Source organism: Macrosteles quadrilineatus, unplaced genomic scaffold (assembly GCF_028750875.1).
Source record: "Macrosteles quadrilineatus isolate MER2022 unplaced genomic scaffold, UCM_ALF_1.0 Scaffold_2__2_contigs__length_208266976, whole genome shotgun sequence".
Classification (NCBI taxonomy): Eukaryota; Metazoa; Arthropoda; class Insecta; order Hemiptera; family Cicadellidae; genus Macrosteles; species Macrosteles quadrilineatus.
In genome coordinates, this window is record NW_026542595.1 from 129,020,510 (window position 1) to 129,308,867 (window position 288,358).

Here is a 288,358-nt window from a genome sequence, read left to right on the forward strand (position 1 = left end):
TAGCCAATTCCTGACTGAGACGGTTAGCCAGTTCCAGAGTTAGCCAGTTCCGCCACACGACCGAGTTAGCGAGTTCCTGAGTTAGCCAATTCCTACGTCTCGTCTGACGTCATAAGTTCTTGATTCCAGAATTGCAGAATTTATTGTACTGGAATATTCAAGTTTACAATGAAATATAGATAGAAAAGATAATATACTAAACACTTCTAACTAAAACAATTTGACTTTCTAGTAAAATCTAAACGGAAACAGAAATCAGTGACTATCAAGAATCAAGAATACATTGCATTAAAATACAAAACAAGCATGTTTACTTTCAGGCCAGTGACGTCATTTACTAATGATCCATTCCGTCACTGTTGTAGTATCCGTGGTATGGACCGTTACCTTGAAAAGTCAAATGTGTAAATGGCCGAGGATGGCGTTAAAAAAAAAAACACGCCAAAGTCACCCTCAGCTGTCAGCTGTCAGAGACGAGGACGAGACAGAGTGTCAGTCAGCAGTCAGCGTCGGCACACACACAGCAGCTGGAGCTGTCACCCTGCTGGCCTGCTACTCCCCATCCCCCACTGGTAAAACGTCAAACTCAACAGCAACACAACACCTAGGTGAGTTTGAGGTTAGAATTAGTTATTGATAGGCCCTACCTAGTACCTACAATAAAAAATGGGTACAGTTTCTTAACTGGGCTATGCTAATAGAATAGAGTTTAATTATAGATTTCAATATAGATTGAACTATATATTGATTGGATTAGTAAACCTTCATTCAATTTGGCTGCACTTTACTTGACGTCCTACACTCATTCGATTGGTTTTTCGATTCAATATTTTCATTCGATTCTTTCATTCGATATATCGTTTGGTTAGTTAGGTTAGGTTAACCTTACCTAACTAACCAAACGATATATCGAATGAAGCAATCGATTAATCGATATATCGATCGATATTTTGAGACCTAGTGGGGCGGATTCCTGAGAGTTATTTTTAACGCCATATAGATGTTATGGTATTTATCACCATCCAAAATGTTATGGTATGTTCATAAAAAGATTATGGGTGTGTATTTTTTGAGGTACAGTTTCTTAACTGGGCTATGCTAATATTGATTGAAACTATCAATTAATAATCAATATTTTGGCTGCACTTTACTTGACGTCCTACACTCATTCAAATGAAAATATCGATCGATATATCGATTAATCGATTGCTTCATTCGATATATCGTTTGGTTAGTTAGGTAAGGTTAACCTAACCTAACTAACCAAACGATATATCGAATGAAAGAATCGAATGAAAATATTGAATCGAAAAACCAATCGAATGAGTGTAGGACGTCAAGTAAAGTGCAGCCGCACGAGCTGCACTTTACTTTAGGTCCTACACTCATTCGAATGAAAATATCGATAGATATATCGATAATATGTTCTTTCGAATGAGTGTAGGACCTAAAGTAAAGTGCAGCCCATTTATTGTTATGGCCAGTTAATCTGACAACATTGGTCAAAGCTGAAGTAGTCAGGCATCTAAACTGTCATTAGGATCTAAGATCTATACTGTTTTCATCGACTTTAGGGCCTAGGCCTACTACTCTATTGTCAGTTGCACTTTAGTTTAGGTGAAACTTAAAATAACCAAAACCCAAACATTGATTGTCACGATCAATAATTCAATGGAGTCAGATAGGCCTAAGTTTATCACACATAGATAGACAGGTACTTTAATTTTACTCTACTTTAAAATTTAAGTTTATCAAAGTTTTGCTGGCAAAACAAGTTGAATGTGAAAGATTGAAGTGCCTTGCTGGATTCTTTCCTTCTTAACTCTAACCCTTTTTTGTGTTCCAATATTAACTTAAGATAAATTAAGATTTCCAATTTTAGAGCGTCTGTTGACTGTTGTTAATAGAAATCCCCACTAAACATCGGCTACACTCTAACCGAAGAAGGCAGATGTTAATGCCAGTCCACAATATCATCTCCCATGGCAGCTATAGATAAAGTCAAAGTCATCGTTGTAGGAGACTCTGGTGAGTTTATTTAACCTATTTCAAAAATTTTGTCAATGTCAATGCCTATAAGTTAATTGGTCAACCTAAATCTTTCATAGCCTTTGTTAAAACTGAACTTAACTTAGAAACTATAGACCTACTAAACTAAAAAGTTAAAACAACTAAGATTGCATAGGATAATTTATTTACTCTATTAGAAGAAATCACATGGGGTGATGTTGGGAAAACTAGGAAGCTAGTAGTATCATGGCCGAATTCATGCATTGCATCTTCTAGTTAACGATTTTAAATTTAGTTCACATTAGCTCAGATGAACAATCTCAGCAACTATTATGATTAAAACTAAAACTTTATTTCAATATTGCTAATACAATAAGACAGGAAAAACATCGGACATTGAATATGGCTTATGTATGAAATTGTATAGCACTATTCTAGACACCCTTATTGATGCATTTGGACAGGAGTTGGCAAGACGTCTCTGGTACACTTAGTCTGCCATAGTGAGCCTATCAGTAACCCTTCATGGACCGTTGGATGTGGGGTGGATGTGAAGCTACATGAATACGAAGAGGGCACGCCTAAGCAGAGATCGTACTTCGTAGAACTATGGGACGTTGGAGGCAGCAGCAGTCATCGCAACGCTAGACATGTCTTCTACTCTTCTGTTCATGGTACGAAACATTTAGTTAGTAGGCTAGACTATCTTGAGAATACCATATTATATTCACAATGTTGTCTGAACCATTAGAACTAGAGTGTGAAATAACTATCCTGCTGATCACATATTCCTATTAACAGCAGGCATCCCAAATTAATCTAGTGCTGTGTTAATAGATGCCTACTGAGAATAATATTTTATTTTTGTAACGTTATCTGAACTGTTAAAAGAGTGAAATAGAGAAACATACTCCAGGCATTACTCCAGGCTAGGCATAGAAGGTACTGTACTGTAAAAATTTGTCAGACTAAACATAAATGATAACACTTAGATGAAATCCATTGGTGATTGGCTGGATTTGAACCTGGGACCTTGGGGACTAAAGTTCTGTGCTCAACCATACACTACACTAGCTCATTACCCTACAAGCCTACATGCATACCCATTCTGGTTGCCCCATTTATTATTTTATATTTTCGTACTATAGTTTGGCCGCTTAGAAAGCGACCTCCTCCAGCATTGGTTTAGCATTAGCGCGCAGGTAGTTTTCTATAGGCCTATGTCAACTAATGTGCTTAGCCAATACTCTCTGATGGAGTCTTATATCAGGACGTAATATTAGTGTTTAGGTTTTGTATGTGCCTTAGTCCATGAACTGTAATTTTCTTAACTGATAACTTTTAAATTTTTCTTCTTTAATTTTCTTCTCCTCGACTCTATTCCTTTTCAAAAAGTTCCTTCCCAGGCAAATGGCTGTCCTTTAAATTACAACCTTGTAGTATAATAATATTCTTTTGCAGGTATAATTTTAGTTCATGATTTGACAAACCGTAAGTCCCACCAAAACTTACAAAAATGGTTAGCCGAGGTTTTGAATCGAGAAGAGGGAACTAAAAAAGAAGACTTTGACCCTGAACATTTTGTTGGTGCTACCCAGGTACGGTTAAAGTTTAAACCTCATGTTTTTGTCAAACGTATAGTAAGTTAACTCTACTCAGTATACAAAAAGGCCTTTTTAGGGATGTACATAGTTAACTCTTTTTTGTAACAAGTTAATGACCAAACCAGAATGATAATCAAACCAGAAGCTTACGATACATCCTTCTATCAGTTTGGTTAGGTTAAAAAGTCTGCATATTTGACGGAAATGTACATCACCGCAATCTGTCGAATGTCGATGGCTCATTTCAACTACGTCCATTTTGATTTAAAAACTGGCGCTAGCTGTAACACGGGGATGGAATGTCTAATAATCAATAATGAAAGCTGATACATAAAAGGAGGATAGCAGCTTGAATTGTAGAGGTTGACTTCAAATTTTTGAGTCAACAGTTTGATCTATAGCAACAAAATTCAAATTGTAGAGGCTGCATTAAGCGTAAAAATTACTTTGAATCATCGGTATATTATTTTTCAAATTTTAGAGGTTTTCTGAGGGGAACAGACAAACATTTCTAATTATAGAGGTTTTCGAATTATCGAGGTTCGAGTTAGCGAGGTTCTATTGTATCAGCTTTCGGACATTTCAGACTGTGAATCGGATCCTCCAAGTGAGGAAGGGGTCCAACCCTCAAAGCGAAAGCCTTATACAGATGCTTCTAAACGTGGGCGGGATCTTAAGTTTTAATTCCACAGAGATTGTTGTCTACAGGGAGGGAAAAAACCCGTCCATGTCTTTTCAGGCTACAGTTGACTCAGAGCAAAACTTACTTTTAGATTCCCATCCTGGTCGTTGGAACAAAGTCTGACCTCGTAGCGCAAATAAGGAACAACAATCAACCGAGATCATCTTTTATTGCTGAAGAGTGTGGAGCTGATGAAATATTTTTGGTAAGTATTATTTTATTTGTATTTAGTGCTTTTTACGCCATTGGTATTTTATAGTTTTTTGCAGGGATTTTTCTAGGGATGGTCAAACCCTTGTTACCCGTTATTGGAAATTTATTAGCTTATTGGTCGACCCCTTACGAGCATTATTAATTGTTAGCCTAATGACTTATGGTATCTAGGTTCTGAATCAATCCAGCGACCTTCAGATTTGAACATGAGCACTACCACTTGGCTACCCTACAATAATTGTCCAAACCCATGAGACAGTTTTGTCAAATTACTTTCATTTATTAGCGAATTTCCCTAGGGAAGTAGCTATTCCTGTAGGTCTCATGGTAAGACCTAGGCCCGGGACCGATTTACTTTTCATTTTGATGTCCCCAGAGGCCAAAAACACCATTCATCTAAATACAAGTGAGAAATCAGAAGTGATTGTAAAAATAAATGGCCTCACCAAAACCACATGAAAGGTGCCAAATCTTGTTAGTAGTAAACAATAAATAAATTTATCATCTTTGAATACAAAACACCATTACACCATGTTGGGTTTAGTTCATTTACGTGGAAATAGACTAACAGACTGTGAGTCAGTGTCCAAACCAAACTGATCTGAACGAGATATATTGTACTAACATTTTCACACTCAAGACATGAAAGGTTTTGGAGTTGATTGAAAACACTTTTGGACTTTAAATACTTTTTCACCACACTATGATGTTGTTAGCTGTTTTACATACGTTAATTGGTGGCTGAAAGTTACGTTTTGCTGGCCATGCCAGCTGTCATCGTCATTTGGGGACCGAGCAGGTTTTTACATCCCTAGGGCCGCAAAATCAGCTGCCCGCTTACATAAATGCATATTAAATACACAATCAGTATCCATAGCATTGCAATGGAATTGTTTTATTGTCACCGCTGCCTAGCAACTATTTATCATTATTTTTGCTGATTCCTCAAATTATTTCTTCACATAACCTTAAAGTTGTAGTTGTGTTGACTAACAGTGTGCATTATTATTGTGGTGAAAAGTGGTAATAGGGTATAGTCTGGTGAAAAATAGTGTTCGTACCACGGACTGAAATGGTTTTGCAGCTCTCCATCGTTTTAAGTCCTCGACTTCGTCTCGAACTTAAAAACTATCTCGAGCCGGCAAAACCCAATTTTTGGCCCTAGGTACGAAATATACTATTATAGTTGGTTATTTGAATTTTATACGTGTTTCAGGATTGTAGTCAGAGAAGAGCTTTTGCTGCAGGAACGACAAACGCTGTTCACATGTCAAGGTTCTTCGACAAGGTTATAAAGCTGCGTTACCACACGGGAGCGACTCACGGACCGTTCGCCAGCTCTAGACGCTATTCACCTTATGTGTCTCCGCCTCCTACCTACACTAAACTGTTCCATAATGACTAATACGCAGGAGCGACTGAATTACACAATGATCTATACAACACAGGAGTGACCCACGAAATGTTCGCCCTATGCCTTCAACTGATGTACATTAAACAGTTCCACAATGACTGATGTAATAACTACCCTTGCTTATTTAATCTAGTATTAATTACTTCTTGATACTATCTGTAAAACTGTAAATAAGATTGTAACATATTGCACATTATAAAGTATTTTTGATTAAAATCATGTTACTCTTATGTATTTGTTTTACTTAGATCCAAGTCATTTTAGCAGCTTTTAATAGTGTGTTGGTTTTGAGCTGTTGGTGGAAATTTTGAATATGAGGTGAAATTTGAAGGTAAAAGAATTCTTAACTAATTTTAAATACATTCCAAACTATTGGACGGTTGTAAATTTGATCGTAGAACTATTTTTAATGCTGAGAGATTTGAAGATTGCACATAAATTTTGTTTTTGGGAAACTTCCGATTATTGCTTTTGAACTTGACATTATGCAAAATATTTCTTGGAAACAGGATTGGTGCAAGTTTATCCACTAGTAGCAGCTAACTAATTTTGCAGTTTTTAAAAAGAATTAAGTAATTTAAAAGAATTAAGAGTCTCTGTAGGTTTTAACTTAGCTGATAATGAATATAAAAGTCTTACAAATGTCCTCATTGATGATTTGAAATAATAATAAAAACATCAGGCTGTTGATAGGTCTCAGAAATATTGATATCTAAGGTAAAAGCAATCCTAAAATATTAGAATTGCCAGACTATAAGATAATATAAGACCATAGACTAACCAACACAAGCGTATGTTTAATGGTAAAACTACCATTTCCTATTAAACTAAAATGAAAAAAAAAAACCACTCGTGTTTTCATACACTATTTAAGTCTTTGAACATACAAAACACTTTTAAATAAATGAACACACATGATTTAAGAACTTTCCTCTTCGGGTTTAGACGGAGCACCTTTGTATTCCTGAGTATACTTTATGATTCGGTTCGCCTCTCGTATCCCACTGTCTCTCGCACCCTGAACCGTGGCGTAGCTCTGAGTCGAGGTGTGTTCTCCAGCAAAGAACAGCACCGGAGTACAAGCGCAAGGTTCAGGTGTCGGGTCCGCTAAGTCCTTGATGTGGCCAAGACCTGACTCTGCACTGATGTACGTAAACGCTCCTTGCGAGTAGAGGTTAGTCGACCATTTAGATCTCAGAATGCTGGAGGGTTTTGATATCGAAGGGTTTCCCAAGAAGGACTGTAATTGGTGATGGACATCGTTCATGATCTGATCTGCGTCCAGAGTTTCCATAGTGATCGCTTCTTTCCCAGCCACAACTCCACTTAGGACTGAACCGGTTTTGTCATCAATCGTCAACGAAGTCAGACCTTTGATCCAGCCGTCACATTTAGAATAGTCTTCAGGATCCCATGCAAACATGATGTTTCCTTCGTCCTTCAACCACATGGGTTCTGGGAATTGCATAAAGAGGTTGTTCAGATGTCCAAAACCCAAACTGCTTATAGCGTTCATTTTCTTAGCAGGTAAATTCGGAACGAAGAACGTCTGCGCTTTGTCTTTCAAAAACCCAAGAGGAGTAGTCACTATGACATAGTCGGCAGGAAACATTTCTCCTCCGGCTACTTGAACACAAGCTCTCGGTTTGTCCGGTTCACAAACGTCCCAATTTATGCACTCCACTGGTTTACAATATTTAATTGTACAATCAGGAATGTCCCTTATGAGTGGAGCGAGTACTCCGACAAACCCGACTGGAATTTTTACATTTCCTCCAGGCAGGGACGGTAAACTTCCGAAATACTTGGTGTTGACACAATCCAAACTCGATCCTACCTTTTCTTTAAGAGAGTTCAAATAGGCATTCATCACCATCAGCGCTCCTTTCCGTTCGCTTTCTGGAAAGAACGTAATTTCCTTACGGATATGAAAGTTCATAAACATCTCCAAGTTAGCATCTTCCTTGCAAACTTCTTTGCCGTATAGAGACATTGCTTTGCTCTCTATCTTGCGGAACGCTACAAAAGCTTTGTGAGCTAACGTTGGATCAATGGGTTTTCCTTGGCTTGAGTAGAACAAACCCTTGGGAGGCCCAGTTCTTGCTGCAGGGGATTGCAGCAGTTTCTCCATTACAGCTAGACTGTATACAGAGTTGGCTGCACAAGCTCCTTGTATAGAGGACGCTCCCAACTCAGCAACACTGTTGGTGAACCAGCAAGACTGGATACGTCCTCCAGGCCTGTGAAAATCATGTGCAAGATGACGCTGGTTGTTAACATTTTAACATCTAAGTTTGGTTTTTCATTGAAAATACAATATTAAAAAATATGTTAAGCTACTACTTGGAAAAAAGAGAAAATGAAAAATGTGTTCAGTTACTTATGTACATCAATAGTTCCAAAACAAATATTAGCCTATTGTTAGTCTCTGGGTTCTGTTATTTTCAGGTAAGCTGGCTGAACTACTTTCCTTTTGAAAAATTATCTACTATTAGATTTTGTTTAGGGTAGGAAAAGCAGGCTTACCTATTCGAACAGTGGGTGAAGCTCCTCAATAGTTAGTACCTACATAAATAAACACAAATCACTGAAATATTTAATTTCCACTGACCATGTTGTTCACAAAGAGGGGGGAGTTACAATGGACTGTTGTTTCTGGGAAAACGAAATATTTAAATTTGTCTGTTTATTAGTTTGTTGCCTATTGAGAACACTCAACCAATGTACTGGTAAGCCTACTCTTTTATAAATAAAAATTGAAGAGTCCTTTAAAAAGGATTAAGTTCAGATAGCTCACTTTCCAGAAAAATAGACCATAGGGGCTCATAGATAGGGCACACAATAACATGTCACAAAACTTAATACTGATGTTTTGTCAAAATATTTATCAGAAATAAATTTATTTTTTGAAGAAGTCCTATATTAGGATAAAATATCAGTTTTTTTGCGACATTTTATTTCGTATCTATTGTCCCTGGGTCCTAATTATCTCATAGCTCCCTTTCAACAAATTCCCAATCAAACCTATTCTGGCCCCGAGTACTTTGCAAAAATCTGTACCTTAACATTTGTTATTTGAACTTATAAGTGTTGTATAACCTGTCAGTGGCCTCAAGAATGGTGACGTCACACAGACCATGTTGGACCAGTCTGTGAGCGGCCGAAAGTCCCGCTATACCAGCTCCTATCACGACCACCTTGGGTTGTGGCCAGGAGTCAGGGATTTTGTCAGGGTCTTCCTGCTGGGGCTTTGGAGTCTCCTTGTCCTTACAAGGCTCCTCCTCGGAAGCTTTTGTGTTCCAGAAATATCTCCCTGGACTGAAGTTTCCGCATAATCTGCAATTAGTAATAAAATGTGTATTCTATTTTTCATGAGTTTATAAAAGGAGCCCTACTGGTTATGTGATGGAATTTTTAGGTACCGGTAGGCTACCTGATAAAATTGGGATATTTGAAAGTATTTAAAAAGCGTCCCAATGAGATGGTGTTAATGCTAACTTCCAAAGACAATACAACATATGACTTTTTTAGTGTTGTTTGTCAATGGCTTTGGGTAAAAATATGAGAAAAATTAAAATAAAATGTCATATTTTTTATATACTTGCTTACCTTACCAACACTCATCACCAATACAAAAGCTCTTGATCTTACAGCATAAATAGTAGGTCTAAATTGTAAACATAACTGCAGTTTTTTTGTCTATTTTTAATACTGATTGAATGACCTAGATGAGGAACCCAAATTTTTATGGATGACACTTAAATTGTTTATGTGCTGTCACAAAGTAATTACAACAGATGAATCTGATATTAATACATTTTAGATCTTACCTTGATCTCACAAATAATCTTGAAATGGTCAACATTCTGAATAGTTTTTTGTTCAAATGTAAGTCAAAATGTTTAAATTTATCCAACAACAATTTAAGCCAAAACAATGTTTTAGAGCGTCAGCTGACAATAAAAACAGGTTTTCATGTGAAATGTTTTGATTACATAGAAAGTCAATGAGAACATTTATAATTATAATTTTTTCTTTGCATTTACTGTAAAAAATGTATTGACAAATACTTCTTTAAGAACATAAATCTTTCATCCAACCATATTCTATTCTATGAATGTGGGTAATTCTATTTCTTCAATCAATTAAAAGTTAAAGTAATATGTTTATCGTACTAGTTACCTATGTGAGCTTAAATATCTTTGGGCAAGATGGCTGTATCAGTTATTAAAAGTGTATTATATACTAAAGTTATTTGCAAAAATAATTGGCGTTGTATACTATGCTAAATCTAGCATAGGGCTAAATGGATGCTGGCAAAATGTGCAAGTCGGGAGTAGACAAGTCTTCTCGGAACAAAACTTTCTTGGCTAATAAATGGCCCCTAAGTGAGCTACGTCTTGTAACATGTTGAAGCAAACATTTTACATTTGGCCATGCCACTGGTCCTTAGTTGTGCTGTTACCTTTGGAGATTCCCCCCTTGAATATCTCTAGGGTTATTTATAGGCATGCACTGTGGATGCGATACTCCCCAGTGTGGATTAACGTCCGCACAGGTGAGTACTACTACTATCCGCAGTACTATCCTGATAATTAGACCAATTCGTAATTACCAAGGCAAAAATGTGGTTCCGATTCCACTATAAACTGTAGGTCCCTTAGTTGCCATTAGCTGTATGGGCTATTAATTAACAGCTGTGTCTAAGGAATGTCGGCCTTAGTCACTAACAAGACTACAAGATCGTGCCACTCATCCTACACTCATCTCCATTCATACTTGGCTTAAAATACCTACTTTGTATGGTCGCCATTTCATAGAACAGTATTATCAGTTTATTAATTGAAAAAGCGATTCAAAAACAATTTCTTTAGAGGCTTGAAAAGACAAATAAATAAACGGTATCAGCATTCTGACACATACTTTCTCCCATAAGTATGTCAACAACCTTTATCATGGGTAAGCGGTGAGAGTAAATATACGGAAATGGGATTTGTACAATTTTGTTCAGAATTTAAAGGACTATAACATACTAAAATTTTATCAAAATTGTTCGAGCCATTTTTGGAAAAATCCGATTTTTCCGTTATTTTATGGGGTTTTTATGGGAAAATAACATAATTTAAATAACTTTTAAACCGTAATTTTTACAGAAATGGGATTTGCACCATTTTGTTCAGAATATAAAAGACCATAACATACTAAATTTTTATCAAAATCGTTTGGACCCTTTTTGGGGAAATCCTATTTTTCCGTTATTTTATGGGGATTTATGGGAAAATCCCCATTAAAAATCAAAATTTCTAAAAAATTTAAAAAACTATCAAAATTGTAAGGACCATAACATACTATGTTGAAAAAAAAACCGGATTTTTTTCTAAAATCCTTTTTTCGTTATTTTATGGGGTTTTTATGGGAAAATAACATAATTTACCATAACTTTTGAACCGTAATTTTTTGAGAAATGGGATTTTCACCAGTTTCTTCAGAATTTAAAGGGCTATAACATACTAAATTTTTATCAAAATCGTTCGGGCCGTTTTTGAGAAAATTCGATTTTTCCAGTTTTTTATGGGTTTTTATGGGAAAATCCCCATTAAAAATCAAAATTTCAAAAAAATAAAAAAAGCGCCTGGAGATACCATGGATTAGAACCTACATACCAAATTTCATCGAAATCGGTCCACAGGTGTAGTCTCTAGCTCTGTACACATCCAGACACACACACACACACACACACCCACACACACACACACACAGACATCACTTCGAAAACCACTTTTTTGGGTCCAGGGGGACCCAAAACGAATATATCCACTCAAAACTCAAACTCGAAAATTTTGACGAAAACAATACTTTCTCCATATACTATGGTATAGGGGGAGAAAGTAAAAATGTTGCCTGTTTTATTATAAATCAGATTTTTATGTCCCACCTTCACATCCAAACACCCGCTCTAGCTTGGAATCGTTTTACACACTACTTCATGCTAGATTATGACATTATCACATATATACTTAAGGGATTGATGGGGTATGAACCCAGGACCTCAGGGATGGAAGGCCCACCCTTTACCACTGTACCAGCTCGCTCTCCAAGGTGTGTAAGCCATGTTAATGCAATTGTTGCTATAACTTTATTAGCTACATAAAATTATCAAATAACACACATGTGTTATGTACCTATAAAATATATATTTTAAACACATCTTTAACCAAGAACTCTGGCCATAACGGTGAAGTACTTCAGACAAAAGTTATCTTATCTTTGTAGGCATTGATAATAAACCTGTTCATACCACTAACATCAGCTTCATTGATTTTCAAAGGTAAACATGCATTTCTCATATAGAACTATTTTGATCAATAGTTTACAATTAGTTAATCACCTTTTATTGTTTCAGAAATAACTGGATTTTTTGTGATTTAAGTAAGTTGAGTTTGTTGTTTTATTGGGAAAGTGTTAAGAACTAAACACACTTCTACCCAGTGTTTGAGTAACCTGTATTTTTGATAGTTTCTAAATATCCAAAAGCAACTTGTACTGTTGACAAATTAGCTATAATTTGATTTATCCCACAACACAACATCAATACACTTTATAGTCTGTGTAGGTACTATATAACTGTTCTCAAAAGACACTAACATCTAAAATTTTGTTCTCAAAAGTCTTTTCAACTGTTTACTTCAAGTCTGCCATATTAGTTATCTTGAGTAAACGAACTCCAGTTTGCTAGTTACCTCTAGTGATAATTTAAAATGTGAATGATAACGATTGTCATTATGAATCATTTAGTTTCCTTTTCTTCCTAGGTAGTTCCCATCACTTGAAATTGTGGAGTTTCGTTATGTATTATATTTCAGAACTTTACGATACCAAAGTTTGTATAGCAATTTGTCTATCAATAGTTTCCGTCTATTTATTGTTACTTACTATAATATGAGTCAGCATCTGTCTTTTAACAGCTCTTTAAAACTTCAGAAGGAAGTGATTGAATTGTGTTAATTTCTGTTTTGTGTTGAAAAGTGATAATTTTGTGTGCTTAAACTTTGCATCAATTTGGATTTTCTCGGAACATTGGTAAGTTTATTGATATTGAAAGTCATTGTGTGTCTTTGAGTGTATTTATACACAAGCATTTTATAAACATTTCACAATCTAGCAGACATGTTTAAATTATTGTAACATCAAACACAAATCATATTTTTTGTCATACTGCAGCAAAAACAGCAGTTTTTAATACATTCGTTGTGGGTAGCCTTTAGTGCCTAGGGAGTAAAAATCAGCTGTTGTAAACACAGTTTTGAATTTTGATTGTAAGCAATCGCATATATCAAATCAAAACTATGTATTGGTTGTAGCTCATTTTTGCTGTCTCTGACAATAGTTCAACATATTGATAGTATAATCATAATGTACTGTAAACTAACTCAATCATAATAGACAAAATGATTATCACTTAAACAGCTGCTTATTTGCATTAGCAAAATTTAAAACAAGAGTTGGAAGTTGATTTGAGTGGTTATCTTTACATGAAAAGTTCAAAAGTATTTTTGTTTTCTTACTTGGTATACTTAGGTAATGTTGCAATATGACGAAATATTTAGTTCATCACATGGGCAAAACGTGTTTTTCCAACCCTCGCTTATTTTGCGTCCTTGGCTTTACCGAGTAAAACTTGAGCTAGTGTCGAAAAAAATCACTTTTCAGTTTTGAAATATACAATTGACCAACACAAGAAAATAGCTATTTACATTACAAGTGTAGTAAGAGCGTTTTTACATCACGCAAGTGAATGTTGTGCAACGAGCGGAAGCGAGTTGCATAATTCACCTAAGTGATGTAAACACGCTCTTGCGTAACGTGTAACGTACAAGATTTTACCTGACCCGACAATTTACATGGGTTTATGTACAATATTTTTCATTATCCATTTCACTCATCTTCTAACAGTAACGTTCTTTTACAAACAAAAGCTAGGTTAGGAAAATACTTTAAAGCATAACAATGACATTCAAGCGCACAGCTGATTTCTAGCGTTGAACGTCGTTGGCTCCATAGAGGTATATTTTTTAAGTTAAGCACTCAATGTTATTTAAATGGGTTTCTTTACATCACCGAGTGAGTTTTTGATACTTTACATCACTCGTGAAGTAAGGAAGTTGTATACATCACGCTTGGGATAGGGAAGTTTAACATGGCGGGTTAGGTAAACTAAATTACATTACAACCATGAATAGGTTTATAAAATGTTAAATGACAACTCATTTAATATTTTCCTTTTACTCTATGCATCCGTATAGGATATTCTCATAGTTTTCAACCAACAATAAATCTGATTAAATGTCATTGTTTCTTGTAGCTGAGTGGAGGTGCTCTTCAGGTTATTCAAAGGCTGCCAATTCAATCCTGAGATGAGTCAGTAGTTTTTTAATGATTTGAAACTGGACCCATTTGTTCTTGACGACTGGGCTTAAAATAATGGCTCTGTCAAAAGAAACAGCTGATCTTAGTCAGTAACAAAACTATCATCTCATTCGTTCAACATTATCCTTCAGTCATCTTCGCCTTAATATACCAATCTTGGTGTGCCGTCTATGAGTCTAATCTAATCCTTGTCCTAGCTAATCTAATAAAAATTAGTACAGTAGAAGTAAACAAGGACGCTGTTAAAAGTTATGTACAAACTTTATTTGTTCACATTGAAGATGAGTGTATATATATAATTATGTATTGGTAGCTTTGTTTACCTCATATCATTAAACACTTTATAATCCCATTATTTGCTGCAGGTAAAAATGCCGTCGATCCCAGTCTTACATAAAGGGCCATTTGCTTTGGACCTGGAAAAATCTGTCAGATATGTCATTTATGCATTTAAGGTAAGTACCATGTTATACCAAAATACTTTAAGATTGTGTGTTTTTATTTAACGTTCAATATGAGTCATTTTTGCCTGTTGTTTTTCTATTCTTTATTTTATGGGGGAATTATATTTGGGTTTTGAAGAAAACCATCTACAGCACCAATTATTTACAACAAACTAGATCTAGTTGATGCTTAGCATGCATCCAGAGTGACCAGTGAATGTCAGGGTTCTCTTAAAGATGGAGTTCTCGTTTTGCCTTAAAAATCAACGTTCAATTCAATTCAATTATTGAAGATGGGGACGCCACTATGTGCGTATTTTAACCCAAATATGAGTGAAGGATGAGTGTGATTAAGGGTTAAAAATATTGACTGAATCATCAATTAGAATTGTTTTCAATCCTTTCTGTTTTAACTACCAGCTGTTTCTAGTTTCTAACTGCTACTCTTTTGAAAATGTATATTGTAACAACTTAAATCAGGCCGCTTTCATGAGGCCTTCTTCAGTCACTGTTGGGACACGTAAGTTTGCAGTTGGTGGCAGCCAATCACAAGACAAGGCTAGTGCGACGTTGCCACATCGCCTGTTGGCAACACTAATTAAAATATACTAAGCAATATTTTCAAATCAGCTGGTATTATTAGATTTGGCAATTATTAGACCGGCTCTCATTGGTTCATTCAAAACCATATGGTAAATAGGCTCCTCCCTCAACTGCAAACTTACGTGGCCCCGACTGTAGATTCTTCTATTAAATAATTGGGTAAGAAAATGTGTATGAAAGACCAATGGAAATCAATAAATAGTTATGGATAATAACTCCCACTAACTTTTATATAAAATGTCTTGTAAGTACTGGTACCAGTACCGTATATAATGTGTATGAATTCATGAATGTTTTGACAAGCTTTAGTGGTGTTCTGTAATTTATACCTTGTGTGTTGATGTAGGGCATGTGTTGTGGAGTCGTGGTTGCTTCACTGGTTGTGATGATACTTCTTGAAGCTTCAATAATGTCAGATGACACCACAGCAGAAGAAATCACTTCTATGAATCGTAAGTGATTAAAACAACACAATTTAACCTTCTAGCCCAGCGAGTAATGAGTATGGAGTTGAGAGTTGAGTAAAAATGTTGTTAGTATCAATTTTTCAATTTTCAGAGACTCTCAGGATGATTGATAATGAGTCTTGCTTCTAAAAGGTGAATGTACTAGCTCAATAGCTATATTTTCCGGTGGAATGTTACTTTTGTGTCATATGGGTGACTATTTTTATACTGATGTGTCTTGAACAGTAAGTAAAAATCAAATTGCTTGTTTTCCTCTTAAGTTTATACTTTTCATGACTCTTCCTAAGATCATAAAAAAAGTAAGTAGCTTCATAGATAAAACATACTCCCTTAGTAGATTTCTCATCCTTATGGAACAGCTGAAGACAATTTTATTGTTAGTTCTGTACGGTTTTCTGCAGATGTCGTGTTTTGTTTACAATTTGTTTCCCGTTATTACAGCCATTTAAAACCTCGTTTAACCAAATAATACGATCTAATCATAAACAATAACTTGTCCCCTAGTTATATAACCAAACAGTAAAGCACAAATCAAGAAATTAACCCTAAAATAATAGAAACAAAATTTCATCGACACTAGCGCCCAGTGTGGCGTACATGAACTAGACATGAAAAACGAGCTTCAAAATTTACAATGGGATGAGAAGTCTACTTGTGTTGGTTAGTCTATGGTAGCTTTTTGATGGTTCGAACTGGACCCAGCTGTCATTGATAATTGGGCTTTTAATAAAATGTTCCTGACTGCAGCTGGCCTTACTTAGTAACAAAGCTACACATGCCATCTTACTTAAATCTACACTCATACAGTATTTAGGTAAAAATACGCACCTAGAGTCGGGACCACATAAGTTTGCAGTTGGTGGCAGCCAATCACAAGACAAGGCTATGCGACGTTGCCACATCGCCAATGACAACTCCTAGACGGCTGAATCAATCGTTTTCAAATTTTGGGTGGTGATATAGACCATATCGGTGAGTGCCAACATCTATATGGCGTTAAAAATAACTCTCAGGAATCCGCCCCACTGGGTCTCAAAGTTTCAATGTAATCCTTATGGAAGCAGTATTTGACACATAAACAAAGACATATGATCAGCTGTTGACTTTTGAATGCAGTAGATAAAGAAATAGCTGATGGCATTATTCCCCAGATATTAGAACAGAAACGGTATGAATCATAAATATAATCAAATGACACCACTAGCTTGAAGTCCGTGACGTAGGAAGTGTTAAAGGAAGTACTAAAGGTAGTCTGGAGAGAAAGAAAGTCTGGAGTGTGCAAACTGTTTATGACAATTAGATTTAGGTATCTGCATTCCAAAAATTATAAGGGAAGGGAGGAAAACGGGTCCGCGACGTAGGAAGTGATGAAGGAAGTAATCAAGGCAAGCTGTCCGTAGTGTGGAAACTGCTTATGACCATTATATTAAGGTATTTTCAATCCTATGATGTTATGGGAAGGGAGGGAAACAGGTCCGTCACGTAGGAAGTGGTGAAGGAAGTAGTAAAGGCGAGCAGTCCGGAGTGTGGGAACTGTTTTATGACGATTAGATTAAGATATCTGCAATCATAAAATACTACGGGAAGGGAGGATAACGGGTCCGCGACGTAGGAAGTGATGAAGGAAGTAGTCAAGGCAAGCTGTCTGGAGTGTGGGAACTCTTTATGATGATTAGATTAAGGTATCTGCAATCATAAAATGCTATGGAAAGGGAGGGAAACAGGTCCGTGGCGTAGGAAGTGGCGAAGGAAGTAGTAAATGCGAGCAGTCCGGAGTGTGGGAACTGTTTATGACGATTAGGTTTAGATATCTGCAATCATAAAATGCTATGGGAAGGGAGGTAAACAGGTCCGTTACGTAGGAAGTGGTGAAGGAAGTAGTAAATGCGAGCAGTCCGGAGTGTGGGAAATGTTTATGACCATTAGATTAAGGTATTTGAAATCCTTTAATGCTATGGGAAGGGATGGAAACAGGTCCGCGACGTAGGAAGTGGTGAAGGAAGTAGTAAAGGCGAGCAGTCCGGAGTGTGGGAACTCTTTATGACGATTAGTTTAAGGTATCTGCAATCATAAAATGCCATGGAAAGGGAGGGAAACAGGTCCGTGGCGTAGGAGGTGGCGAAGGAAGTAGTAAAGGCGAGCAGTCCGGAGTGTGGGAACTGTTTATGACGATTAGATTAAGGTATCTGCAATCATAAAATGCTATGGGAAGGGAGGTTAACAGGTCCGTTACGTAGGAAGTGGTGAAGGAAGTAGTAAATGCGAGCAGTCCGGAGTGTGGGAAATGTTTATGACCATTAGATTAAGGTATTTGAAATCCTATAATGCTATAGGAAGGGAGACTTTTATTCTGATATTTGACGGTCGGAGGATAATGGGTCCGCGACATAGGAAGTTATGAAGGAAATAGTCAAGGCAAGCTGTCCGGAGTGTGGGAACTTTTATGACGATTAGATTAAGGTATCTGCAATCATAAAATACTATGGGAAGGGAGGAAAATGGGTCCGCGAAGTAGGGAGTGATGAAGGAAGTAGTCAAGGCGAGCTGTCCGGAGAGTGGGAACTGTTTATGACGATTAGATTAAGGTATCTGCAATCATAAAATGCTGTGGGAAGGGAGGGAAACAGGTACACGATGTAGGAAGTGGTGAAGGAAGTAGTCAAGGCAAGCTGTCCGGAGTGTGGGAACTGTTTAAGACGATTAGATCAAGGTATCTGCAATCCTAAAATGCTATAGGAAGGGAGGTAAACAGGTCCGTGACATAGGAAGTAGTGAAGGAAGTAGTAAATGCGAGCGGTCTGGAGTGTGGGAACTGTTTATGACGATTAGATTAAGGGATCCGCAATCCTAAAATGCTATGGGGAGGGAGAGAAAAGGTCCGAGACGTATGAAGTGGTGAAGGAATTAGTAAGGTAAGCAGTGTGGAGTGTGGGAACTGGAAATTGTTTGTAGCAGTTAGATTAGTATCTGCAATGCTGAAATGCTATGAGAATGGATGGAACCATCCCCACGACATAGAAAATGGTGAAAGAAGTAGTAAAGGCTAGCAGTGCGGAGTGTAGGGAATGTTTGTGGCAATTAGATTAACGTATCTAAAATACTAAATTGCTATTGAAAGTGATGAAAACAGGTCCACGATGTAGGAAAAGGCTTAGAAAGTAGTAAAAGTATGAGCATAGTGTGAAAACCGTCTGTGGCAGTTAGATTGATGTATCTTTAATCCAAAAATGCTATGAGAAGGGAAGGAAACAAGTCTATGATGTAGGAAATGGTGAAGGAAGGCTTGCAGTGGAGTAAGGCTTGCAGTGCAGAGTGTGGGAACTGTCTTTGGCAATTACATTAATGTATCTGCAATCCTAAAATGCTATGGGAAGAGAGGGAAATAGGTCCACGACGTAGGGGGTGGTGAAGGAAGTAGTAAAGGTGAGCGTGTTGAGTGTGGGAATGGATTAATGTATCTGCAATGCTAAAACGCTATGGGAAGAGACTGTAGAGTGTAGGTTAAAATAATTTCGAAGCACGAATCGATACATATTTCGATACATGCAATTGTTTATAATAGAAATTTACAACTGAGTTGACAACAGCTAATTATAACTCCATAGAGGATAAAAACTATTTTTACTCCATAGAGGATAACAACTTTTTTTACTTCCTAAAGAGTAAAAATGCTACTTTAGACTCGCAACGCATGCATTAAAAACGACTGGTATTACTGAAACCATGACAAAAACAACAGTATGACCAAAACAATATAATATAAACCCTTGATGACTCCGCTCAATTTTGTGGATGCATCTGCGAACGCCACCTAGTTAAAATACTAAGCAATATTTTCAACTCAGCTGGTGGTAGATTTGGCAACACCGCACGGTTCTCATTGGTTAATTAAAAACCCTATGGTAAATAGGCTCCTCCCTCAACTGAAAACTTACGTGGTCCGACTGTAGGTGGTGTCTCCAACACCAATTATTATATGTATACAACCATTGACTATTGGATACTTACAACTTAAAAATTAACTTTTAGGTTTCAAACTATTATTACGTTCAATCAAACACAACGATCACCTGATAGAGTACACTCTAGATATTTATCCTAACAAAGATTTTATACAGTAATTATTTACCTATTTTGCCTGAAGGTCTTGTAGTTTGAATTAACACTCGATGCGCATTTCGCCGTGTTAATTCAAACTACAAGACCTTCAGGCAAAATAGGTAAATAATTACTGTATAACACAGGTCTTGTCACTGGGTTAAAAAAAAACAAAAAAAACATTGAAAGATTTTATGTTTATTTGTTGTTATAAAAAGTGCATTTTTTTGTCAGGTCAACTACTAATGGCCCTGTGTGTCTGTGGATTTGCACTAGCATATTTCTTCCTCTGCAGTTACTTAGATAAAGGTGTGGAAGAGGTAAGTTCTAAACTACCCGGTATATTGTTACCATTATATGAGGAGAATGAAGCAAAGATTATTGGTTGGTCAAGAAAAATATTAGGAAAATGCTTTTCATATTAGTTTATTTAGTAAATATCTTTTTTAAATGGTATTTGCTTTTTTAAAGTCGGGACCACGCAGTTTGCAGTTGGTGGCAGCCAATCACAAGACAAGGCTAGTGCGACGTTGCCACATCGCCCTTTGAGAACACTAATTAAAATATACATAGCAATATTTTCAAATCAGCTGGTATTATTAGATTTGGCAACAACCCACCGTTCTCATTGGTTCATTCAAAACCATATGGTAAATAGGCTCCTCCCTCAACTGCAAACTTATGGGTCCCAACTGTAGAAGGATTGTCAAACGATGAAATCTAAGAACATATTAAAATACGGTATACCATTAGGTCTGATTCTGATCAATCAAAAGGTTTTGTCTATATTGAGCAAGGAGACAGCATATATTGAGGGTTAAAGGATGATTTCAGTCAGAAATGTTTCATGTACAGCTCATTAAGAGCTAAGCATCCCCTTTTTTTTAGGACAATCCGTCTGTGGACTGTGGTTGAGCTTGGTAAAAGAGCTATAATTAATGTGTGGCTCAAATAGAAGTTTTTTCTTAGTTTGGTAAATTCTTTAGTTGCATTTCCTTAAGTTTTTTCTACCTTTTTATCTAGCCTTACTAAGTGTGTCACGAAAAACTTTTGTGAAAAAAATTTTCTCATTTCATTATTGTAGCCTCTCCTGGAGTACGTTGAATAACATAATTGTTTTGATACCTGTTTCTGCGTAATCTTAAAAGTCAAAGTCAAAGTCAACTTTATTGTTACATAACGTTTTTTGAATGATCTGGCACAGCCAGACAAAACAGGTGACATTGTCTTATTGTTGCTTATTGCCACAACTTGTTTTAACTTAGTAAGCCATCTTCAGGCATTGAGAAGTCATAATTACTTCATCAGAAGGGCTTCAATCAACAGACAGACACATAAACGTAAACAAACACAAACTTATGTCCGTTCATAAACCATAAGAGAATCAACAACCTTCTGATGAAGCGACTATGACATCTCAACGCTTGAAGATGACTTCCTGGTAATTCGAAACTAGTTGCAACAATGAGCAAAAATTATTCTATCCAGAAGAAGATGTTTAAACCATTTTAGCGAATTTCCCTATAGGGAAGTAGCTATTACCGTAGGTCTCATGGTAAGACCTAGGCCCGGGACCGATTTACTTTTTCATTTTGATGTCCCCAGAGGCCAAAAACACCATTCGTTCAAATTTTTATATATCTATATATAGAGATATGTATATATATATGTGTCCATCCGCACGATAACTTGAGTAATTTTTGTCCGATTTTGATAAAATTTGGTTTGAAGGTGTAAGGCGGGATAAACTTGAACGAGTTCGCGAACCAGCGTGATCGGACTATGGGAACGGGGGTTTACGGGGGGTTTTATGGGGTAAAAATAGGTTTTTCCCATTTTTGACCCAAAAAACATAAAGTTTTGCAAAATCTTTTCAAACCATTTTGTAGTGCTTAAAAAAACAAATAATTTAGTATATTGAAGTGTTACTATGCGCCTAATGGTTACGGAGAAAATTCAAAAAAAATGTAAATTTTAAATTCCCATGTTATTCTTATGGAGAATAAGTAAACTGATGGAGTTTGCTTGTTTATGAACATACTTAGATCAAATTTGGAAAATGTTTTATTTCTTACTAACTATTAACATTTTACAAAAAAAGCAGTTTTACCCTCCCTGATGCAGCAAACCTAAGTACCTGTTAAACTAATTTTATTTAAATAGGAAATAAATGTTAAATTTTTAAGTAGACATTTTAGTGTAAATCCAATCAGACATATGGAAATTCGCTTAGTCTGCAGGTTTGCTGCGGCGAGGGTATTTATAATCAAATTAATTAAATCCCTGGAGCTTAAAAGTTCCTTCAAGCTGTAGGAACTTATTGAACTTTTACAGCTTACATTTGTCCTCTTCCAGTTACTGTAATATGAATGTATGTTTTAGAGGAATAGATCGTGGATATTCCCATGGTTCATGGTCACTACAGTGGTCGGACTGAGTTTGACCGTAGTCCTCATCATCTCCTTCACAATTGGTTTGGGGATGATTCAACTAATTCTTCCATTTATTATTAGTAAGTTAATTTAAAATATTTTACCATATTCTTTGTTTTTAAGAGTTATTCTTGCAATACAGCAAAAGTGAAAAAGAGTGCCACCTTTTATCCTGCTAAAACTGATCTGACCTTAGTCGGTAACAAAGCTACATAGATCATCTCACTATGTTTTACACTCATCTATTTGTATTCAGCTTTAAAAAAATGCACCTCAGAGTGTGTCGCTGTGTAAAAGAATTTTTTTTCCATTTTTGCCAAAAATGGCCGGCTTTGCTCTGTTAAAACAATGCAGCCGCGTGGTTCATTATTTTAAATATAACATTTTAATTTTGGTTGCTTCCTTCAGGTTAGTGTTGTCATCTATTGTTTAAAAGAATTGAATTACATATTTTAATAATTATTGTTATATCTGTCCTAACCTTAACAGCACCTGCCTCTTCAAATGTTAACAATAAGAGCGAATTGCAATTTTCAAAGTCTATGTTAATACATACCTTTTCTCGTTATTTTGTTCATAGATGTGCCTATAAAATAGTGAGCTAATTTTTCATTACCATCAGCTGTTTTTTGTTGTTGTTTGTTGCTAGTATTCTTATGAGACCCATCATTGTTATAGTAACATGACTATCATTTCTAATTTTTATTAACTGTTTCGTGATCTTATAGCTCTATTTTTAGACTTAAGTTTAGACATTTTCCAGTAGAGTTCAAAATAATTTTTTTTTTTTAGTAGTGATCGATACCACAGGTTGTTCAGATGCAACTCAAATGAAAGATTTTCAAAACTTGTTTGAGAACACACACACAGCAAGTAAATTTAGTACAATCGGTATATTTTTTAAGTGATAAAAATTTATCACTTACTTTTTCTTCGAACAGATATTAATGAGCAATGAGCATAGTGGTTATAGTGCCTAAAAATCAGGAGGCCACCGGTACAATCCTGAGAAAAGTCATTCACTTTTTGGTGGTTTGAGTTTGAATCTAGAATCATCCATGTTTGATCATTGGGCTTCAATAAATGGTTATGGCCAAAGAATTTCGGTAACAAAACTGCTGAGTTCTTATATCACATTCTAAACTTATCCTTCACTCAAATGAAGGTTAAAATATACATCACTGTGTTTCTAGCTCTATGTATACAAAAGACAATAGACAAACATCTTAATTTGTAATTTCTTTAAGACAAATCGATACATTAGCTTCAAAATAAATAGAGTTGTGCTTGCTTTACAAAAATACTTTGCTTTCTTTGTATCCTACTCACACTCATTTCCATTCATACTTGGCTTAAAATACCTACCTTTGTATGGTTGCCATATAAGTTAAAATTAAGTATGTGATGATATAATGAATTAAGGTAACTGGGAAATTGTTAAGCAACAATTAATTATTTTCGTATGAATTGATTAGATTTTGTACCTTTTCAGCTGATTTGATGGTTAATGTTACGTTATTGTTTTTTGTTTCAGTGCTAGTTTTCTATTGCAATCTACTAGTGTACAGTTTCTACATTGATCTCGGCACAAACTTTGCTCCTGAACTTCCAACTCAAGTTGTTCCTTCGTAGTATTCTAACAAGTTTCAGCTATTGAGGATTCCAAATAATCAACCACAAGTATTTAAAAGCTTCTAGAAGTTTTAAATCTTGAACTTTGTTTAGTTCCAAAATACTGAATGTGTGTTGGTAGTAATCATTTAACTAGTGTAAAGAGAGTAAATATTTTATATTTTGAGGTGAGACATGTATTTGTACGTTTTAGTAGATTTGGGAGATTTTTTATAGTCTGTTTATTTAATGCTCACTCAAATTAGATTACTTTAACGAATCCTTGTTTTTCATCACTTCTTTTAGTGATGTTCTTTCATGTCATTGCTCCAAGTAGAAGAAATATGTTGATAACACTTGAGAAGTAATGTGTTTACAAAAACGTGTTTACCAAATCCCAAATTTCACCAGTTTTTTAACTAGTCTAAATCAAATCATAAGTTTTCTGTGCATAGTCATAGACAAAAATAATTAAATATAGACCTTCAGCTGTGCTGCGGTTACCATAGGTTCTGGTGTACACCGCTGGGAGCGCCATGTACTTTCGGCCTAAGCACTACGTAACTACACAGCGCTCCTAGCGGTGTCCGCCAGACCCAATTAATGGTAGCCAAAGTACGGCTGACAGTCAATATATTTAATTCTTTTTGTCTATGGTATATTCAACTATGAATGGTTTAACTAAATATAGTACAGTTTGCATAATTTTATAGTAATAAAAAGTTAACAAAATAATTCATTTGTAGATGGATATTAACCATTCCTTTAAATAATACATCTGTACAAAAATCATCACTGAATTCAAAACCAATATAGTACAATCCCACTTATGTGATTGGTCCATACCACTCCGTGATAGGAGCGTTTAAAGGGTTAAAGCATAAATATTGCGTCTAAAAAGTGTTCAACTCCAAAACACGATGACCAAACACGATTGAAACATAAGCTGATGCTATTTTATACAATGAATACATCAATGTATTGGTTACTCATGATTAAGTTTGCATGAGACTTTCCTGAAAAGTATGTGATTGAAATGTGTAATTTATAAGATGTATGTGTTAATTTGTGTTATTACATTTTTTAAGTTTTATAATAAATGAAAGTTTAGAGTAAAAAATGTGTATTTTCTGTTTTGCCGTTGAACAATAACTTATACTGTATTTTTTTTACATATAATGTAATGATGGATTCTAAAAAACACTTAAGGCATAAAAAAATTTGTGAGAAAAACAATTTGACACTTTTTTGAAGACCAGAAATCAGTCAATACCCACAAGGTTATATATTCTATGAATATATTTTGATTATGAAACTAAAGTGGGATGATAATGTCGAATTTCTATTTAAAAAGCAAAATTCTTTTGTGGTATGCATTAATTGTAATTATTACAACATCGATGGATATACATTCACCCAGCCCAAATCAAGAACTCTTTTAAAAGCTAAAAAGTCAATAGTGAAAACTAAGGCTCGAGTTAAAAGAAAGTCAAGCTGCAGATAAAGATACTTTTTAATATGAAATGCACAAGGGTTTTTTGTGTTATTTTATACAATATTTTCCTTGTTCGTTGTGTTGTTGTTAACATTAGTTATTGACGTTTAGGTTGAGTTATTATTGTGACACTCCAGTTGTATTTTGTGCTTTGTAAGATGTAAGTGAATAAAGAGTTCGATTAGCAGTGATAAGTAGGTAAGTGCAATTTAATGATACGATAATACTTTACAACCAGTGGCCAATAAATGTAAGATTGATACTGCAAGGTTGAAAGATAAGAAAACAGTGATAAGTTAATCTACTGCAGAGAATGATAAGAAACCAGCCAGGTAGGAGAGATTTACATTGTAGCCTCCATACTCTGTGAGGTATGATTTTCTTCTTTATTTAATATTTATTCAACAAAACTTTTGGATAAACTAATTACAGGTATATTTGAAAGTTTCTGGTGTGATGTTTTTGATGTGTAGGGAGTTAAAAGTGTGATTAAGAATTGTTTTGGTAATTTGTGACACTCAGTGTACTCGTAAGTATTTTGGTATTCTTATAGTCTGTATGATGGAACCTGTCTCCTGAACCTCTACCTGGGACTGGCCCAGACCTTACACCACTGGCTATTAACCAGGTAGACAGAAGTTCAAGAGACAGGTTCCACCATACAGAGTATAGTGCCCCAAAAAGCCACACAAGCAATTTTGATGAGTTTTTTGTTTGTGGAAGTGACAAGTGTAGGTATATTACAAAATGTCAGGAAAAATGAATTCTATCTCTTTCAAAAATTCTTTCAAATGTCCAACTAAGCTTATCTAGGATTTAAAAGAAGAAATAGTGCAATCCCCCATTACTGAAAGTTATTACAACTTTTGACATTTCCCTATTAAATATTACAGTTACTCCCACCGCTTACCCATGATAAAGGTTGTTCACAAGCTAATGGGAGAAAGTATGTGTCAGATTGCTGATACCGTTTATTTTTTAATAGTATAGTGAAACCAACTAAATGAAGTAAAAGATATTTTTTCATCACTTGTTTTGGCAAATATTTTGTTAGTGTTTTGAAGAGGAAGATAAGAAATGTAAACCTAAGATCCCTGGGTAGCTATACATTCCATTCCCATGTTAAAGTTGTCACCAGTTTTTAAATTAAAATTGTAGTAGTTGATGTGAGCCACCAACAGATTGCGCCAATCTATATCACTAATTTTTGTCAAATACACAGACTTTTGATCAAAGTCAAACTAATAAATGACCTATGACGAGCTATAGCAACTTTTATGACCATTTCAACTTAGTCAGCAACAATAAATATGGAAGAAAACAGAATTTCAGACTCTAGCGCATTCTGGCTGGCTCACATAACTATGTTATTTTTTTATTAAAAATTGGCGACAGCTGTTCCATATAGATGCAATGTCTACTTCAGTATCCAAAAGTCAATGGTATGATACTGTAAACTGTAGTAATGAAATACCCTTTTTTATTCAGGTATTGGGCTACATGTATCTGTGTTATTTGGTGGACTCTTTCATTTTCCTACACAACTTTATTCTAGCTGCAGTTTAAATATTTTATATTTTAGGTACGGAATTAATTTAAATTATATTTTTAGTAGATGTACATCGAGGTTCCACAAGTTTCGAAATGCTGCTGCAAAATATCATTAAAAGTTGGGAGTTTCATTGTAGCACTGTTAAATATTGTGAGTATTTAATTGTTAAATAAAATAAAATCTGTAGTCTAAGAACTAACTATAGAAAAGTTACATCAGTTCGTTACTTCACACAGAAGATTGCAAAAATGTTTCATCACCTTGAATATCCTGACTTCTTACAAGATTCAGACACACAATAATTCTGAATCATTAAAAAGATTCCCTACCAGTATATTGTAAGCTTTAATTTGTTGTTCGTCATTATCGTCCAAAGGCCGATAAAAACAGCCATCAAGAGTAGGATAAAAGGTTAGGGAGAATACTGAAGGAGTTAAAAAAAAACGTTTAGTACACCCACAACATATAAGGAAGATATGTGTTTTAAATTTCATCACAATCCATGTAGTAGTGTATGAGAAATTGCATTTGCAAAAATACCGATTTCCTGTATGAACAAAAACAAGCAAAATTCAGCGCTAAAATTACCCTTTCAGAAAAGTTTAAGAGATCCTCCAATTCAACAGCTGTATTTTTTGGTCCTCGAATGTGATATTTGATAGCATAAACATTGCAGTTTTATCACACCATTTATTTTAGCTGTGAATTAACAACTATGTAAATTATCAAAGAAGTCTGTTTATTTCTTTATTGACTTTTCAGGTGTTAGGAGTAGTCACAATCGGTACTGCCATCCTGAACCTTAATTCTGACAAACATACTGTCTTTGCAAACGACTTTGCTGCATTCTACCACTACAGTCAGTAAGATTCCGTTTGAATACTTTTCTTTAAATTATGGAATACAAATTGAATACAAGAAAGAGAACGGTAAATACAATAAGATCACTTTCAAAGGAAATAATATAGAATTTTCTGGAAAGGTAGGGTTGTAGGTATAGGGTTCAGCTACCTGTGTCACAAATTAGAGACCAGGGGGCTAGAAGCATTGACTATTAATAATTTATACTTAGAGACAATAAAAAGTTAGAAAACCTACCAACGATACTTACTTTATACTTTACTTTGAAATGGCGATTTGCGACCATACGAATGTAGATATTTTAAGCCAAGTATGAATGGAGATGAGTGTAAGAGGATGAGTGGCGCGATCTTGTTGTCTTGTTAGTGACCAAGACCGATATATTCCTTAGACACAGCTGTTAATTAATAGCCCATACAGCCATTTTGAACTAAGGGACAAACGTTTATAGTGGAATCCTAACTACATGTTTGCCTTGTAATTAACAAATTTGTCTAATTATCAGGATAGTACTGTGGATAGCCAAAGCTGTACTTATTTTTGAGGACATTAATCTCACTTAGGTAATAAAGGTAATCGGCCACTTGGTTTTCCTTTAAAATAAAACAATAATCCATGTTTCTTTCGATAATGTTTTATGTAAGCCGTAGCTGTAATATATCATCATGAGCCTTTAAAATTCTATTAGAGGTACAAAACTTAATCATATTCTAACTAGATGGATCTAAACTTATTTTTTGTCTTTTCCAGTTGGTCTTATATTTATTCTTCTTATCGGTGTGTGCCTTCTCATAACATCATCTATGCTGGTCACAGCTTTGATAAAGGTTTGCTATTCAAAAATACATTTTTCTTTAAGTTTTAAGGAAGAACAAATTAGGATGCACTAGTGAGAGAAGTTAGAAGTAACTATTTTCCAGTATTCTAGTGATCTAATATAAAGATATTTGTGAAAATACTTTTTTCTTAGTTACAGTACCATTACTATATTTTCTATTGTAGCAATTTTTGTTTTGTTTTAGGAAAAGCACAACTATATTCTGCCATTCTTTCTGGTTGAGATTCTGATGTTCCTAATGACAGTTACTGGATTTATAACATTTTTCTTGAAAATGTTTTCAAATCCTTCTCCAAACGCGTTTTACACAATGATACTATTGTTAACTGGAGGTATGTTAGTTAAATTAAAGTATTGAAGGTTCTAAGAAACCAGTTAAAAGGCAAAATAGTTAAGTTTATCCACAGAGAAGTAAGGTACAGAGGAATCTTGCTACGGGACGACCATGCGCTCTAGTATGTTGTACAGGGAATATATTTGTTGCACAAGGATAAAACCGAGCAGCGAGCACTGCGCGCGGAAATTTTTATAGCAAAGGACACTGGATCTTCCTCCACTGTGAGCGTTGTACACCTTGAGATAAAGGTGTGGGGGGGGGGGGGGTAATGGACTTTGCCACAGACATCACTTAAAAAAGTGTAACATGGAATGTTTCCTCTGTACCTTACTTCTCTGTGTCTTATATCACTGCTCCATTCTATACTCAACCTTACGTTCATGATCTACTGAAAATCACAGTCAAGCATGCTGGGTCTCCTAAGAGTAATAGTAATAAAGCAATACATTAATCAAAAGAATAGCAAATTCTTACGAGTTTTCTACTCTGTTCACAATATTTAGTCATCGGTTTGAGGGAAAGTTTTCCCACCACTTTTTTCTGCTTGAAGGCTATGTTGCAGTTGATTGGTGTTTTGATAAATTTTAGCTGTTGATTTATTTTAATGGTAGGATCAAGGATGGAGTGGAGGGGATGGATTTCTTCCCCTAAAACTGCCTAAATTTTGTGAACAGAGTATAGTAAACTCTTTCTACCTATCCATTACTGTTATCAAAACTCTCCTTTAATATAAAATTAATTGAAAGCCAATTACTCTACCTTGGAAGTCAAGTGTTAAAGTAACCAAGATTATAGTCCAGGCGCTAAACGGGTTGAGTATGCACTGAAAGTCTGACAAAATTTGACTTTTGATTATTGTTGGAGACATCTAGTAGATGAAAAAAATCGATGATGTCGCATTTCTAGGGTGGTCACAACTCGGGGGGGAGGGGGGGAAGTTGCGCGGGTCATCAGTTTACGTTTCCGCGTCTAACTCACAAACGGTTAATGATAGAAAAGTGGTTTAAGCGTCTATCTACGCCTAAATATATTGTCTTTCAAAAAGGTTATTACAACCTTTCTTCTATCTCTTATACTTTAGGCGCTAACAAACATTTATTGAAAAAAATTAAATTTAAAAATACTTTTAAATGAAAAATCGGAAATATTGCGCTTGTTTAGGGCATGTTACAAACTATTTATGGTTAGAAAAACTAACAAGTAGTACAACAACAACAAGTTTATGGAAATCTGTGCAAAAACAACAGAGCTACGTTTATTTCAGTAAGAGTAAACGTGGAAAATTCGTAGTGGTACCGAGGCGCGCATGGACGGTACGTAGCCCACATTCGATATAGGTTTGATGTTGTAAGTAACTATAGGAAAGCTGAATTTTTCTTTGCTGTTAGACCATGTTGAGATGAGTATTTTCCCAAAAGTCCCCACTCCTACCCCTTTGTGCTTTCCTCTACCCCCCCCCCTTTTAGATAAATTTACAGTCTCTTAGAAATTAAGCTATAACTTTAAAACGGGTAAGGATAATAACGCAACCTTTTATTAATCATTTTGCGTTACGATATTCTTCAAAAAGTGTATTTACCATGGTATCCTAAATATTCATAGTTAAAAAATATCATAAACATAAAAAAATAATTTTTACGGATTAATTTATGTTACTTTTCTTTTTAGATTTTTTATACGAGGTCGCACAACAAAATGTTTGATACAAAATTTGGGGTGAATAGTTTACATTTTAAAATGATTCATAGTTGTTAACAGTTTGTTTGCATATAGTGGTTATAGATAGTACAGTATATTGATTTTACAGGACTCTGGTTTTTTGTGCACCGCAACAATGAAAAAAATTACGTATATTATGGTTTTTGTATTTGAATTTGTCGCTTTATATAGATTATATAAACGTTATGTAGCTCATTCAGTACATATATAGACTGTAGTGGATACATATGAATGAATATCGTGCAATTGCTGCTGTACGCCAGAGCCTCATTTTATTACACAGGGTGTCTCACCTAAAGTAAACCAATAGATAACTTTTTTATTATGAGATATAGAGTTAACGTCTTATGGGACACTACTCTTATTTTAAGATGATTTTAGTGGTTTCGAATTTTAAAAATATGTTTGCAATTTTCCAATATGGCTGACAACTTTGTTAGTCCTATGGAATACCCTGTATTTTATGATTGTTTTAGAATGTAAACGCACAATTTTTAAACCTTTTCATTCTTGACACTTTTCTCTAAAGCTACTTGTTTAGGAGTTACATCGAAGAAGAAATGGTTTGTGAGTACATCCTGCATCCTGTAGCTCATAAACGAGTAAGTTTAAGAGCGAAAATACAAAGAATAAACAAGTTTTCAAATCACATCTACATTTAAAAAAAACCCATAAAGTTAAATTGTTCCAATATCAAAGTAAGCTACCATTTTTGAAAATGGTGGCCATTTTTAAAACAACAAAATCAGTATTTTTTTACGTATTTTATATATTTTTTGAACGAAGACTTATATGTGACTTATTTATTCTTTGCACTTTCTCTCTCAACTTACTCGTTTATAAGCTACAGGATGCCGAATGTACACCACAAGCCTTTCTTTTAGATATAACACGATGTAACTCCTAAATGGGGTAGGTTTAGAGAAAAAATGTCACGAATAAAAAATAGCTTTTAAATTCTAAAAGAATACTAAAATACATCGTATTCCATAAGAAATAACAAAGTTGTTGGCCATATTGGAAAATGGTGGATATATTTTTTTATTCGTAACCATCCCTAAAAACATTTTTTACAAATAAAGGGGGTCGTCTAATAAAAAGTTAACTCTATATGGAAAATAAAATTTATGTATGTTCACTATGTAATCTCAACCGGGATGAAACGTGTACCCTTTTATAGCAGAATGTCCAATTAAAAAAAAATACGTTAATTTTGGTCTAACAAGTTATATTTAAATTAATATGAGTTTTTTTTTTATGGCAAAGATTGGCGGGCACTTGGAAATTATCTTAAAGAGGCGTGGAGTAAAGGGTGGGAATTGATAATGGAGTATAATTATTAAATTTAAGAATTGAGATATCAATACAAAAATGGGAAAAATCTTTGTAATTTAAAAAAATTATAAAATATTGTTTGTTAAGTATCTATCAAAGTAAATTATAAAAGTAACAGTTTTGTTTTATGAATTATTAACTGTTTGTTGTTGGAAAAATTCAGATTCTCAGTAGGCTACATTTAAATTTTCATTATTCATTCAATTGTTATCTGATCTATATTAGTAGGCCTATGTAGTGCTATTTGTGTATAATCTGTAGTTGAAATCAGTTTATTTTATGAATACTTGTATGTGATTCATGGATTTTTTTTAAACTGTTTTAAAATATTTCAAAATCAGTGTGTCTAACACAAAACAGACGGTCTTTGACCATTGTTCTTTGCATTTAAATAAAAAAACACTGTATTGATATTTTATTACAATGAACACATTTTCTTCTCCTTCTTCTTCAGAAATCTGTATTAATTCTTTTTAAATATTTAATTATCTAATAATTCTTTTTGTAGATTATCGTAACGCAAACATTTTGTTGTGCGACCTCGTATAAAAAATCTAAAAAGAAAAGTAACATAAATTAATCCGTAAAAATTATTTTTTTATGTTTATGATATTTTTTAACTATGAATATTTAGGATACCATGGTAAATACACTTTTTGAAGAATATCGTAACGCAAAATGATTAATAAAAGGTTGCGTTATTATCCTTACCCGTTTTAAAGTTATAGCTTAATTTCTAAGAGACTGTAAATTTATCTAAAAGGGGGGGGGGGTAGAGGAAAGCACAAAGGGGTAGGAGTGGGGACTTTTGGGGAAATACTCATCTCAACATGGTCTAACAGCAAAGAAAAATTCAGCTTTCCTATAGTTACTTACAACATCAAACCTATATCGAATGTGGGCTACGTACCGTCCATGCGCGCCTCGGTACCACTACGAATTTTCCACGTTTACTCTTACTGAAATAAACGTAGCTCTGTTGTTTTTGCACAGATTTCCATAAACTTGTTGTTGTTGTACTACTTGTTAGTTTTTCTAACCATAAATAGTTTGTAACATGCCCTAAACAAGCGCAATATTTCCGATTTTTCATTTAAAAGTATTTTTAAATTTAATTTTTTTCAATAAATGTTTATTAGCGCCTAAAGTATAAGAGATAGAAGAAAGGTTGTAATAACCTTTTTGAAAGACAATATATTTAGGCGTAGATAGACGCTTAAACCACTTTTCTATCATTAACCGTTTGTGAGTTAGACGCGGAAACGTAAACTGATGACCCGCGCAACTTCCCCCCCTCCCCCCCGAGTTGTGACCACCCTAGAAATGCGACATCATCGATTTTTTTCATCTACTAGATGTCTCCAACAATAATCAAAAGTCAAATTTTGTCAGACTTTCAGTGCATACTCAACCCGTTTAGCGCCTGGACTATTAGTTATCTCTTACAAAATGAACACTATTTACTAGTTATTTTTAAGATTTTGCTGATATGAGTAATGTATATTTCATCAGTTAAGCCAACAGTGACTTTTTTTTCGGAAAACGAGCGAGGTTAAAAATCACACTGTTTAGCTTTAAAAGTTAGCTCCCCAAACGGCTTCTGTCCTTTTTCACTATTATAAAACAAATGGCAGTTAGACAGTCAATGACAAAATATTTTGGCTGTAAACTATAAGTATCAGGGGACCGAGCTTTGCTCGGGTAACTTTTTTAGTATACTCTGAGAGTATTCTTTGGATAATGTCATCTGTTTTGCAGTCTATTTAACTTCTGTTAAAATCGTAGTTGACTGAAATAAGGAGAAAAAAAAGAGTTTTGCAATAAAAGAATTTTGTTTTGGAGCCCATAATCTTCCTAAACTATAGAAAATACCCGGTATTTTCACGCTGAATTCGAAAAAGGCTATCATTAGGAAGAAAATCGTCACACCTTCCTTCCCTTGAAGTATTAGCATAGACAAAAAGAATGAAATATAGACTGTCAGCCGTGCTGCGGTTGCCATGGTTACCATAGGTTCCGGCGCTGTAGTTTACGTAGTGCCATTATACTCAATGGTAGTGTACGCCGTAACTACCGTGGTGCTCCAAGCGGTGAGCACCAGAACCTATGGTAACCGCAGCACAGCTGACGGTCTATATTTAATTCTTTTTGTCTATGGTATTAGTCACTACAAGAACTTGGGCTTGCTCCCCGGAACCTTTCCTTTAATCTTAAATATGCCAACAGCATAAATAAACAAAAAGAAAAATTCAAATAAATCAAACTGCTTTATACTTCAAGATATGTATTGAAAACAGCTGTTTTGCTACAGTTTGATCTATTACAAGACATTTCTGTAAGCTGTTTTGTTTTATGTTTCAGGTGGATGTTTCTACTGCTTCATTGTTGTCTATAGTTACTATAGAGAAGCTACTTGGAGCTCTACTATAACATGAGAAAGAGACTGAGGAAAGAAATAAGTGACTCAAGAGTTTTACTTATGGTTAAACTCATAAGATGATGCTACAAAGAGGCATAAAAAAATCTACCTTAAAGGCTAAACATAATTTAGTCCCTCAAATTATTAATATATGTACCTGTAATTTAAAGATAATTTTTAAAAAAATTGTTGACCATGTAGGCTATGATATGATGTTATACATTTTGGGATGTTAAAAGATTATTTAATGACTAAATAATTACCACTTTTAGAATCAACTGCTCAATTGGTTAACACATATTGTTAAAAATCCAACAATATTAACAGCTGATATATACTGTTATTTCATCCCATGCTTTTTTTCTGCAGATGTTTCTTAACAAAATGTATACCTCAGAATAATTCTGTTGTATATATAAACATACTCGTACTCTTTTAAACTAATGTATTCACTTTGTACGTTTTATAGGAAATTTATTTGTGCATAATGTATATATTTCTCTGGTAAAATAGGTATTGATGAAATGCTTTAACTTAATTTATTTTTGTTATTGTTTTGTTTTGTTTTGTATTTTATGTAAGAACATTTAGAAAATACATTAAAACCGTTTTGTATTTAAATGTGTCCATTTTTCCTTCACCTTTCCAATCATTTTCCCATAGTTGAGACCATCTTGAATCATTTTAGTTGGGTTGAATTGTTCACCACCAAAAGAGTTGAGAGTGAATAGTTGTTCAACAATAAATGCTTATTGGTCCCAGGATTAATTTAACTATATACTCTCCACTATTTGCTAAAAAAAGTGTTTGTTACCCTGTAAATAAACCCATTTCTATTCCTGAAGGTGGATATTGAATTCAAAAACACAGAAGAACTTGAAGTTCTCTATGTCAATTTATCTTCTGTTATAAAAATAAAAATTGAATTGGTTACATTCTGTCAATTAGGTACATTAGGTTGGCAAGTTCTTTCACTTTTGCTCTGTCTCCTCCTCCTGGTTTGGTTTATTAAGCATTTTAAAAAACCCCAGTTCAAAAACCTTGCCAGTACAATCTGCTAAAAGGATGGCATAATGTTGATTTTTAATGTGGGTTCTTGACACATTATAGTACTAATACTTTGAAAACAATTTCATTTGAATTAGCAGCTTAAACTACAGTATATTCCAGTATATTCTAATAATAACAGTACTGTACCTACCATATTTAATGAATGTGTTTTTACTCCATAACAAACATCCAAACACAGTTTCAGGATTTGTATTAATTGCGGAAGGCACAGGGAACAACAATAATACTTTTTACCTTATAAAAACAAACATGTTTTCCATTTTTGTGATGTTAAACTTATTGAAAGTGATTGTTTCAAATGGATTTATTGCTGAGATTCAAATCAGTTTACATTTTTTTTTACCATTTCATTTCATAGATAGAGGTGGTATTGCATTATGTTCATGTTGGGCACCAGGGCATTTGAATCCATCTATTTAGTAATTCAATAGCTCTAGCTGTGGGACTTCCCTACTCAACTCATGTTCGTGTGTCCGTGTGTGTGTTTGAGTGTGTGTATGCGCGCGTGTGTGGGTGCCATTGCCATACGCCGGGGCTGGCTGGTCCCCCCCGCTGGTCTGGGAGGGGAGGGAGTCAAGGTGTCAAGTGGGAGGGGAGTTGGAAATTGAACAGCCTTCCTACTTCTATTTATAGCTCAAATCGCAGTGAGGTAAGTTTGTTAGAGCACTGATTGGTTTTGTTTCCATTGTTTTGTTGTTGTCCATTGTTGTCATGGTCACTTTCCCTGTTACAGCTGCCAGACCAGTTTTGAAGACTTTGAGGTTAGGTTACTAATGTTAGTGTACATCAGTTGTAATAATCATATGGATTTAGTTGTTACGGTATTTGTTATATGATCGGTTTTGAGTTAGAGTTAAGCCTGTGTCACACTACGCTACTTTACTAGCAGCTAGCGAAATAGCAGCTACTAAGTAGCCAATGTGACATAGACAGTAGCAGCTACTAAGAGTAGCGCGCTAGTGAAATTTTACTAGCATGGAAAGTTGAACATGTCCAACTTTCCGTGCTACTAAACTGCGCTAGTGAGTCACGTGACCAACTAGCAGCTATCAAGTAGCGACTGTCGCCCAGTGTGACAGCTTCAATAGCAGACTAGCGGCTACTTGCACCACGTGCTGTCTGCCTGATTTGTTTATTCTCGTTCATTTTGAATAATTTCTGAAGTAATCATGAGTGATCCGAAGTGGGGTGGGGGAGATGTGATTAATTTTTTGAACCTGTATAAAAAATATCCGTGTCTTTGGGACATAACCTCTCTTGAGCTAAACTAGTAGTAGCAGCTAGTGAATAGACGCTACCAAAATAAGTGTGACAGGAAAAGTAGCTGCTATTTCAGTAGCTGCTACTAGGTAGCTGCTAGTAAGTAGCCAAGTGTGACACAGGCTTTAGGTATCATCAGGTTTGGTGGTTCTGGTTCGATACTGTCTGTTTAGTTACCATTGTTAAAACATAGATAAAACATAATATTCTAGATGAACTCATCCAGGTTTGTTATAGTAGTTTTATTTATGTGTTAAGTTTATTTTAGTTATTCTTTCTCAACTATAATGTTTATGATTGATTATTTCCATAGACAAAAGACAATTTGTCTATGTTATTACCTTGACAATTCAAAATACTTCCAAGATCTTTTTAACCATGCTTTATAAATTATAACTTACATTTTTGTTAGCTAATTTTTATTGTTATATTAATTATATTTTTGTTTATTTTATCTTCTGTTTGACAAAAAATTACCCACACCTATACTAAGTTGTTATAAATACCAAGTAAAATGTTTAAAATTGCAATAATACACTTAATTTATTATTGTATTTTACATCCTAAATTTATGTCCTTTTGATGACATGAAATAGTTGATAATTTAATTAGGCCTATCAAATATTTAATTTACTCATAAATTTCATAAAACACTATGGCACAAAGCTGTTTGATTGCTGAATTTGAAATGTGAACAAAAACTGTTATCTAGTTTCCTGTAAATGATAATAAACTTTTCTGTGAAGATACGTAAATTTTGGTTAGAAGAATGCTTTACCAATGTTCTCCCATGCTTATCGAAATAAACTACTTTTCACTTAATCTTTTGTTGCATATAGGGGCTACAATACAACGTCTTTTAAACACGTCTAAATTTTAGGTACGGTACTTATTTTCTAGTTTACCATTTAATTTTAAATTGTTAAAAATTATGTCAATCAGGTTGAAAATGCATTAGGCTAGTTGGAAATGGCTTTGGTTTCAACAGTGACAAGAAAAGAAATGGTTTGCTCATGATGAGTCAGTTGTGATTGTGAAGCTAAACAAGAGATAACGATAAAGTAAAAACAGCAATATGACTTCAGCTACACCGACACCAGTTTTAAAGGTAACAGGTAACGTTACTGAATAATCCAGAGATTAATTTTGATATTGCCTACTTTCAATTCAAAGTTACCGTCCAAAAAAGTCTATAAGTCAACGGTGACATAAGCATTTTTATCAGCCTCTTTTTTTTGACCTTAAATGTGTTTAAAGTTTTTCTTGCTCTATTGTAACAAATATGGTTGTACAGTAAGCAATAAAAGTTAATTTGATAACAGAAAATGAACAGTTTTATCTTTTGGAATTGGCAAGCCATTTAAATCCTAATCAATGTTGTTGTACCATTTACAACGTGGGAATGCTTTGTAGGTTAAACTTTTTGATGCTGATACTATCACATTTGTTTGTAACTATAGAACATTCAATTTGTTTAAATAGCCTAGTAGAAAAGGAGAACTTCCCACACCACATCACCACTGTAATCCCTTATTGACAATAGCTTAAGTTAAAAGTCAATAAAATGTTATGACTCATAATTGGTTTGTCATGTAAAGTCAATTTTTAATTATTTTTTATTTCTAAAGGTAGAACTAAAGCTAACAAAACAAAACAAATTGAAAATGTAGCGGTTCTTGTCAGATTCAGACAAAATCAAATTACACATAACACACTCATAAAATAAATGGCTCTACAAATTTTAATACACTGTTTTCTTATTTAACTGTGTAAACGTTGTTTTACCAGACAAACGCACGTGGGTTTTGCGGCTGCTGTTCGCTTCAAGCTGGTGGCATTTTTACAGGAGTTCTTTCATCAGTAAGTATGTGGTTTACATCTATCAGTATGACATAAGGTTTTAGTTTCAACGTATGTACCAATAATGTTAACTAGCAAACCTGGCACAATCTAGACAGGAGAAGAAGGATTTGTATTGATCTTTTTAATTTTACATTTTCTGGTTTTTGGTTTTGTTGTTAAAGGTGGTGGTGGAGATGGTAAAAGGCCTAACTGATTTCACAGTTTACGTGCAGTTTTTGCAGTTTTTTTCTGTGAAAGTCAGTAAAACCCCAACCTAAGGGATAGAGATAATTTGGATTCACTCTAATCTTTCCTCTTCCCTTCATAGGAAAGTTTTCATTCCTTTCTTTCGTTGTTTTTGTTCGTTCTTTTTTTTAAATTTAAAAGCCTGTATGTATCCTTTTGGTTCTTTTTATTTCCCTAGCTACTTTCCTAAATGTCTCTCAATTGTTTCCTTGTCCCTCATCAAGTTTTATTATCTCATCTCTAGACCTTTTCCATCCAAGACTTCTTCCTGTTCTCTCCTATTTGCCTCCTGAAGTGGACAATTTATCAATAGGCCTACGTGACTCGTGGTCTCTATTTTTTTGTGCAGCTGCATACTACCTCTTCCAACAAGTTAAATCTCCACAAATTCATCCATGTCGTGTGACAAACTGTGTTAAAAAATGGCCCATCTCCCAATCTTGTTCAAGTCTCTTTCTGATGTTTGGCAAATATACAAACGTTTCCCTTTCTCATCCGCTCCCAGTGCATGACACACAACTAATGTCTCCTCTCTTCTGGCACTCTTGTTTTTCGTTGTAGTCCTACTAACGGCCTTGTCTTCAAAAATCCTAATCCTTTCTTTAATGAGCAGGTTGAGTGGTATGGCTCCGGTCAAAACCCTAATCGTATTATGCGATACTGTGTTGTATGATTTCCATACTTCAACAAAACTCTTCTTTGCATACGCAAAAGATTCCGTCTCAATCTTAATCTTCCTAGCATCCTTACCCCAGGAGTCACATCCGTAAAACATTTTTGGCTCAAAACCCTTTGTACAGTGTCATAAAATGCTTCCCAGTCATGCATCAATTGGCTCTGGCCTGTCCTGCTAATTATGTGAATACTCCTTTAATTTTTTTCACATATTCTCCGTATGTTTTTCTATAGCCATTCCTTTACCTACAGTCACTCCTTAATCAACCCTGACGACATAAGGTTCCTGTTTAACACAACAATGGTGTTTTCCAGAATTTTTGAGACCATCCCATCCTACCTTCCATAATCAAATATTATTTTCGGAAATGAAAACCATGCTTAAAACTAATATCAATAACTTTTGATAATTATTCTTGTGCACCTATCTTAAATAATCATACAGGAGAATGCAGGTGCCATCCCTCACAATAGATAAAATTGGAGAGTAACAAATAGGTAGGAAATAACCATCTTTCACCCAATAAAACTAAATTGCACCACTTTAACTTCATAATCTTTATAGCAACTTAGCAGACGCACAGGCACAGCCTATGTCTGCTAATTCCAGAACTAATTAGATAGGAACAACCTTTTACACATGTATATAGTTAATTAGTTATAGTTAGTTAGTTTAGTTTTGCATAAAGCCCTTTTTTCTTTTGTACATTTGGTTGTGTAATTTTTATATATGTGGTGGAATAAATTCATAATTCATTCAATTCATTCAATTCATTCATTCATTCATTCAATTCATTCATTCATTCAAAATCCCGTTCCGACGCATAGTCCAACTATATATATAGTTTGTAAACTCTTTCAAATAAGATAGGTATACACGCTTTGTACAAAGTTTTATCAAAATTGTATTATTTTTGCTCAAGTTATGGTGCTTACGAACACATATATAGCCTGCATATGAAACAAGTTTTAACAATTGGTGTTTTGGTCTTGTCATGAGACCAACAATAATATATACCTTTATTTCTTACAGAGATAATTTGCTAAAACAATACTTTAAAACTTTTCATTCAAATGGCGACCATACAAAGTAGGCATTTTCAATTAAGTCTGCTTTAAAATTCAATCCTGTAGCTTAATAGTATATAAATGTTTGTGATGTTATACGACTCTAAAGTTTTACAGTTACTTTTAAAAGCTACAAAACCAACTTGGGAGATGCTTTAAAAATGCTCCATGTTATAGAATTCTCAATGCCCCATCTCTAAAATCGATACAGCATTTGTACGGAAGACGGTAACCTTTTCACTCTTGGAACAGTAACTGACTCCAGAACTCGCTTGTCGCTAAACCGCCCTAAACATGTAGAAGGTCCATTCCATAAGCATCTAGACTGCCAGTGCAACTCCTAGGATCGTAGGATCGAGGATCAGATCGAAAAACCCCCCACCACCGCTCAGTGCCGATGGCGTGACGTCAACCATTACTGCAACAATACGGAACTGAGTCATGAGGCTTTGTGGTGTAGTGGATAGCGTGTCGGGCTGATAATCTGAAGGTGCCGGGTTCGAATCCCACCGGGAGCACTAACTTTTTGTCAACAATTTTTTTCATATCAGCAAGTTTGGTTGGTTTGGTTAGGTTATGACAGTTTAACTTTATAATTAAAAGATTTTAAAATTGAATTTGAGACATTTATAATTTTATTTTTAGAACAGAGCTATTTTTTGATTAGTAAACCTTCATTCGAGTTTATCATTATCAGCAAGTTTGGTTAGTTTGGTTAGGTTATGATAGTTTAATTATATTTAATTCAAATTTAATCTACAAATTATACGTTTTGACAGCGACAGTGATACAGATAACAATTTTCGACGAACAGTTAGATAAGCTTTGCTGATGCGCCGGTATGATTCGGAAGCGTACGACATGGTGCGGTGGTGGGGGGTGATCTACTGATCTGATCCACGACCCTCGGGCTCGGAGTTGCACTGGCAGTCTAGACGCTAGTGTCCATTCCCGCACTTTACATGTGACGCAACATGAGCTTTCACCTCTTGTAAAAAGTTACTTCCTTTAATTAATATTCATTTTGAAATATTTTGTGGATTTAAGTTCCATTTCGTGATTTAGGTTTTAGTCATAGTTTAAAGACATATTTATCCATGTCCACATTTTCCCTCCTCCTCCCTCTCCAATAGTACAAAAACATTTTCATTTCTCAAACTTGAACTAACCCTTTGAAAATGTAAATTCGACTAACAGGAGAGGTCCCGGGCTGGGGACCGGCATAGCGGAGTTAAAAATGTGTTGGCCCTGAAAAGGGCCGTTTGGCCAAGAGCTCGTACGTCACTTGGCGGAAGGGGCCCACAACCCATAGCCCAAAAAATCTACTCAATAAAAGTGGTATGATAATACCGTTTAGCGTAAGACGCTGACAATTTAAATCGAACAAACTGAAGCGTATAGGTTGAGCCCGGTTCGGTCAACACTCGAAGTCTTGGCTGTGGTGTTTCTTGAGCCTCCTCCGCGTCCTCCACCGAGGGGTCAAGAACGTCACAACAGTCAAGCGCTTCCAGAGCAACCTCATCAGGTAAAGGCAGCCCTTCCCTTACGTTTACAGCAAACGGATTCCTCAACATACTGCCACAAAGTAAGTTACGTGTTTACAGTGTGAAAGTTATTGAGAAACAGAATTTTTGGTTTCCATGGTTAAATATTTATTTTTTCACTGTTGAAATGGTGTTGCTAAACAATGCATTGATACATCACACCATAGGTTTAAATGAATCCTTGGGCATCTTAGGATGTAGTTTCAGTCAAGCAATTGAAATCCTAACAAGTAGGCCTATTTACTGGTAGTGAACTCACAGGCTTTTTGTTTTAGACATGTTTATTTATTACAGAGGAATGAATGCATTTGTAAATACATAATAAGGAAAATCGAAAGGATAATCAATCTGCCTTCCCGAATACTGATACCTTATAGTTGTGGCAACTCATATTTTAGTTTGGTCAAAACAAAAGCAAGGTCAATCTGATATTTCTTGCTTCCCAACTATCGATAAATGATGGTAAATTAAAATTAAGATGAATTGGTAATAATCTGTTTAAAATATTTTCAGGTATACAATGCATTACTCATATATTGGTTCATCTCGTCGATGGGCCGAGTCCACAGCAGTGATGATAACTTTCTGGGTAAGTTTTCTATGTACAAATAAATAATCCTTTATAGTCACATAAATGTTGTATAGCAAAAGTAGCTAAAGATATTGTCAAGATTACTACTAACTTATAATAAAAAATAAAAAAATAATAAATATCTATAATTTTTTAATTTTAACGTGCATATTGTTTCAAATCAGACTATTTGATTTAGGAGGCCTCCCTTTACAATGCCAAATTCAAGGAAGCCATTACAATTCAACTTTTTGAAGTAGCAGATTAAACTAAGAATAGAGCTGGATAACACAGCCTCAGGATTCAGTTTGGGGGGAGGATGCCCCTCCCATCTGGTAAAATGTAAAGCCTAAAAACATCCTGGGCAAAAAAAGGTTCACCCTGATATTTTGTGGGGGGATTCCCATCCCCCAATCTCCCGCTGGGACTTCCACGAGGGGCATTTAGCAATAAAATGTATCTGCTACCCATAAATGGGCAGATCCAGGGGGGCTGTGTGGGCTGTAACCTCAAATTTTTTTGTGTATTATATGTCATAACGTCAAAAGCCAAGAAGAAAACATATTTTACTCTACATTGTTACCTCTACCCCCCAGGTTGGCCGAAAAAATGTAAGTTTACAGTCCACAATTACCCCCAGCCCACAGTTGGTTTAAGCACTCTTTGAGATTATTCAAAAACAGCCCCCTTTTCAATTGGCTAGTTCTGCCCATACCCATTACCCATGAAGAACCTGGAAGATAATTTAAAATTGTAATTTTACATAGGTAGGTACTGTGTGGCGAAAAATAGTAAACCTATGATTTTTCCGGCTTCTATTTAATTTAATTTAATTCTAACGTAAAGTGCTTTTGAGTTTGATTGAAATAATTTTTTCACAACGATTTCTCTAAGAAACTGGGGGAATCTCAAAAACTGTTATACTTAGGAAACTCTTAAGTTTTTTAGCAACTAATCCATTATCTCTTCATCTCAATGATCCTGTTTGTAGGAAACTTGGTTGGTGTGATGAAAAATAACCAGTAAGATGTTAATTGTTGTGTGTTATGTTTCAGTTGTAACAGTTTTGCTGGAAGTGTTGATTTTCCTAGCCTTGGTACACATTGTGGTCAGTGTTCTTCTCATCCATGGAGTTGTTAAGGTAAATTGGTGAAAACCCCTTATGAAAAATAAATTCAAAGCAAATTAGCATACAAAAAGCTATGAGTAAGAAGTGACACCAACAAATTGATTTCGGGAAGTTTTGTAAACAAGGTTAAAAAATGAATTTAGTGTTAAGAATTAGTTCATGCGAACCATGTTAAAATTACATTAACTTAAAGATTGTTGTGGATATTTTCCATAATTATTTGTAAAATACAAAGTTTTCACGACGTTTCGATATCTGGAATTTGATACCGTCCTCAAATGAGAAAGAGTAAGTGTGTTTGTTTACTAATCTTGTTATGTTTTCTGTAATTTCTCAAATGTGTAATATATATTTTTAACCCTTTGAGTGCCAACGTCCGGGGAACCGGACGTTTTTAAAACGAGCCAAAAGTGCCGACGTCCGGCCGACCGGACGTTTTTAGAACGAGCCAAAAGTGCCAACGTCCGGCTGACCGGACGTTTCGTAATGATCGAACAGTTGTCATAACAACCGAATGGATACTCGGATTCTTTTAACCCATATATTAACATTGAGTCGAAAGTTACTAGATGCGATACATCGATTTTCGTTGGTCGAAATATCGAAAATTCTATTTTTACGGAATTTTAACCTAAAAATCGCCAGATCGCGCTCGGCATTTTTAGCGCGATCTTCGGGAAAAATCATCGGCATTTTTTGAGCGTTACTTTTATTTCTCGCCTGGCACTCTAAGGGTTAATATATCTGTCAAAAGTGTAATAATTATTTTTTTCTGAAATCCCCATATATTAACCAGTTTTGCTTCAAATTTTATCTATAATATTAAATATATAATTTTTTCCAAGAATACACATCCAGACCGTTCTTGGAAAAGGGGTGGGTGGCATTATTGATACGCTATGTTTTATCGAAATTTGAGACCAATAGGTGTTTTTTGCTTAGTCGAGTAGACATGGATGACCCATATATGGTATTATTTAAGATTTCTTTGTCTTTATGTGGACCGTCCTCAATATGATGACAAAAATTACTTTCTTCTTAAAAAAGTAGATTTTATTTAGATAAACTTCAAAAGCTTTGTTGCATTTTATACAACTAAAAAAAATTTAATGTAGTTCCTTGACTTTTCGAGGACTCTGTTGGGATCTACCCTAGTCTATAAACCAATTGTGTCATTAAATCATACAACTATTATTTGTGTTGCAGGCAAAACCTGATCTAGTGATGCTATGGGTTGTTGTATACATCTCCTCATGTATCGTGGTCGGTGGTCTTTTCACCATAACTCTAGCTTACGTCCTCGACAAGGCTTTTCTCTTCATCATATTCCTCAATTGTAAGTATGAGATTACTGTTTTACTTGGAAGTAGTAGTTTAGTTCTAGTAAGTTGACGAAGTTTACTTCTTGTCAACTGCAAATTATTTGTTATGGCCATTACAATGGTGATTCCATGAGGTGTGCTTGGTATGCACATTATCGATGTAGATTTTTGTGGGCTTCACTCACCTTTATTTTTGTTCGTGATGTTCGTGCGGGCCAAAAATAGTTTTTTTTAATACCCTGAAGAAGCGGAACGTTGTTTTGAGTTCCGCGAAACGTCGGACCTTGATGCCGTGGACGATTTTGTGTTGTATATATGTGTGTTTATGTGTTTTGACGAGTCCCGGACATCACAAACAAAAATAAAGGTGAGTGAAGCCCACAAAAATCTACATCAATAATATAATAATATAATATAATAATAATAACACCTCGCCTAAAAAGCATGTCGTTCAAAAACAGAAATGCACATTATCGTCAATGGTATACACTAATAGCTATTTACATTACAAGTGTAGTAAGAGCGTTTTTACATCACGCAGGTGAATGTTGTGCAACGAGCGGAAGCGAGTTGCATAATTCACCTAAGAGATGTAAACACGCTCTTGCGTAACGTGTAACGTACAAGATTTTACCTGACCCGACAATATACATGGGTTTACGTACAATATTTTTCATTATCCATTTCACTCATCGTCTAACAGTAACGTTCTTTTACAAACAAAAGCTAGGTTAGGAAAATACTTTAAAGCATAACAATAACATTCAAGCACACAGCTGATTTCTAGCGTTGAACGTCGATGCCTCCATAGAGGTATATCTTTTTAAGTTAAGCACTCAATGTTATTTAAATGGGTTTCATTACATCACCGAGTGAGTTTATTTTCAACTTTACATCACTCGAGAAGTAAGGAAGTTGTATACATCACGCTTGGGATAGGGAAGTTTAACATGACGGGTTAGGTAAATTGTTTTTAAAAAAACTTGCTTAGCAAATTATGACATTCCAGAACATCCTTGTTGCTTACAAATCAACTGTTGTAGTTGATTGTATGAAGTTTTAGTTGACTACATTAACCTGTGGCCAGCCTCACTAAAAACAATAAGCTGAAAAGTTTTTTTACATCTCAAAGTTGAGCCTCAAGTTGAACAAATAATAATGCTTGGATTAGCTCATAAATGGTTTCAAAGACAAACCAATCTTTTAAACACTTTCTGCAAAGTATACTAATTTGCTTTTGTGAAATAAAATTAAAATTATATTTATTGTTTAACCCGTTCGATGCTAGAGCCCAAAAAATGCTAGAGTTATTTACTTATTTTGTCCCAAAAGTGCTTGGTTTGCCACGGGGCGAAGCCTAGTGTGCGAGAAAAAACCAGTAAAAATAAAATTGTTTATCTCAAAAGTGCTAAGCAACGATATATTGGGCCTCGATCGTATGAGGAATTGAAAGAAACCATGACTCTTTCAAAAAAACAAGCGAGTCACCTGATATGCCCGTTTAAACTCAGTTGATCGAAATTCATGCCGGCTCGTCTCTTAACACTATTCGGATGAAACGCGAACAACAATATATCATTCTATAGCACTTTTTGGTTAAATAGCACCAAAGGGTTAAAACAACCAGAGTACTATTTACCTCTAGTGCAACTGGAACTTGTATCATTTATTGAATATCTTGGTTGTGAATAAACATAAAAATACTAAATAGTTGAAAATGTTACTTTCTATGACAATTGTAGACAAAATAATATATGTAACAGATTACAACAAACTGCAACTAAATTTTTATAGGAGATTTAATTAATTGTTTTCTCCTTCTGGTAATCAGGAAAATTGGCGATCCGGATGGTTTTAGAAAGGGTAGTAAGAGGATACTGTATTAGAAATCAAATGCAACCAATTAATGTGATGTTTAAATTTTCAGTTCTGTTCATTTTTAACGTGATGATGACTCTTCGGCTGTACAGGGAAATGATTGGAGTGAGAGACTCCGTCTAACAGTGTTAAGATAATAAACCTACTGATCATTGAGTGAACAACGTGTGATAATAATTAACCTCTATGACAATAAGAACGTTAATTTTATACTAAAATAGTCAAATAGGGTGTTATTACGATTTTTAATTTTGATTTTCTACCATATACTGCTGCATTCTTTACACTTTTACCATCACTTAATTTTAAGTTTATATTTTGTCCTATTGTAAGATATTTTTACTGTTTGTAATAAAATGATCTCAGCATAAATTGGGATTTTATTTTCCTGTTCATTTGTCTAGGGTTACTTTTTTATCTGTTAGGCCTAATTAAAAAATATTAAACTGAAATTGTAAAAATAACTAATAGCATCAAACCTTAAATTTTACTCAAATAAAGAAGCTCCAATTAATCTTTAATGCGAGTTTAAACTGAAACCTTCAAATTCCAGAGATTTTGATTGTCCATCTATACACAAGTTTACATAACCTATATCTACAAATTTATTAAAACACATCGTATGCTACTTTCTTACAAAAAATTCATTGTAGATTCATATTATTGAACTAATTATCAGTTACTGTATATCTTATCTAAAAGCTATTCAGTAAAGCATTTATGTTTTATAAATGATCAGTTTCGCTTCTTAGTTATGTTACACAGATGTATAGCTGTAGTAAAGAAGTTTGCTATTCTTGTTTAGATATTTTTGTAACTTTTACAAAATGGTGCCGTGGTACAAAAGGAGGAGAAATTGGATGGATAAAATACCGCCATGTAAGTTCTGGATGTTCTTTTTATATGAAACATATATTAATTTTATAGCAAAAAATTTCTTGATACAATTAATTTTAGGGATGGACGGGATTGAATTTTTAGTTCGGGACGGGACGGGACGGGATTTTTATTTCCTTCCTGATTTTCGGGACGGGACGGGACGGGATTTTTTTCTGTGCATAAAAAGAAAGTACTGTATTGTAGTTACCAAAAAAGACATACGAAATCAATTTTTACCATTTGTGGCACTGATCTATAAAAACCAAAAAATGGGTAATTTACAGGTACCTATAGAAACTTGTGACTCGCGGGTCACGGGGTGATCGTCTGTATGACTCACGGTCACGGCGCGATCGTCGTCATGACTCGCAGTCACGGCGCGATCGTCGGTATGAATCGCGGTCACGGCGCGATCGTCGGTATGACTCCGCGGTCACGGGGTTATCGTCGGTATGACTCGCGGTCACGGCATGATCGTCGGTATGACTCGCGATCACGGCTCGATCGTCAGCATGACTCCGCGGTCACGGCGCGATCGTCGTCATGACTCGCGGTCACGGTGCGATCGTCGGTATGACTCGCGGTCACGGGGTTATCGTCGGTATGACTCGCGGTCACGGCATGATCGTCGGTATGACTCGCGATCATGGCTTGATCGTCAGCATGAGTCCGCGGTCACGGCGCGATCGTCGGTATGACTCCGCGGTCACGTCGTGATCGTCGGTATGACTCGCCATCACGGCGCGATCGTCGGTATGACTCGCGGTCACGGCGTCATCGTCGGTATGACTCGTGGTCACAGCGCGATCGTCGGTATGACTCGCGGTCACGGTGCGATCGTCGGTCCAATAATCGCGGCCACGGGGCGATCGTCGTTATGACTCCGCGGTCACGGCGTAATCGTCGAATCGACTTCGTCTCTTGCGTTCGCGGACCTATCGCTCGCAATAACGGCGTTATCGGCACTCGCGAAGCGGAAAAATCGCCGACGATCGGACCAAATCCCGTCCCGAAAAATTCCCGAGTCAAATGTAATCCCGTCCCGATAATCGGGAATATTTTTTTCCCAAAAAATTCCCGAAATTTCGGGACCCGTCCATCCCTAATTAATTTGTATCATTATTGTGTAAAGCTTGAAAAATAGATTCAAAAGAGGAGTTTGTTTACTGTAGCAATAATTTTGTGCTGTTCCTTGCCATATGGCTCCAGATAATTTAACCAATAACATTTGATTTTATCTAAAAACTGCTGTTATAGGAATTTTTAACTTTAAGTAATATATTTATTTTATCTAATAAAAAAAACATGACACATCCATGTACTATGTATCTGTACGTTCTGAATAACGAATTGATTGATTGATTGACTATTGATTGATACAACCTAGACATATCCCCATGCTAAAGTTGTCGCCAGTATAAAAAAAATCAAAATCATCGCATTTATTGATGGGAGCCACCGACAGGTTGTGCTGATCTACAAATTATTTATGTTGAATACACAAACTTTTTTACCAAGTCAAACTAATGGAAAGAATCTTTGGTTGCTATAGCAACTGTTACGACTCATAAAGTTGGTCAGCAGGAAAAAATAACGTAGAAAATATAATTTTAGACACTAGCGCATTCTGGAACGGTCAAAACTCCGCTCTTATTACTACAATTGTGGACCTTGTTTGGCATCATTAATTGATGGCCCAATGACAAATGACATCAGGGCCTGGCAAACATTCTTGCCTGGAATCGAACCAGCGATCTTCAGATTTGAAGGTGAGCACTAACCACTCGGCTACCCAGACAGATTGGGTGCTGAGTTAACTGAACTTTACTGATTATTCGTAAACACATATAGAAACCTTAAGTGTTTAAATTATTAAATGTAAGCTTTGTTTTTATCCTTCCAGTGGAAGAAGTCGGCCAAATTGTCATCCACAGAGAAGCTTGGGGAGGCAAAGAGACATTAAAAGCTCACCAAATACTTCATTTCCCTGTTATGTTCATCTTTATGAAACTATTACCGGACATGCCCCACCATAAATACATGAGGACCAACTATCAAAAGCTTGTATGGCTACAGAAGCGGGAACGGGAGATAAATAATAAGTCGGACATCAAATACAAGTAACAGTAATTTAATTTATTTCCTACAACTATCGTAAATTTGATACTTGTAGTCATGGTAATTATGATTCATTGAATGTATATTAAAACCATAAAGGGTTGTACCCAGCTTTGGCAGGCCCCGGTAAAGTTGTCCGTAAAAATATACATTTAGCTTGTAAGCCATAACATTTTGCATCTCTATTATTAATACGCTACATGAAACTTTGTGAACAATATAAGGCTTTTTTGTTTAAAGATTTAACCCCACTGTACACCAAAATGTTTGTTTAGGTGCAGTGTAGATTTGCAAACTCGCCTTACATTTTTGGAACCCTTGGACTCTGCCCAAGCTCAGTGGCTTTTAAAAGTCCCCATGTTATCCGTCTGAAGAACATATTTGTTTACATTATGATCAGCTGGATAATTTAATTGCTGTTATATGAATATAAATTCAAATTTATTTTAAAAATTGAAATCTTACTCCATATTGTAGTCTGCTGTAGAACAAAGAATAATATTACATTAAATTTTCCAAGTTTGTTTAAACCTAATTATGATAATTGTTATATAGGTGGTTTCTTATAATATTAATAGAAAATTTTATGGCTGTTACTAGTTGATATTAAATAATGAACATCGTATTCCCAAAAAATAATTGCCTTCATTGATGCTAAAATATTAACCCTTTGAGTGCCAACGTCCGGGGAACCGGACGTTTTTAAAACGAGCCAAAAGTGCCGACGTCCGGCCGACCGGACGTTTTTAGAACGAGCCAAAAGTGCCAACGTCCGGCTGACCAGACGTTTCGTAATGATCGAACAGTTGTCATAACAACCGAATGGATACTCGGATTCTTTTAACCCATATATTAACATTGAGTCGAAAGTTACTAGATGCGATACATCGATTTTCGTTAGTCGAAATATCGAAAATTAGATTTTTACGAAATTTTAACCTAAAAATCGCCAGATCGCGCTTGGCATTTTTAGCGCGACCTTCGGGAAAAATCATCGGCATTTTTTGAGCGTTACTTTTATTTCTCGCCTGGCACTCTAAGGGTTAAAAGGTATAATTATTCATGTTTTAATTCACAAATATTCAACTCTGGGATCAGGTTTATTCATAAAAAAAGGTTGAATACCTTCTGTGTACAGTCAATTAATTTTCAGTTTTAAAGTGAGTAAGTTTTTGAATCTACTTCACTCTTCCATTTCCGAGAAGAACAGAATTTTCCCAACTTGGTATAAAGTCTGAAAATGAATCTTTTGGTTCGAAACCTTTTGATAAAAACCAGTACATTCTACGGTACAGCAGGTATACCTTTTTAATTATTTATGTTCTGTTTTTGCCTGTAGTTTCATGCTGGGTAATGATGGGTACATTTATGAAGGGAGAGGGTGGGAAGTAAGGCCAGATCTGTTGGGTAAAGGTTACGCAGATTTTCATGAGATGGTGGGTGAAGATATCCGAGGACAACCGCTGGCAGCTCGTAGTCTACTCATCGGACACTTCCCTGGGATTTCAGGTAAACCACTTGATAGTTGAGACTATCGGTAACCCTCTGATAGCAAAGTGAGATAAAAAAGTTAAGTAATTTATTGAGATCACCAGTTAATCACTTGATACAATATAGAGATTATTGGTAAATCACCTAATGACTACACATGTACTGTAAGTATTTTTCAACATATTGCAGCAAAACAGCCGTTTTTAATTACAACTTTTGGGGTCTAAAGCAGCTCTTTCTCTCCCTAGGGAGTAAGTCAGCTGTTAACTCAGTTGTAAATTCTGATTGTAAGCAATTGCATGTATCAAAAGTTTGTATCGATTGATAATCAGTTGTAGTTTGTTATAAGTTGCCTTCTTGACAATAGTGCTACATTGATGGTATGATGTACATCACAATCGTAATAGACGAAATTATTGAATCACTTAATAAACAGCTGATTTTTTGAACTAGCATAATCCATGTAACAATTCTCAAAATGACAAACTCTTTTGCATAGTAAACATGTTAAACATGTTGTAACATATTGTAAACAGATTCTTATTCTTATTCTTGGCCAATGACTGACAAAACCACCTTATTCGAAGGCTACTATTCATTCCCTTTAACTCTTTCTCGTTGATTTGAAATTCAATTTACGATTCAAAGCATATAATTGGTGTTCTGTGTAACTCCTAAAAAGTGATCTTGAAAAAGTGATTCGCCCATATTCTCAAGGACGTTGTTTGGAAAATATAAATTGAAAACGTATAAATTAATTTGAGATGTATTGCAATACTCATTCGGTTGTTTGCTCCAACAGATATAGAAGTGTACCCCAACATTTTATAAATGTTAGAGAATGAGTAAACTTACTTATACAGTTTTATCTATTAGATTTTAATCTTCTGCTTACTAATCATCAGTTGTGAATATTTTTCCAGATGAAGATATGGGCAAAAAGATGATCAGAGCTAAAGAAGCATTGATCCAGTTTGGAATAAGAAATGAGTACATTCATAAAAATTACAAAACTTATATTTTATAAGTCATAAAGTATACTTTCATATGGTTTAGGTTTGTTGTAAATACTAATAAGGTCTTCTTTAACTGTTATATATACATGTGTGATTGTGAAATTAAAAATTTTGTTCTCTTAATTGAACGAATTTGACTTTCAATTTCTTTGGCTTGCTCAGTTCTAGCTTTTAAGATTAGTAGAGCCTTGTTAGGCTGCAGTGTTGATGTGTGGCTAACGTTGCATCGGCCAGCCAGTTGTCATAGTAATAACATTAACAACTAATGTGTAAACATAACATTGCACAGAAGCAGAAGCTCCTTTATGAATTATTGCAACAGCTGTTAAAGTAGGCTGGGTCTGTGGGATTATACTTTTGTCTTGCCTTTGGCCTTGTATTAAGATGAGGCTATGGTATCAGCCTAACTTAAATAAAAAGAAAACATTGTTAATCCTACTGACTTAAAAAAGTCGGGATTTGCATTCTCGTTGATTTTGAAAACATTTCTTGAAACATGATTAACAACATTTCTTTGTGAATGCGTTTGCGAACCAAAGATAGTTGTGTTGGAGGGGGGAGGGGGGTTTTCTCAACATAAATAAATTGTAAAAAACTTTTTAATCAGAAAATACAAGCAATTGAGCAAACTATATTTCGATTCTACCTCCGAGATTTTAAAAATGATACGAACAATACTATGCCATAATATCTACAAGGAGAAGGAATTATAAGTTGTCGTATTTTAGGCTTAGTTTTCATAAAGTTTGACAAACTCATTTAATTTTTATTAATTGATATTATAAGGTCTTACCTTAGCAATCCTATTTTACCGATGCAAAATTAATTTCGGACCCAAAGGTCCATCATCAGTCGGAGTCTAGGTTAACCAAACTTTTATAGTAGAATCCACCCATTGGGTTTCGTAGAAAGTGCCAGCAACGTGTTCCCTTACTAAAGTGAGGTTATCCCACACTATGAAAACTTTGGTTGTTAGCCCTAATTGTTTTACTATTTTCGTGTCCACTATGACTTGTGTTGTATTAAATGTTATGACACTTTCTACAAAACCCAACGGGTGGATTCTACTATAAACATTTGGTTAACCTAGACTCCGACTGATGATGGACCTTCGGGTCCAAAATTAATTTTGGATCGATAAAATAGGATTGCTAAAGGTAAGGACTTATAATATCAATTAATTATATATAAGAAATCCTGAGGCTAAAATGATTTTATTTTTAATTTTATCTACCCAAAAAGCTAGATGTGTGTTTCTAGTAGCAGCAAGCCTCATTGAGCTAATTGCAACTTTTTATCGGTATGAACGATTAATCAGTATGATGCTGTCAAAGTATCAATTTCAATTTCTTTATTTCCAAACATATTAAAAATGGAACTGGAAATATTCTTAGTTAACATGTTTGTTGCAGCAAGGTAATTTTTTTTAAAGAGGTTAGCGGCCTCTTTTAACCTTGCATTTGGCCGTCCACATAAATTAAATGCCCATGCGTGGAACGTATCCAGCAGAGCAAGGGGTGAGCCGGTACAGTACAAAGGTGAACTGTACTGATAAAATGTTTTCGGCAGTGACCAGGATCCGAACCCACGACATCGCTGCCATGGGCCCGAAAGCCGCGACGCTACCAACTGAGCCACCGACTCACCTCCCTCCTGCAAAATCCTGTTGCATTCCTTCTCTTTTAATAGTCACTTTCAAACTATGGGTTTTTAGACAAAAATACTTAAACAGTATTGTTTTGAGCTGTTTATTGCTTATTCACACTTTAGATACATATCACAATCTTTATAAAGCCAAGTTTTATGCAATACTAGACAAAGAACCTTTGTTTATTTCCTCAGCATAACTGTTGACGACGCATGCAAAGTATAAGTTGACAACTGAAAAATAAATCATTTTATTCATTACTAACATAAAACTGAACAGACGAATAAAGGTTTGAATAACCTGTGTTACCTCTGTAACTGTTAGATTATGCATTGTAGTTTAATTTACTCTATGAGCTTCATAAATTATTGAATTACGAGGATTGTCCAAATTAAGGTCTGAGACTAACTCATGCTCGTCACTTCATCCACTACTATTCTACCCCATGGGATCATTTGTCTCGTCAGATTGTTCAAAAACGTTGTGAGAGAAAATTTACGCTCCCTCAAAGTATGAATCTTGTTCTGTGATTAAGTTTCTGTAGGAAGGATCAATCCCGGTTGATTATTGTTTACAGTTGTCAGATATGAACAAAAAACTGTTTCAACATAGAAAATGTGCATTCGAGGCTTAGTGATTTTGTAGAAGCACGTACATAATGGCAGAACTTAGCCGTCAATACTAGTTGACAACTGAGATTACCTAAATATAATCAAAGAACTTGATATATACTTGAAATGAAACGAAAATTATTATTTGTTGAGGAGAATGTTTTGACCAATGATACTTTGTTATGGTTAACCCGCCTCTTGTACTATAGATAACCAAACAATACGATTTGATTTTGACTTGGCAGGAGAGTTAATTTTTTTCACTATGTCTTCGAAAACAATGAGGAGACTATTTATCCCATAAGGGTGGAAACAGTTAGTATTATTATTAGAAACAGTAGGCCTAGTGGATGAAACAATTTACATACAACCCTCGAGTATATGAATGATATAAGTTATGTAATAATTTAATTTGAGTAACCAAATAAAGACAAAATTTACAAAACACTTTAAAAATTTTAATTGATGAGTAAATAGAATGATTTTAAACATTTTAAATAACCAAATAGTAACTTACTAGCTGTTATATTGAAGAGCATGAAGAGACAATGACTGTACAACACGCACATAGCAATGTTTGAACCAACGTCAATCACTTGCATGATTATGATTCCAACTACCCAAGACTTCAGCAAAGTTTTGTTTCTCTGGAACACATAGAAAGATTTCTAGGTATGTGTGTAACTATATGATATAAAGTTAAATCGACATTTAAAATTTGATCGGATTTGAACGCAAGCTCTAACACCACTAGGGAGCTGGTCTAGTGTTAGAGCACGGAACTTCGGTCACTGAGGTCCCAGGTTCAAATCCAGCCAATCACCAATAAATTTTATCTAAGTGATAATGCCGTGACCCCCTCTAGACCTAGCCTGGAGTAATGTAGAAAATAATTCTGAGCTAGAAACTAGAGGAATGAAACATAAAAATTACAACTACTCTTTAGGTACCCAAAGACTGTTACTATATTTGTTATCCAAATGTGCAATCTGACTCTGTAAGGATGGTTGCCAAGCAAATAGTAAACTATTGTAGTAAAAACAATCATGCCTATGTCATTGTACAATTGCTTGATGGTTAAGATAATAATGCAGTCCCTTGTTCGAAGAAAGACATTCTGAGAAAGATCTTATTGTTAGTCAATCAATACATTTACTCTTATTTAGGCTAAATAGTTATTCCAACTTACAATGAAGTAGCCTGTCATTAGTAGAACAGCCAATATAGTTCCCAAAAATGTGAGAACAAAGCTTGCGTACATGTACACCTGAACCGCTGAAAAGGAAAAATATTAGATTTTGTTGCAAATTAACTATACTATTTCCTGTGAATAGAAAATTGTATTCAGAAAATCTTAATTTAAATCACATGGGTTTCCGCTTTCACAAAAAGCGTTTGAAAAAACACACTTTCTCTCTTCTTTGAAAAATTTCTCCTGTGTAGACAGGGAAAAAAGAAGAAAATATATAACTACATTTAATTAAGTTACCCTTAGGATTTTTGAAACTGAGCCCAGCTGTTCTTGATCATTAAATAAGCGGGTGACTAATGAAACAGCTGATCTTAATCAGTAACAATGCTACACAGTACACAGATCATCTCACTCCATTACACTCACCTTTTATTCATATAAATGTTTATATGTTAAGTAACTAGAATAGTAAAACAAATAAATTAGAATAGTAAACTAACTTACCAAGCAAGTGTTCCCTTATTTTGACAAAATGTGGATCTTCAATCTCTGGATTTTCGATGGCTTCTTGGACATCAAGGTAAAAGTCAAAAGCACTCGCAAAGGAGCCAATTGAACCCAACTGCAAAACAAAACACAGCGTCTGTTAGTGTTATTCCAATAAATATTTTAATTCTCGAATAACTGTGCAGTTAAACTTCGGAAGTAAAATATCTATAAAAAGTAGGAATCACAATTAACTCATTGATTCCTGAATATTTTCATTATTTCTTTATTAATTATATTTAGTAATTATATGTCTTTTATCATTCATGTATTTCAACATAACATGTAGGTATTTAACAAAAATAAAAGCCAGAAAAGACTAATCTGTGTCTTCCGTTATACTAATGTAAAAATGTATACTATGCCACAGTCGGCTGAACAAGACGAGTGCAACTATTTAAACCCAGTCGACACTAGCGCTTGTTGGTTTGATTCGACAGACTAATTAAGCACCAGTGGGTTAGCAGTACGGTTACCTCACTGCAAAATACATTGACAGTTGTTTGAAATTCTTTAGTTTTTTACTTTTACTTACCAGAGCAATAATTCCAATCAAGAGTGTTCCTAATTTCAAACTGATCCCGCAGCAACAGTATTTCAGTGTCGGGGCGACTCTCATTTTCTTTCTACAAAAGACGGTAGACATAACAGACGTTATTAGACGATAACATAAAAAAGAGAACATATGGTTGTTAAAACTTTCAGGAACAACTACGGTTTGTAATAAAATGCAAAAATATGTCCTCCCTCCCTTTAATATAACTACATCTTTAAAACTATTTAAGAAAATACAAATTTTAGTTTGATTCACCTCTATACGTGAAGTTTAAACTATAATTAATTGGTATAGCTTAATAATTGTCAAATTTTCTATTTTGTACACATTATGGTTTGAAAATGGACCTCCTATCACATAGTAGTAGGACTAGGGTCTGTAGTTTGGATCGTTACCAAACGAAATTGAAGAAAGGCCCCTGGCTTGGAAAAGTAAAAAGTCTCGCTCAAAAGATAACTTCAAATCATGCATGGGTACGCATTATGATTTTAAAATGATGTTATAAAATTATGCCACTGCCTTGGAAATAACAAAAAAATTAAAATTTCTAAAACAAGATCTTGTAATAATAATATTTTGTGTTTGAAAAAAAGGAGTAAAGAGGAGTGTGGAAAATAATTTTGTGTTCTGTTGAGACACAAAAAATAAGAAGTTCTAAATTCTGTATGGGTACTGAACCTTTTATTTCAAAGGCATGAATGTTATACATAAAAACACATACTTAGCATATTTTTGGATGGATATATATTTTGTATTAGAATCAATCACACCTTAAACTATCAATACTCACCCAAAATCTTTACAACAAGTGCTATGGAAAATTTTAAAATCCAAAAACTGCATGAAATGGTTCAATATCGAATCTATTTTGTGTTTTCACTGGTTTTGTGTTCTATTTTGTAACTTGCCATGTAAGCTACTGCTTTGCAAACATGACTCAGTAATTGTTACTTATTTGATATCCAATCATCCAATTATGTTGTGACGTGTTACTTAATTACTTTCCGAATTTCACTTCAAAACGTGCATAGATTTAAAAATATTTTGACAAAACTAGTAAAAAGTTTATTGGAAAACGCCACTTAATCTCTTATTCGTTATTTAAACCTTTGGGGTATATTTTGTCTATGAATTATGACTATAACGATTTCAAGGATACATTTACTACTAGTTTACATTCTACTACAAGTAAAGAAGAAGTTACGAAGTTTAGAAGTTAAGAAGTACAAGTTAAGAAGTTTAAATTCACTATGTCCAATTCTGTGGGAATGCTTAGCATATTCTTATTGAGTGTAAAAGTTCAGTAAGTTTTGTCTCGTGCAGCATAATTTAGAACAAAGCTTAATCTAATTCACAAACCGAACTGCTTTAAACTAAAATATATCTATACTTACAAAATTTACAAAATCGTGGCAATAATTTGTTTTGAAATTTGCCAAAATATAACTAGCTGAAGACATAAATCCGTCACTAGATGTTCATTGTCAGATCCTTGCAGATCTAGTATTTATTAATTTTATTAAAAAAGATTTGAGTGAGAAAAATCAAAAGTGGATACACTACCAGCAGGTCTGGGCGCCTTCAAGTTGTGGCTGCAAGTACAACATAGGGTGGTGCATAAATTGCGTCAAATTGTTCGCAGGCGTTGATGCCTTTCACTACGGTGCAACATCCAAACTGAAAGCCAACTTTTGACTCCAAACTGTTCAATAGTCCCCGTAATGTATGGTCATAAGTTACACTATTTTAAGCGTCGGGTTTGGGGTGGAGGAGAGGGTAGAAGTTGATCAAATATTTCTAAAACTATGTGGTTAAAGGGGGAAAATGCGCTATTTACAAAAATAATGCACAATACATTTTAATCAAGAATGGTTGGTTCTCTTAATAATCTTGCTAAAGGAAAGGGCAACACTCAAACACTCATAATATACTCTTGTTGTTCCTCAGTAAAAGGCATTTCATCAAAGCACTACATAAAAAATACAGATCTGAAACTCATCTGTCCTTAGATTTGTAGAATTTTCTTCAGTAAAGCCAATAAAAATATTTAAGAGTAAAAACATTATCTTCACTGTTTTTCTTTATTGAGCGGAGCGAGCGAAGCGAGCGAAGCTCTTATACTACACTCCTGCTTTTTTATTACAAATACTCCTCCTGAACGGCTGAAGCGATCTGCATGAAATTTAACACAGTCATAGTAACCAACCATGGGAAGGTATAAATCTGAAACGGTACAAATCGGACCATAGGACTTTTCCCTACATGAATGCAAACTTTTGGAAATTTAACATGGGCCTTATGGGTTAATTGGTCGCCATGTCATTATTTGCGAGTAAACACTAAAAAGTAAACAAGAGCCTCAACATTAGTCAACAAATCTACCACATGATAAATACAGTACAAAAGAAAAAATTGGATAATACTAAAGAGCATATTATAGTATATTGTATGTAATACGAAATGATTAACAATCAGTTCTATATTGAGTGATTAAACTCCATGCCGTTTATATTTAATTGTAAAATGGTTCTGTTCTTTTTAACAACAATGAATAGTTAACTAATTAGGCCTAAGTTTATGTTGCTTGGAGAAGGAGAAGATAAAACGAGGCCATTAAAAAACACTACAACATAATTATACCAACAAAAATCACACCGCCCTTGATTTGCAAGAAACTTTGTAAAAAATGTTCTTGTAGCTAAAAATACAAAATCGTTTTACGAAATGAAATCACAACCACGTGGTTTACAGGTAAGGTTTAAGACTAAATGGTGTAACTTAGACAATAAAATAGTTGTATTGATAAATTTTATTGCACAATAGGGAAATTTTGAAAGTGGTTGACGACAATTTCTTACTTTTAACTGCTAAAATAAAACTAGACCTAAGTTATAGGCCTATACTAAGTGAGGCTAACCCCAATCCCTCACAACAATAATACTGGTAAACAGTTATTGAGGTAATTGAATTGGTGAGTTTTATGAATGTTCAATGCAAATAAGTCTTCTGTACAAATAAATGATTCTTTTTTTAATAATGAAGAAAGAATACATTGAAAAAAATAAAGAAAAGCATATTCTACATACAATGGGTAATAATAATATAATAATAATCGTTATTGCCTTTTAATAATACAGGTATTGCTTAGGCCTACCATGATTCATTTGCAGTATCAAAATTATTGAGCGGAGTGAAGCGAAGCTCTTATACTACACTCACTGCCTTTGTTTTACAAATACAGGTCAGGCTCCACCTGACAGGCTTAAGCGATCTGCAGGAAATTTGGCACAGTCATGTAACCAACCATATGGGAAGGTATAAATCTGAAATGGTAATATTCGGACCACAGGACTTAAACCAATAATAAGGGTTGCCGGAATTAGGCTGATGCACCATATTGCGTTTGGAATCTGTAAATAACTTACAGCATTTTATGTGAGCAAGACGTGCAATTAATGTAGACTTTGAATATCTATCTGATTGGAACATGTTCAATTCCTATTTGCAGTCTACAAATAGGAATTCCACTAATGTGAACCAAATATAACACAATTCGTTGACTTGAACCCGACGTATCATTGACTTTGAATACTGCACATAGACATCCCATATAAGTGAAGCAGAAGTAGGCCTAAGCCTACCATTGACTTCGGATACTGCAATTAGGCATTTTATTTATGTGAACAAAATAAATGGACCATTGATTTATTGAGGATACTGCAAGTAGACTATTCATTTACATGTACCATTGGGTTTGGATACTACAAGTAAACAATCCGTCTACGTGAACCATACGTACTATTGACTTTAGAATCTGTAAATAGGCATTCCATTTATGCGAACCAAATATATCATTGGCATTGGATACTGCAAGTAGACATTTAATTTATGAGAACCAGATGAAACATAGAATACGGTTCCTGCAAGTAGACGATTCATTCACTTAATCCTGACTTATGATTGACTTTGGATACCTCTGCAAATAGGCATTCTATTTAAAATGCAAAAAAATCATTGATATTGAATATGCTGGCTCCGCTCAATATTGCAAGCAGACAACTGCATTGTACACCTAGTGGTTATTTTTACTCTATAGATGAAACACACCATTAGTGACTTCTAGATCCTTTTGGCTGCTAGGAAATTTATCTGAATTTATTTATGAATTTACATTCATTCATCTTAAATTACTTGAATGTTGATCAAGCTCAATCTTCAGTTCAATTGCATCAACAATAAACATTTAAATCTAAAGTATATTTACGATCCAGGTCATGCCAATACTAAAATTGGCATGACCTTTTCAGCCAGTAACATTATAATTAGTCAAGGAGCAATAACAAAAATACTATATTGAATTTTTGCATGAACACTTTTACACTTTTATGGAATGGAATTTTAACAAAATCTCCCAATTCTTGTAATTATTTACCGTTCAACCCTTGAGAATCCTTACCTCCTAATTCTGCAGGAAATTACTCGCTGCCACTTAACTCTTAATTGAGAGGTAGGCTATTAAAAAACTTGTTAAAAAAATATAAATATATTTATCAACTAATAAAATCATTTGGCATAGAAAATTCACAATATCACGAGAAAGTGCAGCAGTTCCGGACAGAAACTCTATCTTGGTGGTGAGCTTTTTTGAGATCTTGCACTGTGTCCATGAGGGGCTTCCCTCTAGTTTCAGGCAGAACTAGAGTCAGTAGAACAGAGCAGAGAGCCAGCCCTCCACATAGTGTGCTGGGCATGTACCACGCATACTTGCCCTGTAACATCATTGAAATTAACATAAGTCTAATTGTCCAACATATGCTATTTAGGGGATAATTGCAGCCATTTCTCATTACATGACATTTCAGGGTATGGAATCTGATCCCGTCCTCAGACATGAAAGTACGTAAAACATAATAGAATTACACAAGAGAGGTAGAAAATCACAAAAGAAACACCACACAGAGAACCCAATAGTAGTTCAAACAGGAGCCAAAAATCTTAAAGATAACAACAATTAGTACACTTAAAGAGTATGTGAACCCAATAGATGCTACTCCATGGGCTGTTTCTTTTACTTATTCAATGATCACTACAAATGTTTCCCATTACAATCAACATGAAAAATTTTTCATGGCAGGGTCTGAAATCTGATCTCGTCCTCGGACGTAGTACATAAACCATCACCGGATTAGTACAAAAACTTAGCAGAAGATGGCCACAAAAGAAAAACCAAAGAGGACTATACAGGGTGTCTCAGACCACCCGGCCGGCTTGTATAGCTCCAATATGAAAGCAAATGGAAACCTAATTGCAACTGGAACCCCCTATTTTGACCCCAAGGAATTCAGCTAAATTATTTTCAACCCCAAAAAAGCACCCCAAAGGGCAGATTTTGGGGGGTGGGGGTGGTTTTTGGGAAATTTTCAAATGTAAAGGGGGGTCGTGTTATACCTCTTTTTAAAGGTCCTTTAGTCCTGAGTATTTTAGTGGAAAAAGATTTAAATTATCTTCATCCCTATTTACAGGGTGTTCAAAAACGTACAAAAAATAGACCTTTGAACTACTTTTCACTGTAAAGAGGTGGAATTTCGTGGGGGGTTCAAATTTTGACAACACTTTAATTAATAAATGAGCTTTCAAAAAACTCTGGTTTTAACCCTTTTGCTATCTTTTTACTTATGTTACGCATTTTCAAACTTTTTGAAGTTTCAAAAGCTGTTATCTCAAAAATTTCAAATGGCAACATGGGTTTCATTACAAACTACATTGTAGCCCTTAAAATTTGCTATAATTTTTGTATTTAATGTTTTTTGGTATCTTCATTGGTTAAAGAGATATAGCGAAATTAGTGTATTTTAATGTTTTATTAAATGGTATTCAAAGTATTTGCTGTTGTAATTGTACACGTCTAGGTCTCAATTAAAACTAATTATGTTAAAAAATCAAAATACTAGGCTACCCAGATTGTTAAACTTGGAGGATTAATAAAGGAAAAAACACAACTGCAAATATTCTTCGTTATTTAATAATTTACAAAAGTCTAATAGTGCTTTGAATGAATACTATCTATAAATGCTACTGGTAAATAAAAAAAAAATCATCATGCAATCAATGAGCGTGTGCGTGAAACTGGTCACGTTTGATCAGATAAAACAAATTACAAATTACAAATTACAATTTACAAATTAGATAACTTACTGGATCTGTACGAGAGGTGAATGCACCTGCGGTAGTAAAATAGCAATACAGTACCATAATAGTGGAGAAGAAGTACTACGTGCATAAACAGAGTTGGGGTTTGCATGGAACAAAATGGAAGGCAATTTAAGCATTTGTAGAAGTCCATCGGTATGTAGGCTATTAATGCTGATTCAAACTAATTATTCATTCAAAGCACTATTAGATCCATGGAATTGTAAAATAACTAAGAATATTTGTAGTTGTGTTCTTACCTTTATCAATCTTCCAAGATCAACAATCTGAGTACTATTTTATTTTTTTAGACAAGATTTGTTTTAATTGAGACCTAGAGGTGTACATTTACAACAGCAAACACTTTGAATACCATTTAATAAAACATTAAAATACACTAATTTCGTTATATCTCTTTAACCAATGAAGATACCAAAAAACATTAAATACAAAAATTATAGCAAATTTTAAGGGCTACAATGTAGTTTGTAATGAAACCCATGTTGCCATTTGAAATTTTTGAGATAACAGCTTTTGAAACTTCAAAAAGTTTGAAAATGCGTAACATAAGTAAAAAGATAGCAAAAGGGTTAAAACCAGAGTTTTTTGAAAGCTCATTTATTAATTAAAGTGTTGTCAAAATTTGAACCCCCCACGAAATTCCACCTCTTTACAGTGAAAAGTAGTTCAAAGGTCTATTTTTTGTACGTTTTTGAACACCCTGTAAATAGGGATGAAGATAATTTAAATCTTTTTCCACTAAAATACTCAGGACTAAAGGACCTTTAAAAAGAGGTATAACACGACCCCCCTTTACATTTGAAAATTTCCCAAAAACCACCCCCACCCCCCAAAATCTGCCCTTTGGGGTGCTTTTTTGGGGTTGAAAATAATTTAGCTGAATTCCTTGGGGTCAAAATAGGGGGTTCCAGTTGCAATTAGGTTTCCATTTGCTTTCATATTGGAGCTATACAAGCCGGCCGGGTGGTCTGAGACACCCTGTATAGCAGGCAACACTATAAGAAAAACAGTACTCAAATACAACAACTCAACAGATACATCTTATGGCTATACTTAACGATTTTTTAGCTTTGGCTAGGTTTGTCTGTTCGTGGTGTGTTATAGGGATTTTCTAATGTGAGGATGGGATCAGATTCTAGATTCTGAAACGATGTAAAACATTTTTAACATCATGATAGACTTTCTCATCAATAATTTCACTAATAACCTAAATTTACCATCAACATAAATGAACTTCAAACAAAAAAATATCCATATGAGGATAAAATAGGAGACAACTATGTCTGTAAGTGCCTTTAAGCGTTACGAGAGGATTAAAAATGCTAACTGTCCTAAACTTACCAGAATGTCCACAACGTAGGGAGCTGAGATAGAGCCCAATTGCGACACAGCAAGTGAAGTACCAATAGCTGTGTTGCGGTTGGAGGTTGGGAACAACTCCGACGTGTGGAGGATGATGACAGCAAACACGGCAGAATCAGCGAACCTTCCCAGCAACGCGACCACTAGGATCAGCAGCTTGTTCTCTGAGGAAAAACACGGAATGATAAAGCGACTGGTCAGTTTTGTTCATGGAAAGGATCTAGGTCAGGAATTTTACTTGAATGAAGGGATTGCAGCTTACCTTAGAGGGAAAACAGGTAGGCCATAGAAAAACACACAGAAGACACATAAAACACACTGAATGATGTATGAGACAGTGTTGAATGCCTAACATATAACGTTATCACTTTTAATTTTTACCTCTATATATTCCTCAATTTTTCCTAGACTTAGTTCAAGGCATAGGGTAGCTGAAATGTGGAGTTTTCAATTATTAAGCGCCTTCCTCAGCTTCCAAACTTGATAGTGAGTTCAGAGTAAAAAACTGGCTTTACAATTTTAGAGAATTTGGATAAAGATAACTGTATTATTGGAGCTTTTTTAGACCTGTCTAAAGCCTTTGATAGTGTTCACCATCCTACCTTAATAAATAAGCTTAAAAATTATGGTATTGATGGTAAATAAAAATTCAAAAAAAATTTTATTATTACAAATGGAAGTTATTAGACACATCCTAAATTTATAAAGAACCTCTAGCAAAAATTCTTTAAGAAAATATTTCAAAGATTTGGAAATTTTAACAGTTCTGTGTTTATATATCTATAAAACAATTCTTTATGTAAAAAATAATAAATCAAAATTAGAGCGACAACAGGATATCCACAATTACAATACTAGATATAAACAAAATTTCACAATTAAAAATCATAAAAAAGCAAAATATAAGCAAAGTCCTCAGTATATATGCATTAAATTTATCCATCAACTCCCAGATAGCATTAGGAAAGAGTAATGCACAATTAAATTTAAAAAGAAACTGAAACAATTTTTAATACGAAATTCTTTTTATAGTCTGGATGATTTTCTTAACTTTAAGTAATGTATTTATTTTATCTAACTTTAAGTATTTATTTTATCTAACTTTAAGTAATGTATTTATTTTATCTAAAAACTGCTATTATAAAAATCTTTTAACTTTATGTAATATATTCCTTTATGTTATTTAAAAATAACATAATGACGCATAATTATACCAACAAAAATCACACCGCCCTTGATTTGCAAGAAACTTTGTAAAAAATGTTCTTGTAGCTAAAAATACAAAATCGTTTTACGAAATGAAATCACAACCACGTGGTTTACAGGTAAGGTTTAAGACTAAATGGTGTAACTTAGACAATAAAATAGTTGTATTGATAAATTTTATTGCACAATAGGGAAATTTTGAAAGTGGTTGACGACAATTTCTTACTTTTAACTGCTAAAATAAAACTAGACCTAAGTTATAGGCCTATACTAAGTGAGGCTAACCCCAATCCCTCACAACAATAATACTGGTAAACAGTTATTGAGGTAATTGAATTGGTGAGTTTTATGAATGTTCAATGCAAATAAGTCTTCTGTACAAATAAATGATTCTTTTTTTAATAATGAAGAAAGAATACATTGAAAAAAATAAAGAAAAGCATATTCTACATACAATGGGTAATAATAATATAATAATAATCGTTATTGCCTTTTAATAATACAGGTATTGCTTAGGCCTACCATGATTCATTTGCAGTATCAAAATTATTGAGCGGAGTGAAGCGAAGCTCTTATACTACACTCACTGCCTTTGTTTTACAAATACAGGTCAGGCTCCACCTGACAGGCTTAAGCGATCTGCAGGAAATTTGGCACAGTCATGTAACCAACCATATGGGAAGGTATAAATCTGAAATGGTAATATTCGGACCACAGGACTTAAACCAATAATAAGGGTTGCCGGAATTAGGCTGATGCACCATATTGCGTTTGGAATCTGTAAATAACTTACAGCATTTTATGTGAGCAAGACGTGCAATTAATGTAGACTTTGAATATCTATCTGATTGGAACATGTTCAATTCCTATTTGCAGTCTACAAATAGGAATTCCACTAATGTGAACCAAATATAACACAATTCGTTGACTTGAACCCGACGTATCATTGACTTTGAATACTGCACATAGACATCCCATATAAGTGAAGCAGAAGTAGGCCTAAGCCTACCATTGACTTCGGATACTGCAATTAGGCATTTTATTTATGTGAACAAAATAAATGGACCATTGATTTATTGAGGATACTGCAAGTAGACTATTCATTTACATGTACCATTGGGTTTGGATACTACAAGTAAACAATCCGTCTACGTGAACCATACGTACTATTGACTTTAGAATCTGTAAATAGGCATTCCATTTATGCGAACCAAATATATCATTGGCATTGGATACTGCAAGTAGACATTTAATTTATGAGAACCAGATGAAACATAGAATACGGTTCCTGCAAGTAGACGATTCATTCACTTAATCCTGACTTATGATTGACTTTGGATACCTCTGCAAATAGGCATTCTATTTAAAATGCAAAAAAATCATTGATATTGAATATGCTGGCTCCGCTCAATATTGCAAGCAGACAACTGCATTGTACACCTAGTGGTTATTTTTACTCTATAGATGAAACACACCATTAGTGACTTCTAGATCCTTTTGGCTGCTAGGAAATTTATCTGAATTTATTTATGAATTTACATTCATTCATCTTAAATTACTTGAATGTTGATCAAGCTCAATCTTCAGTTCAATTGCATCAACAATAAACATTTAAATCTAAAGTATATTTACGATCCAGGTCATGCCAATACTAAAATTGGCATGACCTTTTCAGCCAGTAACATTATAATTAGTCAAGGAGCAATAACAAAAATACTATATTGAATTTTTGCATGAACACTTTTACACTTTTATGGAATGGAATTTTAACAAAATCTCCCAATTCTTGTAATTATTTACCGTTCAACCCTTGAGAATCCTTACCTCCTAATTCTGCAGGAAATTACTCGCTGCCACTTAACTCTTAATTGAGAGGTAGGCTATTAAAAAACTTGTTAAAAAAATATAAATATATTTATCAACTAATAAAATCATTTGGCATAGAAAATTCACAATATCACGAGAAAGTGCAGCAGTTCCGGACAGAAACTCTATCTTGGTGGTGAGCTTTTTTGAGATCTTGCACTGTGTCCATGAGGGGCTTCCCTCTAGTTTCAGGCAGAACTAGAGTCAGTAGAACAGAGCAGAGAGCCAGCCCTCCACATAGTGTGCTGGGCATGTACCACACATACTTGCCCTGTAACATCATTGAAATTAACATAAGTCTAATTGTCCAACATATGCTATTTAGGGGATAATTGCAGCCATTTCTCATTACATGACATTTCAGGGTATGGAATCTGATCCCGTCCTCAGACATGAAAGTACGTAAAACATAATAGAATTACACAAGAGAGGTAGAAAATCACAAAAGAAACACCACACAGAGAACCCAATAGTAGTTCAAACAGGAGCCAAAAATCTTAAAGATAACAACAATTAGTACACTTAAAGAGTATGTGAACCCAATAGATGCTACTCCATGGGCTGTTTCTTTTACTTATTCAATGATCACTACAAATGTTTCCCATTACAATCAACATGAAAAATTTTTCATGGCAGGGTCTGAAATCTGATCTCGTCCTCGGACGTAGTACATAAACCATCACCGGATTAGTACAAAAACTTAGCAGAAGATGGCCACAAAAGAAAAACCAAAGAGGACTATACAGGGTGTCTCAGACCACCCGGCCGGCTTGTATAGCTCCAATATGAAAGCAAATGGAAACCTAATTGCAACTGGAACCCCCTATTTTGACCCCAAGGAATTCAGCTAAATTATTTTCAACCCCAAAAAAGCACCCCAAAGGGCAGATTTTGGGGGGTGGGGGTGGTTTTTGGGAAATTTTCAAATGTAAAGGGGGGTCGTGTTATACCTCTTTTTAAAGGTCCTTTAGTCCTGAGTATTTTAGTGGAAAAAGATTTAAATTATCTTCATCCCTATTTACAGGGTGTTCAAAAACGTACAAAAAATAGACCTTTGAACTACTTTTCACTGTAAAGAGGTGGAATTTCGTGGGGGGTTCAAATTTTGACAACACTTTAATTAATAAATGAGCTTTCAAAAAACTCTGGTTTTAACCCTTTTGCTATCTTTTTACTTATGTTACGCATTTTCAAACTTTTTGAAGTTTCAAAAGCTGTTATCTCAAAAATTTCAAATGGCAACATGGGTTTCATTACAAACTACATTGTAGCCCTTAAAATTTGCTATAATTTTTGTATTTAATGTTTTTTGGTATCTTCATTGGTTAAAGAGATATAGCGAAATTAGTGTATTTTAATGTTTTATTAAATGGTATTCAAAGTATTTGCTGTTGTAATTGTACACGTCTAGGTCTCAATTAAAACTAATTATGTTAAAAAATCAAAATACTAGGCTACCCAGATTGTTAAACTTGGAGGATTAATAAAGGAAAAAACACAACTGCAAATATTCTTCGTTATTTAATAATTTACAAAAGTCTAATAGTGCTTTGAATGAATACTATCTATAAATGCTACTGGTAAATAAAAAAAAAATCATCATGCAATCAATGAGCGTGTGCGTGAAACTGGTCACGTTTGATCAGATAAAACAAATTACAAATTACAAATTACAATTTACAAATTAGATAACTTACTGGATCTGTACGAGAGGTGAATGCACCTGCGGTAGTAAAATAGCAATACAGTACCATAATAGTGGAGAAGAAGTACTACGTGCATAAACAGAGTTGGGGTTTGCATGGAACAAAATGGAAGGCAATTTAAGCATTTGTAGAAGTCCATCGGTATGTAGGCTATTAATGCTGATTCAAACTAATTATTCATTCAAAGCACTATTAGATCCATGGAATTGTAAAATAACTAAGAATATTTGTAGTTGTGTTCTTACCTTTATCAATCTTCCAAGATCAACAATCTGAGTACTATTTTATTTTTTTAGACAAGATTTGTTTTAATTGAGACCTAGAGGTGTACATTTACAACAGCAAACACTTTGAATACCATTTAATAAAACATTAAAATACACTAATTTCGTTATATCTCTTTAACCAATGAAGATACCAAAAAACATTAAATACAAAAATTATAGCAAATTTTAAGGGCTACAATGTAGTTTGTAATGAAACCCATGTTGCCATTTGAAATTTTTGAGATAACAGCTTTTGAAACTTCAAAAAGTTTGAAAATGCGTAACATAAGTAAAAAGATAGCAAAAGGGTTAAAACCAGAGTTTTTTGAAAGCTCATTTATTAATTAAAGTGTTGTCAAAATTTGAACCCCCCACGAAATTCCACCTCTTTACAGTGAAAAGTAGTTCAAAGGTCTATTTTTTGTACGTTTTTGAACACCCTGTAAATAGGGATGAAGATAATTTAAATCTTTTTCCACTAAAATACTCAGGACTAAAGGACCTTTAAAAAGAGGTATAACACGACCCCCCTTTACATTTGAAAATTTCCCAAAAACCACCCCCACCCCCCAAAATCTGCCCTTTGGGGTGCTTTTTTGGGGTTGAAAATAATTTAGCTGAATTCCTTGGGGTCAAAATAGGGGGTTCCAGTTGCAATTAGGTTTCCATTTGCTTTCATATTGGAGCTATACAAGCCGGCCGGGTGGTCTGAGACACCCTGTATAGCAGGCAACACTATAAGAAAAACAGTACTCAAATACAACAACTCAACAGATACATCTTATGGCTATACTTAACGATTTTTTAGCTTTGGCTAGGTTTGTCTGTTCGTGGTGTGTTATAGGGATTTTCTAATGTGAGGATGGGATCAGATTCTAGATTCTGAAACGATGTAAAACATTTTTAACATCATGATAGACTTTCTCATCAATAATTTCACTAATAACCTAAATTTACCATCAACATAAATGAACTTCAAACAAAAAAATATCCATATGAGGATAAAATAGGAGACAACTATGTCTGTAAGTGCCTTTAAGCGTTACGAGAGGATTAAAAATGCTAACTGTCCTAAACTTACCAGAATGTCCACAACGTAGGGAGCTGAGATAGAGCCCAATTGCGACACAGCAAGTGAAGTACCAATAGCTGTGTTGCGGTTGGAGGTTGGGAACAACTCCGACGTGTGGAGGATGATGACAGCAAACACGGCAGAATCAGCGAACCTTCCCAGCAACGCGACCACTAGGATCAGCAGCTTGTTCTCTGAGGAAAAACACGGAATGATAAAGCGACTGGTCAGTTTTGTTCATGGAAAGGATCTAGGTCAGGAATTTTACTTGAATGAAGGGATTGCAGCTTACCTTAGAGGGAAAACAGGTAGGCCATAGAAAAACACACAGAAGACACATAAAACACACTGAATGATGTATGAGACAGTGTTGAATGCCTAACATATAACGTTATCACTTTTAATTTTTACCTCTATATATTCCTCAATTTTTCCTAGACTTAGTTCAAGGCATAGGGTAGCTGAAATGTGGAGTTTTCAATTATTAAGCGCCTTCCTCAGCTTCCAAACTTGATAGTGAGTTCAGAGTAAAAAACTGGCTTTACAATTTTAGAGAATTTGGATAAAGATAACTGTATTATTGGAGCTTTTTTAGACCTGTCTAAAGCCTTTGATAGTGTTCACCATCCTACCTTAATAAATAAGCTTAAAAATTATGGTATTGATGGTAAATAAAAATTCAAAAAAAATTTTATTATTACAAATGGAAGTTATTAGACACATCCTAAATTTATAAAGAACCTCTAGCAAAAATTCTTTAAGAAAATATTTCAAAGATTTGGAAATTTTAACAGTTCTGTGTTTATATATCTATAAAACAATTCTTTATGTAAAAAATAATAAATCAAAATTAGAGCGACAACAGGATATCCACAATTACAATACTAGATATAAACAAAATTTCACAATTAAAAATCATAAAAAAGCAAAATATAAGCAAAGTCCTCAGTATATATGCATTAAATTTATCCATCAACTCCCAGATAGCATTAGGAAGGAGTAATGCACAATTAAATTTAAAAAGAAACTGAAACAATTTTTAATACGAAATTCTTTTTATAGTCTGGATGATTTTCTTAACTTTAAGTAATGTATTTATTTTATCTAACTTTAAGTATTTATTTTATCTAACTTTAAGTAATGTATTTATTTTATCTAAAAACTGCTATTATAAAAATCTTTTAACTTTATGTAATATATTCCTTTATGTTATTTAAAAATAACATAATGACGCATTCATGTATGATTTATCTGTACGTTCTGAATAAAGATTTTATTGATTGAGAATTCAAAGTTTTTTTTTTTTTTACTTCATGTGCTTTAAGGACACTTACCTTGAGGTATGAGTAAAATGGATATGAGAGCCAACCCAGACAGTAGGAAAAGAAGCGCTGCCGTTGACTTGCGGCCCAGAAACATGAGTATCAGGAGTGGCAGAACATATGATGGAGCTTCCACCAAGCCTGCCAACGCGAGGTACACGTAGCGATTGGACGAGAAGTTGTCAGCATTCAAGGCTGCCAAATAGTTTTTAGTTTTATTTTGTGAATGCATTTAATTTTTTTAAAGGCAAGACTGCTTCTGATTACAAAAAGAACGCCCAAAAAATGTTTGAAAATATGTTTAGTTATATTGTATTTCCATTCTCTTTTACTAAACATATCTACCATAATAGCTTCAACAACATAAACTCGCCTAAAATATTTAATTTTTCTGAGAAAACAAAAACATGTACGCTCATGTCTCATCTGAAATTTAGACTGACAAAACTCGTTGTTAAATAAACACATAAACAGACAAAAATGTCCCTAAAAGAAGACACAATTTTGGAGATTGAAAACAAATTAGCACCAAATACAAAAATAATTAAGAGCAACTCACCCAGAACGTAGTAAGACAATGCAGCAACAAACCAAGTGAAGTAAGAGATGCAGATTCGTCTACAAAGTTCCTTTGTGCCAAACAACGCAAACAGTTTCCTAATCCCATCTAAAATCCTCTTAAACAAGGGAACATATGGGCCTTCCTCTCCCTGGAAAAAAGTGCGTTCAAACAATATTACAGGACACTTAAATTGATCATTTGTGTTGAAATAACTGTTATCAACATTTAAGAGTGCGATAAAAATCCTGAAAAGAAGTCAAAAAAGAATTTTAAATAACATCATTGATCCTATAAAACACAAACTTGATGTTTAAATATTCAGAACTGTCTTGGAGTGTTTCATAACATGTTAAATGTGCTAAACTATAAATAAATATCCAGAAAAAAGATATTTTAGATTTAATTACGATAATGCCAGAACCCCAGGCATTACCCAGGGTGTGGGTTTTCAAGGCAAAGGTGAGTGAAGAATGAGCGTTGCCTGAATGAGATGTTTACTGACTAATTTTTTTAAGTCCAATGAATATGAAGGTACAGAGCTGGGTTCAGTTTCGAATGATATTTGTTTAAGATCTAATTCTAAAACATTTGTGAACAAGTTAAAGCAGTGGATGGCTCTTTATTTTTCCTGAAGTTTTTTCTATGGTTCTTTCAAGATGATGTTCTCTTGTTTTTTATTTTTCGGTACTGCAGTTTATTGTACCTATTTATCAATTTGATTCTCTTATTAGATCTTTAGGCCGGTTTCACACGAGCCACAAAACGCCCGACAATCGCGGAACGCCGCTTCTGACTGTTGTGGCACGCTTGTCGCGCGAGAAACGCAACCTGACGCAGACAAGAAGAGCCCCATTCACTTAACATTGGAACGTGGCGTGCCTTTCACACGAAGTGGCGTCTTTTTGCGTTTGACGCTAGAACGCGCTGCAATGGCCTGCAGTGGCTCTGTCCTCGACAATTTTGGCGTTTGTAGCTGGTTATTGCCACTCAGACAGTCAAAACAACCAGTCACCCTGTTTTGTTCTGTTTTTTTTTTTTTACTTTTATAACATTAAGTTATGTCTGACTTTGACACAGACCGTTTTATCCTAGAAGTAGGGTGTAGGCCAGTGTTGTGGGACCAAGAATGTAAAGATTACTCAAATAATTACTCTATGACGTCGTACCGCATGAAGAAGCTTTATAAAAAATAAGCCTTCTTCATTGTCCATTGTAGCCCTAAACTGCACTCGTAGTCTTTCTAAGCAGACTGGTGTTTTGGTTTATTTCAGGGAGGTGCGGTATGAAATGGCGATAAACTGATGGAATTTGCAGAATCATGCTTTTGCCATCTGAAAGGTCCCACACGATTGAGCGCTGCCAGTGGCGCGTTTCTGCCGATGATTTTGGCACGTTTTTGGCTCTTGTGAAACCGGCCTTAGAAGAAGATTTATTTCAATGTGTTTTAAGCTTTCATTAGAAGTTTTCCTTTAATTTCTATTTGGGCTTCATTTTTATGCAATATATTATTTGTTTTTGTTCTCCAGAAGGTATTATTGATTTTAGTAGCTCCTCAACAGGAAACCTAACTACCACACACATACTCTACCTACACCTACACCTACACCTACCTAACTATTTCACAATTTGTATTTTTTTTATTTATTTTTATGATATAATACATAGTTATTTGTCAATTAATTGTTGTTAAACTAAACTGTATTTGTTGAATACAGATATATTTAAATTGAAAATTGAATCGTATGTCACATTACCTGGATATTGGTGATGTTTTCAAATGTCGGAGGGACGACGGAAGCGTCAATGGACTTGACGACGGCCCAAGCTTCAATTTGTCTTCCCTGAGTCATCAGCCATCGCGGAGATTCTGGTAGTAACCTGACCATATTACAACTCCGTCACACATATACTAATGAACAACTTATCCATGTGATTCCATCAATACACAAAGGCATCAGTGCAATCCACGCATTAGACTTTTGAAATACAACTATTTAAGATATTACTTAAAATTCTAACCATAATAATAAGTGTCAACAGCGAAAATATTTGGTTCTTTGAGCCCTAAAGATATACAGGACAATCCTGCTAATCTGTCCCCCTACGGTAGTAGGACCATGGTTGAATCAGTAAAAAAGGTGTGATTATCTGAGTAGCATAAATGACCACATTAATTATTTGATTAACTGACATTTATTTGTTGCGCCCAATCCTGAAAGACGATGATAATGTTCCCGTGACCATGGTAGATGTTCAATATTTTTTGCACGATCGTGGGAAATGACAATGATGTTCCCATCACAAAAGGAGAAGAGTATGTCACAATCCCAGAGAGACCCTTAACAACGATAAACTTTACTAAGGTGTTACTAACGGTAAAGGCTTTGTGTTCCCTGGAACCAAGCTGGTCTAGCGATAAAGCATACTTCGGTCCCTGAGGTCTCAGGTTCAAATCCCGCCAAATCACTAATGGATTTGATCTAAGTGATAATACTGCAACCACTAGGTCTAGCCTGAACTAATGTGAACAATGATTCCGAGTTCTCTGTCTCGGGTGTCGTAGGACAAAAAAAAATTGTGTTCCTAGCAACGTTTTTAAACAGTTAATTCGGAGGTGTGAATCCCGTCTCAGCCCAAGGTGCAATTCATTTGTTGACCTGTTGTGGCAGAGCTTGGAAAGAGAAGGACACATCTAAAATAAACAGCGGATGTATCGGTTGGAAATTTATGGGATGGGCAGATCCTTTGTAAGTTGCATCTGAAATCAGGATTTGGCTAATTTATACTCATCTTAACTCAGTATCGTCTTAAAACTTGTTTTAACTAACCTGAATTTGTTTTGTTCATAATATGAAGGTGGAAATTATGCATAAACAATTGAACTATCCGTGGGACTCAAATGGTTTATGTACAAGCTGATAAAAAAAATACCTAAATATTCCTTACTCTCGCCAGAAATATACAAAACTTAAAAAAATAATATAACAGCACTAAGAATTGTTACACAAGTTAAAAAAAACTAATTCACCTTTTTTTTTAACATACTTTCTTGACTTTTTAAAGCTAGAATATGCAATTGCCTACACTGTATAAACACTTTACCAGATTACCAAACCTAAAATTGATAACTAAGGAAAGTAATTCATTGTGTGGTTTTCAAAATTTCTGAAAATTACTGTGAAAGAAAACGAAATGAACAACAACTATAGTACTTTTTTATGCTGACACTATCCATAAACTCACCAACAATGGAAAAGAAGAAGAAGCATGGGAAGCGAGACGGCTAACTGCAATGTTCTCCACGCGGGAAACATTAAGGCGATCAATGATAAAGTGATGTAACCGAAAGGATATGACATGTTGTAGACACAACCCAACATGGCTCTTCTATCTTTACTGGCCAACTCTGTCACTGGAAACATAGACATAAATAGGATAAAACCAGATGACAGGAATAATACACAACAGTTGAGGGAAGTGGTAAAACCTAGAGGAATAAAGATAAATGTGGCAGATTTGAGACTAGGAAATATCAGGGGTTGAGTTAGAAGTTAGAAGAAAACAGTTAATTGAAAAGTACTAAGAAAAAAAAAATAGAAAAGAGTTATTGAGAACATCATTTAAGTGGTTATGCGGGTTAAAAATAAAGTCCCCCCCCCCTGAAAAAGCGGGAAATTCCACTGGTTCTGCAAAACCTCGGACTTGATTCAAAGGACGATTGCGTGTGATTTGTGTGGGTCTTATCAAATGACGAGTCCTGGATATCACCAGATACAAAGGTGAGTGAAGCCCACAAAATTTTCACAAATTAATAATACCTCAACCTTGCACAAAACATGTAATTTCAAAACCAATGAAAAGAATGTCAAAGTCATAGTTTTAATTTTGGGTTTACGTTTTTTAGAAATTTAAAAGTCTAGCAGCCGACACTAAAATTTTAAATCAGGGTTGAACATCATTCAGTTTATAAACAACAGCAAACATTCAGTTCAGAATATTTGACAAAGATTCAGCATTTGATAAAGATTATATATCTAGTTTAAATTTAGTTGTTAAGTACTTTGTGTATTGCTGTAACCAATGGTACTTCTTTTCATGGGTAACAGGATGATCAATGATTCATATTTATAAAACAACAAATTATCTTAAATTAAAGATTCTTAACAACCTACTTTTTTATGGTTAAAAACTATTGCAGTTAAAACTCAATTTAAAAATATGTCTAATCCTTCATCAAACACGTAACAATATTCTACTTACACAGGGTGTATGCTGACTCGTAACAGCCAGATCCTGCGGTGCCGATGAAAAACCTTGCGACTATGAAGAGCCAATAGGACGGAGCGAACGCTGCCAGTGGACCAGTCACCACGTAGGTTAGACAAGCCAAGACGAAACTGCTCTTACGTCCATACCTATGACATTACCTACGTTCATTCAACTGAGGTTACTACTTACATTTGAGATTACAGTCAAATTATAACATGAACCAACTAAATCCTTTAACTAGATGTTACAGTAGAACCCCTCAAGTTGGACCTCGGCCTAACTGACTCCTCTTGATATCAGACCTAATGTCCAACCGTCTTGTTGTTACCTATTTGGGGCGATAACGCCAAGAAAGTTTTCGGGTTAACTGAAAGACCAATCACGGGTGTAGCCACAGTGGTATGAGTCAATTGCCGGTTTTGCCAGAACCACAAGATATGCTCTTCCCGATATCCAACCTTTTTGCCGTTCCGGCCATGGACTGGTCCTGCCATGGTCAGAGGAAATGAGGGTTTCTACTGTACCTTTGACAATTGATAGAACTATAATTTTTGGAAAATAAGGGAGGATAGCAGCTATTTTAACTCAGAAAAAGTCCCAGGCCCAGGTGTAAGGTAAATAGCGCCCTCGGATGCTAAAAGCTTTGGGCTCATTCCCCTCAAACAATTTGTTATTAAAAGTAAAGCTAAACACTGATTTTAACACCATTTTGAGATAAAACACTTATTGAAATCTTTGTGTTTTTGTTGTTTAGCTAACTGTATTCCGTTAGGCGGTTTTAGGGACAAATCTATCTCCTCCACTTGATCCTTCCTTTAAAACGATAGCTTAACAGATGAGGTTTGCCAACCTTAATCAACTGCAACATATACTATAAGCAACAAGTGGGGGGGGGGGGGGGCAATCCCCATCAAACCACCTACTTTTTGTGAACAAAGTAAAAATATTAAAACTGTTTTTTAATTTGATGCCCTTAAAAGACTGGCACTCAGGGCTACCTACCACAAAAAGAAATTACAAAACTTTTAATTACTTTAATACTGAACTGAAAACCTTGTAAGGTTGATTGTTGAATTTGACTGTACTCAATTCAGATAGAGAATTTCCATTAAACATTTCCACGGGCATTTGCTTAATTATACTCAATCAGCAGAGCTATACCGTCATAGTCCAATTATTTTGTTGTGATTATCACCTCCAGCTGAACTTGTATTCGTCCATAAGTTGAAGTAACCAGCTGGTCATATAGAATATGTTTTGAGAGCAGCTGTTACACAAAACCCCAATCAAAAGTATTGTTGATGGACTTAAGTAAATTAAAACACAGTCTACGTTTAGTTAAAAAAAGTAAATTTAAAAGTTGACATTAGGTTTTGTAGCTAAAGAAACAACAAAACTCACTTGTCAGCTATAAATCCAAAGAGAAATCCTCCGACAAACTTCCCGAGTGCAATGGACGACTGAACGTTGGACTTGAGAGGCAGTCTGTCACACACAAGATCCCACTGCAAAGAAACAGTTTGTCGAAACCAATCAATATTCTAGACTTTTTATAAACTTTTGAGATATAAGGGAGATATGACACTGGACGATAATTTTTGACATTAAGTTCTTTCCCTTTTTTGTAATTTGGAATGATTTTAGAAATCTTTAATTTGTACGGGAAGATGCCAGAAAAGAGGGATGAATTTATCAGGTGTAATAAAGGCTTTATCAATGGATTTTTTGAAAATTTTATAACTTTTATTGGTATCTTATCATATCCGTAAGAGTTTTTATTTTTGAGAGAATCAATTAATTTAGCCAATTCGTCCTCATTAAGTGGATTACGTTGGAACACTTTTTTTGAAATCAACAAGCTATTTGTCCAGAAGGTACAGGACCTTCCTCCAGCGTGAGCGTTGTAGTACATGATGGCAAGGAGGGCAGTATTGGACATTGACCTAGACACCACAGAATAGTGCTAGACACCACACAGTTTCAAATAGCACATAGTGCAGTACCATTGAATGTTTTCTCTGTACCTTACTTCTCTTTGACTGATCAGATCATGCTTTCTGATGACTTTCTCTTACCTCCGTCACCGTAGACGAATGAGGGACGTCTTCATCGTAAGAGTAGTTTATACAAGGACTAGCTGGAGGAAGAGTGTGAGATTTCACATACTCTAAGGCAGCTTCGTAGCCCATGTCTGCTAACTGTGTATAGTTCCAGCCTATAACAGAGCAGCTGGACTCTGTCGACCCACTAAACAAAAACGTCTTGAAATAATCTACTGTATTCACTAGTATCACGTGTTTGTTAAATTTATAGCTTAATGGAATCTATATTGTGACAACCAATGGGGAAGGAAGGAAATTCAACGGCAGGCTGGGTCAAGATTTGAATACTTGATTCATTGTTTGACCAAAGTTGATTCTGAATAATTTACTGCTTGTTGATAACTAATTTTTACAAAATGGAATTTAAACAACAAACGAGACATGTTAACGCCCGGAGGACAACTGCGGGGAGAGAAAGAACACGTAGAGCCGCAACCGCGAGCTCGCAATTCTAGACCCCTCCCGCTCTTTGAATCTAACATCCCACTGATCGTCCCACTCATCTCGGTCATACGTCACACGGAATAATGAACCTTTTGTCAGCAGAACAATCAGGCCAAACATTCCGTGCTACAACCAAACAAAAAGTGTGACGTAGTTACAGATGTATTGAGTACTTTGTGACACTCAACAAAAATCCAATTAAATTGCAAGTTTGAAAGAATTATAAGGCTACGACCAGGTAAATCTTTGATGACTTTATTAAAATTTACATTCTTTCTTCACTGATCATCCTTTAACCAAGATTCTTACATTTCACTATGTAAATTTACAAACTTAGCCAAACATGGACACATTTCAAAAGAGATAACATTACTCACCCCGGACTACTAATGTTTCTGATCTGTTCACTCGTCCAGTTGGCCGTCGTCAGTTCCTCTACCTGACACCAATGCGGTGGAATGTGGGAGAGGAAGAGAGACGCCATTATGTGGTAAGCATTGAACACTCCGGGACTGCTGGTCAACAGGAACATAGACAGCAGCCATAGCTTCCTTTGATTGACTTTCTCTAGAGCTCTGTCAAGACTCTCGACTGCCTCATGTGGCATCTCACTGTAACAACAGTAAAATAAGATTTATCCAAGCATTATATAATCATTTTGGAATAGACAAATAAACATATGTCTAATAACACTACCATTACCATTTGAGATGGGGCTCCACCTATGTGGGTAAATGTCCCAAGATATGATTGAAGGATGAGTGTGGAATGGAGTGTGATGGTGTAGATTTGTTACTCACTAAGACCAGCTGTTTCATTAGTCAGGGCCATTTATTGAAAGCCCAATGATCAAGGACAGCTGGGCTCAGTTTTGAGGCATCAAAAAGCTACACTTTTCTCAGGGTTGAACCGGCAACCTTCTGATTACTATAGGCAAGCACTATAAATAACCACTGAGCTATGGTATGCATTTACACTTATACTGTTGTAGAAAGATAATATTACACATATACGTATGAAAGATTTTGAACGTGGTGGTTGATTTTGATTTGACACTAACCATTATCAGACACAATAGGTGATTTGCAAGTAACGATTTACATATTGATTTAATTATGTTCCCTGCAGCCATTAGACTAATACCCAAGGACAAACTCAAATAATACTGGAGTGTAGCATAAAGCCTATTTATTCAATGCAATTGTTATGACAAAATCTTACTCTAAGGTGCAACATCAGTTATCACTAAATGACTGATTCAGTGGCGTAAGAAAATAATCAATCTTTATACATAATTGAAAAGTATGTAAAATCTATTTAGAATATATTTTACATATTGGCTCTGATTGGATGGAATATCTGACTGAACATGATCACAGTATTGATATTATGCTAAAAAGTGTGCTAAAAATATTATAAATTATATTGATCTAAAAGCAAGTATATTTATCATTCGCCTATTAGGTCTGATGATGATTGGAGTGTCCAATTGAAATCGATCACCGCTTACCATCTTTTATATGTATTTACTGTCTTGTGAGTAAACAGTATAAGTGTAAATATATTAAGTGCTGTTATTTGACATATTTTTGTACTTTCAGCTAAAAGCAAATAACAATTTCATCCTGCTAGAGATTGCCGCTTGATAAATGCATTGTAATAGTGGCTGCATAGATTCAGAAGATAAAACAATGAACACAACTGACTAACCAACATTGTCCTCTTCCTGCTGTCAGCTGTTTCAACAATGTTCATAATATTTCAACTGTTGGTTATAACTGTGCTTATGATAAGTTTCTGCCATGGAGAGAATAAACAGCAATCAGTAAGTATTGATGTTTCACTAATATCGGCTGTTTATTATTTATAAGTTGGTAGATTGTTGAGGAATTTATGAATGTGTTTATGTCTGTGAATAGTTTGAAAATGTTATGTGATTTATTTTTTGAGTAAAGTTTTAGTAATGAAGGTAAAACATGGGACTTTGGTACCAGAGGTCCCAGGTTTAAATGCAGCCAATCACCAATGGGTTTTATCTAAGTGACAACCCTCTAGGTCTGGCCTGAAAAAATTCCTGACTAAAGGATTCTAGGACATGTAAGATGGGACATTAAAAAAATTCTTGAAGACGTCATAAAATTTCGTAGATTTACTATGATCTAAAACATTTATGTGACAAAGTTATTGGGTAACAATTGTGTCTGTTTTAGGGAAACTATGACATAAAGATGACGTACATGGAACCTTGTGAGAGGCGAAATGATACCAAACAGATGGGATTTATTCATACAAGAATGTTGAAGAGTAATCGAACCCATGCTTGTGTGAGCGGATTATATGCTCTTCCCTACGGTTTAAGTGACGACATGCGAGTAAGTATTCACCCTCATAGTTATAATGGCTTTAGTTTCAAAGAGTATTCTTGGTAACTCTAAATACTTGACAAAAATGTTGAAAATAATTGAGCATTGTCTTTTAGGTGTCACTGTTGACTTTCAGATGTAGACATCTATATGAACTAGTTGTATCCAATTTTATCAAACAAGAAATTACTTGAATGCACTTAAGTTCACTATAATCTAAAATTTAATTGTCTTAGTTTTCCTATCTGAAGTGAATATGTGACATAAAAGATGAACTTTACTTCATGAAGTAAAGTCACCTTTTTCTGTCCAAGTAATCTACAAGTCACTTATATGGCTACCGGTATGACATCAATGGCATCATTTCCAAGCTGGAAATATCATAGACATCGAAACCGGTAGCTAAATAGAAGACTTGTGGATTACTAACTTGGACAGAAATATGTAACTTAAAACCTCTTGTAGATAATTTTTAAAGTGATCCAGAAGGCAATACACAGAATTATAAGTAAAAGATGCCATACAATATAAGTCGTGTATCAGTTTGAATTGGTTAAAAGTTGCCGTATTTTATAGAATTTAGCAATTTAAATCAGCACAACCTAGTGGCACAAAAGGTTCATAATTAACAGTATAATAACTTTGAATGTGGTGATAACTATTCCATGTTTTATAGTTATAAAACTAAGTGTTGTGAGTAAAGGAAATATTTGTTGACGTAACATCCGCTAAGGATATTTGTTCTTAGAATACTTTCCTTTTACATAAGATTTAATATTTTTACCTACCGTACTCATTATTCTGTCTGTTCCACAAAAATATGTTTTGTTAACATATATGATTATTTTCAGGAAACTTGGGAGTTGTTTGTCAAAGGAAGCACAGGCGGTTGGAAAAGATTCATTACCTTCAATAACAAAAAGGCTTGCTCAGATAAAAAAAGATTATTCCCAAAATGGTTTAAAATGTTAAAGATTGAAAATGTAACTTGTCCGATTCCACCAGTAAGAGAATTAGCTATTTGCCTATTTTACTTAGTAGCATTTAAAGATGTATTCTCAATAGTAATGGTAGTGATGAACACACCCACTTCTCAAATACTAGAGGGATACAAATAGATTGAGGATGGGGGGGAGAATAGGTCTTTCATTACAGTGTATTATTTGATTCTTTTGAATCATCATATTTAAGATGAATGTACGAAGGCCCGCAGTTTGTATGTCTATGCTATAGAGATAATTGTGCCCCCCTTCACTCTTCATTGCGGAGGAATTTTTCTCTCTCTGGTTGGGAAGCGTCCCCAACCAACCTTGTAACCTCTTGCGCCTCTGGGGCCATTTATTAAAGCGGCTCTTTTACGCAACTAGAATATGAGTATGAAACTAGAAAAATGAGTATGTTGGATGACGCCTTGCTGGAGGTATAGTAAAATTTTGAAATTTGTCTAATCTTTTTCCAGGGTAACTACACTTTTGACTGTAACAATGTGACAGGATGGAAGTTCACCCAAGCCAAAACTCTAACCTACGGAGAGTATCGAGCCAAAGTCAATTTTTACCACAAAAAAGAAAACGTTGGATGTACAGACTTTCGTGCAGAAATCATCCCCATGGCAGAAGAAACTGAATGAAACATCCAATGTGTAATTTTATAAGTACAACAAAATAAATAGATAGCTATGGATAGCTAGTTGTCTATTTATTGATTACCACTTTTTAATTTAAGTTTATAAAATGGGAAACTGTAACTGAGAACTGAGGATCCAAGTCAATTGATGAAAGTCGAGGATAAATTAAGTAAATTTATAATTAGGAAATGCAACAGTATTCCAGAACATTTGAGTACTTCTTTAATGATAAAACACCACTAAAAAGTGTAAATAGTGTGTCATGAATATATTCAAAACTGAAGCTCTGAAATCTATGTAATGAACTGTTGATTACAACGGAAAACTCCTAACTTAGCTGTGAGACTGAGTGTTAATAAACTAATTTCAAATGGCTATCCAAATTAAGCCAAGTATGCTTTAAAAAGGTTTGCGTCAAAATAAAAGTTTGCTGTAAATGAAACCAGTGCTTGTCAATGGTGAAAAGTAAATCTTAAAAAGATCCCGGTTCCCGGTGAATGCAAGACAAACAGAAGCAAGGTCCATAGTAAAAAAATGAGAATTGTCTGTTGTTGAACAAGTCAGAATAACAGTAGAAATGATCATATGGTTACAGATATATTTTGTAGGAATTTAGAATTCAAATGATGAATTTATAAAGATTGTGTTTTCAACAAATTCCTTGAAGCACGGTGGGACAAGACAAGACAACCAAAACTAACCAAAGTCAAGGTTAACAGTCATTTCCTGGTCACAAATGAATCTATTGTTCATTGATTAAATGTTTCTGGGCTGCATTACCATACAGCTCTGAAGATACTTTGTTGGACACAGAAGTTGGGTTCTTTATTACAAAAAGGTTCATTTCAGGAATAAAATTGGAGTAATTACATTTGATATTCTCTTTACATGAAATATAGTAATTATTGCATGTACAGACTAATATTTTATTTATTGGGGAGCACATTGGTTTAGTGGTAGAGTGTGGAGCTTCGGTCACCGAGGTCCCAGGTTCAAATCCTCTCCATCACCAATATATTTTATCTAAGTGATGATGCCGTAACCCTCTAAGCTTAGCATGAAGTAATGAGTTAAACATCCCGAGCTAGAGTTTAGCGTTATAGGACGTACATGTGGGACAAAATAAAAAAAATATCTTTATATTATTACATTACAGACAAAGAGACAATGTTGTTTATTTTAACCTGAATGTGTCTAAAAGATCAAGGATGGAGTAAACAAGTTTTGGTATAGCTTTGTTACTGACTAAGATCAGCTTATTCTCAAGCCAGGACCTTAGCAAAATAAAAATCAAGGAAAGCTGGATCCAGTTTTGAGCCACCAAAAAGCTACTGACTTTTTGAATTGAACAGGTTACCTACTAATACCTAGGCAAGCACAATTTAATGTGAAAGTAGAAAAATAAAATTGATTGATTTTTTATACCTAACCAATGAAAGGGAAAACTTAATTCCTAAACTTATAATGGGAAAAGGGAATGGTCTTAATCTGAAGTAAAAGTTATTGACCTCGGAGTTTTTACAACTGAAGTATAACCATCAAAAGATTTTGGACTTAATAATCATACATAGAACAATCTAAAAATATTACATACCATACGGTATTTGATATTATACATGCTCTATTTTTACGAACAATGACTAATAAGCGAATATACCAAGTAAAAATTCTGAGATAAAAAACTGCAACTGTTAACAATGAGTAATTAGACAATGAACCATGTAAATTTTCAAATTAATATTTAAAACAAAAGGCATAATGTTTGCATACAGCAATTTTAATTTCCTTTTTCGGACGCATATGAGCGTGCTACACAACAGGTAGATTTGAAGATAAAACTATGAATAAAACTGACATATGATGGGCTTTTCACTCTTTTCCTGTTAGTTGATTGATACTCTAGATATGTTATTTACAGTTTGTTCATTATTTTTTTTAGTTATTCTTAAAACATCGACATGTCAGAAGAGCCAAAAACAATCTGTAAGTTTTTCATATTCTCAATATACTTGTACATCAAATGTCTGCTTTGAAATTTTTCCAACACATGCCAGTGTTGTTACTAGAAACCTTTTTTATTTGGTTGCAAGCAAAAGTGTTCGTCAAATCCTTTAAAATATTTATTAAAATCTTATTATAATAATAATTTTATTAAGTAGGTGAGGTTTCTGTAAAACTGTGTGTCTGTATGACTGGGCAAAAAAAAAAAAAAAAATTAAAAACTGAGTTGGTAATTTTACGCAAAAGCAAAATAAATCTATGGCTATTTCAAAAAATCTAAAAATACACCTTTTAATTTTTTTAGTAACAATAATTTATTACAAGATAAGTATACTTTGCAAAGGTATTTTAAGTTCTTATTCATCAAGATCCTCAATAAAAATAATAAAATCAATATTTATGTGCATAGTTATGAAACCAGAGGTACAGTTATAATATAAAACTTTTTATTGTTTCATTTATTAAGAAAAACTCATAAAATAACTAGTCTAAAATATATAGATAACACACTCTCGAGTAAAGGGAAACATGACAGAGCACATCGGAGTTTCTAGCACAAGGTTGTCAAGTACGATAAACTAAAAAAAGCCATAACTCCAAAATTTCAAACCATTGTAAACTTACACTCACACAAACACACTATCATTAACCACCCCACTTACCCGATTAAAAGCTATCGAAAACTATCGATTAACCATTGTACCAATATTTGCCATAACCTATAAACCCATGTAGCCATCGCAAAACTGTTCATGAAAAATAGGCTGGGTGGAAAGGAAACTCAAGACCTATTTTTGTTTGTTGTGTTTGAGCTAGCCAGCTGGAATGCTGCCAGTAGTGAGTAGTCCATGTGTTTAGCTTGTCAAAACACACAAGGCCACATATCTTCTGTTATCAATAGTACACACCAGACCTGAGTGTAGACCTTCAATTGATTACTATTTTCAGCTATTATCAACTACTCATAGTTTCCGTGAGCTTCGTCTTAAACAATGGTTAGGATGTGTAATAATTTTAAATCTAGTTTTACTTAATACAACCATTAAGTAAAAGTGTAGAAGACCGCCACACTATACAATCTCGGGCATCAACCCTTCGAAGATGTTTCAATGTGTCAGAGAATTTCAAATAAAAAAAAGCCTTTATTTAGCAAGCGTTTCTCAGTTACAAACTGCTTTACAGGATAACTCTTGTCATTTAACTAATACTAAATCTTATAAAGTAATACTAAAATCTTAAAATACAAACACAATTTAAAAAAACATTACAGTAACATAAATGATTATGTTTGGCATAATCTTAAAGTAGTAATATTAAAAAGTGTGTTATGTGTTTTATAACCACATATATCAGAGACTCTAAACACATATTAACAACATTAACAAACAATTTTAGTAGAGAAGTGGTATTTTTTATCAAAATGGATATATTTTTTTACCCAGATTTCCTTTTGATAAATGCATTGAAACAGAGCTATTGCAGATTCATAAGATGAAACGCCAAACATAACTGACCACCGGTAATATTATATGCCTTTTCCTGAAAGTAGTTGTTTCCAACAATGTCAGTACCGGAACTTTAATTAGTTATGTTAACTCGTTTAATGAGTTTCTGTGATGGGGACAGGAGTCAACAATCAGTAAGTATTGATGTTTTAAAATCAGCTGTTTACTATAAAATAAGTTGATTTATTGTTGAAGAATTGAATTAATTTTGATTATTGAAAGTTTACTGTGAATTACGTTAGTTTTCAAATGAGAAATTTTTTACGTACTGTAAATCTAATCATCAAGTGCAAGAGTTGATGGCCATTTAGTGTACACTCCCAAACCAATTTACCCACTTGAGCTTCACTCATTGCAGAAGGTTCAAAAAATGTATTCATCTTGCGATGAATATCTGCATCAGATGTGTCTAGTAGCCAAAAAACGCATCACTGACCTTATCTTGTGTGCGATGGGAGATTCAATAATTTTTAAAATTTTCTAGACACACAGCGAAGCGTACACATCAGCTATAGAGGTGCAAATCATTCTGCTCACCAATGATGCCGGTAAATAGCGAGCCGCCTTGTAGCGGTGTACACGCAAACTGTGAAGCTATACGTCCTTACTTAAAAAACAACTCTTGTACCATGCAAACTATCCAAAGAACACTAATAGATGATAACTGATATTTAAACGGTATGTTTTATATTGTAGCAATCAATCTACCACTAATATCTAAAAAAATATAATGAATTGTAATATCAACATTTTATTTGTCTAGGGAAACTACGATGTTCAGATAACGTATATAGGTTCATGTGGTCAAAATGGAAACTATTCAGAACAGATGGGATTCGTCCAGACAAGAATGTCAAAGACTAACAGAACCTATGCCTGTTTGAGTGGAATTTTTGCACTTCCCTATGGACTCAGTGATGACATGCAAGTAAGAGTTAACCGAGTTAACTAGGGGCATGTAAAGACATAAGTCCCTAAAAAGCTCAAAATGGAAAACTATTTTTTTTATTTTTAACCAAACTAAGAATCAAATTATTTATTATTCAAGATGGATATGCTTGTACACCATATTTTTGTCTAAAAAAGTCGCTCTGTTTTCTTTGGTTGTTGTTATATATATATTATTATATGAAATCCAACGTTTGTCCTTTATGTTTTAATAAATGACCATCCGATCGTGATGAAATTTAAGGGAAATAAGTACAATACAAAATGAACAGTTTTTTTGCCACATTTCGTAACATCTTTGACTGGTAATATTTTATAGTTTAGGGTTCCATTTCCCAACTGTCAAAGCCAATATTGACACAGAGAACACAAAAATCTTTGTTTTGGGTTTTGGTTTTCAAAAGCCTCAATTTTATTATAGATAACGGTATTCCTGGTTTTAATATAGTATTCAGTGCATTGTAGAGTTACTGGCTAAGAAATAAACCAACTGCGTTTATTGTATACTGGCTTGGAAATAGCACGATCAACACAGTAAACACAAAACAGCTGTATGTGGCTTTCAATGCTACTTTATGGAGAACATTTTACGTTATATCTAAATTTCGGTTGAAATTTTGGGAGTTCCACTATTTTTGACCTTTAATTTGAGCCCTCTCCCGTCGTTCTACGACATCCCAGTCGCCCACAATTTTGACGCAAAGGATCGGCTTACGGAATTCCTTTCTCACACACTATTCCCGGGTAATTAATATATAGATTATTTGCACCATCATTTCTGTTGGAAAATGTTCAATTTAAGGCGATTACTTATTTTAAAACTCATATAGTGAGTGCTCTCTCAACTAGGTGTTCTATTAATTTTGTGCATATGTGAATTATCTCTATTGTTTTCAGGAAACTTGGGAGTTGTTCGTCAAAGGAAGCACAGGAGGTTGGAAAAGATTCATTACCTTCAATAACAAAAAGGCTTGCTCTGATAAAAGAAGATTGTATCCGAAATGGTTTAAAATGCTAAACATTAAAGATGTACCATGTCCTATTCCTCGTGTAAGGCATTAGATTATGTTACTTTTTAGCCCTTCAATAGATTATCTGTAAATTAAGTCCTCAATAAGCTCCTGTTGCGATGAAGCGATTTATTGGTTTTGGAGGAGACTGAGCCAAATATTGCTATACTAATAAGGAACGTCTCTAGAACTACCATAAAAGCAAGGCTAAACTACTATTTTTGGATTAGAATTTTGTGATAAGAGATTGTTGGAAGCCTAAATTTAAGGCCAAGCTTAGTATTTCTATTATGGAATGACATTAATGACCAATGAGTTAACACTGGTCATATTCGTTTGACGTTTTTCAAAATGATCTACCTCTACCAAAAAATTTTCAAATTATATTTTAAAGTGTATAATAATAGCAGCTCCTCAGTGCCTTTCCTTGAACAAAACTACCCTAAAATGAAATCTTTTGTTTTTTCTAACTGTTAATTACATAAAAAGTACTGGTACCAACTTTAATGTTATACTTTAATGACTTTTTTGTTGTATATTAAATATTTTTTTCCAGGGTAACTACACGGTTGACTGTGACAGAGCAGCAGGATGGAAGTTTTCCCAAGCCAAAACACTAACATATGGAGAGTATAAAGCTATAGTCAATTTTTACCACAACAAAGAAAACATTGGATGCACTGACTTTCGTGCAAATATCGTCCCTATGGCAGATGAAATTCAATGAATTTTCTCCACGTTCTAATACATAAGGTCTTCGTACGTAATAAATTAATACCCCTCAGCAAACCTGCAGACTAAGCGAATTTCCATTTACCTGACTGGATTTCTTCTAAAATATTCCCTAAATATTGTCAGATTTATTTCCTATTTAAAAACATTAGTTTTAGTGAGTACTTAGGTTTGCTGCCACAGGGAAGATATTGAGGTGTGTTTTTTATTGCAATATTGAAAGCTTAGTATGAAATAAACAACATTTCCAAATTTGGTAAAAATATATCCATAAACAAGCAAACTACAACAGTTTATTTATTCTCCATAAGAATAACATGGGAATTTCGAATTTACAATTTTTATAATTATCTCCGTAATCGTTGGGCATACAACAACGCTTTAACATACAATTTCTTTATTTAAGCTCTACAAAATGGTTAGTAGAGAAATGATGAAATATTGTGTTTTTAGGGTTAAAAATGGGAAATTTATTTTTACAATATAAAACCCCCCATAACCCCGCATTCTCATATGATAGTCAAATCTTGTAAGTTGACTATTTTGTACATCAATGTAAATAAAAATATTATCTGCAGATTTTTTGCTTTTAAATATACGTTAACTACATGGTTTAGTAGACATTGGACGTTTCTCTTCAACAAACTGATATAAGAGATCAAATATTTAACTATAATAAATCAAATTTAATTAATATCTTTTATGAATTCATTACATCAAAGCTGGATTAATTTAGGAATCAAGTTATAGGAATTCAACGTTGAGAATCAAATTAAACAGAAGAAGCAAATATTTGGAATAATTAGAATTAATACAGTACAAAAACATGATAAGAAAGAATACTTTTCATTCAGGTAAATTTTATTCTGCCACTGACCTTTAACCTGGGTACGTTTAGACTAGAAAACTTATAGTAGAGTATAGAAAAGCATACTTCATACAATACAGTATTAAAAGAAATATACAACTTCTATCTGGAAAATATATTGAAACACTTACCCTGTCACCTACAGCTCATTTTGATGCAAAACATTCACTTTTAGCCTAAACTACATCATACGAACCCGAAAAGAAGACAAACTATGAAAACCATCACTAAATGCCCCATGGTAAAGCACTTAAAATCTATACTTTGTCTAAATAGTCAACTTGTATCAGTAAATGCCACATGTACACCACACGTTATCACTGATCTCACTCACACACTCTCACTATACTATCTGTACACACACACAAACATACCATGACTCTTGTGGTTATAAATAGAAGTTTCTAAGGTTATTCTCTTTACCCAATTATCGATTTTTAAACAAACACATGAAACAACTACTGAACACAGTGATATAAAGTGGGCAAACATTAAATTTTCCTTTTACAAATATCTTCCTATTTGTATTTAGAATTTTTTCAATTAAGTATAGGTAGTTGTGTACCAATTTTCATCCTAAGTTCAAACAAATTTAAATTTTAGTTTCAAGATAACTTTGATGGGACCATAGTTGTATCATCTTTATGGGTCAGCAAAAGGAAGTTTTAAATATGATTCCAACTTTTTAATGAGAATTTTGTTGTTTTCTGTTATTTCTTGTTATCCATCCAACATTATTAATTCTTATTGTAATAATATATTTGGTAAAATATTGCTTGTTCTGTGGCATTTTAACAAAAAGAAAAGGGTGGAAATGGTGAAATAAACCTAAAATGAGGGAAAGATATTTACAGAACAGTATTCTAAAACATAACCTCATTGGAACCGAAACAGGCATAAGAATTTACAAAAGAATAAAAAGACTAACTTCAGTACCCAAAACTCCATGATGGCACCTAAAACTGTCTATGTCAAACAGTGGTAATATTTGTGTTCATCATAAAATGTGAAATTTGGAATAAAACAAGGTTAGAATCAAGGTTGACTTTTGGAGAGACAAATCAAACAAGATTATTTTAAAAATATAACAAATTCAAACATAACCTCAAGTATCAAACATGATTATGTAATCAGCTGTGATAAATACTTCCAACTCCCAACTTATTGATTTCACTTGAGTTAAACACTAAAATAACTACAGTAGATTCAACTTACTCATAGGTTTCATAATGTGATGAGGACAACAACCTACGAGAAGACATTTTTCCTGTCTAAACTGACATGTGACTAATCATAAACAAAACAATCATTGTTGTGACAGAACAGCTGTTCACTTGACACACATTGATCCACTCAAACAGCTGTTTATCTGATTAAACTTACACCATGTTTTGGCACATACATCTTGTTTTTATGGTAGTTAAGGAACATAGAAAATAAAAGGTATCAGCAAACTGACATGTACTTTCTTTTATTAGTTTGTCAAAAATTAAGTATAGATTTAAGTACAGAAAGTTATTATTAAGTACAAATTTTATTATTGATATAGTGGGTAAGCGGGTGGGAGTAATTATGATAATTGTAAAATTACAAAAATTGGAATACAACTTTTGAACCGAAATTTTTACAGCATTGGAAGTTGTACAATTTTGTTAAGAGTTAAATGGAGTTTAACATACTAATTTTAATCAAAATCGCTTGAGCAGTTTTTGTGAGAATCATATTTTCTGTTATTTTAAGATCTTTTATGGGAAATCACCATTAAAGATCAAAACAACAAATAATTAGAAGAACACCTAGGGTAACCATAGGATTAGAGACTAAAACAATAATTTACAAATAACCCACCAGGGTTAACAGGAAACGAGTTAAGAAAAGTGTGAAGTTTATATGTACCAAGAAAATTGTGTATTCCAATCATTCACATACGGTAGTAAGAAAACAAATTCTGCTTCTAGCCAAGTCATCTATAATATTAAAACGAAACAGTGTTTTTTTATTTCACGATTCTGAATCAACCACACGACGGATTTTCATGATTTTTGTGTTGAAGGAAAGATAATTTTGAGAACTAGGGAATGTCGAAGCCATAATTTTTTTTTTTTTTTTTTTTTTTTTTTTATATAATAACAGTTTTTCATTTTATTACAATAGAAATTTTACAAAAAAGAGTAGAGGACTGTAAAATTAGAAATTAACAATTAATTTTTAAACAAAAAAATTTGGAATCCCAGCTCCATCTTCAAATTCTCTCGCTGACCGCCATTTCTTTCTTGTTCTCCTCAAACACATACTGGTTGACCTTAAAACAGCACAAATTGTTCTTGATCTTATCCAACTTATTACTAAACTGTATGGTTTTTTCCACTTCTCTGATAGTTTTTCAGCCATAACCCTTAAAAACATTTGGAACTCATTCCCAAAAATTCCATCGACACTTGTAACAAGAGGAGTAAACGATGCATGTCGTTGTTCACAAGCTTTAGTATATTTTCGTTTTTTTTCATCTTCAGCTTTCTTAATAACTTGTTGATGAGGGATGGAGACATAAGATGGAGCATCAGTGTCAACGACACGAACATCAAACAATGCCTCCATCTGAGTCTCCCATACGCCTCTACAAGCTAGATCAGCTTTCAGTGCAGGTTCGTTGAGATGACTGCCTTCTGCTATCAAGGGCTCTTTAATGCAGTTTCCCCAAGCTTGTTCCATCATGCTACCTATTGTGTCTCTTACTTCATTGTGTCTTTTTATTATCAGACCTCCATTTCGACATTTTAGAGCATGCTCTGTATTGAACTCGTTTCCGCATCCTTCACATTTTAATGGGAGGTTTATTGGTGTTTTCCCATAACGTAGAGCAAGAGCATCTCTAAATTCTTGTGGGGACATGTCCAGATTAAGTTTCTTCAGAGGCAAGCATGATAGCCAGCATCCATGTTTTGCTCTAGGTCCTGCATTGCGCATAATAATTTTCTGCCGTTTTTCTGAGAAAGTTTCCAAATGCTGACTGAATAATTCTTCTTCCATGGATTTCTTTACTTCTTTACATGACTTAATCGATAAATTTAGGGCATATTCATGTGAATCAAAACAAAATTTAGTTTTCTCTTTTAAACAAGATGTAAGAATTTTGCATCCATCTTGAGATGATTTAAACATATAATTTGACTGCTTTGTTGGGTCTATTATTCCTATTCCTCCCTTTTTTACTGGTAAATGTAGAATCTCACATTCCTCATTGCTTACTTCTGAACAAAATAGATTTGGAAAAAAAGATGTCCTAATTGCTTGTTGTATAGGTAAATACGTTTCAGATTTAGTTTCAACTACCCTTTGAAAAAAAGTCCATTCCATTTGTGAAGATTTAGTCACTACAGTGTAGGCAGATTGTGGATATTTCTTTGCAATATTTGCCAGATTGTCAATGTTTTGGATCCATAAACCAATTTTTTCAGAAATGTGTTTATTTTTTTCCTCTTCAGAACCTATATATCCACCAAGAAATTGGCTACCTTTACAAATTTTCATACCTGATATTTTCCTTTTAAATTGTTTGGAAATATTATCATGATTAAAAATTAATTTTGTTTTATTAACTTGAGGAAAGTACCCATATTTTGGACCTAATTTTGAGAGCTTTTCCCACCATTCCACAACATCATCAAGGGAGCCTTGACAAGAAGAGTCATCTGCATACCAAACTTGAGATGTGTTTGGCACTCTTTTTAGTTCTTGTATTAATGGAAGTGTTGCCAGACCGTATAATATCATTGATAGTGGATCTCCTTGGGTAACTCCTTCTTGACTATACAATCTTTGATTACTTCCTTGTAAAATTAAATCTGAGCTACATTGGTAAGTATTATAAATGAATCTTGCAGCCCTTGGCCATTGGACTCTTGCTTGCCATAAAGCATGAATTCTGTTTATTTTGTTGAAGGCATTATCTGCGTCTACCAGGATCATACACCATTCTTTGTTGGTATTACTATGTTCACTATATTGCTTTCGCATGAAATGTATTCCTCCCTCTATACCAGATTTGAGACCTCCACAAAGTTGATCTGTACCTAATGCTTGTTTTGCATCATCGCCAAAAGCTAAAATAATGCATTTGGCCAGAATGCGTCTGAGACATTCTCCTATTCCAATGGGCCTCACACCTGGACATTTGTCAATTGCAATAAGTCTATTTGCCATCAGAGCTCTTATAGTGTGCCATGGTACTACTTCTCCATTTAATTTCATCGCCAAGGTGGCTATGGCTGTTCTTAAATAAGTACTCTTTTGTCCATGACGCAATAAGAAATCTGTCCAATTTTCGGATGAACTTCCTCCTGGACCTCCACTACCATGAAGTTTTCTTGCTATCTTTTCTACATGTTCTGCTGTTATTTCTGCATTTTCAAGCTTTGGAATTTGGTCCATGCCATCTGGTAATTTAAGCAAATTAATGTCAGGAATTATAGCATTTGGGTGTTTTTCTTTCAATACATCATAAACAGTGTACGAGGTATTATCAATAGTTTCTTCTGGATTAAGTAAACCACCTATATTCTTTTTATTTATCTGTCTTGAGGCTTCCTTTATTTTACCTTTTTGAACTAATTTATTAAAATAAGAGTCTTTTAACTGTTCATATTCGTCAGAGTCAAGCTCATATTTTGTTTTCTTTAAAGATTTATCACATTTTAGTTTTGGGTCCCAGTTTTTTAGAAATTGAGTTTTAATTTTTTTAAAGTCTAGCAGCCGATGCTAAGATTCTAAACTAGCTTTTGGCATAAAATAATTTGCTTAACATAACAGCTGTAAACATTCAGCTTTTGTGTCACAAATTCAGCATTTGGATAAACATGTAAAGACATACTTAGGGTTGACTTATTTATACTATGTGTAATGCTAATCATTGTTACGTTCAATTCTTCTGTAAGAGGATGATAGATTAATTAAATATACATAGTAAAATACTAGGGTGTTCAAATTATTTTTTAAAGCAATGTTTGTAATCTTCGATTTGTTTTAGAGCAATATAATTTGTTTTAACTAACAGCTGGTTAGTTATAAAAATGCCCTGTAGAACTATGAGGTTATTTACTCTGATTTTGTCATTGATTATAGGAAATAAGTAAGATTAGTAGACCACCGAGATAAGTAACACCATCGATGTGTACAAGTCGAGGCTCTGTACACGAGTTAAATAAAAAAAGATATGCAAATTATTTTACTGCTCAACTTTTTTGGAAAGGGTAGGAAAATCACAATTTTTACATGTTTTAATTCATCTTGGCAGCTTTTTGTTTACAATCAATGTTTTTGAATGCTTGAACTTTGTTTGGATTAGGCCTGGAAATATTGATGTCATAAAGATGGAGATCAAGAATCCTCAGGAATACGATTTTAATTTACCACTACAACCTCAGACGGGTGTTATCCAAAGATATACAGATGAATGACACAGATTGATCACAACGTCATCATTGACCTAGGATACTGCAATTAGACTAACCATCCTTTTATGAAATCTAAAAAAGTTGTTTGGCGTGTGTTTAGTTGTGGTTACGTTTGGAGGCGCTGAATATTTTATAGTTTAAATAAATGAATATGGGGAATTACGATGTACATTGATTCAATGAGGGTGGTTTAATTATCAAGGATATTGGAACTGATAACGGAATGGATAATAAACATAGACAATTAATTAATTACGTCACTAGCTCTACTAGCGTTTTTACTTTTTAAATTCCTTCAACATGTGACCAATTCTTTTGTTCAAATTTCAAATGAATATTATTTTTGACTCAGCTGTTACAAAACAAACTAATATGTTGTTGTGTTTACTTCTCTTTGTTTACACTTATTTATTTAGCAATTGATGCAGTGAAATTGACATAAAGGATGTGTGTGGACGATTCGTTTAATGATGTCAGGACACCAACGTTATAATTATGTGTACTGTGAATTTTATTGGATGTTTTCGTTTTATTTGAGGGAGTTTCAATTCAGACCTACTGGAAATTGTGTATAGTATGAGTAATTGTATTGTGGTGATATTGGTTAATATGCATTTTATGGAAGGTAATATCATTGACTTCTCAATTGATAATTACTCTTTCTACTGTAGGCTGCAATAAAATTTATCTTTATACGTGTAAACTAGCTGTCCTGAATTATAGGCCTACACCGTTTTAACTGACTACTCCCGTACGTAGGACGGGCTAACACCTCGTCTGATCATTAAATCTTAAATACCCCATACTGACATGATATTTGTTTTGATTTTCAAATCAATGATTGGTGTCAGTGAAATTATTTCATACATGAAATAAATTAAGGTATTATTCTCTTCACATTGCAAAGCACAAATATAGCAGCTAGCTACATACATCTCTTGAAACAGAAAAAAACTAAAGTGATTTATCGAAAGTGGGATATTTTATAATTAATGAACAGTCTATAACTATCAATGAGGCATGATATTTGTTTTGAAACACTTACAAAATCTTTGTAGAAAATGGAAATATCATGATGAAAAGTATGTCGCGCAAACTGAACGAGAATATGAAAAACACTGAGATCGAATAGACTTCTTATCTATACAGGTGAATTACGCTAATTAGATTAATCTGCAGTACAAGCCCGCATTAATCAACGTTTTAAACACAGTTTGCATGTGATTATAAGTCAGAAGGCTAATTGTTGTTTTATGGATAAATAAAGTTAAATTTATAAGTTCCATAACATGAAAATAGAAATATTCCCGCCGCAGCAAAACCTGCTGACTAAGTGAATTTCCATTTGTCTGAATAACTCTGAATTGATTTTTAATTTAATCTATTTAAATTACATTAGGTTTAAAAAGTACCTAGGTTTGCTGCTACAGTACAAGGAAACTAATAAGTGTGTTTTTTAGTAAAATATTAATAGCTTAGTATAAAAAAGAGATTTGCCAAGTTTGATCAAACTACATCCATAAACAAGCAAACTAAAACATTTTACTACATTCTCCATAAGAATAACATGGGAATAAAAATTTTTATTTTTTTTATTTTCTCCGTTACCAATAATTGTAATTGTACAAAAATACTTTAATATAATAATTTTTTTAAGCTCTTTAAAGAGGTTTAGAGTGAAATTTTGTGTTTGGAGGGTCAAAAATGATAAAAACGAATTTTTACCCCATAAAACCCCCCGTAAAACCACATTCACATGATTCGATCATGCTGGTTTGCGAACTCATTCAAGTTTATCCTACCTTACCTCTTTAAACCAAATTTCATCATAATCGGGCAAAAATTACTCAAGTTATCACGTTCATAGACGTATATATATAAAAATTTGAACAAATGAGGTTTTTGGCTTCTGGGGACATCAAAATGAAAAAGTAAATTGGTCCCTGGCCTAGGTCTTACCATGCCACCTACGGTAATAACTACTTCCCTATAGGGAAATTCGCTAACATCACTCAAGTGGGTACCAAAGTGAGACTGGAAAGTTACTGATAGTGTCAAAAACTACATAGCATTGATATGCTGTAGTTGAGTACATATTTGTGAAAAATCTTGGTCTTTCTCATAACTTTAATGGCTTTCCTTTCTCCATTGCACCAATCTCCATTAACTTAATCATTACTTATGTATGGGAATATTCCTATTAGTTTATTTTCAAATGTTTAGCGCTAAATAAATCCTGCCTAAAAAGTTTTACAAATAGACATTTAAAACAATTTTTTAGAGGATTTCAGGATTTGGGCCTGGTTAAAAAAATTAAAATATAGCCAAATGTGCGATGAACTTTAGTCTTATTCTAAAGACCCTGATTAATTATAAGCTAAATTTGATAGGCTAAGTTTTATCTAATTTAAGCTAGTTTGAAAAGTTTATGTAAACTCAAGACTGTATCAAATTAGATGGTAAAGTAAAGACGACAATGCCCTAAATTTGTTTATAATTTTCACTGTTTACATAAGATATTTTATGTTAGTTTATTCCCAGACATATTTTACACCTTATTACACAGAAAACAATTAAAACATAAATTTACTGAACTATTGGTTTTTAACAATGTAAATGAACTTTTACCAACTCCCGCTTAAAATGTTTTAAGTTTTCTGTTTCATGCACTAAATCAAGTTATTGTGTTCAAGAGCTCAGGTTATTCATTGTGAAAATAACTATTTTTTTTTCAAAAAAAACTTTAAGAGCCAAAACAGTTTGTCATGGCATAGAATTTTATTTTAACTAAACCGCCAGAAATCTTGACCAGAATCAGTTTAAAATTAATTAATTCACAATACAATTACTGTTTCTTTAGTAAATTGGTAAACAATTGAAGATAAGTTATTAATTTTAAAATAGTGTGGTTAAATTAAATGAATCATTGTTTTTACCCGTTTTTCATGACTCTTAAAACGCATAATTGTACAAACGTATTGTAATAAAATACAATGAATAAGTGTTTTTATGCAAAATTACCTGATCCAAAAGATATGTTTTTAGGAATTAAAGTCTCACTCTTAAATCAATATCTCCTTTTAACCATGTAATGTTTATAGAAAGATACAATTTTTTCACTGTAAAAAACTATTTTCATAAAAATTTGTATGAGTCATTGCATGCTAAAAAACACAATTAGGATTAAAATTCATAAAATAAAAGAAAATCGTGCAACGAGAATAACTGCTATCAAATAAAATACCTTTCATAACAAAACCTAAAAAAATTCCACAAACAAAACTAAAAAAAATAAAAAATAAATGATCACCTGTTAAAGAGGTTCGAGAACACGAAACCACCACCAGCTGAGTTGAGTAAGAACTGAGTCTAGAAGTCTGTCTGTTTGTGAGTTAATGACCTAGACTCAGCTGTTCCATTCACAACTAGCCAGTTACTGGCCACAACTGAATGACCATCAATACAAACACTACTACAATGTGTGATGTTATCACTACTCACCTTCAAGATCAGATAAGAAAGACAGCTATCTTTTATCCAAGGTAACCATGTTTAATGTAAACAAATAATCTAATATCTTAAAAACTGAAAGTAGGAAGTGAAATTTCAAAGAGAAGTTTCTGTGTTTTGCTACAAAAAAATATCCCGGAGGCCTAAAGATATGAAAATTGTCACAAATTTTACCAACAAAAGTTACCAAAATCTGGGAATTTTTTTAGTAAAATTTTAAATAAAATAATAATAAATATGATATTGCTGCAGTGAGAGATGAGATGGCTATGTATTTGTTATTAAGTAACGCTAGTGTTACAATAGACATTGTCAATACAACTGTTTTCTTGAGTTAAACATGCAATTATCTTTATCTTTTAACTTGTAGTATAATAAAATGTTCGGCAAAGTCAAAATAGATTTAACTCTCCAGTACATGCAAGTTCACTTTAGATCGAATTACCAAATACCCCAATCTTACCCACATTGTTAAATGCAGAAGTACATCTTTTTTCATACCATCCAAAATGTGGCACTCCAAGAATACAAATAAATCTCAAAGGTTAGAATTCATTTCTTACAAATTTGTACTCAATATTTAATATCTGTAACGAAGCACTGTCTCTAGTCCTTGTACAATATTTTAATATTAGTAGTCCTAAATAGTGAACTCTATGACATTTTCCTAAAAAAAGTGCTGAAATGAGTAAACCTGAAGACATTAAGAAAAAAAAACAGTAGCTTTTACAGTAGGTTTGAAACTGGGCCCAGCTGTCCTTTGTCTTTTAGGCTTTTTTTAATAAATCGTCCTGGTTAATGAAATAAACAGCTGATCTTAGTAACAAAGCTACACAGATCATCTCATTCCATTTTAAACTCACATTCAGCTTAAAATACGCTGAATCTCAAAGAAATAAAATTGATAGATATTGCATGACAAAAAGTGCTGAAAGTTGTGAAAAGCAAGACTTGATGTAAGATGTAGATATTGCAAGACAAATGGTCACATAAGGAATCATTTGACCTTGACCCCCTTGTGTCATATTCAAGTGTGGTTGACCTCGTGCATATGTGCTAATGTGATAGTGAAGTTTATATTTATACTCTGGTAGTTCAATAATTGATTTTAAATCCCCCTGCCACAGCAAACCTGCAGACTAAAGAAAGTTATATAAACAAACACCTACCTTAACAGAAGAACTGGTATCTTCTTGCAGTTGCGATGTTCAACTCACTTACACAGTTCAATTCACTCACTTCAATTCACTATTAACAATTCACTCAATCATTTACCGACATTTGTGGATAAAACACATTTCGCACATATTAAATGTTTTACTCGTTCTGCGTTTGGACCAGAACCTAAAAAATAAAATACAGTGTTAGTATCCACTTTTATAGAATGTTCAAAATTACTGATGTAGGGTGAGCTAATTTGAATCTTATATAAAAAATAAATAAATAAATGTCCATTAAGTTTTTGAATTTGAAACCCATTTTATTGTATGTTGTTTTGGGCAAACAAAATTTCTTAAGAGGTTGGCGGCTTCTTTTAACATAGAATTTGTACAACTACATGGGATTCATTAGGTATAAAACGATTCTGCGCTAAAACCTTGACGAGTAAACACAAATAAAATTATATTAGTTTATTATTTCAAATATTCTAATTAGAAAAGATGCAACTTCATTCATTTAGTTGGTGCTCCGCAAACTATTTGAGAAAGTGTTAGTCATATGACATCCTTAAAAAAATTTCCCTAAACTGATTCAGGCCAGCTTCTTGGGTTGGAAGATTGGCCAATCCAAGTCAGCCTTCAGTAGATTGTGCTTTTCACACTAATAAGGAAGTCATTTTAGAGATTGAAATTCACATCACAAACTCTACAAGTTGAAGCTGTTTGAATATTCCAAAGTCATGAATTTTTTCTCTAATCAATTCAACAGTAAATCTTAAATTTGTGAATTCTACATATTGCAAAGCATTCAAGCTGTAACTGTAACAACGGTGCTTTAATCATCATATTTATGAATTTTTAAATTCAGCAAAGATTTCTGGGTTTCTAATCAAAACTTCTCTTGTACAGTATAACCTTAAAAATAGTAAAGAGTTGCTTATTTATACTTCATTTCTTACTTTCTTAGCTTATATCTTGTGGAGTTAAACCAACCAAAAAGTATTAGGAAAATATTTTACTTTGATAAGAAATGGAAAAATCAACATATATAATGCCAGATCTATCTTGACATTCTCAATTCATTCCAGGAAAAAAAGATATTTTCATTTAAATAAAACCCATCTTAAAATTACTTTTACTAACTTTTTTGTTACCTAGTTAGAATGAGAAAAAAAATGAAAACTTGTAATTCAGAAAACAAAATATTCCTTTTAATTTAACATAACACGAATGTTAAATATAATATAAACCTATAACCCCCATTAGAAACTAGTGTTACTAATTGGTTATAGTCACCCTTGACATTACATAAAGCACCAGTCAAAGCAACAGCTAATCATAAAAAATAAACCAATACTATGTTTTGATGACAAAGCAGAAAAATAACAGGAAAAAGTTTATTTGTTAAAGTAATATTTAAGTGCAGACATAAAAATTAGTCTATAAAAAATCTACATAAGCAGAAGTAGTATAGTAATTATCATACCTGCTACTTTTTATTTCATCAATGAACTCGACTACAAACAAGCATTGAAACAACTGGCAAAGCAAACCATTGACTGCGGAAGTTAACAGACAGGTTTGTTGCGAAACCAGCTGAGGTTGATGTAATTAATACCTCTTGTCCATTCGGCTTTTTAGAGGAAGTTAGACCCAAGGTCATACAGATTTATTGTCAATTACAAATTTTTTCTCTGAAAAATTATGCTTTAATAATGTGTACACTTTTTAAAAAGTTTTGTATTGGTTAGTTTTTGTGAATAACTGAAACATTTCATTTGCACAGCCGTTTAGTTTACCTTCCATAGCACTAAAACAGGAATAAGTAAGGCAGTAGAACACCAGATGTATTTGTGCCCAAGTCATTTGGTTTTTGCCAATAGTTCTGGTATGTTTGAAAAATATTTAAAAGGACTTTTCTGAGATGATTAGTTTTACACTTTTAAATTTATGACATTGTTAGTTAAAGTTATATTTAATCTATTATTCTTTTTTATTCCTGTAGTTTATTCTTGATACCATTGCATTTTTAAATATATTTATCTGCATGCTACCGATTCAATTAGTTAAAACTGTATAATGTCTAAGTAACAATATTTTTGTGCTGACAAACCATTTGTGGTTAATGCACTTTTATAAATTATGTAATGGAAATGATTGTGTTAAATAAGTTTTTGATTGATTGAAGTAAATTTATAAATTCCAGGGACCTTTGATATCAGTAAACAGATGTTAAATTATTACGTAATATTACAAAATTCTACAACTGTTTTTCTATTGAATTGAGTTACAATATCAAGTTCATTGTGATAGAATTTGCTCTTTCAGTTGTTCTGTAAATATTGGAATGTACATATTTGTGCTCGATAAAATCTATTGTTTGATAAATAACCTTGTCTGTAGTCAGTCTGACAGAGTTAATTTTTTATCGCTTTACTTTAGTTTATTAGTTACATTATTTTCAAATTCCATTTTTTAGTTTTTTTTATGAAGTTAGTGGCCTCTTTTACCTTGCATTTGCCCATTCACATGGGCTTCAAAGGCCTGTGCGTAGAATGTTTCTAGCAAAACAAGAGGTGAGCTGGTAGAGTACAAGGGTGAACCGTACTAATAAAAAGTAGTGGCAGTTACCAGGATTGTTGCCTAAGCACAAAGTCCATGGTGACTCACCAACTTAAATTATATAGACCAAGTACAGAAGTGTCAGGGTAAAAAAATGAAAAAGTTAAGACTGTTGTTACAAACACAAAAGGTATAATGGGAAGTAAGTTGGATGAGTAATAGCTATTTACCTTACAAGTGTAGTAAGAGCGTTTTTACATCACGCAGGTGAATGTTGTGCAACGAGCGGAAGCGAGTTGCATAATTTACCGAAGTGATGTAAACACGCTCTTGCGTAACGTGTAACGTACAAGATTTTACCTGACCCGACAATATACAGGAGGTTACGAACAATATTTTTCATTATCCATTTCAATCATCTTCTAACAGTAACGTTCATTTACAAACAAAAGCTAGGTTAGGAAAATTCTTCAAAACATAACAATAAAATTCAAGTGCACAGCTGATTTCTAGCGTTGAACGTCGTTGGCTCCATAGAGGTATATTTCTTAAGTTAAGCACTCAATGTTATTTAAATGGGTTTCATTACATCACCGAGTGAGTTTTTTTCAACTTTACATCACTCGAGAAGTAACGAAGTTATATACATCACGCTTGGGATAGAAAAGTTTAACATAGCGGGTTAGGTAAAAGAAAAAACAACACGTGCTCTCAATTTCAATGAACACAATTGTTGGTCCTTGTACACACAGTTAACACACAACTGTTGTTAATTGTCTCGCACTTCTATATTTTATTTTAATCTGTTTTTAGCATAGGGTGTTTGGCTGACGCTGTAATTTTTATGGTGATGGTCGTTTGGAACTTTTGTGTTAGTTTAAGTTCAATATTTGTTTGTTTTATGTAAGTTTGCCTTTGATTAGTGACGTAGCTGTCCGGCTATGAACTTCATACCACACAAAGATGTAATTTCAAAGATTGCCTGAACATGTTTACCTTATCCAAGCTGTACTTGGTCATATAAAGTGATTTAATCTAATACTTTATCAATTCACCCTTAAGTACCACTGTCTAAGTAGATAAATAAACAAAATCTATAAACAAAGGTCTATAAACGAGCTTTTTACTGATCTACAGACCATTTCAATTTCACAACGATTAAGAACATATGTTCAATAAAGGTATAAAACAAAAATAAGAGGGTAAAACAAAAATCAATAATAAAATGAGGATTCTTTAATACGTCACAAAAATAAAACATGACAGGCAATACGAGTACTATAGAAAATAAACAATCCAATATGCCATGGATTATATGATTCTAATCTAGAAAAACTGTTCTACAAAAATGTATAACTAAACTCCACACGTACAAGAGTAATGAAAACTATACAGTTTATATACACACTAGATGCTTTGGATTAAAAATACTTTGTCTAAATGTTAACTACTAATCTTTTGGTTTTAAAGCTTAACTGATTTTGTTTTTCTACAAAACGAAATGAGATCTACAATGAGTCGAAATTAAACCTTAAACAATTAATTAACACTGCTAAAAAACAGTTATAAAAAGTTTAAAACAATATAAAATATTTTAAATCTCAGCCATTAAAGCTACATTGCTGTCAACATTCTCAATATGGTGAATTTGTCTTTTTTTAGGATAGGCCTACACTCTTAAACTTCATTCGTCACTACTATCATTACTTTTGATAATATTTATGCAAAAATGTTTGGCCACAGTTCTAAGAGCATCAAATAGTTAATGTAATCAAACACAAAACATAACCACGACTCATATTTGTTAATTGCCAAGCTAAGAGCATTATGTTTACACTAATATGCCTGTGTTTTTGTTACTAAATTATAAAAAGAACATACTTAAAGCCGATTTATCTGTCAAAAATTGTCACTATTGTGTGAAGACTAGGGAATTTTGCAAAAAATGTTTTATAAAAATTGACTGAACCATTCAATTGGGTTTCAAATTTACTCTGGATGCCTTCGTTTGATCTAGTCAATCACTTCTCCATAAGAGAAAATAAAAATTGCAAACCAGAAGCTAAAGGTATATGTGCTAGTTGCAGTTTTGTACATTTATATAAATATTATTGTTCAGTTGACACAGCACCTAACATCTCTTTTGCAAAGTAACTCTTGAAAACCAACAGTAAAAATTATCCACAATACATTTGATATATAAAATATTACAATATAAAACTAAGTCTAAAACCTAGCTAAAATTCTTACATTACTTTTTAATGTATAAAAACTATATCTTTGGCTTTACACAACTATACCATGTACACTATGTAACTACTACATAATGAAATACATGATGATTGTCCCTGAACTTGTCAATAACTATCTTACTGATCTTAGCCTATTGGCTAAGATTGAAGCTTGGGTTAAACTATCCTTTAATATTTGTTCAAAACAGTTATAATCTGTCCGTTCACTTGCAGTCGCAAAAGGATTAGTGACTAAACACATACATACTCACAGACTGCTTAGCTCAAAAAGTTTGACCCCTATTTCCACACAACCAAAACAAAAATCACCGGGTAGAGGAAATCCCGTTTTATCCTTTAATGTAAAGAAAAATCCCGTTTTATCTGACAAAATGCTAATAAATGTTTCCAGGTTTGAACAAGTGGGGTTTTGATTTCCAGGCGAGCACTATAACCACTCAGCAAGCCCGCCAATTTTTATATTTTTTCAAACAAAGGTTGATAGTCTCTTTTACTTTTTAATTGCCCATCTACATGGACCACAGAGGCCTGTGCAAATGTATCCAACAAAGCAAAGGGTGAGCTCGTACATAGCTAGATTGGAGTGTACTGATAAAATGTAACGGCAGGTACTAGGATCCTAACCCAGGACATCGCTTCATTAAACCCAAAATTTGTGGCGCTACCGACTGAACCAATCAATCACCTATCTGAGCTGTTCAACATATTTATGTAACATAGTACATGAACTTGTTAAAGTTATTTCTTACTAATCCTCTAGGGCCTACTAGTTAACGGACAGGGTATACATGTCTTGGCACAACAATATCGGAAGAAATAAGGATATTTGACACATTTTTTACTGATGCACCTAAAAAGGTCATAATCTAAAATATATTCTATTTACATCTATACTTAATGTGATGGTTACAAGATTTTTGTCTTTTTCAACACATCAAAGACTAATTAAATTGTCAATGGTTGAATATGACTATAAAAATAAATCTGTGATGTTATGTGAGAATAAGTTAATATGGTCATAAAAAAAATCAGGACATGGTAACCCAAAATAATGAGATACTCGATTGAGAACTGGCCTGCCGAATACATGCAAAACAACATGCTTGTGTACATATGGTGCGTATTTACATCAAAACTGTATAAAGTGATAATTATATGAGAAGTAAAAAGATCTGTTATATTAAGAATTAATTAATTGTTGTGTAGTATAAATATAAAAGCTTTACACTGATTGTGATTTGTAGCTACTCCTAACTTAGCTTAATTTGTGAATTTGTGGTCATAATATCGATAACTTCATTACATTAATGAATACAAAGTTATATTTAACTAGAAGCTTCAAGTGTAAAAATAATTTGATTTAAGTACAAAAATATTGCCATTATTTTTATGTATACAAAATTGATCACAATTGTTGCTTTTTAATGGAAGGCACATAAAGAAGTTTCTAAAAATAGAAGATATATTTTATGGTATAAATAATTAAGTTATATCGTTTAACATGATATTTTAGACATACAGTAGAATCTCTTTAATCCGAACTAATTGAGACCAGGGGTAGTTTGGACTAGTGAATAGTTCGGATTACAGAACATATTGTTGTTTTTACATAACAATTGCTAAAAAAATGGCTAAAACTAATCAAAATTTTTTTGTGAAAAGTGAAAAAAATGTTTTATAAATTAAAATACAGTGTTTATTATTTAATACAGTAGTAAACATGGTGAATAACCAGTACCATACATTAAAATTGATAGGTGGTTATACAGTATACAATAAAGAACTGCTGTACTGTGTATAGAGTACAGCAATGAGGGGTTCGGATTAGTGGACGTTCGAATTACGGGGGTTCGGATTAAAGAGGTTCTACTGTACACTTAACTTACAAACCAACATAAACATAATGTTAATTTTTTGAAAATAATGAAAAACTAACCCATTATTTGGAAACAAAATCAGGGTTTTATCATAAACACTATAATTTTAAAGAGGTTTCTTCACAACAACCAAAGAATAATAAAAAAAATCATCAGGAATTTTTTTTAAGAACCACAAGAACTTATAAATTAATAAAAAAATAAAATATATTGGTACAAAATGAATAGAAGTAGAAAATGAAAAGTAAAAAAAATATTTGTTAAAAATAATTATCAACACACATTCCAGCTGCAACGTTTGTAAATCTTAAAATTGTCAAATATTGTAAAGAAAAAAGTTACTATAAAAACTTGATTGAATCCAAAAATATTTAAAATCTCCCTTCATATAGCTGAGTTTAAGACTTTAGGTCCTGCCTTTTATCAGGTCACTCATTTTATTCGTACTTAGTCCAATGTCTCAAGGTACTTCATTTATATGTAAAGAGACCCATGCAAATATTCAAATGTAATTTAATTGAATCAGCATTTAAAAATTATAATTTTCAAGGATAAATAACTATCCATCACTTGTAAAAATTCAAATTTAGTACAAAAATTAAAACAAGTTTTTGTGATATTAAAAAGTGTATGACAATGAAAATATTTTGTATCTTTTTCAGTTCCAATATCACTTGATTGTTTGATTCACTCTTTGGAAGAGAAATATAAACATTGAATGTAAAAAAATGTACAATATTTTAAATAAAATATATTTTCTGTAAGCAATTGAAAGGATTGCCTTAAAGCAGGTATATACACCATTTTAGCACAGAATCATTAACATGAGCTAGGCTCTCATCACGGCTACTTCCCAAACTCTAATAATTTTTTTGGGGTAGTGCTGCTGGCTACCGAGAGTTTAAATATTTTTATGTTGGACACTACCATTGGTTGAGGATAACCAATGTGAAATCTGGTGATGTATTCGGGTGACAGAATGTGAAACTAAGGTAGGTGAAATTAATGCTCGAGTCCACTAAAAATTGATAAGTATAGTTAATTCTGTTCTAGCTTACCTCTTTCATGAAAAAAAAAACGTTCCGCACACAGGCACAAGGCCAATGTGAACGGGAGAGTTCAGGGTTAAAAGATGTCAGCTTCCAACTGAAAAATACCCCAATTCGTTAAACAAAAGATCATGGTCTATAAAACTGGCTACCTTACAGACAATTTAAGACGTTATGTTTTCTCTCCGGAGTCCTTGGATTACAATCATACACTGCAATATATATAACCTCTACTGAGCTAAATATTATATCTGGAGGCAACACTGGTTTAGAGTTTGACTACTGAAATAGATGGTTTGTAAGGTTGGTAAAGTGGTAGTGAACTAAACCAGAGGGTACAGAATGGGAACATATTGATTCTGTACTCACTGGGACGCTCCACTCAAAATTCAAAAGTGATTTGAGTGTGAGACATAGATATAACATTATGGTAATTAAAATGGTAATAGTGCAGCTTATGGCCACACAAAAAATAGTTGATATATTTTTGTTTATCAAGCCTGCAGAGGAAACATTCAATGGTAAACTTAAGTGGTGTCTAGCAGTAGTCACTGGTGTCTAGATCAAAGACCAACACACCCCCTTGCCATCATGTACTACAACGCTCACGATGAGGAAGACCCTGTATGATAGGAAATTCTACAAAGTGGTTGCCACTATGGCTCTTTCTTGCTCGTCACAACTCACAACCATATTTCCGGAACAACATACTACAGCTCAATGCACACAATCGTCCCATTAGCGTGTTTCCTCTGTACCTTACTTCCGTGAGGAGCCAGTCACAGAATGCACTAGAGTCTAAAATTATATTTTATACCTTATTTTGTTTCACTGAGATAACTGACCGAGACACAATATGCCATCCTATCAGTTTCACTTAGTTAAAATCAGCGCAATCTGTAGGTGACTCAATTTAACTGCGCCTGTAACTTGGTTAAGTAAAAAAAAAAAAAAAAAAAAAAAAAAAAAAAAAAATACTGGCAACAAGTACAATGGGGCTGTAAAGCTTTAACGTCAAGTTCTGTCAATACTCAAAGCCCAAGCCTAACCAAAATGTCCATCCATTCCATACATAACAAAAATGGCCGTCAGCAGCACTCATGTCAGTGCTACCTCCAGATCATTACAGCTCACTACCTCAACTAGACGTGTCAGAACGGCTGGGGTTGAGTCATCTGAGACATCTGAGGCAGTTGTTGAGGCTGCTGACTCGCTGACGAGTTCAACATGAACTTGTGGTAGATGTTGATGTGCGCTCGCAGACTGTACTTGTTCTTGAACAGCTTGTTGCAGATGAGGCAGTAGGCTGGGTTGTACTCTTCTGTGTGTCTGATTCTCATGTGTTTCAGCAGGTTAGACTTGTTGCTGATGATCTTCGGACAAAGAGGACAAGGCTGGGCTGTCATCTGGTTACCTCCACTCGTAGAGTTACCTGAACACAACATCGTTAGCGATGGTTAATAAAGTCAAACCGAAATAAATAGGGTAGAGTGTTAAAAATTACCTATTTTCTGTCTGGTTGACAACCTTCAAATGAAACGACAAGATATTTAGTACTGTCCAAATGATGACTCCCGCTGGTGGAAACTAACTGCCCTACTGCAACTTCCTATATTTTGTGTAGGTAATTTACAGGTATTTAGATCATTTATAAAATTTAAATGATATTTTTGTTTAAAGGTCTACAACTAACACTAGTTTAACAATTTCCGTCGCCTAAGCTAATTTTTCAATTGATTTGATTTCTTTATTATGAACTAGCTACAGAGAAGTACGATACAGAGGAAAGATTCAATGATACACTTAAGTGGTGTCTAGCACCAGTCGGTGTGAAGAGCAAATTCTATTGTTCGTCCCTTTCCAATCTCCTCTTCCCCCACTGGCCATCACGTACTACAGCACTCACACAGTAGGAAGACCCTGTGCGCTACAACTGCTATACAAATAAATATGATATAAGGCCATCGCCGTTCAGGATCTTCCTAGTTTGCTACTACTTCATTTCCGCCCCACCATTCCAGAGCTAAAAGCGCACTGTTGTCTCACAAGTATGTTTTCTCCATTGTGACGAACCTTGATCAATACGAGTCACTAGTGTATGATCAAATTTACTCTTCATAGGTGCTAAATTTGTTTTCACTCTTTTTAAACAATTTAGAACCACTATAGACTAGGCAAGCTAACTCCCTGTGAAACTACACTTTAACTTTAAAAGAATCCATCATTGATTACACAGGATTTCTTATTGATCGTGAAAGCCAACCATGCTATCCCATCTCAAATAAAAGATTGTCTCACAAGTTAAAAATAAATTAATTACGACTCCAACACTGTCAATGTGCAATGGCTTATTATCAAATAAAACATATTATAAAACTTACTATAAACCATACTCATGACAAAAAAATCATAAAAATAATACCTCTTAACTATGTACAAGTAAAAAAACCATTGTTTTAAAATCAAACAGAATTTCACAAATACATTTAACTTTACACATCTAACAACTTACCAAATATCCTGTCTGGTAGTTTGTGCAATACACTGTGAAATTCAAGTTAGAAAATGTACAATAGTATTTTTGTATCCCAAAAAACAGCTCACCATAAAGATTAATTTCTCAGCTAGTAACAAACTAACTTATCGTTAAAACCAAATATAATCTGTTATACAATATACAAACTCCCAAAATAACACCATATTTATTAAACTTTTGACTTTTTACTAATTATTTCTTGAACCTTAAAAACTGTAAGGAATGATCAGTTTACCGAGAACCTTGAAAAAAAAATCAATCCAAAGGTGAGGAGGTATTTTTTACATAAGAACACCAACACTTAATCTATGGTGGAAGCGTGTATTAGTGAGTTAAGGGTAGTTTTAGGTTAGTTTGGGTGAAAGCCCGTAGCAACCACCCCCTCTGCCATGCGAACCGACAAGCGTTGCCAAATATCAAAGAGACTTACGCTTCCGACGACACTTCCCTCCTTCTTGTCAAAGTTTCCGATAAAAAAATATCTGCACTTAATTTACTTCAGTTTCAAGGTGGAATATACTCAATTGTCTTTAAAATGTTATTAAAGTATGATAATTACATTAATTTTATTTTATTAAAATCCAAAGAAAATTAAAGCAATTTTTTACAGTGTAAATTTTGAATCTATGTAGACAGTTCTATTGTGTACAGTAATACATTTGCGTTATGAATTAAATAAAAATAAACAAATTTCAATTTAAATACAAGATTATAAAATAAGTTAGCCACAACTTCATAAAATTGATAATCTGTTAAACATTTGTTGGTTTCTGTTGTTTTGTTAGATCTCAAAGTCTAAACTATTAATTTAGAATCCACCACTACAGTACTAAATTTAAATATGTCAAAGGACTATAATTCATATACCAGTTAACTGAAAGTTAATGAAAGAATGAAAATGTTCCTTCTTAAAAAATATTTTGTACCAGAAATCTTGGCAGATTCTATATCCATTAATCTTTTAAATGATGTTTCATGGATTTTGATTAACCAACGTCAAACTCTAAAACTCCAAATTGTGGTTTCAAGATCTTAAAGATTCAATCTAAAAAATCTTTAAATTGAAATTGAATTTCCAACCCTAATTCACAAGTCAAAGGAAAAAAATCAACAAGCGTTAACAGCATTTAAAATATATTAAACAACCAACGCACAACACTGTACAAACATATGTTTCGTCACCACCGGACTTTGTGTTTTTCCCACATGTGCACTTTAAACTGTTCCCGCTGCATAAACGAGCGCGGACAAAGGTAGCAGCAAAGTCTGTTAGTCAGATCCGAGTGCATTAAGCGAACGTGATATTTGAGCGCAGATTGGTTGGAATATTTTTGTCCGCAGTGGGGGCAGTTGCCGCACTGGGCCAGGTGGGAACCTGTAACAGGGTTACCAACTTGTAATTTAGGGAAGTGAAATATCCCTGAAACTAGAACGGTTACCAATTTGTAAGCTAGGGAAATATTTTATTCCTGATTTTTTTGTTGAAAGTAGAATATTGTCATTATCTGTATTGCCATAGAGAAGCATCTTTCATCTAGTCTGAGAGTCAAAGAAATATAAAAATACCCCCGCCGCAGCAAACCTGCCGACTAAGCGAATTTCCAGTTGCCTGAATTGATTTTCAATTAAATGTATTTAATTAACATTAATTTTTATGAGTACATAGGCTTGCTGCTACAGGGAGGGTAAAAAAGTGTGTTTTTTAGAGAAATATTAATAACTTAGTATAAAATAAATAAATTTACCAAGTTTGATCAAAATATATCCATAAACAAGCAGACTACAACATTTTACAATATTCCCCATAAGAATAACATGGGAATTTTAAAATAACAATTATTTGAATTTTCTCCGTAACTAATAATAGTACAAAAACACTTTGATATACCAAATTATTTGTTTTTTTAAGCCCTTTAATAAGGTCTGAAGAGAAATTGGGAAATTTTGCGTTTGTAGGGTCAAAAATTAGAAAAACCAATTTTTACCCCATAAAACCCCCCGTAAAACCCCGTTCCCATGGTCCGATCATGCTGGTTCGCGAACTCATTCAAGTTTATCCCGCCTTACACCTTCAAACCAAATTTCATCAAAATCGGATAAAAATTACTCAAGTTATCGTGTTCACGGACACACATATATATATATAAATCTATATATATATATATATACCTATATATATATATATATACATATATAAAAATTTGAACGAATGGTGTTTTTGGCCTCTGGGGACATCATAATGAAAAAGTAAATCGGTCCCGCACCTAGGTCTTACCATGCCACCTACGGTAATAGCTACTTCCCTATAGGGAAATTCGCTAAAAAAAGAAACTGATAATAGTTTTCAACAATTGGAATACAGTAGAACCCCGTAGGGTATATCCGGCCACCACAGGACCAAACTTCTGGCAGGATTAATGATTTGGCCAGATAAACCAACCGTTTATGAAAATGAAAACTCATGTTTAAGTCTCTTTTGGTTTTTTTTTTTTTTTTTTTTTTTTTATTCCTGTTTGTAGAACTAACAGAACAGTTTAAGTGGTTAATGAACTTATAAAAGTTCTCATTTTGGATAACATAGATCAGCATTAAATAGTGATGGAGGTAAAAAATGACTTACAATAAATTGGCCTTGAAGATCGTTAAGTCAAAAAAGTATGTTATTTCTGATTAACTTTCTTATTCATTGTTTTTTTAAACGGAATAAATAATGACTGTACAGTGTACAGTCTGCTCTGAAAATTATCAACCGACTGTTCAGAGGTTAGGCCTTCTAACTAGCTCAACTGACAACAGATAAATTGTGAGAATTCATGAAGACTAGTGCCACAGAAAACATACTACTATAACCCAGAATGCCAACCGCATGGTAAAAACCATTAAGTGTTTTGAGAGAGCTTTGCCTGTCAATCCGTAGGCAGCGCCACCAGCATTGCTATGCGGTTGGCATTCTGGGTTATAGTAGTATGTTTTCTGTGCTAGTGCCTGCATCTATGCGTCTGTAAACCACAAGAGAATTGTTTTTGATATTGGCTTCCTGGAAGTGGCCGGATAAACCGAGGCAGGGCTTCAAGGATTCTACTGTGTAATGATTTTATAATCGCAACCAAAAACCCATTACTTTGGGGAAATTCATCCTTTTTCTGTTTAATACATTATAGTGACACCTATGGTATTCTTTTTTACTATTGATAGAAAGTATTTCAATTTCCATGCTAAGCTGTAAAGGGTTTAAAAATTAAAGTAGTTGAATCGAGTGAATAACAATTGCGCTACTAACAATGATTGATTCATGTTGAATACACCAACTACTAACCAAGCTAAACTGAATTGATATCTTATAGTAAACTGTAAGATCTATCACGCCCCCAACAACCATGGCCCATGGCCATAACCAAGTTTTTTATACAGATTTATTTATTGATATTTCAACAACATCTATTTTACCAGAATATCTGATGATGATTGCTTTTGTTTTATGAACATGTAAAGCACCAGTAGTTAAATCTACTTTAAGATGAGAAAGGATTTAGTCAACTTCAGTGCATTCATAAATTAACATAAAACAAACATCTAGCTTCAAATTTTACTTTAAGATAGGAAGTTAACTTGCAATATTTAAATCTATAGTATATATTTCAACCACTCAAAAAGACACATTATATTTTTAAGATAAATTTATTATAAATAAGATGATTAACAATGCACCAAGTTTGGTGATAGCTCAATATTGCTTGTAATATGTACAAAAACGAATGTTTTAATAACATACCATTTGCAGAAAAAAGTTGAAAACAGCTTGATAATCAACAAACTTACAACATAAATTTTAAAGCATAGTTACTTCATTTTCTAAAGTACCCATAGTTGTATATCCTATTATTTATCTTAGAAAAGCTTAACTTGTTATGTAGTTGTATGCAACATAACAACACAAATAAATTATTAAGGAAAACAATACTCATAAATAAGTTAAGCATAGGAAGGACTATAAAGTCTAGGGTGCATTCTTAGTCAATTGAATTGTCCGTTAAGTAATTGTACCTTTTATTTTCTTACATTTATGGCACTAACTAAAATGTTTAATGGCTGCAAAATCATAGCTAATGAAATAAAATTAAACTTAAGTTTTAGTGTGAATGAAACCAAACATATAGAAGTAAAACCTTTCAACCTAAGGAATGAATATAAATATAACACATAGGTGACAAATAAACAAAAATCGTATAACTGGAACTTAAAAGTATTTATTTGTCTGTAATTTATGGTGATCAACTCAAGAAGTCCAATAATCCAATAGTAATGATTAATGAGGGTTTCTGTGGCAAATAATGATAAAGAAACATGAACCCATAAGTAGACAAATATTAAGGAACATTGACATAATACATTAAAAATATGTAGAGAAAATAAATCAACATAAAAAAAAATAAAAGGAGTGTGACTTGAGAGGTGTTTACTTAAAAAAAAAAGTACTGGCTAGGAAAAAAAGGGTTAAAAATATAATTATAAAACGCTAAATCTAAAAAAAACATGAAAAATATATCTTCTAAACTTGTTAATACTTGATTCTAAGCAGTTTATATACAATAGTTTGATCCCCTACTTAATCTTAACTTTACTCAAGTCTTCAAAGCATTCAAGTAAAATAGTAACTTTTAAGTTTTAAAGTTGCAATTATATTGACATTAGAAAAGGAATTAATTAGGCTGGGTAAAAATTACTTTGATCAAATAATTTGTTGAAGGCCTAATATTCGTTATTCGATAGCAATGTTTAAAATTTTATATCGCCATAAATATTGAATGTATGACATTGAATCATTTTTGGGGGTTGACAATTTAAATTAAAACAAAAATTTCACATTCATTAACCAACTAATGCAGTCTCATAAAGTATACAAAATTATTGCACTAAGTTCATACATAGTATTTACAATATTACAAATCTCAGAGGAACATGGTCAAGTTAGTAAAATATAAACTAGAATCTCCTTAAAAGCTGCGTTAAAATATATATAAAACTACCATTGTAAAGACCTATGAAAACTAAAACTGTTACAAAATAGTCAATAAGGCAACACATTCTGAGGTAATGTTATTCAATGACAGCCTAAAGAGAACACTGTGCGGAAAGGAACCTTGCCTATAGATATCATGCAAAATACATACATGCCAACACGACACTTCACATAACTCCAATAAGAACCATAATGTCCATATAAAGCGGAACTGAATAAAACAAAGAGTTCCCACAGAAAAATTAGCACCGTTGTTCTGCTACGATGTGATAATGTAAAACAATTCGTTATATAAAATTTTTTTCAAAGCCTTTGGATAATTCGATAAAATTTGTATTTTAAATACTAAATAGAGGGAATAATCGAAACATTACTAAAAGATTTAAAGAAGGGACTAAAACAAAGATGCTGATTTGAAATAGTTATGAGAGTATGTTATAATTTAAAAGGTAAGTAAAACGGTGGGTTTGTTTGAGAGCTGAGTCTATTACAAACAATTTATTAGATTGCGTTCAATGTTTTTAGACAGCTATTTTTCAGTACAGTAAAAGCTTGCTAGACGACATCTGATAGTCCAGTACTTCATACGTCGGAACCGATCGGAAGACAGGGAGCGACTGACAGATGTTGAGAGCAATCAGTAGATTTCTTGGTACTTCATTGAATTTGGGGGCTTTATTTTAGCTTTTAGCATTCTATAACACTACTTAAATAGGAGAAAGCACAATGAAACATGAAATAATGGTCTCCTGACCAACGATCTACATCTTGAATATCTGCAAAAAACAGTTAAATTGATAGTTCAAGTCATTTCCGAGACCGAACTACCATTGATGATGAGATTATCCACGGGTAAACCAGGCAGCAGATCAACCACGATATCTAAATTTACGTTACAGCAAGGACCAAGATATTAAGTGTAAGGAGGCCCATCGTCTTGCCGGCTGACTATAGAGTTGCCGTTGTTAACTTCACCGACCCATGCGTCACTGATTACAACTAATGAATTGGTTTTTACATTTCAGGTTATGATTTTAAGGTCTATACATAGACTCTCCAATATTATTTGTTTAGGAAATAGAAGAATGTGAAAATATATCTACACTGCATTTAAAATGGTTATTATTATTATCTAAACCTGTATTAAAGCTCAACTCTGTATTCAAAGTCACTTGTAGGTTAGGTTTGCACTATCCATGATTACTTAGCTCCTCATTTTTATATCTGCAGTCTTCTGTAGAAAATTACAGCACTTACTAAAACCAGAATGAATTCTCACAAAACTATCTGCAACGACTAAACAAAATTTCCGAATTGTCTGTGGGAACAAACTAAAAAAAAAAGAAGCGTGTCTAAAAGAGATACGTGTGCGGATTCCTCAGTCTCGGCTTGACGGGCGCGTTGTGCGAGTTGACGTAATGTTTACGCAGATACCACTTGTTTTTGAACACCTTGCGACAAACGAGACACGGCACTCGCTGACTGGGCGCGTGAACGTTGATCATGTGAACACGCAGATTGCCTGAGCTGCTGAACCAGCGCTGGCAAAGAAAGCAAACTTGGGCTGCAGACGGCCCATTCACTGTAAACCACAACAACGCTTCAATTGTGGAAACTGTGCAATCGCTTTCTAGGTTAGTTTGCTTAATGGTTAGATTTAGATCGCTGAATCGTACACCAGAATTTAAGATCACCTTGTACACTTACAATGTATTATTTGTGTATCTGATACTTTGAATAAATCCATTTCAAGTTAGATACACAAACTACAAGAGCAAAGATCAAATTTTCCTTGTAATGTAGGAACATCCGAAACATGAGCCAATACTTTTGCTAGTTTTAACATTCCTGAAGACTAAGGTTTGAAATAAGTTACAATAATACAAGTTTGATAGACAGTAGAATACTTGGTAAATCTTTCAAGTTCCTTGCTACGAAGCGTGACTAGGAAAAAGGTGTATTTTTTATCCCCAATTATTTCATCAGGATATAAATTAGAGATTCCTTATCTACTTGTGAGTATGCCTATAAAACAATACTAACCATATCTTTTTGGAGCAACATTTTTACTGTGTTATAGTTCCAAAATCAAACTTGTATACAAAAATACAAATTATTTGTAAAACAATCGACCTAATACATTAATAATTCAGAGCAGACAATAGCGACTGAATCATCATTCTTTGTTATAGGTTAAAAATTTGTTAAATTGTCAATCAACTTCATACGAGACAAAAGGTGATAAAAACTAACTATTGGTCGGAGTGAATTTATTACAAAAAATTACAAAAATGAGTATTTCACAGTTTAGAAATATACAATTAACATTCACAAAACAACCCTGTATAACATTTTAAATAAAATCTACAAATACATGATATTTACATTTGAGTCATTATTTCAGAATAATCACGTATACGCAAAAAATGATTCCTGATAAAAGGATCACCAAAATATCCAAAATATCCAAAATATATTTAGTTATGTATACAAAATATTTGCTTTCACAACATAATGACTATTTAAAAACATAGGTTTACTCAACAAATATTTGACAGACATTGACAAGTAAATATATCAGTCTTTTAAAACAAAATCAAACAGCATCAAAGCACACAAAATAAAAACTAAAACAAGGGATTAAAGAAGGTTGGGAAGACTTAAATGATCCATATTCAAGACACCTGCTTTAAAATGAAGGGAAATGTTACATTAGGCACCTTATCAGTCATTATTCCTATATGAGTATTTTTGCAGTTTCTGAGATCGTAGGAATCACAAAGAATTTAGAATGGATCAAACTCGAAAATTTTAAATAAATAAAATTTTAAAATCTCACCCAACTCATTCACGCCAGAACCTAAGGACTTGCGTAAAACATATACACAGACATTTTGAAAAACATTACCAAAATTGCACTATTGAGAATGGTAATTATCACGTTCACTGCTGAAAACCTTTAAACTCACCAATGGCGTCGAGGTCCGGGCGGAGCCCCAGCACGCTACTGAATCAGCGATCGCAATTGGCATTCAAATATTTCAGTAAGACGAATCACAAAAGAGCAGTGGTGATTGTTCTGCGTTACCCCAAAGTGGACGTAGTTCACTTAAACACACAATGGTAGCTTAGCAGCACTGCCTGGATCAATAGCCAGTGTCTTTGTAATATGGCTCTAATAGAGAAAATCCCCGAAACCGGGACAAAAGCATTGTCAGACGGGATTTTACAAAATGTTTAGTACCAACCTACACCAAGATAAAGCTCACATTCTAAACTACAGCCTGGCAACAATCACTGCGTTCCCGGCCGAGTGCTGGGCTCAGAGTGACGCAATAGTTGGCAGGGGAGCACACTATTGATTTAGCAGTATGCCGCAGTGAACGTGTTAAGAAACAAAACCAATTGTCAATCAAATAACTAGAATGATGAGACTAACATTCACTGAGTTGCCCTATTTCTTTCCTAATTGAAAACCAACTTCTGACATAACAAAGGATGTCTAACATAAACATAATCTAAGGCTTTTCTTACAATCCTATATGTCCTAGGTTTCTACGTTGAAACGTTATGGTCAGTCCTCTGTCTCAATATCTCATGTAAGAGATGGAAAACTAAAAGTTTAGCTAACCTATGAGACAAACGACAGACGATAACGTTTCGATGTAGCAACCTAGGTCTCCACTATAAAACAAATTGGATCGTAAGGTAAGCATTCGATTTTAATTCAATTCAATGTTTTACTATGTTCAATAACTATCCTGAGGCTATGTCTCCAAATAACACCAGTCTCATTACTTTCTAAATCGACATATTTCTTCTAGTATTACTCAGTTGTAAAACCATTGTTAATGCTAAATTTATGTTACATTTTCACTCCAAAACTTAGTAAATAACAATAACACAATCAATCGGCAATTGAATACCTCAAGATATAAATATAAATGGCACATAAATAACAGAGGTAATGTAAATTTTAGGTAGACAATGAATTCATATTTAAAAATAAATTTATTATACTACATTCATGTATATACTAACAGAATTCTCATCCCAATGTAATTTCGAAGCTCGTTTTTAGTGTCTAGTTCTTTTTTTTAAAGAGATTGGCGGCCTCTTTTAACCTTGCATTTGCCCGTCCACATAGACTACGGATTTGTGCGTGGAACGTCCAGCAAAGCAAGGGGTGAGTCGGTACATTAAGAAGGTGAACTGTACTGATAAAATGTTAGCGGCAGTGACCAGGATCCGAACCCACGTCACTACTGCCATGGGCCCGAAGTCCGTGACACTACCAACTGAGCCACTGACTCCCTAGTTCATGTCTTGTGACACTGGTGACTCTAGGGGCGACGAAATTTTGTTTCTTTATTTTTGGGTTAATTTGATGATTTGTGTTTACTGTTTGATTATATCACTAGGGGACAAGTTATTGTTGACGATTAGATCGTTTTATTTGGTTAAACGAGATTTTTAAATGACTGAAATAACAATAAAAAAATTGTAAACAAAACACGACCTCAGTGAACCAGACAGAACTATAAAATTTGCTTTAATCAGCTGTTTCATAAAGATGAGATATCTACTGTGTATGTTTTATCTGTGATACTAACTACCCGTAACACAAAACTTAGAACGTAGAATTTTTACAATGCATTCATGAACAAGTTGTCATTGATAATTTTTTCATTTCTATGATTCTGGATAACGAATCAGCTATTCTTTCTCATCAAATAAAGTATGACCATAATCTAACTTTGTTCCTTGCATAATTTAATTAGTTTTCCTGCTTACCTAAATGCTTTAACAAATTGACTTATCCAACAAAAACATTCTATCAAAATGGACATTGTTAAGAGTTCACACAATTAAAACTCACACTAAATTCAGAATTCCAATAGAAAATCTACTCACTAGTGCACAAATTCACTTTCTTGAACAAAAAAATCACACCTAACTACGTATAACATCTTTGACTATTGACATAAGTAGACATTCCTTTCCCATAGAAGATGTAGTCAGTTAAAAAAATCTATATATCTATACTTATTTAATACGCATTTACTTATTTAATACGAAAGCGGGTTTTTTGTGACAATTACTCCTCCGAAACTACTGAACCGATTCACATGTTTTTGGTGTCATTGGAAAGAGCGTAACGTGAAGTTGTGCAGGAACCTTTCTTTTTGGGGAAATAATTAGAGAGTGAGTCCCTGGGGCCCTTTAAAGTTTCGTATTTCTCCATAACATTAACATGGGAAACAAAAATTGTTATGAAACTCCAGCTGTTGTCAGAAATTAAAAGTGAGAAGAACATATGTTAACTGTAAACAGTCAATAAGTTTGCTAAATTTAACAGTTTGCTACAAACATTTACTGACTTGGTTAAAATGAAATATTTACTATTTGAATTTGGGTTGGCGCTAATATTACAATTAAAAAAGCGAGATAGCCTGGATAAATTGATATACTTAAACCCTAAAGCGGCTATGAGTAAGGCTATTTGTAGAAAACACTAAAAACTAGATAAGTTTTTGAAAAAAGATAAGATATTTACAAGAAATGTTGATTATATCGATCTGTAATGTACATCTTGAGTATTTCCATTATCTTTGTGTCGAATCTTTTAAAGTCATCAGAAATCATGGCTGTTATTTGCTTTAAAATAACGCCTGTAATACTTAGCAATTGCTCGAATTCAAACAACAGGGACACTAGCCCTTATTTAATACGCAAGCAGGTTTTTTGTGACAATTACTCCTCCGAAACTACTGAACCGATTGACATGTTTTTGGTGTCATTGGAAAGAGCGTAACATGAAGTTGTGCAGGAAACTTTCTTTTTAGGGAAATAATTAGAGAGTGAGTCCCTGGGGCCCTTTAAATTTTCGTATTTCTCCATAAGATTAACATGGGAAACAAAAATTGTTATGAAACTCCAGCTGTTGTCAGAAATTAAAAGTGAGAAGAACATATGTTAACTGTAAACAGTCAATAAGTTTGCTAAATTTAACAGTTTGCTACAAACGTTTACTGACTTGGTTAAAATGAAATATTTACTATTTGAATTTGGGTTGGCATAAATATTACAATGGAAAAAATGTGAGAGAGCCTGGATAATTTGATATACTAAAAGAAAACTGAATTAACACTGTGCTGAATTTCTTAGTAATCATTGAAAGAGCAGATTTAAGGAAACATAGGAAAGTCAAAGAACACTACAAAGGAGAAGAAATAGAGATAATGTTTTTTCTAGAACTTATAGTCATAATTATGGACAACCTAATGCGGCTATGAGTAAGGCTATTTGTAGAAAACACTTAACAACAAGATCAGCTTTTGAAAAATGATAAGATATTTTCAAGAAATAATGATTTTATCAATCTGTTATGTACATCATGAGTATTTCCATAATCTTTGAGACAATTCTTTAAAAGTCATCAGAAAGAAATTATGACTGTTATTCGTTTTAAAATAACGCCTGTAGTACTTTAGAAATAATAAAAGATAGAGCTACAAGACTTTGCACCAAGTTACTGAGCATTAAAATAATTTTAACACATTATTCAGTGATACAATAAGAATGTCATTCGCCTATTGGGTCCAATCAAAATCGATCACCACTTACCATGTTTTATGTGTATTTACCGTCTTGTGAGTAACAGTATAAGCGTAAATATATGTTTCAAGTGTTACCTCACGTTTCTTTTACTTACTTTCCGTAAAATTAATAAGACGTACAATGCTGATCAAGAAGTTCCTACTATCGTAACATAAATCCAAAGAGCCTAGGTCTAAGATGTACTTTATGTTACATCCTAAATCTCAAACATTAACACCACTTATCTACTTTGCACCATTTGAGTCACCCTGTATAATTAATTAACTACATGGTCTATACAGTAGTCCACCACTCAGCAGAACCTGAACACCACGTCGCCTTGCGGTGGTCGAGGTCGTCGCAGCGGAGCGTTGTGTGTCTGCACGTGGTGTTTCCGCAGGTACTCCTTGTTCTTGAACACGCGGTGGCACAAGTGGCAGGGCACGTGTTGTGCAGGTGTGTGCATGTTGCTGATGTGTTGCCGCAGGTTGCCGCTGTTGCTGAACACCTTGTTGCACAAGTAGCAACGTCGCGGCTGCATGCACTGCCACTCCCCCCGCACGCCGGGACCTGTCGACACAAGCGCGCACACCTGAGCCAACACTGGATTGCTAACTTTGTTACTTCTATGTCCCACTTTCTTATACTAGGACACTAGGATCTAGCCAAGAACTGTTTTCACATTACTAAGCTAAGCAAAGAGAGTTGCGGCATTATCACTTAGATATATTGGTGATTAGTAAGATTTGAACCTTGGACCTTAGGGACCAAAGTTCCACACTCTACCTCTAGACCAGCTTGATCCCCCAGCTACAGCTTAGCTCAAATTTTTACTGGATTAAACATTGTTTTCCGAGGAATCAACCTATGAGGTAATGTTTAAGGCAGAATTAAATCAAATATAATGGGCCAAGACTAATCTTGAGCTAAAAAATGTTCTACATTACATACTTTCAAAACTTAACACTTTCAACTGATGTGATGCTAAAAGTGTATAGGCAATTTTTTTATCCTATCAAAATAATTCACAAACTATTGAAAAAATATTCTTTGGGTATTTTGGGTACGGTACTAAATAAAAATATTGACGAACGTACACATATAAACTGATTAATTTACTAAATCAATAAATAAGGTTACCTTCGTCAATCAGCTCATAGAAGTTGAAACATTGTTACGGCGGTTTTTTGATTAATTTATTTCGTCAAGTTAACACCACACAAATCAATAGACCTACCTTTAATAAACCTACAATGCAAATATCAACCTGTACACAAGCAGTAAAGGAACTTAATAGTAATCTTCAGTAATAAAGTTAGCAATTCCAGTGATTTGATCAACTTTGCGCTCAGATTGCACACTTGTAGTCGACAAGTGCTTCGGCACTGATTCCACAAAAGTAGACGTATTCAACTAACAAGTAGTACATTCCTTAACATTGCAGCCATTAAACATAGAAATACGATAATGGTAAATAGCTCCAACATACTTCACCTGAATTGTAAAAACTACGATAAAAACCGTAGTTCTTACCTAAGTTCCCAGTCTTATTCTAATGGTTTACTAGAAATATTTTACCTCCTAACACAATATCAGTCCTAAGATGTTTTAAAACCCTTTTTTCACAAGAGGAAAACACCTAAATAACAAAGAACGTAAGTAAGTAGTAGACACAAAGTTCAATCACACAATAAGTTGCTGTAATGGTACTTACCAGTTGCAGTTATTTGTTCGGGTAAGTTGAGATTGGCAGGAAGAGTAGAACCTGAACCAGGTAGGGAGAATGGTGGAAAACCGCCTGTAAGAAAATGTGACACATGTTATATTGTTAACAACAGGTAAATTAAAGCAAAATACAGAATCAATCAAGATTTTACAGATTCAAAATTTCAAGGTCAAATTTTTTAAAGAAGTTCAAGACTTATGGTTACAAGAGGATGTAATCTAGCTCGTAGTGGACGAAGTTAAGATTCTTACCTTGAGTATCTAAAGAGTGAGACATGTTGACAGACACTAGAGATCGCTCCAGCAGTGTACTGTCAAGACTCGTGGTTACAAGGGGATGTAATCTAGCTCGTAGTGGATAAAGTTAAGATTCTTACCTTGAGTATCTAAAGAGTGAGACATGTTGACAGACACTAGAGATCGCTCCAGCAGTGTACTGTCAAGACTCGTGGTTACAAGGGGATGTAATCTAGCTCGTAGTGGATAAAGTTAAGATTCTTACCTTGAGTATCTAAAGAGTGAGACATGTTGACAGACACTAGAGATCGCTCCAGCAATGTACTGTCTTCTCTTCTAATTTCTCCATCTTCTCCGTTGTCACCTCCTGCGTTACTTTCATCACAATCTCCCTCCACTTCTCCCTCCATAGACGCGTCTTCTTCTCCCTGGCCCTCCGACAGAGCCTGTAGATATAAAGTTAATGTAAAATGACAATGACATTGCAAAAAATATATTACAGGAATCCCACGCAGAATTGAAAATGACACTCTCAGGATTTTCATTCTCATATTTGAACATTTTTACAAGTCCTTAGCGAAATTGTAGCAGCTTTGTTTTGAACCTCAAAGACAAAACAGGGTCGAGACACGAGTGTTATTTCACAATTGTTGCTGTAGGAAACTTTTAGGCACTAAAAGCTTCAGTGGCGTAGCACAAGCACTACAGGGTGTATACTATTTTATTAAAGTGAAATTCCAGGTTTTTTCCTGGTTTTTCGAAGTTTTTCCAGGTTCCCGCGTATTTGTTTGGTTCCACTTAAACTATAATCAAATTAAGACTTGCAGCCTAAGTATACAATGTAACCTTACATTAAATTTGTTTCAATGTCCAGTGAGCTAGTGTTGAAAAAGTAATAATCCTTATTATAGTAATAATTTTCATTATCATCATTACTTAAGTCCACAGAAACATCGTCTCTCCCGATAGCAGCAAAATTATTAATATTATCTTCATTTTTTATGAACAAATTATCAACGGCGGCTAAATCCTGAATATTTCCTGCGGTCGTGTGGTCGCTTCTCACGGTGACGTAAACGTCATCACAGTCTTACGTTACCATAGAAAAATCCTGGACATCTCCCGCGGTATGTATACATTATCGCCATCTCTCGCGATCACGAAAACTTAATCATCGTCATCCACGATCGCGGCAAAATCACGAAAATCTTCCGCGGCCATGTAGACATCATCTTTGATCCTGCGGTCACGAAAAAGTCCTCGTTGGTGTCCGCGATCGCGGCTAAATCATGAACATCTGCGGCCGTGTAGACAAAATCATCGTCGTCATTCGCGGTCACGGCAAATCACGAATATCTTCCGCGGCCGTGTGGACATCATCATAGCCTCTCGCAGATATGAAAACATCATCGCCGTCGTCCGCGATCTCGGTAAAATCATAAACATCTGCGGCCGTGTAGACATAATCATTGTCGTCTCCCGCGGTCACGGAAACGTCATCGTCTTCTCCCGCGGTCACGGAAACGTCATCGTCGTCTCCCGCGGTCACGAAAACGTCATCGTCGTCTCCCGCGGTCACGGAAACGTCATCGTCTTCTCCCGCGGTCACGGAAACGTCATCGTCTTCTCCCGCGGTCACGGAAACGTCATCGTCGTCTCCCGCAGTCACTGAAACGTCATCGTCCGCGATCTCGGTAAAATCATGAATATTTCCCGCGGCCGTGTCTACATCACCGTCGTCTCCCGCGGCCACGGAAACGTCATCGTCGTTTCCCGCGGTCACGGAAACGTCATCGTCGTTTCCCGCGGTCATGGAAACGTCATCGTCGTCGGCCGCAATCACGGCAAAATCATGAGTATTTCTCGCGGCCGTGTAGAAATCATCGTTGATTCCGCCGTAACGGAAACGTCATCGTCGTCTCCCGCGGTCACGGAAACGTCATCGTCGTCTCCCGCGGTCACGGAAACGTCATCTTCGTTTCCCGCGGTCACGGAAACGTCATTGTTGTCGGCCGCAATCACGGCAAAATCATGAACATATACGCGGCCGTGTAGAAATCATCATCGTCGTCATTCGCGGTCACGGCAAATCATGAAAATCTTCCGCGGCCGTGTAGACATCATCATTGCCTCCAGCGGTTAGGGAAACGTCATCGTCGTCGCCCGCAATCGCGGCAAGACGCATTTTACGACTACAATCTTCTACCGGGGCTAAAATAAAAATCCCGGATTCGGTCCAAAAATCCCGGCTTTTTCCAGGTCCCTTCAAATTCAAGGTTTTTTCCCGGTTCTCCCGGTTTTCCCGGTTGGTATACACCCTGCACTAGCACCAAATCTGCTAAAATGTCTGCACAATTCCCGATAGCGGAGGACTGTGGGAGATGATGACAGTATTTAAAGATTTGTGGTGTTGAGGATCAAAATTGGGCTTTCATGATTGTTAAACTTTGACTGCGGAATTCACAGCTTAATAAATGCAGATTTTTCATCGTTGACAAATTTAAAGGTTCATTGAAGTGTTTAATGTTGTCACTAGAGGTGACCAAGTCGCTTTATTATTGACACGAGCATTCTGATCGTTAAGGCTCTGATACCACGTCTGCGTCAACGGCAAAATAACAAAATCAGGCTTTTGCTACACAACGATTCTACTACTATTGTGGTTGACGATGCCTTCACGGCTACTTTTCAAAATTCAACTTTTCAAACTTTATCAATAAATATACAATTTGATATGATAATCACAAACTCACATTTCTGTTGTCGGCATCATCTGGCTTCTCCTGTTTCACAAGGTTTGCCAGATCGTGGTCCTCTTCTTCTCTCTGATTGTTGTCCGAGTCGTCTGGATCCTCGTTAGTTTTGCATATCCTCACTGGAGCCCCCTTTCTCCGTTTAGCCACTGGAGTAGTAGGTGGCGACACTGCGGGAAGTACTTTCCTCGGTGGCACTATTGGTTTGTTTGGCACAGTTGCTTTTTCGCTTAAGTTTTCATCCTGTCAAAATAGTACGGTAAATAAATATCTCAGAATAAATACTTTTGAAAAACGTTAACTAAAATAAAAGGTACCTAACAATTAATTGTTAACAAAAACAAGGTTTTCTTAGGGATCCTACCATTCCTTAGGACCCTACCAAGTAGCCTACTTTAGAAAAAATTTTATGTGTAAAATATAGTGAAGTAACATAGGCTATGCTACATTGGTAAATTTAGTGAAATTTTCTCATGCCAAGTCGGTAAAATATGACATAATATTCACAAATTACCACAAGATGGTATGCTTATACAAATTTTTAATTCAATTACTTTCAATATCATTTTAACAATAATATGTTTGGTTCTTACCCTCTACGCAATCAGGGGCGATACTTCACTACAGCCGTTTTGGAGATAACTCCATCGTCAGGTGCTTAGTGGTACACTAAACTATAGTCTTGTTACACCATTGTCAGGGGTTGAATGAATGTTAGACATGTAAAAACAGGACAAACACACGAAAACACGAATCCACGTAACTTCTGCAGTGACCAGGATTGAACAGTCGGTCATCAGATTTTAAACCGCGCAAGTGCTCTAAATGTTTTCGTGTATTCGTGTTTTCCTGTGTCCATTCTGTTTTTATATGCACAAATATTTGTTAGGGTTTAAACTGACTTTTTGTATACTATAAAGTGCATTATTATATTAAAACAAAAATTCTTTATATCAAGGTAAGTTAAGGTTTTGGAACATTTTGTCTACGTTGTAATAAATCATTTGAAATTCTGCTGATCTACACAACAAAAACATTTGGAAACTTTACAAGGCAATTTGGTTAGTTAGGCATGTACACTTCAAAGTGAGATGGGTAAGAACAGCCTCTGTTAGGGATTGAACTAGTTTACCTTAAGTGTATTCGCTGCTCCAGTCAGGCCTTTGATTTGTAGAAGCTCGGCAGTCTGAAGAAAAGAAGAAAGTTTCTTTTCTGACACATAAACTACGCCTTGATAGACAAAACTTAGAAGTGCTTCCACATCTTCACAACTGACGTCTTTCAGAATCACCACTGGATGTTCACATGGATTTTCCTGGAAAATCAGATAGAATTTTTTTTAAAGGCGTAACACTATATTTTAAACAAAATCCTGTTTTCACAATAAGCTTAGTATTACCAGGTAGACTGTGTTAGTCGTACTTTTCCAAATGGACATATCAATAGGCCTATAACTAGATATAACTTAGTAGGTAACCAAGTGATAATGTATGGAGTCAAGAAGCTTAAGTGAAGCCTATAGGAGTTTCAGGCACTTTAAAGACATTCTGAGAGTAGGCCAAGTGCTACACGTCTTTATAATAACTTAGTGAGCTCTAAACGAGTTTCACTTACCTTAAAGACATTGCGAAAGTAAGCGCTACATGCTGACAATATCACTTTGTGAGCTCGAAATTTCTGTCCATCGCAAGACAGTGTTACATCCACAAGGTGTTCTTCGCTTCTCAAAATATCCAATTCTGAAACCATGTTGCTTTGATAATTGTTCCATCGCAGGCAAAAATGATCGGCAGCCATTCTGTAAAAAATGCATCAGATTAATTTTTACTGCATTATTTTCACTGAAAAAAATCTAGCCTAAGTTAGTTTCATGTGACATAACGATAAGTTAGCCTATATGTTAGTCATTGGTGACGTTGGTAATAACAGTGCCTATGGATGGACGTAGTTGAATGTGGTGTGCATAAAAACTTTATTCTTATTTGTTAGCAGTGATTTATAACAGCTTTCAGTACATTACATAGTTATATTAGTATATTTTCTTAAATATTGAACCAGCTAACAAGATCCGTAAGTTAACAAAATGATTTTACAGCTCAATATTAGATTTAACCTCATCAGGAAAAACTAAAATAGGCTTGATCATTCACCAAATTAGTCCCAGTGCGCATCTACCTATGCGCCGCAGCCAACTGTAGATAGTGAAATATCACTAGCTGTTGGACTTAGTGACAAAGTGAATGCCTGTGCCATCTGTTAGGCATCACTAGAACTACGGCTGGTGAGGGGGCTACGCCTGCAACTACCCCAATGCAACCCGCCATCCATCAATGCACTGCATGTCTTCGACCCAAATAATGAAGGGACTTCTATAATCTGTCCTAGTTAGACATTTAAACGAACATATTCAAAAACAAGTTTTTTTGTCCCGACTTTGCTGGATTACATTTTTTATGTATTTATTCTTTTAAATACAAAATGTTAAATAGTGGATGTGAGACTATTTTTGAATCAGATGTGACTCGGGATTCTGCCATAGAAGAACTTGTTTTTAATTTGACACAAGAACTAAATAAACTTACATGTAATTATCCTGACACCAATTTTGAAATAATGACAAGTATAGTATCAGAGTTACTTTGTAATTTTGACTCTATCAATGAAGAGTTAGACAAAAGTGTCTCAGCACTGGAATTCTCAAAACATGATCTTGATGTTTTGTCTAACAAACTTGAGCTAGACAAACAGCAGAGGGAGAAGGAGTTGAACGTCAGCCTCGCAGCGCAAGACGTCCTCGAAGAAGAAAAACGTTCTCTCGAGCTTCAACTTCAATCCTTGAAATCCACACTCATCGAACGAGATGCCGAGAAAGCCAGCGTGATTCACGAAAACATTGTTCTATCGGATAAACTTAAAACTATTAATACCAAGGTTAACAGCTTAAAATCAAGCAATGTAAAGATGTGTAACACTGTTCGAGATTTAAGGTGTAAACTAGATGTAGCTACTGCCAACAGTCTCTCTAAAATCCCTGTTGAATTTAAGTCTCATGACAAGTGGGTAGAGGATGACATCATAAACTCATATTTTGTCACAATGCCAGAGTGTGTAGATATAGACACACTCTTTTTTGGGCCGGCTACCACTCAATGTTTAAAGCTTGCTGTTTCTCAGGAAACGGTAATCGATATATTGTCCAAATCACCTTTTTATTCTTGTAAATATGCATTTTTGTGTGTTAACAATAGTGAGGAAACGAAAAGTAGTTCTTCAGGTTCTCACTGGTCTTTATTATTTGTCGATAGAAACAGTAATGAGGCTTTTCATTTTGATTCTCTAACAGGTGTAAATGGAAAGTCTGCAAAAACACTTGCTTCACGCCTCGGTGTACCTAGTGATAGTTTCTTTGATATGAACTGCTTTCAACAGAAAAATGGGTTTGAGTGTGGGATAAATGTAATTGTAAATGCTAAGTTCATCTTACATTTCTACTGTATTCCTAGAATTTCTAGTTCTTTCAGAGACTGGTATGGCAATGAAAACAATAAGCCTACTCATGAGCATTTGTTGCGGACTAATATAGATCAGACAGTTTCAAGAGATGCCATTACTGTGACTCCTGGGAAATTAGTGAAGTCTGTTGAACATGGTAAATGGAAACTTGTGAAGGGAAATATAAAAAACAAAAATAACCGGATGAAATCGCCTCAAAATGAACAGTCTAAGGTAGTCCACAAGGTTGTGTGTGGTAATAGATTTGAGGTACTTTCTGTTGACAATGATGATAAGGAACAGCCTAACTCTACTAAATTAGTCTCTGCTAAGTCAGTCAGAAGTTTGGATATTCAAAATTCAAACAAACCTATCAATGTAGACCATGATAGGCCTTGTAGCATAAAATCTAATGTTAAGGTCAAATTAGCAAACACTAGTTGTAAGACTGATTCCTCTAACTGTCGACTAGCTGCTTCCAAACACCACCTTGTATCTTCTAAAAAACCTCTCAAGCTGTTTAGCGACAGCCACGGGAGATCGCTCTTGCCTCTATTGACAGAGAAGTTTGGAACCGAATTTAATTCGTTTGCTCATGTGATACCAAATGGTAAGATGTGTCACATTTTGGAGGCAGCTGGACGTTCGTTGCAGGATGATGGTCAGGTAGGGTACACCGTCATAATGGCAGGAACCAATGATATTTCAAACGAGTCTGACATAAGTCATATTTCCAAACAGATAGATGATGTTTTATCAACTTACAGTAAGCCTCAAATACTTGTGATGGCTGTGCCCATCAGATATGACTTGCCACTCTTAAACAATGTTATAGTCAATGTAAACGAACAACTTGCCAGTGTATGTTCTAAACATAGTAATGCGACATTCGTACCCTTGTTTGTACATAGAGGTCATTTCACCAGACATGGGCTGCACTTTAATCATGTGGGCAAACGCAGAATTGTTAGTTTGCTCGGCAACATTATGCTGAAACAAAGAGATCCCTTGTTGCAAAAAACTCGCACTAAAAACTTAATTGGTGTTAAAAATGATAGTGTTTTGGTCTCAAACTCCTCTCTCCCAAAAATGTCTTCATCAGTCAGCATTTCTCCACGTCCCTACAGCACTAGAGTATTTTATAGTACACGATATTCTTCCAAATCTGGGTTGCTTCCTAACGAAGACCGTACTTTTTTAGGATTAGGCAGGAGAAAGCTTCAGAGCAGAGGGTAGCAAGAAAAACTTCTAACTTAGGCCCTAAATCCTCTATTTCAGTTTTCCACCAAAACATCTGCGGTGTTAGGACAAACAAAGAACTTCTAGAAATCCATTTAGAAAGTGAAGCCCCTGACATCTTATGCCTGTCAGAGCATAATCTGACACAAGATCAGTTCAATTGCTTTTCTTTGCTGGAATACACAAACATCGCGGCTTTCTGCTGTCAATCTCGTCAAAGAGGTGGAGTCTGCTTGCTAGCAAGAAGGGGTATTCAGATTATTGATGTGGATGTGTCCCGGTTTTGCTCTGAGGTTTCTTGTCATCTAGCGGCGTCCAAAATTGTGTTATCGAACCATGACGCAGTCGTAGTTCTTGGTGTCTACAGGAGCCCTAGTTATGCTTGCGATGAGTTTTTTGAGCTCTTAGGAGAATGTCTTGATTTTATTCTTCAAAATGCATGCAAGATTGTTGTCCTGGGTGATTTCAATATTAATATTCTGAGTGACGGATTTTCGAGCACAAGCTTTCTGCACATAATGCGATCATACGGCCTGCATCATAAAATATCATCATATACAAGGGAGTTTAAGAACTCTAAGACGGTCATTGACAATATCTTCACAAACATTGACTCCCAGTTAATTAGTTGTAGGGTTGTTAAGGCCGCCTTGTCAGATCACCATGGCCAAGAAGCCGTAATTAATCTATCTCCTTCACCTCCACCATCTGGACCTTTGTTTATTCAATGTCGTATATTTAATTTGGAAAATATTGGTTGTTTTAGGCATCATTTAAATAAGGAAACCTGGACTGGCATGCTAGATCAACAGAGTACAGATAAAAAATTCAGTGAATTTCTTCAAACCATAAAATACTGTATCGATATATCCTTTCCTATAACGAAAACAAAAGTCCATCGTCATAAGTCTTCAAATAAACCAGTCATCACGCCAGAGATATTGAACCTTAAAAAGCAACTGCAGTTTCTTTACTCATTGTCAAAGGATCTTGATTCGTCACACCCTATCCGCTTGAAGTACAGAGATATGAAAAGAAACTTCAAAATGGCTGTCCGTAAAGCAAAATCAGACAAAATCCTTAGTAAGATATCTGAGTCATCGAACAAATCAAAGACAATATGGGGAATCATAAATGACACCAAAGGTCCTAAATTAAAGGACAACTTCGACATTTCATTGGTTGACAAAGATGGCGGTACAGTAGGAGATCCAGGGACAGTCGCTGGAATCTTTAATAAATTCTTCTCTGATATCGGGACTGAATTTCACACTGAAAGTGACTGTATAGATAGGGTGAACTCGCTGTCAGAGTCTCTCAATTTTGTAAGCAATTCTCTATTTTTGTCCCCTGTCACCAAACCCGAGGTAGAAGAAGTCATACTTTCACTCAAACCAAAACCATCGAGTGGGTCAGATGAAATTTCTTCTCGACTTCTTAGAGAAACATATGATCTAGTTTCTGCTCCATTGGTCCATCTGATAAATTGTTCTTTTGAAGAGGGATGCTTTCCATCTTCCCTAAAACATGCCATTGTTAGGCCTATTCATAAGAATGGAAGCAAATTTGATTGTAACAACTATCGGCCAATTTCCTTAATTTCAACTTTCTCCAAGGTTTTCGAATGTCTTTTTCTGAACAGACTCTTGTCATTTTTGGAGGAAAATAATATCTTGTCTTCCCACCAGTTTGGGTTTATAAAGGGAAAATCGACCCTCGACGCAGTCAATCATGTTGTATCATTCTTGTCAGGAGCCCTAGATTCTGGAGACGCTGCACTGGGAATAAATTTTGACCTGTCTAAAGCATTTGATATGGTTGATCACCCTACTCTTCTGGAAAAGCTTTACCGTCTTGGAGTACGGGGCTTAGCTCACGAATGGGTGTCATCCTTTCTTCGAGGAAGAACTCAATCAGTCCGGATACCCTTTGTTGACTCCCAAGGAATTCGTAATCATGCTACCTCTGCTTCGTCTGTTGTTATTCGGGGTGTTCCCCAGGGTTCTATCATCGGCCCAATCCTGTTTTTGCTCTTCATTAATGACCTGCCTTCTTTTGTATCAAATAATCCAAGTTCAAATGTAGATGTTTGTTTATATGCCGACGACACCTCACTTTGCGTCTCAGCTAAAGACGTGGCTCATCTAGAGACAACAGCATTTGAGAGTTCCAATAGAGCTTTGCAATGGTTCCAAAACAACAAACTTCTTCTAAACTGCAAGAAAAAAAAAATGCTCCAATACCATATTAACAGCTCAAAAAAGCAAGTCCCACTGACTGTTTTGATAGGTGACGAAGAGATCTCTTCTTGTAACAATGCTAAGTTTCTTGGTTTGGTTTTAGACAGACAGCTCAACTTTCATGACCATATAGAGCTCATATCCAGAAGAATTAGCACAGGAATTTTTGTGATCAGAGGTCTTTCGAGGTTTACCGATTCTCGTGTAACCTTGAGTGCCTATTATGGACTGATTTACCCATTATTGTCGTATTTGGTGGCAGTTTGGGGCTGTGAGAGCGTACGAACAAAGTTTGTCTTCCGTCTTCAGAAAAAAGCCCTAAGAGCAGCCTTCAGAATATCCCGTCGTACTTCTTGCAAGCCTCTCTTCAAGGAATACAATATCCTCACATTTCCATCCATATACATACTCAGTTGTCTATCGTTTTTAAAAAGAAATTATCATCTGTATCAACCACAGTTCCATTCAATGCAGTACACTCTCAGACAAAAAAACAATATTAAGCTACCTAAGCACAGGACAAGTTTCTTTGAGAGACACCTATTTTATAATAGTATCAGGTTTTTCAATTTGCTGCCTGAACCCCTGAAAGTGGAGCAAGACAAAGACAAATTTGGGAGAGCGGTCAAACGCATACTCTTGGAACAAGCTCCCTACACTGTGAAAGATTTTTTAAGTTGCCGATCGAATTAAGATACTGTTCAGTTACGTTTTAGTTCTAACAGCATTTATAATTTAGTTTTATAATTTAGTTTATTAAGATTCTTGTGACGCTATTATACAGTTTTTTTCTGTGCAAAAATAAAGATGATTTGATTTGATTTGATCATTATAGGTATCAGCTTGGCAGTTTGATGAGTTGGGTCCAGTGGTAATATTAGTCATGTTGCACGAGTCAATGTTTGGGTCCTAGTCCAGTTGAGAAACTGCACCCCAGGTTTGAGTAAGATAAAGGGTCGCCGGAATTTTATCCCCCTGGAATTTTACCCCCTGGACAAAGCTGACGTCACTATGATGTAGTAACCTGAGTGGCCAAAAGTTTGTTCGCAGCCGGAATTTTACCCCCGCGGATTTGGAAGTCTAATGAAAATAGCCAGAGCGTGATTAATTAGATAAGCGATAAAAACCGGAATTTTACCCCCTGTCCATATAACTAGCGTTTAGACAACTGAAGATGTACGGGCCGGATTTTTACCCCCGGAATTTTAACCCCTGGCCGATTTTAGAAATTGTATGATTGATTTTCTTAATTCTGTTTTTAATTAATTGTAAACATTTTATTATTTAGTATCCTATCTTTATTTATTTATTTTGTAAAGAAATGTTCGAAACAATTATCATTCAGTTGACTGTTTACGTCATATTAACCAACTATTGGCTTTAAAGATCGAATCCTAATACTATAAACTCAAAATTAAAAACTTGTTTGATTAGTTAATGTTACAAATAAATCAGTATAGGCTACTGGCTACTTAATAATAAAATGTTTACTATTAAATTAAAACAGAATGAAGATAATTAATCATTCTCACTAATTTATTATATCTGGCCAGGGGGTAAAATTCAGGGGGTAAAAATCCGGGGGTAAAAAAATCCGGGGGTAAAAATCCGGGCCGTACACTCTAGGTTTTTATAATTTGATGTGTTCTGATTAAATTCACAACCGTGAAAATATATGTTCAATTCCGCGTTTAATCCATCGAGCTGATGTCGCGAAACTCAAAAGTTCGCGGCCTGAATTCTACCCCCTGGTTTGCCCAGGGGGTAAAATTCCAGGGGGATAAAAATCCGCTACCCCAAGATAAAGTCGCTCATGGTCAAGACACGACTGTAGCTTGGCATGCGATTTGAGATTGGGTAACTTACAACACTTGCAGTTCTTACAAATAAACTGAACATCAAACAACCAAACAACACGTGACTGGATGTTTTCATTTGAGTAAACAATCTGCCAAGAAAGAATATAGGCCTAAGTTAGGCTTAACCCTTTGATTGCTATGCAACGATATCGTTGTTTACTAAAATCTCATTAAGTTATGAGAGATAATAGAGAGAAAGTAAATCTCGCTAAAAACTACTTGTCGCTTATTTTTTAAAAAAGAGGCACAACAGCCGTCAGTGACCTGCATGTTTAGGGCCTATAGGATATAACAACCACTTAGCTAAAGGATCCGCCCAATCCGATGATGATTCAAGGTGTAGGTATGTCTAAACCAAGGATTAAGTTTATGAACACCTCACTATGCCCTCAGTGGTTGTAGTATATCGCTACACAACACACAGGTCACCAAATAATTGTCACACAGGACGGGATTTGAACCCGAGTAGACGAATGCCACTGGACAAGTGACACACACCCTAGCCATCTCGGCTGTCTGTGCTTGGAGACTTTGAGTAAAAACCGGTATTCAAGCCAATGTTGACAATTGCTAATAGAGGCCGCTAGCAAACAACCAAGTTGTTCAATGCATTACTAGGTAGCAGCAATAGTTAGTCAGACTGTTTTGATGAATTTTTAGCTGAACCACAACAGTTATTAAACTGGGTGGCGCAAAAAGAGCGCACTTTCAAACCAGTATAGGCCTAATTAGTTTTATTTTGACAACATAAAAAATGGACTCACGTTAGGCCTAATACAATGTTTAGATCATCCAATTTATGATTTTATAACCATTCATACTGTTTGTATGAACTGATCACTTTTTAAAGATTATTTCAACCATAGGCCTACACATCAAAAGTCTCTCTTCAAAGTTTTCCAGGGTTGCCACCATAGTCCGGTGATAAAATTAATGCAGAATTCATTGTTTTCATTGGTGGATTTAAACAAATTCATGGTCGATGCGCTTATACAATTTCAACACAATTGAGTTTTGCTGATTTCATACTGACGTTAAAGAGGCAGTTTCTTTGTGTGTTACTTTTCAATAACCTTTCATACTTAATGTAAAACATACAAATTTTTTAGAGTGATTTATAAACATTCAAAACAAAGTTAAAAACAAAGCAGGTCCAGCTATTCTATATGAGATATTGGAGAAGAATTGTAAAATATATTAAGTCTAGGTCTAATTCAGTCTTTCCAACGGAATAAAACAAAAATCCCACTCACCCAGCCAAAAAGTCCCTGTTTTATCCCCCTACATAATTGTCATAAAATGTGCATTCTGGTTTATCTTATTCCACAACGTAATAGGATATGATGGTTTTATCCAAATAGCTAAAAAAATCAGGTGTCAGAGTCGGAAATTTGGTTCTATTGCGCTCCCAATTCCGTGCATGGTCTAAAACTTGTTTTTGTGATTTAAGTCCCCATTCCCCTTTTTCATACGCAGGGGTTGGCCTATTAATGATTTTTTGAACCATAGGCTATACAGTCCTCAGGAAGTCTCAGCTGACTTCAGCATCTTTGGATGACTTTGGAACGAACTAAGCAATTGTTTCTGATTGTGGAACATGTTAAATAATCATCTCCACACAGTATTTTCATGGTGTTCGTTTCTATGAACTGTTTTTAAATATGAAATATTTGTTATTTGGAAAATCTAATGGTACTGGTTGAATAATTGTTCCTGATTTTGAAAATTCATGGTCCATTAGAGAAATCCATGCAAAATCCATGCCTTTTTTCATGGTCACAAGAATTCATGCATAATTCAAGCTTTTCAAGGTTTTCATGGCTGGTGGCAACCCTGTTTTCCTTTGATTTTGGCAATGTCTCGTTGGAAATAGCTAGGATTTCTTCCCGTATTGCAGCTTTCAGGTCTCTTAGCATACGTTTGTTGCAATAAACTTTACTTTTCAAGTATTCCCATATGAAAAAGTCACACTACTTAAGAGATCTGGGGAGGGTGTAGGCCAGTGGATATCGCCAAAACTAACATCCTTCGCGCAACTATTATGGAATCATGAACGGTGTGGGCTGTAGCTCCGTCTTGTGGAGCCACATTTCTGCTCTGTTAATCCGTAGGGTTGCAAGTTGTGGCTGCAAAAAATTGGACAGCATTGCAAAATATCATTGAGAGCTAAAAAGTTAAAACACTAACAACTAAAAAAAAGTAAGGCGCAATGATTCCCATTTTCAAAACTCCACACTAAACAGCCAATTTCTTACTGTGTAGTGGTTTTTGGTGAATTTTTTTTTTGTTTTCTGCAGCTCAATAGCAGCAGTTTTGCTTACTGACATGACCTTCCAATTGAAAGTGCGCTTCAGCAGGCTTCAGGAAGGACCATTCCTCTATCTACATGATCAACACCCTAAGAATAATTGTTGAGCGATGCTCAGAATACCAGTCATCGGTCTATTTGGCCTTCGTGGATTTTGAAACTAGGCATTCAACTCTATCACCAGGGATTCCATTTGGAAAACACTGCATGAGTTCGAAGTGCCGACAAAAATCATCAACCTCATCAGAGTATTCTACGAGAACTACAGATGCCAAATAATCCATGAAGGAATACTATCTGAACCATTTGAAATTGGAACAGGAGTTAAACAAGGCTGCTTACTGTCACCAATAATTTTCCTCGTGGTTCTAGACAAAGTAATGAGGAGAGCAACGAGTAGGTAGAGGGGCTTTGAGCGGAGTCTGACGTACAGGTTAGAGGATATTGATTTTGCCGATGATTTGTGCTTGATATCTCATACACTAAAATATATGAAAGAAAAGCTTGAAGACCTTAACACCCATGGAAGGAAGGTCGGCCTCAAAATAAACTTTGAAAAAACAAAAGAAATGAGAATCAATGCAAGAGACAATAATCCTCTGGAAGTGGGCCATTGAGCAGGTGGGCCAATTCAATACCTTGGAAGCACTGTGTCAAAGATGGGGGGCACAGATGAAGACGTAGCCAGTAGGATTTGGAAGGCCAAAGGGGCATTTACACAATTGACACCAGTTTGGGGATCAAATCAGATACATAGGAATACCGTACTAAACTAAGAATAATTTAAATAAATGTTAAATCCGTTCTCTTGTATGGTTTGCCAGACATGGAAAGTCACCAAGACAGTCACCAGCAAGTTGCAGGTCTTTATAAACAAATGTCTCGGCAAAATTTTCAACATCCATTGGCCACAAGGAGTAACAAACGAAGAGCTAATGAGAAGAGCGCATTAAAGCCCTATTGGTGAAGTCATCAAGAAAAGGTGAAGTTTGCTTGGATAGACCACAATCTAAGACGACCAAATGATAACATCAGCAAACAAGCTTTAAAGTGGAACCCCTAAGGAAGCAGAAAACGGGAGGACCAAAGATAACTTGGAGGAGGTCTATCGAGAAAGAGATGGAGGAGGAAGGCAAGAACTGGAGAGAAGTAACGCAGCTGGCCCAGAACAGTGTACGGTCGAGAGCTTTTGTTGCGACACTACACAGGAATATAGGAACTAAGTCAAGTAGGCTAAGTCAGTCATAGGCTAGCCTACTCCTTCTGTTTTTATGAATCCACTCCACTTAGAAATCTCTCCGACAGTCGGTTTTTATCAGCAAGATTCCTAATAGGCTGTAAAAGAAGGGTAAAATTACAAATCTAAGGTTCATTGAGCGGTACTGATGGTAATAAGTTATGGTGTGATCTGTACAGGTCCGTATGTGGGCTGAGGACTGAGTGAGGAGAGCAAACAGCTGTTTTATACTCAAATTAATGCGGAATGAAATCAATTTGTTCTTAAACAAAATAATCAGCTCTTATTTAGGTTAGGCATGTGGGGAGGTCAGGTTTTATGCGGATTCGTCACTGTATTAAAAATGTTTTTAAGTTAGGTTAAATTAAGGTAAAGTTTAACGATACCGTAGTCAAAGGTTTAACTTAACTTAGGTTAAATAATAAACCAACACTAATTTATACTACTTCCAGACTGTTTTTGCACTTTTAAATTAAAATAGTGGGTGAAACACAAAAGCATTTTTGACAGGTAGGCTAGATACCGTAGTTAATTGTTTAGCCTATTCATTGTGTTTCACCCACTATTTCAATTAAGTGCAAAAACAGTCCAGGAAGATAAATTAATGATTCGGTTCATTATAACCTAAACTTAAATTTACCTAACTTTATCTAACCTATCTTAGGCCCCAAATACATTCACAAAACCGCAAAGTCCGACTTATCTTCCTTACATGTCTTTTCTGTCATCAAATGGAATTTTGAAAATTTGAGTGAGGTTGGGTTGGGTTAGGTTAGGTTAGATTAGCTTAGCTGAGCTTTTAAAATTTAATATAAAAGGGATTCAGTAATAACTTCCTTACTGCAGTCCATGCCTTTTTAGTTAGGGCTAAAGAAACTATTTTGACTAATCATGGAATCTCTTCTTATTATGTTAGAGTTTCCTTATTACACATGTAGGCCTAATAATTTATTAGTTGCTGATAAATTAGATGAAATTATTCACTATGCCGCGTTTTCACTGTTAGGCACTGTGGAATTATGCACTATGGCAGTTAACAGATGTTGAGGGTTTAAAAATGAGGACGATTTGTCGTTATTGAAGTGGCAGTAGCATAGCCTCTATTCCATGTACTGTACGTATTTTGTACGAGAATAAATTCCATTTTTTTAACTAATAAGTTAATTGTTGATTTGATTAATAAGTTTAGTTTAAGTTAACTCAGAATGTAACTTATGTACTTATTGTTGGCCTAACTTAGTCGAGTTACTGTATTTTCAAAACGGGATCAGAGTATTTTGCTTTACAAATCAATTTGATGTACATGTAAGTTACCTAGGCCTATATAGCCTATTGTTATTGCTATTTTGCTTTCACATCATTGTGTCTGGTTAATTGTTTCTTTTGCATCGAACGTAAACAACTAACCTAACAGTTGTTTCCACTTCACATACCGTACCTTCCTCCCCTTTATGTAACTACCGGTGTGTTAAGTTAGTCCCCGCTACAACTTGGACTCGCCCAAACCACCAATATCTTAAAATAGGTAACAAAAAAACTGATGCTTGATATTCATAATTTAATTTTACGGCCACTTAGGAATCTCTCCACGACAAAACTGATTGCATTTATGGATTCAGCGTGAAAAAACTGTACGGTAATAACTTATCAAAGATACATTTTTCTCAGTGTAGACACAACTTACAGAATAATGCCCACAAGGTTTAAAGAAAATTAAGTTAGCCTAAACTTAGGCCTTCTTAAGTTAGAAAGTAGTGCCTACAAAGGCTATTGTATAAATGGTGTTACCGTGTATAAATAAATAAATAAATAAAGGAACAATTTCCATTTCAAATGCTGAATTTTAAAATAGGAGGCTAAAATAAACCTCCACAAAAACAATAGATAAGCACATAGGCCTATGCCTTGAATATATTCATCCAAAATTGTTATTAGGCGTCAGAGGTTTAAGACTTAGGCTATTGAAAAGAGTTGGCCTAGGTCTAGGCCTACCGTAAGTTATGATATGATTTTAACAAAAGTCATTGCATATCAGATCAATAGGATTGAAAGTAACTTAGGCTCGTGTTTAAAGTGACGCTGTCAATCCCACATTGTGGGTAAAAGACGAAGAAGGAGGTATTAAGGTATTAAGGCTTTTGTTAGCTTATTGTTTAATAAGCCTATTTTTACTTGGCACATTTTTGGCAAAAACGTTGGAGTCGCATATTAACCCTCCGAGTGTCCCTTGTTTTGGCCTTAATGTCTGCCTATTTTTTGCTCATTTGCAAGGTTTTATTAAAACGGATCTGAGAAGCTTGAAAACAATGTTAATTATACTGTTCTATACCATTTTGTTTGGAAAATCATGGGCTTCAATATTATACATAGAACATAAGGAACATTTGTTTCAAAAAAAATTTTTTAGTTAAAAAAAATATATTTTGGAAAATTTAAAAAAAAAAAATAAGTTCGCGCTCAATGAAATTGTATAAATTATAGGCCTATAAATATTTGAAAATACCCACTTTGTTCTAAATTTTATGAGGATTACAAATATATAATAATATAAGGAAGTAGATTTGCAAATAAATAAGTTATGGGCAAAAAACTGATTTCAGTACATAGCGTTTAGCTAAGAATGCATAGCCTAACCATAGCTAGGAATCTGGCTGATAATTTACATCAATATCACTACCTACTTCTTCAGGATCATCAACCAGCCCTTCAAAATCACTTAAATCTTCTTATAATGCACCAAGTATATCACTACTTTTGATTTTTAACACTAAAACAATGATAAACGTAATAAAACACATCAGTCATCGGTCCGAGGTTAACCGAGCTGTTTACAAATACGCACATCAGCTGTCTGCTACAATATTTTCGGAACTAAAATGAATAGCGCTTAGAGACAGACCTCTGGAGAAAGCTCTGAATCTGTCAAATAAAACGATACCTAACTCAATCCAGTTCAATCCGATTTTGTCAGTCATAGAGCCTTCGCCGTAAACAGTGTTTATGAGTCGCTGCAGCGACAAATAACACTCGGAGGGTTAAAGGTTGTTTAGAATTTGCTAGCCAGGCCTAGGCCTAGACAGAGAGTTTTACTGGCATAGGCCTAACATTGAACAACCATCCAAAGCCCCAAATAACTTATCACACTTTTAATGTTTTGAGTTAACTAGGCCATAGCAAATTAGGATATTAAATTAAACTTATTGTAGTCTACATTCATCAGAGAAGTTTTGGGCCAAGGCCTATTAGGAGGTAAGTTGGGTGATCATCGTTGACATGGGTTTTCTTGTCAGACTTACGTCATGTAGAACTAATAAATAGGCTAATAATAAGACGTTTGCTCGGGGTATAAAGTTATGAAACATACGTCCTTAAACTCAGGTAAACCAGTATTATTGACCTATAACAAAGCAAGTTTAAAACGTACCTTAGAAATCAGTTCAATATCCTCGGAACGGTGATCAGTTTCTAACCTGTATTGACCAAATCCCGATTGCAACACCTTTCATCAACAAAAAAACATTGTAGATTCAATTTTGAGACACATTTCTTATGCAATTAAACAAATAAAATATACGTAAAAAGGAGGACATTCACCGACGCCCTGTAGGCCATAAAAAATTACAAAGGACCACCAACAAAGTGTACTAACTAAAATGGCGTATGTAAAAAGAAAGAATAAAATAAAGATGTTTGGTAATGGCCAGGATGACCATCCCACGAAATACAGAAAACCAATTTACAAAAAATTAATTTAACTTATGTGTACTATACAAAATACACTATATTGTTTCGGATTTATAAAAGTCGCTACCCAGAGCCCATACTTAGAAATAATTTCAAGTTATTTTTCAATTTCAAATTAAAACATATCAATCATCTGCGTTTTGATCATTTATGATTAGCCACACCACAGGTAGCATGATAAAAATGTAATTCATAACCACTGAGCTATAATCTATTAATCTCAATGTGTATAACATGGACATTGTCTCTTCTCTCTCCAGTGACAGTCAAACACGTGGGTTTGCGATAAAAACGTTATAAAAATTGCTGATGGCAAGACATTCAACAAAAACTTCAAAGTGATACAAAACAATTGTGAATGTACGTAGTATTTCCAATTTTATGGTTCGGATAAATGTGTGCACACATAGGACCACTATGGGATATCTTGCATATCCTGTCGCAATATCCGTGGGATGTCCTGAGGAGAAAGTGTGCTGTCTGGGTGGACGCACGCGTTGTCAGGGTGGCGTACACTCCAACCCGTTATTAATTTTTGGCCGGATAGTTACGCTTGAAGGCAAAGCGTAATTATCAGGCTGAAGTAGATGCTGCTAAAAAGCTGCATTCTGTACATAAAATTGAGCGCTCAAATAAAAAGTGTAAGGCAGCTTGGTGTGTCATAAATGAATCAAGAAAGTCAAGAGCAACCATTAGTAGTCAAATAAGCCCTGATGAATTTAATTCCTACTTTGTAAGCACTGTAGATGGCATTGTTAATTACATGAAACCTGACAGTTCTGTTGCTGCTCTAGCGTGCCTGTGGCACAACATGATCTTGTGAAATGGAGACCCACAACTTCAGCAGAATTTATTATAGAATTACTAAGAGCTTTTCAAACTCTTAAACTCTTACTCTTACTCTTACAGTCTAGATATACATGGTCTTACACCACACATCTTGAAGCATATTGAAGCTGTTGCTCAACCCCTCTGTAAGGCTATAAATGGCTGTCTGTCAACGGGTATTTTTCCTGATTGCCTTAAAATTTCAAGAACTGTTCCTATCTTCAAGAAAGGAGATGTAAACGCTGCATCAAGCTATAGACCAATATCCATCATTCCCTGTTTGGTTACAATACTTGAAAAAAATAATGCAAAACCAAATTGTAGACTATTTTGAGACCAACCATCTTTTCTCAAATTCACAACATGGCTTCCGTATAGGAAAATCAACCGCTACTGCTCTCATCTCCCTAGTGAAAGGAATATAAAATGCTTTTGAGGACAAGCATATTCCATGTCCATTCATTGTCCTATGTGATCTGTCAATGGCGTTTGGCGTTGTCTCCCACAGTATTCTTCTTCAGAAGCTGGCTCGATATGGGTTAGGTGGGACTGTGCTCAAAACACTAGACTCCTATCTTTGTGAGAGGAGCCAGATGGTGGCTATACAGGGGGCTCTCTCTGCTCCAGCTAAGATGGACCATGGTGTCCCGCAGGGATCGATATTGGGGCCTTCATTGTTCGTGATCCTAATGAATGACCTCGGTAGGAATGATGAAACCCTCCTATACGCCGATGACACAACCCTCTGTGGCAGGGGACAACACCCTCTTGAAGCGGCAGCTAAATCAGATGAACTGTTCAATAATATGCAATTAGCTGGTTTGGTTACAATGGCCTTATAAGCTAAATGAAGCCAAAACTCAAAAGCTTCAACTAACACTCAGCAAAACCTCTCCATCTCAAGACAGCCAGTAAAACTAATAGGGTTTGTCTTGGATCCCAAGTTACAATGGGACTCCCACGTTGATTATGTGTGCCTTAGGCTTAGGCGTGTAATTTTTCTTCTTAGAAAACTCAAACATCAAATCACGCAGAAGTACCTCATGACAATATACTTCTCATTATTCCATAGTCATATAAATTATGGAATCTTACTCTGGGGCCACTCATCAGGGTGTATCCGTATACTGAAGCTACAAAAACAAGCAATAAGAATTGTAACTGGACGTAAGATATCTCAGCCATGTAAACCCATCTTTAAACAACTTAACATATTGACAGTATACAACCAATATATATTCAGTTGCCTGCTTCATATAAAATCCAACTTGGCATCTGCATGAAAATAGAGGGGAACAGCATGATCACCATGATCACAACATAAGGGGGGCAAACAAACTCAACACAACTAGGTGTAGGCTAGCAATGACGAGAGATAGTTTCCCGCAGGTTGCTGTTAGATGTTCAATGCCCTGCCGAAACGTTTAGTAGACATTGAAGATAAGGTTTTTACCAAGAACTTAAAGGAACTTCTCCTAACAAACCCATTTTATTCAATTAATGGATGGAATTTTTGAAAACTCGACAACACTGTCGCTAGAATAAGCATCCACCGCCAATGCGCAGTCAGTATAGTCAGTATATTTTAAATATATGTTTATTTATTTGTAAATAGTAGTTTTGTAAGGGGTTTGACGCTATCTATCCGGCCCAGGCTGGTCAACGATGAAGAGGAGGTATTTAGGGTATTTATTTGGTTATATCGAGTAGGTATATTTTGGTGGCGGGTGGTTGCCTTTGACCGAAACACCAAAGTGGCGTTATCTTGATGGTGGCCACGGCCACCTTTAACCGGAGTTTAACTCCGGAGTTAAAGGTGGCCGTGTGGCGACTCAATTTTTGACACATTTTTTTCATACTATATTATTGTATAGCAATAATATACTGTATTATGTATTATTGTAAGTTTTCGAAATAAAATGTATAACAAATTAGATCACTGTGTTACATTATTTCTTATTAGTTCGTTTATCAAATACAATAATTAAGTAAAAACATAAATAATAATTTGTAATTTAATTTCTTTTGTAACGTAAAAATACTAATCACGAACACATGAATACTAACTTTCGCAGGTTAATTTATTTTCTTTATTTGAATACCATAAAAAATCAAGCACAAGCAAGGTTTCATAATCAATGGTTCAGACTCGAAGTCGTTTCGATTAATTGCTCTCCTTCGGCTTTCCTAAACTTGGTTGAGCGTAAGGTATTATTTTACATGTTTGTTTACATGCTTCCGGTTCCATAAAGCAGATGAAAATTTACCACCTCAATCTCAAAACCCAATTGAAGACATTACAGTAAGCGTATATTACTGTTGTTTCCTACTACATTTTTCTGTTTTATGTATTATGATACTAATCTTCTCAAAATTGCAATCAAGGTGGAAGAAAACTAACTCTTATTAATAATAGTGTGCTTGGTATTCAAGACAAAGCCAAGAAACTACTTAGGCCTAGGCCTACTACAATTCAACTATCCGGCAGAGGAAAAAAAGTAAGTTATGTATCCTAAGTGTAATACTTTAGTACTATTATTGGCTGCACTCATTTGAATGAAAATATTGATTATTCGATTGTTTCATTCGATATATATCGTTACCTGTGGCCCTTACCTAACTAACCAAACGATATATCGAATGAAACAATCGATTAATCGATTTATCGATCGATATTTTCAATCGAATGAGTAGGACCTAAAGTAAAGTGCAGCCCTATTATTTTTTTATCCATAGGTATCATTCTCGGTAAAACTTTAATATCCGACTTCATTCTTGAACATATGGTATCGATATGTTCTTATCGGGCTTATGGTATGCTAAGTTTTCTAGATTTGCTATTAAAATGATGAAATTGCCTAATTTGGTGTAACTTGCAATGTAGGGCCTACATTTCCTATAAAACTTAGCATGGTTGTTTTAAATAAGTTAACCTAAGTTAAAAATAACTAAAAAATAACTTATTAATATCCACAGCATCTAATTTACTGATTATTAAATTCATTATTAAATTCATAGGCATAACTTAGCATTCACATTTCGTTTCATGTCCCCAGTTGAATTAGGTCAGATTATGTACATGTAAGTAGACAATTTTATATACAGTTTGAATGGTTGACTTACTTCATTGAAATATTTATTTACTACAGGTTTCGTAATTAAAACAATTTACTTAGTTACTCTAGGGCCTTTTCATTACTTTACAGTGCCAGTACTTAAAATAAAAACTTTCTAATTTGTAGGCTTAATGATCGCATTTACAGAAAATAACGCGTCATCTCTCGCAGTACTTAAATCTGCTTGTTTTTGTTTAGAGTGTTAGGCCAATAAAAGCATTTGCGCTGTTGATTCCACCCATAGCCCAGTGGTTTGCATGTGATGCGCTATGGCCCTCGGAGATGATTGCGCCCCTCTCCACCTACCTTGAGGGTAATGTTTTTTCTCCTTGCGCCCTCAACAAACTTAAAACCTCTTGAACCCTTTGGCCCAGGCCCATCGGGCGCATTTATAAAAACGGCCCTCTACATATAGACAAGGAAGTTTTTAGCTAGTCAGGATATAGTGTTTAACTTATGGAGCGGTCAACTTTGGTATTGGGAGTGGATCGGTGGATGTTTAGGCTAATAACATTTGTGCAGTTTCAAGTTCTAGGTTAAGTTTGTAGTGTTACTTTACATATGGTTGAAATGAATTAGCGGTTCCCAATTATCTTATCATGGAACCCCATCATCATCCTGGATTTTTTAATGACCCAACAAAATAACAGCACTCTTGACTGGTAATCGTTAGGAACAGTTCATCTTCAACAATCACGCAAACTATGTAGTTAACGTCTACAATCGCAATACTAGTTTGAGATTTTCGTTCCAAATAATCCCAAAGTTATTTAAAATCCACCTTGAATCATGAATAATAATAGCCGTAATATTCAAGTGATTTTATATGCCGGTAGGTACCCTAGTTTAAAGCAAAAAATAACTGTTTAGTTGTGAATACACTGAAGATTCAAAAATGTCAGGTGCTACTGTATTTGTATCACCCTACCTGCCTGTTCGGGCAGAGAAAATTACCAAGTTTTTGGGCCTCAAAAACCTTGATGAATATCTTATTTTATATTCAACTGGGTTCCGCCATTGACTATATACCTGTTCCGTCCAAATTGATGCCGGGACACACCAGTTGGGAAATAAATACCTAACTGACATGATGTAATACCAACCTATTGGAATGAATGCATTTATGAAAGAATCGCTTCAGTAAAAACACAAAAAATATTAAAAGTCTTGGCTAATTTTGTTTTTGAATAATTGCCAATAATCACAGATCGTCCTATATTTGATTTTCCGTGTAAAGTAAAAGATCAGAATCACTGAACAAAATCAAGATGTTTCTCTACTCACGGGAGTCGCTGCGATTGTAAAAATCATCACCATTGTTGTCGTGCATGATAGATGATGGTGGATGTTGCCACGATTGCAATAATTTATCATTCTCTGAGCATGAACAACAATGGGACAACAATATAATGGTGGAGAATTTTGGGTGACTCTGGTTATAATACCGGGTGTACATAAAAGAATTAAACAACTTTGTACATCAATTTAACACACTCTATGTGTCCCACATCGGTTTGGTTGGTATCACTGGGTTATTAAACACCTCAAGTTTTTCCCTACACAGCTGACTGTTAACAATGCCAGTAATTTGGTAAAATTGTTATTTATTGATTTAGTCTGCTTGTATGCTAGAGTTTGAAAGAACTCGATCTGCTACCACTGTTTAACATCGTTTTCATGTACGCGTTATCATAGAGACCCTCCAAATAGAAAGTCACATTGGAAGTTATGGCCATGGGTTACTTAGAAATACCCCCGCCGCAGCAAACCTGCAGACTAAGCGAATTTCCATTGACCTGATTGGATTTACACTAAAATGCCTCCATAAAAATAGCACATTTATTTTCTATTTAAATAGAATTAGTTTAACAAGTACCTTAGGTTTGCTGCAACAGGGAGGGTAAAAAAGATTTTTTTATAAAATGATAATAGTTTAGTAAGAAATAAAAGTATTTTCAAAATCGATCAAAATATGTTCATAAACAAGCAAACTACAACAGTTGACTTATTCTCCATAAGAATAACATGGGAATTTTAAAATTACAATTTTTTTGAATTTTCTCCGTAACAATTAGGCGCATAATAACGCTTCAATATACTAAATTATTTGTTTTTTTAAGCTCTACAAAGTGGTTTAAAAAGAAATTGTGAAATTTTGTGTTTTAGCGGCAAAAATGGGAAAAACCTATTTTTACCCCATAAAACCCCCCATAAACCCCCGTTCCCATAGTCCTATCATGCTGGTTCGCGAACTCATTCAATGTTATCCCGCCTTACACCTTCAAACCAAATTTGATCAAAATCGGACAAAAATTACTCAAGTTATCGTGCGGATGGACACACATATATATATATATATATATATATATATATATATATATATATATATATATCTATATATAGATATATAAAAATTTGAACGAATGGTGTTTTTGGCCTCTGGGGACATCAAAATGAAAAAGTAAATCGGTCCCGGGCTTAGGTCTTACCATGAGACCTACGGTAATAGCTACTTCCCTATAGGGAAATTCGCTAAAAGGAAAGAGCTCCGGGAAAACAGCAATGTCTGATGATCAGGTTGAGTTAATCCGTGCAACGGTCCCGGAGGGTGGGTATGGAGCTTCGTCTTTAACGTTTGTATGCTTGTGGGGTTATGTCAAAGAGAGAGTTGTTGTACCTCCTTTGCCGTTGAATCTCTTTGGAGCTCAGGCATCGCATTACTGCTGCAGTACAAAATGTTGATGAGGCCACTCTTCAAAACGTTTGGTCAGAATTTGATTGTAGAATAGATGTCTGCTAAGCTCACAAGGTGGAGATATTGAACACTTATAATAAAGTTTCTAATGGTGTATGTTACTCTTTATAAGTCGGTAACACTTCACAGTAATTTTTAAACAAAGTTGTTTACCGGTGCTTCTTTTGTGTACACCCTGTGTTACAAATTGTTTGCTTTTGAGCCATGTCTTCAAGGCAGTGCTAGATTATTTAACTTCCAGTTTTTAATGGTTTGAGGCAAACTATCGTGGATGCTCAGAGGAATGTTTGGGTGGCAAGGTCTTTGAAAGTCCTATAAAAAGTAATGTCCTATGTTAGAATACCTCCATATTTCTACAAATATTTAATTTGTAATATAACCCAGTTTCAAGAACAGTTTGCGCATCAGGAATCAAAAACATCAGGAACTTCAAGGCAACACAAAACAAATAGGTAATACAAATATTTATCTATTGGGTACACTTATGGAGTGTCCAATTGGCTGTTGCATTCCATGATAGGATTATATTTATTTATTTTGTACATCACATTAAATCCAATAAATAGGTGGATTTCTCTTGGATATGCGATTTGTCAAATCAACAAAGTAAGAATTACAGATACAGAATTAGAAGCTACAGATCCAGCCACTATACATATTAGACGTGTGATCGTTGATGCAGTCTTCCTATTCAATCTAAATAACTCCCTTATCGACTGCCCTGATCTATTAACGAATATTGATCTTGCTGTACCTAGAGCGACATGCTCCAGAACCTCCTTCCAGCGTCGCTCCCAGCCGACACTTTTTGCCTACCACAGCGGCCTCTCCAGATTGCATTGACTGGGGAGCCAAATCGCTACGCTCATCGACTTCTTCTCTGGTACAACTGCCTCCTTCAGAAGTTGGGTCGGCGCTGTGCTGAGTGACGTTACGTGAAGGCTTTATTTACCTTGGTAGTGCCACTAATGGGCCACAAAAAAAAACCAAAAAGTTAAAGAAATGACCTGTTATTGGTATTGTTATTCTACATCTCTTGCTGTTTATTATCTGTTTATGCTGTTAATTGCTGTTTCATATTTATATTCACTGTTATTAATTATTATTGTATTTTTTCATATTTATTGTTGGTTGTTATTTCACATTTTTATCATCTCTGTTATACACTGACTCAATTCTATTCTAAATCTCTATTTTTGTTATACATTGTGATTTCTTGTTTCTTGTATCCATTTTGTTTTCAAATTCAAGTTTCAATCTACTTGTTTATTATTCTTTACTCATAAGACTGACTTGTCTGTACCATGAATATATTTATTATTGTAAAAATGGTGTTTACCGTTGGAAATAAATGAAATGAAGAATTAAGTCACATTATATAAGATGTAAGATTCAAAAGTAAGCTTGTGTTAATGTTAGGAACGATATTCAGGGCCAATTTAATGAATGGACAGGGTGGGCTCTGGTCAAGGGTCGTATGATATGTAAGACTTTGTCAATGATATGTAAATGTATCCTTATGGCAAATAAAGATTGATTGATTGATTGATTGATATGAGGTTTTAGGTGTGTTAGTTGCACAAGGAAGTCAAAAATTCCCCCTCAAATTAGATTGAAAGGGACACAATCATCTCTCAGGGCTCATTGTGCTTCACATGCAAACCGCTGGCTGCTGGCCTGAAGATATTGAGCTTAAAAAAATATATTGTATTTTTAAGTCAATAGCATTTTATTGTCCACGCAAGTGGCATTTTCAAAGAAGGAAATTAGTGTCAATTAGAGTGGCAAGTGGGATGCATATATGCCCACTAGACCCCCTTCCCTTCATTGTCGCTTTTGTTATTTTGTACAGTCATCTCAACAATTAGTTGCCGTTGGATAAATTTTATACCTAGCGTCAAGTGAGTTTCAGTGTTTTTGGGAGTCTCTTACTCATCTCTCCTACACCCAATCCTATTTGACGTACGTAATATATCACAAACGTTTGAAAGGGAAACCTGATCAAAACCCATCTGATTTTTGCGGTTGTGTCTGGGTTGGAACTTATCCCTACTTCTCTCACCAAAGTCTAGTGGAAACGGATAACCAGTTGAAAAGTTTTGCGTATAATTTCATGGGGTGCTACACAAAACTGTGGGATGTTGCAATAAATGCAAAATAAAAAACTGTCTGATGCAATAAAAAAATTGTGGTAAAATGTCAACCGTCCATAGAACACCCACACAGCTAGTCATCATTCTAAAAATAAATGTACAGGCCTTCATCAAAGCATTTTATATAATATTAATTTTTATAACATTAATGGTAATACTTTTTTGCAGATCCTCACTAACTATCCATTCCTCTTTGGGATACAGCAATGGATGATCTCGTATCCAGTGATATAATACCTGAGAAAGTTACCGATATACCAGTTGAAAACTGGTGCTGGACTAATGTGAGCTTGGATAAGTTCAACTTCTTGTGGACTATTTCCAACTTCAGTTACTGCAATCAGAAAACGGGAGAGCGTATTAATTCTCCATTGTTCAGTTCCAAATGTAACGATACAGAGAAATGGTTTTTAAGACTTTATCCAAGAGGAGCAGACGAAGAAAGCAAAAACTACATCTCAATTTATCTTTTTCTGGCTACATCTAAGAAACTGGAAGTGATGGCCCGTTTCAAGTTTTCAATTGTAAACGGCTTTGGAAAAGTCGTGAAAGAAATGGAAAGCCAGGGAAGGGCAGATATATTTGTTTACGAAAAAGGTTGGGGTTTCAGCAAGTTTATAAAGAGAGATACATTTTTTGATTTAGAAAATCAAGTTCTCAATGATGACAAGCTCACAATATTTTGTGAAGTAAGTATTGTCACTGCTCCTGTCAGTGTTTTTGGAAACAAGGAAATCAAATTCAAAGTCCCTGAACCTAAGTTGGAAGACGACTATGAGCAGCTTTTGTCAGATCACAGGTTTTCAGATGTCACCCTATCTGCTAATGGTAAGCAATTCAAAGCTCACAAAGCAATCCTTGCTGCTAGGAGCCGTGTATTCGCAGCAATGTTCGACCATTGCATGGAAGAAGGTCAGTTGAATCATGTTACTATTAAAGATGTTGATCATGCAACTTTAGGTGAACTGTTGCGTTTCATTTATTCAGGAAGAGTAAAAGACATCAACAAAATAGCATTCGACCTCCTCGCAGCAGCGGACAAATATGACTTAAAGAGGCTTAAAATCATGTGTGAGGAAACCTTGTACAAGAGCATATCGTTTGATAATGTTCTTGATATTCTAATACTGGCCGATCTTCACTCGGCGGTAAATTTGAAATCACAAGCAATTAAGTTTGTGTGTGAGCATGCAAAAGACATCATAAACACGGAAGGATGGAATTTTATGGTGAAGTCTCATCCCCATTTGTTTACCGAAGCTTTTGCTTTTCTGTCTGGCAAAGAAGTTTTCTTTTCACCTCCTCTTGCCAAGCGGATTAAGCACTGGATTAGTAATTACTTCAAATGCCAGATTCGATAACTAGAATATATTTTAGAGTCTAGCCTATATGTAATACAACACAATTTATGGGCAGCCCTTCTGTTAGGTATGTTAGGTACAGATGTAATAGAACTGTTACCGTGGTGTTAATTAATAAAATGAATGTAAAGTAACATGTTTAGTGTAATTACTGAATCAAATCCAAAATAACATTTTAGCGAATTTCCCTATAGGGAAGTAGCTATTACCGTAGGTCTCATGGTAAGACCTAGGCCCGGGACGGATTTACTTTTTCATTTTGATGTCCCCAGAGGCCAAAAACACCATTCGTTCAAATTTTTATATATGTATATATATATATCTATATATATATATATATTTTAATTTAGGTGTTCACTTATTAGGGCTGCTGATATATTAAATATTTAAGTAAATAAGTACAACTGAGCACCCTGAATATTATATTTTAATATTCAGGGTGCTCAGTTGTACTTATTTACTTAAATATTTAATATATATATATATATATATATATATATATATATGTGTCCATACGCACGATAACTTGAGTAGTTTTTGTCCGATTTTGATAAAACTTGGTTTGAAGGTGTAAGGCGGGATAAACTTGAACGAGTTCGCGAACCAGCATGATCGGACTATGGGAACGGGGGTTTATGGGGGGTTTTATGGGGTGAAAATAGGTTTTTCCCATTTTTGAACCAAAACCATAAAATTTAGCAATTTCTTTCCAAACCATTTTGTAGAGCTTAAAAAAACAAATAATTTAGTATATTGAAGCGTTATTATGCGCCTAATGGTTACGGAGAAAATTCCAAAAAACTGTATATTTAAAATCCCCATGTTATTCTTATGGAGAATAAATAAACTGTTGTCGTTTGCTTGTTTATGAACATATTTTGATCAAATTTGGAAAATGTATTCATTTCATACTAAACTATTAACATTTTACAAAAAAAACCTTTTTACCTTCCCTGTTGCAGCAAACCTAAGTACTCGTTAAACTAATGCTATTTAAATAGGGAATAAAAGTGATATTTTTAAGGAGACATTTTATTGACGTAGATTTTTGTGGGCTTCACTCACCTTTATTTTTGTTTGTGATGTCCGGGACTCGTCAAAACACACATAAACACACATATATACAACACAAAATCGTCCACGGCATCAAGGTCCGACGTTTCGCGGAACTCGAAACAACGTTCCGCTTCTTCAGGGTATCAATAAACTATTTTTAGCCCGCACGCGGGTCGAATGCCTAACCACGACCGTGGATGTGTGTTTTGACGAGTCCCGGACATCACAAACAAAAATAAAGGTGAGTGAAGCCCACAAAAATCTACGTCAATAATAACACCTCGCCTAAAGGCATGTCGTTCAAAAACAGGAGACATTTTAGTGTAAATCCAATCAGGCAAATGGAAATTCGCTTAGTCTGCAGGTTTGCTGCGGCGGGGGTATTTTTATATAAACTACTATTACTGCAAGTTAATTTTTATTTTACTCAACCAAGTATGTGTGTATTGCATTTAGAAATCAATTTCATTATTTTAGTTTGTAATTAAATACCTTTGTAAGATGCAAATCGTTGATAAGATTAAAACATTAGAATAATTAGATTTAATAATCGAGTAATGTTTTATGGTTTTAAATTCAGTATTTTGTTTTAGTCTGTAAATTTTATAATTTTAATAAAACTTCTGTAGTGTTTTGAGTTTTCTCAGTCATTGAATCCTTTTTACTTTTACAAAGCAGAAATACAGTAAATTATATAAAATAATTTCAAAAAATAGTTTTTGTGTGATGTAGTACATGAACATCTTGTAAATTATGATACAATGTGGTGTTTATATAATTTGTTAAGCTATATTAAATAAATTTTAACCCTTTATGGAGATAGTTGCATTTTGAAATCTTGAAAACAGAATGTGTACTGTATGGTTTAATTTTAAATTAATAAATTTATTGTTATACACAGTTGTGGCTCCAAGATGGATTCTCAACAGGGGGGGGGGGCTCACCTCATCTCCTTACTTGATAATACCATAATACATATTTATTGATTAAAAGGGTACAGTACATGCTTAGAGTATTTTCTTTCAATATCAAATTAATCACAAATAAATAGCAATTTTTTTATGAATACGGTTTCTAAAATCCTACAGCTTTTGGGAGGGACCTAATTTGAACTAAATTAGCGCGCATTGGAAAGTTAAAACTCTGGAATATGATAATGGCACTAAGAGCTCTTTAAATTTCGAAATACATTGTACAATAAAAAAAATATATTTTCATTAAATATTTGTTATCTTTTATCGTTATTAAATATATGTCATGCCAGATGTTTTGAAGAATTAATTTAGTGAATTACGATGACAGAATGGACAAATAAGAAGAAACTTGCCTCAATGTTGTATTGACTTGTAGAGCAGATCTAACTTTTGTCAAGAATTATACCTAAATATTTGGAGACTATTAAGATAATTTAAACATTATATTGAAGGGAAATGGCGTCACTGGTCTTACTGTTTATCACTCACATTGAAACACTACTTTCATAAAGAACTGTATTCTAAACCATCACCTCATATATTCACAAATCTTACATTGAAGACACTGTTTGATTGTATACTAGTGTACATGTTGCTCGAAATCGAGCAATTGCAAAGAAGTAAAGTAGTTATTTAAAAACAAATAACTTATTTAAAAACGAATAAAAGTCATAATTTCCAATCAGTTTAAAAGACAACTCATAGATTAAGTACCTAACAGTTCTATATAATAAACATTTCTCGTAAATATTTGATCATTTTTCATAAGCTGATATGGTTTTTAGTGTACTGTATTCTACAAATGTTTCCCACTTAAGCCGCATTAGGTTGCCCATGCCCATGTTGATTTTCGTCAATGATATTGTAGTCAGCATGGTACTACCCATTGTCGCCAGTACGTTACTTTACAAATTTTAGTCATTTTTTGTAGTACGGTAATAAAATTTTGTTTACATTACTTAAGAACTACCTGATTTTCTGCATAACCTCTCTGTTGCAATTTTATTTGCTTCAATTGGCATTAATTTGGCTTGTTACTATTATAAAGTAAGTTATATTTACCTTAAAAAAATTCAGAATTGAAAGGGTTCAGATTGTTTTTTGTTTCCCTTGAATGTGAATAACAATGTGAATAATGCGAATCCTTCAATGAAAGTTGTATTAGGTAAGGTTTCTTGGATGTAGTAATATTATTTTAAAATAACTTGAATTTTATGAGAGCATATATTTAATATCCTTGATGTACCAGTTTAATTCAGCCTTAGAGGGGTTTCCTTTGCCAAACATTATAAAGTTAAGTCCGTGTTTCCTACAAAAAAGTAGCACTTCAGCTAACATCCTTGTTTATTGTTTGTGGGAATCTTCATATTGTAGGTGTTCTTCATTATATAGGATGATAACAATAGTAGTTTTTTTTATTTAATCTCTGTTTCTTCTACTTGGTGGCGTTCTATTACTTTCCTATGTTTCCATGGTCAACAAATCGGTTCTTTCAATGATTGCTCAAGAATTACAGTATCCTGTCAATTAATTTTTCTTATTTGGTAAAATATATCAAATTGCCCTGGCTTAAAATATATCAATTTTTTACATTGTAATATGTACGAACTTAAATTAAAATAGTAAATATTTAATTTCAACAAAATCAGTAAATGTACCCAATGCGTTTCGTTGAATTGAAAAATAAATAACAGCAACTAAATTATACAGCTGATTAAAATGTAAAAAATTATGTTCTTCATAAGGATAATATGGGAACTTTCAAAGCCACTGGGGCAGAGCCAAAGGGACTTTTTCAAAAATGTAAGGCCAGTTTGCAAATCTATGTGACACGCTCTTTCGATTGAGACGTCAATGGATAAAATCGCGTCGGCGATGGTGCGATTGGATTCCTCACCCCCAAAAATAGGGGATATTCATTATTTTTGTACTGCTTTAACGACATATTCTCCAAAGCTATATACATTTAATAAAAGGGGGGGGAGGGTCTGCCCCTAACAGGACAAGGGGGAAGTATAAGTGTTAAAAAAGGATGTATTTGTATGGAGGATAATATAATAAATAAATGCAGATGGAAAACAATATATTTTATTCAAAGAATATCTTTCCCCCCTTGTAATTAGAGAGGGGGAAGGGGTCGTAGGGGGACGGCGATGGTCCCATCGAATTCCTCGCCCCAAAAATAGGAGGGGTATATGGTTTATACTGCTGTAGATACAAAACTGGAGAAAACCCCTGAAAGGGATCAAATGTTTGAAAAAATTTCCCCGTATAGGGATAAATAACGTTTAAAAATTCCCACTCCCCAGAGCCATACACCTACCATTGTTTCAATGTTGACTTAGAGAACATATAGGATAGTTCATTGAACTTTTATTATTTAATCAGCTGCAAGATCATCAGCAGGTAGATTTTTGATAGCTCGAAACTGGAGTAAGCTGTCATTTACTTTGAATTTCCTATCCTTTCAAGTATAGTACTCTAAAAATAATACACTTAAACATTTTACGAGTACTCATATTTCCGAGTAACATCAAAAACATAACTCTTGTCCAAAAAATATACAATATTCCAAGTATTCTAATATTCCACATTGTGTTTCCAAGTCCTGACATATCCGAGCAGTACAGAGAAAAAACGGACTTTTCTTCTGTGATAGAACGCTTAAAGTAGTAGAAATTTGATGCTGATGGTTATATCAAGTGTCGGGATTGGTTTATACAATTCATCTCTTTGGGAGATATATTTGCTCTTTATGGATGATGTTTCTATATTTGGGCTCATTCGTTGATTGAGGGCCAAAGGACAAAGTGTTTCATAAATCATGATGTATTTAGGAATAAAAGAATGGTTAGTTGCGAGTTTGCTCGTGGCGTGCCTCTGGGGTCAGTCCTCGGTCCGGTGTTGTTCCTTGTCTTTGTGAACGATCTTCTATCAATTGTAAATTCTGGAAACATTTCTCTGCTTGCTGATAATACGTCGCTCTCGGTTTCTGATCAAAATTTCGATGAACTCGAAATAAAGGCCTTTTTGCAAGCGAGCTCCATGATGCAGTGGTTTGAGGACAACTCATTGAGTCTAAATGTCAGAAAAACTGAATTTGTAAATTTTTCTATAAGTTCAGCTGGGGGAAAAAAAAACAATTTCCTTTTGAATTATGTTGAGCTCGAGGCAACTGATCAGGTTAAGTTCTTGGGATTGGTGCTCGATAGAAACATGCGCTTTCATTCCCATATTGACACTGAGTGTAGAAGGATTTCTTCGGGAATCTTTCTTCTCCGCCAACTTTCTAAGTTTGCAAAATGTGATGTTCTAATTACAGCATATTATGGAGTGATTTTCCCTCACCGACTCCAGAAGAGGGCAGTTAGGGCAGTCTTTGGTTTGAAAAGAAGAACATCTTGCAGACAATACTTTATTTCATCACAAATTTTAACATTTCCCTCAATATACATTTTGGAAACTTTGATTCTCATAAAAAAACTTACACCAATATCAATCTTCACTTACACATCCCTATTCACTACGTAACAATTCTCATCTTAAATTGCCATCTCATTCAACTACATTTTTCAAGAGACACTTTCATTACAATGGCATTAAACTTTTTAATCTCCTCCCTCCCTCCCTTCAGCTGGAGTCGGACTTGAACAGCTTTAAAAAGCAAATAAAAAAAATACTCTTGGCCAAGGGTTACTACAGTGTTCGAGATTGTGTCGCTGATGGGTTTAGTTAGTTAGTTTTTTTGTTGAAAGAAGTATAATTGGTATAGTTTTATTGAAGCACCATTGTCTATTGTTTATTTTAATTTTAGTTCTAAGCTATTAATTGACATGACCAATGCAAATTTTATATTTTGTTATTTTGGTTTAATAAATGAGTTATGAGAGTTATGAGAGGTTTTCTAGTCCGATTCTGGAAATGTATCCAGTTCATTCTGGACCGTATCGTCTTTTGAAACCAAATGCCTTAATCACAATTAGCAGTTGGATGGCTTAGATTACAAAAAATGTCGATTATAATAAAGACGAGACTGATCAGGATCATTTTAAAACTGTCAGTGAAATTGCGGAATCTAAGGTCATGTTTCAAACCTTCCTTACAAAGAAATATTATATCACGTGGTAATAAACAACTTTCCCAAAGCAGATTATTGCACATATCCGGTATACCTCAATTCTCCATATCCTTGTCCCCCAACAGTTCAGATTTTCTGAATTTGGCTGTTTTTGAATGTGGTAACCCAACCCTCCCCTTAAAAAAGTGATAATTGCACAGAGTACCTATAGGTTACCAATGTGTGTTAAAACAGTGCAAACCAATATTGCTATTAAATAAAGTCAAGAGGAAAATACAAATCAATTATTAATACATTAATTCAAACCCAAAATCCTATCCAGACTTACGACTAAATAACTTACTTCAGTAGTAATTCAAATTGCTAACAACTCATTCTAGTTTTATTTTGCATGTCTGAAAACACACTGCTTCATCTCTGACGTCCATAGTAACGATAGATTTTGTGAATGATATCAACATCAAATCCAGCAACTGTCATAAATAATTTGTAAACGATATCAACTGCACTTATCATACTTGCGTATTAGTAAAAAAAAAACTGTTTGTTAGTCATAATAAGAAGAATAAAACTATTCGGCTATCCTGATAAAACATTCTGAACAATTTATAGAATACCGTACCTTTATACCTAACGATTATCTTAGGTATCTTATTTTAGTGGTTAATCAAACATTTCCGTAATAGCCTATTAGAGACGTCAATAAATTCTCATAGGCCAATAGCTTGTTGGGGGAGGGAGTAGGATTACAGTAAACAGCTGATCAACAATGTAACCTGTGTGTGGAGGGGATCACCTGGTCAATACAGACACTTTGGCGCGAATCTCCGTGTCGGCTCATGGACCTTAACTTGTGGGTGAGTGATGTCGACTTATGTTTTTATCATTTAAAAAGTAAACTTTAAACACATTTTCACATGCATTAAACATTCTTCGTTTAGGTTCGTGGTGCGTTGTAACATTATTTTTCACGAGTACCGTAAGTTTGCTAAATAGTTCATAAGGCAACAAAATTTGAGAAACATTAAGTAATGAATTTAAATAATTTATCTTAATAGGCCTAAGTAGGTAAAATTAAAATATAAGATATAGTTTTAATTCAATTTGCACATGTCATAAAAATGTTTTGGCTCAGACTTTTCAATTCACTCAAATAAAAATCGAATTAAATTCAAACTCTAATTGGTTTTAAAATGTACTGGAAGGAATTTACGTTTTAGTTTTAATGAAATCAGAGAGGAAATCTCGTGAATTTAGAGCATGTTGTATCACAATAAATTATTTATTTATTTATAAGAGCTATTATTAGTTTCTTATAAGTATTTATTTTAAGTAAATTTTGGTAATTACAAGTAGGCCTACTGCTCATGATTTAAAAACAGTTTAAGTTGATGAATTTATTATTGTATATTTGGTTCGTTCATTACTATTCAAGCGAAGTAAAACGTACTTTTTACTCAATGTACATTTACAATAGTGGCTCTAGACAGCTGGACACATCCAAGGACGTTTAAATAAATCGATGTTACTTCTTTTGCCCTCTGCAACCCTAGCAATGTCTCTGATGAAAAATCGTTTCCGGTGTCTTTGCTTAGCGATTGGCGAGTTTTAGATAATCGGTTGGTTAAAAATAAACATAAAATCACACATTTTTTGAATTTTTAACAAAACGTACAGCAAATATAGATATATAAAATTACTCAATGTTTAGGGAATGAAATGCTGAATTCAGTACTAATAGAAATAATTATGTAGAAAATTAATGACAGAATTAATTTTGGATTTGTTTTTATCACTTTTACTTCACTTTTACTTTTAGAAAGTATTGTTATCGTCAAAATGTTCGAGTTTGAGTTTAGTGTAGACATATCCACCCGAACCCAAAAAAGGGGATTTCGAAGTGATGTCCCTCTGTGTGTGTGTGTCTGTATGAATGGATGTGTACAGAGCTACAGACCACACATGTAGTCCGATTTTGATGAAATTTGTTCCTAAGTCCGTGGTATCTCCAGGCGTATTTTTTTTATTTTGATTTTTAACGGGGATTTTTCATAAAAACCCATAAAGTAAAAGAAAATAGGATTTGCTAAACAATTTCCCGAACGATTTTGATAAAAATTTAGTATGTTATAGTCCTTTAAATTCTGAACAAAATGGTACAAATCTCATTTCCGTAAAAAATGCCGTTTAAAATCTATTGTAACTTTTTTATTTTCCCATAAAAACACCATATAATAACAAAAATACGGATTTTAGGAAAAAGCCAGTTTTGTTAAAAATTTATGTGTTATGGTCCTTATAATTCTAAACAAAATAGTGGACTTTCTGTAACAATTATGTTACGGTTCAACAGTTATTGCAACTTTAGCGATTTTACCCTATAAAATTATCATAGTTTCTCCCACCATGATAAAAGTTGTTGACAAGCTTATGGGAGAACGTATGTATCAAATTGCTGATACCGTTTATTATATTTTTAAGTTCGCCAAACACAGATGGTTAGCAGGCTTAGTCAGAAGGATGATTAGGTCCCTTATGATGGATGACATTGGCAATAGGATTACAGATAAGTTGGAATGACCCGTCTGGTTGATTAATATCGTCCCTTTGAAGTTGAATTAAGTAGATTAAAAATTAGGTCCTTTTTTTAAAGAATCGTTATCTATAACTACACTGCAGAGTAGTATACATTTCATTAATTTGTTTAAGTTGTTGTTTTTGAGAATAACTATTTCAATTCTTATACCAGCTATCAAATTCAGCCACATAAAACTGAAAAGACAACGAATTGTAAACTATGTATCAATAATAATCATAGTAAGAAAAAGTAATTGTACAAAAATACGAAAAAAGTACGAAATAATAGAAAATAAAAATAAATAGTGGAACACTTAATGAGAAGCTCATTTAATAATGGGACATGTTAAAACTTGCTAGGCCTACAACTGGTAAATTTATATCTGAATTCTTGAAAGTCAATAATATATCGCAATATTTGAAAAATAATTCCCATAAAACATAATGCAATAAAATACCCCTGACATGAAAAACGCGCAAAACAATTCAATATTTTAAACTGAATATTGAAAAATTACTATAGTAAAATAAATTATACAGTCCACAGCACAGCCACCCATGCCCAGTATAGTTGAAATAACATTAGTGTAAAGAGTATCTATGTTTGCTGCTAATTGGCACACAAGAATAGTTATTCCGATAAAATCTTTCAAACGTACACTAATATTCGTCGTATTCATGGAGCTATATTCACAAGCAAGTAATCCATAGCTACTATGTTAGGCTACTTAGCACAAAAATGACAATTAACATTAGATTTATGATTATTCTTTTATTAAAAGCGTGCAATGCAAATCTGACATGCTCAATTGTTTGTATTTTGTTCTAATTTAATATTGAATATTTTATCAAAATTGAAACAAATATTTTAAGACAGGATATCGTTCCTATTCGGACGCAATTAATGCACTTAATCGCAGTTCTTGGCTTCTGGAGACTTTTTACTAAATGTATAAAATATTTAATATTTTATACAATCATATTTGAAATTAAATATGTTTTTAAGTACAAAAAATAAATAATTTACTGGCCAAAGTACCATGTATGACACACATTATATTAGGGATTTTCGGAAGCACATAAAATACATTTTAGCCATCGATTATAGAACGATTGATATAACATAACTTAATCATCCTCCGGGCAAACTCAATTCCAGTCGCTCAACGCAGCATGTTAACGTTTGGCTAGGAACCACGGGTTTTAACTGAGCTGAATAAAACTAGATACGTTAAAAATGTGTATAGCAAAGAGTTTTGTGGCCAATTCTTTCTGGTCGACCATGGCTTTGGTAGCAACCCCATTCCTTGTACCGTAATGTTGGAAATGTTGTTTATTAAATAGTATAAGACACAGACTCTGTATTGAATAACTCTTCCAGTTTTGTAGGATTTGTAAAATGTTCTATTTTTGATTTGTCTTAGACTAGGCCATAACATGGACTATATTATGTTTTATCTATGGCCATACTGAGCCACCATATAGAGGTTTACTGCTATGTAAAGTAACTCGCACCAATTTCCACACCTCTACTTATTAGATTCAATTCAACATTAAACATTATTTAACAAATAAGTTCTAAATACAGAATGGAGTATTGTATTGTATAGTACAATCCAAATGATATACTTGTATAATTCTATTTTGGTTGATTAAATAATAAAAGCACATATAGTGATAATGATTTCGGACACAAACACTAAAACTGAAAGCAGTAGCAAAACCAGACAGTACATCCAGCTTCGGACTGTATGAGTATAATGGAATTCCGCCATAACAGTTAGGGCAACAGAATGTTGTTATTTTGGAAAATAAACAAGAAATACATTAGGACGACTCTTTTTCCCAATGTCATCCAAGCAATAATAATCTTGTTAAGATTTGTGATCGCCCTTTCCACTACGTTTTTTGGTTACAGGAATTAAATAAATAATTGGCAAATAAATGTGTAGCACGGTAAAGTTATAATCTTTCTTCGTTGATCGACGATTGTTTTTAAACATTAAGATTGCTTTCAATTCGAATACAAAGTTATTGTGAATACATTTCATAATTGGAATCGTGAAGAATCATCATTTACTTCTTTCACAACATAGTATGGCTACTTTTCACCCTATATGGAGTAATCATTGTTATCGTCAAAATTATCGAGTTTTGAGTTTTAGGTAAAAATATCCATTTGGGGAATCCTGAACAAAAAAACTTAAAACAAATATACATTATTTAGTATGTCTTTTGCTTTTGCTATTATACTAAGAACACAGCACAATTGTTAAAACACTTGAAAATTGCACATTGATTTTAAAAAAATACCACCTACCAATTAATTACCAATCTCCAAATAACCCTAAATAAAGTATGTCTACTATTGGATTTGTATTTTAAAGCTAGTTATTGAACAATTTTCATTTTATATAAAGTGTTTAGCTATTGCGTTTTTTCTACTTTTGATTGACGGTAACAGCTATACAATTGAAATCTAACGTACATTTATACTCAGGTTTAGGGAACATTACAAAGGAAACTAATGAAAGTAATCGTATGTCAAACACAAGGATTACAAACGGATGACTGATAGAAGGTGTAACATGTTAACATGTTAGGCGTAGAATTGGTTTACATACGAAACAGCTCTAATATTGGATCCAGTCTATTTATGTCTTATTTGATCGTGAATCAATCTGTTTTAAGTCATACATTAGTTTGGGTTCAAGATTACTATTTTCGTCAAGTGGTTTAGTATAACAATTGTGGATATTTATAGGTATGCACTGTGGATGGAATACTCCCTAATGTGGATTACCATCCGCACTAGTGAGTACTTTTTTTTTTTTTTTATTTTGTCCTAAGGACGCTAGGCACGAGCCTGGGATTGTTTTTCACATTACTTCAGGCTAGACCTAGGGGTTGCGGCATTATCACTTAGATAAAATCCATTGGTGACTTGGCGGGGATCGAACCCGGGACCTCAGGGACTGAAGTCCCGCGCTCTAACCACTACGCCAGCTCGCTCCCCCACTAGTGAGTACTACGACTATCCGAAGTACTATCCTGATAATTAGACCAATTCGTTAATACCAAGGCAAAAATGTGGTTCGGATTCCACTATAAATTGTAGGTCCCTTTTAGCTGCCATTATCTGTATGGGCTATCAATTAACGGCTGTGTCTGAGGAATATGTCGGCCTTTGTAGTTACTATGGTTACCATAGGTTCTGGCGCACACCGCTTGGAGCGCCGTGTAGTTACGTAGCGCTTAGGCCGTAACTATATGGCGCTCCCTGCGGCGTGTGCCAGAACCTATGGTAACCGCAGCACAGCTGACGGTCTATATTTAATTATTTTTGTCTATGCTAGAAGACTACAAGATCGCACCACTCATCCTACACTCATCTCCATTCATACTTGGCTTAAAATACCTACTTTGTATGGTCTCCATTTCAATGAAAAGTATTAAGTATTAACTATATTATTTTAGCAAAAAATCCTTTGATTGCAATAACAATAATTTGTCACTGAACATTTCAAGCTGAAAGTAAAATCGTACTTTTTTTAGAATGAGAAAAAGGTCAAGTTTTTACAGTGTACCGTAACAATGCAAATTCAGAGATATGAAGTGAAATCAGTCCTCTGTCAATATTTCGCTTATCCGACCTCTCTTTTACTTCCATAAATTAAAATTTAAATCCTGGCTTGTCGCAGCGGAAATTAATTGAATTAGTTTGACTAAGTAGCTTAGCTTTATTTAATACCCCCGCCGCAGCAAACCTGCAGACTAAGCGAATTTCCATTAACCTGATTGGATTTACACTAAAATGCCTTCATAAAAATAGCACATTTATTTCCTATTTAAATAGAATTAGTTTAACGAGTACTTAGGTTTGCTGCAACAGGGAGGGTAAAAAAGATTTTTTTTTATAAAATGATAATAGTTTAGTAAGAAATAAAAGTATTTTCCAAAATTGATCAAAATATGTTCATAAACAAGCAAACTACAACAATTAACTTATTCTCCATAAGAATAACATGGCAATTTTAAAATTACAATTATTTTGAATTTTCTCCGTAACAATTAGGCGCTAGTAACGCTTCAATATACTAAATTATTTGTTTTTTTAAGCTCTACAAAATGGTTTAAAAAGAAATTGTGAAATTTTGTGTTTTTAGGGTCAAAAATGGGAAAAACCTATTTTTACCCCATAAAACCCCCCATAAACCCCCGTTCCCATAGTCCGATCATGCTGGTTCGCGAACTCATTCAAGTTTATCCCGCCTTACACCTTCAAACCAAATTTTATCAAAATCGGACAAAAACTACTCAAGTTATCGTGCGGATGGACACATATATATATATATATATATATATATATCTATATATAGATATATAAAAATTTGAACGAATGGTGTTTTTGGCCTCTGGGGACATCAAAATGAAAAAGTAAATCGGTCCCGGGCTTAGGTCTTACCATGAGACCTACGGTAATAGCTACTTCCCTATAGGGAAATTCGCTAAAAGTAAAGTAACTTTTATTGCAGCGTATTTTCTAAGAAATTAATCATTTAAAAAATATATTAAAATAAGCTGAAGTAACTTAAAACCATTTCTTTTAGCTTGAAAGTTTTTGTCTATACTACAATTAGTTGTTGTTTAAATTATTTAGTCATACATTTTCATCCTGTGAAGTAGGCTTAGACGTGTAATTTGAATAGTTTTGGAAAACAAATTTTATTATTTCCGTATTAGCAACAATACATACAATGCTAAGCTGTAATTTATTTTACGAATTAAAAAAAAAACATGTAAAATAATATCTGCGATAGAAAAAATCATATTAGTATAAGGAAAATTACATAAAATATTGAAAATATGATATTTCAAAAAAATGAGCAAATTATAAATCGTTTAAGCTTGGAATTATTAAAAAACGTTTGGAGAACTATTTTAACATGACCTATTGAAAATACATTAAGTAATTAGTGACAAAACTTAATGATTTGGACATTGACGTAGGTTTGGTTTAATGTCAGATGGCTATAGGGTCGATTAACGTTTCTGTCTTATTTTCTATTATTTCAATATTTGCTTGTAAAAAAATATATGACAAACAATAGTTTAAAAATATATGGTTGATATCGGTTGACATATTTACATATAGTTGGCGTAAAAAAGAAAGTAAACATAAAAACTCAATTTTCATAATATGTTTGACAGAAACACCTTAACATTTCCCTCAGCTAGTGCACAATAATTGTAAATCTATTAGGACTTTAAAAAATCAATCAATAAATTAATAGAGACGTGGACGCCCCCTACTTGCGTAGTTTAACCCAAATATGAGCAAAACAAATACTTGAAAAAGTTTTATCTTTGACTGTTGATACAACAACACTATTCGTGACGAGAAATAATCGTAGAACGGTATAATTTGTGTAGCTTGGTTACTGAGTAAGATCAGCTGTTTTATCAGCCAGGATAATTTGTTTAAAGCCCAATGATCAGGAACAGCTGGGTCTGGTTTGACTTTTCTCAGGATCGAACCGACCTTTTGACCGCTAGCTACCCAAGCAGTACCAAGTAGTATAGACCTAAGTAGTATAGATATAATTTGGCGCTGTTCGATTTTGTACTAAAGGAACCTTTCTACCTTAAGCTAATATTTACCTAATGATCAATGATAGTCTAGGGACCAAATGTTTGTAAAGGATCCGCCTCGTCATTTAATGGATCGTAAACGATGTAACAAATCCCATCACATGAATCACATTGTCTTGGCAGTAGATGCAAACCCAAACTTTCACTAAGTGTTTACGGTAAACGAATTGCAGTTTTCATTAAACAGCTGGTCGATTTTTCCTATTGTTTAAGATCAATTTCAGTTCAATACATAAAAGGGTGCAAAAGTTTTATTTGGTAAGGGCTTTACTCGCAGAATGTTAGTAAACATTCCTAATTATTAATGCATGTTTGGGTGCTATATTTGGTGATATATCGAATTGTATATACATAACGATATATTTAGTTTTGATATATCGAAGGGATAATTTGAATGCGTCTGACGATGACCTGTATGACTGGTCGAAAATTTAATGTAGTTGAGAAAAATTGCTCAGTGTCCATTACTTTAGTTTTTGTTAAAATAAAAATAAACATGTCATTAGCTATACAATACGATTCATTTAAATTTCAATTCGCAGAAAAGATGAGTTGAACTCTCCGGAATTATTCAGTTATTGACTGATTGTAGATTTCGTCAATGCAAATTCATATTTGCCTGAGGATAACACACGCCACTCAACGCATACATTTATATGAAGAGGGTAAAATCGAAAGAGAAAATTATATTACCGCTTTGGTTACTGTGTAAATTCTAAATATTATTCGAACATTTTTTACCTAGTACTAACAACCTTATAGCTTTTGATAATTGAAGGGCTTTTAGATGTTTTATTAGTTGCCTTACTTTATACAATATTGTAAATTGTTTTTGTCCAGCATTTTTATTGTTTTGTACAAATTGATAGAAAATGACTAGAAAATAGTTCGATGCACTTTTTGTCACGGCTCAATTTACCTGTGAACCGTATTTAATGAATGAAGGTTGTTTAATAATGAAATTAACATTTTTAGTAGACAACTTAAATACAACTTTAACAAGTCGTAAAATATTTAGATATGAAAATAAGAGCGATTTGCGATTGATCTTGAGATAGTATGAAAGCTTTAAACTCGTGTTGAAGAGTTTTACATTTGTATTTCAATCGAGCGATTCAAAAACCTATATTAGTCTTTTATTGCAAAATTATGCACACCTCCCAGTCCTTTTTATTATCATATTATGTCACAACATCAATTTACGATGTGTACGAAACACCCAATCTTACAACTGGTTTTAAAAGACGTGCCGACTTATATTATTATATTCACACTTTGCGTTTTGTTTTCGTCTTAAGTGTAATCCGCGGATTATAACGAGGCAGCATGCCTTGGCCGTTGAGTCTGTCTGCCTATAAACTATTGTGCTTTCACTTCGCCGTATTACGTAATACAAGTGGATCTGCCTATCTGGACATTCATGCGGTGTTAGCATACGGGGAAGTCTTTGCTGAAAGATAAAATAGTACGGTGAACACAGAATACCGTCTAAGTTATACAATTCACTTAATTACTATACAGTGGCGGATCCAGGGCATGATTCGGGGGGGGGGGGTGCAAGTTGGATTACGAGGGTAACCTTCTGGGCCCCCCAGTAAGAAATTTGAACCGAAAAATTATGTTTTTAGATAATCTAGAATAAAAAACATGGTCCTTTTGCTATTTAAATCTAAGGTTTTTTACAAATTAGATGTATTTTAAGTTTTGGGGGGATTTGCCCCTTTCCCCCCCCCTTTTGGGACCACTACTGCTACTAACACTTAACCTATCATAAGGACACAAACCTAACCTATCTGAAAATCAAGGCTAAGTTAGCATACGGGAAATCTTCACTGAATGATCAAATAGTACGGCGAACTACTTTACTAACTCATCGATGTACTAACCAAACCTATCTGGCCATTCATGTCATTTGGGGAAACACAGAATTGATTATAGTTATACCATCTAGATAAACTACTAACTTTTACACACATAACCTATCTGACAATTCGTGATGTTAGCATAAGGGGAAGTCTCCACTGATGAAATAGAACACATTTCACATTTCCATTCTACACCTGTATAAGAGGTTAAACACTTGGTTGGCAAGTAGGCCTTTAGTCCTCTGAATGGTAACCGGTTTCGACACTTGGGGTGCCATTGTCACGCCTTATACCATAGCCACCTCTAATATACTCGAAGGTCCTAGGAGGTCGTCAGCAAGTCCTCAAAACATGGAGTAAAAAATGAACATAATTTTTTTTCGAAAAACACTGCATGACTAGGGTATACTATTAACTGCCCCGGATGTGGGTTCAGGGTATAAGTCCGAACTACTGGTTTAAACATTTGTATTTTTGTTACACTTGTTTTGAAGAGATTCTGACGACCTCCTAGGATAATCTTAAGACTTAACAATGACAACTTATGTGTGTCAAAACCGGTTGCTATCCAGACGACCAAGTATTTTAACTCTTTGTATGGTAATTTTAAAGTAATCCAGAAGGCAACACCTCAAAATTGAATTAGTCATACATTTTACGTACATTATATGTCTATAAACATATCTAGCTTCGGTAAGGACGTAAGTTTTACATATCTTTCAATGTACTTCATATTTTAAAATGTATATTTTAAGGAATTACTGTAGAGGCTTGTATATCAATAATTAAACAACGACATGTATTTTTGAACTCAAACGTTAAATCAAGATAGGGTGCATTATTTGTAGACCTTGAATTGTAGGCCTACTTGTATAAATGGTCAATAGTTAATAATTCAATAGTCAATAGTCAATAATTTTAAATATTAAACATGCTATAGCATGTTTAATATTTAAAATTATTAGTATTAAAACTCATATTTATGAGTAAATCACTCCTTTGCAAATACTTCTGATCATACTTTACCATATACTAAATGCGTACTATACTAATGATATACTTTAACGAACATGGTTTCCACAGATTATCTTTGTCTGGTCATCAGTCTATTAAGAAACAATATATTGGGAACGAATTTGTGTAAACATTTGATTCATGTAGTAAATTGGTCAACATCTGAGATGGGAAACAATAGCTATTTGTGTAACTAGTGGGTGAAGTGGCACTTTGCTGCACACGAGATAAATGTTCAAAAGCACGCTGTTTTGTGTCGTTTGGTTGGAATACGACCAATACGAATACGAATACGAGTCCTGGTTTGAAGTTTTTAATGCAAACTGTGAACAAAAATACGAAACATTTTATAAAATTTTCAAATCACATTTTATCACAGCATTTCCAAAACAAGTAATAAAGAAAAAAACTAACAGTAAAGAGTGGTATACTTATTCATTAAAGGAGGAATTCAACGAAATCGTGGAATCATCAAAATTAGCTAGATTATTAAAAGACGAAAACTTGTCTAACCTCTGTAAAACAAAAATGAAGACTTTTAAAAAATCGGCAAAAAAAACTAAAAGATTACACTACGATAAAAAAATAAATAACTCGGATAATGTTATGAAAACAACCTGGAAAATTATAAATAAAGAAGTAGGTAACAAAGAAAATAACTTAGTGAATGACATGACCATTGCGTACAAAGGAACAACTATTGCAGATCCCAGGGCAATATCTAATGTACTAAATGACTACTTTGTAAGTTTATCTGGAAAGAATGGTTCTGTAAACTGTAATAAGTTGTTAGATAATCACCAGCCAGTACTAACAAATTGTGTCAAATCTAAAACATTATTTCGATGTGAACCTGTTTCATGTGAGGAAGTAGAAAAACTGATAAACTCTTTAAGTAACAAACCTTCACGTGGGCACGACGAAATTCCCGTTAAAGTAATAAAATATACAAAACAAGAACTAGTTCCAATTTTTACTCATTTAATTAATTCATCTTTTATATCCGGTCATTTTCCAAAATTATTAAAAGTTGCTAAGGTTGTGCCTATTTTCAAAAAGGGGGACCCTCAGTGCTTAGAAAACTATCGACCAATATCACTTTTGCCAGTTATTTCAAAATTATTTGAAAAGGCAATGAAAATTAGGCTAGTGTCTTTTATAGAAAATAACAACCTTCTATTTAGTGGCCAACATGGTTTTCGCTCAGGCAGATCAACAATTACATCTGCTTCAAGTTTTTTTGAGAGTATAATAAATTCAATTGATAGCCACGAAAATGTTATAGGAATATCAATGGACCTTACGAAGGCTTTTGATAGGGTATGTCACCAAACTCTAATACTCAAACTAGAAGATATGGGAGTAAGAGGTCACATTTTGGCGTGGTTCAAATCATATTTATCGGAAAGAAAGCAATACGTTGAAATCATGTCTAATAAAAATAATTGGCTGGTAAAGAACAGATCAGAAATAAAACTTAATCACTTTGGTGTCCCTCAGGGTTCAATACTAGGCCCTGTTTTATTCCTTTGCTACATTGATAAGATTCCAAATGTTCAATCGTGTGTACCTTGTGGAAATATGTGTTTATATGCTGATGACATTAACCTAAAAATTACAGGAAAAACAGTAGAACATATCGAAATAGATACCTTTATAGAACTTGCAAATATTAAAAATTACTTACTATCCAACAATCTCAAAATATACAAAAGTAAAACTAATTTTATATCATTTTCAACTAAGCAATGTAAAAACAAAATAGAACCGTTGATTATTTTGGATTCCGATGAAATCAAACAAGTTGAAAAAATAGATTTTTTAGGTTTAAAAGTTGATAAACATCTATCCTGGCAGGACCACGTCGATCATGTTTGCTCAAAGATAAATTCAGGGATATTTGCTTTGAAAAAGATGTCATATCTATGTAATATCAATACTATGAAAACAATATATCATTCTCTTGTCCATAGCCACATTTCATACGGTATATCTTTATATGGAGCTACAACTAAGAAAAATCTTAATCGAATCTTAAAATTACAGCAAAGGGCATTAAGAACAATGATGGGACTAAAAAATGATGAATGTGTTAAAATTCATTTCAAAAATTTTAAAATATTAACTGTGTTTGCCCAATACATTTTTGAAACTGCTCTCTTAGCGAAAGAAAGTATATCAGATAACGCACAATTATGCTACAATACAAGAGGAAAAGCCCTAAGAGAAAATAGTCGCAACCATCTTTTATTTTCAAATAAAAAGCCCACCTGTGCCGGAAGAAGATTTTTACGGTTTCTTCCAAATCATTTAAAACCCATTGGCAACACAATCAAATTTAAAAACAAATTAAAAAATTATCTCATAGAAATCGCTCCCTACTCCATTAAAGAGGTGTTTCCCCAATTAACCTGATTTTATTTTTAGTTTCTTAGTATTATATTAATTGTAATTTTAGCTTATAACTTTATTTACTAGGTTAGGAATCTGACACTATTCGATGTACAATGTACAATTGTTGAATAAAGATATTGAAATGAAAATGAAAAAAATGAAATACTGGTGTGCGCCAAAGTAAGGCTTTCTGTACTATAATCCACGATTACTAGAAAAATACCGGTATGTACCATAAACATAAACAAATGACGTTTTTGGCCCGAAAATAAACATTATTTAATATTGCTTAAATGGAACTGCCAAAACATTATGTTCAATGCTATTAGTATAGGATTTGGGCCAACAACGCCATTTGTTTATGTTTATGACCCATACCGGTATTTTTCTAGTATTCGTGCTATAATCTGTGCTTGGAAGCACACTTTGTCGGGTGACTGTAGAAAAACGATATTAGAAACTTCTAACATTCAAATTTAGGCTACTATTTTGTAAACTAACTTAAAAAACGAACAGCTAGATTTTTTAACATAGTCTTTACCTAAACTATCATTATGTATCAATCTCTAGCTCAATCTCTAGATATCTTATGGAAATTTCTTAACCGGTGTACACCGCTGCTAAAAGCTATATTAAAATCCTTCAAATTCTGTTAGCAAGTAAAGTAATGAATCTTTGTTGTGACATGTGATGATATATTGACTATAGGCACTTTCAGATGACGTCATGCCAGCTGTTTGGATGAGGAACTCCTTCAGTTACCTTGACCTTGAAATTGGGCTTGGATTGACATATGTTTTAGTGATATGTCTAAAGATGTGACCACCGGAAGTTATTAAAGAGTGTTGAAGGTTCTCCTAAAGAAATTTCATAGCTTTCCTTGCCCCCTTGATTTGGTACCTTGATTTTAATCGATTGCTACGTATTTATTTAGAAATACGAACTTTAAAACATTAAATCTTCACAAAAATGAAACTATTAAGAAAATTACGAGATAAATTTTGAAATCTAAAAAATAATTCGTTTCATAACTACTTATGAGAATTTTTAATATAAATATTTTTAAATATACATTTTTTATTCACCTCTTAAGTTATTTATAATATTATTTTAATTTTTAGATTATCATATTTTATATTTATTAACATTTTTAGAAATTGTAGTCACTTTTTATATGGAAATACGTCGTAGAAAATTAGGGTTGTCACGTCATGTTAAACAAGTTAAACAATGTCTAAAATTTTAGCCCCAAGTAATTGTCAATAAAAATTATAAAATTCAATAAGGTAAATTAACAAGAATAAAGCGTGTAACGTAGATATATTCCTTAGTAGGTTTCAGGTTGACTCATTGGGAATGACTACAAAGCCATTCAAATGAGACGAAACACAGCCTTAGTCTTGATATCAGTGAGAACATGATCTTATTTACATATTGTCTTTGAATGGAAATCAATTACATCTTGTAGTCTGTTATTCGTGATTATATTTACAAAAGAGTATTTAAGCTACTCAGTTAACCTTAGGTTAAACCTGTAGGCAATATTTAAATTTATCGCCTGGATTTGTCTACTTACTCCTCACAAACTTAGGAAACATAGACTTGGTAAATGTTTACGCCTAACTTTCTGCGTATTTGAACAATCCTTTTCATACAGAAATGATGCAATTAAATTATTTAACATTTAGTAAAAGTTTACTTATATTACTTCACATCGCGGATATGAGAATGCGCAGGACGCAAGTTTATTGAATTAATGGACCCCAGATGCGTGTTAAATTATAATTTAAATTAAAATACACCTACTATTTAACCAATCCAAAGTGAAGAGTATCATAGAGTAAAAAAAGGAGAAAATCTTTACAGCAACACTCTCCTTTGCAGACCATTCAACAATGAACAAATTAATGAAGAATTGCCTACAGCTGGTCCATATAGATTAGATGTCTACAGTAGTATTTAAAGTCAATAATACAATAGAAAAAAATAATTAGACTGTCAGCCGCGCTGTGGTTACCATGGTTACTATAGGTTCTGGCGCACACTGCTGGGAGCGCAGTGTAGTTACGTAGCGTGTGCCGTAACTACATGGCACTCCCAGCGGTGTGCGCCAGGACCTATGCTAACCGCAGCACAGCTGACGGTCTATATTTAATTATTTTTTGCTATGATAATACGAATCAGTGCCAAATAGCTTACTCAACATTATTGGCCAAAATTATAAGAAGCTAAATAATAGAAAACTTAACTTTAATTAATAAAATATATAGTCGTTAAATTTGCTAACAACAATAAATTACACTATATCAGTCGTAAATAAATACACAAGATGAAATTGTGTGGAATTGGTGGTTAAAATATATTTTAAATATAAATTAAACCCCTGATTCCTTCCTATGTTTGCAGATATAAGGTCTTCTTTAGCAATTCATATTTATTCCACATGCCCACTGTCCGCTTAACTTTTTTTCTTTGCTCTCTTCAACTCTGCATATGATCTAAATTAATTTACATCCATTTATCTCGTCTCCAGTGATTGAATTGAAAAGGCTTGTTTGATCACAATCAATTTTTGTGATGTGTGAAGTGAATAAAATATTTTTTTGACTACGGTGGTGCATTGATGATGTTTTATGCTTTTTTTTAAACCATTAGCCTACTAAGATACTTTCACGATTTAGAGAGGTCCTGGGTTTGCAATACATCTTCAGCTTCTTTATTCATTACACATTTTTAGCTGTATTTAATGCGTTAATACTCAACTTTTTACAGTTAACATTTTGACAACTATGAATACTTGGAAAACTTGCCATTTTAGATCCTCATTCAAGTCCTATTCACTCGATGCTTTCATTTTCAATATAAATTATAGGTTATTTCAAAAGTGTATTCTTTCAGGTAGCCTATTCTCATAACGATTCTTCCCCTTTAATAATTACTTTGAACAGAGCTAGTTTACCCCTCACTCATTGTCGAAATCTTAAATTTTGATTTTATCTTAGTTAGTTTATCTAAGGCTATCTTAGTTGTGTTTGTGCTGGTGTCGACTAAATGTTTCATTTTAATTTGAAAGTAGATTTTTAAATTTGCTCTCTACTCGTCGGTTGTAATATCAAACTGTAATACACTATTTTTAAGATTAGTTTAAATAATATCAGTAGTAAAGACGATTACATATCGAGAAACGAATAGTGAAAATAGAACGCAATCTTAGTAAACCAGAAATTTACTCCCATTAAATTTGTATTTAGCTAATCCAAAAGAATTATAAATACACGGGACTATATTTGGTCCATCCATTTTCTACATACAGTAGGCTACGACACAGGGATTGTGCCTACTTAAATAATAATACAAGCAACATAACTTATTAAAATCAAAAACACTTTGAATTCAACATTGAATAATTTATGTTAAACAGAATATCGGTGAAAACGATTCGATTAAAGGATTATCCGCATAAGAGGATTTAGTTTGTAATATTATATTCTCAAATATTTTGAGGTCTCACAGTTATGGTAATAGCAGTTGAGATTTGCATTTAAATAGACAAAACCAGCGATAGCCCGAAGTTATCCGTTTGGTATGAACATCACGCGTAGAACTTCCCTACAGGGAACTGTTTAGTGATTCAAAATCAGCAACAATCGTAGAAACGAATGATAAATTGGGGAAAGTGATTAGAGTTTTAGCACAAATTTAATTTTTTTGAGTGTTCACATTTTGCTATATCGTTATCAGTACTACATGGTACTTCGAGACAGCATGCTGGTCTAGCAGTAGAGCGCAGGGTTTCGGTGCCCGGGGTCCGCGGTTCAAATCATTCCAATTACTAATGGATTTACATCTATGTGATAATGCACCAACAATCTAGGACTAGCCTGAAGTTTTCTTACTTTATCGACTCCCCTACTCCACCAAGAAAGATAAAAAAGACTTGCTCTAATAAAATATTTTTAGTTTTACACATATTTTAGATGAAGCAATATAGTGTCATAAGCAATATAGTGTGTGAAAGGCAAATCAGTGGTAATCGCAATTCCTGTACCAATAATGATAATTTATCTGTCAAGGGTCAATAGTGGCCGTTAAGAACGTATAATATACAGTGTTCGTGAGACTGGTGCGATGCTATACACAGAAACTTGTATCTTGTACTCATCCGCATACCGCGAACATTTCCCATCAGCTGTTGAAATATCGTGCGATCAGCTGTGACGAAACATATGTTAACACAGCCGATTCATAATCGATGCCTTACCAATTAACCATAGGGTCAGGACCTTTGGAATTCTGTTGGTCGAAATTTATTTTAGCCTCACGGGCAGTGGCGTCATTAATGTCATGGTAACTGACCAACGGTTTGAAGGTTGTAATGTTTATGTGGGTTTTGTTTTGTATAATGGGTTAAATTGGTGATAATTATAGAAATACGAGTCGTTTCAACAATACGGTAATTAATTTTAGGAAAATAATTACTGTAAAGTTTTTAATTAAATTAGGACGTGTAAATGTAGGCATTGTTGGAAGGCTTGTGTGTATACTTTTAAGATCAATAAATTTTTGGGGAACCGGCCAAGAGGTGCTATATTTTATCTTGTGAAACAACTGTACATGATTATTACATACACCGGCCAGTATGTGACACTGATGATTTTATATTAGTGTAATCTGGTACAAATGCCCCAAAGGATATTAAAAATGTTACGTACAGTACACAACTCACTGAGTTTTCCGTTAAATATTGTGTGACGATTTGCAATTGGAATTGAGAAAGATTTTCTATTCGTTTGAAGCTACACAAAACAAATTTGTACCCGTCAAATTACTACGTACGTTTATTATACGTAATCTTCAAGTAGTTTTCGATACCTATACCACGAATGCACGAATGTAAGAACAGATACGGTATGTCTCATAAACATAAACAAATGACGTCACTGCCCGGAATGTCTATATTAGTATCCGTAACAGCTGGTTTAGGTTTTTTTGACAATTCCATTTGAATCGTAATAAAACATGTTTACTTTCGGGAAAGTGTCGTTAGTTTATGTTCATGATGATTATGTTTATTGATTACTAGCTGTAACCCGCGGGCTTTGCCCCGTTTAACTTCTTAATTTTCAAGATTATCTCGTTCGCATGGCTCAATCACGTCCTGGTTGAAGTTTGTTCGCTACGCTCACTCACCTTTAGGTTGGAGCTCGTTCGCTGCGCTCACTTGCCTTCCGGTTAGCTCGTTCGCTACGCTAACTCGCCTCCAGGTTGAAGTTCGTTCGCTACGCTCACTCACCTTTTGGTTGCAAATTAGCTGTTGTCATAAATGTAAAAGAAATAATAGTGCTGCACCCTGTTGGTAATCCTTGTAACTTTAATGCTGATTGAACATCATAGAACAGAACCAACTTGTTTAATTGAAACAGCTGTTAAGATTCAATAATTCCATTTCTCATAAGGTTAACATGGGAAACTCCAGAGCCACTGGGGCGGAGCCCGAAAGGATTTTTGAAATAAGAATATGCCTATATGTTAATCGGGAATGTGAGCTATCATCATGCAAAATTTCAGCCCAATCCGACCAGTATTTTTCGCGTTCACTTGTCACAAACATACATCCATACATCCATACATCTATACATCCAAACTTTCTCATTTATAATATTAGTAGGACTAGCTGTAACCCGCGGGCTTTGCCCCGTTTAACTTCTTAATTTTCAAGATTATCTCGTTCGCATGGCTCAATCACGTCCTGGTTGAAGTTTGTTCGCTACGCTCACTCACCTTTAGGTTGGAGCTCGTTCGCTGCGCTCACTTGCCTTCCGGTTAGCTCGTTCGCTACGCTAACTCGCCTCCAGGTTGAAGTTCGTTCGCTACGCTCACTCACCTTTTGGTTGCAAATTAGCTGTTGTCATAAATGTAAAAGAAATAATAGTGCTGCACCCTGTTGGTAATCCTTGTAACTTTAATGCTGATTGAACATCATAGAACAGAACCAACTTGTTTAATTGAAACAGCTGTTAAGATTCAATAATTCCATTTCTCATAAGGTTAACATGGGAAACTCCAGAGCCACTGGGGCGGAGCCCGAAAGGATTTTTGAAATAAGAATATGCCTATATGTTAATCGGGAATGTGAGCTATCATCATGCAAAATTTCAGCCCAATCCGACCAGTATTTTTCGCGTTCACTTGTCACAAACATACATCCATACATCCATACATCTATACATCCAAACTTTCTCATTTATAATATTAGTAGGACTAGCTGTAACCCGCGGGCTTTGCCCCGTTTAACTTCTTAATTTTCAAGATTATCTCGTTCGCATGGCTCAATCACGTCCTGGTTGAAGTTTGTTCGCTACGCTCACTCACCTTTAGGTTGGAGCTCGTTCGCTGCGCTCACTTGCCTTCCGGTTAGCTCGTTCGCTACGCTAACTCGCCTCCAGGTTGAAGTTCGTTCGCTACGCTCACTCACCTTTTGGTTGCAAATTAGCTGTTGTCATAAATGTAAAAGAAATAATAGTGCTGCACCCTGTTGGTAATCCTTGTAACTTTAATGCTGATTGAACATCATAGAACAGAACCAACTTGTTTAATTGAAACAGCTGTTAAGATTCAATAATTCCATTTCTCATAAGGTTAACATGGGAAACTCCAGAGCCACTGGGGCGGAGCCCGAAAGGATTTTTGAAATAAGAATATGCCTATATGTTAATCGGGAATGTGAGCTATCATCATGCAAAATTTCAGCCCAATCCGACCAGTATTTTTCGCGTTCACTTGTCACAAACATACATCCATACATCCATACATCTATACATCCAAACTTTCTCATTTATAATATTATTAGTAGGATCTACAAGACGGTAAATATATAAAACATGTATATCTGATTTATATTTTGTTACAATGGCCTAGTCACATCGATCATCACCTGATACTTGACTCAAAAATCAAGAACAAATTTTCAAATACTATAGGGCGTTTACACAAACCTCAAGTAAAAACATAGGCCTTTTATCGTACGACACATTGAGTGAAAAAGTCTTTAAATATTGACATAAATATTTGTTGCAAAATAATTCATCATTGCACGATTGCGATTAAATAGTTAACTACTGGCGGACCGAGCCATGGCTCGGTGATATAGTTTTATCGATTGTAAAAGCAATATGAAGGAAACTCGTGCTTTATGTACAACTGATTTTGGCATTTATTATTTAAGTTTCAGTGGAATTTCAATTTATTATGATGGACATTTTCCTGAATACAGCCATACTGCTGTCCAAATTATGTAAACTATACAAAAGAGTGCATACCAATTGTAAAACCTACCCTTAAATAAGAGTGAAACATTAAGTGTACGCCAGTGCAATCAAACGTCACCAACACGAAACACTCATCAACACTTACTCTATTTTCCCCTATATCGAATAATCTTCTGTGTAATATTTGCTCATTAGTTACAACCGACATTTTTCCCTTTGTACTATAATGTAGTTTGCTAGTATACTGTGGATGGCTTGTTATAAAGACATGTTACACAGCACAAATCTTTTGTTTACTTTCCCCTTGTCATTATGCTCAACTCAACCAACATAGTCACTTAGCAACCCATGCCCAATGTTATATTTTAAAATTATCAAATGAGTTTTGTAATGAAATACGAATTTTCTTGATGTAGTGCCTGCCGCCAATCTCGTTTTTAAGGCTAGAAGTCCCTAATTCCAAAATTTAGTCAAAATCCTTCCGCTGGATTTCAAGATCTATATTAAGACAGACAGAGAAATAGACATAGCTCGTATACATAGGATATTAAAAAGTATAGAATAAACAAAGTTAAATGTTGAAATGTGTCATTGGTCAGACGAAGATTTGACCAACAATCAATCGTTTGAGTGGGCGAAGCGGAGGCGTTCTTACGCAATTGTTTACTGACGTCACGGGGGTTCTGTCAATCTGACCTACACAATTCATAACAATTCATAGAGTCGTTACACACATTGTATCCATGTGGTAGGGTAGTATTTGTTACTTTATCATTAAGTAATCCAAGTTGATGGGAAATATTAGTTTTATTCAATGTGTTTTTTTTTTCAAGAAGAAAGCCGCCACTGTTAAAACTTGCCATAAGTTAGGCCAAGTCAGGTTAGGGTATGTTACGATATTAAGCTAGGTTAGGTTAGGTTAGCTTACTTAATAGGAGTTTGCATAGGACAAAATTTAGTGACTTTTCCCTAATGAAACTTCCGTGTTCAAATCATGAAATATTTTACCAACCTAAAAATCATATCCAACACGGATTTACTGAAATCAAAGCGTCTCGAACATTTTCAACACCTGACCTTTTGTAACTATACAACCATTTAAATAATTAACTCCCTAATTGACTGAGATCATCATATACATTTCCTCAAGGTCACCAAGGAATAATGTCACTTGAAGTAGCATCCGAGGTGAAATAAGCAAATGGATTCCTTTCACTGCATCAGAAGCGGCTTCAGGAAGCCTTTGTATTGTAATATCGTGAGGAAACGACATGAACTTGACATTCTACAGTTGTCTCCATCTGTGATTGGGATTTATTACTACTTTAGTCACGACAAGACTCACCTGTTGTATCCGTCACGCATTTGATAACAGTTTCAGTTACACAATTGGAACGGTTACCTAAGGCCTGGTAAATTATATCGATCAGATTTTTAATACATGGGTACTACAATGTTGTCTCCATCTGTAATTGGGATTTATTACTACTTGAGTCACGACCAGACTCACCTGTTGTATCCAACGGTTGTGCCCAACTGTCAAGGGCGGTCCTAGACATATATTTTGGGGGGGGTCACCGGGGGGCCTGGGGGGTATGGAATACCCCCCAGCAAAGGAGGGGGGTCCGGGGGTTCCCCCCCGGGGAAAAATTTGGAAATAACGTGCTAAAACGAGTGGTTTTGAAGCTATTTTGAGGGCCTAGTTTAATGTGTTCAAGCTTCCCAGTTTATTTAAAGGTCAAAGAAATGTCTAAAAATAAACCTGTATAATGTCATGTTTTTGCATTATTGAGACTTGGGGTTTTAAGATCAAAGGAATACCGCAACATTACAACACATTCAAGCATTATTGATTTACGAAAACACCCTTTCAACTCATGGTAGATGTAATTTCCTTCCACCATGCTTTCAACTGGTGCCAATGTGCATGCTAAACGGAAAATGTCCAAAATCAGACCAAGATTTCGAACCAGAGAACTTATTTTATCTAAGAAGTGTTTAAGAACTTGAACCCAAAACTACTACATTATACCTGCCCAGTAAGCAACAGTTAACCTACACAAAGTACACTAACCAACTAACGTTGCTGTCGGCGTCCCGTCACTGGTACTGGTACCTCCTGGAGAATTGGTTCTCAGTGTTCTCATTTTTTCTACGCCAATGCCAGTGGCATTTTACAAGGGGTCAACGTGAGAATAAAGTTTTTGTGCAACGATTTTGTAGTTTTGCTGGGAATTAAATCTGTCCCTTCCACATCTAAGTCTGAGACACTACCATTTTGTTGTTGTTTTATGGCTAGCAACATGCCAATTGGGTTGTGGTATTCTTAAATATGATATCAGGTGCTCTAAATATGAATACTATTTAATATTGAAAGTTTTGAAATTTGCTACGGTAATCATTGAATTACATTACTGTAATTACAAATTCCTAACGCTCAATACAGATAAATTAATCTTCAACTACCTTTCAAGCTTTGACTATTGATACAACTTCTTTTCTTTATCCAATACCCAAACCCAATTCAAGTTTTCAATCATTTAAGTTAAAATGAATGATAACATGCCGAAAAAATTAAATAAGAAGAAGAATGCGGCCGAACGTTGAATGTCTCAGCATCGGGCACTGCCGTTGCTGTATATGGCTGAAAGCGTACCGTCGTCTGCCAATCTTCCCTACTTTTCATAATATACAAAAAAACAGTCAGACTCGAACAATGAGTTTTAGGTTAGAGTTTGTAATTAGTCCTTACATTCACCACAAGTGTAAAGACAACAATTAATTTCAATTTGGCAGAACGATTTGCAATAAAAATTATTAAAGTTCCCCTGGTATAATAGTTTATATATATAAAAAATATTTTGGGGGGGGTCATGACCCCCCTGACCCCCCCCCCTGGGACCGCCCTTGCCAACTGTTATACAATCCACGCCTTTGATAACAGTTTCAGTTACTCGATTGGAACCGTTAGTTATATTGTTTAGACTTTTAATGTATTGGTACTACAACTTTTCCTCCATCTGTGATTGGAATTTATTAATACTCGAGTCACGACAAGACTCACCTGTTGTATTCGTCACGTATTTGATAACAGTTTCTGTATTATAATGTTATATTCACATATTATCATATGTTAAATGTATCGTATGTTAGTTGGAGGTAAACAATATTAGTCATGTTTATGTCTCAGTCTTGAATGGAATTGTAAATAAACTTCTAAACTTTAAATGTTGAAGCTTCTAATTTTATTTATATTTTCTAAATAAAACATGGTGTCAGGTGTATTTTGAAACCTAGAAGAAATAATGGAAGTATCTGGATTGTTTAGGTTGCCTGAACCTATGAGTTTTGAAGGAAATGTGAGTGAAAATTGGAAAAGATTTCGTCAGAAGTTTGAACTGTACTTAATAGCTACTAGTCATGGTAAGAAACTTAAGGATGAAATTAAGATTGCGCAGCTGCTTAATCTGTTAGGCGATGATGGCCTAGATGTATATAATACTTTTAAATTTGAAGATAATGACAAAGATAGTTTTGATTGCGTACTTGATAAGTTTGAATCTTACTGTTGTCCTCTGAAAAATGTCATTTTTGAGCGGTTTAAATTCTATAGATTGAAGCAGGAAGAAGGTCAAGACTTCAGTAAGTTTGTTATGCAGTTAAAAATAGCAGCTAAATCATGCGAGTTTCTTGAACCTGACAATATGATTAGAGATAGAATTGTCTTAGGTATAAGAGATAAAAGTACTCAAGAGCGTCTATTAAGAGATACAAAACTTGACTTGAAAAAAGCTATTGATTTCTGTATGATTGTAGAGAGTAGCAAGGATCAATGTAGGACTATTGTAGAGCACAATGAAACCAAACTTCAGGTTAAATACAAGACAACAGCTGCAGAAAAAATATTATGATCGGTCAGCCAAAGACTTAAGGGTTGTAAGAAATAACGAAAGAGTTGTCTTCAGAAATGAAGGAAGGTGGGAGCAAGGAAAGGTTGTTAACCAAGGACCAACTCCAAGAAGTTACTGGGTAGAAGGTGATAACGGGGCTACATTAAGAAGAAATCGCCGCCATCTGAAACCATCACTCACTCAACAAAACAATTCCCAGTCAGTTCCAAGGCAAGACGAGCCAGTACAACTAAGACCTCGTAGGGAAATCAAGCTACCATCAAGATTTCAGAATACAATATAATGGTCTTAAAAGAGGGGAAAAGTTTGGTTGGTTATTGTTTTTAGTTAATTCTTTCAAATTTGTTTGCTGTTTTTTTTAAAGGGGAAAGATGTATTATAATGCTATATTCACATATTATCATATGTTAAATGTATCGTATGTTAGTTGGAGGTAAACAATATTAGTCATGTTTATGTCTCAGTCTTGAATGGAATTGTAAATAAACTTCTAAACTTTAAATGTTGAAGCTTCTAATTTTATTTATATTTTCTAAATAAAACAGTTTCAGTTACACGATTGTACGGTAACTGTTACATAGATCGTTTAAAATTTTGTGTACCCCAGTTTATTTGGGTAAATTTCATCATTGGTGGCTGTCTAGACAGAATATGGGCAATTATGATCAATAATACATTTTTAACGAATACAAGCGATTATAATAAAGGAAACGTGCATTTTTTTACAAAAGGTACTTTGTCCAGCCTGTGATCATGGAACAACAAGCAAGAAGTAATAAAGTGGCATAGTGATATTCAACGTAACCTAACCTAACCGAATACAACTTATTCCCGACCAACGCAACATAGCCTTCCTCTAGCTGGGCAATTGAGTGGTAACGGTGCTTGCCTAACAACAAAATTGTTGGCAATTCCTTAGAGAAAGTCGGCAGCTTTTTGATTTTTCAACACTGAATCCAGGTGTCCTTGATCAATATGTTTGAGATAAATGGGTTTTGCAAAAAAAATCTTATCTTAGTAACAAAGCTACATAGGCTAACTCACTCAATTCTAAACCTACCACTATTCATTTTAAGTTTAAAATAAGTACATAAAGTACATCGAAGTGATAGCGAAGTTATTAAGTGGTAGCTTCAGTATCCAATAGTCAATGGTGGTAGTAATTGATTTGTAAACCAACCTAACCTCAACCAAACATTTTCCAGAACCTAATACAACACACCAAAATAGTGGAGCGTTACTAAATTAGATTTTAAAATATTAGTTTCATGGCATATATGTGGAAATAATGTTGTAAGTATCTAAAATTCCTACTCAGGGTTAGGTTGGGGTAGATAGTTTGGGTTGGGTTAGGTTGGGTAAGGTCAGAACTGAGACGTAACACAAAACCTCTATGGTTTGCTGTTACATACAAATTATATAGTGGTAGTGGCATTGACAATTTTCAAAATATCGATAAAAACTTTCAAAGTCCTAGTAATTGGTTCTGTGGTGTTTCAGATGCGAAGATGGGCGCTGCTGTGGATCCTTGTGTTGTGCCGAGGACAAACAGACGAGGACGAGAAGCGACCCTACAAGTTCGCGTTCGCCATCGAAGGATACCAACACCGCTCGGAGGAGAAGGGTCAGGAGATAAACCAACAAGTTTACTGTTTATTGGAATATGTTAAATACAATGTATAGAGTTAAGGTGTCTGGAGGTCACAGGGACGTTGGATTTAATTGGTTGCGGTTCCTGGTCCATTTAAATTGTGTTTTAAAGCTTTTAGCAATGTTAAAAGTGTTGAGGACACGTTTAAAGATATTGTAACTAACGTAAACTTTTGTTCAAAACCAGCATTGATAAGTACCCCAATGATAAATTGTTTTTTATTACACTGTCTCAAAAACAGCTGTCTTACGGATCGTTTTGAGTCCCAAAAGATAGCTTTTTGCGGACTAGTCCGTAAAATTGTACGGACTCGAATCATATTGTTATGTCAAAGCTTATCTCAAAAACAAATCAGCTGGTCTGATCCTTTAAAATGCTTCAACAATATATACACAAGCTTTGTTTGTTTCTTGTTCCTTTTTAATCAAACGGTTTTGGTTATATTTTGTATTTTCTGCTATAATATATGACAATGTAATGAAAAATATTGTTCGTAACTCGTCCTAAAATGCTTTTTTGTGACTTAATCAAATTTTCGTTAAACACGATATCGTCCCGAAAAAACCTATTTTAGGAACTAGTAACGAAAACTACTATTTGGTTCAAGGATTGTCTCTGCCTGGGATTGAACCACCAATAACTTCAGGTTCTAAGGCGAGGAAAACAACTCCTTAACTACCAGATAGAAATAATCTTAAGTTATACAAAATTATCAAATTATTATATTCCGTTTTAATCAATTACAATGAAGCATTGCCAAGTGTACGCCACTACGATGAGATAATGAAAGGGAATAAGTATAATCAATGCTTAAGTTGACTTTCATAACCGATTATCGTACACTGCGTGGCGTCAACTTTACACAGCTGTATATTCCGTATTTTATTTTTTTTGCAACAGCTGTTGGTTGATTGTTAAAACGATTGTTTTATTTCTGTTGTGATATAACTGACTTCATTATTGTTTGTCAGTAAACCATCTATGGTCATTTTATCTATGGTAAAACGTTTGCTTTACATTTTTCGTTCATACAACGGTGTACTATTTTTTGTACATACAACATCACGATATCTACACAAAATCATAAAACCGAATTTAAACGCTGCGTTGTGCTGTCTGCTTCAATGAAGTAATTATATAAGTTTCATACATTAATGCTGTACTCGTGGTAATTTCCTAACTTAATCATTGACCAACTGTGGATTCTAGTCACTAAACGCCCTAAACGCGAATTAATTTTATGGATAATCGAAAAATAAATAGATAAACCCATTACGGATTACGCAAAGTGAATGGTTTAAGGGATATTATCTTATCAGCATTATCAGTACGTGTGGGACGATGAGGTCAGAGGTAGAGGTCAAAGGTAACGTTCTGAGGTCACACCTGCTAGTGGGCGATCCTAATTTTCATTCAGGAAATCGAAACCTGTATTCAGCCCTTGCAGACATTTGCTTGCAATAAATTGCCAAATATTTTTCGTTTTTGTTGCAATTTATGCTTTCAACAAGGTCAATGTGTATACATTACAAGAAGGAAATATTTAATATGTCAAATCTTGGATTTAGTGTTGTTTCAAAGTTACCGTAGAGAATACTTTTAATACATTTATCATCATGGTAGAACAACTTGATATAATTCTGAAGGCAAACATCGTTACTCATTTGGTATAGATTAGTGTTGTTTTTAGGAGTTTTCTAACACCATAAATTATATACCTAATTAATTTTATGTTAGTTATGTATTTCATCATTAGCAACTTATAATTTTCATGTTTTTCTTCGATTTGTTTTGGAATCCCCGTTGATATACTCTGTTGTAATTATTACCTTACTCTAGGTCAAGACAAGAGACACATATTGTGAGAAGATATTATTTTGAGAGTTGTCTAATTTTGATCATGGATTAAGCGGGTCTTCTTTTTTAAATTTAACATTACTATAGATGATACTTCCTTATTAACTTGCCATCCTTGTGGAGCAGCGAAAAAGGATTTTAAGTATTTTTCTATCAGGATAATTTAAATGTTAGCTTACTATCTGATCTTGGTAACAAAGCTACACAGGTCATCTCACTCCATTCTACACGCATCCTGCTTTTGCAGGTTTTACTCGCTGTCTTAGTGAAGCGGTTAAACAATATGCACAATTTATACAAACTAAACTAAAAAAAAATTGACTATTCATTTCGAGTTTAAATAAATAACTTAAACCATAAAATGTAAACCATATTAAAAATCTGAGTAAATATGTGACCAGAGACATGTTAAAAATATACATCAAAGTCGACTCGTAGGTGAGCGATGAATAATAATCATATTATTCATCGCTCACCTACGAGTCGACTTTGATGTATATTTTTAACATGTCTCTGGTCACATATTTACTCAGATTTTTAATATGGTTTACATTTTATGGTTTAAGTTATTTATTTAAACTCGAAATGAATAGTCAATTTTTTTTTAGTTTAGTTTGTATAAATTGTGCATATTGTTTAACCGCTTCACTAAGACAGCGAGTAAAACCTGCAAAAGCAGGATGCGTGTAGAATGGAGTGAGATGACCTGTGTAGCTTTGTTACCAAGATCAGATAGTAAGCTAACATTTAAATTATCCTGATAGAAAAATACTTAAAATCCTTTTTCGCTGCTCCACACAGTGAAGAAGGGTGCAGACTATAGGGTGGAGCATTCATCACATCCTAGATATATTACTTTGCTGTCAGTACGAGCTGCCTCCATGTTTCAAAATTTTAAATATATTTTATTGAACGATATGCATTTATTATAATAAAGTTTATTGAGTAAACTATTCCTCAGTTGTGCATAAAAAGTCTTGCAGTCTATTATTGTTATCAAACATCATTTTTAATTAAAAAAAATGAACGCGAATTAGGATTAAGAGTATTTTTCTATTTTAATCAAAGATTGCTCGAAAATCTATGATTGATGTTAAACTTCGGTATTGAAGTAATGGCATAAATTTAATAGAAAAGCTGTAACCAAGTTTTTGTTCGAATAGAAAATACTTATATGAACCTCCACAAAAAGTATTCTATTTTTTCCTATAGATTTGATACTATTAGTTGATTAGCCTTATACTAGCTACAGCTTAGTAAGATCTTTATATTTTGAACGGGTAAAAAAGTTAATGTACCCAACAGAAATCAGTTAATGACAGTAGAAAAGCCTATCAAAATTTCAACTTCAAATGTTTAACTGATTATCTACTCCTAATAAACTACTTAGTAAATTGTTAGTCAAATCTACATAAGTCTTCTCATAGCCACGCCTAATACAAGGCCGCAACGAGAGAAATGTGGCAACGTTACAGTTTCGGCCTACTGAGACAGCTGCACTAATTCAATGGAGCGTCTGCGCAATGTGTATGTTTACACGTTTGTTATCACAATGGCAACAAGCTGGCCGGTGCGACGTTGCCACATCAACGCCGCGGCCTTGTATTAGACGAGTTTATTACTCACTTATACCACAATCGTAATATGATTCATATACTGAATATTATTCAGGTTGAAATATACTTTAGATGCGTTGCCATCTAATATCGATATAAATAATGGTGATCCTTACAGTGCTATTTTGCCCTCACATGTTGACGTGTTAGTTAAAAGTTTCTTATGTTTCAAGATGAGAAAGGCATCATCATGGGAGAGTTCGGATTTGTGACTGGAGACGGAGTCTATCACGTGACTGTGTACGCCACTGATGAAAACGGAAACTTCAAGATTCTCAAGATGAAAAACTACTACATCGGACTACGTAAGTGGGACATATTGTTGTATTGTGGACAAGTGGGTGGGACACATTGTCCCACCTTCACACCCTAGGGCACTAGACTATAGCTTACAATTACTTCAGACTGGCCTTAGAGGGTCGAGGCATTTTCACATTCTTGATATCCATTTATTGGTAGGATTAGAACCCGGGACTCTGGGGAACGAAAACCACTAGACCAGCTCACCCCCACATTCCTCTTGAGTCCCAATTCTAGCCACTCATGCTGTATACAGGGCTGTACCGAAACTGCCACGACGTTTTATGATCATAATCCATACCGAAACTGCCACGCCAATAGTGAGGATTATAAGGGTGTTTTTGAGAATGCTAGAAACACTGAAACTGCCACGGCGGATTCCTCAGGAAGGGGAGGTTGGTTTGGCAACGTGCAGGGAGAAACGGGACTGAGAATATCCCTCACTCATCACAGTGACGATTTTGAAACACAACACTTTACGTTGCTCATAACTTAGTTAAATGCTTTTCATGTCGCTACTTAAAAGAGGTCATACTAACTTTGTACTTATTTAAATCACGTATCAATAGAAAAAGTCATTTAACTACCGATGAAGTCAGAAATAATTAAATAATATGTTCTAAAGGATTAAAATTGCAATGGAATGTAAAATGTTTCTTACTAAATGTATTATATGAATGCTCTTAACCCGTTATAGTGAATTACTGGCGTTAAAGAACTCGATAAACACATATTTTATCATTAGATTTGAAGTTTTAAGTTTATAAATATACCAAGGTGTAGGTAGGCATAGTCAAAATTGCACAAGAAGAAACATAATCCAATGCAAATAATAGCACAACAGGATACGTGTCGGAAGTATAAATAAAACACAATTGTGATAAATATGTTTATCATATATGGAAAATTTTAGTAAGAATCCAATCAAACAAATTGAAATTCACTTAGTGTGCAGGTTTGCTGGGGCTGCGGTGGAGGTAATATATTTAGAAATGAGCTGGGAATACCATGAAAACATGCTTTTCAGCAATGAGTTGGAAATACTGAGCGCACTGCGTTCCAATTGTCTTAGGAATTGGCGTCGAAGTATGAGATCCTTTGTGATGACTAGAATACACAGAATTGAGTTCGAGTCTGTCCAGATTTTGTTTAGTACGAAATACAAATAAAATACAAGACTAGGCCAAGAAATATACAGATACAATTATACTTGTATACATAAGGCGAATAATGTGCAGGTTTACACTAATAATACCAGATAAAAACTTCATAATTGATAAGTATACATTTTAGATATGGTTGATAAAAAATAAATCTTAATTAGCCTAGGCTACTTGTAGTGATAATTCAGGGTCACCTAATTCTGCCAACCTAGAAACCGGGAATAGCACGTGAATTTTAACTATCAGGAAAAAGTCCATGAGTCCACGTATAACTGTGTGTATATAGACATTAGATATTTTTTAATTTAATTTAGTAAGAAACCGGGAAATAAAAATGGTCAAATATTTTCCGTAAAATCCACCCGAGAACACAGAGTTTACACGTTTTGCGTAATCGAAAAACGCCATTGCGAGAAACTACTCTAGAAATGACCACGAATATTGGCGCAATATCGATAGATCACTAAGCCGCAAGTGCAAGATGATCATTAATTTTTCGTCGATCGCGAAAAATAGTTACGGGTGTTAAAATAATCGCTGGAGATGAATGCGAATGTTGCCGCAATTGTGAAATCATCACCGGTCATCATCATTGCTGTCGTAGTTTACCATCACAGTTATTTCTGTGTTTGATCATGTTTGATGGTGAGAAATTATCACGGATTTGGCCACGATCGCAACATACGATCACGGATGTTCGTTAAAGTTTCTTACGACGATTCTCCATTTTTAGGCGTTTCCGTGATCGCAAGTAATAATCTCGGTCGTTTCTATGGTCACAGAAAATTGTCACGGATGTTACACCTGGTGGGAAATCAACACGAATTTGCTTCCCATTTTCTCATGTTTAATTATAATGAAATGAGACTCGGTGTATGTTTTTGCATATTTATTTAGTAATATACCTCAATTATAAATTTTGTTTATTCACATATACAGGGCTGGGCAAAAGTATGGACATCACTAGTTAACTTTTTAATGGGTTACGCCAAGAAAACAAAACTCTGTAAACGTCTCTATATCACGCAAGTGAACTTTTTGTTGTATTCAAATTTTGTTCTTAAACCAAAAATAGGTTATTTTGGTGGCCCCATCGAGTGTCACCTCATATTAATAGGCCATTAGTCGAAGAAATATATATCGAAGAAAGAATATCGACAAAAGCTAGAGGTCTCTATTTAAACTCAACCCACTACAGTGACTGAAGAATGGTACGCGTTAAAATCGTTTTAGTTACTGTTACTCGTGGTTATATATAATGTGTGAAGCATTTTGCTCGACATCCTCCCCGATTTTTTCTCTAGCAAAACCACTTATTAACACCACACTTTGTATAACAAAACGGCAGCCGTCTACTAACAACGCCGCGCCCTTTCTCTTCGTTTCAAATATCTTATTCTCCATCGAAAGACTATCAACTAAGTATAACTAACACACCAACACCCTTACTACTAACTCTCTGAAGGATGGCACAAAACTGTTGAGAAATACCGAATTTGAAAAATATTACATGAGTCAAGCTAATAGGAGGGCATTCCACTGAGATTCCACGTGAACGCCCCTCTGCAGACCATGGAGGTTGGTACAGCATTTGTAGGTTCTGCAACCTAGCGTCTTGGGCGAATAAAACTATTTTTGAATATTACAGTTTTACAGTATTGTATTAGTATTTGATCACCTCTAGTGTAATTAAAAGCGTCGATCAGATCATATAAAATACAGTGTTATATAAAGTGGTAAGTGAACATAAAACTTGTTTCTTAGTGGTAAATAATTATTCGTTAAAGTAAATATATTCTCAAGAGACGGAATAAATACTTATAAAGTAAATACTCTAACAGTCGCAACACTAAAAACTTAAATAAACATAAAAATAACTCCTAAAATATAAATACGAAAGGGCAAATCAATCACTTATTTTTCCAATCAACGTATTATTGTGAAAGAAATTAAAAGGTTAAGACAGAAATGGGAATTTTAAGTCTCCCGTTTCTCCCCGTCTATCTGGGGAATCCGCCGTGGCAGTTTCAGTGTTTCTAGCCCTCTCAAAAACACCCTTATAATCCTCACTAATTGGCGTGGCAGTTTCAGTATGGAGCATGATCGTAAAACGTCGTGGCAGTTTCGGTGTCCCCGTATACAGGGGCGTCTCACGAAAAACATTTTGGGAGGGGGAGACACTTTGAGTTTCCCAACTATTTTACGCGGATTTCCCAACTATATTACACGGATTTCACAACTATAATTCGAATTTACCAACTAATTAATATGAACTGTATACTAGGCCTTACTGACTATAAAGTGTGTAGATATTGTTGCTTCACACAGTTATTATGGTTTATAGTCTTGAAATAAAATACCCTTTTTTGCAAAGCTTTAACAAAATTATACAACTTTACAACACAAAATGTTAGTTAAGTTTAAAATAGAGCATTTTTTATATGCGTATTACTTTGAACCTATAAATCGACTAATGATTTATATGGCATTGGATAGACTGGATACAAAGAATTAAGTTTTATTATCGTATCAGCTGATAACCTGTATTTTTAAACAATAAAGTTGTGTTATCCACCCATATGTTTTATTGTTATTCAGCTATTTCGGTTCAGCAAACTGAAACATTCACATATGTAATTTGTATGTTTACGTAGATTACACAAAAAACCTTTTACAAACTGAAGTTCAATTCAATTATAACAAAATCGGATGGACAAGCAATCACCACGATTAGATGGCGGAATGCTTGTTAATGTGTAAATTGCAACGGTCATACGATTCAGTAGGCTTAATTTTGTGTTGTTGCCAAATTGCTGACATGGCAAACCCCAATATAGTGGTGCCAAAACCCAAACAATCGTAAAGCTAGACATACTTACTTGGTGGACCATAAATATACAGGGTTTACGTTATTGTGTATTTATTTGTTTTACAGAATAATGTAACGCATTGCTAATTTTATATAACCATTTTCCTATGTTTACATTTCAGTAAAGTTATTAGTTTTGACACTGTAGAACAAATATTTTCAAGGGACCTAGAAGTAACTGGACAAAGAAGGGGTTTAAAACAGTAAAATGATATGTGTTTTGGCACTGTCCTCCCAGCCATAATATAATGAAATAATATGGAACTTTTGACTGTGGAGAATAGAATTTTCATTTACCCGTATGGACGAACTAAATACTGGGGATTTTAAAACGATGTCTTAGGTCTCTTTTTGGCGTTGCCTAAAATATTAGCTTGGAGTTTTCAGAATACAGTATTTCGTTTACCAGAATCACTCAGTCATAAAGAAACCTCATCTATAAAAACATAATCATTTATGCACCTTATTTGTTTAAACATACCATGCCAAATGAGAAGGGACGCTGGTGAGCATGCTGGTCTAGCGGTAGACCGCGGAGCTCCAGTCATTAGGGTCCTGGGTTCAAATCCCTCCAATCACCAAAAAAGGAGATAGTAAATTTAACAATGTGATAATGCCGAACGTGTCGACTTAGCTTCAAGTTATGTACAAACCAACCCCAGACTACAGCTTAGCGTCCTAAGACGTGAATTTAGAAACAAATAAAACAAATTTATAAGAAACATTCCAATTCCACACGCACTAAGAGCGGCGCAACTCCATTGAGTTATAAAATGTCGTAACATCGTGTTAGGTCAACGCTGTACAATTACACTAAGTGAATGTTTACAGTTATGACTGCTTACCCCATTAACGGGTTGTTCGGACAAGCTTTTACGTAGCGTGTGTACTTTTATAAATTACATCCTTTCCATAATGTTTATTACTGAGCATCCTTTTGTGTCACTTGAACATGTAGCGCTAAAAGTCTTACATAAATTTGAAAATCTGTCTTTGATCATTAACTATACATACATAGGATTTTCAGATGAATTAAGTTTTTTTGATATTACTAAGTTAGCTTATAGACTTCTCATCCCATTGTAAATTTTTAATCTCGTTTTTCTGTCTAGTTCTTGTCCGGGGGCACTGATTGCTAGTGTCGACGAAATTTTGTTTCTATTATTATAGGGTTAACTTGATGATTTGCACTTTATTAGTTTTTTAACCAATCAGCGAGTTTCAGTTTATAATTAGATCGTTTTATTTAGCTAAACGAGTTTTTAAATGACTGAAATAACAAGAAACAAATTGTAAACAAAGCACGACCCCTACAGAGGACCAGACAGAACTAACAATACAATTAAGGATGAGGAATCTACTAAGGGGGTGTGTTTTACCTACGCTTAAAGTATAGAATTTCCTATCCATGTATACCAGATTGTAGCCAAATCCTTCAATCCTTCTATCCTTCTACTATATGTTTTATTCTCAAGTTTTCATGAATAACGTATGAAAAACAGTAATTGAAAACAGCACACTCAATTTGAGGCCCAATTCAACTACCTTCTGTAAATAAAGCCCAAAATCTGTATTCTGAAGCTTTCTACAAATCCAACATGGCGTTTGTATGTGGGAGTTGTTCTACAATTCTATTTAATTTTACCTACTGCCAAAGCTGAGAAACCTTTCAATACTAGGAATTACAAGTTAACATTGTTAACAGTAGACCTGCGGCAATTCTAAACTTCTGTATGAATGGATCATGGATTAATGGTTTAGGAACATGCCTCTTTCATAATTAGTGTAGCATATCTGATTTTAAAGTACCAGGGATTTGCATCAGGTATTTTGAGTAAAAAATATACAAATACTCACTACTTTTACATTTGCGATTACTTTTTTCCATTTTTAATGATTTTATCACACCCAAGAAATTGTTATTTAGATTTGAAAATGTGTTACAGCTGGAGAAGGGACGACAGTGGCTCCAACCAGAGCTCCACCCCCCACGACAAGGGCGACTACTTCAGCTCCTGTACCTTCAACCACCAAATCTTCCGTGATTAAACATCTGGAGGGGCTGATGGGGTGTAGCGGATGTATCGTGCCTATCAAGAACGGTCAAGGGTCCAAAGGGACCCCAGGGGACCACTCCACCATCCAACTACGGCGAGGGACTTATAGAAAACAGGTTTGGAAACGGAGGGAACAAGAGTCCAGGAATTTCAGGAGGTAATGCATTTGGAGGAGGTTCCCCAAGCCTTGGAGGTGGGGGGACTTATACTGGTGGAGCCGGAGGAAATAGGGGTGTAAGTGGAACCTACGGGGGAACTGGAGGTGGAAATGGAGGTATTGGAATAACAGGAGGAGGAGGAGGAGGAGGAGGTAGTGCATCCCCAGGAGTTGGAGGAATTCAAGGAGGTGGAAACACCTACTCAGGGGTCGGAGGAGGAAGTGGTGGTGGATTTGGATCAGGAAGTCCCGGATCTGCTTCTCAAACTCCATCCAACCCTACTTCAGGACCTAACTCTGGAGGAAACTACGGAACACCCGGAAAATCCCCAGGATCTCAACCCACGGGATCGCAAAATCCCAACCTCCCACCAGGAATGTCAATGGAAGACCTGATGGCGTTACTCTACAAATTCAACTACACGTTGAAATACCATGGCCATCACGAGTCAGGATATAGGAATGGAAACAAAGAAGGTGGTTACTTCTTCAACGGGCGAGACGGGTTCGGGAGAAAATGTGCAATATATTGCGAACGAGTTCGGGTTTCAACCCAACATTACCTTGGTAGACTTGGGTTTGAAACATCCTGATACGCCACAAGGGGAAAATGAAGATAATGAGTTGAGGGGGAATGAGTTTAAATGGTTCTATAAAAGATGAGTTTTTGCAATTCTACATTAGAGTTGTAAGCTTAGAATGGTTTTTGGACTGTAAGTAGTAAGTGTGGAGAACTGTTGTTTTCTATATTTTATTTTACAATCTAGCCTACTGTCAAACCTGCATGTACACTCGATAAACACAAAAATATAAAATGTACATACAAATATAAATTTAATTTAATAAAAAAAGGTTTACAATTTTAATGTAATGACTTAGTATACCATATTTATTTATCAAACGTCGTGTCACTGACACACCTAATTTATCTTCTTAGGTTATTGCTTTATATAAATGTGTATGAGTAGTTATATTTTTTAACTTGTAATTGATAATTTGTAACATTCCTTATTTGTAAGGGTACAATTCAAATTTCCTAATAGATTTTGTACAAAAATAAACACGATTTAAAACCAAAAGGCTCATTTGCTCTTTCAACCCTCAAAACATTTAATTCAGAGATTGTCCTATTGCACATTTGAAACTTTGGAGTTGATACCAGATACAATAGAGGGCATGCCACGATTTATAAACATAAATCTGTCATTTTAATACCAGCATTCAGACACTGAACTAAAATCACAATGTTATATCATTGACTATTGGATACAGAAGTAGATTTCACGTCTAAGAGGACCAGCTGTAGCCAATTATTTATTAAAAAAGAACCTAGTTGTGTGAGACAGTCACAGAATGCGCTAGTGTCTAAAATTCTATATTATACCTTACTTTTCGTTCTTGACCAGGTTGATGGGTCATAATAGTTTTTGCTGTAACCATAGACAAAAATAATTAAATATAGACTGTCAGCCTTGCTACGGTTACCATGTTTACCATAGGTTCTGGCGCACACCGCTTGCACCGCCATGTAGTTACGGCGTTTTCTCTTTACGTAACTACACGGCACTTCCAACGGTGTAGTTACCTATGGTAACCGCAGCACAGCTGACGATCTATATTTAATTCTTTTTGTCTATGCTATAACTCATCATAAGTCATTCATTAAGTTTGACCATAGACAAATTTGTTTATGGTTTGACTTGGTAAACGTGTTTGTGTATTTGGCAGAATTTAGTAATTTAGATCAGCGCAATCTGTTGGTGGCTCACATAAACTATAATGATTTTGATAAAAAAATCTGGCTACAAATATATTATATGTCTACGTACAAAATTAGTGATTTTTGATGAATGAGATTCACACAGCACTGAAATAATGCAAATCCAATATGAATGGTCACAAAAAATCCCGTGGCGGATTAAAATAGTTCCGATGGATGTTCAAACACGAACCAAAGCTATCAGCTGTAACAGCATTTGAAGTTGACTATTTCGTCATCTCCTCAAAGGAATTTCCCACGAGAACCAACATTATTCCAGGAAACAAGATTCTGTTTAAAACTACTCTTTGTTCCACCAAGTTGCACTGGTTTCATTTGTCAAAACTGTGTCAATCGCGTGGACAAGGTTTGGTTTGTTTGAATGAAAGTCGTATACTCTGTCAACGTATTGGAACATTGAAGTAAAAAACATTGTAAATAGTTGGAGTAGAAGTTAGATAGTACACTATTGTTTTCATAAATACAAATTTATAAACGTGTCTTTTATTAAAAATGAATAGTTTCCAATTCGATACAAATCTAGATGTTCTGTAATGTACAGATATACAAACATGATGTTTAAATATACCTGAGTATTATATTTGATTTTTAAGCCATACAAACAAAATAATCACTTTATGTAATCTATGATTTGAATAAGGACACAAGGATAATAGATGTATTTTTGTGTACCCCTATAATTAGTACAACCATAAACGTAGAGATACTGACTAAATTGTTAATAAACGAATACCCAAAATTTTGTGGATACTTCTTAAAATTCATCTTACTCCAGATATTTTAAGTATTAAATTGAGTCTACATAAAGTACAGTGTTTTATTTAAGCTCTGTCTTGAAAAAATCAATGAAAATTATTTATTCTTGTGACAATAATTTTTTTTATTAAAAAAGAAAAAACTATAATTTTGTAGCCCACGTTCATAAAGTCAAATTATAAACAACACATTTTGATGTAATTTAAACCATACAATAGGAATTCATTTTTTAAACCAACGAGAAAAAATAAGTTGGAACATTTCGTTGACATTCTTTAGGTAATACATTTGGCAAAAACACTTATTGAAACATAATCACATACAAATTAATTTGACGTAGGCCTACAATTGCATGATAAAAATAAATAATATCATGTAAACTTTGTATTTTTTACAGCAAAAAAATTCTATTTTTAAAAATCGATAAATATTTAGTGTTTATAGGAAACATTGATCACTTTGGATAGCAATAAATAAAAAATATACTGACGAGATAACGATAAACTGTTGTAAGTCGGCGTTTTATCAACGAAAGTGCAAAGTCATAGATAATCTGGAACATTCAGCTACCAATAACAATAAATTTGATAAGATATTTTATATAAAGAGAGCGATTTTTTCTTCGTTTAGTTTGTTGGAGACTTGAAATCAAGTGACTCAAAACTGCCAATATGCGATACCACAAGGATTTCGATGTAAGTTATTATTTTTTATTTTTAAAATAATTTTTATTGATTTACCGTCTATTTTTTTCAAATCTAAAGTTATCCTAAAATATAAGTAGCCTATATTTGTTATCAATTATTTGCAAACCATTTCAATCGGACTGTTGAAGACGAAGCAGTGCAAATATTAAACCTGAATAACTTTTTGCTCATAACAAACCAAAATGAAATTGAAATAAATAATACAAGTTAGCTACATTTTAACCAAATGCAACTCCCAGTTGCTCCCCAAGTTCAACTGTACAATATAATCCATACTGCAGTATTAGCTGGATATAATACTGTAGTAATGTGCCTCCTGTTTTTGTACGACGCCATTAAAAGACTTTGCCGCATGTCTTATTGCATTTAATCAGTTGAAGGAACAATTCTACCGGTAGTAGTCTGTCTTCAGATTCGCAGTAATCTATAGAACTACAAATTTTGGTAGGCCTGAAATTCATGCTATCTGAACTTCTATCATCAGGTGTGATTCATTAGAGCTTTTTATTTTTAATTTTTTGTTTAACATTTAATTTAGATTTAATGATAGAAGTTTACACATCCAAAACTGCAGTTGCCTTTGGATAATGGAAAACTAGTTAGTTTAGTAACTAATGTTTATTTTGTCAAAACATGCTTTGGGTTTGAAATAGATAAATAAAATATTTAATCAAACCATTTAGATATTTAAAAAATATTTAGATTAAAAATATTTTGAAATATTTAGATTGTATTAGTAAATTAATATTACAACGGAATAGAGATCTATAATTTCTGAAGTTAACGTAAATGGTTTTGTAATAAATTATAAATTTTAAATTAAATTCATAAAAACATAACGATTTAAATTTAGAAAAAAATATGCATGCAAATTAAGAAATAGCTAAACATGTTTTTGGATCAAATAATTTGAATTTCATAAAGTTTTTATGACAAAGGTAAATCTGAAGTGAAATTTGCAGGCTCAGAGCAAGGATTTAAACATTTGTTAATTAACTTGGTCTCAAGCCAGATTATATACCAGTTTGTGATGGTGCTAAAAACTGGATAAAAACAGTAGAAATTAAATGTAAATATTTAAAAATGATTTGTTGTATTTTTAATTTATGTATATTAATTGTTGTCCTCATGATTTGTATTTTAGAATGTGCTATCACACATATTATACCGATAATTATAACGTGTTCCTTCATATTTACTTCATCAAGTTTTAGTCAGACCTTTTCATAACAGTTATTTAAGCTGGGTTGAAAAATATAATAAAATAAAAATACCCCCGCCGCAGCAAACCTGCATACTAAGCGAATTTCCATTTGACTGATTGGATTTACACTGAAATGTCTACTTAAAAATATAACATTTATTCTTGATTTAAATAGAATTGGTTTAACAAGTACTTAGGTTTGCTGCATCAGGGAGGGTAAAGCTGTTTTTTTTTGTAAAATGTGAATAGTTAGTAAGAAATAAAAACATTTTCCAAATTTGATCAAAATATGTTCACAAACAAGCAAACTACAACAGTTTACTTATTCTCCATAAGAATAACATGGGAATTTTAAATTTAAAATTTTTTGGAATTTTCTCCGTAACCATTAGGCGCATAATAACGCTTCAATATACTAAATTATTTGTTTTTTTAAGCTCTACAAAATGGTTTGGAAAGAAATTGCTAAATTTTATGTTTTTTTGGGTCAAAAATGGGAAAAACCTATTTTTACCCCATAAAACCCCCCGTAAACCCCCGTTCCCATGGTCCGATCATGCTGGATCGCGAACTCGTTCGAATAAATGTACGTTTACACGTTTGTACCAAATTTCATCAAAATCGGATCATTTTTGCTCGAGTTATCGTGCTGACGGACACACACACATATATATATATAAATATAAATATATATATATATATATATATGAATTTGAACGGATGGTGTTTTTGGCCTCTAGGGACCTCAAAACGAAAAAAAAATCGGTCCCGCGTCCAGGTCTTGCCATGAGTACTACGGTAATAGCTTATTCCCTATATGGGAAATTCGCTAACACAGGTTGTATTGCTGTTAAAGTTACATATGTTCTATAGTTTAATATTTTATAGTGTGGAAAAAGACCCAACGGCTTTGGAGGTAATATAGGGGTTACTTAAGGTCGATTCACACACATCAGTCCAGTCACAGTTGCATCCGCAATTTCTCAGTCAATTGTCCGTCGTTTGGTTTCAGTCAGTCTTCCGTCTCTAAAATTCACAGTAATTTATAGTCAAAATTTTAAAGTTATAAACCTAAATTCTATCAAATTATCATTGTCCATATTGTTGATTGTTACAAACAGTACTCAAAATACAAACGCAACCATTTAAATAGCAATAACACTATTTTCTAACCTCAAACAGTTCCGTCAGGCGTCCGAACAATCTAAAAGTATCGTTGGAAAGAAATCTGAAATTGACTGACGGATGCCAGCAGAGTGACTGACGGGACTGCAACGGATGAGTGTAGATAGCGCAATAGAAAATCCATCAAAGAAAATTTTTGTTAACTGTGACGTGCCGTAACTGATGTGTGTGAATCGATCTTTAAGCAAATCTTTTTAATACACGCTTCCGTTGATTATAAACAGTAATCACTTAATCTGGAAAAGTAAATTGATTTGCTTACTAAAGAAATTTAATTAGGTTGTGTCTTAATTACTCCCAATTTTTTTAAACTTAAGTTAGGTCAAGTTAGTTTAGATAAGAAATTATTTAAATGATTTAAGTATTTTTTAATATTTAGAAATTAGAAAATTTAGAAATTAGATTCCCTAACAGACTATACTTGCATATAAATGAGCTCGGGCAGCTAACACAGTCTCGCTAGTCAACTAGAGTACTATACTGTGTTATCAAACCTGATAAAAATTTTACCTCTTACATACACTATCAACGTTTTGTATTAAAGTTGCTTCAAAATCTTGCAATAATGTTCAAATACTTTTCATCACTCTGTATAGTTTATAGATTTTCTCGATAACAGCTGATACCAACAAAAACGATCATTTCAAAAAGATCCCCTTTCCAAGCAAGGACAAATGATTTGATGACTTAACTCTTGTTCTTGATTTTCTTTCCCTTGCTCCTTCTCAACTTGTACCAAAATAGATTTCCTACATGTCACTCATTTGAACTAGCTTTCACATAGTCGGATTTTATCAAAACAATTTAAATAACCGAATGAAAATATCGATCGATATATCAATCATTCGATATATCGTTTGGTAAGTTAGGTTAACCTAACCTAAATAACCAAACGATATATCGAATTAAACAATCGAATAATCAATATTACTCATTCGGTTGGTTTTGCCAACAGATTTGGAAGTGTACCCCTCACACAATACCTTGAGCATGCCCAGAAAAAATCCACTTCATTGCATGTGGTAGGCATACTGAAATATATTATTATTTACTATATTTCACAACTCGAGTTGAGCTTTCCATTTATTGCAATTGAGTTTAAATAAACTTGTTTGTCAGAGCTCAAACTTTGAACGCCATGAGATCAAAACCTATCAACGCAAAGGTGACCAAGTCAGAAGTGAGTATGAGCGACTTAACCCTGATGGCACTGTCACCAAGACCGTAGCCTATGGAGACTGTAAGGTAAGCTACTTAGATAAGTCACTCCACTTAGATAGCCTAGATGGATTTTGAGAGGTCTTTATACATACTAAGACATAGTACAATATTGCATACTTACGGACGAATCCTATAGGCAAGCATGTTTATTGAAAACCTTTTTTCTAACTCATGTGCATCGCAGGGGAAATCCACGCATACTGTTAGAACGACATTTTCCTGTAGATGAGTAGAATCCTTCATAAATAAAAATTGGCTCAAAAAGCACAAAGCATTAGTTTAAAATTAACATGGGTCTTATGGGTTGTTATGTTGGTGGCGAAATACAAACATAAAATCAAAACAAATGGTAGAAATTCCAGTTACATGTTTTTTAAACAGCGTAAAAATAGAGAAGTCTGTATATATATCTTACATATCTTTGGTCGAGTTTTCGACCACTGGACGACCTCTAGTATGAATTAATGTGGAATACAACAAAAATAGGAGTTATGACACACTTACAAGTGAAATACACTTGTGTTAGCAATGGGTAATTTTTACGTTTTAGTGTTGGAGTTTTATTGTGCGTGTATAATTATTTTTGAAAACTCTTCACAAAATTTGTGATAAATTTAATAATGGGCGCTACAAATTAACTCACTAGTTTCTCAATTAAACTACAATATTATAAAGATTCAAAGGGTATTCATGATATTTCTCCGGGCATTTATATAAAGGAAAATAAACGGGAAAACTTAAATCAGCTGAAAGATTTGTTATAAAGCTATGTAATGGCAGTTTGGCAAAGAGGAAATACGTGTTTAATTTTCACAAGAAAACCCCCTTTACAGGTGAAAATTTAAATGCTAACGTTTTGGTTCAACCCAAGAGCCTCTTAGAACAGGAACCCCCCTGCACTGTACCTAACTGTAGAAACACCATAAATGTAGATACCATAAATTCTAAATGTTCAAATTATTGCAGGAGGGACTTAAGTACCGCACTTACCACATGGGACTAGACGGCGTGGTACGGGAGATCCCTCAAGATGTGGTTCAACGAATGATGAACCTACAACAACAACCCCAGGTAGCTCCACCACCACCACCTCCAGCACCTCCTGCTCCGGAGAAACCAGCCAGGAAGGCATTTGCTTTCATGGTTGAACCAAAGGAAACTCAAGATGGCCAATCTATCTGGAGAGTCAAACCTTTGCACATCAAGACAAAGGAATCCGCCCCAGCACCTCCTCCTTCTCCCCCAACACCACCACCTCCACCAGCTCAGGCGAAGGTATTACCCTGGTGGTACGACACCCTCAAGGAAGCGATCAACGAAAGCATGAAGGAAGACAAGGCACGTATCCCCAAGCCGGAACCCCCTCCAGTGCCTGAACCCAAGAAGGTTTCTTCCAAACGCATCTTTGATTGGCTGGACGATGATTTCTTCGCTCTCAAGCCATTCAAGGCCGCCCCAAAGCCAAAGTTGTTCGACAACTTGTTGGGGGATTTTGACAAGCCGCTGCTAGACGTGTTCAACACTCCTCTGCTAGATGATTTTTGAAAAATAAATTTTTGTGCAATAAATTTTCAAAGTGTGATTGAAAGTGATTTTTTAATGCTTTTGGTTAGTAGCTGTAGTTCGAAACTGGGCCTAGCTGTTCTTTTTGATTGGGTTTATAACGAAACAACTGATCTTAGTCAGTAATAAAGCTACATAGATCCTTCATATACTGAAAACATTAAGGCTCTGTAAAATACCTTTTTTTCTTGTTCTACTAAATAGATTTTCACCTTTTAGGCGTCTTTTAAAGAACTGTAAATGTATATTATTCAGAGCTTTGCCCCCCCTAGAGTTTGATTTTATTATAGAGTTAATTTTCAAAGTTCCAGTGGTGTTGATCAATTTTCTCGATAGCGGCTCTGAATGTGAATTTTGATTAATTAACAGCCAATCCTTTAGTTGAATGTTTAGCCACAGTAACATATTTAATAAACGAAACAGTTTATTAGATGTATTTTAAATAGCCTGTCACTCAATTGGTAAAAAACAAATTGGTAAAACAATTGGTAATTTATTATTGATTAATTGACAAATTTATATTGGAGACAGTCAATATTCTTCCGCTTGAAGAGTTTTGTTAAATGGAATTTGCATGCAGTGCAATTTTAAATGGAATTTTGTTTTTGTTTGTGTTTTGAAAAATATTGCTTGCTTGGATTATTATTTTGAGTATGTGATTATTGTCTCGGAAGCAGTGTGGAAATACTTTAAAGTTTGAATGAAATAAATACCACCTACTCACTAAGCTATGAATTTAACTATCAAGAAAGAAGATCGTTTGGACTGTTTCCTGCCCAACAAATATGCCAACTTTAAAGCCAATTTTCTTAAATACAGCAAAATTAACCAACTTCCCTATTTTTTCCTTTTAATACTTATTAAATCCGGAGAGAGTAACTTTATGTATCTATTGGTTCTGCATTTTGGTGTCTTAACCATTTAAGGTTCTATTATTATCTTTTAATGCTTAACCTGAACTTATTTATCAAGGACCAACCACCTTAAAGCCTAGATAAGTGTATAAAATTAACTGCATGGAGTATAATCTTAAAATCTAAGGTAAAGACAGTTCACGGATAAAAATTTTTGAAAAAATTACACAAGACATTATATTTGGAACAGAACAACTAAAAAGTGTAAGCAAAACTATTTATTTCGGGCGTTTATCTTAAGTACATTTGCTTTTCATTATGAAAATGTTTTTGAACAAAATTCATCTATTAATTTCCTTCTGGACTACCACTTACACCTTAGGGAGTATACTTTTCAATCGTAAAAGTTGACACTCATTTATTTAAGTTAATCCAACCAGTAGAAAATAATATCAAGTTGTATATTGTTTTCTACTGATTAAGAAATGTAAACCACACGAAAGTGTACTTTCAAATTAACTGTAGAAACAGAAAATATTTAATCATGATGGTTTAAAATATGGTTGAACATTTGTTAGATACTTTTGAGATCGATCTTCGATATTTTTACCGTAAGGTTTGGAAATTGTAAATCTAGTTTCAAAATCATGGTATGGAAAACATAACACAGAATCGTAGAATAATTATAATAAATAACTTTATTTTACATTAATTCAACATAGTTGTTGATACTGGTTGACTTATGAGGACTACCTAAGAATTAATAGCCATTTACTTGTATGGTAAGTATCCATTTGTATTTTCACACTAAAAATGCACTTTAATTTTCGTCCATTTGTATATTACCCGTAAGTTTGCGTAGTTCAAATAAAGATATTAAGTAGTTTTCTTTAATGAGTGATTAATAGTTAAGATAGCTCTGTTGGTGTTTACACCACTAATACTAATTCTAATATACTACTAACTACTATATTGATAATTAATTTTTACAAATTTGTGCAAAACCCACCATTTTGTACAAAACATTTTTTTCTAATTTTGTAATCAATTTCCAAAACATATCACGATACAAATAAGATACAAACAATTAGGTACCATATACGAAAACCAAATGCAAAATAATTTTATAATTATAAAAATTAGATTAACTTAGATTCTTAAGACTTTACATCTTTATCCAATGATTGAAATCTAGGTCTAACGTTCGTTAACACATCAGGCATTGGTAAAAAAGGTTCATGACTGCCTTTCAGCCGATGGTATTCTCTTCTTAATCTGTCAACCTGGAAACAAGAAAGAAAAAAAGTAAGTTTTATGACTCTGAATAAATATGTTTTCATCCGCATGTCTTTTCGTAAAATGCAACCTTTGGGGAGGCAAAAGTATCACTAGACAAATTAAGTCCTAAAAATCAACCTAAAAATCAAAACACCAAACCAAATTATCAACCTATTATTTTGATGTTAGTGATTCGAGACATTACAAAAATGAAAATATGGTTTGTTAAACAGTTACAAAATATTAACGTGACTTAAAAAACATTAAACTATTAATAATTGATTGACAGTCATAAAGTTAAAGCTTTACATAAATGGTTTTACATGACTGAGTTTGATCATTAGTGAAAAGTCGATGCTTTTTAAGACATGTTATGACTTTTTTATATTAAATATCAATTCAAATGCAAAATTTAATTAATATATATTATACCTGTCGGTACCGAAGTAAATACTAACATCGGTTGTTGGTACCGGTAAAAAGTTTAGATCCTGGTCTAAATTGAATAGCCTCCAGGTATCGCCACATAACTATTATTCACACAAAAAGTCACAATATTTTTAATTTTTTAATTTTAATATTATCAACTTACATGGACGTTTATGGTGAACATGGTGAACTTTTTGGTTATAAATTCATTTTCTACCGCAAAGCATAACCATTCGTTAAGAGCATTTTTCATTCTTCTTGACGGTGGATGATCTAAGGGTAAGTATTTTGTAGTTCAGTAGGCCTACACTTTTACACAGTACACTTTTAGCGAATTTCCCTATAGGGAAGTAGCTATTACCGTAGGTCTCATGGTAAGACCTAAGCCCGGGACCGATTTACTTTTTCATTTTGATGTCCCCAGAGGCCAAAAACACCATTCGTTCAAATTTTTATATATCTATATATAGAGATATATATATATATATATATATATATATATATATATATATATGTGTCCATCCGCACGATAACTTGAGTAATTTTTGTCCGATTTTGATAAAATTTGGTTTGAAGGTGTAAGGCAGGATAAACTTGAACGAGTTCGCGAACCAGCTTGATCGGACTATGGGAACGGGGGTTTATGGGGGGTTTTATGGGGTAAAAATAGGTTTTTCCCATTTTTGACCCTAAAAACACAAAATTTCACAATTTCTTTTTAAACCATTTTGTAGAGCTTAAAAAAACAAATAATTTAGTATATTGAAGCGTTATTATGCGCCTAATTGTTACGGAGAAAATTCAAAAAAATTGTAATTTTAAAATTCCCATGTTATTCTTATGGAGAATAAGTCAGCTGTTGTAGTTTGCTTGTTTATGAACATATTTTGATTGATTTTGGAAAATACTTTTATTTCTTACTAAACTATTTATAAAAAAAATCTTTTTTACCCTCCCTGTTGCAGCAAACCTAAGTACTCGTTAAACTAATTCTATTTAAATAGGAAATAAATGTGCTATTTTTATGAAGGCATTTTAGTGTAAATCCAATCAGGTTAATGGAAATTCGCTTAGTCTGCAGGTTTGCTGCGGCGGGGGTATTTAGTTCAGTAATGTAAATAGTAATTTTACATTTTTTATGAAAGATTCACAAAACTAGCTCTTGGTCTTAGTATGAAACTGAAACTGCACTTTATAAGTTTAGGTTAATCTGTTAGTAGGGGTTTTATCGGGTAAAAATTGTATACCCATTTTCAACTTTCTTCTTCTTTTTTGACTAATTTGTAGAGCTCGAAAAAAATAATTCAGTATATTGAAATGTTATTGTATACCTAACGGGTATGAAGGAAATTCAGAAAAGTTTTAATTAAAAATTCCCATGTTGTTCTTACGGAGAATAAATAAACTGTTGTAGTTTGCTTGTTTATGGATATATTTTAATGCAACAAGGCAGTTTTGTTCATTTCATACCAAGCTATTAATATTTAATAAAAAATACCACTTATTCTTGTGGCCTTCCATAAAAAAATACCTTCCCTGTGGCAGCAACCCTTGTACACATTAAAATTAATATTTTTTAAATAGGAAATAAATCTTAAAATTGTAAGGGAATATTTTAGTGGAAATCTAGCCAGGTAAATGGAAATTCGTTTAGACTGCAGGCTTGCTGCAGCGGGGGTATTTATGTTTCAAGCAATATTTTCAAATATTGATTGAATATTCTAAGAAAGTAATTTTTACAGGAAGTCAATAAGTAAAATTTGTATATGCCACAATTTTATTTTTTACAAATTTAAAGGTGAACTTTCACAAAACCCCTATTTTATAAATTGTGTAAAGTTTCAAAGCTGCGGTTGTATGAGTGGGCAGTAATGTAAAATCAAACGTATAAACCTTTCATACGTTGCTGTTTTGTGAACTTTTTTCACACGCCTGTATGAAAAACGATGTATTACAGTAGCTTTTATCAATTAGGGTTAGTTTTAAATAGCACACATTAAAAAACACATGATTTTAATTAAAGTCGTATGTAAAGTTATGTCAGAGCAAGCGACACCTCAAAATGTTCCTAAAAAATCATCCGACTGCAATCATAACATTTAGCAATAACCAACTTGTCTATTAATTCCTTCCAAAATTGTATACTTATATACGAAACAAATTAGGGGTATATTGTTTTTCTAAACTTACTCCAATATTTTCCGATGTAGCCAATATAGTAGCCACGCACATTGAAACTTTCGGGTCGTCTTCGCCTCCGTTTGGGGATGGTGAACCTTTTTGGGAGGCAAGACCTGCTTTTCCACCCTCGTGCTTCGTATACTACCCCCTCACTGGATATAAGAAAACTGTAGAGTAAAATACAATTAATCGTTATACATTTTACTAACGAGAAAGTTGTAAGTTGCGTACTAACTAATTATGTCATGTTGTAGAGTAAAAATTGAAAAATCTATACATACAGTATTATTAATACGCTACATGAAACTTTGTGAACAATAAGGCTTTTTTGTTTTAAGATTTAACCCCACATATTATACACCAAAATGTTCGTCTAGGTGTGTAGATTTGCAATCTGACCTTACATATTTTGAAAAAGTCCCTTGGGCTCTGCCCCAGTGGCTTTTAAAGTTCCCATGTTATCCTGAAGAAGAACATAATTGTTTACGTTATGATCAGCTGGATAATGTAATTTCTGTCAATGTTTTTGAAATTGATGGAAACGTGTGCTACAAACATTACTGACTTGGTTGAAATTAAATATTTACTATTTAAATTTTGGTTTGGTGCTTAATATTACATCGGAAAAATGTGAGAAAGCCTGGACAGTTTGATATACTAAAAAGAAAACTAAATTAACATTGTGCTGCATTTCTTGAGCAATCATTGAAAGAGCCGATTTGAAAACTATGGAAAAATAGGAAAGTCTTAGAACACCACCAAGTATAAGAAATAGAAATAATGTTTTTTTAATTTATAAAATTGTTATTATGGACAACTATTATAATGAGGCTATGAGTGGGAAACATTAGTTGAAAACACTAAAAAACATAACCAGCTTTTGAAAAATGATAAGATATTTACAAAAGACGTTTCACGTTCAACACTACGTTGTCTTTATTTATTGTTTAAATACCGTTATTTATTTATTGCCTAACGTTTTCATGGTCATATCTTCAAAGACGGGTGGCGGATATATCCGCTGCTTTTCTACTCATCCGCGCACGGGTAGCGGATATATCCGCATAGTTAAAAACGAGTAAAAAACTATTTTTACAGTATGAAGTGTTCCATTGTGCTTATTTTATGTATACTTGTATAAAAAAACAGAAATAAGGAAAATTAATTTATTTTTCCCGTTCTAAGTCTCGATTTTACGCGTCCGGGAAGGGTTAAGCTAAATAAACCATACAATGTATTATATTATATTTATTACATTTTTTACATCGAGGTAACTGATTGGTGATGCGCATCTAACAATCAAATAGCAGCTAGTTTGACGAGAAAAGTTTATTTTTGACGATTAAAAACTGAATTTAGCTGACATGTATCTTTTAATAATATTCCTTGCTGAGAAACAGCTTATCTAAGTAACGAACGCACAAAAAAAATCTCATTCTTTTCTACTTTCACTTTCGTAATCAGATTTGAATCCACACTAAAGTGATCGTCTTAAAGAATTGAATTGCATTATATTTGCATTTTATGTGGCATAGTTCTTGATGTGGAGGAAGCCTAGCTTCCCCCTATAATATTGGTATAGTCTGTATGATGGAATCTGCCTCCTGATGAGGTCTATCTGGGGAATGGCTAAAGGTTAAAATCCCCAGATAGACGAAGGGTAAGGAGAAAGGTTCAATCATATAGACTATAGAGGATATAAAACTTGTGATAAACTTACTATACACATACTTGTATGCAATGTCAGAGCGATAATTCAAGCGACCCTTTCTACTCTGCAGATACGCCAGCTGTCTCTGGCACTGCCCATAGTCATGACAAGCCTCGGTGTTTGTGTACCCCAAGAAAACATACGATGCGGGAGTCCAAATACGATAATACTTCTTTGATTGTCTCATCCCCCTCCATTTTCTTCGAGCGACCAGATCCAAAGGCATTGCTCATCCTGAGGGTGAATCAAACACCTAGTTTAGTATATTTGAAATAGTAATTAATGGACTAGATGACTTGGTACTGTCTACTACTGGAACCAGTGATCACAAGAACTTATTTAGTTTAGTAATTACTTTGTCTTAGATGACTGTGAAATCACACAGCTTAAAGAGAGTTTGTCCAGGGTTGAGTGATTTTTGTTATGTTTTATTACTATCTGTATGTTTACGCTTAAAAGGATGGTCTTGGCTTCGGTCCTGTTAATTTTAAATGTGATATTTTGGTTTGATAGCGTTATAAATAACCCAACAAACATCATGGTCGATCAATGAGAACGGGGTTTGATGGGGTAAAAATTGGGTTAATATTTGTAACCCTAAAAATTACTAAATATCTCAAAAAACCATTACGTCGAGCTTAAAAAGAAATAATCCAGTATATTGCAGCTTTGTGTACGCCTACTGGTTATACATTTTTTTAATTTGGAAATTATTACGGTATGTTACTTTTATTGAGGATATTCAAATCGTTGTAGTTAGCTTGTTTATGGATGTGTTATGGTCAGGTTTGGTCATTTTATTTGTTTCATACCAAGCTATTGATATTTCACAAAAAAGTACTTTATTTAATTAGCTGTACCAGGAAACTTAAGTATTTATTACTAATGTTATAATTGAAAGGAGATGAATCTGACATGTTAATGAAATTTTTGTGTAGATTTTATCAGAAAAACAAAGATTCTGCAGGTTTGCTGCGGTGTACTTTTAATTTATCCTTTCATATACAGAGTTGTTAAGTTATCTTAATAGTAGAATACAAAATGTAGACTACAAATATTTGATTTGGTTATGCAAGAGGTATAAATTTTTCCAAGACCTAATAAATTGGTTCTCCAAAGTAGGCCTACACAAGTATTCGATATGTATTTTTACATTTATTCATCTCTCAAATGCATACTGATTCAAAGCTGTTTTGTTCACTTTGTGGGCTTAAGCTCTTTTTGGAAACATGTACCATTTACTGCACATGTTCTAAACAAAAAAACTTTAAAAAATCTTTGTAATTCTAAACCATATAGTAAAATTTCACACATGCAATGTTTTAAAATAGTCTCATCTTTATTTTGTTAGCAAGCCTTAAGAATCCTTGGAGGCTAGCGGTCATTTTGGATTAGTTTCAAACAGCTGATGAAGAGTCATTTATCATCCAAAAATATTTTTCAAACACAAAAGTGACTGTAATTTAAATATCTAGGGCACTGTGGGATCAGACATCTCCCTTGTAGTTTTGTAATTGTTTACCAAGAGAGTCCTTAAAGGCTAACGGCCATCATGGATATGCCTGCCATAAGAGCAATGGTAATTTAAAAAAGCCGCTGAAGAGTTATTTATCATCTCAAATATTTTTCAATACCAATGAGATTGCAACTCAAATATTTGGGGCAATATAATAAGATTCAAAATTTTCTTTGTAGTTAATTATTTTATAAGCTATCACAGCTAGGCTCCAAGTAGCCTACTCTTAAAATTTGCTTTAGCACCCCTTTAGGAAACTAAAAATTAAGTCTTTGGAGTAGTTGTGCACTCTTCAAAGTAATAGTTGACTGTACTAAATGTATACAATATATATCATTACAATATATTATCAATAAACGTTTACTTACTAACGAAATTATTTTGTTGCCACAACCAATTTGGAAAAACATATCCGCTGTTGCGTCACAAATCCAGTGAAATATAAGTCTTATCTTTGAACTGAACATAAATTAAATATTGCATAACATAGTGCATTTTGATACGTTTAAATATTGAATAAATAGTAAAGTTGTAATGAAAGATATGTTAGAATCATTTGTAAAGGAAAATTTGTACAAGTTTACGAACTAGTCCAATTTAGTTTAAGTTTACCTGTTATTAAATAGTAAAACTTCAAAATTGTGGTTAGCGTTCTTCAACTTGTGTCTAACGTAATTAATCTAAAGCTCTATTATGTATGAAGCTCTTAGCATTAATTTGTGGAAAATGAAATACATTTATAACGAGAGCTCGCCCCGTGGTCGAAAACTCGACCAAAAGTATGTATTGTGCAAACTTCTCTATTATCCACGCTGTAAATAAAACATGTTGATTAGATCATGTGACCTGGTTTTCATGTGGTTTGTGGGGTGAATATGGATTTGTTGCATATTTATCATGACAAAATCCAACAAAATTCAGATATTTTCAGTTTTACTCATTCTTTGAAGACACCAAGAGAGTTATCAAGACCCATTATCTTTAATTTGCTGACAATATAAAACTGTTTGTGGAAAGATGCTTCCCTCCATGACTTGAGTCCTTGCTGAAGGCTCTTAATGATGTCTCAGCTAAGACTTGACCAAAGATAATGGTGAATCCCACCGAGATTAAGTTAAAGATTTTTAGCATTAAACAAAATTCTATGGATATTGAATATTTCCTAGATACTTATTGACTAGTCATATGAGTTTGGGCCTGATATTAACCACATTTGTGCAAAGACCTTTGGCATTCTCAAAATAATCTGCTCTGCAAGACACTGAGCATCCATGCTGATCCATGCCTGCTAGATCCAGTTTAATTTCTATGTGTGACAACAACTAGGGTACAATTTGTATTTAGTCGCCCTTACCAGCGCAGCCTTATTCAATGTCTTCGTTTCGTCCCAATACGAGAAGAATGAGCGTACGCCTAGTATAATAATAATAATAAAAATTTATAATAATATTATTAATAAATCGTAATATAATAAGCTAACTTTCTGTTTACACTTTCTTTAACCACGTACAATAAGTACGAATAGCCTGAATATTAACTCAGTACAAACCAATTACATATTAAACCAAGTGCGATAATCACATACTAAAATTAACGATGTACAAGAAAATATATATTACCTAATTTTAGCAGGTGTCCAAGATATGAATTTTATTTAGATCAAAAACCTACGTGACGCAATAAGATGCAGGCGACGCGCGAGAGTATTTGGACGTGCAAAAATGTAATATTCATTTTAGGGACTTCTCGCAGTATTCGAAAACAATAAGGATATTGACCACCTACGAAGGGTATGGCATATTTATGACCTTAAATGGCTTCTTCTGGCCTTCAATAATGACGTGTTTATCCTCGGAAGTCAAACGATGATTACACTAAAGTTTATCAAAATTAAATTATATCCCCGTTTATTAATTTATAAAACCACCCATAGAAAGTGTACTTTTTAAATTTTGTGTAGTAATTTTTGTTTTTACAGATGTAAAAATATAAATATTATGTATGAATAATCATGACGTTAAGGGTAAAATATTTAATTATCTAGGAGAAATTAACTAAAATCAGATGTTTTCGAGAAAAATAAAAAAAGTTCTGAAATCGTGACAGAGGGATTGCTTCGTTTCGTTAGAATTAATTGAGTTAAATCTAACTATTATTTGACTAAACATACCACTTTAAAGAAGATGATGCCGATGACCAAAAGATAATTTTGGACGTGATAAAATATAAACATGTCATCTAACTAGACAAAACCGGAAAAAATAAAATCATTTTGCAAACTATTTCTTTCTCTATCTATACTGTTTCCAAGTACAGATTTTTATTTTGTATGTTTTGTCAGCAAAGGGGTTTTTTTTTACTTTATTGATGACTGGCTATAAAAAAATGTATAATGATAAAAGATTTCGTTTTACTACATATTCTCGTCAGTGTATATACATCGGTTTTAATAACAAAATTCGTGGAAACCCTATATGCTTTTTTAAATACTGTTTAACCGTCCAAACAGGTTAAAGAAACAACGCTTGGTCCCCTTTATTAGTCAGTCAAGGAACACCTACAAGCATTGTAGTACCTGTTTAAATATCACAGTGGTTTGTAATGTGATACTTTGTATGTAGACTATGTATGCTAGGGTATGCATAAAATAACTTTTTTGGTCGGTTGCAATCGTATTTAAGTTTTTTTAATTAAGTATCTAACAATTGAAACACCATATAAGCAGCATAGCTTGATCACCTAAGGAAGTGTTTTCACGTAAATGAAAAATCTAAAAACAAAATCAACTCGTTACGTGTCAGTCCAATGGGACTTATATTTCACTTCACGATTTTATTAATAACACTTACAATGTTAAGATGAATTAAACAGTTACTCTTAAACCAACTTAGATTTGAAAAGATATAATAACACGAAAAACAGTTTCATAAATCTACATTATTTTCAGACCATAATCCTTTACTAAAGGCCGTTGTTCTTCTAACGTTGAAATAATCCTTAACAATCCTCTTTCAAATAACGTTATTCAGTACATCCTCCAAACATTAGCTGTTCAGAAAGGTATTTAAAATTAAATTTAATAATATTTTATCAAGTGTGAACTTAATTATTAACAAAAGTTTACATTTTGTTTTCGTGATGATGTACTAAAACAACCAGGCAAAAAGCACCCATAGTGTCCCATTTTTTGTTTTCAATTATTGTTTTTGTCCACCACAAGAGAGTTGGTGAACCAAACAAATGCATGTTTGATACATCAAACTTGAAACGAACTGGTCATGTCCATTCATTGGAACAATGTTTGTATTGAATTCTTTCTCTATTTGCGTTGACTTCCGCCCTAGTTTTAAACATAATAGTTTGTAAAATCAGTCTTATCTATCAGATTGGGCAGTGCATCGATTTGTTAGATCAATATACAGATAATAATGACATATCAAACATAAATCACTATTAAATTACGCATTGATACCGTACTTGTTTTAATGCTTGTAAATTATTTGAAACAAATTTGACCCAAGTATTTCAGTATTAAAGTTTTGAATTAGGAAGCTAGATGTCGATGGTTCAATGCAGCCTGGAGCACTATCTCATGGTCCCAGTTACTAATAGCTTGCCCAATTGAATAACAGCATGTAAACAAATATTTCTAATGACTCTTGAAACATTTACTTACACTTGAACTTTTAACCCAATACGTTTGAAATTGTCAAATTTTGGTGTTAAATTTGTACTCGAATGCCGTGAATCGGACTTTGTACCTTAATTTTCCTACCTAGGTTGAAACAATTTTTTAAGTAGTACATTTAAATCCATAGTAAGTAATCCATGTTTTGTCTTTTGTTTACAATCTGGTTGTGGTTAAAAATTCGACTGAATGATCAGCTGTTATTAAACTACAATTCACATTTGAATCAGCTGTAAGGATCACTTGAATCAGCTGATCAGCATCACTGGATCTTTGAAAGCGAACTATAGAAATAAATTAGACACTAAGAAAGGACGCAAAAAAAAATTATTCGTGCCTGTATCAGATTATGATCAGCTGATTGTGATGACCAGATTATGTGCTTGAAAATGACACCTCAATCGTAAAAAATGATTGAGTAGGACAGGTGAAAAAGGGGTGTAACAGAGAAAAGCCTTGTTGCCTTAAGTGTATGGATAGAAGAACAGTAACTATATAGGCAACATTAATAATTAATTTGTTAAACAAAACCTATTGGAAACATTTATAAAAATCAAAAATATCGTCGTATTTCAGATTCAGTTTCCTGACAGAACTAACAGTAGACAATTCAACTTCGGTCTACAAAGACAACCCGCAGTCCTGCTTCAAAAGTCATGTCCAAAACATCCGATCTGACTCTCTATTGTCAAAGGAACTAATTGTTTTTCAATATCTTTATTTGTTTAATCTAACAATTAAAGTGCATGTAATCGAAGTAGGACCATATATTGATTATTTTGTATCCTTCTCGACTATACTTTGACTTGTATACTTTGAGTGTGTATATGCATTGAAAATGTGTAAATGCGACATCTATCTATATAAAAGGCAAAGCCCTCACTGACTCACTGACCGACTCACTCACTCATCACTAATTAATTATCTTACTTCCCATTTATCTAGGAGGCTGAAATCTGGTACACTGATACTTTAGGCATTAAATAGGAAAACTAAGCTGTTTTATATTCTGATCGGACTCTCGGGCGCCACCCCAGTGGGTCTGGAATTTCCCATGTTAATCTTATGAGTACTCATATTTAAATGGAATTAATTAATCTTAACAGCTGTTTCAATTAAACAAGTTGGTTCTGTTCTATGATGTTCAATAGCATTAAAGTTACAAGAATTACCAACAGGGTGCAGCACTATTATTTCTTTTACATTTATGACAACTGCTAATTTGCAACCAAAAGGTGAGTGAGCGTAGCGAACAAACTTCAACCTGGAGGCGAGTTAGCGTAGCGAACGAGCTAACCTGAAGACAAGTGAGCGCAGCGAACGAGCTCCCAACGTAAAAATGAGTGAGCGTAGCGAACGAAGTTTAACAAGGACATGATTGAGCCATGCGAACGCACTCACTTATAAAGTTAAACGGGACAAAGCCTGCGGGTATAGCTAGTAACTTAATAAAAGGCAAATTATTGATAATTTTAATCTGATACAGTTAGGTCTTAAATCAACAAGTTTAGTTAATTTTAAATTTATAAGTGTTATCTATATAATAACTGTGTTAAACAAACATAATCTTTGAACGATAAAAGCGTATTACGATAATCTTTTTTGCCCCAGAAACGACTTTTGAAACTTATTAAATACGTAATTTGAGTTGTATTTTACCATAAAAAACCTTGTGTTTAAACAAGACAAGTACTAAGAAGTGTTACATTTTATTATGCTTAATTTAGTCTGACCATGATTCGAGATTACTGAGAAATCAGCCCAGTTGTTTACTAATGATGTCATTACACCCCCCTCCCCAACCCCTAACATTTCTCTCGTCTTGAATATTAAATATGATACAGGGTTTACTCTGTTTAGGCGTAATTGCTTTACTTAGCTAATTACAGTCTTCGAGTGCAACAATTCTGTCTTAAGTTAAGTGATTTATGGATAGTAAACCACAGCATTTTGATAACTTGGTACCTTAAAAAAATTCTAGATCGATGCTAAATTATTAAAGTAAATTATTAACCTTTAGAGGACGAGAAGTATCGATGAAGCTAACTTTACGAGAAGTATCGATGAAGCTAACTTTAAGTACATTGAATATAACTATAGTTAGAAATAAGACGATAGTTAGAAAAGAATAAGGAACAGTCGATATGGTGAGAATTTTTCTGTGTGTTATTTTTCTGAGCAATACGTTATGGCTAAATACTATGCTTTTTGCAGTTTGAGTTAAAATAGAATATGCCTAATCTGGATTTAACTTTTATTGAGTTCCTTTTTTCATGTTGAATTTATCCTTTTATTACATAAGCTCAATTTTTTTTGGAAACTATCGGATTTTTAGGGATTAAACGTCTATCGATTTAATATTAATTGTTTACAACTTATTGTTATTATATTTTTTTATACAATGCCGTGAATTCAACACAGTACGTACTATGTAGATGTTTCGTAGCCGTAGCCATTTCACCATCTTGAGCAAGATTGTACATATATTGAATGGGATGATAGTTAAAAGTAGAGCGTGATGCAGTTACTAAATATCGAAAACCATCCATAATTTATAAATATTTTTTCGTTCAACAAATATATTTTCAGTTTCAACGCTATTAACACTTTGTTACTAGCATTGAAACTAAAAAGTATAATAACTGAAAATCTGATAATACCAGAGCTGGCGAAAGACCTCATAAAATTAAAAATTATTAAATATTGGTGATGTTTTTATTTTAAATTGTAACACTTTGTTATTGAATATACTAAACGATTTAGGGGAAAACTGTCAAAATTACACAACCTTTTGTGGATATGGCGGGGATTGAACCCACAACTCTCAGACCAAAGGTTAACCACTTGATCCTTACCTGCAGATACCACTTTTTGTTGAGTAACTACCCAATTCCAACCCACGGACGCTGGGCTATGTAGGGTGGTGAGCGTGCGTGAACGAACCCGCCAAATGTTAGTTACTCCCGCGCTTTCAGCATGGGCGGACATTTAGTTAAAAGGAGAACTTGAGAAACGAAATCGTCACTTCGTCCCTTTGTGCGAGATGTTGATAAACGTTTTATAGATTTACTGATGTGGATAACACTCAAGTGGTAAGAAGTTTTAACTAAGACATCTACGTAAGTGACATTAAGTTAACATTACTAAGACTCAAAATTAATTAGTTGAACTTTTATTTTTTTATTGTTCAGAAATATTTGTATTGTTTCCTACAGAAAATTTTTCCTATAGCTTAATTCAGTTACAAGTAAATCATTACACACACTAAAAATAAATCATTAGTAAATCATTACTAACACTTAACTACTGAAACAATTATTCCTAGGTCAAACACCTGAAGGGATGATCTATTCGTTCATAATAATGATGGCAACACCAAATACACCATAAAGCAACTAAGAAAATATTATTAAGTTACACTGTACGAGTGAATAGGTTTAGTTTAAAATAAAGGAAATCAAAGGAAAACATAATGGGAATATTAAATTAATACAAATAGGAAAATAGTTTGTATTTGGTAATAATAACGATTGCGATAAATTAGGGAAAGGATAAACTCGGCAAAATCAATTACAGCATAGTTTAAACAATTATTTAAAGTTAAAAATGCCTTAATTGGAGAACTTAGTGTTAAAGGCATTTGTATAAAATATTGCCTTACGTATTTGCAGATAGCTTCAGTTGTCATTTAAAATTGTAATTTAGATGTGCAATTAACTTAATTTAACCCTAAACACCCAGTAGGCTACATAAAAAAATCAATAAAACGGCAGCCATAGATATCGTAACTTGCTTTGGCAGGAGAAAATCAAAATGTATATAGCTCAAATGGGTTTGAAACCCAAAAAATGCGACAAAAGTGGCTCTGTTACCTACACTAGGCTTGTAAAAGAGAGTTTATATTTGCTGCCTGTTTGAAACTAAGCTGCACGATATAAGCTGTTTTAGATACGCTACCATCAAGCATCTTAAATTAATTCTGTGTTTTAACGGTTTGTGAAAATTCGGGTTTAAAATGAATGGAAAATCTTATTTTGTAACTGATAGTGCAATATTGAATTCGATTTATAAATACAGCACATTAAATACCTAAAATAAAATTATTTTCCTTTTTACAATTGCTTGTGTGGGGTTTCTAATTACATTGAGTCAATTATTTTTATAAATAATCAGAAAACTTATATCTCTTCTTCAATAATTAACTTCTTATATGCAAACATATGAATATTTGAAAATTACTGTAAAAAGTTGATATTCTAGTTGTTTCTTTGTGGTGAGCGGTTATATTAAATATACAGAATAACTACAATAGTTAACTCCAATACCGGTACATCAGGTTTCCGTGGTTTTATAAATATGTCCTACAAAACGTATGATTTTATTCTAATTTAAATTTTTTTTCAAGATTTCGAATATTATGTCGACGTTCAAAAATATTAGTCACAAAACCTATGTGTAAATAAAACGGGGGTTCGGACATTCTGAATCATCTCTCCCCATGTTATAAAAACATATGTTAGAATACAGTTTTATTTCTATCGTAGACTATTGAGAGTCATCCGGAGATTCTAATCATAGATATGGTAAATGGACGTGGTCTTTAGTCTGGACTGTGGAAGATTATGGTTAATGGAGAGCATAACACTCTGAGCCTCCATTAGACAGAATTGAGACGGATCTGTGGCTAAGAGGTCTGTATGAAGAGAAGGCGGATTTATCCACTTCCCGTCCGGAACATAAAAAACCATAAGCGGATATATCCGGCACCCGTCCTAGTGGTCATAATTGGACAAGCTAATGCCTAAAATAACCTAGAGACTATGTAATAAAACTATAAAGAAAAAGAATTTAACAGTATTGAGTATATGTTTAAACTGTTTAGTGTTGAGAATGAATGATAAACTTGCATTAGGTTCCCCATGCGCAAATTGTGCTTTGAAATTTGGTTCAAAACTTAATACCAAGGTAATAATAATAATACAGTTCTTTACTTTTCAAAGATCTCTAGATCTACACCATAAAGACTGCAAATTTATTTGTCTACCTCAACCAGGTCGAAGTAATAAAAAAGTAGCCTATTTAAAATCAATTAATTTTCATAAACTGTTTCGTCTGTCTCTAGTTTACAATCTGACTGTAAACATTCAACGGAAGAAACAGCTGTTAAATTACAATTCACATTTAAAACAAAGATAGTTATAAAGATAGTCTATAAAGAAAGTTGGCCAGCATAACTAGATCTTTGAAAGTGGACTCCAGAAATTAAATTAAATTTGAGGGGGCGAAGTCCTAAAGGAAATTAAACTTGTACAGTAATTATTATCATTCACAGGTGCGCTAGATTATAAGCTTTATAATGTTCCCTTAATCATAAAAATTAGATGGATAATTTGATTTCTATTTGCCAAAGACAATACAAATCCTCGGTTTAATTTTAGGTTTAAGGTTTCCAAAATCTCATTCAGTACTTTCCATATCATAAAAAGCGAAAAATCCTGTTTAGATATTGTTTGCCATGCAATCAAAGTAAACAAACATGTTCATGGTGGCACTTAAATTAAACACATTACACCTTATGACCTTATTTGAAGAAGCGGACTAGTTTATTTGTTTAACAAGTTTTAATTAAGACATTCTTTTGAATACTTCTTTCTTGCAAAACAAAGTACAAAATATTCATCAACTTTTATTCATTACACTATGAGAAGCAACTCATTTATTTACTTATGAAATATTTATTCAATTGTCATTAAGAATATGATAAATTGTTGTGTAAATTGTTTAAAATAGAATATTTCATCACTTGGGCGTAAGGTAACTCTTTTCGACCCAAGCTCAAATTTTACCATCAAATTTATGTATTTAATGTAGCCGAAGTCAGAAAATGAGTGAGGGTTGAAAAAAACACTTTTTGTCCATGTGATGAACTTTTTTACATTGCACCATTATTTAAGCAAACTAAGTTAAAGAACGAAAAAAGTATTTTTACTTGCAAAAAATTGTTTATTCCTTGAAAAAGGTACAATTTATTACGCACATCTCAATCGTCAAAAATATATTGAGTAGTAATAATTAGTGAATAATTATGTAAGCTTATACAAAATGGTAGACAATTAGGCCTACGTTCAAAAGGAAACATCTTTCGCGATTTATCAAGATTCTCTGATTAACAAGATTCTTCTCAATTGATGATCAAAAGTAACCTTACCACCAAAATGTTTTTTCTCTTTTGATCTTATTAAAGGTAAAAGGATACTTAGAATCTCAAACCTTGGTGTAAAAATTAAATTTAAATTTTGTATGTTCAGACGATATATTTAAGTGCATGGATAAAATGGAAGGATTAAAATATCTGTGTAACAATAAAACTAAACAGCTGTTTGTGATATTTTATCACATGAGTGGACATTACGTTAAAAAATCTGTTGGTAAAACATTGATGTTGAAATGGAACCGGTGTTATTTACATTGGATGGCTGGAGAAGGTCAAGTAAAAGAGGCACTCCTTGAGGGAAGCATACTCAAGTGTTGCTGAGGTTTTTGCGTACAAACCTTGCGATACTTTTGATACTACATACATATAACATTATCTGAAGTGACATCTAACTTGAATGTTAGTGCCATCAAAATTAAATTCGTTGTATAAATAAAACCATAAAACAAAATCAACCACAGGAAGCCTTTAATTACATGATTATGTTACATTAACAATTAAAAACTTGATGTCATACACAACATTTATAAAAACATTGGAGAAACTTGTACGATTTCTTCTTATGCCAATAAGCATCAAATTTATTTCATCATAACGAACCATCGCAATGAATGTAATGAAGTGTTTATCGATTTGACGTAATCAAACAAACTACTTCACAAGCGATTTTCTGGAAAAGCTTCTCAGAAATGTTTGGATATAAATGTATAGAACTAACTAAATAACTACAAAGATACTTGCTTCTAACAAAGTTTTGTACCGGTATACCGATGTTCTAGTATTGTTTGGTTGATAGGTTTACTTGTACTGGCTTAGGAGCACTTTTTAGTATATCATTACAGTGTAGTAATGAACGTTTAATTGTAAAAAATATAGTAAGTTGTACTTGCAACTCGTACGAATAAAATTACCCTAGCACGTTGTTAGATTAGATTAAGACTACACATAACTACACATAGGGTATACTAATAACAATTGGGACAAATATTATTGATCAAAAGCTTCTTAACCTTTTGTTAACCTTTTTTTATCAAAGCTTGATCCAAATGCCGAAATGTTATATTTTGAAAACGCTTGCTAACTTCTTTCTACAAAATCAGATTTTGGTTATAATCTTTTAAAATTTCTCATTTGTTCCCCTTTACATTGGCCCAAACATAATGAAAATGTAAATAAAAGACTAAGACCTTACCTTTTTGACAGGTCAGTACCACAATTTCAGTAACTATTAGCACAAATTACAGAAATATAGTTAAACATTACATTTAGATGAATACGTTTTTTAGACTGCTTTTAGAGTACATACTAACGCTTTTTCCTCTAGCAAACCTTGGCCCCCAAGCCCTAAAAACAAAAGGCGAAAGAGAAGAGACAATGTAGAAGATTAAAGTTCAATAAGTGACGTAATAAGAGTTAAGTACTTTTGGAAGATTTATTTGTTTGCCCTCGAATCGTCTGGCCTAACATGACATCTCTTGTTCAACCAAGACAATTCTAAATGCACACAATCAATGTACCTAAACGATGTACATAATTCTTTATATTGGTAAACATTGTTTGTATAGTCAATTTACTGGTTTAATAAGTATTTTTCCTATTCTAATGCTAAATCACAATACTTTATTGTTAGATAAAAATTGAGCAGTATTTTGGAAAATCTTTAGTTACTAGTGGATTAAGGTGGACTGAATGAAGGTTGTGTCCTGATTGCGAACAGTCCAGATTGCGAACAAGGGTAAAATCGTCCAGACTGCGAACACCTCAAAAATGCTGTGGACTACCTGAACATGAGTCGTCCAGACTGCGAACAAATTTTGGAATCTGTAAAGATGGTTTAGTAGCTGTTGTTGAACGTGAGTTTTAATTGCTTGTTGAGTTGGGAATGTGATTGAATGATTGATATTGTAATGTGTAATGCATATACATGTTATTTCGGATGTAAGATGTATGTAAGTATGGTATTTATTTTAGTTGCTATTTAAATTGCTCGTTGACGATGTTTTTTAGGTAATGATTGAGTTTGGAATGTGATATTGGCAAATGCATGATATTTCGGCTAATTATGTTAAACTATAGTCAGTTTCTCTTATATTAATATGCGAGGCTATTTTTGTGAACAAAACTCCTCCGTTATTTCTGGACCGATTTTAACGTTTGAGGTGTCAAATAATTCGTCTCAATTTGTAGTAATGCATTAAGGTTTTAGAACTTTAAAAACTCTTACCCTTAAGGGCACGAGACGCTATCAAATGTCGCATCTTCCCCATAAGAATTACATTGAAAACAAATTTTAAAACAAAAACAACTGTATATAAAAAGAAACTCACCAGCTTTTTGGGAGTAAATATTGATGTTTGTAATATTTATGAGGTAATAGACAAATCTAAACAGTTTTGTTGGAAGAACAGACAATTTCTTGAGTTTAAAGAAGAAATGTTGAAAACAGGAGGAGGAGACAATTAATAGGAAATCTTATACGAATAAGAAGAGTAGAGGAGAGGCCTCGTCTCACAGTAAGGAATCCAGGTACACACTCACTTGGGGAGATGAATCATTTTTGTCAGTTATGCTAAGCAACTTAAAAACATGAAGAATATACAACAGATGTTGTCACAGTGATAAAGTAAACCTACCTAAATTCCGATCAAATAAATACATGCAAGAAATGTTTACTGGTTAAAAGCTTTAAGTCGGGAAACATTAGTAGGAAACACTAAAAAATAAGGCCGGGTCCAAAAAATGCTAAGATACAAGAAGCGTTTATTATTTCAAAGAGCTATTTAATAGCGTGAGTATTACAATTAGTCACATAAGCATTTAGTCGGGTCTTTTAAACTCATCGAAAATTATTACTGTTATTACTGTATTACTGATTTCGAGCAACAGGTACCCTAGTTCATATGAAATGATTGTTTTATTTCTTTTACTCTGAGATTGTTTAGTAGTTGCTTGTTCAAGTCAAACATATTATAATTAATTTTAAATAAACAGCCACTTTAAATACCTATTATCAGAACGAATTTGTGAGTCTGGACGAATCTGTCTGTTAATAAGGGGCTTTACCTATAATTATACAGTACTACGTCTCATAAAGATATGTGTCTTCAAGAACATTCATCCTTTCCATTATGTATATTACCAGTCTTAAGTTGTGATTTAGGCTGAATCATTCTGTTAAGGGTTTCTATGAAAGGGTTGAAAACCCCAACCACTCAAAATGTGTTCGCAATCAGGAATCCTCCCCACCCCATGGACGACCCCCTCCACCTCGTAGACCCAAACATGTTCGCAGTCTGGACTGTTCGCAATCAGGACTGTTCGCAATCAGGAGGACACCTGAATGGTGACGATTTGAAACGGCGATTAAATTAATAATGCATAAACTACGTCATGAAATGTACAAAATGTCTAGTAGTAATAACAAACTTACCTAGCTAAACCTAACATAATCAACTCCTATATGACCTAGCTTGAACTAACTCACCTAACCCAACCTTACCTGAGCAAACAAAACCTAACAGTCTAGAATATTGATATTTATAATATTTTTATTAAGAAGATAAGTAGACCTATCAGTCCGAAAATGTATCTTAGGTTACAACCTAACCTAACCTAATTCTTAACAAAGCTTACCTGGCATAAACTAACCCAACCGAACCTAACCTAACCCAAAACAAATTCCAACAGTAAATTGAACAGTAGCCTATTGTATTACAAATTATCTTTTTAAAGGGAAACCAATAGGCCCAACTATGTGCAAATGAGTTTCCAGACGTCAGCAGTGAGATTACGAAACTTCTTAAAGAGATTTATTTTCAGCTTTAAAAGAGATTGCGGCCTTAATTCTTGGGATCTTCCGCCTTAGACTTTGACCAGTAACTATCAAAACTCATTAGTGGCCTTACCAAGTCCGTTGTATGAAAATCATTAATTGGCCACAATGTGTAGTAATCTGTAAAATACTCTATAAGGTAGATTGCAGATAAGCAGTGAGTTGTTTACCTCTATAAAATTTAAATACGAGAATGGTTGTTTTTGTTGGAAAATCTAGTTGCTAAACATCATAAAGTGTAACTGTAATATAACACAATGTAGAAAAAAATATTGTAGTACAGTGTACAGCCATAAAATTTGTTAAGTTGATGCTGTCTCCAATAATTATGTATTTTTAAGTTTTACCTTGCAAATACAGTTTCACGATTGAAATGTCTCAGTTAGTATCTAACTCTAATATTTTATGAAAATATTAAAATTATTACAGTATTTACGAACAAACTCTCAACCACAAAGTATTAAAAAAACTTCATTGATGGCCTTTATTTCGTCGAGGCATAGGCCCTATCAATTTATAACTAAAGTAGGAAAGAAGTAGATTAAAATTACTCAATGTTGAAATTCTCACCTTTCTATCACTTTCATAATATTGAATTCACAAATATGTCAACAATTCATCTCTGTAGTCTTACAATGAATAGAAAAAACGTTTCATAAAACGGGTGATCATGTTATAGGATCTCTAAAAATGTAAGAGGAGAATTTAAACGATGAAAAGCTTGAAACCTCTAAGGTTTAAGGATGTTTATTTGTTATTAGCGTACCAAGCCACGTATAGTATCACTGTTGAAATTGCTTTTTGATCCTTAACCTAAACGTGTCAATATAAATACGATCCTTTCAAATATTACCTTAAAAAAATACACTTAGTATCTAAGGATTATTTTAGACAGTAAATTGAGAATTTAATACATCTATATTTATTACCAAGTGTGCAAGAATTATTTCTTTGTTAATTATTTTAAAAACCAATACTATATTTAGCTTCTTACTAACATATACTTTTTGAAGATGCATAAATAAAACAATTTAATAAATTACGTCACTACGAAACACCATTTACTTTTGGACTTTGAAGAAGAAATTCCGTCTATATGGACCAGCATTAGCTAACCTTTTGCCACCATAAAAATTATATTTTCCTTTTCGTTTGTAATTTTAATATTGATAAAATATGCTACAGTCTATTATCAATTTATAGATTTTTTTAAAATGTTAAAGTAAGATATCCTATTCTACCTCCTTTAACTGAGTTGGTATTTATTTTTAAACTGGTTAAAACACTAACTTAAACGGGGAAATTGGATCTATACCTATACTTGTCACATATTAGGACCTACTCCCATAATTATTTATGTAGAAACACTCACCCTTAAGTACGTAATACTATTCACATTTAGATATAATGGTGGGAAATTCCTTCTGTATGGACCAGCTGCAAATTTTTATTCAAATGTTTTTGTTCAATTGTTAAATGTACCTATCACAGCATTGTTAAATATCTTTACATTGTAAAAATTATAACTCTATCAGCTTTCGATATTTTGATAGTTGACGTGTAAATTAATATTGCTATAGTTTTTGATAAGTTGTCCTTTCGTTTCTTTTGGTATAAAAGGCCTATACCACAGAAAACAGGGGCAACAGCTCCAGTTAGAGAATTAAATATAAGAAGATTAAACTTAACCTAACATAGCCTAACCTATCCTTTTCCATAGTCACAAGCAATGTTTTGCCATATAGCAGGGTATTAACCGAAACAATATTTATTTGAACAGATAATAAGGCACATTAATGCATCTCGGGAACAGCTTGTGTGCGAATAATCCTTCCGGTTCATAAAGGAACTATTTTATGCACCCACTTATTAATTAAATAACTAGTCTGTTTACGTACTGTAAACTGTTTGGTGAAATAGACCAGGTTCTATGTCAATTTAAAACCCTAGTGTTTATATCCTAAGGATATCAAATATATTTTTCTGTTTCAGGAAATCACGATGTCCTCTAGACAGACATGAACGAAACCTCCGAGGACCTGGAAACACTCAGGTCTGTTTGCTATAGAAGTTTCAATTAACTTTTAGTAGTTTACGCAAATACGACACGAGTAGAAAATTTAAGGCACTCGCCGAGGCTCGTGCCTAAAAAACTTCTACGAGTGTCGTAAAGACTATTAACGCGAGTTGCGTACACTACTTAACCCACGACCGTTTTGTAATTACTAACAATCTGGGTTTTAATTAATAATAATCACTACTCATAACTTCTTAGAGAGGTTATGTTTTCGTTTATTGTCATTGTCAATGAAAGTGATGCAACGACTTATTGTATAATCAGCTGATTTCATGTACTGTAATTACGTGTTTGAAAAACTTCGTTAAATAAACGTTACTTTTTTCAGGGAACATGTTCTACTTTCATACCATAAATACTGTATCAGGTACAATTAGGGAAATAATGCATCTTTTTACAACTGAATAATATGGTGAATCAGTTAATTTACATTTAGGTTTTAGCATCAGTCCACAACGAGTTGGGCGAAAAGTGGTTAAGAGATTATCAAAATAAACCAGAAGCACATTTTTATCAATAAATTTTACCTTATTTTGTATCGTCCATTTAATGAATTTCATATCTTTGTTTCGATTTTGGTGGCAAAAGATTAGGACAAACCGCTTGTGCTCTCATTTCTATCTCGCCAACTTTACTATCACTAACTGACATTTTTAAAACAGTTTAATCCACCTTCCTTTAACTTCCATCAACTTAGGTTAAGATTACGCGAGTATCAACAGGAACAAGTCGGATCAACAATTAAAATTGTTAACTGATCAGCTGATTAGTTGACATTCGAAGCATTACAATATTACTTATATTCCCTCAATCCTTGAACCTCATTGGTCCGTTACCCGTGTTGTTATGAGAAAAACTACGCCGTTATGAAATGAAACTATGCTTTTCAATTCTAAGAAGTGAACTGAAATGGCTACTTTAAAAAACGGTCGTAGGTTTTATGTTAGTTGTCTAATGGTTGTTGGTACGTACTTGTTCCCCGTCGCAGTGTGCATGATATCCTACTTATTATCTACAGGTTTTCTACGTATCTACTAATTTTATAATGATTTTTTAGGTACCCGGTACTCCTCAAAGTGTTCCTGATTGTCTACCGATTACCTTTGATTTCACAGGTACCCGGTTCCCGTCTCATTCTTCCTGATTGTCTACTGATTGCCTACTGATTTCACAGGTACCCGGTCCCCGTCACAGTCTTCCTGATTATCTACTGATTGCCAACTGATTTCACAGGTACCCGGTCCCCGTCACAGTCTTCCTGATTATCTACTGATTGCCAACTGATTTCACAGGTACCCGGTCCCCGTCACAGTCTTCCTGATTATCTACTGATTGTCTACTGATTGTCTACTGATTTCACAGGTACCCGGTCCCCGTCACAGTCTTCCTGGTGGTCGCCTACTCCGCTGTGTTCGTTGTTGGAGTCACTGGCAACTGTCTAGTAGTTACAGTAGTGTATCGTTCACCTCGGATGCGTTCTCCTACAAACCTCTTCATCGCCAACCTCGCCTGTGCAGACTTGTTGGTCAACGTAATCTGTCTTCCGTTCACCCTCATTAGTAACATCATGGCAGGTTAGTAAGACTTTTTAGTTTTACTTAGTTTTCTTAAGTTGTAGTTAGACATAATTGTGACACAAACTTTCAAATTTGAAGACCTAAAGCACTATAAGCACCCATTATGTAGATTTCGATTTTAAACCTCACTAAAATAAATGAGGCAGTCTATAAAACACTTTACGGCCCTCAATTTTAAAGTACTCGTACATTGGGAAAAGACAAGAAATAAAATACCACAGTTGTTTAAAGTTTTCCCCGTTTGTTGATCCCTATATGCATATTTATCATTCATTAAATCATAGCAAAGTATCGTGAAAGCATACGTATATATCACCACCTTGGAAATAATGAAGTAGTGCAACTCACGTAACTATCTAAAGCTAACTATTTATGGTTATTAAAATAACCCTTGATATGTTACAAACATTATCTAAAACAATATTTTAAATAGCCCCCAAGCCCTTTAATTTAAGCTACAAAATCTATTATAATTAAATAAGCCGTTTTATATTTCACTATTACGAAAAAAGGCTTAGGTAAATTTTTAACGAAACTGTTCCTTAAATACATAATTTACAATCTTCATTCGTGGCAAAGAACTTGAAGAACTTGCTAGATTGCTTGTAATAAGGAATAATTTAGTTTTTCATTAATAGGATTTAGTAAATCAACACAGACTACATCAAAGGCTGGATTAGCAGCCTCTCTTGAACTGATTATTTTATAACCAACGACATCAGAGTTAATTGTTTGGTAAATATTTAATTCGTAATTTACTACATAAATTGTCTAATAGTATAAATTCTGTAGGCTGTTCAAACCATTAGGGATTAAACAAAACAACGAAAACCCATGAAATGTAAAGTATGAGCATATTTTAAACAGTTTTGAGCACAAATACAAAAAAAATCTTCAACTTTACCCCTAGTTTATGAAAATTCAAAGCAAAGCCTCTTGAGTTTAAGGCACGGTTGGCCAGCCTGGTTGATACAAAGTCTTAAGCAAGCTTTCTAACATATTTACATATTCATGGTTACCGCATGCATAGATATTGCTTGGAATTGGAATAGCCTATTACCTCACGTTGGGTACTCGGTGTAAGGAAGTTGTAATTTAATGCTTTATTAGGTTGTCACAATCATGTAATGAATAATATTTTTTTTTATTAACTGAGTTAGTTGTATTCATTATATGAATTTTCCCCACCTCGACTATTTCCACACTTAGTTGACGCTTTACATGGTAAAATCTGTATTGTCGATATTATGAACCAGTTAACTTTTTTTTTGTAAGGGAATATGTTAGAAGAAAATGTAAATAACGTATGTTACTACACAATATTTGTTTAAAGAATTAGCTCTTTGTTTACCATTGAAAATAAAGGTGCAAGAACTATTATTTCTTATTCCTTATCTTCAACTTTCACAAAGTATGTCTATGAACACTATCAGTACATTTGTTGCCATCTGTTGAGTGGCACTACTTATCCTCTGTTATCATCTTATTGTTAATGCATGTGTTTGTTCAGCCTGGACCATGGGTTGGCTTCTCTGCAAGACCATCCCTTATCTACAAGGTGTGTCTGTGAACGCTTCCATCAACACATTGGTTGCCATCTCTGTAGAACGATGTCTCGCCATTTGCTACCCTTTGCGATGGCAAATGACTCTCCAGGCTTGTAGATCAGCTGTAATCTTCATCTGGGTCTTCTCTCTCACCATCACACTTCCCTGGGCCGTCTTCTTCAAGCTGCAGACCCCTTATGAGGGCAGTGACTTTGAGGTTGGTATTTTTTATGTCCCACATTTATATTGTAAGACGCTATAGACTCTCCGGAATCATTTCCCATTAGGCTAGGTCTAAAGGGACACGCTATTATCACAAATATATACATTAGGGATTGGCGGGGTTTTAACACGTCACCTTGGGTACTGAAGTACCATGCTCGATCAGACCAGATCGCTCACCCAATTAAAAATTGTACTAATTAGATTATCTTTTACACTTTGGTTTGAAATTACGTCAAATATATTGTGAAATATTAGTACAGTTAATTTTTTGGGATTTCTTCATAGTGACTCAATTAATTTACGCTCTAGAAAAATGCATTTATATTTAGTCTACTTCAGGATAGCCGACATATTAACAATGATTATTAAAAAAATATATAAATAGAGTTAGTAGTTGACTACTTGCCTGGACAGCTCCAGTTTTGGGAGTCGTGGTAAGGGAGTAGAAGGGCCTTAGGCAGCGATGCTAATTTTTTTAAACAGTAATGTAAATTTACTATAAAACCCATACAAAACGGACCAACGTGGGTTTCCACGAAAAAAAACGGCTGTAATGAATTTATTGAGATGTATGTTACAGTGCTTTTTACCCTGGACCCAAACGTTGTAAAACTTACAGTTCAAAAATAAAAAAAAATTAATTTTTTCTTATAAACCTCATCTTACCTTAGTATAATTTTAAACTTTTTCCCGATAAAAGTAATAGGATGTTCAATTTTAATGTCTAATTATTGGGTATGTGATAGTTTAATACCGTTTATTTCGACTAATAAGATATTTTTGCCATCAGACGTGCCGAGAGTCTTGGCCTACGCCTTACAGTGAGAACGTGTACTTCGTTGTGGCAAACCTAGTGATGTGTTATCTTCTACCACTTTGTCTCATCAGTGTGTGTTACTTCCTCATCTGGAGAAGAGTTTGCTGCAGAACTTTGCCGGGAGAACAACATGGCAACGGCAACCATCTCATACACAGGTTAGTAACTAAGAGATCAAGGCACTGCTCCGAAAGACAACGAAAGGCTTTGCGGAACTATGTTTTTCGAAACTGTGCCTTTCGAAGCAGTGCCTTAGTTGTAAATTCTTTACCGAGCGATGATTTTCGAAACTCTGCCTTTCAGAGCAATGCTTAAGCTGTAAATTATTTTCGGGACAGTGCTTTTCGAAGCTGTTACTTTCAGAGCAATTCTGTACAGTTTCATATATACATCAACGGACGGTATAATTACTAGTCCTACTGTATTTATAGTATCATGTATATTCCTACAGCAACACGTAAAAAACTATTGGGAAAACATTTACCAAATATAAATTGACAAACAAACCCCATATGGTTTAGCCTGCATTAGGGGATAATTTATTGTAGAACTGCTATAGGGGTTTTAACAAAGAAAACGTTAGACCAAAGTGTCAATGTCCAAACACCCAACATTGGGTCTTTAATAAGCTTTGTCCTTTGACTTCAACTTTACATAGAGTTTTGCTTTGCTTTATTGTTAAAGGGGTTTTGTGTGTACATTTCAGAGGATTTCTAATATAAATAATGTTTGTTCGATTTAGAAACCCAATCAAATACGGTTGCAATACAATTTTATTTCATATGGTTCAATATAGGAAAAACACATCACGGCTCTTTATAACCTCATCTTATAGTTTTATTTATATACTAATCAAATAACTTCTCACCTTCCAGTGTTAACTATCATTAGGATAAGAGGTTAAATTATATTATAATTGTTTACTAGACAGTAAACATGCATAACAGTTCTTTGTTTGAAGTTCATTGTTGGTGATGGTGAGTTAATGTTGTTCAAAGGTTTATTGCGGACATTTTCCATCACGATTGTAAAAAAAATGTTGAACAAGAAATGCATAACAGATTAATCAATGGCGTTTAATTTCATTTAGTCACACAATCATATGATCAGGCCTAACCCTACTGAACGAATCAACTGTTTCCCTGCAAATAGTCAGCAGGAATAACTTTTTATAATCTCAATTTCCGATTGTAAATGATCATCGATAAAATGTTGATGTGTATACTGTACCAGTACCGTGTTTGTTTCATATTTTAAGATTTAGAGCTTAAGCTGTAAATATTTTGAAGAGAGCTAGAAGCCTATTCTACCAATTGATATAAATGATTGATATACCACGTTCATATTAGTGAATCGTAATAAAGAGCCTGCTAATATGGCTGATTTTGAAGTGGGATTCATTTTATTATTAATTTCAAGCATTTCCAATACAACTTCAACAAGTATACCCAATAAAAAAACACGTAATAATGGCTAGTCGGCCAACGATACATTTTTGAACTCCTTAAATTAGCTGTATTTTCGCTCGCCTTGCAATAAAGGTGTTCAGTTATCCAGCGTTTTAAATATTCTGGCACCACAATAGTCCTAAACGGGGTACATCCTGATCCAGTTTTCCTAGGTCAAAGGGGATGGTGGTCCAAATGATCTTGGTAGGCTTCGAATGGTAATCTTGTACATTTTATGGCTGCCTCAGATCTATTTGTTATTCCAGGTCAAAGGTGAAGGTGATCAAGATGCTGCTGGTAGTGATAATTCTCTTCGCCTGTTCCTGGCTTCCTCTCTACGTCATCTTCACCAGGATCAAGCTAGGAGGAGACGTCAGTCCCGGTGGTGTAGAAGAGGTCCTCATAGACAACCTGCTTCCCTTCGCCCAGTGGCTGGGAGCCTCCAACTCCTGCATCAACCCCATCCTCTACGCCTTCTTCAACCGCAAGTTCCGAGCAGGGTTCCGCGCCATCCTCCACTCTGGTTCCTGCTGTACACCTTTATACTACGACCCGTGCAGCGACATCAGAACACTCAGTGGGAAAGACTCTGTCATGATCAGGAGCACGATCAGAAAACCACTGAGAGGGAGTAAAAACCGGATGACTATTTCCTCTGGAACTTCCCTCATGACCAAACCGTTGTGTAAAGACATAAATATTAGAACAATGTCTTTGCGAACACCTGTTAGTAATGTGAGGAGAATGAGTGTCAGCGCGGATAATACAAACAACGAAGACGTGAAAAACAGACACGGGACATTCGTCTGAAGACAAAACGTTGGCTTGTGAAGGTTATTTGGAGCCTCGAGCGAAGGCCTGGCGGCAATTTGTGCTCGGGAAGTTTGTAAATAGCTAAATATTGTTAACGAGATATGTGTCTACAGTATTACAATTGTTCATGTTCAAGCTAAACGAAGCCTTTTGGAGAGGTTTACGAAGGGGATTTGGTGCTACTATTGTTAGTCCTTTTCAAGGTAATTGATGGGTTTTGTTGGTAATTTGTAGTTGGCATATAGAAAGTTGTATGTATTTGATACAAGATTTTTCTCACGGTATTTTTTAGACCGTAGAATAAGAACTTGGTGATTTAAAAATGGTTCAAATTATTGTCTCAACAGAATTAAAATGATTTTTTATTTGAAAACTGTTTTTAATTTGGATTAGGAAAAGTTATGATTTTATAAAATATTCTTTGATTTACTTGGAAGAAATCGGTATGAAATTAGGAACACCTAGGATACCTAAACAAGTATTGTATGTTGAAAGGATATCAAAATTAATAATTTGCAATACTACCGTTTTGTATGGAAATATTTAGTTAAGTATTTTCTATGACCTTAAAAGAATTACTCTAACACCTCTAGGGTGAAACCCTTATTACGAGATAAATATTAAATTTTGAAGATCTTATGCTCTTTCTGTGTATGTCTTCTTTTTTTAAGTTTTAGTAAAAAAATGGCAGTAGTTTGTGATTAAAAAGGTAGCAAAAAACTCATATGACCTTTGATAGGTTAGTCCAAATCCATACCAACTTTCACATAAGGAATTAGTATGATGAAAAAAGATCTAAATACATTTCAATTTTCAAAGGTTCAAGTGTTCAAACCTTGAAGTTTTAGGATTAAAAGTTCAAAAACAAATGCAAAACTAATTTCCATAAAAGAGACAAGCGTCTCAAATCCGAGAGGGGATGAGACAGTGAGAAGAAGAAGTATTTGAGTTGTCAAAGACAGGAAGGGTAATTGAGGGAAGTTACATTTTGTTATGTTGGCATCACAACTAAGGGAAGTTACATTCTGTTGTGTTGGTAACAGCAATATCCGCTTTAATATCTTGGGAGTCCTGAATGATTTCACTTCTTCACTGTCAAGACTTTCAGAACTAATCTGGTAACATTATATTACTATTGGGTCTTTTAAGGGATTTGCAATTGAGAGGGGTAATATTAAATGGATAGAAATAGTTTTTCCATCATGATTTTGTTTCATTCTTAGTTTTTACTTAGATTGGTGATCGGGTTAGCTACAATCATCATACATTTTGTCGAAAAAAGATCAAACTAATTTGAATTCAATAACTGTTTTGCAACCATTAATAATTCATCTAAAAATGACTGTTGTTTGATGAAATGTAATTTGACTTAAAAGTATTGAATACTATTTACGAACCTAACAACGTTACATTTTATAGGATTACGCCCTTGATATGGTTGACCTGTGCCCAAGAACGAGCGATAGGCTGTCAACAATAATTTTGTAAGTATTATAATGTTGGTATAGTTACATAAATAATCATGTTTTATTTTCTTTTAGTTGACCTTTTTCTGTCAATCATAATTCCCAGTCCCAAGACAATTTTAACAAGACAATCGTGTCACATGTTTAACGATTTTATGTGTTGTTCACAGTTTGGCGTAGAAACGAGACATCCTCAGCCAGTAGACATCTTTACGTCCAGTAGCGATAAAGGATGTACAATATTTTATATGAATGTTTTATACAATGCAGCCCTAAAGATGAATCATCAGCTTTATACGTAACATACAGCTATATATTTGTAAATGGAAAACAATAAACTGTTAATGTGGTTGTTGGAAATGACTTTATTATTTCCTGCGTTAGTCTTATGCTTTTTAGTATTCACTGAATATAGGCCTTTGAATATTGTATAGGATATGACAACCTTTCTAACAAAAATCCTGCAAACAACTCCAACAAACATTAAAATGAAACCTATTTTGTGGCCGATATAAGGGAGAAATGTTCTTACATCTAATGTATAAGAAAATCAGTGACAATAAACTGTGGTAGTTTACAGAAATATAGTTGAATTCTTTTTCTTCCTTTCAAAAGCCAATATAATGTGGCTGAAATGTAACTTGCCCCTTCCAGTAACCTTTTAGCTATTTGAGATAGCTGAAATCGGTTTGAGGCAACCTTCTTCGATTGGCTACAATAATGATGGTTAATTTTTAAACTTACCCTAAGGAGTAGGAGTAGGGGGCAGAACAAAACTTTCAAATAGGAAGTATAGTTGACTTACACATAACATAACCTGCCTCAATGGAACTAAACATTCGACATAAAGACAAAAACAATTAGGTGGACTACTGCTAACAAAATGGCCACTAAAAATATTTTTAAACATCACACCCTATCTTATATATTACAAAATTTGTTTTTCTTTTCCGAGTTCGTTTGCCTCTTTTACCCGACTGATTTTCATGATTGAGGTCTCGAATTGAAGGTATGCACGTGCAGATTGGCAATCAAGCGTTGGCATAAATGTATCTATAATCCCACTCGGTGTATACGTAGACGAAATCCTTAGTGACTCTTTCACATTTGAGCTGCAGCGAGAGCAGCAGGTGAGAGTGCATATTATGAGTGAGGATGGAAAACACGATTTTTACCGTGTGAAGTATACGATAATTTCGTACATTGTTCACTTTTGCAAATTGTATTACAACCCAAATAATTGCTTACTTCTTGTTTTGCTATTGTGTACAAACAGCTGTTACCGTTGCAATCCTACTACACTAATAGCTATTTCATTGTTCAAACAATCCTTTTTATCAGCTGATTTATTAATAACAAGAAATAGACAAGCAACAGCTGATTAGCATGAACGATTCCACATGATGAATTATTTCAAATTTATTAAAGTTAGTTATAATTAAAAAGTTGGACGATGAAAAGCGTCCAACTGATTTAGTTTATTAAGGTGTCGTGTCATTAGATTTGTCATTAAATTTTAAAAATACATTTTTTATAGAAATCAAGATATTAAAGGTTTGAGCTTTTTTAATAGCTGCCATTTTGAAATAGTTTGAAAATATAAAAATATTTTTTGTAAGTTCATTGTAACGTTATCTTACATGTATTTGACAAATTTAAAGAATCTATGTTGAAGCGTTAAGAATCTATAAGGAAATCTAAAAAAATAAAAAATAAAATAACACATCTGAGCAGAAACATGGATAACTAGGCAGAGCCATGTGGTATATAAGTTACCCCCTTTATATGGGATAATTTAAAATGAATTAAAATTAAACATACTCGGAATAAGAATAAAAAATCAATGGTTAAATAATTATTATCATAGCTTATTAAATTATAATTTTTAAAAGGCAAAAATAAAATACAATAATCTGCTGGAGCTCACAATGAGGTCAAAAGACAAACATTTTGTGTTGTTCTGCAACAGTAATGAAATTAATATTTTAGGTTTACCTATTTCAGAAAACTGGACGTGTCCAATTTGTTTTGTCCATTACACAGATTTCATTAAATATGTGTTAAAAGTATAACTAATTAGTGTTGTATAAAAATAAATATTAAATTTTGATTCAAGTAGATTTAAACATTTTTAAGACTATTACTTCCTCTCTCATTTATATTTCCTGCATGTATCTTTCAAAATATTTACTACATTTTATGTTATAATTATCATGTTCGTTGTTTTTTTTTCTAATTATTGCTTATGGATTATTGTTGTTGGATCATGTTTTTCATTATTTTCAATGTTATTATTTTTACAATCTATTAGTGTCCTTCTATTCTACTTTCAAATCAGCTGTTTTTTAATTGTTATTTGCCCTTTTCTAAAAGATTGTACTTAAATCTAGCTCAGCTTACCAAATTTAATTTATAATCTTTAATCCACCACAAATATTACAATCGTGTCGTGTTTAATATTTGACTTTGTAATAATCCCTCTGCGGTTAGCAAACGATCAATTCTTAGTTAAAATTCGAAATTGTCAATTCAGGTTTTAACAATCATGATAAAGTGTTAAAACATAAAATTTGTATGTAAACAAAATATTTCATTTGTAAACATTCGACCAAACTTTTTATTCTTGGCTAGGAAACAGTTGATAATAATGACTCAATAGTTTATTGGATTGAAAGAACATTGAAAATTCTTTGATGCCAACTTTAAAACTTAAATTGTTTTGAGTGTTTCTCTACGTATAAAAATATAGCATTTATATCAGGAAGACACTATAAGCGTACTTGTTTTTAACGTATTTTTCCCAATTACTAGTGTCAAAAGAATTTTTTTTGTTAGGAGTAATTTGATAAATAAGGGTAATCATCAATTTGATATAAATGATTATCTTTATTCATTTATAAAGATATTCAAAATCAATTTTTCCCATGAAAATATATTTAAAAAAATTAAATTTAACTAAATATCTTTTTAGTCAATCTTTTTAGTTTTAACTAAATATCTCTGAATTGGACTACCAATGTCACTTCTCAAGATTATTCATTAGTAAAGTCAGTCCAGGCTAGAATAGGTAAAAAATCCTTAATATTCTCAAAAAGTATATTTTAGTTCCTACTTTAAACACATTTCAAATACTTTTAAGAATTTGAAGGAGTTTGGAGCAGCTAATGAATTGTAAACTAGTTATGTTTGCAATTTTGCTAGGTTGTATATAATTTTTTACATCCGCACTATAATTTCACCTATATGTTATAATAAAATTTAACAAAAGTCTAAGTTATTTTCCGAAAGTATATTGTAATATTCTATTTTTGCTATAGTTTCATATGGCATTATAATGAGAAAGTACGAAAAGCTGATTTAGTGGCAAATATAACTTACATTCATGTTTCAGTAATCTTAAAGGAAGCTGGAGTATAAATCAAAACAGGAGCTAGGGAAGGTCCATGTTTATCTACGTTCATACGGTGGAGCCAACCCGCTGTTGAAATCATGCCAAATATTTTGTCAGCCTATTGTGAAAATGGTTTGATATGTTCCATCTTTTAAAATTAGAGTATGATTGTAATTCAAATATTTAAAACTTCAATCTAATTTATCCACAAAAATGCATACAAAATGTAATAATATACAACTCATTGTGCATAGTATTGTAAACGAAAAACAAGAAAGAAATTTCACAAATACAGTTATAAGACTCAATACGATGTGGAAATTTACATATTTAAAATTGGCGTGTGTGGGTTGGATGATGGAAAGGTTTCCAACAACATTGAGAATCGCACTATACACAAGTGTACATTAATTTATAGGTAATTAATTGACGATATGGCTGTACAAAATAACAAAAGTGGTGGTGAAAGAAGTGATATTTCGCACATACGCATCCCACTTGCCACTCTAATTGATACGATCTACACTATGCTAGTTTTGGTCCACCCTGGGGGTCCATTCCCAGTACTCGCCATGTCTGACGAGCCATCCCCTATCCGCCACCTGGGGAGGCGCCCGATAGGAGACTAGCAACTCCACACGGGAAAAACGTGGTAGAGGTGGGCGGAATCATTTCTACAATATAAACTATTTAACAACAGCGTATAAAATAAACAAAGCCAAAAGCACGATACTCACTGTGAAAGGTGTTACCAGATATTAAACATAGGACTGCCCGAAGACTTCCAAACGATTTAGGGATACTACATAACTTTCACTCTTTCAATAGCTCTGATTAATTTATATTTACAAATAAAAAAACACATGCAGGGTATAATATTTCTGCTGCTTCCCAAAAGATATTCTAGTGCTACTCCCAAAGATAAAAAATGACTACGGAAATATACATTTTGAGCTGTTATAATAAAATAAGAACCTTGTATTGAGAAAAATTCCAGAACAATTATCGTTAATAAATGTTAACATAAGTGGAAAACGTAATAGATTATCCCCTACCCACCTGATACAGTACTTCTGTTGATTCCGGCCACCTGTACTATTAAACCTAACTTGACTAACCTATACTGCCTGTGAAGGTGTAGCCATAGAGATTAGATATACCTAATAACTATAAGGGTATTCTCAAGAAGAGAGAGTGATCAAAATAATGTATATCCTCGAAAATGAATTACTCCTTAATACAATATTCAAACGAATGCAGTAAGTTTAATCTCTATAGGCACACCTGTCAATAATATAGCGTTGAATACAATGTATATAGAAGGCCCAGTTTTAAAATAGTAATATGTACCTTAGTACGTTAGTAAACTCGTAAATATCCTAACAAACTAAAAGTAAACCAATAAAAAACACTAATGGGCCTTTTAAAGATTGTATAGTAAATTAATAATACTAAATTAATAGAATAATTATTACTGAGGCCAAGATATCAGCCTTTACAAATGAAAGATTAGTGTATCTACTAAACCAGACAAAAACAGTGCAATTATTTAAACTAAACCAACCTGTTTTTTATAGTAACGCTGCAGAAGTCACAGTAGTTTTCTTAGTTTAAAATCAACTAAACTTTACAACTGAACTCTTTGCACTTTATTCACGGGTCCGAAGTTAACAAAAGTATAACATTGCTATATCTGCACAACATATATATATTAATTTAAATTGTATTTTAATTCACTCTTTAACCATTACCAAGTACTAAGAAATTTCATATAGTAAAGCCAATTCATAGAATTTATGTTGGCAGATATATTTCCTTGTATCCAGGCTAAACTAAAACACACAAATCTAAGATAAACAAAATTGAATGCTTCCTACCTTTGGTTGGCTTCAGCTGAAACTTGACCAATACGATGTGAACAGTGTCATTTAAATAAATTTCGCATTGGTTTATTTTTAATAGTTATTTGAGAAACCTTGAGATCTTTACATCTATGTTACTTAAAACTCCCAGCTATTTACCAAGGTATGGCCCCAATAATTACTCAGTAATTTATTTTTTGTTTCCAAAACCAATATACCAATACCAATGGATCCATGACTAGCCTCCTTTAATACGAATGCCCAATAATGATTTAGCCAAGCCCATGTGAAATAATACCTTCTTTCAATTGCCTTCCAAAAAAGGTAAGTTAAAACCAAATCAATATAAAAATTTCAAAACGTTAATAGCTCATCTAAATCCGCATTCTATTTCAAAGTAATTTCCTTTTGGATTATTTCGTTCGTACATATTTACTGTCTTGATTTATTTCAAAAATATGAATTCGGTATTTGTCTGTTTCGTACTATTATTTATTATCCTTTAATCAATTTGTGCAATGGAAGGATTAATTAACCTGATGATGATTGCTAGAGTATCGTTGATTATTCCCAATGATCGTTGGTGTTCACATCATATTGTTATTAGCAAGACACAAGATACAAACAGTGAAATAACATAGGAAAGTATATCACACCAAGATACATATACAACATAAAACATTTTCAGGCATAACAAGAGAATAAAAGGTTGCTTAAAAACGTGGACACATTGTTATGAAAGCAAATGTTTAGAAACCAAATTGATATGGTTTTATTCAACTTAATAATCAGCTACATTTTACATGAGAGAATTGCACAAAACAGTAAACAACATACATAAACAAAACAGTCTTAAATAAAACAGCTGAAGAAATATTTGACAGTACAATAGAAATCATATTACATAACACACATGACATTTTATTTTTGACGACTTAAAATTCCGTCGTTCCAAACAACGTATTGATATAAAAAATCACCCGTCATGTTGTTTAATTATATAGAAAATTGCGTTTGTGTTTAGGCCTAGTCTTCTTTCTGTTGATATTTTGGTAAACTGACCAACAATGACAACTTTCAAACAAATTTTCCCTTCCAGCGTTTGAAATAGTAAATTTTTTTTAATTTTAGGAACGTTTCTAGGTGCTTTACATATGAGAACGTAGTCGTATAGAAAACCTACCCGAAGCCTGGATACAAGTAAAATCATAACTCTTTAAACACTCAGAGACATAAATTCTTACCTTTGGTACGACTGCAACCACTAACCTGCAAACAAAGCTATTTTTAATTGGTGCATTTGAATAAGCTTTAAAAGCTTATATAAGGTGAGTTAATCAACAGGTACTTTGGATATAGCACTAAGTGTATTTTCTCAAGTTATATTTTTATATTAAACCATTGAAATTATGACCCAAAATACTGGGACATTTTCCAATAAAATTAAAGCCACAACAGCTAATGCTTGCTTGCCATTCCTTCTAAATATTCTATTGACAATTACAACGCATAGATCCAATGTAATTTATTTTTGAAATGATAATAATTTATTCCACAGAACCGAGAATTCATTTATGGTTTTTTAAAGCTTAATACCTCACGTTATTTTAAACAGAGTATACGTAAACATAGGGGAAAAATATCATACTTATGATTTTCTTAAAATAATACCCCCGAAGTATCTTCATTTTAAGTGGCTTCATTTTTAACTTTAATTAATAATTCTATGAAATCCATCAATATTATTTTCTTTTATACAAAATCACACTTAAAAAAAGAGCACTTACATATTCTTAATAATTATAATCTTCTTGTAAATGTGTCTAATGTTTGGATGAAGTAAAGGCTTAAACACATACAACACCTTCAAAAATGTTTGTTTAGTTGCTGCAAATAATGCTGTAGAATTATTTATTGATGTACGTCCCAAAGCCAACAATCATGTTAATAATATCAATTCACAGATGGCGAAAAGGGCAAAAGGTGAAGCCAATGATTCCTACATATAATAAAACTAAAATTGTAAAAGGGTTATCTTTTTTACCACAACGATTACTATGAAGGTAAAATAATACCCCCGCCCCCCGTCGCAGCAAACCTGCCGACTAAGTGCATTTCCATTTGTCTGAATTGATTTTCAATTAAATATATTTTAATAACATTAGGTTAAACGAGTACCTAGGATTGCTGCTACAAGGAATCTAATAAAGTGTGTTTGTTGGTAAAATATTGATAGCTTAGTACAAAATAAATAAATTTGACAAGTTTGATCAAAATACACAAGCAAACTACAACATTTGACAATATTCTCCATAAGAATAACATGGAAATTTTAAATTTACAATTTTTTTAATTTTCTCCGTTATTAATAACCGAAAAACCCCCCGGGTCTAGGTCTTACCGTGCCACCTACGGTAATAGCTACTTCCATATAAGGATATATGCTAAAAAGCCTATGTTAATAGTTAGACAAAAGGTTGACAATTTGCAACAGTTTTTGATTTTGGCAGGAATATTACTGTAGTTTTATCATTAGAAGTACCGTTATCAAATGTTATTCAGTGTTTTTAATAGGCCTTAATAAAGGACTGATTCAGCAAAAACCTAGTTAGTCATTTTCTATTACAAAATAAGCCATATGAAAGATAGAGCCGTTATTTAATCATTCTTATATACGCTAGAGTAGCGAATAGGATCATAAAATAACAAGTAGACTATTGCGTAATCAACTTTGGTTTAATTTTTGCAGAAAATTTCAAGCTAATGCTGAATAATTAAGAATACTTACCAGAATTAATACTGCAATGAATCATCAGAACAACGAAGCATGTCGTCTCAGGATAATCTGCATAAATAATATCACTGAATAAGTCACTTGACACTAACACTTTTCACAACTTGTCTAATAAAACACATTCACAAACACTACGAGATACAGATACTAACATTCACTTCAAGGTCACAACGAATACTACGAGTGTTAACATGAAATACATCGTACAGTTCAACGACAGTTACAAGACAACAATGAACCAATAAGAAAAGAGCACGTCATGCGAGTAGAGGACTTGCTGATCAGCTGATCAGCTGACAGTGAAATAGGTTTTTGGTTAGTTTATTAGCCAACGTTTTAATACGCTACAGTACAATGTATTATAATATTATTTATCGTATTAATTATGGAATAATAATTATGTATGTATTGTATACTATTTAAATTAATACAACATGAAAATGGGTAAACAACTCAGCACGAAAAATATATTTTCGTTACAATGCAATTGCGGAAGTAATCCACAGTTATAAGTAGTATAATTTTCACTGATATTTACTATTTACAATGAATTATTTATCTCAGTTTCTAATTTTGTAAATACTATTACTGAATTGTGATTTGTGATTATATTACTGTGCTCGTATTATGGCTTAAGAAATGTTTACTTTAATCATGCTATATTATAAGAAATGTTTGTGATTATGCATTATATACATTCGGAATACCATTGAGAGTGTATTACTGTGAAATGGGATAAATATGACTGTTTTTACCTACAGTTTTTAACAGCAAAAAAATATACATTACATTGTTAAACAAGAGTCTTGAGCGTCGTAGCACAGACTATAGAATATGTAATGGTTTACTCTATAGTCTGTGATTGTAGTTTTCGACGACGGGTCGCCGGCGCGGGCGCGTTGTTCCACGATCCCATTGTTGCGACGTTCCGCGATCCCAGTGACTAACATGTCACAACAATGCTGACGAACAGCTGTTAAATACTTGACTTCGTCTCGCACGGGAACAACCACACTCGTCCGGCAAACACTTATTTTCAGGACTAGTAACATAATATACTATTTCGTGTAGAGTTGTTAACCCATTTTCATGTTATATTAATTTAAATAGTATACAATAAATACATAATTATTATTCCATAAATAATACGATAAATAATATTATAATACATTGTACAGTAGCGTATTAAAACGTTGGCTAATAAACTAACCAAAAACCTATTTCACTGTCAGCTGATCAGCTCCTCTACTCCGCATGACGTGCTCGTTTCTTATTGGTTCATTGTTGTCTTGTAACTGTCGTTGAACTGTACGATGTATTTCATGTTACTACTCATAGTATTCGTTGTGACCTTGAAGTGAATGTTAGTATCGGTATCTCGTAGTGTTTGTGAGTGTGTTTTATTAGACAAGTTGTGAAAAGTGTTAGTGTCAAGCGTATTCAGTGATATTATTTATGCAGATTATCCTGAGACGACATGCTTCGTTGTTCTGACGATTCATTGCAGTATTAATTCTGGTAAGTATTTTTAATTATTCAGCATTAGCTTAAAATTTTCTGCAAAAATTAAACCAAAGTTGATTACGCAATAGTCTACTTGTTATTTTATGATCCTATTCACTACTCTAGCGTAAATAAGAATGATTAAATAATGGCTCTATCATTCATATGGCTTATTTTGTATTAGAAAATGACTAACTAGGTTTTTGCTGAATCAGTCCTTTATTTAGGCCTACTAAAAACACTGAATAACATTTGATAACGGTACTTCTAATGATAAAACTACAGTAATAATCCTGCCAAGCTCACAAACTGTTGCATTAATTTCAACCTTTTTGTAAACTATTAACATAGCCTTTTTATTTTACCTTCATAGTAATAGTTGTAAAAAAGATAGCCCTTATACAATTTTAGTTTTACTATATGTAGGAATCATTGACTTCACCTTTTGCTTTTTTCGCCATCTGTGACTTGTTATTATTAACATTGATTGTTGGCGTTGGGACGTACATTAATAAATAATTCTATATTATTATTTGCTGCAACTACAAAAAAACTTTTTGAAGGTGTTGTATTTAAATTGTGCTCTTTTTTTAAGTGTGATGTTGTATAAAAGAAAATGATATTTATAGATTACACGGAATTGTTAACTAAAGTTAAAAATGAATCCCACTTAAAATGAAGATACTTCGTGGGTATTACCTTGAGAAAATAATAAGTATGATATTTTCCCCCTATGTTTACGTATACTCTGTTTAAAATAACGTGAGGTATTAAGCTTTAAAAAACCATAAATGAATTCTCGTTTCTGTGGAATAAATTATTATCATTTAAAAAATAAATTACATTGGATCTAGGCGTTGTCATTGTCAATAGTATATTTAGAAGGGATTGCAAGCAAGCATTAGCTGTTGTGGCTCCAATTTTAATGGAAAATGTCCCTGGATTTGGGTTATAATTTCAATTGTTTAATATAAAAAATTTAACTTGAGAAAATATACAGTGCTATATCCAAAGTACCTGTTGATGTACTTACCTTATATAAGCTTTTAAAGCTTATTCCAATGCACCAATTAAAAACAGCTTTGTTTGCAGGTTAGTGGTTGCAGTCGTACCAAAGGTAAGAATTACTGTCTCTGAGTGTTTAAAGTGTTATGATATTACTTGTATCCAGGCTTCGGGTAGGTTTTCTATACGACTACGTCCTCATATTTGAAGCACCTAGAAACGTTAAACATTCGACAAATTAAAAAAAAAATTGTACTATTTCAAACGCTGGAAGGGAAGATTCGTTTGAAAGTTGTCATTGTTGGTCAGTTTACCAAAATATCAACAGTAAGAAGACTAGGCCTGCCGACAAACGCAATTTTGTATATAGGTAATTCAACAACATGCCGGATGATTTTTTATATCGATACGTTGTTTGGATCGACGGAATTTTAAGTCGTCGAAAATAAAATGTCTTGTGTCTACGTTTTTAAGCAACGTGTTATTCTCTTGTTATGCCTGAAAATGTTTTATGTTGTATATGTATCTTGGGGTGTGATATACTTTTCTATGTCATTTCACTGTTTGTATCTTGTGTCTTGCTGATAAAAGTCCAATATGATGTGAACACCAACGTTCATTGGGAATAATCAACGATACTCTAGCAATCATCAGGTTAATTAATCCTTCCTTTGCACAAATTGATTAAAGGATAATAAATAATAGTACGATACGGACAAATATCGAATTCATAATTTTTTTTATCAAGACAGTAAATATGTACGATCCGAATAAATCCAAATGAAAGCTACTATGAAATAGAATGCGGATTTAGATGAGCTATTAACGTTTTGAACATTTTAATTGATTTGGTTTTTAACTTAACTTTTTTGGAAGGCAGTTGAAAGAAGGTATTATTTCTTATGGGCTTGGCTAAATCATTATTGAGCATTCTTATTAGAGGAGGCTAGTCATGGATCCATTAGTATTGGCATATTGGTTTTGGAAAAAAAAAATACTGAGTAATTTAGTGTAGGCCATACCTTGGTAAATAGCTGGGGGTTTTAAGTAACATAGGTTTAAAGATCTCAAGGTCTCTCAAATAACTATTAGAAAGAAACCAATACGAAATTCATATAAAAGGCATTGTTCACATCAAATTGGTCAAGTTTCAGCTGAAGCCAACCAAAGGTAGGACGCACTCAATTTTGTTTATCTTAGATTTGTGTGTTTTAGTTTAGCCTGGATACAAGGAAATATATCTGCCAACATAAATTCTATGAATTGGCTTTACTATATGAAATTTCTTAGTACTTGGTAATGGTTAAAGAGTGAATTAAAATACAATTTAAATTAATATACATGTTGTGCAGATATAGCCATGTTATACTTTTGTTAACTTCGGAACCGTGAATAGTGTGAAAAGAGTTCAGAGTTGTAAAGTTTAGTTGATTTTAAACTAAGAAAACTATTGTGACTTCTGCAGCGTTCCTAAAAAAAAAAAAACAGGTTGGTTTAGTTTAAATAATTACACTGTTTTTTGTCTGGTTTAGTAGATACACTAATTTTTCCTTTGTAAATGCTGGTATCTTGGCCTTAGTAATAACTATTCTATTAATTTTAGTATTCCTAATTTACTATAAAATCTTTGAAAGGCTCAGTAGTATTTTTTTAATGGTTTACTTTTAGTTTGTTAGGATATTTACTGAGTTTACTAACGTACAACGTTAGTACATATTACTATTTTAAAACTGGGCCTTCAATATATATTGTATTCAACTCTATATTATTGATAGGTGTGCCTATAGAGATTAAACTTACTGCATTCGTTTGAATATTGAATTAAGGAGTAATTCATTTTCGAGGATATACATTATTTTGATCACTCTCTCTTCTTGAGAATACCCTTATAGTTATTAGGTATAACTAATCTCTATGGCTACACCTTCATAGACAGTATAAGTTAGTCAAGTTAGGTTTAATAGTACAGGTGGCCGGAATCAACAGAAGTACTGTATCAGGTGGGTAGGGGATAATATATTACGTTTTCCACTTATGTTAACATTCATTAACGATAATTGTTCTGGAATGTTTCTCAATTCAAGGTTCTTATTTTATTATAACAGCTAAAAATGTATATTTCCGGAGTAATTTTTTTTTCTTTGGGAGTAGCACTAGAATATTTTTTGGGAAGCAGTAGAAATGTTATACCCTGCATGTGTTTTTTTTTTTATTTGTAAATATAAATTAATCTGAGATATTGAAAGAGTGAAAGTTATGTAGTATTCCTAAATCGTTTGGAAGTCTTCGGACAGACCTATGTTTAATATCTAGTAACACCTTTCAAATCGGGTATCGTGCTTTGTGGCTTTGTTTATTTTATACGTTATGTTAAATGGGTTAGATTGTAGAAATGATTCCGCCCACCTCTACCATATTTTTCCCGTGTGGAGTTGCTAGTCTCCTATCGGGCGCCTCCCCAGGTGGCGGATAGGGGAAGGCTCGTCAGACATGGCGGGTACTGGGAATGGACCCCCAGTACACTAGCACAGTGTAGATCGTAACAATTAAAGTGGCAAGTGGGATGCGTACATGCGAAATATCACTTCTTTCACCGCCACTTTTGTTATTTTGTACAGCCATCTCATCAATTAATTACTTATAAATGTACACCTGTGTATAGTGCGATTCTCAATGTTGTTGGGAACCTTTCCATCATCCAACCCACACACGCCAATTTTAAAGATGTAAATTTCCCCATTGTATCGAGTCTTATAACTGTATTTGTGAAATTTATTTCTTGTTTTTCGTTTACAATACTATGCAATACACAATTAGTTGCAAATTATTACAACTTGTATGCAATTTTGTGGATAAATTAAATCGAAGTTTTAAATATTTAAATTACAATCATACTCCGATTTTAAAAGATGAAACATATCAAACCATTTTCACAATAGGCTGACAAAGTATTTGGCATGATTTCAACAGCGGGTTGGCTCCACTGTATGAATGTAGATAAACATGGACCTTCCCTAGCTCCTGTTTTGATTTATTCTCCAGCTTCCTTTAAGATTACTGAAACATGTATGCACGTTATATTTGCCCACTAAATCAGCTTTTCGTACATTCTCGCTAATATAGTATATGAAACTATTGCAGAAATAAAATATTACTATAAATTTTCGGAAAATAAATTAGACTTTTATTTAATTTTATTATGTATGACATAGGTGAAATTATAGTGCGCATGATACAAATTATCTATTAAACTAACAAAATTCCAAATACATATATAATATATATTGTATAACTAGCTTGAAACTCATTAGCTGTTCCAAACTCCTTCAAATTCTTATAAGTATTTAATATAATGTGTTTAAAATAGGAACTAAAATATAGTTTTTGAGAATGAAGAGGAAATCATTTTAACTTTTAAACCTATTCCAGCCTGGCTTGACTTTTCTAATGAATAATTTGGAGAAGTTACATTGGCATTCCAATTCGAAAATATTTAGTTGTTTCACGAGAAAAAATATGGATATTTACTATCTTAATCCATTAATTGATACATTAATTAAACATTTATATCTAATTGATAATGAACCTTATTTATCCAATTTTTTCCCTATTAAAAAAATATTTCTTTTTACAATAGTGATTGAAAAAAGTACGTGAAAAACAAGTACGCTTATAGTGTCTTCCTTATATAAATGTTCATTTCTTATCCATTTCTTATTAACAATATAATATTTTTATATGCAGGGAAACACTCAAAACAATTTAAAGGTTTAAAGTTAATATCAACGACGTTTCAATGTTCTTTAAATCTAATAAACTATTTAGTCCTTATTATCAATAGCATCTTAGGCGAGAATAAATATTGGTCGAACGTTTACAAATGAAATATTTTCCAACAAACAAATAATATGTTTTAACACTTTATCATAATAATCACGATTTTTAAATCCTGAATTGACAATTTCAAATATCAACAAAGAATTGACCATTTGCTAACAGCAGAGGGATTATTACAAAGTAAAATATTAAACACGATGGCACGCATGGCACGATTATTTAGCAATATGCGTGGTGGAGTAATAGTAGTTTACGCAACGATTGCGTTAAGTTAGTCTTCACGACACGAATAGAAAATTTAAGGTACGAGCCTTGGCGATTGCCTTAAAAACTTCTACGAGTGTCGTAAAGACTATTAACGCGAGTTGCGTACAGTACTTACTACGACCGTTTATTAATTAATTACTGGTTTTTAATTACTAACAATCACTACTCATAACTTCTTAGAGAGGTTATGTTTTTGTTTATTGTCATTGCCACTGAAAGTGATGCAATGACTTATTCTATAATCAGCTGATTTCATGTAATTACGTGTTTGTAAAACTTTGTTTAAACAAAACGTTACTTTTTCAGGTAATAGGTTCAGCTAGCAGCATTCTTACTATAAATACTGTATCAGGTACAATTATATAAATATTGTATATTTTTTGGACAACTGAATAATATAGTGAAACAGTTAATTTACAGTTAGATCTCAGCATCGAATATAGGGTCCACAACGAGTTGGGTGAAAAAGTGGTTAAGACGTTTAAAAAAAAAACCAGAAGCACAATTTGATAATTGTGGATATTTAATGGATTGTGGATGGTTAAATTGATATTTAGCCTTATTTTGTTTTGTCCATTTAATGAATCGCTGGTATGTTATTTCATACCTTTGTTTCGATTTTGGCGACAAAATATTAGCACAAACAGTTTGTGCTCTCATTTCCATCTCGTCAACTTCACTTTCACTAACTGACATTTTTAAATCAGTTTAATCTACCTTCCTTTAACCTACACTAACTTAGGTTAAGAATACGCGAGTATCAACAGGAAAAATTCGGATCAACATTTAAAATTGTCAACTGATCAGCTGATCAGCTGATTAGTTGACATTCGAAGCATTGAAATTTTACTTCCTTTCTCTCAATCCTTGAACCTCATTGGTCCGTTACCCGTGTTGTTATGAAATGAAACTATGCTGTTATGAAAGTAAACACCTGTTAAGTGAAACTTGTTCAATTCTAAAAACTAAACTGAAATGGCTACTTTAAAAAACGGTCGTAGGTAAAGATTATAAATTACATTTGGTAAGCTGAGCTAGATTTAAGGACAAACTTTTCGAAAAGGGCAAATAACAATTAAAAAAACAGCTGATTTGAAAGTATAATAGAAGGATGCTAGTAGATTGTGATAGATAATAATATGAACTACATGAGCCAAAACCAATAACTCATTAGCAATAATTAGGAAAAAACAACGAACATGATAACTATAACATAAAATCTAGTAAATATTTTGAAAGATACATGCAGGAAACATAATTGAGAGAGGAAGTAAAGTAAGTCTTATAAATATTTAAAACGATTTGAATCCAAATTGAACATTTATTTTTATACAACACTAATTAGTTATACTTCTTTACACATATTTAGTGCAATCTGTGTAATGGACAAAACAAATCTGACACGTCCAGTTTTCTGAAATAGGTAAACCTAAAATATTTCATTACTGCAGCAGAACATCACAAAATGTTTGTCTTCCTCTTCACATTTTCTTACATTTCTGACCTTATTTTGAGCTCCAGCAGATTATTGTATTTTATTTTTGCCTTTTAAGAAATTTTGGAAAACTAATATGATATACGAAACTATGATAGTACTGATTTAACTATTAAGCATTTATTCTTATTTCGAGAGTGTTCCTTGCATAGAGACAAACCGATTTTGCGATATAACCATGCATTGTTTTCCATCTATTTGCTCGTATGTGTTTTTACAAATTTCCTTAAAGCTGCTTACCATTTCTACATAGAATATTTAAATTTGTTTAAGACATGTAAAATTACCTCATAAGGAACTTCCAAAAATATTTAGTGTTTTCGACTATTTCAAAATGGCCCATAATTAAAATTTAAGCCTTTGATATCTTGAAGAATTTATCGAAATCACAAAGTATAATTTGTTTAAATATTTAACACAAATCTAATTGCACCGTATAATATAGTTACCATTAGTATAGACAGACACCTTGTATAATAACATAATCAGTTGAAATATAACAAAGTTATGACATTCTATCACCCAATGTTTTAATTATAACAAACTGTAATAAATTTGAGATGATTCTTCATGTGGAACTGTGCATCAGCTGTTACTTGTCTATTCCTTGTTATTAATAAATTAGCTGATAAATAGGATTGGAGAGCGGGCTGGTCAAGTGGTCTAGGACAAAAAATTAATAAAATAAAAAAAGACGACAACACTAAATAGTAAAACAAGGGGTAGCCTAAACGTTGTCAAATACAACAATTCCCCTAACCAAACTTGTGGCCAAACCAACCTAAGTAAGTTTTGTGTTTGCTATTGAGTTGTGGTAGGTGGCAATCTCTAGAACTTCAAATTGTTGTAAGTTTTTATTTGGGATTGATAATCTAATAACCTAAAAACCTTATTTCCAACACAATTTGATTATGAAAATTTTAGTGGTTTTCGTGGGTGATACACTAGTAGTCATAGCAATTAATGACGCTAAGCTGATTTAATTTGGTGAAAAAGACGGTTGAAAATGACAAATATTTTAAACAATTTACAGCTATAAGTTATGGAAAAAATTCGTTTAATCTTGTACTTGTTTAAGGCGATTGGGAAGCGAACTGGTTTAGTGCTAGATCGTCAAACTTGGTTCCCAAGGTCCCAGGTTCAATTCCTGCAAATCACCAACGAATTTCATATAAGTGATTACGACACAACCCTCGAGAGCTTGAAGTAATGTTTCGGGCTATAGACTTCGTTTTAGGAAGTAAATGTGGGTCATAAGAAAAAATGGGTACACTTCCATATCTGTTGGCACAAACAACCGAATGATTAATATTGATTATTCGATTGTTTAATTCGATATATCGATCGGTATTTTCATTCGGTTGTTTGTGCCAACATTTATGGGATTGTACCTGAATAAATAAAGTGCCATTAAATCAAATTTGCATTTTTAACTGACCCAAAATCTAAGTGAAAGTTGCTTAGGCACGTGTGTGAGTGACGTGAGGTCAGATGTAACTGATATCTGCACTCAGCCTTGGAAATGTGGGCGAAGTTTGCTGATGGGATACACAATGTGGCGGGAATCTTGAGAAACTGTGTAGGAGGACAAATCACTCATTCATTTACTGGATACAATTGACGAATACAGACAGACACACATCAGTCATTTTGACTAATCTTAGTGTACCGGTAGTTAAAATCGTGAAAATACCTTAAAAACTTATGAGATCAAAACTACAATTAAACTAAATAAACACTAAACTAACACTTTCACAGGTGCAACACATGAAGGGGATTTCCACTATTACCTTTGATAATATTCTATATGGTGTAGTTATAGTCAATACTTTTATCAAGATAAGGCCCGGCTACAGTATGTTATACAGACTCATTTTATGTAAAAATTAAATTAAATTGTGTATTATTAATACTCAAGAGCTTTTACATATTTCTATAGAGGAGTTTTTCTATAAATTAAAATTTCTTCTTAAATCTACTTCTATAAATAAAAAAAATACCGGTAAATATACATAAAAGATGGTGAGTGGTGGTCGATTTTGATTGGACACTCCAATCATCAACAGACCCAATAGTTGAAAGAAATGAAATTCACCTATTGGGTCTGATGATGATTGGAGTGTCCAATCGAAATCGATCACCACTTACCATCTTTTATGTATATTTACCGTCTTGTGAGTAACAGTATAAGCGTAAATATATGTTTTAAGTGTTATAAAACGTTTCTATTATTTAATTACCATAAATTTAATAACAAGTACAATGTTGATCAAGAAGTTGTCTATTAAAATAGCATTTGTAAATTTTAACAATCAAGTGAAATGTGTCAAAAGAACTATAATTGGTTTATACGACCTTTTCTAGATTAATAACATTTTCTAAATAATTTTTCCCCACGAAAATCCCACGTATTAGAGTGACTTTCCTTATTCGTTAAACCTTTTGTAAAAAAAAATCCATAACAAATACATAATTAAATTATAAAATATATTTATCTCTTTGTTAGTCAGTGGAATTCCCACTTTGATTAGAGGTAAAATGACGAAGTATGTACTTCAAAATGTAAAATGTCTCTTTTATTGGTGTCGTTATTGCTAATTTGATTTATTGTTCAGTAAACCTTTCATATCTACAGTGAAAACTTGTATACTTTTTACCAGTTCATAGGTTTTTATACAATAAAAATACTTCTTTAGAAAAGTAATCCGTTTAGGAGTAAAGGGAGTGAGGTAAGTTCCTGGAAATATGAATTTTGATAGAATAAGTGAATGGGAATATTGATAAATCACTTTAAGTTAGTTAAGTTTTGTTAGTTGGATCATCTCTCTTCGTCCTCCATTCATACTTACTTGACACTTTGTGAAGTAAGATGGAGACAGCAGTTTCTTGAGTAAGGGGTTATTTTGTTCTACAATAATGGAAACTAATGATAGCAAATATTTCAAATACCTTACTGTCATGTATTTACTTGGTTGTACAAAGATAATTTGTTAATCATTTTAAATCACAGTTGTTTAGCTAAATTTTGTTAGTCTGCATTACGTTATGACAATAAGTAAATCAAATTGGAAATTAGAAGAATTTGGTCATCGTCAAGGTCCGTAAAGCTTCAAGCATGGGCGAGCTTCATACTTTAAACTGGGAAATAAATCTTTCTTAAGACTTCTGGAGCCTTTTATCTCTCTCAAATTGGACTTTAACCACCATTATTCGCTTGACCTGATGACCCCCTTATGGTGCACCACCCTTTAACATACTCTAATTTCTGGTGGTAAAGGTTTAAAACCAATCTGTGGAGGGATAGAAATTCCTATGCTAATAGCTAATTTCAAACAATAAACACTTTGAACTTAAAGAGAAAATACATTTTTTGCAATGAACAACTATTTTTATATAAAATCAATAAAATAACAATTTTCCATGTGAGCAAATAATGCTGTGATTGATGAAAATCATTAGGTTCAAGTTGTAAGTTTTTTTGACATTAAACGCGTTAACAACTAAATTTACAGTTCCAAAAATTCTTCAGTTAAATGACCAACTTCATACAGAATGAACCAATAACTGTAGGGATTTAGAAAACGTTAAATGCTATAAATCTTCTAGCTTTTTACTTTTTGATAAATCGTTTTACCGTCCTTGTACTATAATATTATACACACCTCTCGCTAACCGGGTCAGCTTTTAGCTATCTCAGCAATCGTTGGATAATTTTATAACATGTATTTTAACATACCGGTAACTACAGTCTTTTACACTAAAATAATTTATAGCCGTTAAAATTATATTATTAACACTATGGTATTTAGACTAAACCGATCAAAATAATTTATAACTTTGCAAAATTCAGAAAAAAATTATAATTAGTTTGTTGCATTTAATATTTAACTAGTCTATTATTGAACAAAAGTTTTGATCGGTGCTTTTAGTGATGCAGTATTTTTTTCTATAGTCGATTCTAATATGATAAAAAATGGTCTAGTGGTAGAGTGCGGACCTTCGATCCTGGATGTTCCGGGTTCAAATCCCGCCAATCGCCAAAGGATTTGAAAGTGATAATTCCGCGCCCCCTCTAGAACTAGACTGAAGTAATGTGGAAAACATTTCCAGGCAGAACCTAGATGAATAAAAAATTGTAATGGTAATGATAGTTGTATTAGTACAGTATTAATTGTATTTTAAAATAATTTAAAAACTTACATACACTGTATATAATGGTTATTTAAGCAGAGACTAGGTTGGTCCGGTGATTAAAGAGTGCACCTTGTTTTCTGAGTCATACATCAACAAATTGTATACACAGAATTGACACATACAAATATAAATTATTCCAAACAGGCAATTGTTTGTGTAAAAAACTACCTAAACGTAATTCTAATTCATATTATTGGCTGTTTAAATTGTTATTAATTTAAGTAATATGTTTAATATAAAATATATACATAGCAATAATGCACGGAAATGCCCCATTATTTGGCATAAGGAAAGGTCTTTGTCCCCTTCAGACACGTGCAGCCAACAAACTTTGTTTTGGTCGTGATATTCCTTACAAAACTTTCGTTTGTGTTTGAGCTTGGGGAGAACTTACATACACAGCTTCTCACTTATTTTGTGTTTTCCGAGTAAATGGTCTACAAGGGGTTTTTGTAACGGAACGCTTTAAGCCTTGGTGTTGATTACACTGTCGTCAACCATACGCTAGAGATCATTATTAATTGATAGCCCGATGATAAACTGTTTCTGGGCCTAAAATTGACCACGTTGGGAATGAACCAACTGATTAGCACTATAATCACATGATTGCTCGGACAATTAATTGATTCGTTCAATTATCTATACCCGTTAAACGTTTTACCAACAGACCAAAAACTGATCTGCTTATAAATTACTTTTGAATTTTCAAAATTTTTAGCACGAAGGAGAAATTTTACTAATTAACTTAATGTGAAACAGTGCATGGTTGTGAGTCCATAAATCATATACAATAATCCAGAACAGTGTTACGAAAATTTGTGAATGCAGTCAAAAGTAAAATTGTAAATTATTGTATAAGGCTTCTTTTTCATAAGGTAAATCATGAGTAAACCGAATTTCTTAGTGAATTTCTTTTGTATACTAAAATAAACTCTTATCAAGTACGAGCAATATGTTTAACCAAGAAGCTTTTTAATGGCGTAGAAGGCGTAGTAATTTAACAGAGACAGGGGTTTCCCCCAAAATCCCAAATACTTTATCATTTTAAACTTGAAACACGTGGAGTACAAAGGCTGGGTCGCTGAACTTGAAACTTTTCTGTGTAACGGTGCTTATTTGTCTTGGTTAATATTGATTTCTTTAAGAAGTCAAACTCAATAAATATAATAGGAACTCGGTTGTAAATAGCTTTGGAAATGTTGAATTGTAGTTTACAAAATAAAATACTAAAGATCAGTGTGTTGAGTTTGAGAATAAACTGAATGTAATGAAGAAAAAGCTACAATTATTTATTTTAAATACTTTGTTTATTAAAGAACACCCCAGTTGTCTGTCATCATAAATTTCTTACATACGTGGTAAAGTCAGTGAATCTCTGCTAAATATATAAGTCAGTCATATAGGTCCACAGTTTTCTTTTTGTTTTCTCCTAGGATGCTAGGCTTTAACCGTGGATTGTTTTTACATTACTTCAGGCAAGGACATTATCACTTACATAAAAATCCATAGTGATTTGCAGGATTCGAACCCGGGACCTCAGAGACTAAAGTCAGATGATGCAGTGGTGGTGAGTGCAGCTTATGAGATACAGTAGTACAAGCGACTGGTTTCGAATCCGCAACGTCTGGGTTAGATGCTCTTTATTGATACTGTAACATTTCGTTATTATATGGTAAAACTGATCTACCGTGTTTTGATATAACTACCTGGTAAGTAAATTAGGGCTAGTATATAGATTTTATCAACATTTTTCATACAACCATTATACTTTTTTCTCGCTATTGTGTCATTTGGGGGGACTAGTCCAGTTTTAAAACGTGAGTATTTTAAACCAAAGAAACATGATTGCTTATTAATATAGATTGTATATGTATGCAACAAATCTTAACTCCTAATACATTGTCAGAAACAGTCTTTGCAAAACTATTATTTTATCAACACAGACTATGTCCCTGATCTAAATACTAAATGGAACAACAGTTCAGCAATTATAATATCCGTTATCTCTTTTATGCACCGTTAACAATAACGAAAGGACATAAATTATCTAGCTTTATTTCATTCTGGGTCACCCAAAGGAAATTTGTATTAGAGTATTTTCTACTGTAGACGAACACAATTTTTATTTTAATACTTTTTATAATTATTGACTTTTTTAATAGGTATTAAATTTTCATTGATTTTGATCGTTCTTAGATCCCTTGACTATATAATAATATATTTTCCTCACCTCATTCAAAATTACCACTTTCACCATCCAGGTAATACATTTAGCAGTGAAGGAAATTTTAAAACATAAATTATTTCATTCATAGGATTTAGGTTTTGTATTTAATATTTCATGAAATTTATATTTTCTTTATGCATAAATTGATTAATGCAGTTTTCAAGGTTAAAACAAAACCCTGTGGGTGAAAAGTGTGCTAATAACACTCCCCAAGAAGCTTATCATAAATTTTTGACGTCAAAATCGATACTAGGGAAGAAACAGCCCTGAGCTTATTCGTTGAGAAAAATTAAGTATACAATGTATCACAGGATTGATAAATTTAATACAAAGTGTTAGCCACTGTACGATCTTTTGTAATGAAGAGTAACGTTACGAAGCAAAACATCACAAAAGATGCAAACAGTGAAGCAAACACTTGTTTATTAAAAGTTGTGTCGTAGCCAGTTTTCAACGCACCCCTACACTCATATTTCACACGAATACACGTGACACGGCCATTGAACCTTTCGGCTCATTTCACTTTTTATATGTCCCTTTCAAATAAAATCTGTTTCACAACTAGCGAAGAAGTACTTTTACTCACAGAAATCCTTCTAAATTTCCCTACAAAGTAGTTTAACATTGTTTCATTGAAGATTAGAAGGAGAAAATATAGTTTAATTTTTCACAAAGGTTTAATTTTTTTAAGTTAAGTTTAATTTAAGTTTTAAGTTTTAAGGTTTAAGTTTAATTTTTTACCTAACCCGCCATGTTAAACTTCCCTATCCTAAGCGTGATGTATACAACTTCCTTACTTCTCGAGTGATGTAAAGTATCAAAAAACTCACTCGGTGATGTAATGAAACCCATTTAAATAACATTGAGTGGATAACTTAAAAAATATAACTCTATGGAGTCAACGACGTTTAACGCTAGAAATCAGCTGTGTGCTTGAATTTTATTGTTATTGTTATGTTTTGGAGAATTTTCCTAACCTAGCTTTTGTTTGTAAATGAACCTTACTGTTATAAGATGAGTGAAATGGGTAATGAAAAATATTGTTCGTAACCTCCTGTATATTGTCGGGTCAGGTAAAATCTTGTACGTTACACGTTACGCAAGAGCGTGTTTACATCACTTAGGTAAATTATGCAACTCGCTTCGCTCGTTGCACAACTTTCACCTGCGTGATGTAAAAACGCTCTTACTACACTTGTAATGAAAATAGCTATTACCTAACCCGCCATGTTAAACTTCCCTATCCTAAGCGTGATGTATACAACTTCCTTACTTCTCGAGTGATGTAAAGTATCAAAAAACTCACTCGGTGATGTAATGAAACCCATTTAAATAACATTGAGTGGATAACTTAAAAAATATAACTCTATGGAGTCAACGACGTTTAACGCTAGAAATCAGCTGTGTGCTTGAATTTTATTGTTATTGTTATGTTTTGGAGAATTTTCCTAACCTAGCTTTTGTTTGTAAATGAACCTTACTGTTATAAGATGAGTGAAATGGGTAATGAAAAATATTGTTCGTAACCTCCTGTATATTGTCGGGTCAGGTAAAATCTTGTACGTTACACGTTACGCAAGAGCGTGTTTACATCACTTAGGTAAATTATGCAACTCGCTTCGCTCGTTGCACAACTTTCACCTGCGTGATGTAAAAACGCTCTTACTACACTTGTAATGAAAATAGCTATTATACATACACTCCCGATCCACCTCAATACGGGTGTGGTAAAATAAAGAAGTTTTTTGAAGGGTAGTTTATGAAATAATGAATAGTGTTGCGCAGGTTTCTCGTCATGAACATTTTAAGTATATGGTTTATTGGGGTGTGACTTGTAGTTTTCTCAAAAAGTTCATGGGTACTTTGGGATTTATATATGGATTACTCCCGAGCTCTGAAATACATAGATAACTTACATTAAATCCCGGTCTATACATTTCGTAATATCAACAACAACTTCACTTTCATACATTCTACAGCTTGTTGCTATAGAAGAAACAATATCAACAACAATGATGGGATTAATTATATCGAGTAAACAAACCCATTACAGTTACTTATTAGGTCTTCACCCTAAACAACAAATTGCTCCAACGGTTTTGTATAAAGAGCTTTTTCGTTAAATGAACACTCCATCGTGCATTGTAAAACTAAAACGTCACTTTGTCAACCTTTTGTTCAAGTGATATTAGTGGACGTAATTTTAATTACTCTTTGTTTATTGTTATTTTAACAACTTTTAATAAATTATTTAAAAGGAATATAACAATGTATGAAAGAAACTTGCTTGTCTTCTTTTATCTTAGCCAATAAGTGGAACAACCATTGTAAATACACTCAGAAACTAAAGAGAAACATTTGGATGACACCAGCGCACTGAAACGTCATTAAAATTTTATAAATTAAATTATCTTTAAATTTTAAAATCGGGAGCGAATCTACATTGCTCTGTCCAAAGTTAATGTATGTAACCATGCACATTAATTTCTTCATGGTAATAGTACAAACCTTCGCTATTTTTAACTGCCATTTTTGGTCAAATATGATAGAGTTGTTTTTGGATTTCAGCCAAGCAAGCGGTGCACTTTGTATAGTCGAGATACAAAGGTAAGATGAATATACAACTTTGATGTAGAGTTTTCCCAGAGGCGCATTCCAACCTTCCTCTTACTTACATGCCATCGGGTCTCTTCCTCCCTTCTTCTATTACCATGGGACTAAACGTTTGAAATATGTTAAGAAACTCCAAATATACTATACTTAGAGTAGTCAATTTATAGACATTTTTTGACCAACCTTTTTTTTACAAGTTATTTTAATCGCCAAACTGGAGTTATTTTTATGTTATCTGAATTAACAAATGTAAAATCTGCATTAAAATAAAAGTTTTAAATTTTTTTACATTCATTGTATATGTCGAGTGGTACTGTTTTTAGGTTCAGCAACCACAGCATCAAGTCTGAAAACTCAGTTTTTAAACAGATTTCTAAGGTAAAAAGTGCTCTTGTACTTAATGTGAGGAAGCAAAGCATTTTTACACTCTTCGCAGTATACTAGGTAGCCTACTGTTTTCTTTATAAATTTTAATAAATTTCCTATTAAAACTGGTTTATAATGTGACTCCCAACTGAAACTACTTTGAACCGTGGTTATTAATATGGCAATTCAAAACTATCAAATTAAAGCCGGGTTTTCCTAGGCGCGGAGTCGGCCAGCGGAGAGAGGAACGCGGAGAGCGGACTCAGCTTGTCTTAGGTAATTTAATGTTACTGTTTTCCTAGCAGCGGAGCGGAATGCCATGTTAATTTCAATTCCGCTCTCCGCGTTCCTCTCTCCGCTGGCCGACTCCGCGTCTAGGAAAACCCAGCTTTAAAGTACTAAAAAGCGTTTGGTGAACAATTAAATGCTGCAGTGCTGGTCTAACGATACGATCAGATTTAAGATAGCAAACCCATCTTTTTATTCATCCTTAAAATATTATTTATGTTTAACTAGCTGTTACCACGGGCTTCACCCCGTTCGACTTCATAATTATTAATAAAACTATTGATTGGTTAAGTTGACCTGGAATAAACAAATCAGAATACAGTAATGCAAACACATAATCACACCTGATTTTAGGAAATAAATTGAAAGAATAACAAACAAATAAGTACAGCTGAGATATTTTTAACATTAGTTGCATGGAAAGTTCCCTTTAGAAAGGAATTACGACCTTAAAGGACAATTTATGAAATAATGGATAGTTTTGCACAAGATTTCTCGTCATGAAATATTTTAAGTTGGTGGTTTATGGGGGTGTGACTTGTAGTTTTTTCAAAAGTGCATGGGTACTTTGGGATTTATACAGTATATGGATTATAAGTTTTACAGTAATGTATTTTAAAAATACTGATATTTACTTATTTAAGTAGGCGAAACAACAGCACATTCAAGAAATTAACAAGTAACTAATAATAAAAGTAATGGGGCTCTAAAGCACATTACATTTTTGAAACTGTAAAAGAACCAACAATCCCGTTTGGATGCTGGCCAGAGGAGTAGAGTGTTATAAACGATGATGAATCGAATCTATTAAGCCAGCCTAATATCTATAAGTTGTTCTTTATCCTTACTCTAAAAGGAAAAGTAAACAAATCAATTTTGACCAAGACAAAGAAAGTTGTATATTTCGAAATCAAATCTGTCTTCATTCAGACAAAGATATTCCTCAGATTAAAGTTATGTATAAATAAAAGATAGAAATAAATAAATATTATAAATGAATAATATTAGAAATCAAAATTACCACTGAAATATGTTTATTTCAATCAGCTCCATAGAGTATAAGCAATTACTGGATTCTACATCAGCTTTAAATAAAATGCAAACACTTTAAAATGCATTGTTACATTTTCAATTTAACACCGATGAGTATTTCATTCCAACAATTTCAAAACTCTGCTAGTTTAAGCCAGCCAGATACAAATTAAAGGCATCATTGAACAATTATATGTTGTACTTATTTGGACACAGGCACGCTTAAGAAAAAATGGACTACAATTTTATTATTGACCTCCTCTGAGTATCCTTTGTTACCTGATTTTTACTGAAAAGTAGGAGGGATATATTTAAAACATAATTATTTAAATATTGATATCACTGTTCCGGGGTAAACTTGTTTTCAACAATATTTTAAAATTTTGGAATATTTTTGGTAGGTAGCTAAAATGTTTCTCCGATAATATTTTCGGAACGTTTAATCATAAATAAAACATACTCCCTTGATGGTTTAACTCATCAAAGATGTTTGTGAAGTCAAAACTAGCTCCATACGGTGTAACAATTATTGACTCTTAATTACTTAATAACACATGTTTTAATAGGAATTAGCTCTTTTAACTCTTAATTTGTGGAGTTATATTAACCTGAGGGTCTTATATTATATTTTATTATTTTATATTTTATTAAACATATATTTGGTTCAACTTAAGTAAGTTAATGTTTACCGTGTTATCGGGTACGGTACCTAAAGATTAAGTATTGAGTAAAGAAAAGTTAGAATTTAGTTTAAATTTAATCTATGAGATCAATTATTTACAGCTTTATCTTCTCAATACATTTGACGTAGTATTACTTTATGTAGGCATACATTCAACGTTATAAAATTATATGGGACAAATTTTAAACAAAACAAGATGAGTCTAGAACCACATGAGTATATATGAATAATTCTTTCATTTGGAACAATTCAAACTAATCCACAGAACTATGTTTTTATCATTCTACCCTTCACTGAACATCCAATGAAGCTTTAGCTATCCAACTGCACTCAATTGATAAACAATGAACTCTCAACAAAGGACAAACGCAACATTACCTCATTACTGTTATATCTAACACTTAATTACCTTTCAACATGGTTCACGTCCACTGCTACAAACACTATTAGGAGTTGTGGGATATTGGAATAAATGTTTCGGTGCTGTGGGAAAAGTAATTCGGAGCTATGAGAATTTTAAATGTTATAACATCGAATTAGTAAATTAGGATAACATCGTTTGACGTGTGACTCGTTAATGTCAAACGTGTTGCTTTGTCCGTTATTTTACATACACATCGTATAACGGCAAAATAATTCTTTACTACCTAATGTTAAAACAATGCGGTTAATTATACACTGTAAATAGTGTTACAATGGATATCCATTTCTATCAGTCTCACATGACACTATTAACCCTAATTAAAGGGTAATGGAATCACAATAGTATTCTATCATACTATTTAGACAGAGATACTACTTTAATTATCTTAGTATATAAAATTTCCTTGTGGTAACCGGAGAGAAAGGTTGAACAAAGCCATTGTAACATCTTCCATATATTCTTAGGTGTATGTAGGACAGTGATATACCTTTGATATGCTGTTAAAATAGCAAACAACTATTTAATTTCGTAAGACATCAACAACATGTTAAGAAGTTAACATGAATATAGGTAAGTTTTAATTTTACATTCACTGAATACGTATAACACTTGATGTGATATCAAACTAATTATCACCTCTCCTAAAATGTCTAGAATATTTTCTTAAAGGCGTATCTCATATATTTTATTGTAAATATTGCCACGGGATGAAATAAGGTTGTGACTTTTTGTTACAATCTATTTGAAGTCTAGATATGTCATTAATGAGGCAATACTTGAGGTTTAAAGCCATCACAGATGTTGGAGCAAACAGCTGTTTTTATAGGACGCGTCTGTTTTACAGCTGGAAGATGTCGTTATGGTCGACAGAGCAACTTGCCTTATTGATTAAGCGAAGGAATAACAATTATAAACTCAGAGGTTTTGGAGTACGTCACATTCCGTAGGTTTCACATATCTAGAAAACATGGAAAATAGTGTTCTCAGGTGAGGATAGATTTATCTGTGGCAACCTAAAAAAAAGAAAAAAAAACTATCTACCGAACCCTTAACAATATATCAGGTCAGTATGGCATACAAAATCTAATTTATCCATTTAACTGCATAATCATCTTCAATACTTTTTGGGATGAACTAATATTACACACACTTACACTTAATACACTTGTAACTATAACAAACTATATATATACAATTGTGTTTCCACGAGTAAAAGATTGAACACTACAGTCGTACGAAGACACAGTGAATTTAAGAACGATAGCTATCGCAATTAAGTAATAGGTCAGTTCACTCAATTGAGTTTGAAGGAGGCTTTTTCTTCAAGTGGTTTGTTCTTAAGTACTTTAATGTGGGCGGGGGATGGATGAATTGTAAAGCTTTCAAACTCATTTAGCTGAGAATATACAATACCATTTCAAGATGAGCTTACGGAAATAATCTATTCTACCTATTCATATAAAATGGTTAAACACAATTTTGGTTTATTCAAAACGCATTCTAGTATTTCAATCTTCTCATGACCTACAAAGATGTGTCACTCTTAACAGTAAGAAAATGCACCTAACTTAACATGTAGTATAGAAATTGTATGTATTCAATATTTAAGAGTCTTTCTGTAAAAAGTTTGTATTAAGAAACTATGTAGGCTAATGTCTGAGGTGTGTAACACTACTGTTACTATAAGTCAAGGTAAAATCTGTTGGATAAATTTTCTTCATTTTGTGAATTTACTTTGAAACAAAATGAAAACCTGCTACAGCTTAGACAGGTAGAGTTAATTATGGATTATTCCAATTAATATCAGTTTTTGAAGCACAACTAGAACAAATATGCTACAGTTAAGACTAAAAAATAATTTATAGCAAATTGTTTTCATACAAACGTTGTTTTGTTAATACATTCGTACACCTTATTGGTTCTTACAGAAAATGTAAAGAGAAATTCGTCATACACAGCTGACTACTCAGGGCACCTCTATAGAACATTTAAAAAAACTGCATTGCATTTTATGACGCCTTGTGTTGAACTAATAACAAAACCAAAACAGTTCTAATCAGGTTTGCTGCGACACTTTATTCTCAGCACGTATTCCACATATGATGTAAGTACTGACGGTAATTTAGAGAAATAAAAGAGAGATTTTATTTTCTCTTAGAATCCAGAGAGACGCAACAACATTGCCTAAAGATCCTAATAACACTGCAACAGTGGGTCAAGTGGCGGTTTTACAGTGAGCTCGACGACGATATCTGTTATGATAATGTGTGTAACAGTTGGGGTGGGTTGGTGAGGGGATGTTAAAACAATACAACTCTACGATTGTCAGATAAATATATTTTTCCTTTATCTTTTCCTCAATGCAGGAAATATTCTGTTGTGTAAGACAGTCAATATTTTAGAACATCAAATCTTCTTGGAAACATGTAAACATTGACAAAAACCATTTAGATATTAAAATACAAAAATGTTACAGAATTTGTGATTTTCTACCACATATTAATTTGTGTTGGTGTTTCTATTTGGTCCTTTCATCAATGGACAAATCATTGACCAATTTACCTGAAACTTCAGGGAAGACTGTTTACGTTATCAGGAGTGTCAAAGACATGTCTGTTTTGATGTCTCAAATGTTGCCAACTTTACAAATCTGATTTAAAATTGCCGAATGGTTTGGTCGTTTCAAAACATTACGCTTGGCTATAATAAGCTTTTATTTGAAGAAATTTGTAAATTTAATTTTCCCTTTTTTCACACATTGTAGAAACCGGGCAATAACAATAGTTCTTATTTCTTTTTGGTTTTTATGAAATAGGCTATTCCGAAAACTGTAACAAAATTATTAAATTGTAACTATTTTCAATTTTCCTTAATGCGTTTCTGATGTAAATTAAGATTGTTATCACAGTCTCTTTTCCACATAACCCTACTCATTTAAGATTTTTTGAGTTCTTAATAGAAGCCTGTTATTTGGCTGATTTTTACCAACTATTTTATAGTATTTAGAAGGGTAAGCTCCTCACTAAAGTATTTAAAAATAAAAAGTAGAATAAATTAATGTCGTTGATTACATTCAAAGAGTAAATTAACACATTTCTCCCTGTGAGTAACAGATTTGATATTCCTCTTGGTGGTGACATTTTCACTAATTGGCTTATGGAGTTAAAGTAGTTAGTTTAAATCTTATTCATCTCTGTTGACGGCCTAAATTACATTCATGTGTTGCAGAGTAATTATAGAGGTGCATTATATTTGGACGTATTTTTTTTTACCTCTTGGGACATCGAAACGAAAAAGTGCATCGGTCCCGGGTCTAGGTCTTACCGGAGACCTACGGTAATAGCTTATTCCCTTTATGGGAAATTCGCTATAACGACACAGACGCCTAAAATGCAGTATCTTTACATAATACACACTATGTAAAGATTGCATTTAACGCCCAAATTAAAAATTTATTGATTAAAGACTTAACGTAAACGAAAAACATCGATTTAGTCCTCTGGATAAATGTTTAGCCACTTCACAAATCCAGGTTTTGGGTCACCTCGTCTGTTTAAGCTGGACACTGCCTCACTTATCAGGTTCCTAATCCTTTTAGTCCCGTTCTTACGTGAAGTTTTTATCCAGGACCTATCGTACGACTGGTATCTTAAACTCTTCTAGGGATAGGACTTCTTACTTTCTGAACGAACCTTTTACGCAAGGAATTCCTTTTTGTTTTGTGTAAAACATTTAAATATTTGGCCCGCTGTTGTATCTCTTTCACAATATCATATGTTATCTTTCAAACAATGGTAAGAGAAAACCATTGATATCTTAAAAAATAAACACACATACTCATTTCTTGGTTCGATTTTGTAGGTTGAATCAAATTTATTGCTTCAACCATCTGAAAAAGGATTTCCATCTCAGAGTGGTTTTACTCAGCGAGTTCTATTCTTTGATCAATAAAAAGGGTTTCACAGGGTTTTAGTAATTTTTTTATATATTTTTTTCTGAATTCTGTTGATTAACACATTATAAATATCAATCTTTTGAAATACCAGCAACTAAATTAGTTACACCAAACATTTTATTGATCCATTGTATTTAATTCTAATCAATTACTTTAAAAACATTTAAAATATATATATTATGGTAAAAACTAAAATAGCGTGTTTACTCTAATTTCAATACTATTTTAAAAGTCAGCCGAAATTCCATCCAGTGTTCTAGACTAAGCCTATCTGCTTTTCTTGGCCGTTTAGGCCGTTTTTCTAAAGCTTATGACAGGTTTTTATTCCATTGATACAACAGGTTAGCATCTTATGCCTGAGATGGGTAAAAAATGAATAAATGGGGGATAGATAATCAAGGATAGCGAAGTCCATTTCAAACCATTAAAAAAGCTTCTGGATTTTCTAGGAGTCCAATTGGTGACCTACCAATTAATAGGTCCGTGAAGTTGGCGTACCCATATTAGCGTATCCACTTTTGATCATACCAATCGTTAGTTCATCGTTAGTTCTCGATAGTTCCCAAATTTTTTCGTTAGTTCTCAAAAAATAAAAAAGTTATAGCCGATTATAAGTGGGTACGCTAACTTCACACTTCCGGGTTCTAGCACGCACCGTTTTCTGAGGAGAAATGTTTACATCTATATACCAATCGTTAGTTCTTCGTTAGTCCTCGATAGTTCCCAAATTTTTTCGTTAGTTCTCAAAAAATAAAAAAGTTATGAGGCATACAAAGTGGGTACGCTAACTTCACAATTGTATAATTTCCAGCGGGAACAGTTTTTTTACTATAAATGCCTATATCTATATACCAATCGTTAGTTCTTCGTTAGTTCTCGATAGTTCTCCAATATTTACGTTAGTTCTCAAAAAATATAAAAAGCTACGAGGCATACAAAGTGGGTACGCTAACTTCACAACTATACAATTTCCAGCGGGCACCGTTTTATGACTATAAATGCTTATATCTATATACCAATCGTTAGTTCTTCGTTAGTTCTCGATAGTTCCCTAATATTTGCGTTAGTTCTCAAAAAATGAAAAAGTTACGAAGCATAAAAAGTGGGTACGCCAACTTTACAATTATAGAATTTCCAGCGGGCACAGTTTTTTTACTATAAATGCCTATATCTATATACCAATCGTTAGTTCTTCGTTAGTTCTCGATAGTTCTCCAATATTTACGTTAGTTCTCAAAAAATAAAAAAGATAAGAGGCAAACAAAGTGGGTACGCCAACTTCACAATTATAGAATTTCCAGCGGGCACAGTCTTTTTACTATAAATACCTATATCTATATACCAATAGTTAGTTCTTCGTTAGTTCTCGATAGTTCTCCAATATTTACGTTAGTTCTCAAAAAATAAAAAAGTTAAGAGGCATACAAAGTGGGTACGCTAACTTCACAACTATACGATTTCCAGCTGGCACCGTTTTCTGACTATAAATGCCTATATCTATATACCAATCGTTAGTTCTTCGTTAGTTCTCGATAGTTCTCCAATGTTTACGTTAGTTCTCAAAAAATAAAAAAGTTACGAGGCATACAAAGTGGGTACGCTAACTTCACAACTATACAATTTCCAGCGTTCACCGTTTTCTGACTGTAAATGCTTATATCTATATACCAATCGTTAGTTCTTCGTTAGTTCTCGATAGTTCTCCAATATTTGCGTTAGTTCTCAAAAAATGAAAAAGTTACGAAGCATAAAAAGTGGGTACGCCAACTTCACAATTATAGAATTTCCAGCGGGCACAGTTTTCTAAATAAAAATGCTTATATTTATATACCAATCGTTAGTTCTTCGTTAGTTCTCGATAGTTCTCAAATATTTACGTTAGTTCTCAAAAAATAAAAAGTTACGAGGCATACAGAGTACGCTGACTTCAAAATTATAAAATTTCCAGCGGGCACCGTTTTCCGACTAAAAACACTTATATCTATATACAAATTTTTAGTTCCATGCACTGTTATTTGATTCATCTTCACACAATGAAAATCAAAGTAACACTGACATTAGAATAACTATCACATTATGATTCTCTCGAAGAGAAAGGATTGCTTATCAGTTCCAGGATAGCGCTTATCTGTGATATCCGCAATAGTAGTTGCAGGTGTCACTCGGTTAGATCATTTTAGAGGAGTGATAATTTTGATTACGGTATCAAAATGATTAACAGTTGAATATGTTCAGTTAATTAGAACATCCAAAAAAGACAACGCTTCCAAAAATTGGTTTTAGATAAGCAATGAAATCATATTTATACCTACTTAGTTGTGTGAAAAAGTGCATTTTATAAAAAGTCCATCATGGAAACAAAATAAACTATCCATCAAAATGAAAACCATAGTCTGCCTAGTAAAATGGTATAGAGTAATTTATAAGCAACGAATATTTGAATTGGACTAAGCAGATAAAATATGTACGATCAAAGAACTTCTGTTTGGTTAATTGAACTAATCGTTTGTATTGTTTGTATTTGTTTGTGTTCGGTATTAGTATTATAAAATTACATCATTAAACGTAACACGTAACGAGTGACAGTTGCACGGATCGAGATTGGAAGGTCATACGGACTTGAACAAACTGGAGACTGGAGTGGTGGATGGAATACATGTGTACAACACATTACTAGCATGGCGTATTGGGTATGGCGGGGTCGAGACAATATTTATTTAGTTGTATAGTAGTATACTGTAAGCATTTTTCGTTGAATGAAGGTGCGCGCTGGAAATCAGAAGTATTAAATAAGTTTATCTATTCATTACTGGCTATAACGTCTATTTATTTAATTTTTTTAGAACTAACAAAAAAATCGGTGAGCTATCAAGATTTTACGATTAATATTAGGATATAGGCACTTTTAGTCAGACAAGGGTGCACGCTAGGAATGATTTGGGTGTGAGGTTGGCATAACCACGTTTAAGACCTTATTGCCTTTTTATTTTTTAAGAACTAGTAATAATATAGGGGAACTAACAAGTAATAACGAAGAACTAAAAATTGGCAAATAGATATAAGCGTTTTAGTCAGAAAACGGTGCCCGCTGGAAATTTTATAATTTTGAAGTCAGCGTACTCACTTTGTACGCCTCGTAACTTTTTTATTTTTTTGAGAACTAACGTAAATATTACAGAACTATCGAGAACTAACGAAGAACTAACGATTGGTATATAGATATAAGCATTTATAGTCAGAAAACTGTGCCCGCTGGAAATTCTATAATTGTGAAGTTGGCGTACCCACTTTTTATGCTTCGTAACTTTTTTATTTTTTGAGAACTAACGCAAATATTGGAGAACTATCGAGAACTAACGAAGAACTAACAATTGGTGTATAGATATAGGCATTTATAGTCAGAAAACGGTGCCCGCTGGAAATTGTATGGTTGTAAAGTTAGCGTACCCACTTTGTATGCCTCGTAACTTTTTTATTTTTTTAAAACTAACGTAAATATTGGAAAACTATCGAGAACTAACGAAGAACTAACGATTGGTATATAGATATAGGCATTTATAGTCAGAAAACGGTGCCCGCTGGAAATCGTATAGTTGTGAAGCTAGCGTACCCACTTTGTATGCCTCTTAACTTTTTTATTTTTTGAGAACTGACGTAAATATTGGAGAACTATCGAGAACTAACGAAGAACTAACGATTGGTATATAGATATAGGTATTTATAGTAAAAAAACTGTGCCCGCTGGAAATTCTATAATTGTGAAGTTGGCGTACCCACTTTGTTTGCCTCTTATCTTTTTTATTTTTTGAGAACTAACGTAAATATTGGAGAACTATCGAGAACTAACGAAGAACTAACGATTGGTATATAGGCATTTATAGTAAAAAAACTGTGCCCGCTGGAAATTCTATAATTGTGAAGTTGGCGTACCCACTTTTTATGCTTCGTAACTTTTTTATTTTTTTAGAACTAACGTAAATATTGGAGAACTATCGAGAACTAACGAAGAACTAACGATTGGTGTATAGATATAAGCATTTATAGTCAGAAAACGGTGCCCGCTGGAAATTGTATAGTTGTGAAGTTAGCGTACCCACTTTGTATGCCTCGTAGCTTTTTTATTTTTTGAGAACTAACGTAAATATTGGAGAACTATCGATAACTAACGAAGAACTAACGATTGGTATATAGATATAGGCATTTATAGTAAAAAAACTGTTCCCGCTGGAAATTATACAATTGTGAAGTTAGCGTACCCACTTTGTATGCCTCATAACTTTTTTATTTTTTGAGAACTAACGAAAAAATTTGGGAACTATCGAGGACTAACGAAGAACTAACGATTGGTATATAGATGTAAACATTTCTCCTCAGAAAACGGCGCGTGCTAGAACCCGGAAGTGTGAAGCTAGCGTACCCACTTATAATCGGCTATAACTTTTTTATTTTTTGAGAACTAACGAAAAAAATTGGTAACTATCGAGAACTAACGATGAACTAACGATTGGTATGATTAAAAGTGGATACGCTAATATGGGTACGCCAACTTCACGGACCTCCAATTAATTACTTGCCAGTTATTACTAAATAGCTTGATAAACTGTTGTGCTCACCTTACCATCAAAAGGTCGCACGCTCAAATCCAAGTGAAAAAATGTACCTTTACGATGGTTTTAAGCAAAACACAGCCGTGAACTATTCCTAATCATCTGATCGTACTTTTTATAAATACCCCAGGCTATATTTATTTGTGCAACTAGTGAGAAAAGTGAGCAATTGACTCACTCGAGAGAAATCCTTACTCACGAGCCGTAGGCGAGTGAGGAATGGTTTCTCGAGTGAGGCAATTGTACTTTGAACTCGAGTTGCACATTATACTTTTCCTACAGTTACCATAAAACAAATAAATTGGTGAAGAAACATAACCTATTTTTACACAGAAGTGAACTTTTAATATAACATTTAATGTGAAGTGACAAATACAACAGTACAACAGCTGACCAGCTGATTTACAGCCAGTGCTGCCAACGTATTTCGCGCGCATACGACGTTGCATGCATGTTACGCGCTCACTATTTCATGCATTCACGTTGCAAATCTGGAGTGAGACAAAGTAATTAGAGTGAGACAATGTTAACATTGTCTCACTGATGAGCGAATTGGCCACTTTGCTTTCTCAAATCAGTGAGAGAACATGTACATTGTTAGGTAACTGTAGGAAAAAGAAAATGATACCATATTTAACGGTACAGATATAGATAAAACACAAGATGGTTGATTTTTAAGATCGAGTAACATAGCATTATTTATATGATTACATCAATTCACACAAAGTATTCCACAAGCCAGTACTGTAGGTCACACGAAAATCTTTTGTAGTCACTTGACATCCATTTAGTATCACTCTTGTTTATATTCCCTGTTGAGTGGTTTAGTCCAACTTCCTCCTACTTTACTGCTTTTCTCACTTACTTGTCAAATTGCTAGTCACTTTTGTCATGACACCCTAACACCTCCATGTTTAACTATACATATAATTAAAATCTTGTTTTAATTTGTATTTATTTTTTAGGAAAAATTAACTGTACAAAACTTAGAAATAATAATTTTTAGTGCGTAACGTAGTTAATAATATGGATGAGAATTATATTTTAACACTTATACTGATATTGGTTTATTTTTCAACATAGCAACAACTATTTACTTTGTATTCGATTTGTTCTTGTCATGTTTGAGTTCTTGAGCTGTACATTAAAATTTAAAAAAGTAAATCTAGAATACCAGATGTATGATTTTCACATGATTTAATTGTTTAAATGCTGTTATGTCAGTTTTTTGTTTACTCAGTTGTATTGCACATTTCTTACAAAACTTACGGTAATTTTATTTAACTACTAGCTGGCCCGACAGACATCGTCCTATCCTATTGTGGTTTTATGTCACATGCTCGTTCATTTTCAAGATGAGCTCGTTCGCATGGCTCAATCACGTCCTGGTTGAAGTTCGTTCGCTACGCTCACTCACCTTTAGGTTGGAGCTCGTTCGCTGCGCTCACTTGCTTTCAGGTTAGCTCGTTCGCTACGCTCACTCACCTTTTGGTTGCAAATTAGCTGGTCTCATAGATTAAAAATAAATATAGTGCTGCACCCGGTTGGTAAACCTATTAACTTTTTAATGCTATTGAACATCACAGAATCAAATTGTTTATTTGCACCAGCTGTTAAGATTCTTTAATTCCATTTAAATATGAGTACTCATAAGGTTAACATGGGAAACTCCAGAGCCACTGGGGCGGAGCCCTTTTGACGGATCTGCACCAAACTTCACACAAACCATCCTTGAATAATGCTTAATAATGCCTGAAAGTTTCATTACAATCTGTCAAGCGGTTTTGGAGTCCATAAAGGACAAACATACAAATATACAAACATACATACATACATTGGATTTTATATATATAGATTTACCACAAACAAATCTAATTAATATAGTATATACTTTCTGGAAATATTTTTGATAGTATGAATATAATTAAAAACCTTCGTATAGTGCTGAGTTGTCTGATTTATTTAACTCAGCATATCTCTGCTTGTCCAGTGAGCAGTGGTTGTGTTAAATGAAACAGAAACCTGGAGAGCAATACTGCAGTCTGCTGACTTATACACTTGTACTGACCTCAATACTAGACTTAATACTGGTCATTCAATTGAAACTGGAGCAAAGACTGAACTTTTAATACGATTGATAACAAAAATTTGTAAAAAAATGTATATGATCAACAATACATGTTGTTGCACGATAAGTTAGTAATATTACAATATTCAGAAATAATCTGTGTTTAGCAGTCATATACTATGGGGATAAATATATGTACCCCCACCGCAGCAAACCTGTAGACTAAGAGATTTTTTATTTGCCTAATTGCATTTTCACTTAAATATTTCCACAAACAAGTCATACGTATTCCCTGTTTAAATGAAAATTTTGTATATCCATGTTTTAAGGGTAAACATTTAAAAAAACTATTTTGAAAAAAAATTTAACCCCCGTACCCCGATCCTACGAATCTCTGCTGGTTCACGAACCTATTCAAGTTTTTCTAGCTCCACACATTCACAATTATAAACATTTAAACGAATTGTGATTTTGGCCTCTGGGTACATCAGAATGAAAAAGTAAATCGGTCCCGGGCCTATCCATGCTACCTAAGGTAATAGCTTCTTCCCTATGGGAAGATTTGAAAATGTAAGTTTAGATCTCTTTGAATACTTTAATTTTCGACAAAAACATTCTTACTCTAAGTGTCTAAATCTCGTTGCATTTTCATTTAGCATTTAATTAATTCAGAGTCTATTAAAACTTAATCAAAGAAATTGTTGTCTTTGATGAATTCTTAAACGATACAGTTTGTTAAAGATCTGAGAAATTCTTTGAATACTTAGTTGTTTTTTGTTTGAGTTGATTAATGAGTTTCTCAAAAGCAAGATAGTTTATGAAAAGGAATAGTTTTAAGTTGAATGCTCTAAGAAAGTGATACTTTAATTAGTTGTAACATCAAAGGCGAATCTTCCAATAAGCACATAGGGAGAAAAAATATAAAATATGATAGAGCTATGTCATAACACTAAAATATAATTTAAACAAATACAAACCATTTTTTCGTCATACTGCAGCAATAAAACTTGACCTCGGGTCAAAAAGAGTCACTTTAGGCCCCAGTGATGAAATATACTATTCTTCCGTTTATTGATAGTAATAGTAATCAAAGAAATATTTTTCATCCTTACAACTTGAATAGGAACTTGAATAGTAACCTCAAAGGTGAAAACCAACATTTTAAACTTTTCAACTTTGCACTTACTAACAATCAAACTTTACCTTGTTAGAAAGACAGTGAAACTTTGTAAAATGTTTTATGAAGTAAAACTATGAATAAAAAAATAGAGACTTTCCACACAATTTGACCTTGTTCTAAGAACGTTTTTGGCAAGAGAATTAAAAGTCAATAAGTTTGTTATTGGATCCTATGTAAACCCAAAGAGTAATGTTTAATGGCAATGTTTAGTCAAAACCCGTGGATGGCATTTTATATTGCAATAGTAAAGTAGGCTTCGACATGAAATTTTAGTCAATTTGATTAAAATTAGATTGATAAATGGCCACTGTTAAATTTAAAACCTAACACTACTTATAGTCCAGTCAATGAATGATCCAAAAGTAGGTGTAGAGTGCGTGAGCAGGTAACTAAGCGATTCCTTCAGAAACTTGTTCAGGGGGCTTAGGGTGTTAACATACCAAAAGTCCTGACTCCTAGGTGGTGAGCCAGGGGGTTGAGGGGGGAAAAAGGGGGGGGAAAGGTACGCATTTTGGGTTTTTTGATTATATCTCGAAAACTATCAACTTTTTGTATACTATAGTAAATTATAAAATTGAAGAAGATTAAATTTTCTACAAGAAAAGTATATAATGTGTTTATTTTGGTTCAACAGATTACGAGTTATAACTTATTTAATTGATATCTTATTAAAATACTCCTTCCATAAGAAATACATGTAAATTAGTATGCGAAATGGGGCGAATCCTATCCGCCCAAAGGAAATATAACTGATATTCTGGAAATCTTGACAAAATTTCCAGTAATTTGACACTTTAATCATGAAATTTTGTCAAAAATTAAAGCCAGGGTGAGCGTTTAAAAATGGGATGATTTAAGGTTTTTTTTATATTTCCAATAAAAAAACGCCAAAACTCGACATTTTGTTAGCTCGCCCTCGCCTTAATTTTGGATCAATTTTAATGATTAAAGTGTCAAATTACTGGAAATTTTGTCAAGATTTCCAGAATATCATTTATATTTCCTTTGGGCGGATAGGATTCGCCCCATTTCGCATACTAATTTACATGTATTTCTTATGGAAGGAGTATTTTAATAAGATATCAATTAAATAAGTTATAACTCGTAATCTGTTGAACCAAAATAAACACATTATATACTTTTCTTGTAGAAAATTTAATCTTCTTCAATTTTATAATTTACTATAGTATACAAAAAGTTGATAGTTTTCGAAATATAATCAAAAAACCCAAAATGCGTACATTTCTCCCCCCCTTTTTCCCCCCTCCACCACCTGGCTCACCACCTAGGAGTCAGGACTTTTGGTATGTTAACACCCTAAGCTCCCTGAACAAGTTTCTGAAGGAATCGCTTAGTTACCTGCTCACGCACTCTACACCTCATTCCTTGACTGGACTATTACCACTATTATGTTTCTTAAATGTATTTTCCCCACATACAGCTGTTCAAAATTACATTACATTAGACTGATAACACATTGATTTAAACATACTAAATTCATACACAGCTTATAACAACTTTCTATAACATACTATAACAAAATTGTATATCTGTTTCAAACACACTTGACCATAGGGAAAGGAGTGTTAGTGAGAAATTACTCTGTTAATTCAAATAAGAAACATAACAAGTTGAAAAACAAATAGGTGATTTTATTTTCTTGACCAAGTGGTAAGACACATTAAGAGGATTAAAAAAAGACAGGCTGAAGGGAAAGAATTGTTATATCCGCAGATATTACTTTATTGTTATGATTGATTGATTGTGTCTGGTGCGAGTGAGATGGTGGAGTGGTAGAGCGCGAGACTTCAGTTCATAAACTCCTGGGTTCAAATCCTACCAAATCACCCAATTCTGCAACTTCTAGGTCTAGCCTGATATGTGAAAACCCCTCCTGTGTCAAATAAATGTAAGCTGTACCTAGTGTGCTTTGACAAAACAATGCTGTTTGCGTTTTGATTTTCTCAGTTTATGATGTATTTGGAAATTAAACGAATTAATAAAAATTACAGTTAAGTTAGGTGCAACCCTTTATTTTTATCTAATAGCTAAGATAAATCTTGTACCACATAATTATCTGATAGCAAATGTGTATAATCAATGCAGGCCTCTGGGGGCCTGGACCACGTTGTTGCTTGCTGATAACAACCGATAGCGAATGTTAGGCTTATGCAACCTATATATAGTAAGTGTATGCATTGCTTACACATAATTCAGTCCCAAAACTTCCTTGTCTCCTTTTAAAATTCGTGTCTTGCTTCCATAAAAACATATTTTACAGTTGGTTGTGTTAAAATTGCGTATTTTTCTATTCGTTGGTGTTTGATTTTTGCTTAACGTTACATACAGTAAATTCAAGCTACAAATTAGCATGGGTTCTCAGTGCTTTCCTACCTGTACGTGCATTTCTATGTTTTAATCTACTAATTTATAAACAAAATTTTAAAATCTGGCTGAAGAGTCCAATAATTCACCAACTCTAGATGATATGGTTCAGCATTGGGGTGTGATTACAAAATTAATTATTAATATTACCAATTGAAATGGGAACGCCTAGGTGCGTATTTTAACCCAAAGAGAGAAAGATGAGTGTAGAATGAAGTGTTGATGATTCTTGTAGCTTTGTTTTTGACTAAAATCAGCTGTTTCATTAGCCAGGATCATTTATCCAAAGCCCAATGATCAGGAACAGCTGGGTCCAGTTTCAAACCATCAAAAAGCTACTGACTTTTATCAGGATCGAACCGGTAACTTTTTGAAAGTAAGGCTAGCACTATAACCCCTCAGCTACCCAGCCAGTCGTTTCCAATAACATATTTATAAGATGTAGGCCCACAATTTATAAGATCGTTTTAAAAATACTACAGGAATTTCACTAATAACAAAACGTTGCAATAAATAAATATAGTAGTTGAAAACTAAAGAATGATTTTATTGGAAATAATACTAGAAAAATACGCGAAATCAAAGTTTTGCTCTTGTAAAATAAACAAACTGTATTTATATTACTGTGCAAGTTTACATTACAGGAACATCAACATACATTTATTTATTTGGAACGTTTGATTGGTAAAATGTAGTAATCACTTTCAGTGTTTTGTACAGTTTTCAAAGGGCGATGACATAGTTGCACGTGTAGCCGTAGTGTTTAATTATTGTTGCCATGACAACCAATAAACATCGTTTCATGTGGCTAACGAAACATGCTCATCACACGTGTTGTTGAGGCGAAAACAAAACTGTGTTGTTGTAAAGAAGGTTTTTGTTGAATTTTTCTTGACTATACATTAAACGCATGGCACTTTGTTTGTTTAATAACTTCCTAATTAGCTAGAACGACATTAATAATTTGCTCTAGCATTATTCGATATATTCACTGTTATACTGAAAATATATATAGGGTGGTAAATATATTGTATGAAAGATATTAAAATGTGAATTGTTTTTTTAACCAATCGCACCAGTTATTATCAGGCCCAGACGAAGATTGAACAAATTGAAAGGTGAGTGAGCTTAAATACTCTTGGTCATCAAGAAACAAATTTAAATAAGTAGAACCAAAGTAGAGTTGTTGATTAATAATTTGTCCATATTTGCAATCCCCAGAGCGGGGGAAGGTGGAATGGAGAAAAAACAGTTTTTTATGCTACAATGAATGAAATAATTATTTGTGTAACTAGTGGGCAAAGTGGCACTTTGCTGCACACGAGAGCAATGTTTGATAATAAACATATATAATTGATAATTTTATGTTAGATCTCGAGTGCAGCAAAGGCCTTTTGCACTCGTGTTACACAATATATTTTTCCTACAGTCACTATAAAGCATATAAATAATTAGTCTTTCAAACACTATACAAACAACACGTTTTTAGGTTCAGCTGGCAACACAAATAGGTGCCCTAGAGAAAGTAGTACCCGGTCCGTATCACTCCGCAATTTTCCTCGGCAAGAAATGTGCTCCGCGTTTTGAGAATATAGTTCCGTATGTTTTTGTAATTTGAAGTGGTTTCCGCACCTAAAAAAATGCTTTAAAGGTATTTTCTTGTTTATTAAGATCGTAGGAATGTTTTAAAACGTTTAAAAGAAAAGTCCAGAAAGTTTAGAAATACCGAAACTATAAACACGAAATGACAGGTTAAATCGTAGTTATAACAGTCAATCAGCTGCTCATAGTATTGTTATCTTTAAGTGTTGCCAACCTATTTCCAAGCGTACACGGATTACGTGCATAATAGAACCACGCTGTTTTGTGTTGTTTCGTTGGAATCCTGATGTGCGGCAAAGTATAAACCGTACGATAAAGTATAAACCGTACGGCAAAGTATAAATATGCAGCAATTAGCAGCTTTCTGTACTATAAACAGTACAAGGAAGCTAACTTTGTCGGGTGACTGTAGGAACAAATCTTTGATTTTAGTCATTTTATTATTTATTGAGTGAATAAATTAAATGGCGATAGATCAAACTATTTTTTCTTTTTGTAGGCCTACATACACATAATCCAGAGGCTTAATATAATTCAAACAACTATAATTCTCTATTTAAATAAATCATAATAAATCGATATTGGCTTCATCTTTTCCTTAAGATAGTGATAAATTACTTACATGAAAAAACTATATATTTAAATAACGTAAGAAATAAATAAATATCAGGATGAATTAATTTCAGGTTATGGTAAGCAAAATTTATACAATAATTACATTGTTCCATGATACATGACAAACACTATTTTTGCTTCCGGAGATAGCTTAACTTACCCTGCAAGTGTTTAATTAGTGTTGAGTCAATGGGACACATTGTACAAAACACAGTGTACACAACACGGTGCACAAAACACAGTGTACACAACACGGTGTACAAAACACAGTGTACACAACACAGTGCACAAAACACAGTGTACACAACATGGTGTACAAAACACAGTGTACACAACACAGTGCACAAAACACAGTGTACACAACATGGTGTACAAAACACAGTGTACACAACACAGTGCACAAAACACAGTGTACAGAACATGGTGTACAAAACACAGTATTTATCATTCAGAGAAAAACATTTAAATGTTAAATTCAAGGAACTTCAGCGATATTTCTCCTTTTCGAACACCTGCTTTCAACAGCTGTTCCTTGGCCTTGTACATTTCTGGCGAAGGTGGTGATTGGGCTAAAAAGAAAATGTTCATAAAACAAAAAAACTTTTAACAATTATAAAATAGTTTGTACAGAAATTTAAAAATTTAACAATTAGTGATACAATGTAAATTGTAGTTTTACTTATGTTTTGTACTAGCAGAGTACCCGTCCTTCGTACAGGGTTGGAATATAAGGCCTATTAGTTTGAGTTGATTGACTGTGATATTCATATTTGCAAAGTCATAGACGTGATATATTTTGTTATATATTTATTTAATTATGAAATAAATATTGTCTCTTGTCTATTTGTAATGGGGTTGGAACGCAAACTAGAGAAAATTAGACAATAAATAAGTTATTTACTATTGTAAAAACAATTAAAGCACTACCATTCGGTATAATCTCAATTGGGTCTTTTAGATCAAAAATATTCTTTTTACTTCGTTTTAGTCAGCTACCAAAATCATAATATTATCATAGACAAATCAATTCTATTTGTCTATGATATTATTCAGAACGTTAATATTTTTTTCGATTCTTAAAACTATAAAGATTAAAGAATAAGAATGGTCATAAATTAAAATTAAATTTTAGATTCTCCTGCAGTTTTTATTTAAATAATAATTAATATATTTAAAATGGGTTAACTCAAAAGAGCCTTGGGGGGCTTAGAATAAAATTTGATAATGGTTTGTTTTTCATAGAAATAATAAGAAACTCACGGTGTTAGGAATTGGCCTGTTAATATAGTTAACATCTGATTGAAGATATTAAATCAACAGTCTCAAAGGTCTGCGATGAGTTTATTTACACTATAACCACACTATAGCAGTATTTACATTGATTGAAGACAATTTTAATCGCATTTAATGAGTATTCGACGATTAATCAAGTTACAAAATTGTAAATTATCCTAACGTATTGAAAAAATAAATTATCGATTGCAGAAAATCACATGAAATGTACACAATGAACAACCAATATCAAATTTCGTCACTTTGCATTACTTTAGCTTGACATAAATATGATAGTTCTAGATCAGTAAAAAAGATCTATTTTTGAAGTGAAATAGGAAAGATACTGGTACTCACCGTTATAAAATCCGATTAAACCAACGTATAAAGACTTCCTCTGATATTGTCGATATTTTTTAGGCAAACTGGGCATCGTTTTCCATCCTCTGCCAATATATTTGTTTCCTAAGTAGTCAATTAGGAAACTAAAACATACGAAGCTTTCAGTAATATTAGGATTTGTACTTAACGATACAGAAGAAATCGCCTTATTGGCAATGTTATTACATTTCAGCGAATTTCCTATATAGGGAATAAGCTATTACCGTAGGTCTCATGGTAACCTAGACCCGGGGCCGATTTACTTTTTTCTTTTTGAGGTCCTCAGAGCCCAAAAACACCCTTCGTTCAAATTCATATATATGTGTCAATAAAAAAACATACCTAATGTTAAATTCCTGAAATATTAAAATTAAATTGCTGGTTCGTGCATACGTTCATATATACGTGAAATTCGAAATATATATGAATTTGAACGGAAGGTGTTTTTGGCCTCAAGGGACCTCAAAGTGAGCTAGTAAATCAGTCCCGGGTATAGGTTTTACCATGAAACCTACTGTGATAGCTTATTCCTTATGTGAAAATTCGCTAAAGCCTACAAAGTACATAAGCCGATTAGAAACTGAAAATCTTTTACAACTGAACAATATGGTTAATATTTGAGTATGTTTAAACCATTGCAAAATCTAACGTTTCAATTTAACTATGTTCAGAACTATCTATTTTACTCACGGCCACCTTTATCTCCAGCCCGCGGCGTGGTAGAATTGGCAACGTCGCAAGTAGTGCTGCTTAGCGCCAGGCGTCCAATAAGCTAACATGGCAGACAGGTGACGCCCTATCGTTTCGCGTGTTATTCGTTTTGTAAACAGCACTACTGACAGTGTTGCCACGTCGAACACCGCGGCCTGGAGTTAAAGGTGGCCGTGATTTTACTACTGTAACAAAAATCAACTGACTTGTATCTTATATCAAGCAGCTGGTATTTTTCCATATTTCTCTTCTGTATATCCCTTATACATTGTTTGCAATGCTCAATTTCGTAGCATGGTTGGCTCTGTGTGTATCCGAATATGACACATTTCACAGGAATCTGCAAATCGTAATTTGTGTGCGCCCTGTCATGGTGAGCTCTTAACGGGTTCTTGGCACCCCATTCATGCCTGCCAAAGAAGCGGAGTTGCATCTGAAAAAAACGTATTTATGAACAATCTGTTAGCATATTTCCCATTTAAGAAGCTTGTACAGTAAAGTCCGTGGGGCCGATTAATTTTTGGTTTGGATGTCCCCCGGAGGAGAAAAACACCATCCGCTTAAATTAAAGTGTATACAGTATGAGTTCGATATGAAAATCAACTGTAAACCATCACTTTATCTGAATGAGTTCGCAAACCAGAATCAACATACAATGGTAAGGGAGTTTTATGGGTGGGTTTACAGTTTTATGAGTAAAAATTGATTTTTACATTTTTTACACTCAATACAATTTTGTAGAGCTTTAAAAACAAATTATTTTATGCAGCGAACTATTCAAGCATTGTTGTACGCCTAATGGTTACAGAGAAAATTCCAAAAACTGTAAATTGTTATAACTGTAAATTTGTTACAGAATTAATTACTAAACAATATTTACCTTAACATAGAATTTTTTCAACACACAAAAATATTCTTATACTAGAATTTCACATTCGTTGATTATCGATCACAACAAATTTTATTTTAGTTAAAGCCCACGTGAAATTTCACACATTCACATTCCATTGATATCAGCGAGTAAAGTATTTCTTACTACAAATGATAACCCATTGAGAAAATGCCATTTTAATCACTGTACTGTTTGAATGTAAATATAATAGAACTATATTTTTTTTCAAATCAATTATTTTATTTAGTTTTAAAAATTTTACATAACACTTAAAGAAAAGCTCCACTAGGTCATAAGCTTAAATGACACCTCAATCGTAAAAATCAGTTCAGTTGAACAGCTGAAAACCGATAAAACAGAATAGTAGTTTTCATCACTCTGTGTTCGGAAATAACCCATTTCCATACAGCTGAGATCTTCGAAAATCGTCAATTTCCATACACTAAGTGATCAGCTGACTTTTCCTGACATGAACATTACTTTCGCTACACAAACAATACGTTGACTAAAATCAACAAAGTTAGCTTTTTCATTTTTTTTTTAAGTTTTACTAACTAGTGTTTTCATCGTGATGAAAAGTATCGTTCAAAAGTCTTTCACGAAAGTCCCATCACACAACGAAATGGGTCACTTTCGTGACTAGTAGTGAAACATACTATTTCATCACTAGGAGCGAAAAAGTTACTCTTTTTGGTTCGCAATGCGCCTCGCTTGGAAATACGATTAAGTACCAAAAAGAAACTTTCACTCCGTGTGATGAACACTACCATTTTTCGTTATACTGTGGAAATAAACTTCTAATCGTAAAAAATAGACCACATCATTTGAGGTTATACAAAGTCGTCATCAGTGTTTACATTCCTGTTGTTTACAAACATGTATTTAAATATCGTGTGATTAGCAACGTTTTCATAATGCACTTATACAATTTTGAGGTAAGCAAACCGAAAAATTTACCGTATTTTTTCTGTTCCGTTGAAGTTACCCGAAAACGATGAATTTGCGGACGATTTAGAGAACCAAATAGGCTGTATTCCGGATAGTATGATGAAAAAACCCTACCGCATGAAGTATAATTGAAGATAGATGTATACTATTAACGTATGACTTAGTTTTAATAACACTTACATGTAGATACTATCAAACTAGTAGTACGCTTATTCTGCGCGTAACTGGATGGGTGAACACGAGCACAATAATGAAAGAGTCCACACAAATACTCACCATTTTATATTTTATAACTGTCTGAATTCATGTTGCATCAGAAACTACGTATTAAGGCTTTGAAAAATACTCGTAAATAGTTTTGTAAACTTATTTTAAAATTTCAAGGCCTTTTTGATAAGGGTTTAGGTATAGTTAGTTATGTTTGAACTATGAACTACTAGCTGAGTACCCGTCCTTCGTACGGGGTTGGTATACAATGCTTATTGTAGTTAATTACTCGTGCTTTGCATTTGCAATGAGAGAGGACACGTTTTGAGAAAATTTGGTTTCCCATAATCTACGGTATACTATAGTATATAGAACATATACCATAGCCATAATGTTCTAACCACTTGACCACTTCACCTAAACAATAGAAAGAAGTAAAGTTCTCACAATTAGGTTTTTGTTGCTGCTTGGTTCAAATTAGCTGTTGTCATAAATGTATAAAGAACTAATGGTGCTACATCCTGTTGGTAATCCGTATAACCTTTTAAATGCTATTGAATATCATACAAACAAATTGTGTAGTTGAAACAGCTGGCAAAATTATGTTATTCCTTTTAAATATGAATTCTCATAAGGTTAACATGGGATACTCTAGAGCCGCTGGGGCGGAGCCCGAAAGGATTTTTGAGGTAAGAATATGTCTATATGTTAATCGGGTGTGTGAGCTATCATCATACCAAATTTCAACACAATCCGACCAGTAGTTAATGCGTGAGATAACTTCGAACAAACAAACAAATAAACAAACAAACACACAAACTTGCACATTTATAATACTAGCAGTCATACCCGTCCTTCGTACGGGGTTGGCATATAAGTATAAAATGATTATTCCAGTTATATTCAAGCTTTGCGTTTGCAATGGGGGAGGACACAGTTTGATACATTTGTTTCTTTAAATTTACAGTATACTATAGTATGGCACATCTACAATAGTCATAATGTTCTACCACTTCACCTAAACAATAGATAAAAACAAATTATAAAAAAAATTGCTAAATATCACAAATTATTCATGAAATAAAAAATAAATATAACTGTAAACAATCCTACTTTGACAGTTCTCATTGCTTATCACAGTTTTTTGCTGCTGCTTAGTTCAAATTAGCTGTTTTCATAAATGCAAAAAAAATAATAGTGCTGCAACCTGTTGGTAAATCTTATAACTTTTTAATGCTTTTGTTTATCATAGAACCAACTTTTTCAGTTGAAACAGCTGACTAAATACTTTAATTCCCTTTAAATATGAATACTCATAAGGTTAACATGGGGAACTACAGAGCCACTGGGGCGGAGCCCGAAAGAATTTTTGAGATAAGAATATGCCTATATGTTAATAGGGAATGTGAGCTATCATCATGCCAAATTTCAGCCCAATCCGCGTGATTGAACTTCAAACAAACAAACAAACAAACAAACACACAAACTTTCACATTTATAATATTAGTAAGATAAGATAAGATAAGATTAGTATGATGTGAAGTAAAATAAATTTGACGAAAGTATGTTTCGATGTTGTTTTACTCTTGACTTACAATTTCCAAAGAGGAAAAACATGTAAATAATAGTGTTGTTTAATATTGTTTCATTAGTGTTCACGAAGGTGAGATAGCCAAAATTAATAAGTCAACATTAAAACGTACTAAAAATCTACTGAATCTAAACGTACATTAAAATTTTATTGTATGAGTAGCATAATCCATTAGAAAATTGTTCTACAAGAGAGTTTGTATCACATGAGGTTGGCCTATAATGAAGAACTAATATAGATTTATTACTAAAGTTCGAACGATTTCACCTTTATATAAATAATCATAGCATTTTACTATTTATTTACTTAAGATACGTCGTTATATTGTAAATTTGGTTTTATAGCTATTAGAATACATTACCTGTTACAGAAAATACTTTCCTTAGTTATTTGTATTTTGTAATATTAAAATATCTTATTAAAACAAAGTTTAAAACTTATTTGTACGTGATTTTAAGAGGATTTGAGACAATACCTGACATCAAAACGGCAAATCATAGAGTAGTTTGTGTCTAACATGTTCTTCCGAGATACGTGACTAGGTTCTTGAATACTACTTACTTCCAGCTTTTATAATATTGTAAGAATATTATTGAAAGCGCAATAACCTTAGGGACAGAACAATCTCAATTTACAAACAAAATACGATTTAATCCTCAGGCGAATTAGAGGACAAGATTATAAAATAGTCTAAAAATAACTGAAAGGTTGACTAGGCCATGTTTCTTAATATTTACCAGCATCTATAAAGAATTTGTTGGAATGTTGTGTGCAGCAAATCGACCCCTAAATATTTATTTTTATAGGCATGTTTGGTATCAATTTAAAGCTTATCCCCTAGCAAGGGCGGTCCTAGACATATATTTTGGGGGGTCATCGGGGGCCTGGGGGGTATGGAATACCCCCCAAGCAAGGAGGGAAGGAGGAAACAGAGCAAACAGGAGCAAAGGAGGGGGGTCTGGGGGTTCCCCCCCGGGAAAAATTTGGAAATAACGTGCTAAAATTAGTGGTTTTAGGACTATTTTAATGTGTTCAAGCTTCCCAGTTTATTTTTTAAAGGTAAACAATTATAAAAAATAAACTTTTATAATGTCATGTTTTATATAATTGAGACTTGTGGTTTTAATATCAAAGGAATACAGCGACATTACAACACATTCAAGCATGTTTGATTTACAAAAACACCCTTTCAACTGGTGCCAATGTGCAAGCTAAACAGAAATTGTCCAAAATCAGACCAAGATTTTGAACTAGAGAACTTATTTTATAAGTGTTTAAGAACTTGCACCCAACTCGACTTCATTATACCTGCCCAACAAGCAACAGTTATCTACACAAAGTACCTACTTTGTGACACTCAACAAAACCCAATTAAACGGTAAGATTATGCTGGCTAGTGAAGTTGAAAACTATCAAAACTGTGTTTTTGGATAGTGTTCATTATATTTAAAACTCATCTTTGATAAATCCAAGATTGTGACATTAGTAACTTAAAACTAGCAAACAAAATTGAATTACATCATAATTTTTAGTTTGAGTTATTATAACAGTATTAAGCCATGATAAAATTAACTGTATAGATATTTGAAGTTTTTACAACATAAGATATTTCATAACGGGAAAATAAATACAACAGATATTTCAAGTAGTAATTATGTATTTAAATATAAATGAAGCAAATTTAAA

At 33.8% G+C, this 288,358-nt stretch overlaps 17 protein-coding genes across 28 annotated transcripts; 10 read left to right on the plus strand and 7 right to left on the minus strand.

The window, feature by feature from the left end:
* Positions 1-484: 484 nt before the first annotated feature.
* Positions 485-25,107, plus strand: LOC128986986 (rab-like protein 3). The gene is made up of 9 exons (XM_054407627.1): positions 485-608; positions 1,908-2,028; positions 2,475-2,684; positions 3,472-3,608; positions 14,716-14,805; positions 15,743-15,848; positions 20,196-20,281; positions 22,344-22,473; positions 23,928-25,107. Exons 2-9 carry the CDS (start codon positions 1,983-1,985, stop codon positions 24,023-24,025), a joined length of 903 nt encoding a protein of 300 aa, XP_054263602.1. The 5' UTR covers positions 485-608; positions 1,908-1,982; the 3' UTR covers positions 24,026-25,107.
* On the minus strand, positions 6,785-9,884 carry LOC128986985 (peroxisomal N(1)-acetyl-spermine/spermidine oxidase-like). Its single transcript, XM_054407626.1, has 3 exons — positions 9,754-9,884; positions 9,023-9,259; positions 6,785-8,163 (listed from the first exon to the last, which is right to left on the minus strand). The coding sequence occupies exons 1-3, from the start codon at positions 9,786-9,788 to the stop codon at positions 6,843-6,845; spliced, it is 1,593 nt and encodes a 530-aa protein (XP_054263601.1). The 5' UTR covers positions 9,789-9,884; the 3' UTR covers positions 6,785-6,842.
* A 716-nt stretch (positions 25,108-25,823) lies between the features above and the next one.
* On the plus strand, positions 25,824-34,705 carry LOC128987792 (uncharacterized). The gene is made up of 6 exons (XM_054408818.1): positions 25,824-25,870; positions 27,115-27,201; positions 27,814-27,910; positions 28,663-28,739; positions 28,935-29,082; positions 34,503-34,705. The coding sequence occupies exons 2-6, from the start codon at positions 27,115-27,117 to the stop codon at positions 34,574-34,576; spliced, it is 483 nt and encodes a 160-aa protein (XP_054264793.1). The 5' UTR covers positions 25,824-25,870; the 3' UTR covers positions 34,577-34,705.
* A 1,491-nt stretch (positions 34,706-36,196) lies between these two features.
* Positions 36,197-47,538, plus strand: LOC128987923 (uncharacterized). 3 transcript variants are annotated; one of them, XM_054409017.1, is made up of 7 exons: positions 36,197-36,280; positions 37,834-37,999; positions 38,680-38,751; positions 42,780-42,855; positions 43,893-43,978; positions 45,173-45,302; positions 47,216-47,538. In XM_054409017.1, the coding sequence occupies exons 2-7, from the start codon at positions 37,967-37,969 to the stop codon at positions 47,287-47,289; spliced, it is 471 nt and encodes a 156-aa protein (XP_054264992.1). In that variant the 5' UTR covers positions 36,197-36,280; positions 37,834-37,966; the 3' UTR covers positions 47,290-47,538. The 3 variants fall into 3 exon arrangements, with proteins under 3 accessions (XP_054264992.1, XP_054264991.1, XP_054264990.1); XM_054409016.1 differs by lacking the exon at positions 36,197-36,280 and adding an exon at positions 36,284-36,392; XM_054409015.1 differs by lacking the exon at positions 36,197-36,280 and adding an exon at positions 37,031-37,117.
* Positions 47,539-47,964: 426 nt separating this feature from the next.
* On the plus strand, positions 47,965-52,681 carry LOC128984883 (peptidoglycan recognition protein 3-like). The gene is made up of 4 exons (XM_054404252.1): positions 47,965-48,045; positions 49,949-50,165; positions 51,503-51,672; positions 52,578-52,681. Exons 1-4 carry the CDS (start codon positions 47,994-47,996, stop codon positions 52,679-52,681), a joined length of 543 nt encoding a protein of 180 aa, XP_054260227.1. The 5' UTR covers positions 47,965-47,993.
* Positions 52,682-54,417: 1,736 nt separating this feature from the next.
* LOC128988173 (uncharacterized) lies at positions 54,418-58,146 on the minus strand. Its single transcript, XM_054409410.1, has 6 exons — positions 58,014-58,146; positions 57,203-57,293; positions 56,626-56,743; positions 56,119-56,204; positions 55,447-55,576; positions 54,418-54,551 (listed from the first exon to the last, which is right to left on the minus strand). Exons 1-6 carry the CDS (start codon positions 58,064-58,066, stop codon positions 54,472-54,474), a joined length of 558 nt encoding a protein of 185 aa, XP_054265385.1. The 5' UTR covers positions 58,067-58,146; the 3' UTR covers positions 54,418-54,471.
* A 3,607-nt stretch (positions 58,147-61,753) lies between these two features.
* On the minus strand, positions 61,754-67,612 carry LOC128984884 (organic cation/carnitine transporter 2-like). Its single transcript, XM_054404253.1, has 3 exons — positions 67,561-67,612; positions 64,775-64,959; positions 61,754-61,992 (listed from the first exon to the last, which is right to left on the minus strand). Exons 1-3 carry the CDS (start codon positions 67,610-67,612, stop codon positions 61,813-61,815), a joined length of 417 nt encoding a protein of 138 aa, XP_054260228.1. The 3' UTR covers positions 61,754-61,812.
* A 287-nt stretch (positions 67,613-67,899) lies between these two features.
* LOC128987109 (organic cation transporter protein-like) lies at positions 67,900-109,371 on the minus strand. 6 transcript variants are annotated; one of them, XM_054407809.1, is made up of 12 exons: positions 108,537-109,371; positions 100,797-100,971; positions 79,988-80,221; positions 79,140-79,311; positions 78,466-78,569; positions 77,056-77,210; positions 76,039-76,207; positions 74,550-74,673; positions 72,793-72,943; positions 72,246-72,428; positions 70,921-71,105; positions 67,900-68,138 (listed from the first exon to the last, which is right to left on the minus strand). In XM_054407809.1, exons 3-12 carry the CDS (start codon positions 80,215-80,217, stop codon positions 67,959-67,961), a joined length of 1,653 nt encoding a protein of 550 aa, XP_054263784.1. In that variant the 5' UTR covers positions 80,218-80,221; positions 100,797-100,971; positions 108,537-109,371; the 3' UTR covers positions 67,900-67,958. The 6 variants fall into 6 exon arrangements, with proteins under 6 accessions (XP_054263784.1, XP_054263786.1, XP_054263783.1 ...); XM_054407811.1 differs by lacking the exon at positions 108,537-109,371 and adding an exon at positions 102,274-102,355; XM_054407808.1 differs by lacking the exons at positions 100,797-100,971; positions 108,537-109,371 and adding an exon at positions 99,428-99,550.
* LOC128987113 (uncharacterized) lies at positions 81,301-83,646 on the plus strand. Its single transcript, XM_054407820.1, has 4 exons — positions 81,301-81,435; positions 81,821-81,982; positions 82,825-82,977; positions 83,433-83,646. Exons 1-4 carry the CDS (start codon positions 81,358-81,360, stop codon positions 83,601-83,603), a joined length of 564 nt encoding a protein of 187 aa, XP_054263795.1. The 5' UTR covers positions 81,301-81,357; the 3' UTR covers positions 83,604-83,646.
* On the plus strand, positions 85,504-90,029 carry LOC128987112 (uncharacterized). Of its 2 annotated transcripts, none has more exons than XM_054407818.1 (4): positions 85,504-85,583; positions 87,870-88,034; positions 88,952-89,104; positions 89,621-90,029. In XM_054407818.1, the coding sequence occupies exons 1-4, from the start codon at positions 85,506-85,508 to the stop codon at positions 89,789-89,791; spliced, it is 567 nt and encodes a 188-aa protein (XP_054263793.1). In that variant the 5' UTR covers positions 85,504-85,505; the 3' UTR covers positions 89,792-90,029. The 2 variants fall into 2 exon arrangements, with proteins under 2 accessions (XP_054263793.1, XP_054263794.1); XM_054407819.1 differs by lacking the exon at positions 85,504-85,583 and adding an exon at positions 87,193-87,240.
* Positions 104,564-143,426, minus strand: LOC128987111 (protein abrupt-like). Of its 4 annotated transcripts, XM_054407814.1 has the most exons (8): positions 143,198-143,426; positions 129,013-129,196; positions 128,531-128,713; positions 127,399-127,641; positions 124,911-125,091; positions 124,398-124,481; positions 109,665-109,959; positions 104,564-108,624 (listed from the first exon to the last, which is right to left on the minus strand). In XM_054407814.1, exons 2-7 carry the CDS (start codon positions 129,193-129,195, stop codon positions 109,679-109,681), a joined length of 1,155 nt encoding a protein of 384 aa, XP_054263789.1. In that variant the 5' UTR covers position 129,196; positions 143,198-143,426; the 3' UTR covers positions 104,564-108,624; positions 109,665-109,678. The 4 variants fall into 4 exon arrangements, with proteins under 4 accessions (XP_054263789.1, XP_054263792.1, XP_054263791.1 ...); XM_054407817.1 differs by lacking the exons at positions 104,564-108,624; positions 109,665-109,959 and adding an exon at positions 112,181-112,438; XM_054407816.1 differs by lacking the exons at positions 104,564-108,624; positions 109,665-109,959 and adding an exon at positions 114,778-117,665.
* A 3,294-nt stretch (positions 143,427-146,720) lies between these two features.
* LOC128987578 (speckle-type POZ protein B-like) lies at positions 146,721-153,825 on the plus strand. Its single transcript, XM_054408502.1, has 2 exons — positions 146,721-146,843; positions 152,538-153,825. The coding sequence occupies exon 2, from the start codon at positions 152,576-152,578 to the stop codon at positions 153,728-153,730; it is 1,155 nt and encodes a 384-aa protein (XP_054264477.1). The 5' UTR covers positions 146,721-146,843; positions 152,538-152,575; the 3' UTR covers positions 153,731-153,825.
* A 6,796-nt stretch (positions 153,826-160,621) lies between these two features.
* On the plus strand, positions 160,622-197,267 carry LOC128986546 (protein lethal(3)malignant blood neoplasm 1). Its single transcript, XM_054406970.1, is given in 6 exon segments — positions 160,622-160,695; positions 186,020-186,143; positions 189,817-189,948; positions 195,922-196,188; positions 196,190-196,707; positions 196,709-197,267. Coding segments are annotated over 6 exon segments (1,203 nt in total). The 5' UTR covers positions 160,622-160,677; the 3' UTR covers positions 196,853-197,267.
* Positions 197,268-199,339: 2,072 nt separating this feature from the next.
* LOC128986908 (uncharacterized) lies at positions 199,340-204,624 on the plus strand. The gene is made up of 3 exons (XM_054407516.1): positions 199,340-199,420; positions 202,941-203,066; positions 204,009-204,624. The coding sequence occupies exons 1-3, from the start codon at positions 199,397-199,399 to the stop codon at positions 204,585-204,587; spliced, it is 729 nt and encodes a 242-aa protein (XP_054263491.1). The 5' UTR covers positions 199,340-199,396; the 3' UTR covers positions 204,588-204,624.
* Positions 204,625-206,131: 1,507 nt separating this feature from the next.
* LOC128988008 (peptidoglycan-recognition protein 2-like) lies at positions 206,132-212,963 on the minus strand. The gene is made up of 5 exons (XM_054409173.1): positions 212,943-212,963; positions 211,079-211,292; positions 209,357-209,514; positions 207,330-207,439; positions 206,132-206,742 (listed from the first exon to the last, which is right to left on the minus strand). Exons 2-5 carry the CDS (start codon positions 211,282-211,284, stop codon positions 206,617-206,619), a joined length of 600 nt encoding a protein of 199 aa, XP_054265148.1. The 5' UTR covers positions 211,285-211,292; positions 212,943-212,963; the 3' UTR covers positions 206,132-206,616.
* A 16,376-nt stretch (positions 212,964-229,339) lies between these two features.
* On the plus strand, positions 229,340-236,644 carry LOC128984885 (neuropeptide SIFamide receptor-like). Its single transcript, XM_054404254.1, has 7 exons — positions 229,340-229,374; positions 229,748-229,959; positions 231,473-231,726; positions 232,525-232,709; positions 234,266-235,015; positions 236,232-236,296; positions 236,449-236,644. The coding sequence occupies exons 1-5, from the start codon at positions 229,340-229,342 to the stop codon at positions 234,807-234,809; spliced, it is 1,230 nt and encodes a 409-aa protein (XP_054260229.1). The 3' UTR covers positions 234,810-235,015; positions 236,232-236,296; positions 236,449-236,644.
* A 44,423-nt stretch (positions 236,645-281,067) lies between these two features.
* On the minus strand, positions 281,068-284,005 carry LOC128985451 (peptidoglycan-recognition protein LC-like). Its single transcript, XM_054404939.1, has 4 exons — positions 283,915-284,005; positions 283,241-283,467; positions 282,300-282,427; positions 281,068-281,239 (listed from the first exon to the last, which is right to left on the minus strand). Exons 2-4 carry the CDS (start codon positions 283,465-283,467, stop codon positions 281,133-281,135), a joined length of 462 nt encoding a protein of 153 aa, XP_054260914.1. The 5' UTR covers positions 283,915-284,005; the 3' UTR covers positions 281,068-281,132.
* Positions 284,006-288,358: the final 4,353 nt, after the last annotated feature.

Bases quoted from the DNA above. Each gene is read 5' to 3' on its own strand.
- LOC128987111 (XM_054407814.1), bottom strand. From the start codon at position 129,195: ATGGCTGCCGATCATTTTTGCCTGCGATGGAACAATTATCAAAGCAAC. The intron at 125,092-127,398 runs GTGAGTTTGTGA...TTATATCTACAG, and splicing joins ATGATGCCGACAACAGAAAT to GCTCTGTCGGAGGGCCAGGG. The intron at 124,482-124,910 runs GTAAGAATCTTA...ATTTTCTTACAG, and splicing joins TCACTCTTTAGATACTCAAG to GCGGTTTTCCACCATTCTCC.
- LOC128987792 (XM_054408818.1), top strand. From the start codon at position 27,115: ATGTACATCGAGGTTCCACAAGTTTCGAAATGCTGCTGCAAAATATCA. The intron at 27,202-27,813 runs GTGAGTATTTAA...TTGACTTTTCAG, and splicing joins TTGTAGCACTGTTAAATATT to GTGTTAGGAGTAGTCACAAT. The intron at 29,083-34,502 runs GTATGTTAGTTA...TTTATGTTTCAG, and splicing joins GATACTATTGTTAACTGGAG to GTGGATGTTTCTACTGCTTC.
- LOC128984883 (XM_054404252.1), top strand. From the start codon at position 47,994: ATGGTGCCGTGGTACAAAAGGAGGAGAAATTGGATGGATAAAATACCG. The intron at 48,046-49,948 runs GTAAGTTCTGGA...TTATCCTTCCAG, and splicing joins GATGGATAAAATACCGCCAT to TGGAAGAAGTCGGCCAAATT. The intron at 51,673-52,577 runs GTAAACCACTTG...ATATTTTTCCAG, and splicing joins ACACTTCCCTGGGATTTCAG to ATGAAGATATGGGCAAAAAG.
- LOC128988008 (XM_054409173.1), bottom strand. From the start codon at position 211,284: ATGCCTTTGGATCTGGTCGCTCGAAGAAAATGGAGGGGGATGAGACAA. The intron at 207,440-209,356 runs GTAAGTTTAGAA...ACTTACCCTTAG, and splicing joins CTACATCGGAAAATATTGGA to ATCATCCACCGTCAAGAAGA. The intron at 206,743-207,329 runs GTAAGTTGATAA...TCTTGTTTCCAG, and splicing joins TGTTCACCATAAACGTCCAT to GTTGACAGATTAAGAAGAGA.
- LOC128986986 (XM_054407627.1), top strand. From the start codon at position 1,983: ATGGCAGCTATAGATAAAGTCAAAGTCATCGTTGTAGGAGACTCTG. The intron at 3,609-14,715 runs GTACGGTTAAAG...TATTTGCTGCAG, and splicing joins ATTTTGTTGGTGCTACCCAG to GTAAAAATGCCGTCGATCCC. The intron at 22,474-23,927 runs GTAAGTTAATTT...TTTTTGTTTCAG, and splicing joins AATTCTTCCATTTATTATTA to TGCTAGTTTTCTATTGCAAT.
- LOC128987578 (XM_054408502.1), top strand. From the start codon at position 152,576: ATGGATGATCTCGTATCCAGTGATATAATACCTGAGAAAGTTACCGAT.
- LOC128984884 (XM_054404253.1), bottom strand. From the start codon at position 67,612: ATGTTTATTGTTGATGCAATTGAACTGAAGATTGAGCTTGATCAACAT. The intron at 64,960-67,560 runs GTAATTTAAGAT...GTTTTTCCTCAG, and splicing joins TGAGCTTGATCAACATTCAA to AGAACAAGCTGCTGATCCTA. The intron at 61,993-64,774 runs GTAAGTTTAGGA...ATGATGTTACAG, and splicing joins CCTACGTTGTGGACATTCTG to GGCAAGTATGCGTGGTACAT.
- LOC128987112 (XM_054407818.1), top strand. From the start codon at position 85,506: ATGTTATTTACAGTTTGTTCATTATTTTTTTTAGTTATTCTTAAAACA. The intron at 85,584-87,869 runs GTAAGTTTTTCA...TTATTTGTCTAG, and splicing joins AGAAGAGCCAAAAACAATCT to GGAAACTACGATGTTCAGAT. The intron at 88,035-88,951 runs GTAAGAGTTAAC...TATTGTTTTCAG, and splicing joins GACTCAGTGATGACATGCAA to GAAACTTGGGAGTTGTTCGT.
- LOC128988173 (XM_054409410.1), bottom strand. From the start codon at position 58,066: ATGCAGTTTTTGGATTTTAAAATTTTCCATAGCACTTGTTGTAAAGAT. The intron at 56,205-56,625 runs GTAAGTTAGTTT...TTTCCTTTTCAG, and splicing joins AATAAGGGAACACTTGCTTG to CGGTTCAGGTGTACATGTAC. The intron at 54,552-55,446 runs GTAAGTTACTAT...TTTATTTTTCAG, and splicing joins GCTCTTCAATATAACAGCTA to TTGTCAACTTATACTTTGCA.
- LOC128984885 (XM_054404254.1), top strand. From the start codon at position 229,340: ATGGTTGTTGGTACGTACTTGTTCCCCGTCGCAGT. The intron at 231,727-232,524 runs GTTGGTATTTTT...TTTTGCCATCAG, and splicing joins ATGAGGGCAGTGACTTTGAG to ACGTGCCGAGAGTCTTGGCC. The intron at 232,710-234,265 runs GTTAGTAACTAA...TTGTTATTCCAG, and splicing joins GGCAACCATCTCATACACAG to GTCAAAGGTGAAGGTGATCA.
- LOC128985451 (XM_054404939.1), bottom strand. From the start codon at position 283,467: ATGCAACTCCGCTTCTTTGGCAGGCATGAATGGGGTGCCAAGAACCCG. The intron at 282,428-283,240 runs GTCAGTTGATTT...CGTATGTTTTAG, and splicing joins CTGCTTGATATAAGATACAA to TTTCCTAATTGACTACTTAG. The intron at 281,240-282,299 runs GTGAGTACCAGT...TTTTCTTTTTAG, and splicing joins TTTAATCGGATTTTATAACG to CCCAATCACCACCTTCGCCA.
- LOC128986908 (XM_054407516.1), top strand. From the start codon at position 199,397: ATGCGATACCACAAGGATTTCGAT. The intron at 199,421-202,940 runs GTAAGTTATTAT...CTTGTTTGTCAG, and splicing joins GATACCACAAGGATTTCGAT to AGCTCAAACTTTGAACGCCA. The intron at 203,067-204,008 runs GTAAGCTACTTA...AAATTATTGCAG, and splicing joins TAGCCTATGGAGACTGTAAG to GAGGGACTTAAGTACCGCAC.
- LOC128986985 (XM_054407626.1), bottom strand. From the start codon at position 9,788: ATGTTGACCATTTCAAGATTATTTGTGAGATCAAG. The intron at 9,260-9,753 runs GTAAGATCTAAA...TACTAATTGCAG, and splicing joins AGATTATTTGTGAGATCAAG to ATTATGCGGAAACTTCAGTC. The intron at 8,164-9,022 runs GTTATACAACAC...TGATTTTCACAG, and splicing joins ATTCTTGAGGCCACTGACAG to GCCTGGAGGACGTATCCAGT.
- LOC128987109 (XM_054407807.1), bottom strand. From the start codon at position 91,926: ATGTCTTCTCGTAGGTTGTTGTCCTCATCACATTATGAAACCTATGA. The intron at 72,944-74,549 runs GTAATGTGACAT...ACTTTTTTCCAG, and splicing joins AAAACATCACCAATATCCAG to GGAGAGGAAGGCCCATATGT. The intron at 68,139-70,920 runs GTAAGTTTAGGA...ATGATGTTACAG, and splicing joins CCTACGTTGTGGACATTCTG to GGCAAGTATGTGTGGTACAT.
- LOC128987923 (XM_054409017.1), top strand. From the start codon at position 37,967: ATGACTTCAGCTACACCGACACCAGTTTTAAAG. The intron at 38,752-42,779 runs GTAAGTATGTGG...AAATATTTTCAG, and splicing joins TTACAGGAGTTCTTTCATCA to GTATACAATGCATTACTCAT. The intron at 43,979-45,172 runs GTAAATTGGTGA...TTTGTGTTGCAG, and splicing joins TCATCCATGGAGTTGTTAAG to GCAAAACCTGATCTAGTGAT.
- LOC128987113 (XM_054407820.1), top strand. From the start codon at position 81,358: ATGTTCATAATATTTCAACTGTTGGTTATAACTGTGCTTATGATAAGT. The intron at 81,436-81,820 runs GTAAGTATTGAT...TGTCTGTTTTAG, and splicing joins GAGAGAATAAACAGCAATCA to GGAAACTATGACATAAAGAT. The intron at 81,983-82,824 runs GTAAGTATTCAC...GATTATTTTCAG, and splicing joins GTTTAAGTGACGACATGCGA to GAAACTTGGGAGTTGTTTGT.